Here is a 288,358-nt window from a genome sequence, read left to right as displayed (position 1 = left end):
AAGGGGCTTAAACACAACCTCTGACCAGACAGTGAACAATAAGGAGACTTGACCCAAGGGTGATTCCTGGGAAGAAGGGGTTAAGGATAAAATCACACTCACCCGTGACAAACTGGAAAATTATGGGCTTGCCCAAGGCTGAACCCTCTTGGGAGCAATCAGAGAAAGGACCTCCAAGGTACTAGTCCTTGGCTGAATGTGGGGCTATAAACACAAATTCCCTGAACTGTGATTCAGCCTCTAAGCCACACAAAAGGTAAAGAGCAAAAATCTAACTGGCTAAAAGGGCTAAATCCAACCTTTGACCCATAGGTAGCTTATGCCAACTCAGACCAGAGATGACCCTTAGGTAGCCAGGCTAAAAGGCAAAAACAAGGAGGAACAATGCAAGCATGGACACTGCAAGCTGCACACTGTGGGGGCAACAGATGTCACGAGATTAGTTCAGCCAAGCCACTAAACAAATAAATAGTTGACAAAGACAACAGCCACGACCACTCCTGCAGAGTAGGGGAAGGAATCAGTACAGCAAGTTGCTAGAATATATTATCAAAATGTCCGATTTCAGCAAAAAAATTACAAGACATGTAAAACAACAGTAATGAGCACCCCCAACTCACAGACCTTGGTTTCTAATACCATTTTCCAATAAAAAGAAGTGGTTTCCTTGGAGAAATGACTGATTCTAGGGCAGGGAAAGGAAATACACAAAACAAGCCTAGTGCATCTTGCAGTGACAGAAAATAAAGTACTAAAAACATTGGAACCCTGTATTGACAGGGATATGCCAAAGGGACACGGGAGCCAAGTAAAAGAGGTCCCAATGGCCAAAGTTGGAACAATTTTAGCAAAAAAAATAAATAAATAAAATCATACTGGATTGTAATACATAGTATAAAATAAAAATCCGTGAGTCCTTGCTGTTATAAAAAATGATTGAATAAAGAAATAAATGGGGGTGGTGTGGGAGGAAAGACAAATGTCCTGGCAGGAGAATTGCAAATAATTTATGTGGCTATTTCACCCTTAATCACGGGATCATAACTCCTCACTTCGTAAGTGCGGACTGCTCACAGTGACTTCCTTCCAAAATCTAAAAGTATTTTAAAAGTAAAGCCAGGGCACCTGGGTGTCTCAGTCGGTTAAGCGTCAGACTCTTGATCTCAGCTCAGGTCATGATCTCATGGTTTGCAAGCTCCAGCCCCATATCAGCCTGACAGCATGGAGCCTCCTTGGGATTCTCTCTCTCCCTCTCTCTCTCTCTCTGCTCCTCCCCTGCTCACACACAGCACACGCTCTCTGTCTCTCAAAATAAACATTTTTTTAAAAAAATAATAACAGTAAAGTCAATTTTTTAAAAGGAGTAGAAAATGATAAAAAAAAAATAGACACAGAACAAAAACTCAACATGTCAGATATAAAACCAACCATATCAATGATAACTTTAAATGTGAATGAAACGATCCAACCAGAATAAAGGAATTATCAGATTGGCTTAAAAAACAAAAAACGCATCTGTGTCTCCCTCTCTCTCTGCCCCTCCCCCGTTCATGCTCTGTCTCTCTCTGTCCCAAAAATAAAAAATAAAAAATGTTGAAAAAAAAAATTAAAAAAAAAAAACAAAAAACGCAATATCCAGCTATCTACTATTTATAGGAGATATACTTTAGATTGAAAGATACAAATAAATTGAAAATAAAAGGACGGGAAAAGATAGGTGATGCAAACAGCATGGGGAGCTAGATGGCTACACTAATATTAGACTATATGAACACTGTGGTCACCCTGCTTCCTGCACCAATTATTACTGGCCCCCTTGCAGGATGGACCCCCATCCCGAATTTGGATCTGACGTCAAGACCAATGACATCACATTGTATCAAAGGAGTATGAAAAAGTTTATTACTTATATAATGAGGTTCCTGAGGATGGCAAGGCAGGCTTCTCAAGCTTATTTGAAAATGGGCTGAGAGAGTCGGAGGAGGCTGGCCTAGATTTTTTTATTGCAGCCGGGCGATGGGGCCAGGTTGAGGGTTCCCGTGCACTGTCACAATAGAAATGCGTTCACTTATGTTAGAGAAACTCCAGGTGAGAGAGCATCTTCAGTGTCTCCAAAGAAGCGACGAACGTGTCCCGAAGAAGAAGAGAATCATTAGACATTTACTAAGTCCTGCCTTGAGCTTCAACACATGAGGGGTGGGAAAGCAAGGTCAACAACGTGAGAGAGAGAATAAAAAGGAAGCGGAAAGATGGCCATCCGCCTTCTGTGACTGCCGGCTGTCCATCTCCAGCTTGTGCCTCCCACAAGCTGCATGACCTACGGGAGATTCACACACTAGGTCTTTAGACCCAGGCTCTAAAGGGAGCAGACCCTAATGCGATTGCAGTCCCTCTCTCTAAGAGCTTGCCTGGGCCAGCAGACAGAATTGAGGTAAGCAGAGAGCACTGAGGGAGCACCAAGAAGCTGCTATCCGCACAGAACCTTGAAGAACAGATCACCTTCTGAATGCAAGGAAGAGTGTGTGCAAAGGCAAGGTAACCGCAAATGCATGATAGGTTCAAGGGCTTGCAAGACATTTCACATGCACCCTGTATTCTTAACTAGCCGAAAAATGTTAGGACATGAGACATAGGCAAGAAGGAGATTGTGCAGGACCTGGTTTAAAAAAAAAAAAAAAAAAAAAAAAAAAAACGAAACCAAGAAAACACCTGCTTTACTTAACTTGGAAAAAAATAGAGACCCGTGGATGGGTTTTAAGCAATGTCAGCAAACGAGGTTTGCATTTTTTTAATGCCCTTCTGGAAGTAGTATGGATGACTAAAAGGGACCAGACTGGAGATAGGAAGACTAGATAAGAGACTGCAATACTCCAGACAACAGGGGTTGAGGGCCTGAGTCAGTTTTCACAGGGAAAACTAATCTAACATTCTTTCCACAGCATCCTGAAATCACACCATGACGGTGATTTCATCATATTCACTAATTTTTACTATTTCTGCCAACACACAATCAAGTGAAGACAGCATATTATTGACCACCAATTATTCTCTGGGAATCAAGTTACCTGTGGTGTGGCACCCGGGTGTAACCTCTTTTACTCCGCAAGCAGTGTATGTCTTCAAGGGTCAGGCGCTGTTACAGTTTCTAGAAACAAACAAGACCCATGTTCTCATAGAACTTACAGAGAGGACAGATGTTAAAAAAAAAAGGAAACAAAGTCATTTCAGGACAATAAGAGCTGTGAAAAAAAAATCAAACAGGGTAGCAAGTTGAAGAAACAGCTGTGGGACGTTCTGAATCTGGGTGCTTAGGGAGTGGTACTTGAGTGGCTATGATAGAATCTGAGGACAGCGGACCCCAGACAGAAAGACCCCTGGTGCCCTGCTGAGCCCTTCGCTAAGGTTCCCTCAGTACACTTCCCAAAGCTGTATCTTGCAAGATGACTCACAAAATCATTGTTAACTATGCAGAATTCTTTCGTGCGGTGGCATAGAGTTTTAGAAAAATATAAAGTCATCAAGCGCTTACCTTATGCCAAGATTCAGCCCATTGATGTGCCAGGTAAAAATCTCTAAGGACACATGTGATTATAATTTCTCTTCTATCCTGTATGTTGTCGATATTAGATGACTTCAACCATACGATGTGATAAGGAAATGTTCCTAATGTCCCGTCCTCTTTCTTTCTAGGAATACTGTTTTAATTAACTTTCTTCTTGGCAAAAGCGTGACCTGTAACATTTTCCCTAAAGAAAGGAATGTGAAATGTGTCATTCTTTTCTCTACCTTTAGAGACAAAATTACTTGCTTTTGTATTTTTTGCCGTTGTTCGGAAAAAATCAACTGGTTTACAGAGAGGACAGTAGGCTTTAACAGGATGCACCCAGAAGTAGTAATAATTATTCTTTTATAATAACTAACAGTTTTTGAGCTTTTGCTATATGCCAGGCATTGTGCTAAATGCTTACGTGACTGATTTAAATATTACAACAATAAAACGCGGAAAGCATTTTTATATAAATTCTGCAGATGGAGAAATTGAGACTTAGAAAGTTTAAATAACTTGTCTATGACCACATAGACAGATGTTAGAAACTGAACTCAAGCAATCTGAACACCATATTTGCACAGCAAAAAATCTGACCATCCCCAACTATACCATGCTGTGTAGATGGTGGTGGGATTGGAATTAAGGAGAAGGTCCTTAGAAGCTGAAGGAAAACCAGCCAAGGAAAAGAGAGCTTTAAGAAGGGGAATTTTAAAGAGTTTTCAATAGTGTCACATGACCCTGAGAGCGAGAGCCTTCTTAAATTTTGCACCCCAGGCACCTTTCTTGCCTCATGCTAGTCCTGGCTCTGGGGAGACAGAAGCACTTGTACACAACGAAACAGACGGGTACCCGGGGGAGGAACACATAGGGTTTTGTGTGCTCTACTAAGAATTTTGACTTTCACTCAGCATGAGATGGGAAGTCGTTGGAGGGTGTTGAGGAGAGAAACAGCATGATCTAATTTAAGCCTTAAACCCTTTGGCTGCAGGTTGGTAACAGGTTGTAGGAGGGCGAGGGCAGAGCTGGAAGACCAGTTAAGAAACCATTGCAATAATCCAGCAAGAAGTGATAGTAACTCGGACCAGGTGGCAGTGGGATGGTGAGAAGCAGTTGAATTCTAGACAGATTTTGAAAGGAGAGCTGACAGAATGTGCTGTCAGACCAGATGTAGGATGTGAGAGAAAGAGAGGAGTCATTACGACACCAAAGATTTGACCCTGAGAAACTACCGCAGAATGTCAAGGAATCCAAGGCCTAACATAAAGGCTGTTGGATCTGAACGTCGGAGGATGCTGGGTGATCTCAGTGAGAGAATTGGGGGGGGAGGGGCGGGGTGGAAGTAAGGTTGAACTCAGTCCTAAATGAAGCATAAGGAAGAAAAAGTAAGGAGTGCCATCTATTCTTGTGACTGTTTATGGAAAGGAGGATAGCTAGGAAATCCTGGGTCAAGGGGAAGCTGTATATGCTCTTTTAAGACGGGAAAGAATTGTGTCTATGTGCTTAGGACAAAAATTAATAATAATAATAATAATAAGTGGTTGAAAACACCTGCTAGAGAGGTGATAAAACATGATCAAGGCCAAAACCACAGCTTCAGCGATTTTTAAAACATGGTGCCCAAACTTTTCCATTCGAGTTGTGCATAGCCTAGTGCTAAAATAGATTTTAGGCCAACATCTGATTGATTTCACCCCCCCAAATCTTCTGCCTCTGTCACACATTGTGTTAAAGAATAGATCTGCTTCTGTTTTCCGCCTTGTCCATTTCTTCATGTAGTTTCTCTGAGAACATACATCACACAGTTAGGAAATTTTAAAATCTCTCCTTTATTTTTTTCAACAGAGAGACTACTACTTGATCTTTACCTAAAACATAAATCTTAAAATTCAACTCTTTCGTTCTCGAAACTTTTCCAGCATACTTTAAGATTTCGTCAAGTGTTTCCGCTTAAGAAAGAGATAATTAAACGTAGTTGAAAACTGCCTTATCATTGCAGTAGTTGTATAATTTATTTTTTTCCATTGGGCAATGTGCTTAGCAACTTGCACATTAAGCCTTCTATTGAGATTATATTAATATCATAAATATGCAAAAAGGAAACCACTCGGAAAGTTCAAAATAATAGCAATAACCTTTCCCTTGTATGAAACCTTTTATCTCAAGATCTTCATGCACTTTCCCAACAGGCATGAGTACCCTGCCCAACCACTTTTGCAAGGGGCCAATTAAAATGCCAACCTCACTTTATCTCCTGATTCAAAATGCTAGTAAGGATCACAAAGCAAACGCCCAACACAATCATGATCTTAATTCTTAATGTTTCCTATGGCACCATTTATAATCTTTAAGAGGGCCGAACCTCCAGTCTGTAAGAAGTCCCAAGTGGTTGTGCCTTTTTTGCTTTATTCTTTTGCCATAGCTGATGGGGCGTGACAGAGGGTAGGGAGTGGGGTGGCTGTTGCCCTGGCAAACTCTCGCACATTGACTCGAGAAATACCCGCATTGCTCACACAGAGACACCCATGCACACTGATGCAATCATGGCTAGAAATGAATCAGGGCCCTTGAGACAAGAGCTCATGACTCATGCTTTCTGAAGAGCCCACGGGACACCCGACAAACCAGCTATATCAGGGTCATTACCGAACAAAGCACAGGTGAGCTGTGAACAAAAGGAAAAGGGAGGGGCTGATCCATTTTGTTCCAGGGTTTGGAACACGTCATCTTAAGATTATTGTCAGGTAATTACAGGGTGTCAGGAAGGGAAACTGACCTTTGGCCCAACTCACACATGCAAACTCACTGTGAGATCTAGGGTGACTTCCTTTGCTTCTCTGCACCTAGTGTCCTCATCTCTACCAATGAGGACATTATACAGTCACATCAGAAAGACTCCCTCCCCTTCCAACACCCTATGAAATACTCATAGTCATTATTTCCTGTTCCCTCAAGAGAAATGCGTGGTGTCACAGGAAGAAGGGGAGGGAATTGTTCTTCAAAAAGTATTTTAGATTTTCAAGGAAGCCCAACTTTTCCAGCTTCTTTCAGCACTATTTCTTCCATTGAAATGACATACCAGCATTAACAAGGGAGAGGAAAAGCCTTTCTCTCTTCATCCTAAATCCTACAAATGTCTGTGAAAGCCATTTTACCACCACACACACACTTCTGTGGATAGAACAGGAGCATTTCTGACAGCCTCCAGCCTCCCAGAAATGCCTAATGTGGAGTATCTCTCACCACAATAGCTAATTCTGTCCTGTCACCACCTTCTGAGACATTTTCCTCAAAGTGTCTTTTTCCTGGAATTGCATTCCTTTTAGAGAAGGTAGTCAGCAGGACGTGACCACTGGTTGACCCTGGAGCTGGCAATCTGGGGCTCCTGACCTCCTCGCTTGTCCTTGGAATGTACGTTCTGCCCACCGTCCCCACAGTGGGAAACATTCCAAGGACATAGCCTTGAAGCATAATGTGTTGTTGAGACCACCTGGATGGTACACATGATGGGACCCGGGTAGGGCCTCTATATAAACTTCTAAGATTCTGGCGGTGGGTGTGGAGAGCTTACTCAAGCCTCAAATGTAATTTCCCTTGCTCATTAATCCTGCCACCTACCAATCTGGAGAGGTTTGCCTCTTTCTTCAGTCCCTTCTTGCCCTCTGTGTATGGGGCCAGTTTGCAAACCCAGGGAGTCATTTATTAAAGACGTAATGAAACTCCATAAACATCAGCCTTGTTTTTCACCTGAAGTAGAGGTGAAAAAGAAAGATGACCTTCCCCAGCTTGGGTCCAGCTGCACTTAGGACTATGACACACCTATAAGAAGGTTTGGAGGAGGAAAGCCAAGGAAGGACCCTTGAGAGAAACCAACAGATACTCACACCCAGGCAGTAGCTACCGTGCTTTTAAGAAAGCAGGAGGAGGAGAGTTGTTGTCCCAGATTATTTCTTTTGATTGTTGCCACTGGAAACCAAGTTTCTTCAACTGTGGAGGTCATCTAGGGTCCTAGTTACCCTCTCCAGTAGGAAGAACAAAGGTCCTATTGGAGTCACTGGAGACAACTGAGTTGAGCTGAGCTGTAGGCTGATCACGTTTCGGAGTTTGCTTGTTACCAACGCCATGTTGGTCACCCGCAGACCATTACCACAGGAGAAACCTCCTCACAATGTCAAGATCCTACTCTGCTCACAACCACTTCCTGAGGTTCTTTGAAAGCTGCACTGTAAACAAAACAAAACACAACCCAGACGCATCACGTCAGAGAGACGAGGCACCAAAAAAAATTGGAAGAGGAAGCAAGTGTCTGAATAGAGGAGATTTTTGATTGGGGTGAGAGAGGCAGCTGTAGGAGAAAAGGAAGTTGGTTCTTTCTATTTCCAGAGAAAACAGGAAATCGTTTTTTGAAGATTTAAACCAATATCAGAGCCGAACCAGATCCGCCCACTAAATATTACTCTGGAAGTGTATGGTTCCTCAAGTATTTTGGTGTAGGTATTTTCCACTTTCACTTAGCATAGTAACTGTATGTCTAAAACTGACATTTGCAAAACCAACCAGATGAGGCACTTTATTGACTCTATCAAAGAACATCCCTAATGCACTGAAAAAATACGATTTACAAAAGTCTGCTTTTTCGTAATACCCTTCAGAAGCACAGTTTTTTATAAAAAGTGAATACTCCTGGACTCAGGCATTAAAAAAATTGTCAAGATACATAATTTAGTGTGGTTCAAGGAAATTGCACATTCGTATAGAAAACAGGGACTCTGTATTAAAAAAAAAAAAAAAGAAACTTCATAGACTTGGTTTTACCTAAAAGTATATTATTTGCAATTGTGCTCATCCCACAAATGTTCACACACAAACTACCTTGTTCTTTATATATCAACAACTATTCCATGCTTTTTAAAAAATATTTATGTATGTATGTATTTATTTATTTATTTATTTATTTATTTATTTTGAGAAAGAGAGAGAAAGAACACAAGCAGGGAAGGGAGAGAGAGAGAGAATCCCAGGCAGCCTCTGTGCTGACAGTGAGACTGACTCAGGCTCATCTGACAAACCTTGAGATCAAGACCTGAGGCAAGATCAAGAATCAGATGCTCAACTGACTGAGCCACCCAGGTGTCCCTATTCCATGTTTTTTATATGACTCAAATTATACCATCTCTGTAAGAGGTTTAGAGACAGGTTATGCATAGTGCATGTGGATTTCAACTATATGCCCCAATGACCCAGGTTCTTCTGAGTCACAAATGGATTGCCTTTGTCTTCTAATGATCCATGTGATCCGTAGCAGAAATTTTCCAGATGGTGACCGATGGAATGACCAACTGTCCAGGTTTGCCCAAGACTGAGGGAGTTCCCCATGTGAGACTTCCAGTGTTTAAAACTGGAAAGGTCCCAGGCAAACTTAAATAACTTGGTCTCCCTAAAGAGTTGAGGAAGAAATGAAATTAGTAAATTATATTAGTGTAATACTCACCATAATTCCGGTCACCAATTCCGGTCACCATAGCTCAATCTGATGCTATGTATCTGGGGATAGCATCACACCTCACAGATAAGGGCTCAGTCCTATAAGTCTGCACCCTACTTCCAACGCTAATCTTAAGTCTAGATTGTCACTTGCACGTCTGACCCACCAGCTATAGGTTGGAGTCCCAACAACCCCTTGGGTTTGATTAATTTGCTAGAGTGTATCACAAAACTCAGAGAAATATTTTACTGACTAGATTACTAGTTCCTTCCAAAAGGAGATAACTCAGAAACAGCCAGAGGGAAGAGATAACGTAACGTATGGTGAGGTACAAGGGAAAGGAAGTGGGCTTCTGTGCCCTCTCCAACCCACCATTCCATATGTTCACCAACTCATAAATTCTCCAAACCCCGCTCCTATCCTTTTGGATTTTATGGAGGTTTCATTACATAGGCATGATTGATTAAATCATTGGCTATTGGAGATTGAGTTCCCCAAAGGTGGGGTGGGGATGGGGGTAGGAGTGAGAGTTCCAACTCTCTAATCATGTGGCTGGGTCTACTGGCAACCAGCTCCCACCAACCCTTAGATGCTTCCAAAAATCACCTCATTAAAATAACAAAAGGCACCCATATCTGTTCTCATCACTTAGGAAATTCTAAGCGTTGTAAGCTCTATGCCAGAAACAGGGACAAAGACCAAACGTATATTTCTCATTATAATTTACAATATCACATTCACACACATGCTTGTCCTCTCTCTCTCTTTGTCTCTCTTTCCCTCTCTCTCTCTCTCTCTCCCTTCCCATTCCATCTCACTCTCTTAGGACCAGATTCTAGTTTCCAGGTGGATATAGGTCTAAATTCCAGCTTTGCCATGACTTTTTTTTTTCATATAAAGTTCACTTATTTTGGGAGCGAGAGATAGTGTGTGTGTGTGTGTGTGTATGAGCAGCAGAGGGGCAGAGAGAGAGAGGGAGAAAGAGAATCCCACGCAGGCTCCACACTGTCAGCATGGAGCCTGACTCGGGGCTTGAACCCACGACCCATGAGACGATGACCTGAGCCTAAACCCAAAGTCTAATGCTCAACTGACTGAGCCACCACCATAGCTCAGTAGTTACGCCCCACCGGAACTTTTTAAAAATTCTGGAGCAAATAATGAAACTTCCCCAGTAGTGCTTCCTTATTTGTGAAATGCCAAAATGTGTTAGGGTTATAACAGTTGAGAAATGCCGGGCACATACATCACATTTTATGTATGTGAAGCATTATTATCTCACAGATCGTGCAGTTATGGATCCTTTAGACTTGTCGTGCTCTGGTTAGAGTGACACTTGATTTCTGGCTACATGGTGGGCCAGCTGGGATTAACCCTCCTACCACAGGGTCTGTGCTGGGCCATAGACAGATCAGTCCTTGGTCCTTTCATTTGGCCACCAAATGGGTAGAACTGAAGCAATGTCCTGTTTACCCAGAGTGTTTTCAGTTTTTCTTAGCCAGTCTCTTCAACCTTTGCCTTATTGTTTACATGTGCATTACACACACGCGCACGCCCCCCTCCATGCACCCATCGGTTTTTATACTGTTGAGATGGGAGAAGCCAAATAAAAATTGTTCAGCTGTGTTTCTCGACAACTTAGGAGGTATGAGGAAAAGGACGTGGCACTCAAGAGGAGGGACAGGGCCTGGGACCCTGGGACGGAGGAGGGGAACTATTGAGAAAAGGATGTGCAGAAAAGAGATATTTTTGCCTCAGGGTTCCTGCTAACAGCAGCTACGAAGCCCCACCATTCAGGGTGTGTGAACTTCCGGGTAATTTCCCTAGGGAGTCCCCCCCCCCCACCAGAGAGCCTTTACCCCCAGATTCAGGAGGAAGCTGAACTAGGTAAATTCCCAAGCAGGGGTGCCGGGTGGGTGGTGACCTAAAGACAGGCTGGGACAAGTTTCCAGGTGGGTTTCCCCTTCCTGCTCTGACAGCCACAAATGTAAGCTGAGCCAAGATGGGGGTGGGGAGGGGGCTGCCTCAGCCAGGGGCTGTTGGTGGTGTTTTCCTTTGTCTCTCAGCTTCCTGTGTTTGAAATGAAGGAATCTGAGGCTTTCTGTGACCACTCTTGTCTGGGATTCTTTCCTCAAGAGGTGTTCGTGAATTTGTGAGGGTTGCCAGGAAAGAGTGTGAGTCATGGCTTCTGAGCAGACAACATTAGGTTTTAGAAATTCCCAGAGATATGACTTGTTTATAAGAAAGGAAACAGCTATTCTGAGCTGCCAGGGGAAGAGGAAAACACTGCTCATTTTTTTAAATGCCATGTGGAAAGGTCATACAAGTGGCCGAGTGTCAGCAAGAACCTGGTATAGACACTGATGTTAGTTCATTTGTCTACATTTTAGAGGATATTTCTGGGGCTTGGCATTTAAAATGCAAGACCCATGGCATTGAAATTCCACTCTTAGTCTTAGGCCCAGAGGCACAAGCAGGCTCCAAGGGTGAGCTGAGAGGCTGTTGGGCCTGGCTGAGGGGGGAGGGGGCTGCACCTTTAGTTGGAGGGAGAGGTACGCATTCTAGGTCCCACTTTTGACAACTTTCTAACTTCATGTGTCTTGACCCGGCCACGGAGTTTCATTCCCATCGTAGGAGAAGTAAAATTTCCTCTACCCTCCTACAGTCTCCGGCTGGGAAGTGACAGAACTGGAGATCAACCAAGAAAAGTATACACGGTTTATTTACATGTTAGTGGGAACCCCCACAAGAAAAAAAAGTGAAAACCCAAAGAAGGGAGCAAGCCTAAGGGCTTACGCACTACGTTGAACAAAGAGTAGCAGGTGTAAAAATGTAACTGTAACGTAACAGGAGAGTAGAGGGAGATGGGCTATTTTAACGAGATCCATTTGTGCGAGTGTCTCTCAGCCTGGACTCCCCTTCTCGGATGATCATGCTTCTTTCTCCTGATATAGGAGGGCAACTTTCACAAGGGGACGTCATCGTCTGCTCTTAGGAAGAAAAAAGAAATGTCAGATGGCTCTTCTTTCATCTGCTCTTTCCAACTCGAAGTGATCGACATGCCAAAGCGGCATATTCTGGGGTGGCATGTCCTGAACTCTTTCTGCATATTCCATGCTGCCTCCTCTCATGTCTTTTCTCCACAGTGTTAACAACTGTGATCTCAACTGCCATGACCTGGAAGAATTGTTCAAAGCTACCACCTTCGGAGAAAGCGCCCAGGAGAGGAGCCCAGGGGTACTGCCCCCCACAACCTTCGCTTCTGCGTTAGCCCACTTTCTTTGAGTATCGCGTTCGGCACTGAGATAGTCAAACTCACAATGGCACCATGTACACGATTTGCCACCGTTAGCAGAGCCAGCCATGGCCCACGGAGATTGATTTCCAAGGAAAAATTAAGCCACCGAGGATTCACGGATTCAACAATAATTAACCTACGTGATAGTTTCATAGATACCACATTTGATAAAATCAACACCTTTTCCTAATTATAAAGTCAACAGTTAAATACACTAGAAGGAGGGCCCTTGAATGTGATAAAGATGCTCTTGGCATAAAATGAATAAAGATTATATTTAATATGGAAATATCCCAAATCAGGCACAAACACAAAGAATGTCCTCTCCTATCATCATCGCTTAGATTCTCTGGCTAAATAAGGCAAGAAGTCGTGAAACAGAAGGATTCAGTTTGGTGAATTAAAACGCTAAAGTACTCGTAAATCGCCTAAGTATGTAACTGGAAAAACCAAAGAAATCAGCTAAAAGTGTTCTTAATTAATAAAGACCCATAAAGTGGCTTGGAATAAGAGAAATGCCTAAAAAAGAATAGTATTCCTATGTACTAGTAATAACCAGACGGATGATATAACAGAAAAGAAAAGCAATTCCAAAAGCAACAAATATAAAATACCTACAAATTCAGTGAGAAATGGATTAAAACTTTCTAAACATTCATCAAGAGATACAATTTTAATAATTAATAGGAAGGGCTACATTTTTACTAGCTGCAAAAATTCAACATAAAGATGCCAAGACCTCTTAATCTGAAATTATTAAAATAATTATATCCAAAACCACAGCAAGACTTTTCTTGGAAGTCATTAGAATTAGCACTAATTCCCAGGCGTGATGCGTTATCTTCTAACAAGCACTCAAAACTCTGAACGGGAAAAACTATCAAAACACATTCTTAGGGATCAATCTTGTTGGATATCAGAACATTTTGTAAAACATCCATAATTAAAACTGTGAGTCTGATATAAATATAAAAACATAAACCAAAGGAAAGTAATCAAATACTCTGGAATAGACCTTGTTATATATATGAGTCATATTTATAGAAGGCTTTATAGTTTATGAAGCTTTCTACCTGCATTATCTTTTATGCTTCAAAACCATGCAGTGAAACAAGCACTATTATTAAACCTATTTTTTTTATGAAGCAACTGATGCTTAGAAATTAAGTGACTTGCCCAACGTAGTAAAACTGAGATGAACTTAGACTTGAACCCAGATATTCTGACCTCCCAAAGCCGGACTCTTTTTACTATTGTTCTCACAAAGCAACGAAGAATGCCTTTTTTCTTTCTTAAAGTGATGTTGAAATTTGGGGGAAAAAATTTGGACTTCTCCCTTACACCATATATCCCTGCTTTATAAAAAACAAAACCAAAAACAAACAAACAAAAAACTGTCCCTGTTTAAAGATACAATACTAAAAATCAAATTATGGATACCTTGACCAAAAAAAATATATGCTATGTAGAGATATCAGGCTGGGGTGATGTCTGATGGCCTTTCCCTGAACCCACTTAAGAAGTAGGGGGACAGGGCTTTCCCGTTCACTCCTGTTCCCCAGTCCACACAAACCCCATCCACTCCAGATGAATTTCCCATTATTATAAAGATGTAGAAGTCCCCAAAGTGAAGTGGAAACTCTCCAGGAAGCAACTGTTAAAAAAGTGTAGTCATTCCCTTTCTGGGGAAGGATAGCCATGATCAGAGAATGACCAATGAGGAGCACATATTTAAGAATTAGAACCGGGGCTCCTGGGTGACTCAGTCAGTTAGGTGTCTGACTTCGGCTCAAGTCATGATCTCATTGTTGGCGAGTTCAAGCCCCAAGCTCAGAGCCTAAAGCCTGCTTCAGATTCTGTGTCTCCCTCTCTCTCCGCCCCTCCCCCACTCGTTCTCTCTTTCTCTCTCTCTCTCTCTCTCTCTCTCTCAAAAATAAACATTAAAAAAAAGTAAGAACCAACATAAAACAAAACGGGTAAAGCAACTAATCTAGAGTGCATCCTATTATGTGTAGCAACTATTCAACTCTGACTTTGCAGCAAAAAAGCAACTGTAGACAATAAACAAACAATAGCCTTAAATGAATAGGCATGGTTGTGTTCTAGCAAAACTTTATTTCCATAAATCGGCAGCAGGCAGGCGGTACTTTGACAACTCCTGTGTTAGACTGTTTAAAATTAGCCCTTTAAATCATCCAAAGTACCCTTTAGATAAGAAATCGGAAGCCACAAAGGGTTACTCAACTTGACGGTGTGACAGAGTAAGACAGACACAGGGCAGAACTAAAAGCAGGGCTCAGGTCTTGTGACTCAAAAGCTGAAACGTGTGTAGACTTCTCCTTGAACAGCCTCCTATGACTTTGGGATGCTAACTGGATCTCACAGATGTGAAATCTCAGGAGGTGGAAAAGAACCCCAAACAGGTCGGGTTTAATGAAACTAACACTTTTCACACCGAACCAGGAAGGGATTGTGTGAACGATCCCTGTCATGAGGCATTTCAGGTGGCGGGAAACTATGGCGCGCTCATTGACCTCATACACCCCCCCTCTTCCATCCCGGACATGAACTCTGCTCCTCTGAACACAGAGCATGCTGGGGTTGTGGAAAGGGGTGTGTGCTTGTATGTGTGAGAGGGGCAGACCGATTGGTGGTTGCTCACAGAAGTCAGGAAATCCCCGAAACTAAAGTGACCCAGAGCAATTCGTTTCACTTCTCTGAGCCCAATGTCCCTTTGTGTAGAATGGAAATGTCTTTCCTCGTCCTCTTTTTTTTTTCTTTTTTTTTTTTTACAGGATGTCAGAATAATAAAACAGAAAAAAAAAATTGTGCAAAGTTCATTGGTACCTCAGGGACACATGTCATGGGATGACACAGTCTTATTGTCACCTGGTATCTCATGACTTCAGCTGGCTCCGGCCCTTTGCATATCCCTTTCGGCAGGAAACTTTGCCGTCTTCGCACTTAACACATCTCTGTGGAGCGAGCAGCACTATTAAGCTTGTACTTTGACAACCACATCGACAAGAGACCAGGATATATGACATGTAAAGGTGGAAGGACAGTGACGAAGGGGAGCAAATGAGCTTTTAAACAAGCCTGACACCATCCAGCTAGTTTTCATATTGCTTCCTGTGAAAAATCTTGACATACTGGTACATTGCTATGAGTTATTTCTTCATATAACTGTGGATAGTGGCCTAACATTATTTGATCTTGTAGAGTGTTATCTGAGACTACAGACTTATTTTATTTTAAGCTCAATGACATTTCATCAACAGTTAACATAGTATGAGTAGCTAAAACTCACTTCAGTATGGTACAAGAGGCCCCAGGATTTTGCTGCTTTATTTTTGTTTGAATAGCTAGCTCTCCCACATCCTCGACGTTTGTTAGTTTCTGTTTTTACCCAGCTTTGTGTGTTTTGAGCCACATGTTTTAGTCCATGATCACACATTATAATATTTATTTCACCCCAAGATTTATGTATTACCTGTGATAATGAAAATTAGTTCACTTCATTTGCCCACATTAGCTACGTCTAAAAAGGGAAGACTTTTCTCTGCAGGTCCTGCTTAGTGGGGGTAGAATGGAAAGGAGGTGGAGACAGTCATTAAAGATTCTCTGGGAAGGTTCCATCCTGGCAAACCTCTGCCCTGGGCCAGGAGAACGAGGCTCAGACGCAGAGAGGGTTCATGTTGAACCTTCGGCGGATTCTCTTAATCTGAGACTGAGACTCTCATGGTGCCCGGAATTTGATAATGCTTTCTGGAAACTCAAAAACTATCTGTCTTAATCCGAATTCAGCTATGGACTCTGTGGTCTTTTCTACTTAAAGCCACAAAATTGTTTATGTTCTAGTTGTCATTTAATTTTATTTTGTTTTAGGCTCTCTTACTCGATTTCTGCCCAATCAGTAAGATAGGCCGTACATTTCATGGGTTTCTATCATCAAGACAGCTGAAAATCCTGCTGATCTTTCAATGTACTATGAGTAAGTTCAGCCTATATGTAAACTCAGCCCACTTTTCATCAGCTCTGTGACAGCTTTCTCATCTGTAATATGAGAAAACACCCACCTGGGTCAGAGAGTCACCGGAAGAATTATATAACAAACAAGGCTGCATTGTATTTGGTGATTGGCAACATGCATTTTCTTAATAAAACAATAACAGCTTATGCCTCCAAGAAGAGAGATGCTAGGTTTCTTGGCCGCTCTGTCTACTGCAGCACTTGGCTGGTGCTTGACAAGAATTCTTAAATCAGGGCGATCATATTAATGAATAAGGGTAGGTATTGATTTTTGCAGTTCTGCACTAATTACGATTTAGCCTTCCCTTATTTTCTCATTTTTTTATTCATGGAATTACACAGTGTGAGCACAGGCCTTTCTGAAGCTTACTTAAAGCTTACCATGTAAAGAAGGGCTAAGCCCTGAAAAAGTTTGCCTTTTCTAGGCTGACTTGAGGAAAGAGGGCAGGAGGAGGGTGAAAAGTAGAGGAACCAGATAATTTGTCATCCAAACTGGAACACCTTTGAAAGTGAAAGAAGGTTCTCTGCACAATGTCGCTGGGACTGGAGGCATCAACAGTGACTGTCCCTGGCAAACCAGGACATGTAGCCACCCTGGTGAGAAGGAACAGTAGAAGGCAGCAGGGACACATTGGCAGGGAAGATCTATCTTTAAGGTCATAAAACAGAATCCCCTCATGTTGCCTGAGATGTCTGTGAGACTGGGAGGCTCGGGGCACACTTCCCTCACGTGCTAGAGTGCAGTCACTGGTAAAACTCAGGTCACCAGATATATGCTGAGTTCTGGCTCCGTGCAAGGCACAAGAGCCCAAAGATAGTTCAGGCACTGTCCCTGCCCACAAGAAGCTCAGACCCTAATAGTGGCTATAAGTTCACAAGTAGGTAAACTGTAAGGAAGCAGCCAGTGGAATACAAATATACGGCATGGGTTCCAAAGACATATACAAAGTGTTTTACGGATTCCAAGGGAGGAGAGATCACGTCCATTGGTAGAATGAAAAAAGCATCGTGGGACAGGTAGCAGTTAAGTTACCTTTAGATACTACTCCAACAGCTCCCATCTTTGACTGCACATTAGAATTACCTGGGGAGCTTTTCAAACTCCGGATACCCAGGCAGGACCCCCAGACCAATTAAGTCAGAATCTCTGGGAACAGGATCCAGGCATAAACGCTCCCAGGTAATTCTAGTGAAGACTCAAATCTGAGAACCCCTATTGTAGAAAGAAGGGTAGGCATTGGCTGGCAGGGGAGGTAAGAAAGAGAGGAGACTGGAGAGAACAGCCGTTAGTATGTTCCATCTTTGATGGGCACACGGAGGAGGGTCATCCACTGGGAAATAAATATGGAGGAAAAGCAGCAGGGCAAAAATAATTTAACCCCCCTCAGGAAAAAAAAATTAATTAATTATGAAACCATTTGCTAAGGCCAATAACAGGGATGGATCGGGAGAGGATGCACTGAACATCAAGGGAACTCAGAGTGGTAATAAATCCATCATAAATCGTACAAGCCATCTGATAACTTCTGTTCCTCACATTAGCATCCCATTAAGCCGCTATTAGGGAGAGCAAGCTGAATGAAACCGGCTTCCTGGGTCAGCACTAGCAGCCGGGAGAGAGTTAACAAGCTACAATCTTTCACCGGCACCTTTAAGGACCTGAGCTCCATTTGTAAAGGATGCCTAGAGGCCCCAAACCTTGACCTATCACGCTCATGCTGAGGGAGTTTGGGGGGGCCAGAATTAATCACAGCAGGGACACAATTTACCGATCAATACCAGCCAATTAGAAGGCTCCCTGTAGCGGAGAGTTCCCTTGGAATGCCAGATGACCTTTGCCCTGGACTTTTTGTGGGGGCAGATGCTGCTTTATCACAGGTACTGAAAAGGATGGTATTGGGGGGTGCGTAGCTCATTTCACATCATGCCAACCCCGCCAGGGCATCCTGAGGCTGAACTTCTTTAAGACTTATGCATGAGCCACCTGCCAGTGGAGAGGCTAAGGGAAGACAGAGATGGAAATTATATCAGTAATAAATTCACAGCCAAAGTGCCACTTTTCCCGTGAACTCAGCCGTGACCTTCAAGAAGCCATTGACAACAACAGAAAGCAAGCAACTCAATCTCTCCAGTGAATTTGCTACTGTGCCTCTCTCCTGCTCTGCTGCTCCTGCTATGTTAGAGAGGAGATTCTGAGGCCTGGAGCATGGCCAGAGGAGCCGGATCGTTACAGCGATTTGCCAGTGGTCTACTGAGCAACCACCTAGAAGGAAAAATCCTAGTGGCTATCACCGTGTCCTATGATGTGGCTGGGACACCCAGACAGAGCTTGAGAGTGGGTCCCAGGGCCTTCCATCCTCCCTCACTTTTGATAGCTGTTTGCCACTATTGTTTACAGAGTTCAGTCAATATTTTTTTAAGCAATTTTCTAAGATCTTGGCCACAGAGGTGGTATGCCCCAGGATACAAAAGTTTAGAAGAAGAAAAACAACTAGATAATTCTGGAAAGTTGTCTGAAGTTTATCATTTATTTTTCTGTCATTGACTTGTTTATTTTTATTTTCGGAGAACGATCTATTATTTATGGGGTTTCCTGGAGACTCGAGAACTTCAGCCATTTGGCCCCAATCTCCTCTTGGTTTCATCTCTTCTTGCGGGATTTCAGTCATGGTTCCTTCAGCAGCAAGCCTAAGGAGCACATCACAACTCTACTCCTAAGTCGTCTCCTGCTTCCTGCCCCTAGAGACTCATGGTTTTAACATTTAAAAAAATAAATAAGTAAAACAAAGTTTTCAGCTGACTTTAGCAGGTACAAGGCCAGGCGCAAATCATACAATGATTCCTTCCCCTCGCCTTACCCCAATCCACAAATCTTTTTTATTTAAGTCAAGCTTGATGTAAATGACTATCAAAAATACCCTTGAAGGGAAAAAACAAACTTTTGGAAGGTCAATCTAGGAATTGTGAGTAGGGTGTTAGGGACAACATCATAGATCTTGCCTTGGAGATGCAGGAGGGGGAAAGTCTCATGAACTGATGGTACAAGCCTATTAGCTTCAAGAATACCAGAATATTGGGGCACCTGGGTGACTCAGTCGGTTATGCGTCCGACTTCGGCTCAGGTCACGATCTCACGGTCAGTGAGTTTGAGCCCCGCGTCGGGCTCTGCGCTGATGGCTCGGAGCCTAGAGCCTGCTTCCGATTCTGTGTCTCCCTCTCTCTCTGCCCCTCCCCCGTTCATGCTCTGTCTCTCTCTGTCTCAAAAATAAATAAACGTTAAAAAAAAAAATTAAAAAAAAAAAAAGAATACCAGAATATTTAAATGCACCACTTGGCAGGAACCACTTATTTCTGTCTTAGCCTCCTCATCCACTAAATCCCTAAGTGACTAACTCTCTAAGCCCTTCCCCAAACATGCAACAGTCACCCCGTGTCACCTGATCTGAGGGATGGCTCAGTCCCTCTTCTTTACTTCTATAAAAGGGGATAATTGTCACCTTCCTATCTCATCTAAAAGCTTCACAATGTTGGCTGTGTTCCAGTCTTGCCAAAAATGTTTAGCCTGAATCTTAACATGAGAAAAAAATTCAAACAAATCCAAATAAAAGGGCATAGATGGGTGTGTGTGTGTGTGCACAAAAGTGGCAAAGTGTCAAAACAATCATTGAGTCTGGTAAAGATTATCAGGATTATTTTACTTTTTCAGCTTTTCTGCAGGTTCAGCATTTTTTCAACATAAGGTTCATCTCTCACAGACACAGCGCTCAATCTGCTGCATTTAGCAGTCCACGGATTAACGGATATTCAGAAACTTTTTTTTCACACCGATATTTGGCACAGAAATGAAGCAGATTATTAAACCAGTTTTAAACAAATTTGGAGATTCTTCATGAAAAGCTAAATTCTCTTTATCAGGAAACAGCCCCTCAAAGGAAAATAATCCATATCCTCAAAGAAAATAGTTCACCAATTTCCTCATGAAGAGAATTTAGAGAAAGGTCTTCCTTCCATGATAACAAATCCTATTTAAATTACCTCATCAAAAGAGGGAGAGTTCTGGAAATTAACTGAATCAAATGAAATGACAAAATGGCACATTTTCAGGAGGAAACCACTTCACCAGATATGGGACAATCTCAGAAATAATTTTATTAACTAGTAAATAGGTTTTCTGCAGTGTGAATGACACCAAAAATGTATAATTGTCTTATTTTTGTCTAAGAAATTTTAGACTAAATTATATTTTAAATTTCTTGATTTAAGGTGGCCAGTGATATACATTTATATGTATATCTACACACACATATACACACAAGGATAAATTTAAATACAGATTATTAGTTTTATTTGCCACATTGCTTAGCATTTTTTGTGACCAAAGAAAGATTTTCACCAACTTACAGTGTCTGTAAAGAGGTATATTTGACGGGGTCAATAAACGTAATAGACAAGCTTGATAAAATTTCATATCCTAAGGCAAGTATATCTAGGCAGGTATATATATTTATTTATATATATTATATAGATCACTATGTATTTATGTCTATTTAATTTAGTATTTTTAGTTTTATGTAAAATTGCCTATTAGTTCATATCTTAAGAAAGCATTAAAAAGTATAAGAAAGAAAAGACAGGCAAAGGATGAGCCCATCACAACTGTGTATATAAAAGGCAAATATTCAGCACCATCATGTATTTCCAAGGCGATTAACAAAACTAATAATCTGCATTCAGAAGCATGTGGTCCATGGAGCATGGGCTCCATACAGGCTCTCAGGTTAAGGATCAGAATGATAATTACCAGGAACTTTTCCTAAATGCAAGGGCCAGGCACCCCATTAGTTGCTTTGTATACATTATGTGTCTCACACAATCCTCATTCTGCAGAGGAAGTTCCTAAGACTCAAAAAAGTTACACGACCCACCCAAGGTCACACGTTTCATAAGGGGTAACACTGAGGTTCTGATCCAGGTGTCAAACTTCCGACCCCACACCCATGGACGTTCCAGGTGCCACCTCAAAGTTGTACTTACCGGTGACTACCCCCCCTCCCCGCCCCAGGCTGTGGAAGGGAGTGAAGACCCTCTCCCACAAGTCACATCATATGACAAAAACAGTGTAACTTTTATGGTCTCTGTTTCCCGGACCTAGAGCTCAAATATAAGATAAACTCTGCACAGAACTATCTGTAGCTGACTGCATTGTGTGGGGAGTCAGTCATGTGACCTCGGCCCACTCTCGTGGGGACTTGGTCACGTGACCTGGGCCCACTCGCGAGGGAGTTAGTCATGTGACCTCGGCCCAAGGCCAGCATTGCTTTATAGGATTCTAGTACTCAGGCTCTGACTGAGCTCCCGTCTCTGGTCCCCCACCTTCCTACCCACTGTCAGCTTGACCTTGAGCTAACACCTTTGCCAAAGCAGGCAAAGGCCCTGCTGATAGGGAAAAGGATCAGCCTGGAAGGAGTCTAAACAGGAGAGAATTTTTCTCCTCCACAGACCGGAAGTTGAGCTAAAGATGTTTGTTGTATCTGACTCGTGAGGTTGACAGCTAAGGAGGAATGAATAAAGCAGCAGGTACTGAGCTTGGCACCTATGAAACACACAGCAGAAGGCTCTTGTGATAAAGTGTTTCTCTGCACGCTTTCTCGAGCAAAGTTTCGTCATCCATCTTTAAAAAAATCTCTGTGCTGGCCTCCAGGGCGGAAGAGGGGGGAGAGTTACCACCAATACAGTCTGAGCGTGGCAGACAGATGGGCCCCCAGGGACCAACACTGTGCAGGGAGACACCCCGATTCTTTCTCCCCTTGAAGTAGTGGCACAGAGCAGAAAGGCGAAATCCTTCCCCGGACAACCTGATGAGAGCACGTGACTTTGAGCAGCATCTACGCCATCACAGGCTATGCTAAATCAGGCTGCACACAAGCCATTGTTTCATAAATTTTTTCTCTTTTGTTCCCCCTTCATCGACAATACCATTAGGTTGCCATTTTAAGTATGAAAAAAGGTATTTTGTAAGCAAAACATTTTTAAACTGATAGATCATTTCCAGCACACCCTGTCTACAACGTCTGTTTTAGAGGTTACTTGGATTATTTTAATCTGTTAAAAAGAAAAGCTAACATGATACTTTTGGACACTTCAGACTTCTTCCCTTCCCTTTGAGGATGTTCTAGTCTTCTTTTCTTCCCCTTAGCTCATCTCTGTTCAAAAGCAAAATTTTAAAGCCTGCCAAGTAGAGATTGAAGCAACTTCCGGGTTTTGCCCAGCACCTCGCCGCTTCCTCAGGATATTCTTGGTTGTTTTTTAATGCACATTTTAGAGGTAACAATATAATAAACTTTGACCTTTAAAGCCTTCAATTACCAATAAGTCAATTAGCAAGAGAAAGCACTAGGTAATAAGTAGAATGGAAAAAGATGAAACAAGGATAGGAACTCTGAGAAAAGTCTTCAAATGGAGTGTGTGCGCACATGTGCTTATTGTTCTTGGTGTGTCTTAAGCAAGCAAATATTGAGGTAAAAATGTAAGAAATGAGAAAAGTAGTAAGCTGTGTTTCAAATTCTTTTATAAGGCAGAGGCACCTGGGTGGCTCAGTCGGTTAAGCATCCGACTTTAGCTCAGGTCATGATCTCCTGGTCTGTGAGTCGAGCCCAACGTCAGCTCGGAGCCTGGAGCCTGCTTCGGATTCTGTGTCTCCTTCTCTCTCTGCTCCTCCCTTGCTCATTCTCTCTCTCCCCACCCCCTTCTCTCTGTCTCTCTCTCTCTCTCTCTCAAAGATAAGTAAACATTTAAAAAAATTCTTTTATAAGGCAAAGATTTCAAAGCAAAGAAAAGGGGAAAGGAATCCCAAAACTCAGTGCTGTTCTCCATGGCACCTGTTTATACCATGAAGCTCTCACTGTTGCCCGCACTTTGCTTCCATGTTGTCATCCGGTTCCTTGCCCTTGGCTGCTTGGAGGAGGTGGTGATGCTTCCTCTATATCCCTTCTCCTCTTTCTTCAGTTGTCCTCCTTCTTCTCTTCCTTCTCCTCTTCTTTCTTCTTACTCTCCTTCCTTTGCTTGTCATTGCAGTTAGGTACAGAGGGTCTTTCTGATTTGCTTATAAACATTGTTCCTTTTCTTGGTACAAATGACATTTTGCTTGATAGAGGGAAGATCCATGAATTAAAACTCCTTCTGTGACTGAAGTTTCTTCCACGTTGTAACACACAGAAATCTATAATGGAGCCCCCAACATACTGCAACGAACATAGGGACAGAGTCAAAGCCAACGCAAGATGTGTTCAATTGCCGCCCATACATGAGGCAAAGGGGTAAGTACTTCTAAGAGAGGTAACATGTCACTTTAAATTCACTGTGAAATATAAACAGCTAACGTCAAGTCTTTTGCTGGAGCAGACATTGATGAGGGGGAGGGTAGAGAAAGGAAAGAGTGAGAAGGCCTTTAAGAAAGGAGCTCACAGCAGAGTGATAAAATATGCAGGAAAAAAAGAGGCTGGAGCTTGAAGGGTACCTGGACCCGGATCTCTCTTTTGCCCTGAACTTGCTCTACCCCTCAATTCTTAGATGTGTGAAAGTGTCCAGTTATATTCCCTCAAAGTCAGACAGGAAATTAACACCTATCTCAGAAAAATAGGAAGCATCTCCAGAATGCCAAGCAGTCATGGCCTCATGGAGCCTCTAGTTCGGGCCAGCCAACAACTTCCTGCCCCAACTCCCTCCTAAAACCCCCACCTATTCCCGTCTCACCCAGGAGGTTGGGCAGAGCCAAATTTCCAAGTTTATCACAAGATAGATGTTGGAGTGCTCCCCACCTCTCGTTCCCTGAGCAAATGGGGATTCTGTGAGGCTCTGTTGTCTTACAGATCTTCAACATTGTCTGAAATGTAAGAGTCCTGTTTTTCACTTTTCCCACCTAACTCCAAAGGTCCATGGCAAGAAACAATTTCTCATTTGCTGAGCACGAATTTGAATGTTTCACTACCTGGGGTGGAGAGTTGGTTTGTGAAACTAAAATATCTCCTTGAGACCGAGTTGCCCCCGTCCTCCCAAAAGTAGTAACTTAATAGGATATAAAGGAAAATTTGTTACCAAAGCTGTGTTATGGCATCCCCAAATTTGGGGATTACCAAAAGTCTCCTAATGTATGTTTTTTCAATGAATGTCAATAATCTGCAATAGCATTTATATGCGTGCTAATAATAACTGGTCCATTTATGAATGCTCATAATGATTCCAATACTTTACATATATCAGCTCATTTGTGATCAAAATAATCCCATTTTACAAATGATAAAATTGAGCTTTGGTGAGCTTAAGCTGCTAACTCGTGGAGATGATAGGATATGAACCCAAGCAGTCTGACTTCGGAAGCTGGGAGCTTAACCACTGCACCGGAATGTCTTGCTGTATGCTTCTAACCACTACATAATTCCTCTACATGAATCTTTTATGACAGATCAGAAGCTCCTCACATGCAGCTTGTGTTCAGATTTATTCAACTTCATATATGTGCCAAGGCCAGACCTATAGGAAGATGGTCCATATATTTGGAAGTAGTGCATTGAGGAGCCTCCCTGGATGGTAGACAGAACAGCCTCCTGTACCTTCCCATTATACATCTAGGTCCATGGCTATCTACAATGCCATGGGAGAGATGCACTAAGCAAGGCTCTACAATGTGATTTGGTCTAGATAAAGGTTCAGTTTTGCATAGGTGGACCTCTTTCTGACTCGAGGAACCTTTGGTAGCATTTACTTGGAACTAATATGCCTGTCCCAATGGATTTTAGACCATTAAATGAATGGCTTATCTCATCCTAACCAGAAAGGTTAGGTCTCTCTCTCCCTCCCTCCCTCTCTCTCTCTTGCTCTGTCTCCCTTTCCCTCTCTCTCTCTCTCTCTCTCTCTCACACACACACACACACACTCCATCTGCCTCCTTCTTGATTAAAATTAGACTACACTAGGCATAGTTCCCAAACTTCCCCAACAGGATACCTGACCCATCACCTTTTTCCCAAGGCTGCATTCTTACTTCTTAAAGAGAACCAAGCCAGAGATGAAACACAGCTTCCCCCCTTGCCTCCCCATATTCCTACCCAGGCAGGCCACTCTGTTCCAAACATGAACGTTGTTCAGTCTGGCTATTTCTGAAGCCTGGGCCATTTGTAACCAGAAGGAAGCTAGAGTATCACCCCATCTACCTTGAGGCAGTCTTGACTGCCATTCAGGTGGCTACTCCTGGTGATGATACTTTTAAAAGTGACTACAGCCCCTTTAGGAAATTTCAAATGTATCTGGAACATAACAACATACAATGCATCTTGTAGAACTATGTATAACAAAGCCATTTCTGCACCAGCTATTTCAGTGGACCAGAGTCTGCTTATTTCAGAAGTCCCAGGATGCCTTAGGAATATTTGTCTCATTATCCCCATTATTTTCCCCTCCAGGGAACTGTCCCTAATAAACTTTGCTGTGTCTTTTCTCCTGGCTAGTCTTAATGTGAGCCAAGGGAAAGATTTCAGGAAAGCATGAGTTCTTTTCTGCCTGGGCTTGCAAAATTGTCTTTTGCTGCAGATGCATCTGTTAGTAATGATTGAGCCAATCTGTGCCGCCCAAGACAACTTGTTGAGAGGTTACTCTAAAAAAGATCCTCTCCCAAAGAACGTTTAACCCTTAGCACCTTTCTATGACAATGGGATCTTTAATTAATGACCACAGAAGCCTAGATGATGCCTTCTCACTAGCATGACCGTCCTAAAGTAATGCTTGCACCTTGGAGCCAAGAAAATGTTAAGAACTTCAGGGTCCCCAAAACTATTAGTATCACCTAAAGGAATTCTTCAGGTTCAAGTACATTTCAAGTTCTCACCTTCTTTTAGAGGGCCCAGCATGATTGAGTTTGATGCAGATTCTCTTTGAGACGACTAGAATCCTTTAGCACTTTTTACATGGCTGAGGAGACCTCAGATCTAAGCCAGATATTCAGGAGGCTGAGAACCTCAGAAAACCTCTCAACTGCTTCTATAACCCACTTCTCTCATCTTTCGGCCTCAGTCTGAGAATAAAATCGGCATGGTTTCCAGCTAGAGATTTAGAGTAGCCTGGATATGAACAACTGACCCAATGGGCCCACGACAAAGCCAGAGTCCTCTTTGGGTGTCCTATTTCTTTTGTAGCTTTGCTTGCCAATGTGTTAGCTGATACATAAGGCCACCCTGCTGAAGCCAGGGATTACAGACGCTGAGGAGTACATAGTGACATGCCAGGAGAACAAGAAGCCACGGAATAGACATGGCACATTTTCCTGAAGGCCAATAATAGAGGAAATGCCATTATTTGAGAGCATTACAAACTAGGGTAGAATGCAGACTCGGAGTAAAATGCAAAATTCATGGACTTTTAAAATAAATCTTAAAACTGCAAATAAATTTTGAGCTCAAGGCAAGAGCTTCCAACTCCTTCCCCACACATCTCAGGGGGTCTAACGTTTATTTCCCTCCTCCATTATGAACATTTTGACGGGTATTTGAGAAAAACTGTCTCAGTATACCTCTCGCAGAGCCCACAGGCATTTTTAAGGTACTCTTAATGAAAAAAAGAAAACTGTTACCAAAAAAAAAAAAAAAAAAGAATTAAGGAAAAGGCGAAAGAAAGAAAGAAAGAAAGAAAGAAAGAAAGAAAGAAAGAAAGAAAGAAAGAAAGGAAGGAAGAAAAAGTAGGTCTGGGAATCCTCCTATACTTATATTAGTCCTCAATACACCTTATTTTATGAAGGTGGAACCTGAGATGCAGAAAGGTTGACCAGGTTTCGCAGCATCGCATAATTCTAAGTGGCAAGGCCAAGGTAGGCGATGAGTAGAAACAATGAGATAAGGACAGCCTTCTCCGAATGCCTTGTGTCATTGCCCACTCACCTGACCTCCGTGGAAGAGTCCTCTGGATTTCTGCCAGTCGATGCACAGCTGCGGTTCTGCCGCCTGCCCTAGGAAGCATCCCTTCCGCATCACATCCCTAGCAGGAGCCACCTGCCAGACTCAAGAAAGGACAGGGAGCTCAGGTTGATTATCTCCAGAGATACTTCTCTTTGTCTCCAGTTCTTTTTTTTTAATTTTTTTTAACGTTTATTTATTTTTGAAACAGAGAGAGACACAGCATGAACGGGGGAGGGGCAGAGAGAGAGGGAGACACAGAATCGGAAGCAGGCTCCAGGCTCTGAGCCATCAGCCCAGAGCCCGACGCGGGGCTTGAACTCACGGACCGCGAGATCGTGACCTGAGCTGAAGTCGGCCGCTTAACCTACTGAGCCACCCAGGCGCCCCTCTTTGTCTCCGGTTTTAATGAGATATCATTGACACACAACATTGTGTCATTTTTAGGCATACCCCCTGATGATTAGATCTGTGTATACATTACAAAATGATTATCACAATAAATTCAATTAATATCTGTCACCTCCCATAGTTACAATTTTTTCTACTTGTGATGAGAACTTTTAATATCTACTCTCTTAGCAACTTTCAAGTATACAATACAGTATCGTTAATTCTAATCACTGCATTCGTTGTACACTCTATCCCCAGAACGTATTTATCTTATAACTGAAAGTTCACACCTTTTGACCACCTTCTCCCATTTCCCTCATCCCCGAACTCTTGCCTCTGGCAATCATCAATCTATTCTGTTTCTATCAATTCACTCTTTTTTTTTTTTTAGATTCCACATATAAGTGAGATCATACAGTATTTGTCTTTCTCTGTCTGACTTATTTCATTTAGCGTAATGCCCTCAAGGTCTATCCATGTGGTCTCAAATGGCAGGATTTCCTTTTTTTTTATGGCTGAATTTATAGACCCATATACACACGTACACATGTATGCAGAGGACACATTTTCCTTACCCATTCATCTATCAACTGACACTTAGGATATTTCCACGTCTTTACTATTGTAAATAATGCTGCAATGAACATGGGAGTTCTCAGAAGATACTTCTCTGCTGACTTCTATCTATCCCTCCAGCAGGGCTGGAAATAATTTTGATGAGATGCACCTTCTACTCTTGGTCAATAGAAAGGATGTCTTGGAGGAGACCACATGGAAATTAGGAAATGAACAACCCAAGGATGTTTGACCAGGTTGATGCTCAGTCTCTGGTTGTCTCTGTGGGCCCCTCTCTGGGTCTCTGAACTATAAATCTACTATTCTGTTTCTTCTTTGGTTTCTATTTCTCTTTTTTTCTATCAATTCTCTATGTCTTCCTTTTCTATACATTTTCTCTTTATTGGATGTGAAAAATTATATCATTTGCCCACAAGCCTGAAGATATATGCATCACAATATGTAATTAAAATACATACAGCAAGTGACAGCCCTAGTATATTGCTTGGTTTTGTCACATATTTATTAGTGAATGTATTTATTAATTGTGATTTAACTTGAAATATTTCACCCTGCACTGAGATATTCCGCCTACGCTGGTAAGTTTAAGCTTCCACTCTAGGAGCAGTCAGCTGCCTTCATGGGAAACCCACACCCCTGGCGTGTTCAGTTAGCGTCATATTTGAAAGGAACACTCTAGAAGCAGCTGCTACAAATGCTTCTGTCTCTTTATCGCAATTGGCAACGAAGGTTTTACTAGTTAGCAGAGTGAATTTTTTAAAGTTTATTTATTTTGAGAGAGCATGCACAAGCTGGGGAGAGGCAGAAAAACAGAGACAGAGAATCCCAAGCAGGCTCCACATGGTCAGTGCAGAGCCCAGTGCAAGGCTCGAACTCACAAACCGTGAGATCATGACCTGAGCCAAAATCAAGAGTCTGGCGCTTAACCGGCTGAGCCTCCCCGGCACCCCTAGCGTAGTGAATTTTAGGAATTTTTAAAGTGGCTCTATTTAAAGTCATTAATTGAATTGTGGCTTTTTAGCTGGTATATCATGAAAGTCTCCACGTATTTACAACACTACTCCTTAAATACCTCATTTAACAGAAGTGGAATCTGAGGCTTTATTGGTGAAATTAAATGTATACAAGAAGTATATCTTGGCTAAAATATTGAAGACTGTCCCCATCCTTGCTTCAAGAGTATCCGAATCTGGACTTTCTTTCTGAGTTGGTGCCCAGGGCTTGCTGTCCGAGTGGTCCCAGCTCCAGCTGTTAGCCAGGAAAATCTCTGGTTGCCTGAACTGTAGAACAGAATCCTGCCTCTGGAATATCACCATGTCTGCCTCAGGTGGACCTTGCACACAGGTGGGGACAAACACAACTGAAAGGACAGAGACCTAGGATGCCATCATGTTTGCAGAGCAGGTCATAGAAGCTATTTTGTGCCTGCCTGTTTATATGGCTGTGTAACGTTCACATGATGAGGGGTGGGGGGGAGGAATTTTCTTGAGATCTGCTTTCATTATAACCCAGTAGAAAGGTTGTGTGGGAGGAGCTAACTCTCACCTACATCAAAGTTCTTCAAGGCCCCTGCTACCTACCAAAAAGGACTTGAGAGTGTGCATTAAAAATTGGCTTAGGTCAGGGCTCCTGGGGTGGCTCAGTCAGTTAAGCATCTGACTTCAGCTCAGGTCATGATCTCACAGTTCATGAGTTTGAGCCCCGAGTCAGGCTCCACACGGACAGTACGGAGCCTCCTTTGGATCCTCTGCCTCCCTCTTTCTCTCTGCCCCTCCCCCACTCTCTCTCTGTCTCTGTGTCTCTCAAAAATAAATATAAATCTATTTTTTTAATTGGCTTATGTCAGTTCAGAGAAACAATATAAGAAAACCAGAAAAGGCAGCTTTGCTTCATTTCTGCTGCCTCCAAAGGACTCTGGAAAGAAAACTCTGGGAAGGGCTGGTATAATGACAGAACTCTGCACTAAGAGGCTGTGACGGGCATCTAGGTTCTCCACCACTACCATGAACTATCTGTACAACTTCAGACGGGTCATTTAGGCCTCTGAATCTCAAGTGGTGCATCTGTAAAACAGGAATAATTGCTTACTTACAGCAAGGTTCTTGAGTTTTAGAAGTTATTTTTCAAAGAGTTTGCAGCTTTGCTTTTGGGGAACAGTCACCTTCCACAACTTCAAATGCTGCAACTGTTTTTCAATTATTGGAGATTATGATGTTTGTGGGTAACAGCTCTGCTAAGATATAATTCACATGCCCCACAATTCAGACCTTTAAAGTATGCAGCTCAAGGGGCACCTGGGTGGCTCAGTCGGTTAAGCGGCCGACTTCGGCTCAGGTCATGATCTCACGGTCAGTGAGTTCGAGCCCCGCGTCAGGCTCTGTGCTGAGAGCTCACAGCCTGGAGCCTGTTTCCGATTCTGTATCTCCCTCTCTCTCTCTCTGACCCTCCCCCGTTCATGCTCTGTCTCTCTCTGTCTCAAAAAAAAAAAATAAACGTTAAAAAAAAATTAAAAAAAAAAAAGTATACAGCTCAATGGCTTTAACTATATTCATAGAGTTATGTAATTACCACCACAATTTTAGAACATTTTATCATCCCCAAAAGAAACCCCATATCTTTAGCTACCCTCCCCAGGGTCCCCATCCATTCCCCTGCCTCCAGCATTAGGCAATCACTAATCTACTTACTGTCTCTACTTTCTGCCTATCCTGAATATTTCGTATAAATGAAATCATATAATATGTGGACTCTTGTCTTTGGCTTCTTTGACTTAATATAATGGTTTCAAAGTTCATCCATACTGTAGCATATGTCAGTACTCCATTCCTTCTTATGGCCAAATAACTTTCCATTTTATGAACATGACATGTTTTATTCATGCATTCATCAGTTGATGGACATTTGGTTTATTTCTACCTTTTAGTTATTATAGGTAATGTTGCTATGCACATTTCATGTACAAATTTTTGTGTGGACATATGTTTTCACTTCCCTTGAGTGTACACCAAAGAGTGGAATTGCTGGGTTCTACTCCGTATGCTATCTCTGTGTTCGATCTTTTGAGGAGCCACTGGACTGTTTTCCAAGATGGCTACATCCCACATTCCAGGAGCAATGTATGCTCCTGGTCCCATTTTCTCCACATGCTGACAACACTTATTATTGCCTCTTTTTCACTTTAGCAAGTGTGACATAGTACCTCATTTTGGTTTTGATTTGCCTTTCCCTTATAGCTAATGATGGTTAGCATCTTTTCTTGTGCTTGTTGGCCTTTGGGTTATCTTCTTTAGAAAGCTGTCTACTCAAATCCTTTGCCCATTTTTAAATCTGGTTATTATTAAGCTTTAAGAATTCTTTATGTATTCTAAATACAATCTCTTATCAGATAAATGATTTGGAAATAGTTTCTACCATTCTGTAGGTTGTCTCTTCTTTTTTTTTTAAATGTGTTTATTTATTTTGAGAGAGAGAGAGAGAGTGCACACACACACACACACACACACACACACACACGTGTAAGCAGGAAAGGGGCAGAGAAAGAGAGGGAGAGAGAGAATCCCAAGCAGGCATTCCACGGTCAGCAGGGAGCCTGACTTGGGGCTCGATCTCATGAACCATGAGATCATGACCCGAGCCAACATCAAGAGTCAGACACTTAACTGACTGAGCCACCCAGGCACCCCTGTGGGTTGTCTTTTCACTTTCTCCATAATACTCTTTGAAGAATAAAAGTTTGTAATGTTAGAGAAGTCCAATTTATCTATTTTTTTTCTTTTGTTGTTCGTGCTTTTGGCATCATATCTGAGCATTCATTGCCAAATCCAAGGTCACAAAGACTTAGCTCCACATTTTCTTCTAAGAGGCTTATGGGTTTAGCTTTTATATTTAGGCTTTTGATCCATTTTGAGTTAATTTTGTATACAGTGTAAGGTGGAGGTACAACCTCATTTCCTCGCATGCACCAGCACCCTTTGTTGGAAAGTCTGTGTTTTCTCCATGAAATGATCTTGGCCCTTTTACCGTATAGAAGTTGACCACAGCTATGTTGGTTTACTTCTGGGCGCTCATTTCTAGTTCATTGATCAATATGTTAATGCTTATCCCAGTACTGCACTACCCTGATCACTGATGCTTTTTAGTAAATTCTGAAATTGAGAAGCATGAGTCCTCAAACTTTGTTCTTTTTTGAGATTGTTTTGATTATTCTGGGTTCCTTGTATTTCCATACGAATTGTCAACCCCTTTTCAAAATTTCAAAAAGGAAAACTATTCTAGTGTTTGTGGGCTGTAACATCTATAAATGGGTTTTGATTTTTGCCTTCTGGAGATGTAAAAGCAAAGGAATCTAAAATTTCTACAGTGCTGTGGCTTCAATGTAGTAGGAATTTCCCCCAAACAAGTTCATCCAACTGAACATTCTTTACATTTCCTCTTGCACTAGTTATCTTGCCCTTCCCTAATGAGAGATCCTTTAAAATGGTTCAGCTTGAGGAGTTCTCCCTGCTAAGAATGGTCTCAGACACTGGTATATCTTCCTTAATTTGATGCTCCTGGAGGTTGTCACTGGTTAGTCAGAGAAGCAGAGGCAATGAGCAAGAATTCGCCCAGTATCAATTCAATCTGAAGGAAAAAAAATTCAAGCCACATTCTCTGAAATGGCTCTCTTATTTAAAATTCTTGATCCAGGCATCACCTAATAAAAAGCTGTATGCCCTTACCGCCCCCCCCCTCCTTCACCCCCACTGGGTAATGCAATGATCTCAAGAATCCGTATAAAAACCCCTCTCAAATGAGCACATTGAGAGTGGAGGAAAATGGTGTTGAAAGCAGGGGAGACCTGCAGAGAGAGGGGAAGAAAGGATAGAGAGCAAGATAAGGGCAGAAACCAACAGCAACAAAGAAGAGAAGAGAATGAAGAGAGGACGGGGAAGGGGAACTCGGAATGGGAGAGAGAAGCATATGGCAGGTATCAATTATTTACCATTTATGTACATAAAAAAATGCACTTTAACTACAGGAAGAGCACCAAATCCACTCAATAACCATTTAAAAGAATATGGAAATAAAACACAGCCATTTAAAGGGCTGTAATAAATGTGCAAAGCTCTTTGTAATGCCCCTGAAAGAATACAAGTGTTAAGCCTTGGTAAATTACACTTAAAAGTACGTGTAACATAAAAATGAAATTAGGCATACAAATAACCTCACACTTAGGCTTTTATTTTTTTTTTTTAAGTCTCTTCAAACAGTTAATTGGAAAAGCCTCTAAGGAGCATAACTTTTCTTCTCTCATATTCTCTTCTCTTAACAATAGAGCCAAGCAACTGGCAGGAGCAAGTAAACACAGATGATCCAGGATGCACAGAAGGTCTGCCTTAAATCGTCTGCCCTGGAAAAAGAAGGGAAAAGGAAGGGAAGATAGAAGATACTGCCAGAATTGTTCCCTTCAGTTTTTAGAGGGCTGAATGAAACCCTTTAAACAAGGTCGCAAAAGTATGCAGACAGCATCACAGCCTCTGTTTCCCAACCGCACATTTTGATAGCTTCAGCGTTCCCTTCAAAATGCAATAAGCCAATGAGAAAGTACAATTAACTTCATGTGCCCATTTTTCCTGAACGCCCGCTGTGGAATCCCCTCCTACTTCCAGTAAACCAGTCCCAGCACAGTCCAGACTTAAAGGGGAAAGAATCAAAGAGTTTGGCTCCGAGAGGACTGGAGCCATTGGACGCCAGAGTGAAGCCGGGGTCTGGGGTGGGGTGTAGCTGCTGGTGGAATTTGCTGTATTCCAGCCTACAAATTCCACATAAAGGTTCTAGACACAAACAAGAGCTCTCTCCTCAATGAGTAGCACATTGTCTTTTCACCCTGCCCCGTCGGCCCTCAGATCTCTTCCCTATTTGGGACCTAACACATGACACTACATATCATCAATGTTACAGCTTGGGTGGCCCACGAAGCCAACTCTGGGACAGAGATTAGTGTGCAGGACATTTTTAGGGCATGCTCTTGGGATCCAATACCTGCGGAAGAGAAGCGAAGGTAGTAAAATTGGGTAGAGGGAGAAGTTGGACCACAGTGAAATTGCAATGAACGGCTCAGCAAAGCCCCTGGGGAATTCTGGAGATGGACTGACCTCTAAACACTGCCCCCATGGGCGGAGACAGCCAAGTCTCACTGTCCCTTCATCATCAGTCATTGGATGCAGCTGCCCCAAGAAGGGGACATGACCTCACCCAAGCCTTCTCCCCTCATCTGAGACAACCCAGAGGGCCTGACAACCAAGGGCACCCAGGGCAGCTGGTGGTGTGAGACCTACAGTCCTGAAATAAGATCTCCGGGTCCACCACAGTGAGCAAACAGAATGGGCCTCTTTGGGTTCATCTATTCATTCAGGAAAGATTTGTGGCATCATTTTAATGGGCAAGCCACTGATCTAGGATGACCGATTGTGTTAATGTTTTCAGCCCGTCTTGAGGCACAAAACACAAAGAGTGTTATACCCCTTGCCTCCCCGAATTCTCTGCGAAGCAATGTTCTATGAAGGAATCATCTAGGGAAACCAACAATAGTGAAAATAACCAGGCATTGTCTTTTACGGGCAGGCCCTCCAGTACTACTATAGGAAGAAAGACATCTTGAGGAGATGATAATAAACCTTGTCTAGAAATACAAGCAATCCAGGGGCACCTGGGTGGCTCTGTAGGTTCAGCGTCCGACTTCGGCTCAGGTCATGATCTCACGGCTTGTGGGTTCGAGCCTCACGTCAGGCTCTGTGCTGACAGCTCAGAGCCTGGAGCCTGCTTTGGATTCCGCGTCTCCCTCTCTCTCTCTACCCCTCCGCCCCCTCCCCCCCCCCCCCCGCTCACATTCTGTCTCCTTCTCTCTCAAAAGTAAATAAACATTTTAAAAAATTTTTTAAAGAAATATAAGCAGTCCATTGATACGGAGTTACAGATGGACAGGAAACAGAGATGTGACTAATGAGAAATTTCCTGGAGCTTTGGATTCTTTCCCCCTCCCTGTCTTCTTTCTATCTTTGTCGATGCTGGAGGGCAAGATCTAGTCCATAAATTATACTCTGACCCCATTTTCTAAATTTCATTAAAAACATTTTTTCTCTCCTTTATCTGAAAATTCCTCTTTCAACTCTTACAAAGACACTCCTGGGTCTGTCTTATTACCCAATAAGTAACCTGCTACTGTTCGCCCTGACTGTAATCAAGCCTGTGCTGCTGCCCTCACGATACACCTAAGTGTGCCACAGACTGCCAGCACTCACCCTCTTGTGTCATTTCACTTAATTAATAAGCAGAACGAAGATTCCGGAAAAGGAAAAAATTTGATTATGCAGCATTGTAATGGCACTCAAGTCTGCTGTAAAGACTGAGTGGGGTCTGCCCCTTAAAATCTCCATTTACTCCACTGCAGTACCATGGAAATGTCAGCTCCAGCCCCCAGCCCCCCGCCCCCACCCGAGGTGACCTTTAGCTGCATCCCTCAGTAATACTAAACCATTAGTCATGCCTGGGTCAGTGATGTGTCAATAACAGAATAATTATTGAAGAAAGCCTTAAGAGGAAGGACAGCAGTCTCGATTCAGAATCGGCGCAACCCAAACCGGCACCACGGCTTGTTGAATAAATGAATGGATGTCGAATAAATGGCCCCTTTGCATCTGGAGACCTAGAGGCTGTTGATTCCATTAATCCAGGGGGGGTTATTTGTAGCTGCTAAGCACCTTTTTAGACCAGTAAGTGGCATGGCTTTTACTCCTGCTGACTGCAACCCACTCTTCTCCAGTGGAACAAATCCACTGTACTTAATGGCTCTGGCATTTTAAAAGGAAGTCAGGCAGCAGGCTGTTCAGAACACCTGCACCTTTTGTAGGACACTGGATGCCGAGAACTCCTCCCCACTCACAGGAGAGACCATCCTGAGACCCCAAAATTAGAGATGCCTCAACTCTATGCTAGCGCTCCAATGGAAACTAACCAGCAAGGCGCCGAATGAAGGCCGATGAGAGAGGCAGTGTGGCCTAACAGTTAGAGTCGGGAACACAAGAGACAGGCCCACACGGGAAAAATGCCACGTGAAGACTGGGGTTCAGCTGCCACGAGCCAAGAAACTACCAGAAGTTGGAAGAAAGATCCGCAGCAGAGCCTTCCTTGGCACCTTCTGAGGGAGCATGGCTTTGCTGGCATCTTGCTCTTGGACTTTCTAGCTTCCAGGGGTGTGAGACAGTAAGGGTCTCGTTACTTCCCCCACTCAGTTTGCGGTGCTTTGTTACAGCAGCCCGAACCAGCTAACGCACTAAGACTGCAACTTGCAGCCGTCAGGGCTTGTGCCGAGCTCTGTCCCCGAGACTGCTTGCTGACCAGTGTGCCATCCAGAGCAAGTTATTTAAACTTCTTTTCCCTCTATTTCCTATAAGACCAAGACAATAACACACGGTTTACCTACCTCGCAAATTTCTTACGAGAGTCAAACCCTTACGTATGCAACAACACTTTCCAAACTCACAAAGCACGATGGACAATCCATAGGACGTTAGTGTGTCCAATACAGCATTCTGTATGGTAGTACTTTCCACCCTAAATACGAACAAATTGGGGTCTCCAGGATTCCATCGAGCTCAAAAGGTATTCAGGAAATAAACAGATGGACAAAACCCACAAATATCTCTCTCCCTTGCCTTCCAGGCAGACAAGATGGACTTGAGTAGGGAATGGGGAGCCTTTTGAGGCAAAAGGAAGAACCATCTCTCTAGGGTCGCTTCTTCCTAATAGGTTAACGCGGGTGAAAATGACGGCACACCGAGTAGGCGCCGGCCAAGATCTTTCCTTCCCGCTGGAGCGCAGGGGCTCAGGGAAGGAGACAGAACTGGGGAGAGGGGATGGAGCGATGCAGTGTCAATGCTCAATGGCAGCCTCTATCCTGTGACGGTCTTTATTAGAAGCCACATGTAATATTCCCATAATGCTTAGTTTGTTTTAATAAGCAGGTGTTTCTTCTATTCATTTGCAACTAGAACAAACTCTGTGGTCCCTCAGGCCCAGTTATTAAATGAAGCCGCATGAAAAACAACAACGAAGTCTAAGGGGTAAAATGAGTCTAAAAGCCAATCCACTGAGAGTACATACCCTTCATACGATACAATGAAAATGGCACTTCACCCCTGTGGTCTTCCTCCCGAAAACCTGTAATCTCAGTCCAATCATAAGAAAAATAGCAGACAAATTTCAATAGAGGGACATCCTACAAAATACCTGCCCAGTACTCCTCAAAAGTGGCCAGGTCACCAAAAACCAGGAAGGCCTGAGAAACTGCCACAGCCAAAGGACTCTAAGGGCACATGACAACCACATGTAATGAGGTGTCCTGGATGGGATCCTGGGAGAGAGAGAGAACATTAGATAAAAACAAACCAAATCTGGGGGAGCCTGGGCGGCTCAGTTAAGCACCCAACATTTGCTTTCACCTCAGGTCATGATCTCACAGTTCACGAGTTCGAGCCTCATGTCGGGCTCTGCACTGACGGCTCAGAGCCTGCCTGGGATTCTGTCTCCCTCTCTCTGTGTCCCTCCCCTGCTTGTCTCTATCGCTCTCAAAATGAATTAAAATAAATTTTATTTACTTTTTTAATTTTTTAAGTATATTTTATTTATTTTTGATAGAGACAGAGCACAAGTGGGGGAGGGGCAGAGAGGGAGGGAGACACAGAATCCGAAGCAGGCTCCAGGCTCTGAGCTGTCAGCACAGAGCCCGACGCGGGGCTCGAACTCACAAACTGCGAGATCATGACCTGAGCTGAAGTCGGACACTCAACCGACTGAGCCACTCAGGCACCCCTAAAATAAATTTTAAAAGAAGGAAATCTGAATGAACTATGGACTTTTAGTTAGTAACCAGGTGTCAATACTGGTTCATTAATTGAAACAAACGTACCACACTGATGTGTGTTCATAATAGGAGAAACTGGGTACATGGTCTTTGTTTTAATATTGCTCTCAAATCTGAAGCCCATTAAAAAATAAAAAAGGCAATCCAAACTTTGCTTTAATCTTTTAAAAAGTATTAAAGGACATTAAATGTATGACTCACAGAAAGACTTCTTTAAAATCCTCTTTCCTCTTCTTTCCAGATATTACACAACCTAACATTTCTCCAGAACCTCTTGCTCTCTCGAGTCCCCCCCCCCCTCCGCCCCACACATGCACGCATACACAGACCTGCACATTCTGCCTGACACCCAGGAACCATGGCCTCTTTGTCCCTCGTCCTCGTTTGCCGATACAATGCTATGTCGCCATTACCAGTCCCCGTCCACAGGTCCTCCTAGAATGGGTCACCACTGAGACTTCTGCTCCAGCCAGCCAGTCACAACCCCTCTAGAAGCCTGCAGGACCTAATAGTTTCATGTGCCTGCTTTTCCCTGGCTGCCCATGAAAAAATAGCATGGGGTACTTCCTTCTCCAGGTCTGTCTGATTTTCTCATAAGAATTCCAGGGGCACCTGCGTGGCTCAGTTGCATAAGCATCCGACTTCAGCTCAGGTCATGATCTCACGGTTTGTGGATTCGAGCCCCATGTCAGGCTCTGTGCTGACAGCTCAGAGCCTGGATCCTGCTTCAGATTCTGTGTATCCCTTTCTCTGTCTCTCTCTCTCTCTCTCTCTGCCCCTCTCCCACTCGTACTCTGTCTCTCTCTCTCAAAACTAAATAAACATTTTTAAAAAAGAATTCTACTGGAGAATTTGAAATAAATACAATACTCTACCTCAATATATGATAAATATTTTGAAAGTCAAAAAGTAGATATATTATTAATCTCATTTTCTTACTACCTACATTTATGAACTAGTATTGAGTTAAAAGAATGGTACTATTTTGATAAATCTCAAAAAATAAGCAAAAGTAAGGATTATATTGTTTAGTTGTACCTAGATAGGTGATAGAGCTATTTTTTAAAGAAGGAAAGGAGTAATAAAGACAAATTTTGGGACAGTGTTTATGTCCTGGGGAAGGGAGAGTAATGTTCTGGGTCTTACTTTGGATGAGTATTAGTTTGTTTCACTCACACTTACGTTGCATACCCTTTCTTATGCATCAAATAAAAATATGTGTTTTTAAAAGACAATAGGAAAGAAAACTAAAAGACCCTAATTGGAATACTGTATCAGTTAGACTCCTGCAGGCAGGGAAACCAACTCTGGCTCATTTAAAGAGAAAAGGAACTTGTTAAGAAATTTGGTGGCTCACAGAACAGAAGAATCAACAGTCTAGGGTCAGCCAAGACCTCAAGCAGCAGAGATGACACCACTAAACACAGACACTACAGCTTACGTCTCCAAAGTCACCAACATGAGACACTGACCGCTGACGAAAGCACCTAGAACCCTGCCATGCTGTCTCTCAAAACTAGATGGGGGAGGGGAGGGAGCTCCTGCCACCAAGTGTCCTCAGAGCCCCTGCTTCTTCACACCCTCTAGTTGCCAGCTCTGGGTAAATGAGTCTCACTGGTGGAACCCAGGTGGTGCACATGTGTCCTACCTACAAGGGAGGCTGGGAAAGTGCTTGGCTTCTACAGTAAGAAGGAGACTCAGTCTCCCCTAAGACTCATAAGGTAGTGAATCTCCCACACAGAAACAGAGACTATAGATGCTGGGTGTTGAAACAACTGACAAATGTCCACTGTTTTAGCTGTTCAACATCAACATACATCCTTCTTCCCATGCATCTGCTGTTTAAACATACGACTGCTAAACATAATGTAACTATCCCTCCTATAGTCAATAAAGGGTCAATACCTTCTGCCCAAAGTGGGGACAGGGTGGGTATCCAAACACCCAAGGTCTCATCAGGTCCTGCACCCAGCTTCAAGTGCAAGATTTTTGAGTGTCCATTCTTATGGTAGTTCTATCGTGATCTTTTCCTGGTACTTTGTAGCCTCTAAACCAAAGTATTAAGCTAACTCTCACCAATACACCCTATAAACATAATGGAGGAAACAGAAAAATGGAAGAGGAAAAGAGGACGAAAATTCAAGTATAAAAACATGTGTTTAACCCAATCAAAAATACTCTAGCTGGTCATGAGTCAATAGGTGGTATTTATGAATCTCCCCACCCATTTGTTTGTTTGTTGTTGTTTTTTTTTTAATTTTAGAGAGAGCAAGAGCAGGAGAGAGGGACAGAGGAAGAAAGAGAAAGAATCTCAGGCAGGCTCCATGCCCAGTGCAGAGTGTAATCTCACAACTGTGAGATCATGACCTGAGCCAAAATCAAGAGTCGGTTGCTCACCTGACTGAGCCACCCAAGCACCCTGATCACCCCACCAATTCTAAGTTAGCTTTGCCTTTAGCCAGAACATCAACTAGGTATTCTTGACCTTATGGAATGGCCCAGAGTCTTTCCTGAGAGATCTGGGTCATTGATGGCCCTATTTGTACCAGATGATTAAGCCTTCCTTTAATTTTTACCACTTCCTTTAAACTGTCCTCCTCCTTCCTGTCTCCCTCTGGAGCCATGATCCCATTTTCTCTCTAGAGTCAGGATCAGTCAACCCAGCAGTGCCTCCTCTTTGGCCTTTACCCAGTGGCATGAGATTGTAGTTGGAGTCTCCAGAGTAAGGATGTTTTCATGAGTATATTAGGTTTCTGGTACCGCTGTAACAATTTATCACAGACTTAATGGCTTAAAAATTTTTTTTAGTCTCTCTCTCACAGTTTCTGAAATTGTGGATGCTTTTTCTGGCGATTTCTGAAATTAAGATGTCAACAGGGCCATGCTCTCTCCAAAGGTTTCTTGATTCTTGCAAGTTCTGTTGGTTCCAGGTATGCATGGCTAATAGTAGCACAATACCAATCTCTGCCTCTGCATTCACATGGCCTTCACCACTTGGGTCTCTGTGTGTTAAATTTCCTCCTTATTTCTCTCCTATGGACACCACTCACTGAATCTAGGGCCCACTCTAAATCCAGACAATCTCATCTTGAGATCCCTAACTACATCTACAAAGACCTTACTTCCAAATAAGGTCATATTCACAGATCCTAGGATTTAGGGCTTGGACACATCTTTTGGAGGAACACAATTCAACCTAACACAATAAAGATGCACAAATTCTCTAACTCTGGACTCATTCTGAGATCTATAATCCCCATTCTCCATTCTCCAAATCGTAGGCCAACAATCTATTCCTCTTACCCATCCTGCCCACACTGCAAAGCATTAGACCTGCCCGTGAATCAGGGTAGATCCCCATCTCAGGTTCTTTCTGTCCAACATGGGCAGTGAGATGTAGCGACATGAACCTAAAGTGTGCAGACCAGATCTTCACCTCTAAAAGGAGGTGGGCCATGAAAAGGAGATGCACTAACCTTACTGCAACTCCAAATAGGTGGTGATACTAGTGATACCCCCACACATGTGATGCTATTCAAGATGCCCTCCGGGGCACCTGGGTGGCTCAGTCGGTTGAGCGTCCAACTTCGGCTCAGGTCATGATCTCACAGCTCATGAGTTCGAGCCCCACGTCAGGCTCTGTGCTGACAGCTCAGAGCCTAGAGCCTGCCTAGGATTCTGTCTCCCTCTCTCTCTGCCCCTCCCCCATTCATACTCTCTCTCTGTCTCAAAAATAAATAAACATTAAAAAAAAAAAATGATGCCCTCACCCAGTCAATGATTGTTCAAGATAAACATTTGTAAACTGCTCAGCTCTAGGACAATTACATACTGATGGGATTATTGCGTTGAGACATAGAACTAGCCTACATTCTTCTCTATAGACTGGGACTTCCTCTGAATATAATAAATGTTTCTACTATAATCATTCTGAAAAGAAGCCCATTCTCCGGCCTTGAATGGTGGAGAGCTGAGTTTCTGGAAGGGTATTTTCAATTTCCAAATACAACCCATTTTCTGTTATATTGTATTGTCTCTCAAAATATGCCCCAGACAAGGGGAAATGTAGCCCACTCCCAACATACACTTTGGGCCATATTCCAGTGTCACATAATCATGCACTTTTCAGGTCAGCATTTTTCTTCTTATCCTCACAGATCATTTAAATTTTAGAAAAATGAAACCAAAAATAGGACGGAGACCTTTTTGTTCCATTACTTCCGAATAAGGAAGACCTGACTATCCTCCTCTTTTGTATTTCTTTTTCCTTTACTAAGAAATTTGTCACTCATGCTGTTTCTCTGACAATCAATTCATTGATCTTTACTATTCCACTCCAGGAATATTTGAAATGCAAATAAGGTCACAAGTCTCTTTTCCATCAAAAAAAAAAAAAAAAAGGTCGTTCAAAAACAGTACAACAGTGCAGTTCTACGAATCCATCTTTCTAATATGTGTATATACCAACCTTTCTTTTTCCTTAATTTTCCTCTTTGTCAAAGCAGAAAAATAAACTACTAGCAAAAGCGTGCACTAATCTTTCAAAACACAGGAAATCACTATACTGGAAGAATCTTTATTCATTTGACGGAAACCCCTCAATTTCTTAGACACTAAATATCAGCAGACTTAGCAAAGCTCCTTGTATCTATCATCTACTCATGCATCATTCATGTAAAAGGTGACCTGGGTCCCATTAGTTGACTAGCTGATCTGAATCTTTTGGGTTACTCAGATAAGTCATTTCTAGTGGTCCTCCTTTTAAAATTAATGGAATAGAACAGAATACATGCTACTTAAAAGAATACCCTGCTGGGAATTTCTCACTAAAGTAAGGCTAATTCTCTTCTGTATTTCCCCTTTCTTTCTCGCCCTTATTTTTGCTTTCATTCCAAAGGACTGTATTTCTGAATTTATTTCAGATCCAGGAGTAAGAAGATCAATGTCAAGGCCCAGCTGGGACTCAACAACACACATGAATTTGAATCAGTAACTGCTCTCTAGTACAAAGCCTTCTTCTCTCAAAGTGCTGTCTTTCTGCTCAAGGCCTTTGGTAAAGCCCCATGAGAACAATGACCCAGTCACTCCTTGGAAGCCCTGTTGATCAGAGCCTCATAGATAGTCAAGGCTTTCCTTATAACACCCTACAGGTGAGAGTAATTGCTCATTTCCTTATTTGCTATGCAATTATGACTAGCCACAGATATAGTGATAGCTTTTAAAAGCTCATGTCGTGGGAGATTTAAATAAACGGTCACTCTCTTGCTTTAAAACCCTTCAGTGGTATTCCATATATTTCCACCAGAGTTCAAATTCTGAAGCTTAACACACTACGTCCCGATGATTGCCCCTGCCTACCTTTCTACCATCATCTCACACTTCTCCTACACATAATTTTATTTCCACCAGCCTGAGCTGTGTACTGTCCCCCGTGCTTCTGCATTTATGATATCTAGGATGCTCTCAGCCCCTCTATCGTCTAGCTAACTCTTAACTCATCCTCCAATATCAGTTTAAGTCTTATCCCCAGGAATCTTTCAAAACCCACACCCTGATCTAGAAATCCCTACTCTTTGCTGTCAATTACCTTGTACCTACCCTTAAAATAGTGCTTACCACACTGCTATATAGTAAATGCTAATTCACTTGCTGCCTGCCATACAAGTTCAGACTTCTTTCACCTACCAATAACAGCACAACTTTTTACTAATCCAGCTCTAAGTGTTAAAGAAATGGGCACTGGGCTTGACTAGTATCTAAAATAAGGATGGCCAACCCGACCAAGAATTGATGCTGTGTTTCTTAATATCTTCATTAATAGAACTTTCTTAATCAACTAAGGGAGTCACCATACGGTGCAGGCCTAAGCATAATTCACTTTATTCAATTAATTATTTGTACATAAAAGTTATTTCAGTTTTAAAATTAAAAAGTTATTTTAATTTTCTTACATGCGTTCTTTAAACCACAGTGGAAGCTCTGTAAAGCTGCCTTTAGCTGCTGTCTCATGACTTGACCATCTCAACCAGTAGCAAAAACGCCATCCTCCTGAGGATTTATATTATTCTGTAATTTGTGCTGTAATGTCTCCCTTATATCTCCAAACACCATAATGTTTGCTTTGTTTTAGCCCCTTACATAATCATCCTCTTTTCTACCACCTCACTGGCTTCTTGCTTTCCTCTATAAGTCAAAACTCAGTTGCAAGTGTCAGAAAATACAGCTCAAACCATCATCGACAGACAAGCGAAAAATCAGGCAGGAGTGATTTTGCTAGGACATGTAACTGAGTAATTCAGGGCACACAGCTAGATCCGGGGGTTAAAATAATAGCATGAGGAATCTGCCTCTTTTCCTCTTTATTGATTTTATTCTCCGTCAGGCTTTTTAACAAGAAGAAATGGCCCCATCCACACCTCCAACCTTACACTGCCCTTTCAGCTAGCAAATTCCTAATAAAGGGCCACATTCCTGACAGTTGAAGTCCCAAGGGGAATCTTATTGGCCCAGTCTGAGTCACATGCCCATTCCTAAACCAATCACTGTGGCCAATGAGATGGGTTACTCTGATTGGCTGGGCTGTGTCAAATGCCAACCCCTGGAGTAAAAGTGGGTGAGTCCCATTCAGAGTACAGGGATAAGATTCCCCTTAAGATGGAGGCTTTCTATTACCAGGAAAAAAAAGGAGAAAAGAAAAGTATGCTGGGCAGGGCAAAGCTGGAGACAGATCCTATGTCTCCCCACCCCTTGCAGTGTTTCAGAAAACCAAAAAGAAAGGCAATCCCTAGTACCCTCCAAACGTTTCTACTGAAGAGTTCCTGATAACAAGGGTGGAGTACGTCAGTCAGGGTTCTACCAAAGACACAGACCCAATAGGATATATGGAGATAATATATATACATACATAATATGTGCATATGGGTATCAGTACATGTGCATGTATAAATGGACATACACATGTACACAGGTAAACATGCATACATTTCCGGTATCTGGTGAAGGTCCACTTCCCGGCTTGCGGGTGACCATCTTCTCCTGGAGTCCTCATATGGCAGACAGCAGGCAAAACAAGCAAGCACTTTGGTGTCTCATCTTAGAAAGGCGCTAAGCCCACTTGTGAGAACTCCCCCCTCACGACCTAATTACCTGTCAAAGACCCCACTTCCTAATATTATCACATTGATGGTTAGGATTTCAACGTACAAATTTTGGGAAGACACACACATTGAATCCATAGCAAGATCACATTTTCTTTTGCCTCCCCTCACTCAATTCTTTTCTCCCCGACACATCCAAGTGCTCAATAAATACGTGTGAAATAGATACATGAGCAAATTCCATTTTAAGTTTCTCATTTGTTCCATTGAATATGAATGGTTGCTCTGTTTCTTTGTATGTAGCTTCTACTGGGTTGAGCAAAATAGGAAAGAAACAAATTGAACAATGCAAAGCATCTAGCAATCTATAACATAATTTTTCTATGTATAATAATATTGTTATTGCAGCCATTCATATTCTCTCTTGCAATACAATTTGTAATTGTAATTAACTTACAGATTATTTTGCATGGCAACGTGCTAGGTGCTTCTAATGTTTTATCAGGAGAGTAGCATGATGAGAAGGAAAGACTAATTCAGTTGTGCTGGCATATAGGATAGATTGTGGACTAAAAGGGCTTCAGGCCAGACTTTAGGATTATTGCAATAGCCCAGGGCTGAAAGAGGATGGAGACAATAAAATTAGAAAGAAAGAATGGGTTTACAGACAGAGCAAGAGAAGAGCAGAGAAGATTTGGGTTAATCAATTGCCATGGAGAGAAAATTCCCATGTTTGAAATGGCATGAATGAAAGAATGATGATACCTTAATAAGGCTGGAGAACGAAGTATTTTGATGAGTTAGTTTTCCACTCATTAAGTTTGAAGTTACAGAAACATCCAAGTCAGCAACGTCCATTAGGTAGTTGATAATGCAATAATAACACTCAGAAGTTGACTGGAGTTTCAGATCTGGGCATTGCAGCATGACGGGCATCAGCAAAATCCAATTTCCCCCAAATCCCGGGCCATGTATCTGTGTGACTGGATGGGTCATATCCAATGCTCTGATCTCCAGAGCATCCCACACCATTCATACACGATCTTCATCTGTGGTCTAGTTTAAAGACGTTCATTAAGTTGGATTAATAAATATTTGTTGAGCATAGAAGATGGTTCAGGAACTTTGTTCACACTGAGGAAAGAAAGATAATGAAGATCTGCTCTATGCCCTGAAAGAATTATGAATCTGTCAGGAAGACATTCAAACAAGTAGGTATGGGATAGAGGAAAGAGGAAGAGATTTACTCTGCTTATAGGGTTTAGGGAAGGCTTATTTAAAAAGAGCTTCCTAGGAGGACAGCTAGGAGACCACCAGAAGGTGAGAAGAAGCAAGGCTTTCCAGGCAAGAGAAAGATTATGTGGGAGGCACAAGGACTATGAACCGCATGATCCATTAAAAGAAATGAAAGAGACCCCATTGGAGGTCCACTGGTACATACAATGTGGCAGCTAATGACTGGAGGTGAGGCTTAAGAATAAGAACCAGAAGTGGTAAGCCTTGTTTGGTGATATTTTTTCATTGTAAGACATCAACTGTGTGCAGTTGAGACCCATCACGAGTAAATCTCACATCACTCAACAGCATATAACCTTTGAGCACTAAAGACCATTTCCAGTCACTGAAGGTTTTTGTGAACCTTCTGGCCACAAGGCACTTCCCCCTGATGCAGTGTGTGGAATAGGGGTCACTGTGATTTTCTTGTTGATCTAACCTGTTTCCCCTCCCAATCAAGAGTTCATTAGCTCTCATTCTATCTATCCCATACCCTTTAGATTCCTGTCATATATTAGGATATTTAACTGTATGTGACAAGAAACCATTTCAGGCTAGTTTAAACCAAAAGGTTGAATTTATCTCATAAAGTTATAGGAACAGCTTACAGAAATTCAAAACAAAAATGCATCTCAGACTTAAAAAAGACTGGATCCAAGAACCAGAGAAACATGCAGAAGAATCTTTCCAGCTCTTATTTCCACTTCCTCCCTGCATGTTGTAAACCAAAGAGTGAAGCTAAACAGGCCAGGGAGCTTTCAGTGGCTCAGCTCCCCAGTAAGAATCTGTCCCTCTGTCATTCTTAAGTCCAAATCCTCAGGGAAAGGACTCAGGTCCAGGCTGCACTAGGGGCATACCCTTGGACCAATCCATGTGACCAGAGAGCACGGTCCCCTTGTTAAAAATGTACTGTGGGGCCCGTCACTGTAGCCATTTGGGCCAGTTGAGGGGTTCATTTGAGCTGGGAAAGTCCTCTAAGGTGGTATCTACACAGGCGAGAAATCCTAATATCACATCACCTGTGCAACTAATTCCTCAGCCTTTCCCCACACAGATCTTTGACTGGCCTTCTCCTTGTACTGGGGAATATCCTAACTTTCATGAGCTGGGTTTTCCATATCAATCACCATTACCAACATTCTTTCTCTGGCCTTCAACCTATTTTGTCCACCTACCTCTGATCTTTTAAACTAGGTCTTTGAGCCCCATCCTACCCTTTGTTCACTTGCTCCAACACAGAAGTCTCATTCTCCTATCATGGATCCACCGGGTCAAGAAAACTCATGTCCTTCATTCGAGATAATAGGCTAGGTGGTCATATAAAGACTCATTTAAATCCTTTGCATTAGTTTTTCCATCAACTCAAATGCTCTCAAACAGTCTGATAAATCTCATTAACAAAATTTGGGGTGAAGCAGTTATTTTAAACAGACTACAGGCAGTTGTCACTTTGCATGGTCCCAGGCTAATTCAACTGAGTGCATATCAAAACCATGTCCGCTCTTTTGCACAATTCCATGGTAACATTGTTGCTTACCACTGAACCTTGTAAAACAGTAACAGTTTCTATATGTAAACATTTCATTTAACGTAGTATTGTGTAAAGTGAGGACGGCCTGTGTTCTAATTTGATTAATGGACTGGTGGACAAAAAAATTATCCCATGCACCCAATACTCCAAGAGTTCCCCTATTCTGTTCAGCATCCTCCTCAAGACTTACAGTCTTTTCTGCATCAGAAATTAGAGGGGCGCCTGGGTGGCGCAGTCGGTTGAGCGTCTGACTTCAGCCAGGTCACGATCTCACGGTCCGTGAGTTCGAGCCCCGCGTCAGGCTCTGGGCCGATGGCTCGGAGCCTGGAGCCTGTTTCCGATTCTGTGTCTCCCTCTCTCTCTGCCCCTCCCCCGTTCATGCTCTGTCTCTCTCTGTCCCAAAAATTTAAAAAAAAAAAAAAAAATTAAAAAAAAAGAAATTAGAGAGATCAGTGGGTGGGAAAGCTGGGAAGTTTCCCGGGCTACCTTTCTTGCTCATTTATCCTGTCAATTTTCATTGTTACTCTTTTATTGTTATCAAGTTTATGGGAGAAAAAGATGGCATCATATTAAGGCATAATTAGGATAATAAACGGGAGCTGTGGTTTGTTTTTGGACTGATTCCAGTTGGGTAGCACACATAATCACCTCTAGCTGACTGCTTGATGATTATGACTTTGACAAAGTGGCATTATTTACAGCTAATGGATGAGATGATGATTTATTACTAATTACTCTCTTTTTCTACAATTTTTATATTATGTTAAATGAAGGATTACCATTGGGGTAATAAATATTCACCGGAAACAATGTCTAGCAGCAGAGTTCACGAAAGTAGACCCTGAACAGGATGCCATTTTAGTTGCTCAGGACTAGCATTTACAGGGAAGTGTGGGCTTCTCTCCCACCTCTCATGTGAGCTTCTCTTTCCTTCCTTCAGCAGTCCTCGCCCCCATCTAGGTCTTTCAAGTCACTCCATCCACCTCTTAGTTTCAATCTGCTTGTCTCCTAACAAGAGGCTTATAAAAACTCAGGCAAAAGAACTAAGTTGTAACACAAGCACCTTCCCTGGACTATTCTGGACTTCAGGAGTCTTCTGGAGGAGGAGGAGGAGGAGGAGGAGGAGGAGGAGGAGGAGAAGAAGAAGAAGAAAAAGGAGAAGGAGAAGAAGGAGAAGAAGAGGGAGAGGAGGAGGGAGGGGGGGAGGAGGAGAAAGAGGGAGAAGGAGAAGAGGAGGAGGAAGAAGAAGAAGAAGAAGAAGAAGAAGAAGAAGAAGAAGAAGAAGAAAAAGGAGAAGGAGAAGGAGAAGAAGGAGGAGGAGAAGAGGGAGAGGAGGAGGGAGGGGGGGAGGAGGAGAAAGAGGGAGAAGGAGAAGAGGAGGAGGAAGAAGAAGAAGAAGAAGAAGAAGAAGAAGAAGAAGAAGAAAATAAAAAGCTTTCTAGATGCAAAAATCCAAAAAAGGGATTAAGATCCATTCCTTCACAGAAACATGAGTGTGCAGAGAAAGTCAGTGTAACGGAAGTGGATGTAATTAAATGTAAATGGGGGGGTCCTAACTCTTTTTATTCTTAATTTTTTTTTAAGTTATTTATTTTTGAGAGGGAGAGAGACAGAGCATGAGTGGGGGAGGGGCAGAGAGAGAGGGAGACACAGAATATGAAGCAGGCTCCAGGCTCCGAGCTGTCAGCACAGAGCCCGATGCCGGGCTCGACCTCACAAACCATGAGATCATGACCTGAGCCAAAGTCAGACAGGGGGGCGGGGGTCCTAACTCATATAAACAGTGGTGAGACCCCTGGGGCAGGATGGGGGTTACATTAACCAGTTAAACATGCTCCTTTCGGAAGAGGGACAGATGCAGATTGGGTGGTCTGCAGTCAGGATAGACCAGTGTGAGACTTGATGAGCTGAAGGGAGAAGAACTCGTGCTGATGTGGCAAAATGAAGAAGGGTAGGGATACAGGCAGTGTTCGCTGATCTGTCTTGAAGGCAAGGTCAGGCAAGGGAACCAGAGATGACACTAAAGTGAGTGAGATACTAGCCTAAAATCCCCTTGAAGACAGGAACAACGTCTTTATGATCTCCACAATGCCTAGCACGATGTCCAGAGCACAGAAAGCACTCTGAAAACGTTTGTTGACTGACTGATTTTTAACGTGTTGGCCAAAGCGGTGAGGAACAACATTCTCTGTCTGCAAATCAATGAATAACTACTTCATTTAAAGTTTGCGGATCTCATTTGTAAAAGATGCTATATTGTTATTATCAGGAAATGCAGTATCATCAACTTAAGCAATATTCTTTTACTTCCTTTTCACTAGGGGTTTTTCATTGCAAGCTAGAATTTCATAGACTCCGTAATTAGCACACAGAGCACTATCTGATTTTAATGTTGTATCTGTGATCAAATTTCATTGTTGAGGAAGTTGCTTTGAAGTTGGTTTATGTTATTCTCTCTTGACTGAATCTGTAGGCCTCTTGTTGCAAACTGTGGCTTCTTATAGCATGTTTTAATATGCTATCAATATTATGGGTGATGGGCATTGAGGAGGGCACCTGTTGGGATGAGCACTCAGTGTTGTATGTAAGCGATGAACCACAGGAATCTATCCCCAAAAACCAACAGCACACTTTACACACTGTATGTTAGCCAATTTGACAATAAATTATGCTAAAAAAATATTATACCAATATCAGATGTATAGTGCTTTATATATAAATATATAATATACAAATATTAAACCGATTTGTTTTGGCTTCTTTTTTCAGATTATAAACATATGAATTGCCTTATTAAGAAACATCATGTAAAATAAATTTAGTAGTATTTTTTTTTAATTTTAGAAAGAGAGAGAGCATGAGCAGAGGAGAGGGGCAGAAGGAGAGAGAAAGAGAGAGAGAAACTCTTAAGCAGGCTCCATGATCAGCACAGAGTCCAATGCGGGGCTTGATTCCATGACCCTGGGATCAAGAACTGAGCAGAAATCAAGAATCAGACGCTCAACAGACTGAGCCACACAGGCACCCCGATATTTTTAATATTATGTGCTTATGTGTCCTAACTGGGCTGTCAGCAAAAGGGAACCCCCCCACACACACACACCCCAATCCTTAGGATCCACTAGAGAAGCCTTTACTCAACCAGTGGTCACAACACTGGACTCTCACCAATGTCACAGGATTTATAGATCTGAAGAAGTCATGTGTGACCTGGGTGCTGAAGGATGAATAGAAGTGAACCAGGCTGAGAAAAGGGGGCAGGATACCCTAGATAGAAAAAACTACTTTTCGGGGCACCTGGGTGGCTCAGTCAGTTGAGCGTCCAACTTCGGCTCAGGTCATGATCTCGCGGTCCGTGAGTTTGAGCCCCGCGTCGGGCTCTGTGCTGACAGCTCGGAGCCTGGAGCCTGTTTCAGATTCTATGTCTCCTTCCCTCTCTGACCCAACCCCCTTCATACTCTGTCTCTCTCTGTACCAAAAATAAATAAACTTAAAAAAAAATTTTTTAAAAAGAAAAAACTACTTTTCAAGGCAGAAAGGCAGAGCACTCAGACAATGGTAAAGAGAGCACAGTAGCAGCAGTGTGTGGTGTATGAGGGTAGAAAGGAAGTAAAATTATCTGGGAAGGTTGTTTACAACTAAACCGTGCTAAGCAATTGCACGGTCGAATTTTAACCTACGGGCGTCTGGAGGCTCAGAGGCTGTACTTGTCAGGATTCTCCAGAGATATAGACCCAATAGGATACACATATCCTGTAATAGGCCAGAGAACTGGAGCACCTATGGTACAAGTCTCAGTTCAAGGACAGGAGACCAATGTGCCAGCTCACCAGTCAGGCAGAGAGAGAGAATTCCCCCTTCTGCCACCTTTTTGTTCTATTTAGGCTCTCGGTGGATTGGGTGAGGCCCACTTATACGTAGGAATACAGTCTTCTTTATTCAGTCCACCTCTTCACATGCTGATCTCACCCAGAAACACCCTCACAGACAAGCCCAGAAATCATGTTTAACCAAGTATCCAGGCACTCCAGAGCCCAGTCATGTTGACCCCTAACATTAACTATCACCGAGGCTTACGAAGAAAAGGAAGATGATTATATCTACACTTTAGAAAGATGGAGTCAGCACAATGTGGAGAATAGAGTTGAAAGGGAAGCGAGCTGCAGAGAGCAGTTGAGAGTTATCCTAGTGAGAAAGTCAGAGATGAAGTGTCCACGATGGTTTCCAGGGATAATTCCAGAGTAACACAAACATCACTTGTAACCTACTAAACATGTGATCAAGAGAGAAAGAGGTGACCCCAACATTTCCAGTCTGACCCTGAGTGTGTGTGAAAAATTCCATATGAAATTGTTTTGTTCTGTTTTGTTTTGTTTTGTTTTGTTTTTTTAACAGTTGCCCCACCAGTCTTTGTCTTCTACACAACTTTGGGCTAAATTGAGTAAAGAAAAACATATGCCATAAAGGAAGAAAAAAAAGAACTCTTTGAGCACCTACTAAGTGCTGACTTTAGGCAAAGCATTTACATTTATCCTCACAAAAGCCCTGCAGGGGCAGATGTTATTATTCTCTTTTTGCAGATTAAGCAACTGGTGCACAGAGAAAATTAATAACCTGGGCAAGGTCGCATAGCTAGTAAATGGCAGACCCCAAAAAATTCAAACTCAGGGTTTTAGTGTCTGCAAGAAATATTTTTTCCACCCTCTTATGTTGCTTCTCAGTAGAATAAAACATATCTTCATAAAACGCTACATTCATATGAGTAATTTCATCAAAGAGAATTCAAAAGGGCTTTGAATTTCCACCCTGGAAATAATAAGGAAAGAAATTAAATAGTCATTCTAAAATTCTGAGTACACACAAACCTCGAATGCCTCAGGTTCCATTAGCAGCTTTAAAACTGGCTGGTGGAGCAGCCATTAGAATTGTTTTATGCGGCTTCATTTGTATTCCCCAGTAGTATTATTAATAGCAATAAAAATTACTCACAAACAAAATGTACCACTTATAATGCATATTCACATGTAGTCAAAAAAGGACTTTTAAAAATACCAAGTAACATTGGTAGTTCTTTAAAAACTTGCAAAAAACTGGATTTCTAATAGGATATAAATTTGGGGGTTTTGTTGGATTAATATATTCCACAAGGTTCTTCCAGGAAGATACAACGAGGATTTAATATAGCAGAGATGGTTGATTTCACTGGTTGAAAATTGATCAGCACAACTGAATCCTAGTGATTATGGAGTGGTGTCAGCCTTCCCATACCAACTCTCCTTTATGGATTTTGGACTGCCAGGACTAAAAGATTCCCTCCATTCATTCCATAAATATGTATTGATTGATTCATCTGTGCCAGTCATGTTTTGTGTGCCGGAAATACATATAGCAGTGAGCGGGATAGTCGGGCATGGAGTTTACATGACACAGATGATGAGTGGGGAGGAAAATGGAGAGTAACTAAGTAAACAAGCATAGATAATTCCAGATAGTCGATTCGTGCTGTGAAGACAACTACAACTGGTACATGGAAGAGTACTGTATTGGGTAGGCGGGCAGGGCCTCCTGGGGAGATGGTACTTGAACTGAGATTTGGGAATTGAAGAGAACTATCCAGGAAAAGGCCTGGAGATAAAAGTTTCCAGCCAGAAAGAAGAGAACACAAAAGTCTTAGGATGAGTTCCAAGGATGGAACATGTTTGTGGGGGACATGGGGGGCTCATCAAGGATGAGCTTGAACTTGGAAGAGGAGGAAGACCAGCATGGCTGGAACCTAGTCCCAGAAAGCTTTTAAGAGGTGGCTGGAGGGCGGTTAGAGGCAACTGGTGGGGGTGTTTAAACACTGTGTGGGGGTGCGCCTGGGTAGCTAAGTCCGACTTTGGCTAAGGTCATAATCTCACCATTCGGTTCGTGAGTTTGAGCCCCTCATTGGGCTCTCTGCTGTCAGCGCAGAGCCTGCTTCAGATCATCTGTCCCCCTCTCCCTCTGCCCCCACCCTTGCACGCTCTCTCTCTCTCTCTCTCTCTGTCTTTCTCTCTCTCTCTCTCTCGAAAATAAGTAAACGTTAAAGAAAAATTTTTAATAATAAAATAAACACTGTGTGTGACAGGATGTCTGGCTTTCCCCAAAGATGCATGCTGACCTCTCCAGACTTGTACCTTTAAGGGTCTCCCTGCCAGAGACTACATTTCCCAGCCTTCCTAGCTTCTGGGTGGGGCCATGTGATCAATTCTCACCAATGGTATGCGAGCAGTATTGGAATGTGGTCTTACGAGTCCCACAACAGTTAAGAAGTGGGTGTTCCCTCTCCAACCACTGCCTCCTTCTGTCTGCTGGATGCAGAACACCCTGAGGCAGCTAGTGAACAGCAGGACCACGAGATAGAAGCTAGGTCCCCGAATCATCCTGTGGAGGCAAATTGCTCTAAACCAGGATCAACTGCGCTGACTGTTGCTTGAACCAGGAGCGAATTTTCGTACGTTAAGCCACTGAAATTTCGAGTTCCATTTATCACCACAGCTAGAATCACTTTAACTATATACCACGATAAGGAGCTTGGATTTTACTCTAACTCCAAACAAATGCTACTGAAAGGTTTGAGAGAGAGGATGAAGGTGACCTGGTTTATGTATTTAGAGACCATTGTGGCTGCAGTGTGGAGTCTAAGGGCAAGAGAAACTGAGAAAACAGAGGTCTCTACCTTACTGCAGGCAAGAAGTAACAAAATTGGTGGTAACAGCAGAGGTGGAGAAGAATGGATGAACTTGAGATTCACTTTGGAGGTTGAGCCAAGGATTTTCTAGCTGATTAGATGTCGAGAGTGAGGGAAGGAAGAATCATAGGGGACGGACCCCTTGCTTGTGGCTTGGTCACATCCTCTGTTCAGATAGCTTGAGGAACATGTTTGTGGGGGACGTGGGGATTTTTTTTTTTTTTGGCTGTGTTATTATATCCACTGTCCAGATGAGAAAACTAAATGTCCTATTTAGTAGTTATAAAAAATTTAAAAACCAGGTACTTATTTATTTATAGCATATAGTCTAAAGGAAACCCTTAGTAACTTGTTTTGCAACCAGTAAAGGGAAAATGCCAGAACTAGAACAAGTGTTGAATTAAAGACACTGATTATTAAACTTTCCATTATTGAAAGTGTAGCAAAGTTAAATAATAAAATTAAAGGCTGTATGAATTATAAGTTGAATGATGAAATCCTGATGAGCAGCACTATTGTTAATGCAAATGTTCAATCAGATTTTTTTTTCAAAGCAGTTACATTTTTTAAGCTGCTCTTTTTCTTTCTTTCTTTTTTTAAATGTGTATTTATTTTTGAGAGAGAGAGACAGGGAGAGAGAGAGAGAGAGAGAGAGACAGACAGACAGAGCATGAGCAGGGGAGGGGCAGAGAGAGAGGGAGACACAGAATCTGAAGCAGGCTCCAGGCTCTGAGCTGTCAGCACAGAGCCCGATGCGAGGCTCGAACTCCAGAACGGTGAGATCATGACCTGAGCCGAAGTCAGACGCTCAACCGACTGAGCCACCCAGGTGCCCCATAAGCTGGTCTTTTTCAATTCTTACCAATATGAGTGTACATTATGCAAATGTTACAAATTATTAAAGGCCTGAAGGATTTCAACACTTACTGAGTAAAATCTTCTCAAATTTAAAAATAAAACAACTTAGCTCTGTAAAAATGCCTTGTCCAAGGTGCCAAAGCTGCAGACCTAGTCTCAGCATTAAGACATCTTGAAACCCTGTCAGAAACTGGAAGCTCTAAAGCCAAGAATCGCTGCCCATATGTTTCACTATGTAGAAGGTTTCCTCAACCAAATAATATTTCAATGAAAATAACTGCTCAACTGAAAGAGGAATCTACAAAAAGAATACTGCATTCAAATCTCACTCAACAAATTTAGACTCTATTTTTCATCTATCTAATTCCTGTTTCCTTAATCATATGCTTTGAATTCGGTAATAATACGTGTGATATTATGCTAAGACAACAAACATCTGGGCTTTCAAAATGCCTTGCTTTTCATATAAGAACCATCTAGAAGAATCTGGAATAAACACTGAAAGAATGTGCACCCGTGCTTTATTTTTCATTAGAGAAACATAAGACCTCCAGAAATCCTCTGGAGAAATGTGTGGGAGTGGATTGTCCCGTCCTTGTCCCATGGAGAAAGAATTGGGGGTCCTTTGACTCTCTGCCCACCCTCTGCCACACAAAACACCCTGCTAACTAGAAGGGGCTTTGCCACCACCACTTGCATACAGAAGGTAGGCATCTTAGTCCTTGGCAGAATGATCTTAAAGAATGGGGCAAAAAAGCGTTGTTGGGAGAACCTAAAGTGTCCTCCAAGATCGCGACTATCCGTGGAGTATAAGCAAACCAAGGAGCAGGCCGTACTTCCATCAGCCAGCAGAAGAATAAAGATAGTCCATGTGAATACCACAGAGGGGAGCCAGGCTGGCACCATCTTGACAGGACTCTGCCTACAGGGCATCGGGACCCCAACAAAAGAAAGCGCAGTGGGGTATAGAACCAGAGCAAAGAACGGAGGGGATGTCACAAGAGGTCAGCCAAAGAACACATTTCCCCATGCAGGACAAAGATCCCACAAACATTCCTGAATGAAACCCAGTGTTGGGTCATCTGCCACACTGAGAACAATGGCACCGATTATGCCAGCAGTAGTCAAGTTGGAAACGGTCACTGTCTACTTCTCCTCCCTACTCAGCACCCCAACTCTGTAAGAGTCCAAAGCAGCAGTGTTCTGAGTGGAGACGGGGAGTGAAGGAGCACAGTAGACAACAAGAGGGAGACCCAGCCATGCCTCCCTGCCCATCTACTGCACTGAGGGATCATGTCTTCTCTGAGCAATGGGGGATGGGGGGGACTGGCAGGCAGTGTTGGGGAAGAAGCTGTGACTAGATGAGAGATTGAAATTTAAAAAAAATTTTTTTTGACGTTTATTCATTTTTGAGACAGAGAAAGACAGAGCATGAATGGGGGAAGGTCAGAGAGAGAGGGAGACACAGAATCTGAAACAGGCTCCAGGCTCCGAGCTGTCAGCACAGAGCCCGACGTGGGGCTCGAACTCACAGACCGCAAGATCATGACCTGGGCCGAAGTCGGACGCCCACCAGACTGAGCCACCCGGACGCCCCGAGATTGAAATTTTTATATTAGATTGGGCTGTGCTATTTGTTAACACTTTGACTGCAAAGCTGTGAGATCAGCCTCACCAAGGAGGCCAAGAAGGAAAATCTAAGTACAATTAAGGACAGTCATGGCAGGAAAATAAATACTGTCTCTTGGTTAACCCCTACCAAGTTTAGCACACTTAATAAACCAATTAAAAGTAGTAACTAGAAGACCACAAACTAGATGCTGAGTTAAATATGAGGAAGATATCCAGTTACAGTCCACGCATCTAAGATTCCTTTCCAGTCAAATCCAGTTTCGATAGACCTGCAACTGGGCAAAATGGACTTATAAAGAGAGGCCTAAAAAATGGCTTATAAACAGTTCAAATATTAAATATTAAAAATAAATTGGAGGGGCGTTTTTAAAAGTAAAGCAAACTACTGCAATTGAGGCCAAGACCAGGAAACTGATGTTACCAGGGAAGCATCTTTATTAGGCATAGTCAACGTGGTGAGTGGTATTTAGAGGCATACAAAGAATTAGAAGATATGGTTCCTATTCTTGGAATCAGCTGGATGAAATAAATTCATGCTTAGAAGAAAAAAAAAAAAAAAAACACTAGAGACGAGAATAACAGAGCAGAGTAAGTATAATCAAATGCTAGAATAAGAGTAAGAGGCTATACTCCAGTACAGAAACGCACACGCATGCAGGTGGAAGCAAAGTGAAGAGAATTTGGAGAGCGACAAGAGGAGAAGCAGACCATCCGGGGAGACAGAGGATCTTGAAAATGCTTTGCTGATGCAGGTTCACAAAAAGCTCAGCTACAAAACTCGGATTCACGGGAGCCAATGGAGACTTCCATTATATGGGCATCTGTTGGCAGTCTCATTATGGAAAAAAAACGAGCACATAAGACATTGTTAAGTAGCCTTGCTGAGAATTTTACTGCTGGGAGGGATACCATGGGGAAATGGTTAGCAGGGATTTTTTTTTTTTTTTTTTTTTTTTTTTTGCTGATCCAAAAGGAAAAGTCAGTTGGCAATCTAAACCTGTCAAGATGCTTAGGGAAAGTGGCAATGGTATGATGGTGTTTTAGCCTTCTAAATACTAAAGGAAATAAATGGAGGTAGCTTGGACTTTCAGAAAATAAGTGTGCCTAAAGCTACATTAATGAAACAATGAAGGCCGAAGTGCAACCCTATCAGAGAAACTGTGAATTTAGCTGACAAAAGGATTTCTTTGAATTTTCAAGTTTGACCAGGACAAGAAGTCCTTTGTAAGTGAAACTCCAGCAGCCACTTTGCTCTCCCCAGTGCCACATGGCCTTGGATTTAGGTCTACCTATAAGGTCTGGGTTTCTTTTCGAACTCCCTTTGCGATTCCAGGAAGATATTGCAGGGTGTGTGGGTGGGTTTAGTGGCATAAATGATGCACCTCCTGCCTTATTCCCAGAAGTGTTGGCCATCACGCAATTACCCTGCTGTCTACTTGTTGCATTGTGGACGTGCTGTCCATAGTCAGGAACACATTCCAAGAAGTTCTCCCATTCTTTGGGTGTGACAAATCATTTGAAGAGAGGAAGAGAACACTCTGAACATTAGAGAAGGCTGTTCAGGTTAGGTTTTTGTCAGTTAGAGCACATTAAATTATGCTGACCCAGATACTCTGATTTCAACTGTTTTCCACATCCACTAGAAAATCCTGATATCAGCAAACATGCGGCTTGGCAAGCTGGGAATATTAACCTGAGGTCCCATCAGGGTTCTTCATGACTTTAACATGGTTCAACCATAGTTAGTAAGGCCGTATGATTCTCCCACTTCGGGTGTGATCCTTGTTGGTACCTGGACTTACAGCAGATGTACATAAGGTAAGACCATCTCTGTCTTGATTTTTTTTTTGTTGTTTTGTTTTTACTCTGGCAGTTTTCAGTTAGAAAGGGGGGTATTCTTTTGCATGCAAAGAGGCAGTGCTGGGATCTAAGGCACAGCTCTAGGTCTGATCATTTTCTGAAGAAAATAACACTGTACTGCAGCAAAACAAGTTAGTCCGTCCTTTTTACCACAAGCTGTAAACTGTAGATTATAATGGACCTCAGAACAGTACAAACCAAAATTATAACTTCTGATTAACTAGTATGGCCTGGCCTGCTGAATCACCAATGTGGAAACCCATCCCTAAAGGATGTGGAGTCCAAGATGACATCGGTCACCATTGTCCACGGAAACAGTGTGATTTTTTTTTTTAATCTTTTGATTTAACTCTTTAGTAACCAAACTCATCCTCCAAATCCTGCAGCAAAAGCCCAATCAAAGCAACCAAGGAGGTGTGACAAGTGTCACGAAATAATTAATAAGTTCTGGGGAACCATAAGTAGTGTTCATGGATCCCTTCCACAAATGTTTGTGAGCATGTGCCGTACATCAGGCACTGGGAAAAGACCAGTGAATTACACCTATGAGACTTGCATCTGATGTGTCCGGAATTAACATGCACCATCCCAACTTCAGAAGGATGTCTAGGGCTCCTGGATGGCTCAGTTGGTTAAGCATCTGACTTCAGTTCAGGTCACGATCTCATGGTTCGTGAGTCTGAGCCCTGCATGGGGGTCTCTGCTGTCAGCAAAAAGCCCACTTCGATCCTCTGTCTCCCTCTCTCTCTGCCCCTTAACATTTAAAAAAAGAAAGAAGAAAGCAAGAAAGATGCCTGCATTACCCATATAATCTCAGAGCATTAACCCTTGAGTGACCTCAGATGTTATGAAAACCAGTAAGTGAATCACTTAGGATGTTTTTGTTTGTAAGTAACAGAAAGCCCAATTCAAACTGCCATTAACAATAAAGTTAATTTGTTGGCTCACATAATAGAAAAGGCCAGAAGTTACATAGGCTCTGGGGATGGTTTGACCAGGGCTCTGACTCCGACTTTGGCCAGACTTTCAACTCTTCTTCCCTTCCTCCAAGTGTCAGCTTTATTTTCAAGCTTGGTGACCGTGATGGTTAATATTATGTGTCAACCTAACTGGCCACAGGCTGCCCGGATAAAACATTATTCCTGAGTGTGTCTGTGAAGGTGTCCCTCACTAAGATTTAGTTTTTGTAGAATCACAGGACTCAGTAAAGGAGTGTGTGGGCATCAGCCAATCCACTGAGGGCCTTACTAGAGTAATAGGCAAAGGAAGGAGGAATTTAACTCTCTTTGTCTGCTTCCCTGTTTGAACTGGGACATTTAATCTCATCTCCCCTGCCCTTGGATACCACTGGCCCTTCTGGTTCTCGGGCAGTTGGCCGAGAATACATCTCGGTGTATTCCGAATTACACCACCAGCTTTTCTGGGTCTCAAGCTTAGAGACAGCAGACCGTGGGACTCCTCAGCCTCCAAAAATCTCATGAGCCGATTCCAATTAATTAATTAATTATGCTGAGATTTTACATATATAAGTATATATTCTATATATTATATGTGGGGCGGGTAATTTTTAACTTTTTTTATTATGAGGAAAAGAGCATGAGCAGGAGAGGGGAAGGGGGGGCGGGAATCTTAAGCAGGCTCCACGCTCAGGGCAGAGTCCAACATGGGGCTCAGTCCCATGATCCTGGGATCATGACCTGAGCTGAAATCAAGAGTCAGATGCTTAATAGACTGAGCCACCCAGGCGCTATGTTTTATAGTAACATTGCCATATATATATACAGATATATATATATATCTCTTATTGGTTATGTTTCTCTGAAGAACACTGACTAATACAGTGACAGAATGAAAGCTATGCTTTAAAGTCATAGGCCCTCGTCTGCATCAACAGACAAAAGCCTGATTGATTTGGGCCAATGAGGGTTCATGCCTGAACCTGACAGTGGAGAGAATCCCAGCCAACCACACGTCTGCTCTCCCAATAGTGGAATACACGCTAAGAGAGAACCTCTAAGGTGAACCTGAGCATTCATCTCCAGTAGCCAGTGTTAGGAGCACAAAATTTACCAAATATTTCCTTCCTCTTCAGGCAGAGAGCTGGTAAGTTGCAGATAAGGCATACACCCATATTCATTCACAAAAATCTCAGAATATTCCAGAGAGTTGAGGTGAATTAACTATTTCTCAGTAACATTTCCCTGGACAGTCTGTGAAAGGCAAAACTTATAATGTCCACTTCTGAGAACTTTCAAGGGTTTGCCAAGCTCATGGCCCCTCTTAATGACATCCTGTACCCTCCTTCACAGTCCTCAATATTTGAACAAAGTAACCTTGAAAAGTTGGCCACAGATGGCTAGTTCAAAAAAGAGTTCCTGATCCAAAAGCTGCAATCTATCGACTATCCTAGAAGATAGATGTTGTATATGCACAACAGCTCAGTGCGACAGGCATCCTCCATACTGGATGGTGACCAACTGACCCAGTCAGATCCTCAGAGGGAGTTTGGTTGTAAGACCCATATGTCAGGAAGTATATAGAAATACCACCTTCCTTGCAATCTAACAATTTAGCCTGGCGTACCTTCATGGATGTGGCAGAAGACACAAGACACCTGAGTCAGAGACAAATGACTCACTACTCACAGCACAGCACACAGCAGGAGCTTCGTGTTTACCCTGGTCCCCCTTCCTTGTCCCCGGCACCCCTCTGAGTCCCAAAAGGGTGACACAGAGCAGCCATGTGATGCAGTAGGTTTGATCATAGTTGAGGAACATCAGACTTAGGAAACTTAAATCTTTTATATTGGGTTACTGATAAACCTGCCCTACCTTTGTCCCTGACAGAGACATTACTGTACTGAACAGCAGAATGCAGAAATGCAAGACACCGTGGAAGATTGTCTCCCCACAACAACATACAATAGGAAGCTGTAGAAACTGAGAGATGCACAAAGCGTGGGCGTCAAGTGCTCACGTGAGGCAGCCGAAGCCACAGGTAGAAAGAAAATGGTAATGAAAATTATTTCATAGCAACAGGAGAAATAAGTAAGAAAGGACACAGCATCTTCATAGAATGGAAGCCTCGTGATACTTACAAATACGACTAGAATCTTGTTCCCTCATTGAAGGACACAACCATGCAGTACTTGTATAGAAGTTACCGGTGAGTGTGGGCAACAACCAACCCCGAGGATCATTTCGTTTGAGAGTGGAAATTTCTCTCATTGTCCACCACAGTACCCATCTTCACAGTTCAGTAAGTCCAGCTAGAATCTCTGGCTCTGCCGGGATTGTGGGTTTTGTAGGAGATTGTGTCACGTAGATGTGGGCTAACTACGGCAGGTGATTCGCCTCAGAGAGTTAAGCTTTGGAAAAACCATCTCTATCACAGCAGCCATTTCTGTTACAGAAATTGATTTTACACTGTTTTTAGCTTCTCACATCTTATCTCTTACTTTGCATCTTAATCCAACCCTCTTCTGTAGACAAGAGGTGTTTGCTGTTATTTGCCAGTAGTAATGATAGCCAGGTGATTCTAGATATACCCTTGTTAAAGCCAACACAATTCTCTCTAAGGGGAATACATATTATTGTAGACACTTAACTTGGCCCCTGTTTCGTATTTGTCTGGTTATGGTGAGTTCATCGTACTTTATCTCCAAAAAACAAATATTTATCGTATTACATGTACACTCCAAGCAAGCATCTTAAGTTGTTACTACCTTTTATTTATATTAAGTATTTTCTTCACTTCTACAACAACAACAATAAAAAAAAAATACTTCCTGTTCATTGATAATTAGATGTTTTGCTTCATTTGGATTTCCTCCAAAGTCTTCTGTTCAGATTCAGCTCTTATAATTAATTATCCTCTTGCCGAACAACTGAAAACTGAAGTCTGACCAAAGTACATCTCATCCCACACAGATGTCCTAGTTACTCCACAAAAGGTTAATTAATCATAAGAGGTGCTTTAGAGCAGGAGGCGCTGGAAGAAATTCAGACCTAGTTTCTGGCAACATAGAAAAACCACCATCATGCCCGTCGCTATTGAGCTCACACTGAGAGAATCATTTCAATGGAACAAAAATTCAACTGCACAAAATAGCTGGTGGATATAATATCATGCCTCAGATAATGGAGCATGCCACTTCCCAGTCACCGATGATTCAGAATCCCAGACTGCCTGTGAGGGAAGGTCAGCCCTGTTTATCCTCATTTAACAGAGGTGCCTGAAACTCCTGAATCACAACAATGGCAAAGCAGTCTTCATTGTTCCTGTCTCTTTGGCTGGGTGCCATTTCATTATATGAATGAGCCCTCCTATCCAGCCAAAACAGTCTACACACAGTCTTCCAAATACACCTTCCACTTTTTTCAACCTGTGGTTTTAGTCATCCTAATCCTTCCAAGTCCAGGAATAGCCTTGCCTTCTTCCACTGTCTAGCCAGAGCCTATAATTCAGTCGAGAGCCAGTTCAAATACCTCCTCCTCATAAACCTACCCCTAGGACATTCTAACCCACAGGAAGTTCTTCCTCTTTTGACCTAGAAGCAGCCATGGTACAGTAGAAGGAACAGTGTCTTGGGCAACAGAAAATATATGCATTATGGGCTCTATTATGTATACAGCTTTGAGCAAGTGGTTTAACTCCTGTGACCCTAAGGCTTCTGCTCAATAAAGTAGGAAGAATAACAACTACTCTGGGGGCTTTATCATGAAAACGAAATAGAATAAAGTACATGAAAATGTTTGTCATATGCTGCTCAGCACATATTTCCTGGCTTACTTGCTAATTGGCCATTTTTATGTTTTCTTTTCTCTGTTTGTTTTTCTGCCCTTTGACAAAACATATGACAGAATGTCATCGTGGTAGTCCTTACGAGAGTAACCATCAACAAAGTAGGCACACTTAGGAGAATAGGAAGATGGCTCCCCATTCTTCCAGGAACATGGATGTCATAAACCGTGTTTTAAAGGAGTGTGAGAAGACATTTCCAGACCCTGGGAAGGAAACTGTGGGGAGAGCAGAGAAGGCAAGAGATCAGGACTCTTAGACAAAGAATCTGGACCCATCATATCCAAGCACTGGAGAGCCCATTTGTGATACCAGAAGTGGCTGCAGATTGAACGGGAAGAGGGTCCATCCACTACAGTGACTCATGCTGCTGGACATAGCACCCATAGGAGATAAGCCCAATTCTGGCTCCCCTCACCCAGTCAAGGGGTGCTTCTGCCACCAGCATACTCTCCTAGACAGTTAGGGAGGCTGTGAATAGATTTCCGGGTCCCTTGGGAGTCAAGAAAGGGGGCATAGTCTGTAGATGGATCAGAAGTGACGCTTTGGTGGCAGCCATAAACTTTCTCACCGTGTCTCATAAATGATGAGTATGTCTTTTCTCCCCAACTGGACTCTAAGCTTCTGGAGACCAGAAACGAGTTTTACTGAGTCAGTGTGGACACAGTAGATTCATTTGTTTCCACGAGCCTCACTAGATGATCCACTTTTCTCCTTCCCTCAGCCTCCCATCCCTTGTCTATTGTTTATTCATGGTTTAAACCATATAAAAGTGAATTCTAAATTAATGTTGAGGATTCTAGATGGCTGATGTCTTCCCCTTGCTGAATGATTTACTCCATTTCTCTTGGAAGCTCCCACTGAAACAAAGAATCAATGAGCTTGAATAAAGGCGAGAGGGCAAAGGAAAAAAGGAAGAGGCTGGGATACATGGCTCTGCCCCGAGAGCAAAAAGTGTGACTTGTCTTTCGAGAATAAGATTCTGTGAGAAAGACAGCAGTTCTAGTTCCCAGTGGCAGCAAGGTGGCAATGCTGCTTCTGGAGAGAGTCAGATCTTCCCAGCCTCCTTGTCTACTATGTTGATTTCGTTCTCATTTGGAAGTCAGTCTTGAATTCAAGTATAGGGACGATTTCCTTCCTGTCCAAGATGTCAACCTGTAAAACACATTGATTGAAATAAGTAACAATTTGCATTCAGGGCACATTTATTCAAGGGTTCGAGTCTCTTTTCAAGCATGATCATGCCCACTCCTCAGAGATAACAAGGTAGTTGTCAATTATCTTCATTTTAAAGATGCCAAAACTGAGTCAGTAGAGTCAAATATCAAGTTCAGCCGAATAGAACTGAAACCCAATTCCATCCTTTTTATATATGTAATTATTATAATTATTATCATTCAAAGGCATTTCTGATGCTAACACAGCCCACGGTGCAGAATTCAGCCAGCACCTGAAATGCAGCCAGGGAGACAATGTTTAATAAAAAATAATTCTGAGACCACAGCACTCCCAGTTTTTGAAAGCCTTAAAATAAATTCCAAATTTATTCATAATGGAAATAAATCACAGAATCCAAGGTACAAAATTATTTCCACAGCTGCTCCAATAAACATCAGAAAAGACCTTGCCAACTCCTGACTATTCAGGCGACTGTTGTACAAAAGAGGAGGTTTTTTGTTGTGTGTGTGTGTGTGTGTGTGTGTGTGTGTGTGTGTGTGTGTTTTAAGAGAATAACCCTTTTTGGTCCTCATGAAAAGCTAATAAGCAGGCATTATCAGGTTCTAAAAAGAATATGCTCAATTTCAAGTCTTTTCCAAGCCTCCTGGTTATATTTACTCATTTTCTTGATTAGCAGGTGTTTGAAGCCCTGAGAAATGTTCTCACTGCTTTAATTTTATAGTCAATGACATATATACAGACATAGGGATAGAGATCAAAAGAGACAGAGAGATAGATATGTATCTTGTCTATCTCCCCAACTAGATTGTTAGGCTGTTCGTGAATCTTAACTGGAGTGAGAGTCTTCCTGTATCTCCCAGGCAGATAACGACTACGGTTTACTCTGAAAGGCCTTCAAAAATGCATGTTGACTGATGACTCAGTGTAGATACCCAAACTAATTCTAAATGGTTAGAAAAGTAATGGGTGAGCTCAAGAAATCATCCAGCAGGGTTCCCTGCGTGGCTCAGTCAGCTAAGCGACTGACTCTTGATTTCAGCTCAGGTCATGATCTCATGGTTCCTGGGTCCGAGCTCCATGTCAGGCTCTGTGCTGACAGTGCAGAGCCAGCTTGGGATTCTCTCTCTCTCTCTCTCTCTCTCTCTCTCTCTCTCTCTCTCTCTCTTCTCTGCCCCTGCCCCGCTCAGGCTGGCTCTGTCTCTCTCAAAATAAATAAATAAAACTTTAAAAATAGATTTAAAAATAAAAATAAATAATCTTTTTTTTAAGTGCTCCTTCCTAATTCTGTGTAAAGGATACACGCTAAAGCCAAACACACCTCGAAAGGTAAGGATGGCCTGTGGTGCTCAGAGAATTCCCCAGAACTATCCAGCACCGATGAGGCTTTAAGAGCAGCAGAGACAGACAGGCAAGGCAGCAAGAGAAAGACACTGCTGTGATAAGGTGGACTAGGGACCCCATGGGCCACAGTGGTATACATTGGAGGTCCCCCCCCCCATCCCGTTAATTTAAAGTGATAGAATTGCAGCTATATTGGGCATCAGAGAAATCTGGGTTCGGGCACTAATTCTGTCTCTTACTGGATGGGTGTACTTGACAAGTAAACTTAATCTCTCTAATCCTTACCTTCCTCATCTGTAAAATAGGTGGGACAACAGCTTTGTTGCAAGGATTAAATATGCTAATTCACTCAAATTAATTATTGAGCATAACTGAGCATCCAATTCACGTTAGTTTCTTTGCCTTTCTGATTCCTTCTCTACCAAGGCACAGTTTTTCCATAAAAGTGCAGGTTGGATAAATCACTAAATGACCCACCTTTCTTCATCACTGTGCTCCTCAACTTCTAAAACTCCACACACTCCTCGATCATGCAAAGTTTATCTTTCAACCCCCCTGTTGAGCTTTATAGCATTGACCACCCCTCCCTAAGATTGGTTGGAAAATTAGAAAGGCAAATAGTACACAGATATTCCCCCAAATGTCTCTCCGAACCACAGAGATCGCCGTAGACGAGCCCACACGTCTGCGTGTTGAAGAGTGTGGGTATGTTGTAGAGTGAAATTTTCATTTGCTGCTCTCCGGTTACTCAGCCCCTGCCATAAGAATTCAATTATTCCCAGAAGTCAGAGACAAGTCAAGTCAGCTATTTTGCTTAAAGGAGCAAGATACAACTTAAAGCGCCCAACAGAAAACTAGAGAAAGAAGAAATTGTTTGGGTGTCTAAACAATCACTGACGTTCTTGCCAGCAACCCCAGGCAGGCTCGTACCACCTGACTGTTTTCCAAGAAAAAATGCAAATGAAACATCTATTTGCTTTGCGATTTATCAGTAAGCCAGCATGCCTGGTGCTTGCTAAGCCTCTGCATTGGACTATGTGGACCCAGGGAGGAAGGAAGGGACGGAGAAGGGAGAGAGGAAGTGAAACAGGTATTTTGTAGACTTCCTTTGCTGCTTATTCTGTCTGCATCCTGGCAGGAATCAGCCAGACTTGTTCAAATGTATTACCCAATTTGTGCCATCCGTTACACAAAGGGAGCCATGGGGCCCAAGGTGTCTGAACAGGGTTAAGCAATGGCAGGAAAACATCTCCACGATGATCTGTTAGTCTGTAACAGAAAGAAGAGAGTCAGCAGTTTGTATAGCTCACCTCCAAAGAAGCCTCAATGAGAGCTCTTGGGGAGACTTTAAGAAAAAACATTTTTTTAAGGGAAAAAAAAGACGTGATACGCAAAATAATTTTAATATGTGCTAAGAAATGGAGATCTCTACAACCTACCCACCACTGTTTGTCCCGGTTACCTTTTCTTATATTCTGCAATCTCATTTCTTGATAGAAGCTACATTCTTCTAAATTGGTTTGGTCCAATGCCAATCAACATGTACACACATATATAGCCACGTTCCATGAGACTAAATAACCTTTCGAGTCATAAAATCTGGGCTACAGTAGATATCAGGCATCTCAGGGTAACCTTCTAAGATTTGCAGCTTTTCTCTTTCTAACACACGCCATTTAATACGCATAGGTCATTCTCTGGCAAAGAAAGCAGAGATCAGCAACTGCTTTATCTGAAGAACTCACAGGCATTATTTTCCAACAAAGCTAACCTAGCGTCGGGCGCGGCCACACAATGCAGCCAGGTCTGCGCGCACACACCACACACGCACGCGCACACGCTCCAATTCCGCTCTGCCGGCCTGTGACGCTTCCTGCGGGATCTGGGAGAAACAGACTGAACCTGATCACCCACGTTTACATTTTCTGTCCTCACAACAACCTGATTAGAACCACACCCTTATTTTTCATTCTGTTCTCTGAGCCATCTTCCAGAAGGAAAATCCACTTGCACAAGGCCAAGTGTGAAGCAATACTTAGAAGTAGATACCGGGGCTCAACGCTCGCTTTGTCTTCGACCTGAGTTAAAGGCAACAACCAGCAAGATTGGGAAACAGAGTGGCTCCCTCTCTTAGCCGTGCCTGGCTGCCATCTCTCCGTGTTCAGTGCTGAGGATACAAGACAAACCAGACAGACCCAGTCTTGCTCTCATCGAATTTACACAGCAGTGGCAGAAACAGACCAGTCAAAAGGCAGCCTCGGGACAGCGTGATAAGGATGCCGTTGGAGCGCAGAGGGGACCGTCTATCCTGGTGATGAGAAGTTGGCCTGAGGAGGGACAGGAGAGGGAGGCCATGGTCAGGAGCGAGAGCCCAGTAGGAGCCCCGGTGGTCCCTTGTGCCTGGAGTGTGTGAATTCCACGGGGACGTGCTGAGGTGTAGGGCTGCAGGGCTACCGATGGATCAGATCATAGAGGCCTTATAAGCCATGATAAAGATTTGGGGGGTCAGAGAGGTACTTTAAGCAAGGGAGTGACATGATCAGATCTGCTACTTAGAAGGAGCACTTTGGCCGCAGTGGAGAGAGTATCCTGGAGAGCTGGGCACAGTTAGAAGTGGGAAGGGCAGTTCCAAGCAGCTGCATTGGTCTGGGGGAGGGCCGACGGTCGCCTGGCTTACCGACCAGGCACAGAAGACCGAGACAGGTGGACAGACTCAAGAATCACTAACTATACTTCCATTAAATGTTTTTTATTAATTTTTTAGTACTTTAAAACATAATCTAAAAAGAAACCTAGAGAGAGAACGAAGAAGGTGAATCCTTACCTTCCTTCGAATAGGGGAACCTTTAGGATGCACCATGCCGGGGAAGGGAACACAAGACATTTTTGCCAAATATTCTTCAACTATAAACTATCATTTCATAGTTTCTCTTAGAAAATCGCCATGTCTCATTCATCTTCTTCACTGGAATTCTTGGTAATTGAAAGAAATGTGGAATCCGTCATTATTTTGAACACGGACCGGTCACACAGCTCTCCCGGCCAATGGCAAACCCTTCTGTAGTCCTCTAGTGGGTACTTTGCAGAGGACCTGTATGGCTACAGTTTCGCTCCTGGCACTTGTTCACCATTCCACTTTCTCAAAGCGAATGGGTGAGCAAATGGCAATCAATGTTCCCAATAAAAGTTTTAGGAGATAATTACAGTGATGGGAAATGTAGTCATTACAATAGTCATGCTGGGTTTGTTGTGATGCTACCAATCACACCAAGTTTTCTGATTTCATGTAAATTGCAGGTACCTTTACTCCTGTAGGAATCCCTATTAATAGATAATATCATTATGCTAATAGCTGCTTAAAGTATAATTTCAGAATTTCAAGTGATCTAAGCCAGATATTTTAAAACACTATAATAACCTAACAGATATGAGCCAAAAAAAATAATGAATCTTATCACATTTAAGGAAATTATTTTTAAAGAGAGACACCTGCATTTTGCCCGTAAAAAAAAAAAAAAAATAGTTATACTACTTGGAGCTAAGTGATTAAATGTTTGTGTGTTTTTTCAATTACCCAACAAAACGGAAAGTCCAAATGTTCTACTCTCTGAGCTTCAGTTTATTGCTAATCCATGAGTGTTTATACATACACACTGTAGTTATGGAATATGCATATGTATACTTCAATTTATTCATTGGTTCAACAAACATTTATTAAGCACCTACATTATGCTACCAACACGATGCTAGGCACTAAGCATCCAAAAAAAGAATCGAACATACTCACAGGCCAGAAGGGGCAACTTATATTCAAATATGCATGATATTGACCTATGTTCCAAATAGAGACAGGTATAAGGCACTATAATGCTATAAAGATGCCCTTAACTTGATCATGGAGGGCCTCCCAGAGGAGGTGATTTTTAAGGCAGGTCTTAGCAGAAAAGTCAAGAGCTTTACAGACAAATCCGAATAGTGGAGGACAATCCAGAAACAGAAGAAAAGACTGTTCAAGGGTACAGAGGTCCAAAAGGGAATGATGTGATCTGGGAGTTATAAAGGCTAGAACTCAAGGCCCACTAGGGATGGGTCAGGAGAAGACTGAAAAGGGCTTAGTGTGCCATATGAAGGCCACTGGACAAGGGAAGAAGTATAGATAGATTATCTTTGTCTTGCTCTTTAGAAAAAGAAAATCTGTGGGAATGCAAGCCAGTGCAGCCACTCTGGAGAACAGTATGGAGGTTCCTCAGAAAACTAAAAATAGAACTACCCTACGACCCAGCAATTGCACTACTAGGTATTTAACCAAGGGATACAGGTGTGCTGTTTTGAAGGGACACATGCACCCCCATGTTTATAGCAGCACTATCAACAATAGCCAAAGTATGGAAAGAGCCCAAGTGGCCATCGATGGATGAATGAATAAATAAGATGTGGTATATATATATATATATATATATATATATATATATATATACACACACACACACACACACAATGGAGTATTACTCGGCAATCAAAAAGAATGAAATCTTGCCATTTGCAACTACGTGGATGGAACTGGAGGGTATTATGCTAAGTGAAATTAGTCAGTCAGAGAAAGACAAAAATCATATGACTTCCCTCATATGAGGACTTTAAGAGACAAACCAGATGAACATAAGGGAAGGGAAACAAAAATAATATAAAAGCAGGGAGGGGGACAAAGCATAAGAGACTCATAAATATGGAGAACAAACAGAGGGTTACTGGAGGGCTGGTGGGAGGGAGGATGGGCTAAATGGGTCAGGGGCACTAAGGAATCTACTCCTGAAATCATTGTTGCACTATATGCTAACTAATTTGGATGTAAATTAAAAAAAAATAATAAATTTAAAAAAAAAGAAAAAGAAAATCTATATGGCTAGGACACCATTTGTGTATTTTGTCTATTATAGTTAATGGTATAGTGACCACGTTGTCCAAATCATGACATGGGGTAGGCTACTGCAAAACAAGATTCTTTGTCGACATTCAGGAAATTCTCTCTTCCGCCTCACCCCTTCACCTTGCTAACTCAGACTCATCCTTCAGTCTTTGACGTTCACCATCACTTCCTTAAGAAGTACTCCTTGACCACTCCAATTAGTCAATGACTGCACATCTTTGCTTAGCCATGTTGGGAATACACTGTCACCTACATGAGGTCAAGTTCAGGCTGTTGTAAAGCACCCTTGCTTCTACTGTTTATGCACAGAAATGAAAGCACACATACATACACACACATCCCAGGTTGAAAAGTCTCAACACTTCCGAAAGTTTTGGTCAGTGTTATCTGGGAGACTCAGTTAATTATCTTGCTTAAAGTTGAATAGTAAAGAATTTATCCAATTAACTCTAGGCCCGTGGTCCTCACTTAAAATCCGGGCACAGAGGAACTCTCTTTGGAATGGTGGAAGAGGGGCTCTGGGGAGGTGAGGAGCAAAGGAGTAGCAGGAAAGACTGGGGGTAGAGGGTAGGGGCCTTAGTGGAGGGACAGTGGGAGGAAGCAAAGGGAGCCCCAGGAATGGGGGGGGGGGGGGGGGCTCTGCAGGGGAAAGCAGTAAGAGCTACTGAGAACTGTCTCTCTGATGAGGGAGCTTCAAGTTCTACGTGTAGAAAATTCCGGAGATATCCAGCGGCCTGACAAGAGCCGCAGAAGAATTTCCTGTCTCAGTCTGGTCTTTTCTGCTCCCCCGGAAGTAGCGCCTTGTTTTATTTAACATCATGACGTTTCTGCCACCCGCATCACCCTTCAACCGTCCCACCACGACGGAAGGCTGTGGCACTCCGGCCGGGCATTTGGCAAACGCCTGAAGCCCCACTCAGTCAGAGCAGCAACGGCCATCCACATTGAGAGATTTTAATCTTTCCACATAAATCACTCCCTCCGGCTCCTTAATCATAGGTGACACTCGCAGCGCCGGCATCTCGCGCTCTGGTTTCCCTGAAAGGTCTTGCAAGCTAAGCAGGGTGAAGCTGAGTCAGTAACTGAGATGAAAGACGCAAGAACCACCCAGGAAATGCACACAAAAGGAGTCCACAGACAGCACATGTCTCTCTGAGCCTCTGCTTCTCACGGTCCGGAAGAGGGACTCCCCGGGTCTAAAACCCCCGCTGTTTTCCGAGTGAGGAGCCGGCCCGCAACCCCCACGGCCCTCTGTGCTCACCGGTGGAAACCGGAAGGTACGCCAGGATCCCCCAAAGCCCCTTCAGCTTTCTATGCTCTGCGCCTGTGCTCCCAACTTCCTTTAAAAGGCGCATGATCAGAGTTTTGGCGGAACCAGTCGCGATGGAACTGGCAGGAGGACTTTCAATCCAGCTGGTAAGAATTTTGGACTTAATCACAATTCCTGGGCCATAGCTGCTGGGAACGAGTCTGTGTTGCAGCACTTTATTATTCTGAGTTTAACCTTCTATAGCCCCATACTTCCTTATCTAGTAAACAGGCTTCTTGCCGATAAACTCTGATCCCTCGCATCTGATTGTGATGTTAAGATTCATGCAAGTCTGTGTATTTGCTTGATCTCCTGATACGGGACATGAGAAAGGTCTCTAAAGTGCCAATTCTGATAATAACAAGGACCCTTTCCCTCAATGCCTATTTGGAACAGGCCCTCTTCTGAGCACTCTGTTCAGCATCACTAATTTCAGACTTCTCAACAACTCCACAGGGAGATGAGAAATTGACACACAGAGCCCTTAAGAAACTTCCCTGAGGTCACACAGAGGGCAATAGGCGGTGCTGGGTGGTCTGACCTCAGAGCCCATGGGCACGTCTCCACTGTTCTACCTGGACTTTGCTGTTACTAAAGTTTCTTCCTCTTTTTTTTTTTCAAACCGATTTTTTAAAGTTTACTTATTTTGAGAGAGAGAGTGCACCCAATTGGGGGAGGGGCAGAGAGCGAGAGAGAGAGAAAGTAATCCCAAGCGGGCTCTACGCTGCCAGCGTGAGCCTGACGCAGGGCTCGAACCCACGAACCACGAGATCATTGACCTGAGCCAAAATCAAGAGTCCGACGCTCAACCAACTGAGCAAATAGTGGTGTCATCCAGAGTGGTTGCAGTGACGTTTGTGAGCGTAAAGCTGGTGGAGGGAGGGAGCGAAGAACGCTGACACAGAAAGGAAGTAGCGAGATCCAGGATGCGGACAGACGGCGCTCAGCAGCTCAGCACCACTTCGCTCACTCAGTCGTCACGACCATGCTAGGGTTCCCAACCGGTTCCATTGTCAGGATGAAGTTGAGCCTTCGTGCCCGAGGTCAGGCAGTGACCAATGCATGGGCGTATAGCCAGGCAGCCTGATCCAGAAGCTGAGCTCCTAGTCACTAGGCCCCTGCCTTCACTCCACCGCCCACCCCCTCACCCCCAGGGGGGATCAACAGAAGGTAGAAAGACTCCCCAGCCAAGAAATGCCAGAGGTAACTGCAGAAGCAGGCCTCGGAAGCCGCAGGGAGGGGGTGGTGAGCACAAAAGTAGGGTCAGTCTCTGATGGGAAGACTGGAGCTATTTTTCCCTCTGAGATAACAGGGCTGAAGTAAAGAAGGAGTGAGCACACAGGGCATCCTAGCAGGGAAGGAGAGGCTAGATGATGTCACATTGGTCTCATTTTCTCAGCGAATTGGAGCAAGGGTCTTCTGCCGAGATCTGTCATCCTAGAGGGGTTGGTGGGAACTGCAGCCTAAGAGCCTGGCACCTGGGGACAGCAGTTGTGCTGGCCCCCTGCCGATGAATGCAAGCAGCGCTGAGCAGCTCTGGGACCTGTTTCTGAGCTTACGGTGTCCTTGTATGAAACCATTCGCCCTGATGTTGTGATTTTCTCCTGCGATGTCCAGGAGTGGAATGAAAGAAAAGGACTGTGGTCTTTTCCTCGGTCTGGGGGGCTACTTATAAACTCACGAACGCCCAGACTGTTAACATTACCCAATTTCTTCTAAAAAGCAGAAGTTTGAGGGCTCATAATCCCCACAGTGAAAGAGCAAGGCACGCTGAACCCAAGTATCGCCTGGTGGCTTCAAACTTGACTTCACCTCCCATTGGTGCTCTGGGTCGCTGGTGACCTCGGGGAACTCACTTAGCCTCTCTCTGCCTCCTTTTTTGAATCTGTAAAATGGGAGTATTATGGAGCTTACTTTGTAAGGCTGTTGTAAGGATTCAATAATACATACAAAGCACTTAGGACAGTGTCTAAGACATAATAAGTGGTCGATAAATGTTCATTTTTATTAAGACTCAATCAAGGTCTTTACTGATCGTTCCAGTATGTGTATGCGCTAAATCATGCGAGAGACTGGAATCTCCCAGCCATCGGCAGTGTCTTTAAATTGTCCCGCTGTGCTGACTAGTTCTTGTTTTCAAATATGAGCAAAGCGGTGGCATAATGGGCCATGAGTTTGCTCCTAGGGAAAGTAGCCAACTGTTCCCTATTTAATGCCAATAAGACCTTGACCTTTCCTGCTTTCTGTGTCAGCCTTCCTCTCATAAAGCAAACCCAGACCACAAGTCTAGCCAGAGAGTCGATATTAAATTAAACTTAGAATTTTAAAAACATTGCCCCGGTCTTTCTCAACAATGACAATCCTTTTGAAGCATGAGCTTTTCTGTGTGGGCTCTCAAAGAGTTGCAGAATGGAACTAGTGGTATTAATCCTTCTTCCAAATCTCTGTAGTCTATTGAGCGTCATTTCTTTTTATATTCTCTCAGGTGTGAGTGATACTGATTGCCTGGATGTGGGTTCTTATTCTGCCTAACAAAGAGATTTTCTTGAAAATGCGACCAGAATACAGATGCCTCATGCACTTAGACGGGTTAAATGGCTACATTCTAAACTTCCTAAGAATTTCTTTTGCAGGAAAGAGAAATGGTTTTTCTCCTTTTCTGGAAACTGGAAGTAATCAAATACAGAAGCTTAATGACTAAGAATATCCATGGCATCTCTTTCTCCGAATTCTGACGTTGGCTTGTGGTCTTTCAGCCATGTCCCTCATTATTGCACATGTTCATCTCTTCTTCCTCATTTGGGCAGGAATATCTTTTGCTTTTCCCACCGTTCCTAGCAAGGTCGTACAAGCAGAGAAGTGACCCAATGAAAACTTTTCAATTGACCCAAAAGACTTTTTGTTGAACTAATCCATGTAGAACAGGGGACCAGGCAGGTAGCTGAATAATGAAGCCAGCTGGGTGGGAGACAGTTAAGAGGAGTAAAAACTGAGGTCATATGGAAAATGGATGTCCCATCTGAGTGGATAGCTGAACTCCACCCGGGCTCACTGTTGTCACCGACGTAGGCCCTGTGCTGCTAAAAGAAAATTTTTTAGTGTTTATGTATTTTTGAGACAGAAAGAGAGAGAGGCAGAGAGAGAGACAGAGAGAAAAAGAAGGAGTGGGGGAGGGGCAAAGAGAGAGGGAGACACAGAATTCAAAGCAGGCTCCAGGCTCCAAGCTGTCAGCACAAGAGCCCGATGTGGGTCTCAAACTCACGAACCGTGAGATCATGACCTGAGACGAAGTCAGATGCTTAACTGACTGAGCCACCCGGGCGCCTCTAAACGTTCCAGTTTTTAGTGGAAGATAGATCTTTAATGTGAAATCTCCCAGGGTTGACGTGCTGGCAACCAATTTTTTAAAAATTACAATTTTAATACAGTACAGGCCCAATAATAACACATCTGTGGCCCAGGTTCAGCCCAGGCCTAACAGTCTGCAATATCTTAGTTAAAGGAAATTGCTGAGAAATTACGATGAATAATTCAGACTCCCCTTTGTCTCTCCCTTACACCAGACCAAACTTCAAGCAGCTGTGTGGCTGCAGCCTGCAGTCCTATCCCCTGTCTCTTACTACTGCCAGTCACAGCTGCGCTGGCTGTCCCAGCCAGACTCAGCCCTAAGTCAGCATGGAATGACACAAACCACGCATTCGCACAGCCCGCTGAGCCCTTGGATGGTGTCATACAAAAACCGAAATGATGGTAATTGGTAGAGAAGATGTCCAGGTTAAGTGTTGTGACAAACCTTTTTAAAGGCCTGAATGATTTCGTGATCCTAACGTAGGCCTGGCAAAGCCACCTACAGAAATGATATGGATAATCAAGTGTCATGCTTCAGATGTGAGCTGATTGTCTGCAGTGAGAGACGCAGAAAGGGTGCAAAGGAACGTTCCACTCTTCCCCATCGCTATCAGCTCCAAATTAGCTGGCATAGAGCAAAGATTCCCACTTTCCTAGGAAGCTCGAAAACAAGTCCCTGCTAGAAGAAAATTATTTAAGCCAACAGTGGGCTTGTATTCTTGTCAGAATTCAGAACTTTCCTTTGGCATACAGCTGTCTTCATCCCCCCCTTGGAGGCTGAGTTGAGGTTCTGTACTTTAAAAAAAAAAACAAAAAACAAAATGCTGCTGGAATTCCTTGAAAATGGATCCCGTGTCACATCAACCTTTCCATCCCCAGCACCTGGCACAATACCAGTCACGGAACCGAGACTCGACAGATATCTATTTAATGAATTAATTAATGATGGAATGATTGAGCTCAATCCGTGCCTCAAAGGCTCTTGATTTATAGTAATGCTATGGGAAGGGAATGAAAAAAGAAAGAGGACAAAGATCAGCATCTTTAAATGCAACATGCAGTGCTTTGTCTTTGTTTTTAAAATACTTTAGAGAATTGTGTGGTAATTTATCTAATCCACCCTGTCAGGAAGAATCTGAAGACCGAGTCCCTGCCTCCCTGCTAAGTCTTAGCGTGTGCTGATTTCAGGTGGCTCCAGAAGTGAAGCTGAGACAATCAATTGCACTATTAAATAAACACTTTATGTTCCCTTGAAAACCTTTAAGGAGAGCTTCAGTGTCAGAAGAAAAGATGCTGAAACATCAGAACCATGAAAGAGACATTAAATTTCTTTCTGCCTGCAGCCCTGTGGATTCCACTGTCTGCTCCCAAGCCCTGCAAAGTTCACAGTTCTTTAACATGACACTGAGCTTGACAGAGAAATTGCAGGTACTTGAGGACATATCTGCATTACAACAGATGTCAGCATCACGTTTAGGAGGAAATTGAATTACAGATGAAAAGAGCTTGAGAGATGAGAGCATCTGTTACAGGAATCTGGATTTAGAGAATACATTTGAAAAATATGTCTCCTCGACTTCCGAATGAACTAAAATTGTTCATGATTCTCATTGCCATTCTCCCTCTCTCTCTCTCTCTCTCTCACTTTCTCTCTGTCCTTCCCTCCTTCCCTCTCTGCCTTTTAGAAGGAATGAAAGGAAATTGAAGTTTATCTACACTGCCAAGGTGAAGAGTATTATTAAAAAATACTTCAGAGAATCATGTGTGGTTTTTATTCGTAGTAGAATGCCAATTAGAACTGTTAGAATAGTCTAAAGACTCTTTTCAAATAATGCTAATATCTTTGCCCAAACAAAAAGCACCATCTCGGCTGGGGAATTTTAGAAGTGACCTACCATGCTTGGTCAGCATAAAACACTTAGAACCTGCATGTGACCTTTTTTGTTGTCATTGTCCATTTTGTTTTAGTTAATGTGAGAAGGAACCATTCGATCTGGGTACTTATTATCACTTCATTCAACAAAGAAGGTGCTCTTTGAGCAAACAATTCTCAGAGGAGAGTTTATGGCTCTAAGGAAAACTTCCTGATCAATATGTAGGACCCTTAGGGGCACCTGAGTGGCTCAGTCAGTTAAGCGTCTGACTTTGGTTCAAGTCATGATCTCACAGTTCAGGAGTTCAAGCCCCCCATCGGGCTCTCTGCTCTCAGTGCGGAACCTGCTTCAGATCCTCTGTCTCCCTTTTTCTGCCCCTCCCCTATGCACTCAATCTCTCTCTCTCTCTCTCTCTCTCTCTCTCTCATTCTCTCTCAAAAATAAATAAACATTTTAAAAATACATACGTAGGACCCTTAAACTATATACAGGGCACAGCTCAGTCCTTTCCAATCATATTCTATGACTGGTCTCCTGCCTGACAGAACCTATTCTAGTTATGTGGGCCGCAGGCTCCGGGGGAGATTCCCTGAAAGCACTCGCTCATTTTCACTTGGTCCAAACAGCAGCTTCCAGCACTCACACCCTTCAGGTATCCCCAGTCTCATCGCCAAGTGACTTGTGGAATCTAATAGTGGGACAGTGATAACCTGTGACCTCTTAGGATCACCCTGGAGACCAGCCCACACCTAGACCGGGGTGACTGGGCTTAAATGCCCCCAAACCCTCAGCAAGAATTTAGTCCAGCTTGCCCAACACCCACCCCCCCATCCTCCACCAGGAGCCTCAGTTAATCCCTCAGTGTCCTCTAAAAACTAGCTGAGATTCAAGGTCTTTCCATGTTGCCCTCGAAGTCATTCCCAGCTGGTGCCAATTCAAGCTTTCTACCAACCAAAAGTGGGTGAAAGGAGAGGAACATGGAGGGCTTTACCCCAAAACAGAAAGCAAATACATAGGGATAGATTCTGTACCAAGGAGACAGGACGGCTGCAGGACCAGGGGCGACTGCTTAAATACAGCTGTGCAAATGACCCAATGGAGGTCATTGGAACTTAGAGCTAGGATCAATTATCCGTAAAATAAAATTGTTACTACCTTTTACAGGACTTTTAAAGAGACTTCATTCACCTCTACCCCTTGCCCCTTGAGCAGCGGTTCTCCGCTGGGGAGGGGTGTCTCCCTGTGTGAACGAGCTGGGATCAGGACTCTGGCCAGTGTGTTGTCTGACACTTTCCACACCTTCACACTAATCATGATGAATGCCATGGTTTGGACACATCTGGCTAAAGTCAGGAGGGTGAAGCAGCCACATCTGGAGTCTGGCGTTATTTCCTCTCTAATTTAATAGCTGACTTCCTAGTTCTGAAGCTGACAAAGGACTTGAGCGTAGAAAAATGAAAGGGTGTCACTAAACTTCGTTGGCTTCCAAGCACTCGCTCTTGCCTTAGGGAAATTTAGATCCTATTCCATCGAATACGCTGCTCCAGCGACAGTCATAACTCAATAATGGTGCTCACAAGGTTTTCCAAAGAGTGACATCCTTACCGATATTCCTTTAACCTATGGCTGCGGTGAAACCTGCATGGCGGAAATTTCCCCTTTATACCATAGGCCCAAGGTCATCAGTTCACCAAGGAAAGAAATATCCATTGCCACTTTCGAACTTCACAATTCATTTTTATTTTCTTTGTCTTCATTAACCTTATTGATCTTCTCACTTGCTTGCACTGTCCCGAGATCATCATTTTTTACATTTTGTTCATTTAGTCCATTAGTTTGTTTTCTAATAATTTTTTATTAGGACAGTCTCTCAAGAGGTCTCTGCTAAAGTTTTCCTAGAGACGCTTCCATTTGGAAAATCTTTCTCTTCACGACCTCATTTTTGAATATTATCTCTTGGGCATATCTTTATCTTCTTTAAGACATGGAAACCCCTCACTTTAAGACTCTTATTCTCAGAGTTTACAATTGAACTTCACAATCTTTGCACAAAGCCTGATGGACCAAAGAAATTTACTATAAGACTTGGAGCCTTATTTATTTATCTTTGAAATAGAATTTTTTAGGGGAGCTTGGGTGGCTCAGTCAGTTGGGCGTCCAACTTTGGCTCAGGTCATGATCTCACGGTTCGTGAGTTCGAGCCCCACGTCGGGCTCTGTGCTGACAGCTCAGAGCCTGGAGCCTGCTTTGGATTCTGTGTCTCCCCCTCTCTCTGCCCCTCCCCTGCTCATGCTCTGTCTCTCTCTATCTTTCAATAATGAATAAACATTAAAAAAAATTTTTTTTAAAGAAATAGAATTCTTTATACAGATCTAATGTGACCGTATTAAAACACCTAGTTTTGAAAACATAAAGTACGGTACTTTATAACTTTTCTGTGTACTATAATCTTAAATGAATTTAGCTTGTGCTTCTATAGAGGAATATCCACCCACAGAAGTGGTTGGATAATAGAAGACATTACCTGACAACCCGAGGCTCTCAAGAAAAATTGTATTCTCAGAGCACCTGGGTGGTAAACATCCGACTCTTGATTTCGGCTCAGGTCATAATCTCATGGTTCGTGAGTTTGAGCCCCACGTCCGGCTCTGTGCTGACGGTGTAGAGCCTGCTTGGGATTTCCTTCTCTCCCTCTTGGCCCCTCGCCCACTTATACTGTCTCTGTGTCTCCCAAAATAAATAAATAACCTTAAAAAAAAAGAAAAGAAATTGTATTCCCCTTGGAAACATATAATGAGTTCCTACTATGTGCAAAGTGTGAGGCAAGGTGCCAAAGGGATGAAAAAGAAACTTTGAGACAATCCTTGCCTTCCTGGTTACTCATCATCTGGGAGAAAAAGCAGACCTCTAGAAATACCAGATAGTAGAACCAAGGCCAGAGGAAATTGGGGGGTTAAGTGCTGGCCAAGTCCTGAATAAGCAGATCCTAGAGCAGAAGGTGAGTGTCTCGTTGTGTTTGTGCTAAACCCTGTCCCCAGAACCAGTAGGTTTTGGAGACTCCTGTCCCAGCAGGTTTGCAGCCAGGAGAGGTGACCCTATGGTGGGAAGGACCCATTACGGTTTACTAGACAGTTTCTATCTGAAGAAATGCAGGTGAGCGTACCCCTAGGGCTCACGTCTACAAAATACAAATGGAGTATGTGAGCCTCCAAAGGGGTTTATTAGTCCCGATGTCACAGGCAAAGTCAGCAAGCACGTAGCCACAGCCAAGATCGGAGAGCAGGTGTCGGGGAATGTGCAGCAACGCAGCACATTCCGGCACATTCTCCAACATCCAGGAGCCCCAATCACCTGCTCGCCAGATCCACTTTGGTCACTCTTCAGACACAGCAACCCCTCCCGCGGTATTTCCAACAATCCACTTCCGACTACCTTTTTATGACTTTACAACACAGTTTTTCCTAGAATTTTATGGCATTTCATTAAAGCCGCCAGAAGGTGATACTGCCCCTTTTCTAGGAGTGAAATAAATTCAAGTTTTATCGCTTCTGGAAATGCCCGAGCAGCTGTCAGGACATTTGATAGATTTTCTCAATTACAGGACTTGTGGAGCATTTTATACTTACATCTGCACCGAAGCCCAATATAGTAGACGCTCCGCCTGCCTCCCTCTCTTTTATCTTGTGCATCTTTTTCCTTTTAATGACCAATTTGTTATTTTTTCTCTTTTATTTCTCCTTACCTCCTTTCTTCTGCATTTTCTCTTTTTGCTGTTTGGTTTAGAGAATGATGCATTTCTTGTACAAATGTCTATTCTTTGCAGAAGAAAAGGGAAAGAAAAAAAAAAACCCTAACTGTGCTCTATAGAAGAAAAAAGATGTAGATTAAAATTTTAAAGCAAATCAATTTTCCATGGGGGAATTTACTTTCAATACAAGGTATACTTTGCACATGCAGTATTTATTAACATGACATGACATATGTCAAGTTTTTTCCTAATGGGAGAGAGGCTTTGGATTGTGTGACTTTTTGCATAATAGGGCTGTTCGTTGGTATTTTTCTTAGGTATCAGCGTAGAGAATATGATAGAGAAATTAACAGTGACAACTTCTTGGATTATTCAAAACTACAGAACTATGCTCCAAACGGATGCTAAATAAATTTAAAAAGCTGATGTGTAACATAGACCAAGCCGGTAGAATATGCAGACAGGCTGTGGTTATGGCAATAAAATTTGTTTCACTGACTTTGCATGCATCATCTTGTGGACGGAGCAGAAGCTTCAGAAAGCAAATGGGTGATCAAAATGTCTTTTTTCTTACAAATGCATTCACTTCGATAACGTTTTTAAATATTGGGGTACTTTCGCAAACATTACTGAGTCTAATTTCCCCAGCAATCCTGGAAGGTAGCCAAGACAAGTGTCATTATCCCCGTATTAGAGATGAGGAAACTGAAGTTCACAAAAGACCAGCGTTCTGGCCAAGGTCAGTAATAGTCTAAACTCCAGTCAAGCTCTTCTAAATCTCAGTGTTTTTTCTCTATTGTTGATCCCCCATACTATCCAACACTCTCAACAAGAAACAGCTAATTCCTCTGTTTCTGCATAGAGCACCCTAGCAGTACCTTACATGGGACTTTAAAGTCTTAAAATGTGCTCACATTAGCCTCTCTGAATTTTCCCTGTCATTCTTCATGCCATGACCCTGTTTAATTGCTTATAACTCAAATTACACTCAGAAATTTTATTCCTTATTTATTTACTCACCCATTTATTTGTTGCAGTTACCAAATGCTGTATAACAAACCACGCCAAAATTTAGTGATTTAAAAGAACAACAAGTTATTATTTCTCACAAGTCTGTGGTTGACTGGGCTCTGTCGGGTGGTTTCTCTGCCAGACATGATGTAGCTGAGGTCACTTATGTGGTTTCGTTGAGCTGCAAGCTTGATTGGGGCTGAAATGTCCAAGATAGACTCTCATCTTCCAGGCACTTCCTCCATGTGGCTTCTCAATATTTAGCCATCGAGTCCGAGCTTCTCTATAGCAGAACAGCTGGCTTCCAGAAAGGAAACCTTCCAAGAGCTAAAGCCCCAGTGTGCAAGCACTCCTCAAAGCTTCTGCTTTGTGTCTCATCGGCTAAGGCAGATGACTTGACCAAATCCAGAATGTGGGAAAGGACTACCCAACGATGCGAATGTCATGAGCTACAAATCATCAGGGGTCAACAATGTAACAGTGTAGTCTCGTATTTTGAGAAGAAAGTACTAGAATGTCAACTGTATGAAGGTGGATACTTTGTCATGTTTACTGCTATAACCCTGGCTTTGAACAGCTCCTGGCAAATAACAGAAGCTCAATGAGTATAAATGTTTAATACATGAATAAATGGATGAGACACACACACCTATAAATTAGGATGGGTTTTATTTTTTTAATTTTTTTTTTGAAGTCTATTCATTTTTGAGAGACAGAGAGAGACAGAGCATGAGTGGGGAAGGGGCAGAGAGAGAGGGAGACCCAGAATCCGAAGCAGGCTCCAGGCTCTGAGCTGTCAGCACAGAGCCCTATGCAGGGCTCGAACCCATGAAGTGTGAGATCATGAACTGAGCCAAAGTCAGACGCTTAACCGACTGAGCCATCCGGGTGCCCCAGGATGGATTCTATTAATTTTATCTCCTTTTATTAAAATAAACTTCCATTCATCCAGCCCCTTATGCCCCCTCCCACTCATTATCCCTCTTAAAGGTTAGCTATTAACCCAACTTTTAACACTATTAATGAGTTTTGCCTGTTTCTGGAACTTTTAAATAAATGAAATCACGCTGTATATACTCTCTTGTGTCTGGCATCTTTCACCACCATTACGTTCGTGAGATTAATAATCCCTGTTGCTCTGTGAAGCGGTGGATACTCATTCTCGTTGCTGTGTAGTATTTTGTAGTATGAATGTATTTACCCATGTATTTACCCATCCTGTTAATGGACATTTGACGTATCTCCAAGTTGAAGTTATTATAAACAGTGTTATGAATATTTCTGTTCATGATTTGGGGTGAAAGTACGCATTTGTCCTGGGTATGTGATCAATAAGTGGGATGACTGGATCATAGAATAAGCATCTATTCAGCGTTAGATGATACCCGCAGACAGTTGAAACACGTGGTTGTAATGTACACTGCACCCCCAACGTATGAGTGTTCAGCTCATTCTGCATTCTCACCAACACTGACAATTATCTGTCTTTTTGACTTGAGCTTTCTAGGGACGAGAAGAGGCATCCCATTGTTGCTTTTCAGGTACTTGTCCCTGGCAATGAATAAAGGCGGTTTGTTAGCGTATTGCCACACACTTGGGGGCTTAAAACAACACCAGTTTATTCATGGACAGTTCTGCAGCCCGGAAGTCTGAAATCGAGGGACCAAGCACAGCTGTACTCCCTCTGGAGCCTCTAGAGGAGGATCCGTTCCCAGCTTCCGGTGTCCACCGGCATTCCTTGGCTTGTGTCCGCACCACTCCACCCTCTGCCTCTGTCTCTATGCCACGTTTTCTGTGTATCTGTGCTAAAGCTCCCTCTGTGTCCCTCTTACAAGGACACATGCGATTGCACGTAGGACTCATCCAGATATCTTTTGCCATGCGCGGTGATATTCACAGGTTCTGGGACTTTTGAAGTAAAATATATCCTTGGCGGGGGTGCGGATAGGTGGGCACCTTTTATTTATTTATTTATTTATTTATTTATTTACAGCCAAGTTAGTTAGCATATAGTACAACAATGATGAAATTTCAGGAAGTCTATTTCTTAATGTCCCTTATGCATCTAGCCCATCCCCCCCACAACCCCTCCTTTTAATTCCTCTTTTGTGAAGCGTCCGTTCCTTTGCTCACTGTTCCATTGGGTGGTCCGCCCTTAGTGACTCTTTCATCATTCTAAAGACAAATTTTTAGTCAGAAAGACATCTTGCGGATTCTTCTCTCCCCCTGTGACTTGCCTTTTCACTCTTCGAGTAGTGTCCCGTTCTTATTTTAATGTAGTCCAGCTTATCTCATTTTCTACCAGATTGCTAAATAGGTTCAGAGAAGCCTGGTGACTTCTGCAGGACGTGCATCTAACTTGAGAGAAGGGCTTCTGCTCAACCTTGTGCTGCGTTACCCGAAGTTCATTAACAGATGAACGGGGTGCTTTGGCACTGTAAAACCACAGGGTATTTCTAAGTTTCCTTTGGCATTTAGTGTTTTTTGGGGGTTTTTTTAATAATAAATCTTTAAATTACATTGTAAAAATCTTAGTTTCTCCAAATCCCAGCTGGCTTCTTTAGAGATACTGACAAGCTGATCCCAAAGTTCACATGGAAATTCAAGACATCCAGAGTGGCCAAACGGTCTGGACAAAGAAAAACAAAGTAGGAGGACTCGTACTTCCTGATTTTAAAACCTACTACAAAGCTACAGTAAGTAAGATCGTGTGGTATCCGCATAAGGATAGATGAATGGATTAAGTTTTAGAGTCCAGAAATAAACCCACATATGGGGGCCAATTGATTTTCAACAAAGGTGCCAAGATCATTCAACGGAGAAAGACTAGTCTTTTTTAGAAAACAGTGCTAGGGCACTGAAAACTATTGAATTGTACACTACAAATATGGGAAGAGGGGCAAACACATTCTTTCCTACCCTTCTACAGTAAATCATCTTCAAGTCTATAATTCTATTCATTTGTAATAAATTCAGCAAGACGTTAGCTGGCACAAGAGACCTACACTATAAATGAATAGCGTAAATATAAAATTTTATGAAAAATACTCAGGAAAACTCACCACACTTTTTTAAAATGCAATTTTTGTCTGCCTTTCTGGGTTTATTTACCACGTTGTGTTATAACTGCCCAATTATGAAGCTCTTATTCTAGACCAAAGTCCCATCATAAAGAGCACAGAGCTTTCTTATTATTGTATTTCCAACAACCTAATGCAGTGCCTAGCAAAGAGGACGCCTTCGTTCAATAAATATTTCTCAAAAGCTCACTGTTTCAAAGTACTGAATACTCTGAATACTTCTGAATCCATTTGCCTAAAGCAACCAGTAAGCACATCAAAAATTATGCCTTTGATTTGCTTTTTAAAAACAACTTTATTAGGAAAATTTTTGCTGACTTTCTCCTATTTATATGTTTCTGTAAGTTGTTAAACTTCATATTCACACTTCATCACAAAAAGGGGTATGATACAGATTTTTCACTAATTCAGTCCTTCCCCAAAATTAATCTGGACTGGCAAAGCTTCACTATGCTAAACCAGTATTTGTTTTTCATTTTGGTTTTAAATATACACGTTCTTAAATGCAGACTTCCCATCCCCCATCAATTTACCACTAATTGGTCATCATGATCCAGGCAAGGTTAGAAGTTGGAAGTAAATGTAAGTGTCCTTTTGGTTATATTTGCATTAGAACTGATGTTGGCACTTATTTGGGGTGGACGGTATACAAGTGTTTGTTAGACTATCTTTTATATTTGCCATACTTTTTAAAATTTTTGAAAAGTAAAAAAAAAGGAGGAAGAAGCATTTGGAAGCTGCCTTGAAAGATGTCATATGAGAAGCTGTTCTGGGCCTGGCAATTAGGATGATCTGGCAGGAAAGCCAAGGACAAGCAGGTCAAACGTATAGAAAGGAAGTCAGTGAAGGATGCGGATGAGCAGTCCAGAGCCTCAAAGGCCAGCACTGGACTCATCGTTTAAGTACATGTCAGTGAGCTGGTAGTGTGTTTCATTTGTGGATCAATGTTTTGTTTTGTTGTGTTGTGCTCATGGATGGTTGATTTTTATATCTGTTAACTACCCAGAAATCACCCTTCAATTCACAATCTTAAGTACATTCTCTTTAAAAGACATGCTCATAAATGATGAGCTTTCTATGTCAAGCTAGAATCCAATTCTTCCATAGACTTATCTGTACTTCTATGTTCTTAAACTTCCCTGGCAATGGTTTCTAAGTTGTCTAGGGTGCTACAAGAAAAAAATAAAGATAGATGGGTAGATAGAAATTTTTACAATACCCAGGGCAACAACAAACAGAGAGAGAGAGAGAGAGAGAGAGAGAGAGAGAGAGAGAGATCCTCCTTGGTGATAATTAGCTTTATTCTGCACATGAGATCACGTTACCCTTGTCTTGGCAGGCAAAGGTTACCATTCTTCGTAAATTTTATCCCATCCACAGACCAATCCAATTATAGCAAATAATTTTGTCCTTTCACAATTCTGCTTTTCTCCAACCTGCCCATTATTTTCTATATTTCAGTAATCAGCTGGTACAAAAATTGCGTGTTGCATTACTAACTCAACGTCTCTCAAAAAATGTTGCATCCCTAGGTCAATTCCTTCCCCACCCTGCATCAAGAGTGTTATATTCCTCAGTCTTCCATACCATAAAATGTCTCTTCAATAAAGAGTGGTTAATTTTTGATCAGAGGAGTGGGGGTTGTAATATTTTTACAACACTGGCAATATTACAGAAACAGAGAAGCAATATTTTATTTGTCAGTGTGGGATGGTAGAAAAAGCACCAGATTGGGAGTCAGGGAATCTAGAGACCTATTAGCTGTGCGACCTTGGGCAGGTCCCTTTATCTTTCTGAGCTTCAGATTCATCATCTATAAAATATCGCCCAGTTTCTAAGGTGACTTTAGGGCTCAAATAAAAAAGTAAAAATATTTGAAAATTTTAAAGAGCTATGCAAACACGGAATATTTTTATTATTACTTAAAATAACATAGAACTTTTTAAAGGCCTTGCTTCCACTCCATTGGCATGTAGCTCCACATTCCCAAAGAAAACACCCAGATTGAATCTATCTACCATATGTGCCCCCATTTTTACCATTCGTCCCCAGATAAATCTTCCTGCTCTCTCCTTATGTGGGGTTTAGGTTTCTTTTTGTTTGTTTGTTTGTTTGTTTGGCTTTGTTATTTTGTTGGTTTGGGGTTTGTTTTGTCTTGTTTTGTTTTGTTGCGCTGTTTTGATATCAGAGGCGTTGATTTTGTAGCTTTCCCCCATAAGGGGAAGCGAAAATTTTCATAGGCAGAAATTCATCTCCATACGTGCTGTCAGTCCATCACTTCACTGCACCGAGGGAGACAGCCTACAGAACCCTAAACCTTTCTTTAAAGACCCCAGTGATATACGAACATTCATTTCCAAGCGCTCCCACTAGAGTCGTTCTGATCCGGGCAGCTCTGGGACCGTTTGAACGCGGTCTATATGAAGTCGTTTCTCAGACACTTCTTCTCACTGTCATGTCGCCAACAGGCTGAATCAACCACATGCAGTAATGAAAACATCCTGTATTTATAGGAGTATTTCTCCAAGGAACATCCTTCAGCAGGAATGCCTGAAAGAGTTCTAGGAATTGAAGGACATATTTCAGACATGTCCAACCTGTCTCGAAACCCCTATAAAAATGGTCAGGATGCTGAATTGTGCCTTTCCCCGCCTCGCGCTGTAAAATGAAACGAGAGAGTTGTTTGGCTTTATGGCTCTCCATGTCATTGTGTCTTTTTGCTATTACACAAGTGTAAAAAATAAATAAATAAAAATAAGCTATATTAACCATTATGCCATGTCGCCACCTCACCAAGCACCTACATAACTTCAACTGTGATTTTGTTTTATCTTAAGGAATTTTTTTAAACATTAGTCTGTGCAAAGTAGCGTACAGGCATATAATTTTTAGATTTTGCCCCACAGACAAAGCTCTTGGCATCCAGAAATACTGGAAGGAGGGAAAAAACAATGTGGAAGATTTATATAAAACCAGAGTTTATATTTTCTCTTCTTTAAAGTGAAAGGGAGTTAGACTACATTTACTTTAACATCCTTATACTGTTTAAATTCTTGAAATACATAAACAGAGCAAACCAAGTAGTTAATTATTTCACAACAGAAGATACAATAGGTATTTTTCAAAAAGCTCTCCCATGGATAGCCTTTATTTCAAGTGACCTAAAAACAGAAAGGCTCTCAGGATTTCTGGAACAAGTGGTTGTTGGCCATTTCCTTGGCCATGGATGGGGGAGGGGGGGGGCTGAATTCCCCCAGGAAGGTGCTCACACACCAACGGCCCTAAAACGAGCATCCATTGCAGAAAGGTAAACAAGATAGCAAACCCCACTTGGAGGTTGATAAAGGTAGATCTAACTGATCCCATTGATCAGGGACCTTTGCTCAACGATTGGTACTGACCCAAGTAGTATAGTTCGCAACCATCCTTTTCTCTGTCCTAGCCAGATTTGGAGAATTGATCATAATTCTGGACTTCTTCACTTGAAACACAAGTTTAAAGAAGTGAAACAAGTACAAATCAAAAGTGTGTCCCTTGATCACTATCTACCACCATGAAGACTGAACAGAGCTACCATATTTTGAGTATCTATTATGTGGCAGAAACCAGAAAGGTGTATGTATTGCCTTAGTCCAGTGTGGCCAGAAATGGTTCTTTGTTCCCTCCATGACCCTTGTCCCTTCCCCCCACCCCCACCCCTGCACCTCAGGAGGTGACTTCAGCATAGTTATCCAAAGTGATATTACTTCTCGTAATGTGGTCACTACAACCAAAAGGATGTTCTTCTCTGAGGAATTATGGCATGGGGAACAGCTATGACTGTACCATGTAGGACCTTGAGAACCTACCATTCCAATGATTTCCTGTCATCACCCTCTAAATATGGAGACAGGAGCAAGAGTTTTACCAGCCTTGGCCATCCTAGTGCCAGGAAAATGGAGCTAAAACATTGGTGGAATAGAAGCAGATGAAAGAAAGAAAGAAAGAAAGAAAGAAAGAAAGAAAGAAAGAAAAGGAAGAAAAAGGAAGGGAAGGGAAGAAAGAAAGAAAGAAAGAAAGAAAGAAAGAAAGAAAGAAAGAGGGAAGGAAAGGGAAGGAAGAAAAAGGAAAGGAAGAAAGAAAGAAAGAAAGAGGGAAGGGAAGGAAAGGGAAGGAAGAAAAAGGAAAGGAAGAAAGAAAGAAAGAAAGAAAGAAAGAAAGAAAGAAAGAAAGAAAGAAAGAAAGGAAGAAAAAGGAAGGGAAGGGAAGAAAAAAAGAAGAAAGAAAGAAAGAAAGAAAAGAAAGAAAGAAAGAAAGAAAGAAAGAAAGAAAGAAAGAAAGAAAAAGGGAAGGGAAGGAAAGGAAAGGAAGAAAAAGGAAGGGAAGAAAGAAAGAAAGAAAGAAAGAAAAAGGAAGGGAAGAAAGAAAGAAAGAAAGAGAAAAAGAAAAAGAGGGAGAGAGGGGAGGGAAGAGGAGGGAGGGAGGGAAGAAAGAAGAAAGGAAGGAAGGGAAATCCTCTTTGATACCCACCAAAGACTAGTTCGGTAGGCCTAAAAGGCAACCCAGTGGAGGAAGTTCTATACCTCACTTTGGACTTTGTGTGAATTCGTGATGCTCATCTGAGACTGAGCTCTTTTAAAGTAACACACTATTTCTCAAGCCCTTTTAAATGTTGCAGCGTTACAAGATCCTTATTGCAAACTACAAGGTCCAGAAGAAGAAATTGAAGGCCAGGGACGTTATGTAACTTGCACAGGACACACAGCTAGCAAGTAGCAAAGCTAGGATTCCAGCCCAGGGCTACCTAACACCAAAGGCTATCTCTTAGTCACCACACAGCACACCTTCTCGCTAATGGCAACCCCTCCACTATGCCCCCTCTATCCCACTAATACACATGGGTCGTATAAAAATTCTATTTTCTGATGGGGGGTGGGAGGGACGGGAGGGTGGGTGATGGGCATGGAGGAGGGCACCTGTTGGGATGAGCACTGGGTGCTGTATGGAAACCAATTGGACAATAAATTTCATATTGTAAAAAATTCTATTTTCATCATTTTCTTTAGAACAGCTATGTGTGCTGTTAGCATGTTTCTTCACATATTTCTAGCTGCACCATAATATTTGAAATAGCTTCTTCCACTATTCACTTCACATTTATTCAACACATAGCTCCTAAGTTCCTGAGCTAAGCCAGGCATTGTGCTGGGGTGCTTTAGGAAGTCACAGTCCACTGGAAGAGATCGCATTAAAATGAAAATAAGTGCTTGGTTTCCCATGGTACAGTAAGGCGTAACCAAGAGATTAGAGCTTGCTTATTGAGCTGCAATCCAAAACCACATTATTGGGCTATAATTTCCGATTTGATTGACAAGGAAGGACTGAGAAACTGGCCCAAGGTCAAGCAGCTAGTCAGCAGCAGTTCATTTCACTTACTTTATTGTCTCTGACATACCATGTTTTCATGATTCACCCTCTCTTAATAGCCTTATGTAATGTTCCAAACATATTTTATGTTTTGCAGACATTTTTAAAATTTTAAGGCCAAAGAAGCAAAAGCGACAAAAGCTAACATTGGGCTGGATCACATTTTGACTGCCAGCTTTAAGGACAGCACAGAGCTTACAAGGCTTGGCTTCCCCCCAAGCATATTTCCAGGCTATGGAAGCAGTTAATTCTGCCCTAAATGCATGCTGTGTCCTCATCTCCTCAGTAGCCCTCTATCCGGGCTAAGACTTAATTGGTTTGGGTTGGGTAATTCATAGTGCCTCATTAGGGCATCAAAACACATACTAGGCTCTCTAGTAATTTTCTCCCCTGAAAGAGCATTGATTGGCTCCTTCATTGGGAAAGGAATTAGCTAAAGGACACTTGGGTTTGTGCAAAGAGATTAAGTTCACAATGGATAATTTCAAAGTGTGTTCTACAATCAGATTTCTTTGAGCCTTATCTGACCGATCAAATTTCTCTTCTCTTGCTAAAACCTCTTGCACACCTACCCAATAGCAAGCGAGTGTTAGTTACCTTGCAGAAATTATACAAACTAGAAGGATTTTAAAGTTTTCACCCACCAGTCTTCCGGTTTTCTTTTGTCTGAGATGAACTTTGTTAATGCACTGATAGGAAAACCACCGAAAGATGGCTTTTCTTCTGATCCTGGTTATTAATGACTCTGCCTCCTGCTCTCACTATAATAGGCTCAGTCAGTGCCCTGTCCATATCCATTCACCTCTACACAGATACTAACTGTGAATACCTATAATTCTCTGTTTACATGTTCTAACTTCAAGAGATGGGTCAGCACTCCTACGGAGCAAGCCAACGTGCTGGGGTGTTGATGCCCCTGGAATCAACCAATGACAGAGGGTATTAGGTGGATAAATATCCCAGCTTCCTGGGCAGAGTAAGTTCCAGTTGCCTGAAGTGTTGACTGGCTTAACAACACACCCTTTCTTGACCTCTTTCCCTCCCTGTCTCCCTTCCTTGCTCCACTGCAAGTGTTTCCTGGAATCATCTCCCAAAAATACCACTTCCACTTGACTCCTTGCCTCAGCGTTTGTTTCTGAAGATCCTAAAGGAAAATACTTACCATGGTCCATTCTTTGAAAGTCTTTGACTTTCACCATCTGAAATTTAAATTTTGAGGTCATTGAGACAGTTTTCATGCTGTGGTAAGGGCGGAGCTTTCTCAGTTGACTCTGTGTTCACCATTATAATAATCCAGACATATCTGCTTGGATAAACTCACCCGGAGCCTGTCTTCAGGTTCAAGAAGCTTGAACCCGGAGCCTGTCTTCAGGTTCATTAAGGTTCAAGAAACTTCCTGGACAATAACTTAGCCTAAAAGAAGAGAGAGTTGAGACCTACAAACTTGGGCCAAAGCCTTGAGGTCAGTATTGGTGGGAGGAGATGCTGTGGGTTGGCCAGTTTTGAGCATTGTGTTAACATACCTTCTATGTTCTCCTATTCAGGATATCCTTGCTCCATACCCATGACCTTCTGAAGGCCCTCTAGTGGACAATGGTAGGGGCAAGGGGAGAGAGTAATGAAAAAAGACATAAAAATAACTAGAATAAAACTAGGTTGCTTTCCTTACAGTTTCTGAGGGAGATCAAAACAGAAACTTGCTCTGGTTTTTGTTATTATATCCTATTTTTACCCTCATATCAGTGTGTCACCGGGAAACATTAGGAAAACTTTGATCAGCATTCCATAAATATTACTTCCCTGACAATAGCCAGCCTTGGTGCAGCCAAGACATCCAGTTCCTAAAAACCTGCAAACTCTTTTCTCAAAATCATATTCTGAGACTTTCCTACTGGAAAACAAAGTAAAGCCATTCCCTTCTCTCTATTCATACAAAACATGCATTAGGCACATTGCCATCAACAGTCTTGAGAGGGCTGACCTGCTGACTTCCTTTGTTATCCCTTGCTTTCTTATAAAATTGATATGACCCCTAATATCAGCATGAACAAAATCATGAATGGGACATACCCATGGGATTATGGATTCTGAATCCTCCAGGAGTGTCCCATAATGCCCCTGTCAGTTGGTTTTGCCCTTGGATATCTAATTTAACTGACAAATCTAAAGAATCACATGGAGGCAGCCACCTCCCCAGCAACTTCACAGATGGGAACCCTGCAGTGAATAAGTTATTCCAGCAAGTTTGACATTAGCTTATGTTGAACATTCTCCTGACAGGTCTACTCATTTCTTAACAGCAAAAAACAGCTCACTGTTATTAGGCATGAGCCTCCCTTGACTTGATAAATACTCTTGCCCCCTTTTTGGCTGTTTTTATGGACGTCCTAAAGGCATCTGAATATGGCATTTTACATTTGGCAGACGCTGGTCAACAACAATTGTTTCTAATTAGTCTTGGAGGCCTCAGCCTTCAATGCGCAGGGTCAAAGATCCCAACAAGTGACGGATCTCCGACTCTGTGGACAAGTGCACTTTTGAGGGTGCATGGAGGTAGGGAGGGCATTCGTACTGCCTGAGCACATGTGGGCACATTTTGCAAAATCAGCTTAGCTGCAAATTTAACCTGAAATCAAATCATGTCTTGGCATTATGCCTAGCAGGCATTATATAGTTGTTAGCTTCAATCCCAAGAACAATTACTTCAAGTTATGGTGCAGACCAGTTTTAAAAGTCCCCAGGCCAGCAAAGTCTTCATAGGATACAGCTAGCTGAAAAAAAAAAAAAAAAAAAAAAAAAAAAAAAAAAATCATGGAAGAAAGAAGTGTGGTACTTTACACTTTCAGCTTTTATTAATGTTTTGTCAGTCAACTGGCAATAGGCACAGAGCCCTGGCACTATACCAAACACCATGTGCATGGCACCAGGAGAGTACAAATGAATGAAGAAGACATGACCTATGGGCTCAGAAAACGCGAAGGCTACACAGAGAGTCAGACCATACTGAATAAGCACACCCCAAATTGGAGAGAAAATGCAGAACTCTATGCAAAGATCTGATCATGCCTGCAAAGCATTTAGTTCCATGCCAAGGAGGCCCGCAGTAAACACTGAGCCAGGGGGTGGCTCTCATTATTATTTTGTTAGAAAGCTTAATTCCATTAATACTGAGAGAGAACACACTCAGGTTGGAGGGGAGTGATTTCCGAGTCCGATTATAAAGGACTGGGAAGTCAGGTTGGAGCAGAGAAAACATGGAGCCCGTTCCCACCAAACAGAGCAGCTTAAGCCACAACACAATTGTGGAAGTGGGTGAAATTCGTGAAAGGGCAGCTGGTCTGGCTAACCTCGAAGATTCCATCAAGGAGAGGTTAAAATGAGAGGTTAGCGGTCGCTTTCATGGGTGGGCATTCTCTTTAGGGAGTAGGCAGAAGAAGAGTTTAGATTTAATAGGGTCAAAATGAACAAGCTACCATTGGTCCTTTAAGCAGGCCAGCCACATAATTTTCGGGGCCCAGTACAAAACAAAACTTTGGGGCCCCTTGTTCAAAAATTATTAAGAATTCCAAGACCATGACAGGAGAGCATTAAATCGAGTGCGGAACCCTTCTGAGCCTGGAGCCCTGCATGAATGCGCCGGTCACGAAACCAGCCCTATCGTTCAGGGTGTGATGGCGAAAATACTTCCCAAAGACTATGATTCTAGCATCTGCTCGTGAGATGCATTGGAAAAGAAAAATTTTTGAGGTGGAGATACCCACAAGGTGACTCTTCCCTGTAATTTGCCAAGAGCGATTGCAGAGAAAACTTTGGGAGAAATTGACAACAAAAAAGATGTAAGGCATAAAGGACAAAGAGAGTTTGAAATCACCTCAGGTTAAGCAGGAGGATTAGAACAAGGGAAAATACAGTGGGGGGCGGGGGTGCTTTTAACTGACCAACTTATTTCATTAGCCAATGGTGTTATTCCCTCGGTAAAATGTGCTGAGTGATGGCCCCGCACTCTGCATGCTAGCACTAGATGGACGCTCCAGAAGGGCAAATGTTTTTGTCAGTTTTGTTCATTCCTATATTCCCAGGTGCCTGACGTAATAGTCAGTGTCTGGCATAGAGATGTCACTAAACAAATATTGAATGAATGAGTGAATGAATGAATGAAATTATGTTAGTAGATTCCTCTCTAAGACACTCTACTATAAATTAAACTCCTTTTTTTTTTATTTTAGACAGAGAGAGAAAGAGATTGCAAGTTGGGGAAAGGGACAGAGAGAGAGAGAGAGAAAGAGAGAGAGGAAGAGAGAGAGAATCTTAAGCAGACTGATGCGGGGCTCAATCCCATGACCTTGGGATCATGACCCGAGCCAAACCAAGAGTCAGATCCTCAACTGACTGAGCCACCCAAGCACCCCTCAACTGAACTCCTTTATCCCAAAACTGTTAATGCCATTTGTATTTGTTGTTGCAATCGTGTGATTTAACCAATTATGGAAAGCAATGAAGTGTGTGTGTGTGAAGAGAGTTGTGTTTACAAGAACAAAGTTTTCGAATCATTAGAAAGGCTTGGTGAAGGCTGGCTATTGGAGGAAATTGTATCAGTCAGTTGCGGGAAACACAGCCATGCAAGAACAGGGGGAAATAAATAAAATTCTAGAATTCTGGACTCAGGTTGCTTTGCAAGTGGCTCTACGTTCTCACTCCACTTTAAACAGATAAAAACTGGAAACTGTGGCCTATTAGAGATGCGTTTAATGCAAGCGAGACCATGCAGATGTCATGCAGCAGACTCGTGCTCCAAGAAGAGGCCTCAGCCCTACATCAGAATAGAGGTGAGACTGTGCTGTGTATGCCATGTGTTCATATGATGCATTTATCATTTTTTTTGTAATTTCTAGTTTAACTGAGTTTCTTTGTTTGTTAGTTATTGTTACCATTTATTGAGTGCATACTATGTGCTGGGCATAGTAATGCCCGCTCTGCTCACATTATCATTGATTTGGAGGCCGACCCTGCCAGGTGGTATCTATCCTTGGTCCCATTTTCTAGACAACGAATCTTACACTCAGTGGCTTAGTTAAGTTTTTACTTGCCTCAAGGCTACACAGAAAGTGACAGAGCTGGAGATAAACCCAGGATCCTCTGGCTCCAAATCCCGGCATCTTTCTACCATATCACAATTAAGTGATTTGCTCAGAATAACTGAGGTCTTCCTACTATAAACCGAATTTACTTTCCATTACATCAAGTTAACTGAATATTTTGATGAGCTGACCAACCACTGGGTCTGACTGCATCAGATAAGAATAAACAAAAGTAAAATTGAATAAATAAATGAATACATAAGCAAACTGACTTAAGGGAAATAAACCAAAATGTCAGCATAGTATGCCAATGGCCTAATTATAGATTATAATTATGTGTTATATAATTATCATTATAGATAATAGATTTATATTTATAATTTAATTTCTTTATTATTTTACATTTATATTTAACATATATTTTAATTTCTACTGACCCAATTATTTGCATTCCCTATCCTGGGAAGTTTCTTCTTGACATCAAGTTACCTAGGAGGTGAATTTTCATCAGAATGCTGGTTGGTAAGTACAGAGTAAAAATTGCTTTGGGAGGATATTTTATGCAAACTCTAGAAAACCCTGATGAAATATCCTTACTCCATAACCAAATACACTGCTCTGATGACCAGATAATGACAATCCCAAATTCAGTACACTTTTACATCAAGAGTATGAGTTCCTTTGGCCAGGAAAAAGTGATAAGGAACCAAATTGATAAGCTAGATGTGGCCCCCAAAGGGAGAATGGCCCCCAGAGATGTCCCAGCACTGCTCTCTGGAGCCTGTCGAGGGTGTTTCCTAACATGGCAAACGGGACTTCACAGAAGTAATTAAGGTCATGGACAGGGACTACAGGTGAGCCCAATCTAATAGTATAAACCCTTAGAAGCAGGGAATTGTATTTTTCTGTCACTCCTGTTTTTATTTTCTACATCTTCACTGCACACTTATTTCTCATATAATTAGGTAAAATGTGAATCCAGATGAGAAGAGAAAAGGGGAGATAGAAAACATCTCACCAAACTAAAGGACCTGAGGATGAGCAGGCTGGTTAGAGGGAGGCACGGGAGATATCTGAACTTTGACTTGCCAGCACTGTGTAAGGCTGCAAGTGACAGAAACCAGCTTGGGTCACGTGCCCATCCCTGGACCCAGGATAGTTTCTAGAGAGTGGTGCGCCAATTTCGGGTAGAGGAGCCACCAAATTCATTTGGAGTGTGGGAGAAACAAATACCCAAAGAAGAGAAGGGCCGTTCACAGAAGAAAGAATCAAGAAGTGCTTACTATCCAACCATGTCCCCAACCCTAACAGAAAAAGAGGTAAGGTCAGGTGCATGGGGGGGAGGATCACAATGAATGGTAGGAAAAAGAGTAAAGGTCATGATTAGTTCAGGGGCACCTGGGTGGCTCAGTTAGTTAAGCGTCCGGCTGCAGCTCAGGTCATGATCTCACGGTTCATGAGTTCAAGCCCCGCCTTGGGCTCTGTGCTGACAGCTCAGAGCCTGGAGCCTGCTTCAGATTCTGTGTCTCCGTCTCTCTCTGCCCCTCCCCTGCTCGCGCTCTGTCTCTCTCTATCTCTCTCAAAAATAAAAAAAACATTTTTTTTTAAAGGGTCATGTTTAGTTCAGTTTAAACACATTCAAGTCTGCGTGTCAGAAATTGTCTCCAGCGTGGATGCTCTAAAGGCAAATCAAGAAGTAATGAGATTTGCAGGTCATCTGCTCTGACACGGTAAAACGAGACAGTTTTGTCACGACCCTTTCTATACCGAGGGACAAAAATCCACCTCCAATTACCTTAAGCCAAGCGACTGAGAAAGTTGGCACAGTGCAGAGATTGCACTGGACCTAGTGGTGTGTGCCTTGTTCCATCATCTCTGTCCTACTCGGTCTGCGCTGACTTCACTCCCAGATACGCCTTCCTCACATGGGGGACCAGAGGAAACCAGCAATCTGAGAATCTATCTCACCAAGTTAGCGACACCAGCACAGAGCAGCGCCTTCCCCTCAGTCCCAGAGAAGGTCCTGGTGCTCTCTGGGCTACCTTTTGGTCACATCTGGAGCCAATCTCTATGGCAAGATAGGAAGCAATCCGTGGATGGGCCAGCCCTGTTTCAGATGTCCAAGCCTGGAGCCAACAGGAAGGGCCAGCAGAAGTCTGTCAACTGAAAGTGACAGATGCGCATGAAAAGTGCGCCCCGAGAAAAGTCCTTCTCTCTTCCCTCTTTCTTTTGACTTCACCCTGGTTTCCACCCAGTATATGGACTGAGGTGACCTATACCTTCTTTTTTTTTTTTTTTTAACATTTTATTTATTTTTGAGACAGAGAGAGACACAGCATGAATGGGGGAGGGGCAGAGAGAGAGAGAGAGACACAGAATCGGAAGCAGGCTCCAGGCTCTGAGCCATCAGCCCAGAGCCCGACGCGGGGCTCGAACTTGCGGACTGCGAGATTGTGACCTGAGCTGAAGTCGGACGCTTAACCGACTGAGCCACCCAGGCGCCCCAATACCTTCTTTTTTCTTAAATGTATTTATTTATTTTGAGGGGAAGGGACAGAGAGAGAGAGAGAGAAAGAGAGAGAGAATCCCAAGCAGACTCCACACTCAGCGCAGAGCCTAATACAGGGCTCGACCTCACAACCGTGAGATCATGACCTGATCCGAAGTCAAGAGTCAGACACTCAACTGACTGAGCCACCCAGGCTCCCTGAGGTGGCCTGTATCTTCTGCTGGGCACTCTGTGACTGCTCACTTACTTGCCCAAATTAGATTTGTACATTCACCTCCTTGTCATCATCACACAGGGAGAGGTTCCTCATCCTGGATCCCAGGTTGACATTAGTTCTTCCCTGATGAAAATCTTAATGCAGCTGGTTTTCCTCCAAACGTGTGCAAAACATATTATGTTCCTTTGATCAAAATTATGCAAAGAACCAGATGTTTGCTTTTCATTATCTTACAAATAACAGTTGGTATTTGAATGACCTTACCTGGTATTTTACTGTCCTTGTCCTTCCAATTCTGTTTGGGGGGGGGGGGGGGGTCACACACACAACTGTGTTGTTTTTCTCAGATTATTTTCTTAGACTGAACTTGAACATACTAACACAGTGTTTTGGTTTTCTCTTGCTACAGTAACAAATTGCCACACATCTCCAGGCTTAAAATAACATTCATTTATTATTTTGTAACTTCTCGTGGGTCAGAAGTGCGGGCAGAGCAGGGCTCAAGGGTTTTCTCTGCTCCAGGTCTCACAAGGCAGAATCAAGAGCTGCCTTCTTTTCTGGAGGCTCTGGGGAAGAATCTACTTCCAAGCTTTTTCAGTTGTCAGAATTTCATTCCTTGCGGTTGTAGGATTGAAGTCCCTGTTTGCTCGCCTGCTGTCAGCCAGGAGCTGCCGTCAACTCCTAGAGACCTCTCTTCGCCCCGGCAGGTGTCTCCCTGTGCTCAGGGCGGGTAACAGCACTTTGATGCCCTTCTCACACTTGGAGCCTCTCTCTTGGACTCCCTCTCCTGCCTCCTATTTCACTGCATATCTTTGACTCCAACCAGAGACCGTTCTCTGCTTCGAAGGGCCCACCTGGATTATCCACATCCATAACCATAATTGCAGATGCAAAGCCCCTTTTATCATGCAAGGAAACACATTCCAGGGAGCAGGGCTTGGACACCTTTGGAGGCCATTCCGCCCATCACATATAGCTCATCAGATTCGTTCCTCATCACTTTCTCTACTCCAAAGGAACTCATACTTTTGATGGAAAAGGTACTGAATTTGGGGATTCCATTCTGTGGTGTCACAGCGATGTATTCAGTTTGAAGTAGAGATATTTCATCTGGCTTTTCAGAGTTTATGTAAAATATCTTCCCAAGGCAAATTTTACTCTGTGCTCACCAATCAGCATTCCGAATAAAATTCAACCTCCCAGGTAACTAGATATCATGAAGGAACTCCTTAGGATAGGGAATGCAAAAAATTAAGTCAATAGAAGTTAAAGTAAATAAAAATACATAAAAAATAATATATAAATGTCAATTTGAAATACATATTAGAATGATGGCATTCTGATATCAACTGGAATTGGTAATATCAGTCAATAACCAAAAGAATAATCATGTGTAAAAAAAAAAATGATCATATCTAGGAGGACTTAAAACTTCTAGTCTCCTCTCTCTGATAGACTGACTTAACTGAGGCGATCCCGTGAGAGATTGTGTCACCAGGGCCAGATAACAGCCTCATCATCTCTCTCTTCACAAAATCACACCTCTGAAGAGAGATATAGGAAGATAATTTTTACACAGATGCTGACTGATAGAAGCATAGAAGCTTCTTCAAGAGTGTCTATCAAGACAGAAAATTCAGTAGCCCAGGACCTTGTGAGAAGACACTGGCTATTACTAGGTAGGGGTGGAGAGAGGGGTAATGGAAGTCCCAACCTGGGAGGAATGAGCCATTCTGGAAGAGTGCTACTTTTCTAGCCTTCCTCTCTCAGTATCTTGACTGTAATTGTTAAGGAGGCCCACTTGGCATCTCAAGCAATTCCTGGGGATGTTCTTTATCAATGGGTTTTCACATATAACTAAAGAACTCCACCCTGCAGAATGGAAACCAAACCCACACGCATCATACACGCATATACATTATATGCATACACATACTTATGTGCGTGTGTATATAGATGCATATATATTTAAATAGGATATAGGATTCTATGTGGGATTGTTGTTAATTTACAATCCTTCAGATCTCTGTTGCATCTCTGTGGGGCCAATGGGTCTGCATCAGAGTCTTAAACCCCGCCCCTTTTGTGTCCATATTATTTTGGTTTTCAAGCAGCCATACCTTTCTATTATCATTTGACAGTATAGTCTGTCAAATGATAGACAGACTGGTCTAAATGACCAGTCAGACTGGTTCCTTGGCTGGTCTAAATAATTAAGTCAACATAAGACAAGTTAACAACAACCAAAAAAACCTAAATGTAATTCTGTACAAACAAAACCCTCCAAAGATATGAGACTCAATGGCAGTCAGAGAATTGAGGCTTATGTGTCATCCTGAGCTAAGGAATGTGATAGGGGTCTGGGGCTTCCAAGTGTGTATGAAGGGGGGCAACTCACAGGAAGATAACAAGAGCCCATGTTCAGTAATCAGATGTTTTCCCTGCCATGCAGGTAGGTCTTTCAAGAAAAAATGCTATCTCTGGTAATAGCTCTCTTTCTGAGCCAGGACGCCTACCTAAATTCTTTAAGGCCAAGTAGTATTCCATCATATATATATATATATATATATATATATATACACACCGTATCTTCTTTATACTCAACAATGAAAAAGAATGAAATCTTGCCACCTGCCACAACACGGATGAAACTAGAGGGTATTATGCGAAGCAAAAGGAGTCAGAGAAAAACAGATATCCCATGATTTCACTCATAAGCGGAATTTGGGAAACACAGCAGACGAACATAGGGGAAAGGAAGGCAAAATAAGATAAAACCAGAGAGGGAGGCAAACCATAAGAGACTCTTGAATACAGAGAACAAACTGAGGGTTGGTGGGGCTGGGGGGGTAGGGGGGTGGGGGGGGGGATGGGTTCAATGGATGATAGGCATCGAGGAGGGCACTTTTCAGAATGAGCACTAGGTGTGATATGTAAGCGATGAATCACTGGGTTCTACACCTGAAGCCAAGACCATACTGTATGTTAACGAACTTGAATAAAAATAAACATAAACATTAGTTAATTAATTAATTAAGGCTGGTAAGGGATAGGTAGAAGTTTTTCCTGAGTCTACTGGCTCTTGACTGCCTTCAGTTCAAAGTAATCCACATGCTAAAGGGGTCCATTCTGGGGCGCCTGGGTGGCTCGGTCGGTTAAGCGTCCGACTTCGGCTCAGGTCATGATTTCGTGGTCTGTGAGTTCGAGCCCCGCGTCGGGCTCTGTGCTGACAGCTCAGAACCTGGAGCCTGCTCCAGATTCTGTGTCTCCCTCTCTCTCTGACCCTCCCCTGTTCGTGCTCTGTCTCTCCCTGTCTCAAAAAATAAAATAAACGTTAAAAGAAAAAAATTAAAGGGGTCCATTCTGAGGTGGTATACTCCACTCCCCTTCAATACCAAATACTACTTTTCCTTATTAATCACAACTAAACCTACAGAACAAGGGTTCCCCATCCACTGCTTTTCACCTCATATCAGAATTCTTGCAACAGTACTGCTTTTTTTTCAAGTTTATTTATTTTCAGAGAGAGAGAGCCAGAGAGCACGCGTGAGCAGGGGAGGGGCAGAGAGAGAGAGGGAGAGAGAGAGTCCCAAGCAGGCTCCGTGCTCCGCATGGACTCAGACACAGGGCTTGATCTCACCACCCCTGAGACCATGACCCGAGCCAAAATCTAGAGTCCAATACTCAACCGACTGAGCCTCCCCGGCGCCCCACAGAAGTGCTACTTTTATTCCTATAGTACTCTCTTCAGTATTTACATTTTTTTTTTTTTTTACTTTCTCGGTACATGTTTGTTTCTTGTTATTTAGTATTGTATTACTTTCACCACTCGGCAAGAATTTGTGTACTCTCTGTAGACCCTTAAATCACCAGTTTAGGAAGAGGACCAGCAGGTCAAAGAGGAAAGAAGAGACACTCACCAAACTCCAAATGCAGTCAGACACCATGAATATATCATAAAACAGGTCGACTTTCACAAAGCTTGGTTTTCATTAGATTCCCCTCCAACTTTTTCATAATCTAGGCTTCCTGCCCTGTGTTAATTATATTTCTGACCCAAAACCAACAAACTAAGAGGCTGCATGTTGTGATGGAGAGTGTGCTGGACCAGGAGCCAAAAACTGTGAAGTTTTGGGCCAATTCTGGAGCTAACCAGCTGTGTGACCTTGAACAAGTCATTTCATCTCTCCGAACTGTTGTCCCCTCACTTTTTCAATGAACAGTCAATAAAACTATGTCTATGATTTCTTCCCAAAGTTATGTCATTCTTTGATTCTGGTTCTCTTTATTCTTACTATTAATATACCCTGTAGAACAACATAGTTTACAATTCTTATACCCCATCCTAGGTCCTTATTACTATTTTTTTACCAAACATAAATTATTACTCATGAGCTATATAACACTAAAAATGAGCACTACTGGTTTTGCAATTGCAAAAACAATTTTGTTAAATTTATTCGAGGTATGATTCAGCAAATGAGGTATTTAACGTGCCACAGTGAAAGTAAACCTTGCTTTTAAAACCCAGCAAATAAAAACGGGATCTGAAAAGCTGGAGCTAAGACTGGCTGGGGTCCATCATCTTTATGAGAATAGAGGGACTAAGAACATAGCATTTGCCTAAGAACTGGGCAGATAATCTGGAGCAAGAGGGCAGGGGGTGGTAAATTGGTGGGAAAATTAAAGATGCATTTTTCCCCAGCTGTTTGATTTTTCACGCTGTTGAGTTCTGAGGTTACGGTATGTAACTCGAATATGAAACATCACTGGGAGGAAGGGAACTCATTTACTATTATGTTAGTTGTAGAATTATAACTAGGTGTAAAGCAAAGAAAGTAGTTATCTATTATTCATTCCTTCTGAATAGACATTTCCTGTCTGTGAATACAGAGCATGACTAGAATGCACTTGCCGAAAGTCAGGGATGCTGCGAGAGAACATTTCATTTTCATTTGATCTGACCTTGTGTATGATAATGGAGCTTCTTTAAAACACTGGCGCTTGTCTGTTCTCCTTCTATTGCACCCCTGAGAATTATTCCTACCCCTGGCCTCACAGGACAGAAAATTAACCTTAGAAGTTTTCAGTGACTTGCTCAAGTCATGGCAGTGCTGTCTCTTTAGGCAATCCTGAAGAGATCTGGCCACAAAAACCAGTCAAGTTACTTATCTGTGTAGCTATATGTGACAGCTTATATGACATGAAACATTTCTCTCACTGACATCTGAACCCACTAACTGGCATGTGAGATTGACCAGAAATTAACATACCTCATTGCTTAATCCAAGCATCTCTAAACCCGAGAAAGTGGCTTCTCTTTAGAGTGGTGGTAGGAAAGAGTCCCAGTGAGAGACGTCATACAGGACATAGGTGCATGGGACAGAAACATATCGGACATAGGTGGGCTGGCCACAGATCGATCAGACACACAGTGTCTCAGGCTCAACTGCTCAATCGACTGCTCTGTCTCCGCACCAAGGCCGCCTTGATCTGAATCAAAGCATAAAACCCCAAGCTGCAAAGAACCTCAGTGAACAGAGATAAGACTCCTGTAGGTTTCCTTCTTTTGTTTTTGTTTTCTCCAATTAAGTTATGCAATAAATCAACTTAAAAATTCAGTTTTGACCTAGAATCTAATCTACCCATTTGCTAAAAATTATTAAATCAGAACATAATCTCATTGAATTGATGTGTCATCCAGTTCAAGCCCTCCATAAGTTGATGGCTAGTTGGATGGCTACGTGGGTGGATAGATGGGTGGGTGGTGGAAAGATAGATGGATGGATGGATGGATGGATGATAGATGGATATGAAATGGATGAATTCCCTTTCCTGGACTACAGTTACGGGCTCCAACTTCTAAAAATACATCATGTATATCTTCATGTAGATACCCCCTTGCTAAAATCCTGCACTGATTAAAAAGTGAATCTAAATTTTCTCTGATGAGCTTTTTATCATGTTCACAAGAAGGAGAAGTCTGATATAAAGTAGTAAAACAAAAATAAACAAACCTATAATTTGGAGTAGCAGCTCTGGGGACAATAACAAGGTTTTCCAATCTCCCAGATCATAATTAACAGTGTAAAGAATTAAAGGGAAGTTCAGGAAGGAGTGCTTAAACCTTTTTGTAAATTTAAAAACAAGTAATGATCTCCATTGCTGTTCTCCAGGTTTATTCAAATTTGGACAATTAGGACAATTAAACATAAAACAGAGACAGTTCTAAAGAGGGAGCTGCAACAAAGCTGAATAATTGTTGGTACGGGCTATCAAATTTACATAAAAAAAGATTAAAAAGCTGATTTACATTTAAAAAACAAGATCAGGCAACATCTAAAATAGATAACACAACCCGCTGAGAAGAGTTCTTTTCATCAATAAAGGAGAAGCAAAGGTGATTATACATAACAAAACTAATCTTCTATATTGCTTTAATCACCTAAAACCACTTTAACTGTTTATTTGGGAACTGTTATGTGAAAAAAAAAAATATTGCATGTAAAAGTGTCTAATTTCCAGGTTGCATTAAAACATAGACACCATCAGGATTCTGTTTATCACCTGCTCTCTTCTCTAGATCCTGTCTTCTCTTGGTTATCAAAGTTTTCACCAATTGCAAACCTACCCATTCTAGAACTTGAAAATTTGCCATGTAATTGGCTTAACAGATGCTTCCAGAAGAGCAATTCTGTTTATTGTCACAGCATCCCATGAACAATGTAAATTGTAAAGCCTTTTCCTTCGTGGACTGAGCATCTATGCAGCATTTTGAACTTTTTTTCAAAATAAAGAACATAATTACCTGAAGTTCAATGTGTGCCATAACCAGATCCTTTGTTAATATTTACTCTGATGTGGGGTTTTCTTCCAAGAACAGTTATTTATTTGTTAGTTCAGTACCTTCATTATGTGAGCTTAAAGAATCAAAAACACTTAAACAGATCTCAATACTGGGAGCCCATTTGCCATTAATATATATTGTTGTTCTTAAAGCTTCTTGTTAAATCACCCTAGAAGTTAAGAAGAAACTTACAATTATCCCAGGCATGATTTTAGGCTGATTAAAAAAAACAGACAGAAGCTAGAAATTGGGATAAATTCCCATTTCAGTCCATTTGTCAACAAGTAATGAAATACTGATGATATCAAGAGATTTTTAATGTACCAAATGATGGGGTTCAAGACATACTGCCCCAAAATACGGCACCTCAGCATGTTGAATATCTTAAGCTAAAGGAATCTTGAGAAACACCGAGTGTAGGAAGGATTCACTAACTTCCTTCCCCCTTCTCCCCTAAAACAGGTGATAAGACCCTAGGTTGGGGCGCCTGCGTGGCTCAGTCGGTTGAGCATCCAACTCTCGATTTCGGCTCAGGTTATGATCCCAGAGTCATAGGACTGAGTCCCACATCGGGCTCCGTGCTGAGCATGGAGCTTGCCTAAGATTCCACCCGCCCCCTCTCTCTCTCTTAAATACAGAGAACAAACTAAGGGGGGCTAGAGGGGTGGGGGAAGGGAGGGACTAAATGGGTGATGGGCACTAAGGAGGCTATTTTTGGGGACGAGCACTGGGTATTATATGTAAGTGATGAATCACTAAAGTCTACTCCTGAAATCATTATTACATCTTATGTTAACTAACTTGGATTTAAATAAAATTTTAAAATTAAAAAAAAAAAAGAGGCTCTCGCCCTCTGCCCCTCCCCCATCTGAAAAAAATGAACAAAAATTTAAAAAATGACAATTCTCAGTTGAGAGGCACCCTCCCTATCCCTGGAAGAAACGAACAACCTTGTCTTCCAAGACCAGGAATCTTAACAAACAGGCCTTGCTAAGTTTCCCTCTGTTTACTACCTTTAGCTCGTACCCCTTTGTCCTATCACATTTCCCCATAACTTTCAGTTCTTTATCAAACCTACAGCATAAAAACACTGAGGGCCAGCCCTTTCTTTAGGTCTTCATCTCCTCATGAAGGCTCCCGTGTCACATGAAACTTATAGTAAAATATTAAACAAATATTCGTCTCTCCGTTGTTACGGGGGCCCCAGCTGAAAACCCAGAAAGGTAGAAGGAAAAAGTGTTTTTCCTCCCTCCACAACAGACCACAGATCAAACGACATGAATGAAAATGAAATTGAAATTTAAGACAAAAAAGGGGAAGATAGATTTGACTTTAGTCTTACAAGTTCTCTGAAAACTCTCAAATTTCCGTAGCTCCCGTAGCTGGCCGGTGCCCGCTGGATGTTATCTACTATTGCGTGTGTTTGTGGATCAAATAACAATAAAGGACTTCAAATATCTAGCCAAGGGGGGGCATCACTCTTCTTCTTATCGAATGAATCCTATTCCGCACTCATTTCTATTATAAAGAGGACATGTGATCCACAGGAAACAAAGAAAGATTGTGGCCAAAAAAGATGTGGCAAGAAGCTGGTCAGCACTCTGGCCTCTCTTGAACTATGGTCCCCAGTGTACTGAATTCCCCAGAAGCAGAAAACATCAGGTACCTTTACCATGGAGAGGCATCAGTTAACCCCTCCCCTTATCAGGTCGGTAAATCTGTAACTTCCTACATCTGATTTATTTTAAAGTAACGCCTTTAAAGAGTATCACAAAAGCTAGAGGACAAAATAAGTTTAAAGACAAGCCGGTAACCCCCCCCACACACATAGAATGAAGCAGTAACATAACTCCTATAATGACAGGATTCCAAAACGTTAAACCTCTACTAATATTTGTGGTTGTACTAATGCATCTCTTGCCTTGGGAACAGGGATGAGAGAAACATGGGATTGAATCCAAGAGAGAGAATGAGCTAAAACTAGGTGAGACCTTCAGTTTTGCCACTAAGGTTCGCTAGGACTCGGGGTCGGAGACTTCGCCTCAGCACATCTTAGCCTCCCCCCTTCAGCAGAATGACCTCGGTGGCTTTCCTGCCAAGCTCTAAGAGAAAATGAAAAGATGAACTTAGAAACTGCAAGTCACTATAGACGCCTTGGATACAGGTCCTATAAATATTTATTACTGTTGTTACTTCACAGTAAAACATGCTGCAGCCCCAGACATAACCATTTCAACTACACATACAACAGGAAGAGAAGACACAACGACTTCAACTACACATACAACAGGAAGGAAGAGAAGACAAAAGCTTGCTTTCACTAAGTACCATATGAACAGGAATCAGTCAGCATTCACCCAGGGAATATTTGTAAATGTCCACGATATGCTCATATAGGAAATACATAAAAGATACAGCCTATACTCCAAGAAGTATGCAAGATAAAAGGGGAAACAGGGCAAAAACATACAGAATATTAAAACATGCAACAAGAAAAGCTGTAAACAAAAGAACAAACAGGAGGTGGCTCTCATAGGCATAACAATGAGTGAAGGAGGCCAGACACAAAGGAATACATACTGCATGATTCCATTCTATATGAAGTCCAAGAATGCCACACCTAGTCTGTAATTAGAAGTCAGAAGAGTGCTTACCTCTTACTGGCGGGTGGATGATAATAGACTGAGAAGGAGCATGGGGCGCTGGAAACGTTCTAGATCTTGATCCAGGTGGCAGTTTCTGGGGAAAATACACAGGTAAAAATTCAGCCACCTGCATGCTTGAGATGTAGGTCTTTTATGTATGTTATACCACACATTTTTTTTAATTTTTTTTTTAAAAGAAGGGTACAGGTGCCTTTGACTCAAGTACAGCTCTGTAGAATTAGGCTTCATGAATGTCAGTGGGATACAGTAGTGCCCAGAGTGGCCACAGAGACAGGGTCCCTCAGAGATTGATTTAGGCTTCTGTGTGATGAGGGGCTCGATTTGGCAAAAAGGAAGGGAGAGGGCACTTTCCAAAAAGGAAGAGCAAGGAGTTCCCGGATAGTCCAAGGCCACGTTGGCAAATCATCAAAAACACCAGGGACCTAGGACCACAACCAAAAGCTCATGGCCGAAAGATCTGGCCAAATGCTCTCAGCAGAGCAAGTGGCAACCAGTGTCTCTGACTCAAGAATTTTGGTGACATAAGCTATCCAGAGACAGTTGAGGGTCAGGATGTTTAAAGTCTTCTCACTCCCGGTGAAAGTCAGAGCTCAAACAACTGTTTGGTCCACTGACGTGTCATATGCGGTCATCAAAATGGCGTCTATTTATCCCAAGAGCATCTGAGAAGCAGCGGCGGTCAAATCCACTGCGTGCACCACAGAGGAAGAGCACCTTTCTCTCTCCACCTCTCACACTTACCATTTCTCCAGCCATAAGATCAGGAGAAGGGCCAGGCTTCCTGAAGCAGAGCCTGAGATGGGAATTCAAGGGGGTGCATGATTTACTGAGGATGTACTCAAAAGAGAAAACTGTCAGAAGGTGAAAGGGACAGAGTGGGGAAGAGCGAAGCAAGGGAGGCCCCGGCCGAGGTGCAGCCCTTTAGGCAAGGAGTTTTGCCTTCTGTGCCATCATGTTAATCATTTACCACAGGATGGCTGGAGAGGACAGTAGCCTCCTGTCCGGCAGCTCCTGTTGGCCCCGGGCAATTCCTTGGAGAAAGGGAAGCTGGAGATAATGTGCCAGCCTGGTAGAAGGATGCAGGCTGGGCAGTGGCCACTACAGAAGCTACCAGAGCCCTCCGCTCATTCTTAAATTAGTTCATGTTGGTTGGGGCACCTGGGTGGCTCAGTCGGTTGAGCATCCGACTTCAGCTCAGGTCATGATCTCACTGGTTCATGGGTTCAGGCCCCGCATCGGGCTCTATGCGGACAGCTCAGACTCGAGCCTGTTTCAGACTCTGTGTCTCCCTCTCTCTCTGCCCCTCCCTTGTTTGCACTGTGTGTGTGTGTCTCAAAAATAAACATTTACAAAAATAAAAATCTTTAAAAAAAAATTAGTTCATGTCGGCAACCAGACCAGCCATTACACTGTCCTCATGATTTCAACTTCTCAAAAAACTTGTTTGTTTGCCCTACAAAAGAAATTTCATCTCAATAGCAGAGACACAGATGGGTTTTGGTGACACTTCACATCTCCTGTGTTAACAGCAATAGTAAACCAAAATGACAATCATAAGCAGTAGGCTGTGGTAATAGGCTCGTTTGCCTTCAGAAATGAATTCCCTTCAGATCCCAGGAAATTTGGGAATAAGAAACAGAATGAAAGTTCGGGAGGGGGACAGAGAGTGTCTTCTCCCAAGCTATAAATCATAGAAATTGAATTAGATCATCTCAAATTGAGGGACAAAAAGCCAGTTATAGATCCATTTCACGACACTGGCTGACACGGATTCCATTTGTGACTCACTGAGGAGCATTACTTATTCTGAGTGCTCCTTATTGTCAGAATAAGACAATGCAAGCACTTAACATGAAGACATGTGTAACGTTACTGGAGGACAGAGGGAAGAGGGAGATCCCACGGTTTGCCTAGAAAGCAAACAGCGTCAGGCGTATGCATTTCTGAAGACTGCTCTCAGCATCTCTGAGAAATTCTGCTCTTTGCATAGCTCAAAATTTATAAGATCCTATTCTCTTTCCAGACACAGTCAGCACAATCAAATCAGTTTAATCGCAACCTTAGGGCTTGACTAGACCAAAACCAGAAACGAACTATGTGTATCAGTCAGCGATCCAGCTAGGGTAACTTAAGGAAGAGTTAGTTAATGAAGAGTTTATTTGTGAGTGTGGGTAGGGTTAAGAGAAACCCACAAGGACGGTGAGGCACCTTGGGGCTAGCATTTCAGAACCGTCACCTGCCCTAGGTGAGAGGGGGAGGGAGCCACCCAGCGGGGCTGGGACCTGAGAGTTGTGGCCTCGGGGAGAAGGCTGCACCTTCTGGGAAAGCGAGCTGGGCAGATGAACACCCCACTCTCTTCTCCTGCCTACCTGTCAGTGCCACCCTTGTCTGAATCCATCCAGAATCTGGGGAACTCGGGTCTGCCCAATGCAGTCCACACAGGATACAGAGCAGGTTGGAAAAAAGTAGAGAGCGGATCTGGGGCAGCAAGCGGATAATATCCGACTATCCTGAGCATGGAGTTGATATCTTTTACAAAATGTTGGAAGTTACAGTTTTAAGCGGGGGGGTAAAAAAAAGTAGTTCCCTTCAACGTATTCCTTCTGGGAAGTGCTTCACGTATTATCGATAATAACAACTGCCATAGGCCAGGCACTGTACCAGATGCTTTACTGGTAGTTATTTTACGTTATTTAACGCTCATCATAAGTCTGTCTGATGGGTAAAATTAGCTTCATTTTGCAAATGATCAACCTGAGGCACATAGGGGGCCAAGTACCTGGCTTCACAGGGAGGCAGCACAGGAATCCAGGCAAGACCCGGGACACTCTGACGTCAAAGCCCGCGTGCCGTCTGTTCCATTTCCCTACAGCAAAGATGCTGCCGGTGCTGAAAACACTTTAGAAGTCCTCCCCTGAGTTGCTTCTAGAGTGTTTTGAAAAGCCTTACCCGCGACCCCCAAATCAGTCGCGTTACTCTATAGCCACACATTCTTCACAACAAAAGAAGATGGTGATGATTCACCCTCGCCACGTTCACCAGATGTAAGGCCGGATGATGCTTGACTATTTCTAAAAGTCAAATTAGATTCTCCCTCAAAGGACTGAGGATATTAAAAGGAAGCTTTGAAACATAACTCCAAGAAAGAAGTCTCAAAAAACAACATCTGTAAGGCTGGACATCCCAGTTCAGAAAGGGATGACTTTAAAACCAGTATCGGTTTTCCCACAGAAGACTCCAAGGCCCCCAAAAGGGGTCCATCGTTTCTTTAGGGGAGGCAAGAAAATTGGAAACAACCTAAATCTCCCAAAATAGTAATTAAACGTGTTTGCGCACCACCTGTGTCTACACCGCTTCCCACCCCACCTTCATCAGATGGAAACCAACAAGGGGCAGGGACTGGCTACCTTGTTCAACTGCTCTACCCAGCTCTGTGTACCAAGCTGGGCACATGGTAGGCCCTCAGTAGATATCTACTGAATGAATGAATGAATGAATGAATGAATGAAATTCCTCTTCCTTCCTAGAGCATAACCTTTGTGTAAATATCCCATACCTTGGTGTCATTCTGCATGAAGAAGAACCAGTTATGATGAACACAAAGTGTTTTGTTCCGTTACATATGAGACCAGCAAATCATCTACGGACTCATCTATGGGAAAGTAAGAAATAAATAACCCCCTCCTCATCTCATCCTCTACACTACACTCCCACAGCAGCTTCCCTCTCTCTCCCTCACACCCTCAAGTGTCAAAACAATCACCAGTTCTGTTTGGCAGGCACCAAGCATCCTTTTCTTGCGAGGCCATCCAAAAAACTAATGAGTATTATTCCATCTCTTCCACAGCCATATAATCGGCTAATACTGAAAGCGTTAAGAGAGACGGTGTTTTGCTGGTTCACATCTAAAATTTAGACAATCAACCATGAATGCCTCAGGCTGATCACATGCTGGGAGAAGCAATAATAGAACGTCTGGCCAGATTTCCCTGCCAACTGGAAGGCCCAGGTTGGGGAGCAGATGTGCTAGAGAGGTGATACATTTGGTTTTCAGTGGGGAGGGTCTGTGGGTCTCATCTGTCTTCCGCACCCCTACTGGTCAGTTCAGAGCTCAGCGCTAGTGACAGCTGCTTAAGGACCTGCCCTTGTGTGTGCTCTCCGGTCACGGGGGAGGGAGGTGGCCCACGGAGGACACGGCCCCACAGTGTTCTGTGACCCGCTGGCACTGCAAGGTTTTGCTCACGGGCTCCTTTTTGGTGTAGAGTCACCCCTTCCTTTCCCCACAGCCAGAGTTTGGTGGCATTCTCTTAGGTGATCTCGCCCCCCGCCCGCCCCCCACCCCCCCATGCTAGGGAAGTCTAGCTCCTGCGTGTGGAAGCAGCCTGCAGATTCCGTGTCAGCTGGAAGCCACGGATGACCAACTGCAGAATCAATAGGCCTCTGTCACTGTCACGTGAGGGAGACCCCGAGCTTATCAGCAGCATCATAATAAGTACTTATTTGCCTGACATCTCTTCAATCAATAACTTTGTTATTGTTTGCATTATCTGACTATAAGTTTGGTCAATATACCCAGCTAATGGGTAACATGAGCCAGGATTGCATTTCAATTTTTTTTTTCCCCTTAAGTTTAACTCTCTGTGTGCCAGGTAGGAGTCGTTAAGGGAACCTCTCCAGCTTTACTTTGCCTTTTAGGAGTTTTATAGAACCTCTACAAGATATGAGCTGTCTTGAGACAAGGAAATCAATGTTGCTCACATCTAACCCAAATTAAATAAAGCCTGCCTTTCTTTGCTATTATTTTTATTAGGTTTTCACAACGATGGGCAGATGGGTGCGTGTGTGTGTGTGTGTGTGTGTGTGTGTGTGTGTTCTTTACTTAATGCATTGGAGAGAAGAGAATACACGTGCTAGCAGGTGGATCAAAATGCACAAAGCAAATGGTATCAGCTGGGTGGAAAGGGTGTATGGGTCTAAAGAGGTTTTGAACCCCTCCCCATGATCAGCCCAAGATATATATGGTAACACCACAATACAAACAAATATCCTTGAATTGTGTCACAAATCTGCAACATATTGGAGGGACCTGACCACTGTCACGTGAATTACTGGCAGATGGCCCAGCACGTGGCGGTGGCTTTAGCTGGCCTCTGACCCTTCTCAGGATTGCATGTGGCTCTTGGTTGAGATCAGGCCCCAAAAGGTTATGGCTAATGATAAAAAAAGAAATAAAGCTTGGAGTAACAAAGTGTGCCTTGCACAGAATGCTCTGATATTCTTGTCACATTAAAAATATTTACTGGCGGGGCGCCTGGGTGGCGCAGTCGGTTAAGCGTCCGACTTCAGCCAGGTCACGATCTCGCGGTCCGTGAGTTCGAGCCCCGCGCCGGGCTCTGGGCTGATGGCTCGGAGCCTGGAGCCTGTTTCCGATTCTGTGTCTCCCTCTCTCTCTGCCCCTCCCCCGTTCATGCTCTGTCTCTCTCTGTCCCAAAAATAAATAAAAAACGTTGAAAAAAAAATTAAAAAAAAAAAATATTTACTGGCTTCTCCAGTCCAGATTTAGTGGCAACCCCAAGTACTGAAGGAATAAACAAATTACTCACTTACCAGAATGAGTCTGATGGTATCATCTCCTGTTTCGTTTTTCTGCCTTTTGGTGCTTTTTTTTTTTTCTTTTTTACATTGGTTCAAATAAGTCACTCATATATAACTGCACTGATAATGGAGTAGAAATATACAGATCACAGGCAGCTTTCTTTTTAACAAATTAATTTTAAAAGTGTGCTGCGGGAGTTTCCCGTTGCAAACCACGGCTTCCCGGGTCGTACCTGGGCAGACCTAGAGCCCATCGAGGCTGGCCCCTGAGTTTACAGCTGAGGCCAGAGAGGGGGGGCAGCTGCTCAAGGCAAACCCAGTGTCATTCATCCCTGCTCTAGATCTTAAATCCCTGCCTTCAGCTCCCCTGCTCTCCAGGCCTCCCACACACCTTTGGACTTTTCCGTCCTTATTTCTCCACTTCTCATCCTTCATCTGTTCATTTCTTGGCTGTTCATTAGTGAGGACATGGAGACAAGGGGTAGCTGCTTAGCATGAGGCAAACATTTGCCCTCTCTCACCCCGGCTGTGTCATTCAGGCCCGCTTTGCCTCCTGTAAGGAACAGGAAAACAGGAGGAGGGGCATGGGAAACAAAGACAGTGCCAGAGAGTGAGAAATGACATAGGAAAGGTGAGGGGGGTGGCGTGCCCATCTAGTCAGCCACAGGAGGTGTGAATAAACTCCTGCCCCAATGCTCTCCTTCCGTCCTGCTCTGACTATTAACCTAAAGTCCTAACAAGAATTGATCCAGCTAACAAATAGATCCAAAGGGGCTAACGGGATGGATATGGATGTATCATGGGAAATAATGAGTCATGGAAAATTATGAATGGAAAGCAAGTGTGATCAATACATGGCTATAGATGTGAGGGAGTGGGTAATGATTCCGAGGACTGACTCCTTTGTTTCGCATCATGACCGATGGCGTTCTGGATGTGCTACCCTAAAATACGCACCTTGGTCTGTTCGATATATTTAAGCTATAGGAGTTCAAGATACAGCAGGTGTAGGAGGGACTCTCTAAGTTTCTCGTCCCCCCTGAAAGAGGTCATACATAAGAGCGTCACGGGAGAGGTGCCCTCCCTATAAGTGGAGGAGGAAAGGAGTGTCCTCGTCTCCCAAGATGGAGGGACACTGAAAAGAACCCAAACCAACAGACCTTGCCAAGTTTCCCACAGTTTACGCCATTGAGCTCCTACCCTTTGCCTTATCGTATCTTTCCATGACTCTTCATTCTTCATCCAACCTACCATAGAAACACTCAATTTTAACCATTTCTGAAGGCCTTCATTTCCTTATGAAGGCTCTTGTGTCACATAAAATTGATGTTAAATTAATATGTTTGCTTTTCTCCCATTTATCTGTCTTTGTCACTTTAATTTTCAGAACCAACCAGGGATCCTAAGAAAGTAGAGGAAAACTTTTTTCCTTCCCCACATGACATTTATCACTGGAACACGTGTGCTCCAGATTGAGCCATACAACCACGACCAAGGTTCTAGCATCCTGTGCTGATTGACTTGACTGAACCCAGCATACCTTTTTTTTTTAATGTTTATGTTTATTTATTTGTGTGTGTGAGAGAGAGAGAGAGAGAGAGAGAGCAAGCAGGGGAGGGTCAGAGAGAGAGGGAGACACAGAATCCAAAGCAGACTCCAGGCTCTGAGCCGTCAGCACAGAGCCTGACACGGGGCTCGAATCCATGAGTTGTGAGATCGCGACAAGAGCCCAAGTCAGATGCTTAACTGACTGAGCCACCCAGGCATCTGAACCCAAGTTACTGCTTTAGCTTTCTTATCTCCTGGCTAAAACCAAATGCCGAGACTCCACATTTATGTCCTGCTCTTTTTCTTTCAGTCACATGATCCTATCTTTCAAGTAGAGGTGACATGCAGAGAGAAGGTTATTGACAGGTGCCACATGATCTCGTGTGCCTGTGAACCTCAGAGAGAGCTCAAGGAGAAAGGAGGGTCCAGCTGGGTTGTGTGGAATATTCCTGCACCGGGCATGCCGAGTCGGTGACATAGTCAGTACTCCAGCCTGAATGCAGCCTGTTCCTTTCCCCTTGTGTGCAGACGTGTTTTCCTTTGTTGCCCACTCCACAGTCTACAATCCTAAATTCTAACCAGGTTTCCCCGGTCGTGAACTGGCAGGTTTTAGTTAATGATCTGCCCTTTCCAACACAGAATTCTGATATAGGACTGACTCAAGGTTTCCCAATTCCTGGCCAGCAAATAACAGGATGCTGTAGAAATTAAGTTCGTTTAAGAAAGCCGGTCCTTTGGGGCTCTTGGGTGGCTCAGTCTGTTGGGAGTCCGACTTCGGCTCAGGTCATGATCTCACAGTCTGTGGGTGCAGGCCCAGCATCCGGCTCTTGCTGACAGCTCGGGGCCTGGAGCCTGCTTCAGATTCTGTGTCTCCCTCTCTCTCTGCCCCTCCCCCACTCACACTCTGTCTCTCTCTCAAAAATAAAATATAAAAAAAACATAAAAAAAAGAGAAAGCCTGTCCTTTGTGCTGTAAACTGAAACACAGCCATTCAGCCTCTCCAGTCATCGTCAGACCCGTGTTTCTTGCACACAGAATGAAGTTGGAAGGTCAAAGCCCGAGTCGTCCGTCGCTGCATCCTATGCTCTTGCTTTGTTAGGCTGGCAAGGAAGTGCCTGATTCTGGTATATTTGCATTAGTCCTACTAACACATTTCCAAGTTCTCTCTCACTGCCACATTCCTTGAACCAGGTCAACTCTGGGGGGAGAGGTTTGCTTTTCCTTCCTGTAACCTCCGAACTGATTTAATTAAGCATCTCCTCCAGCCCCGATTTATAGGCTGGAAAGTGTTCTCGCAGCAGCCCCTCGATGTGCTGTGTTTTTCAATGAGCAGAAAGGCAGGAAGTTCAACGGAAACACCATTCTGAGTGTCTGCCGCCACCTTGAGAGCAGGTGCCAACGAGCACACTCTTCTCTGAACATTTCATGGCAAAGGGTTAGATAAATGAGCAGTTTTCCTTCGGTAACTTAGCACAGTTCTAGAAGTCTTGATGAGAGGATCACTAAATCCTTCCCCACCCCGGGCTCCTGGGGAGGGCAAAGCTTTCTCCCCAGCCTCCTGCCGTGAGGAAATAACCTTTATATCTTTATTTTAGAAATCACACAGTTTTGGGGCGCCTGGGTGGCTCTGTGGGTTAAGCGGCCGACTTCGGCTCAGGTCATGACCTCGCAGTCCGTGAGTTAGAGCCCAGCGTGGGACTCTGCGCTGACAGCTCAGAGCCTGGAGCCTGTTTCGGATTCTGTGTGTGTCTCTCTCTCTGACCCTCCCCCATTCATGCTCTGTCTCTGTCTCAAAAATAAATAAACGTTAAAAAATTTTTAAAAATTTAAAAAAAATCACACAGTTTTTTTTCAAGGTTAAAACCAACACTAAGAAAACTTGAACACACAAGGGTAGGAGGGCTGAAGAAAGCAAATGGGCAAAAAGAAGAAAGGATGTCTCGGCTGAGTCTGCCCCTAGTGACATTTGGCTCTACGGTCAGACCCCGGATGTCCTCTCCCCGTTTGACAATCCCGACCTTGCAACCTGCCACCCAGGAAGGAGGGAAACCAAACTTCGCATAGGAAATGCCCTCTCCTGGTCTTTCAAAAGCTTCAACCTCAGAATGAAATCTGACAAAAGAAACAAATTAGATAAATTGCCGCGCTAAGGGTTTTGGATTGCTCAGATTAAAGAATCTGCAGCGTTGTTGGGCCAGGGCGCAATCATCTTCTGCAGTCTGGGGCAAAAATAAAGTTTTCCTCCCTTCGGCTGTCCTCGCTGGCCAGGGTGCATTTTCTGAAGATAATGAATGGACCCAGGGACCTACAGAAACCTGAGCGTCCGTGAAAGCCAGGCAAGTAACATGCGTGAATGAGACTGGATTGGTAAGAAATTGTATGCAATCCTTCCAGATTTTTAAATGTTAACTCATTCAATTAAAAGAAAACACACTGTTCCTTTGATGTTTATTGAGCACTTTCTATGTTCCAGGCATTTATAAATCCATTAGAAAGCACATCCTCACAAGAGCTGTGCGAGGCAGACACCGATCGCAGATGGGGAAAGGTAGGTCTAAAACGCAAGACCGTCTGCCCACAGCAGACTCCGCGTTTTATCCGCCACCCCAGACTGCCCGGGAGTTTCACAGACAGAGAAGCTGAGGCTCCCTGGGGTTAAACAATGTGGCCAGGATCTTAAAAGAGCAGGGTGATTTTTAAAAAGAAGTCATCAAACCACAGAAACAGAACAGAATGTGAAAGAGACCCGCTGGAAAAGAAAAAAGAAACATGAGAAAAAAGATAAATGCCATTGTTAGATCAGGACAGCTTTGACCTAATGGCTGCCCAGGCCATAAGATAAAGATGTTTTATTGAAAAAAATTGTGACATTTCCAGCATAAAGGATGTTGCTTCTATTATTATTGCTTGTGTTTGAAACCAAATGGTGGATGTTTGAAACTCAAAACGGTATCTGTGAGGTTCAAATTTAGTAACCATCCTGTGATTTGTGTGGGCAATGCTGCCCTCTCATGGCCAACTTCTTCATAACATGATTCTGTGAAAAAAAAACCCGGACGTTTTCGTGTTCTTTATTCTCCCAAAGTACTTTGAAGAATTTTGCATCCCTTTACCGTCATATAGGTGCATATAATACATTAACTTACATAACAAAATACCCTCTGCACATTTTTATATCTATATCTGGAACTGGTTTATGCCGTTTTTGCATGTGTTTTATAGGGCATTGGAGGGAATGGAAAATAAATCATGGTGCTGCTGGGCTCCTGAATTCAGTTCTTCAGGGAGAAATGTTTTTCTCATAACAGAAAACTTAGAAGAACTCCAGAGCAGGAAATTTTTTTTTTGAATGTCTCTAATCTGAACACAATCTGACGGAAATGACTGCCCCCTTCTATTCCGGGGAGAAGGTTTTGTTATATTTGAAGGAAACAAATCAGTTCATGAATATATTTTTAGGCAAAAACAACTGTTCGTGGTTGTGAATGGAAAATCACCTTCTAGTTTCCTGCAGGGACAGATCACCTGAAATTACAGAGAAATTGCAGACCAGGAGGAGACTGTCAGATAAGATTTACCAAACCAAGGGTAGACACTGCAAGGCAATTTTCTTAGACTGAGTGACAGGTCTCAGAACTACTAACCAGAAGCCTCCTGCCTCCAAGCCTGTGCCATCAGCCCCTGTCCCATGACAGGGCACACCTCTGCGGGAGCCGTGATGCGGACAGTGGGTAGACAGCAGCCCTAGGAGAGGAGATGTCTTGAATGGAGACAAAACCGGGGAGCATTTTGTAAAGAAGAAGAAATCGAGCCACCCTCAGGTTCCCTCTTGAGGAACATTTCCAAGTTGAAAGGAAGATTTTCACCCACCAGATCCATTGTTGTTCCTGATGGAACTTTAAAAATATTTGAGCGTGCCAAGGATACACCTAGGCCTGCAAGGCACCCTTGACTTGCTAATCTACTGGTGTGGATGGCAGTGTTTGTTTTTAATCAGGATGTTTTCCATTAAAATCCTAGTTTTGATTTTTCCGTAAAATCAGGAGGCCTCACAGCACTGGGTGCATTTTCCCACTAGAGCTGAGGAGTGGCTGTCCCCTTTGGAGGGAACATGCACACCGTCATTTGTCACAGTCACCACCTCTCCCTAACGCATACCCAGCCCATTTTACTGATTTATAATGTGTGTCTGTGCCTTACAGACCTTGTTGTTATATGTACCGTTTTGCTCTAGTTCAGAGAATTGTGATGCACACACTTACTCTCTAGCAGCCACAAGGCTCAGCACATTTAAATGGCAATCCGGTTTGAGGGAGGGGAGGGCCAAGTTTATGAGCACTAATTCTGATATATCTCTTTTCATCTCATGTACGCTTTTCCTCCACCGGCTCCCTTTATCATTACAACTTCCCGTAAGGGGTTCGGGCATTGTCTGGGTTAAAAATTATCCCTAAAGCACCTGAAGTTTTGGTAAAGACAGTTTTTATATAAATCTATACTTAAAACAATTAAAACAGACTAATGGAAAGCACATTGAATTAGGAAACAGAAAACCTGGAATCTTATTCAAACTTCTTCCCCTGATAACTCTGTGGCATTAAGTAATCCACTTAAACCCTCTTTACCTTTTAATACTTCATAAATAAGAGATAACAATACTTGTTCCTTCTACCTCGCTGGGATTTTGCAACAATAACCATAAATCAGAAGACATCTGAGTCTACAGAAGAAACGTATCCTATAAAGACCAAGATAGCATTACCATGATGCAGCAGTAGATATCAAGTAAATATTAAAGTGTTATTCAAAGTGGGCTTTATGAAAAAGGAAGCTATACAATCATATCTTTGGAGAATATACACCAAGAGGTTAATACTAGTTCTCTCTAAGCGTGGGATTTGGGATGGTTTTTCCCCCCTTTGGCTCATATCTACCTTTAACTGTTTTTATAATGAACGTGTGTTAGCTGTGTAATATACACACACACACACACACACACACACACACACACATATATATATATATATAACAAACAATAACAAAAAAGACAAAGGTTGGGAGCAAGGACATAAAACTTCTTACATTTTTTATTTTAATGGACGTGAGCAGTCATTGATTTCTACTAAAACCATTTGTAAATTTCTTTTTTTATAGTTCATGTATATGTAATGTTAGAACCCTAAACATTGAAAACTCCTGGGAAGTATCTTTAACGTAGTGCCAGCTGGCAAGCAGGCTGGACTAACCAGAGGGACAACTAGCTGTTTTCTCCCTTCCCCATCCTAGTATTCATCTGATCAGAAGCGATCAGGCAGACTGATCCAAGCACTGCAGAAGTTTAATCTCCAATTCCCCCTTTCATCCCCAAGAGCACATAAACTTCTGTGCCTGGGCTTCCATATCAACAATGTGGGGTTTCTGATTCTCAACATGCTCTAATAATTTTGCCCTTTGTAGAGAAACTGTCACTACACTCCCAGATTGAAGATCACTGTAAACCAGCCCTTCTCAACTCAGGGAGATATGGCACACACACCCCCCCCCCCCCCCGCTCCAACAGGGGACATCTGGCCATATCTGGACATGTTTTTGATGTCACGCTGGGGGAGGGACACTACTGGCATCTAGTGGGTAGAGACCAGGGATGCTCCTACATATCCTGTAGGTCACAAGACAAACCCCCACAACGAAGAATGAATGTGATGACCCCCGCAGCGAAGGGGTTGAGAAGCCTTGCTTCAATGAAAAATGCTCTAAGTTCATATAGAAGTGTCTTTCTGTAGTTACAAGATGAAGGTTATCAACTTTGTGCCTAATAATTAAGAGAGGAGAGGCCTTGCATATCCAGCAAATTAAAAAAAAAATTTTTTTTATGTTTTATTTTATTTTTGAGACAGAGACAGAGCATGAGTGGGGGAGGGTTAGAGAGAGAGGGAGACACAGAATCCGAAGCAGGCTCCAGGCTCTGAGCTGTCAGCACAGAGCCCGACGCGGGGCTCGAACTCACAGACGGTGAGATCGTGACCTGGGCCGAAGTCGGAAGCGCAACCGACTGAGCCACCCAGGCGCCCCACATATCCAGCAAATTTAAATTACCTGATAAGTTGGTATTTCATAAAATATTTGCTACTCCTTTTCATAATATCAATTGTTCCCTATAGAATGAAATTATTTCTTCTTAATACCCAATGTATTTGACCTCTGTGGACGGTGACACCACAGAAGAAAAATCCGGGAAAGAGTCATGAAGAGCTCGATTTGTCACTGTTTACATTTCTCTTTGCTCAGGAAGATGAGAGAGAGAATGAGCTAAATGCTTTGCTGGAATAAAATAAAACCCACACCCACAACATCATATAATGCTGTGACAAGACATCACTCCCTTGAAACTCAGAAACACTCTCACCAAGAAACGTGGAAGCTCAGGGTTGCATAAATAAAAAGGAATTAAAAAAAAAAACTTATTCCAAAAAACAGTATCCTTAACAAAGGAACATCAGCTCTACATGAGAATTTTTAAAACACTCAGGTTGGAGTAGAACAGAAGCAGGAAGATATATTTAGACACAAATGCCATAACTGTTTTCCTTTGAAAATCACTCTCCCGAAAGTTCCCTAATTAGGCAAATTAAAGGGATTTTAAATGCCTTCTCATATTTGTTTATTAGTGTAGATTATTGTTTCTTTTTTGTTTGCAAATAGTACAAGACAAAACGGGTTTCATCAGTCAAGGATATTATTCAGGATAAAAACTAGCAGTTATTTGGGGGGGGGGGGGATGAAAATTTATACTTGCTTTTAAAACCCCTATCACCACCTACAGATGAGTTATGGAATAAGAATGGGAAGGGAGAGAGAGGAAAAAGACTCATGGAGACTTTGCCTTTAACATCTTTGAGCTGAATCCTTGATATTCATTATTAATGCGTTACGTTCGTAATGGTCATTACAATCAAAATTTATTTGCCCGATTATTCCCTTTTTGACCCATGGGTCACAGAGCATCTTATTTACAATTCCGGTTCAAAAGGAAATTGAAGAAGGGGAAGAACACAAAAATAGCCTTGTTGCTGTGTTGATGAACAAGCTGAGTTGGGCCTCTAAACCCCTGACCTCACTTTTGGGATTTGGTGCAAGAGAAATGCGTGTTCAAGGGAGGGCTGGGCAGAATGCCGGCCAAGTACGCAGCACTGGCTCTCATGTAGCCGCTTAGACGCCAGATAACGAGAAAAAAAAGACAGACGTGAGGGTTAATGAAAGCCTAATAAAATCTACTTCAAACCACGGCAGGGTAGGGTCAAGAGACCTCGGGAGAATCCCAAAGCGGACATGAGTGACAGCTGAAGTCAGCATCTTTCCCGGAAGGTCCCATTGCCTTACTTTGGTTGGCACCCAGCTCAAGAGCCCATCACATTGGCTCAGGGCACTCAGCTTGCAGAGCTGCTTCTCCAGCCTTCAAAACCATCTTAGCTGCTCCCGATGTCCCCCTTGGGCCCAGTCAAAGATGTCAAAGCAGACACAGGCTGAACATGCACAGAGGAGGAGGGGGAGGAGGGGGAGGAGGAAGAGGAGGGAGAGGAAATAACCAGAAAGCACCCATGAAAACGTGCATGGGAGAAAAGCAAGCCCATACTTCCAGATGGAGTCTATTTTACTTTTAGATAAATAATTGGAAATATTATATAATACAGGCGACTGGGTGGCTCAGTCAGCTGGGCATCTGACTCTCGATTTCGGCTCAGGTCATGATCTCATGGTTTGTGAGTTCGAGCCCCACGTCAGGCTCCATGCTGACAGTGCAGACCCTGCTTGGCATTCTCTCTCTGCCCCTCCCTTGCTCGCATGCCCGTTCTCTCTCTAAATAAATAACTAAACTTAAAAAAAAAGAAAAATTATATAATAATAGCTAACTTTTATTGTTTACTACATGCCAAGTTCTTTCTAAATACTCAGCATATATTAACTCACTTAATCGCCACATCAGCTCTCTGTAGTTTGGACCACCATCACCCACTTTATGGATAAGGAAACTGAAGCATATATCCCTGGTTACAAGCTAGTAAATGACAGACCTGGAAAAAGATTCTGGATAGTCTGATTTATGAGCCCGTGCACGTCCTTCACTGTCTTACGTCGGCACTCACTTACCCAATACCTATACCGGATAGCTATTAGCACATTCTATATTTTATACAGAGACTGAGAAGTAGAAAGGCTGTGTGACCATCCCACAAGTGATGATGCAGTGAGAATCCAAGTGTCTAAGGCTGCTATTATGTTTTTCGGCAGGACTGATCATATTTAAGCAAACAACTTAACGAAAACACCCCTGGAACCAAGTCCTATTCAACAGATACATTAACATTATAAGTAAATAAACACACACACACACACACACACACACACACACAAATGAAGATAATATACCCTTTGTACCAGTGAGATTGTTCTCTAATTACTTTATGTACATGAATGCCTGAAATTGCACTGATAAGCCCCTTGAGTGCAGGAACATATATTTTGTTTGTAAATATCCTAGTATACTGACATGAAGTATGCCTGGCAATTACTAGTATAATGAGTCAATCAATCTATCAATCAACCCACATTTATTTGTTGAATGTCTACTATCAGAGGCATCAGAAAATGAAAGGTCATAAGAGAAATAGATTAACCTTAACTTCCACTTAATGGCAAATGGGGTAAAGTAAATACTTTAAAAATCAGGAATAGAAGCATACCCCCTTCTTCATTATCAAAAGAACTCAATTTTGTTGGGGGTGGCCAAGTACCCCTCCCCTCTCCCAGATTCCCTTATGGATAGAGGTGACCGTGGAAATCAGTGCTGGCTGATTGCTAATGAAAGCAAGAATCACAGGGCGGGGCTTCCAGGGGACCGTCTGGGGCAGGGGCGCGGGCCTCTGCCTTTCACTCTGCACTTTCTCCTTGTTTAACTTGCTAGAGCATAAACACAATGCCTGGTGGTGAAACCACGGTGACTGGAAGGAGCCCAGGTCCTCAGTGACTTCCTCAGGCACCAGCACCTGCTTTGGACGGCCTGCCCAGATTCTTTGTCCTGTGAGGACAACGCCAATGTCCTTTGTGTAAGCTGAAGAAACCAGGTCTCTCTTCCGTGCAGATGAACTAAATCCTAACTGACGGGGATGGCTTACTGGGTCTGAACTTTCTCTCCTTTTCCTGGTTTTGAGGAGTACGTGTCTTCTGATTCCGCCTACATGATCACAGGTAGACATATGAGAAAAAGGGAAAGAAAAACCGAAAGGGGTACAACGCAGCATTACTAATTGTGCATTATGTAACTTTTACAGGTTTAGCTATTTGGGGAAAGTATCTGGAAAGAAAAACAGATTTGTTATAATTTTTTTTTCCTGCCATGTCCCCCCATCTGTTTATTTTTTTACACCTCATTTTGATGAAATCACTGCTCATGCTATTTTCCTCCTAAGGTCTCTTCAATATGAGGTTTTGAATGATTTCCTACTTGGCTTCTCCAGTTGATTTTAATTTCCATTTTTTGCTCCAAAATAAACTCCTAGCATGACATACAGGATCTTCTAGACCATAGTGGGTTTGCAACATTACGTAGTGTATTCTTAGCGTTGATATCTTTATCACTCCTGAATGGTAGCTGTTCCACTCAAGTCTTCATAGAACTTCTAAGGAGGCCATTAAAAGACTGTTCAAAAGTATTGCTAAAGGAATCAGCATGCTCTTTCCAATGTTCAAATAGTCTTCTGCTCACCGCCCAGCCCTAATAACCTCAAATAGCAAAGGAAAAAATATTTAAGTCAAGCTCAGTACTTGTTAAAATATTATATATATTTTCAACTTCACAGAAGTTAAAAAATTAGAAACATAAAGGTAACGTTAAAAAAAACTTTTCGAAGTTAATGTCAATATATCCCCAGGTAAACTCTATCTCAGGTAAAAACACCATCTCACTGTACTTAAGTGCCTCATTGTTGAGAGAAAACTTGGCTTGAGATTAGGAATTTATCAGAATGGCTGCTTTATTTACCGCCAACGTGAGTCCTCCCCAGCTTTCAATTAGTCCATCAACCTAACTTTGAACTTGGTCATAGGAAAAAATAGTCCAACATAGACGTAGTAAATGAAGAAGCAAACTCAGAAAAACTTGCCTGGTCTTTATTCAAGTTCCATAAACTCATAAATAACTAGGAGACGAAGTGTGGGGTGGACGAATTGCTCTGTGGTATGGGAAATTTATTCTCTCTGGCAGTCTCTGGCTACTCTTTGTACAGCCCCTAACTACAGATGACTACGCCACCCAGTTTTCTCCAAAACTCCCCTTTCCTCTACCTGTGTTCTTAGGCACTTCTTCCTCCTGGCTCTCCTCTCCCTTCTCCTCCCTGACTATAACCCGTGTGCTATTGCAGGACAATTCTGTGGGGGCAGTCGAGGAGAAACAAGGAAAATGTGGGGAAGGACAAAGGGGTAAACCTTCATTCTTCACTCCTTCTGTCCCTTATAGTTTCTTCCATGGCCTGCTGGGGGAGGGAAGAGAAGCCTTCTACCACACACAGCGCACAAGTCCTTCGTGGTCTGGTTCCTGCATTTTCAAATGTAGCGTAATTGCCTAAATGGACCAATTCCTCGAGGAACCGTACCCAGCTCAGCTGGAGCATCAGCCGGTGTGGGCTAGGCAGCCCCCTGACCTCTTAAGCAGTGCATTCTTCTCCTGCACTCTTTCCGCATTTCACACCTTTCTACACAGGGAGCAGCTTGAGAGCAAAAAACATCTTTCATCTATATTTCCAGGGCCTAGCAGCCTTGCTCAGTGACTGGCTCAAAAAACCAGTTGTTTAACAAATATTTGTCGTAGCATGAACGCATAGCCCCAAGATTTTTCCAACTGCCTCCTCCCATTGCCCCTGCTCTGGTCTCCACCCAGGTTTCCCCTCACCAAAGTAACTCTTACGTGGTGAAGAGGGAAGGTGAAGTGAATTGAGGTGTTTTCTTGAAATGGAAATGAAGCTACTTAGGTCGTTTTGCTAGGCTGAGATCCAGAATTATCATCCGTGTGAACCTTGGTCTCTAAATGTGGGGGGTGGGGGGGAGATGTAGTAGGGTGTCCCTGGAGAGGCTGACTTCCCTTAAATGGGTGGGGCTTTTTAAAAGAACAAAGGTGAAGATATGGTTATAGATAAAAACAGCCAACATGCAGTTAGCCTTTATTCTTTTAAGATGCTATTGTAATTATGTTACATCTATTGCCTCCTTTACTCCTTTAGTTAACTCTATGAGGTCTTAATGTTCTCCCTGAGTTAGAACTCAGGTACCTTTTCTTCAATCCGTTAATATCTACTCAACGAAGTATTACTAGGCATTGAGAAAAAAAAAAGTGTGTGTCTGTGGAATCTTAACAACAACAACAAAAAAGAAACAACTTAGAGAGAACAACAGATTGGTGGTTACCAGAGTCGTGGAGTGAGGGGTGGGGCGAATGGATGAAGGTAGTCAAAGGTACAAACATCCACTTATAAGATATGTACAGCCTGGGGACGTAATGTACAGCACAGGGACTACTGTATTGTATATTTGAAAGTTTCTAAGAGAGTAGATCTTAAAAGTCCTCATCACAAGAAAAAAATATTGATGTTAACCAAACATATTGCAGTGATCATTTCCCAATATATATATGTATGTCAAATCATCATGTTGACCCCTAAAACTTACACAATGTTATGTGTCAGTTATATCTTAATAAAGCTGGTGGGGGTGGGGGGGAATGGAACAGCTTCCAAAAGAAAAACATAGTAAGACCTCGGTTTGCAAGAATAATTCGTTCCAGAAACACGCTTGTAATCCAAAGCCCTTCTATATCAAAGCAAATTTCCCCATAAGAAATAATGGAAACTCAGATGATTCGTCCCACACCCCAAAAATATTCATATAAAAATGGTTGTAATGCTGTAATATAATACCAAATAATGAAGAAAATACAAAATTTAAAGAAAAATAAATTAATCTGAACTTACTTTTGAAAACCTTCGTGGCTGGTGGGAGGGAGACAAGAGAGAGGAGAGTTATTGTGTAGGACAACTTCCACTATCACTAACGGAATCATTGCTATCTGTTGGCTGAATGGAATCTTTTTTGTAGCACAGTATTAATAAACTTGTCATATACTATATTGAATGTAACTGGCAATAAGGAGCAGAAGAAAGGGTCTCTATCTGCAGGCAGCCTGACCTAGAATGAAGCAAGGCATTCCTAAGCTTACTCTTGTATGGACAAGCAAAGGACTGTATGTAGGTGCTTTGAAGTGACCAAAAATACCCTAGTGCTGGTTGTGGGCACCTCCCAACGTTCTGAAAAATCACTGATTTCAGCCAAACACTGTGGCCTGAGACCAAGCATCTGAGCATGGGAGACGATCACCCACAATCCTACAGACAGAGAGAGGCAGAGAGAAAGGGAGAGAGAACCATGGCCCAGTTGTGATCATGTTACATTTGACATCACGTACTGCTCGTATTGCAAATCATCGCTCGTCTATCAAGTTAAAATTTATGAGAAATGTTTGCTCCTTTTGCGGAACACTCACAGAACAAGATACTCACAATCCAAGGTTTTACTGTAAGTAAGTAAATGTGACAGGTACATAGGAGCATAGAGAAACGTGTATTCATTAGTAAGAATGCTAAGATAAAAAGTCTGTGCCCCTATAATCTACAGCCATACAAACATGTAATAAGGACTGAAAGGGAATGTCCAAAAATGAGAGCACTTAGGTTGGAATGATGGACAGTATCTTTTTTTATATGCTATTGCTATTGATAAAAGCTTGTAATATAGAAATGTACTTCCAATGAACTAGACATATGTTTCAATGAATATCAAGGCCAACACATATGAGACTCTATTAGAGAAATTTTTTTTTTTAATTTAAGTAGGCTTTTTTTTTAAGTAGGTTCCCAACATGGGGCTCAAATGCACAATCTTGAGATCAAGAGTTGTGACTCAGCCTGACTGACTGAGCCAGCCAGGCGCTCCTCTTAGAGCATTCTTTACTTTCCCGTCATCTTTTATTTTTAGTCTCTCCCTTTTCCCCCAAACCCCCAAGCAGAGTTCTCGCTTTAGACACTGAAAAGAGGGAAGAGAATCGACTTTCATTGAGTTGGTTAAGAAGACTGGGGCTTGGGGCAGTAACTTGGCCTCAGCCTTCGTCTCTCCATTAGCCCCCACCCTATTGACTAGGGACAACCGGTGTTGCCTCCGTCTTGTCTAAAATGGTACATAGAGGCGCCTGGGTGGCTTAGTTGGTTAAGCGTCCGACTTTGGCTCAGGTCATGATCTCACGGTCTGTGAGTTTGAGCCCCGCGTCGGGCTCTGTGCTGACAGCTCAGAGCCTGGAGCCTGCTTCGGATTCTGTGTCTCCCTCTCTCTGACCCTCCCCCATTCATGCTCTGTCTCTCTCTGTCTCAAAAATAAATAAACATTTAAAAAAATAATAAAAATTAAAAAAATAAAATGGTGCATAAATACAACTTCAAACCCTTCCTTCCAACCAAACCAGCACCCCTCAGCCCTCCTATAAGGAAATTCTGGAGTCACCAGCAGCAGAATGTCAACTGTATAGCAGGCCCCAGGAGGAGGCTTTTTCCTCCATGGAACAGAGGAGAGAAGAGAGAATCTTGGGTCTGAAACAACCAGGGTGGCAGTGAAAGAGGAAACAAAAAAGGTCTTGGCAGAAAGTCAGTGAGAGATGACTCTAAAGCTGATGAGGATAAAGAGTGGTCTCAACTCAAAGGTTTACGCTGGAAGGTTGGCCTCCCCATATCTCCTGGCCCCAAGGCCATCCACCCCCAGAAACACATACTCCAGATTGTCCTGCCAAATAGGGATCCTACCTCGCCAACCTTGACTGGCTCAGAAGTGTGAGAATCCCTGACCCCCAAACTGGGCTGGAAGGGAGGTCCAGGGAGGGTCAGGCCAAGGCTCCCAGGGAGGATCAGTTCCCAGCTCTCCAAGACAGAGGAAACTTTCTGAGGGAACTCCTTCTCAGCCCTGCTCATCTCCTTCCGTGGGTCAGGCAGGTTGCGAAGTTCATGGGTTTCTGTGGGCTGGGCAGACCAGCCTTGTCTAGGTCTTTAGGCAACTTGCTCAACTGTTTCTATGGGAAAATCCATGCTAAACGTTGAAGAACCAACTACAAATGAGCCTTTGGAACTCAGTTGCCCCTCACTGGACCCTGTCCACACAATCAACGTGAGTGAGGAATTTGCTGGTCATTGCCCACAGGCTTTTGCCAGATGGTTAATTTTTATTGCCATGGCTCGTTTTCTCGCCATACTCTTTCCCAGCAAATAATTGCTTAAACAGAAATTTATTTATTTATTTATTTTTTTTTTTAATTTTTTTTTCAACGTTTTTTAATTTATTTTTGGGACAGAGAGAGACAGAGCATGAACGGGGGAGGGGCAGAGAGAAAGGGAGACACAGAATCGGAAACAGGCTCCAGGCTCCGAGCCATCAGCCCAGATCCTGACGCGGGGCTCGAACTCACGGACCGCGAGATCGTGACCTGGCTGAAGTCGGACGCTTAACCGACTGCGCCACCCAGGCGCCCCAGAAATTTATTTTTTTAATTCAGATTTTAAAAATAGATAAATAAGACACTACAGATACAGTTAAATCCTCCCAAAACTCCTCCTTGATTTTGTTGCCTATCCTTATTCTTCAGGTGGGACCATTTCCCTGAATTTGGTCTTTCTCATTCTATGCATGATTCGATAGCTTCACTACATATGTACGTACCCATCAGTAACATATAGGTTTGTTTGCATATTTTCAAACTGGATGCAAATGGCACTCTGGACTTGCATCTCTGTTACATAGTTTTTGCTCAACATTGTTTTTGAGATTTATTCATATTAACATGGCCCTAGTGAATTTATTTTTTCATTGATTATTGGTTTTTTAATTTACATCCAAGTTAGTTAGCGTATAGTCCAATAACGATATCAGGAGTGGAATCCAGTGATTCGTCCCCTATGTATATAACACCCTGTGCTCATGCCAACAAGTGTCTTCCCCTTACCCATTTAGCCTATACCCCCACCCACAACCCCTCCAGCAACCCTCAGTTTGTTCTCTATATTGAAGAGTCTCTTATGTTTTGTCCCCGTCCATGTTTTTATATTATTTTTTCTTCCTTTCCCTTCTGTTCATCTGTTTTGTATCTTAAATTCCACATGTGAGTGAAGTCATAGTCTTTGACTGACTAACTTCACTTAGCATAATACACTCTAGTTCTATCCACATTTAATACTCCATTGTATGTATGTGTGTGTGTGTGTATATATATATATGCCACATCTTCTTTCTCCATTCATCTGTCAATGGACATTTGGGCTCTTTCCATACTTTAGCTATTGTCAATAGTGCTGCTATAAACACTGGGGTGCATAAATTTTTTTTAAGAGTGGGGGGGAGCATGATCAGGGGAGGGGCAGAGAGAAAGAGAGAGAGAGAGAGAGGATCCCAGGCAGGCTCCACACTGTCAGCACAGAGCCTGACACAGGGCTTGAATTCACAAACCATGAGATCTTGACCTGAGCCAAAATCAAGAGTAAGACACAACCAACCAAGCTACCCAGGCACCCCAATCTAGTGGATTTATCTTCAATTGTAGCATTCTATTATGTAAATACATCACATTACTATTATTAGAGTAGAGTTGACCCTTGAACAACCACGGGGGTGTGGTTGCCCCGCACCGTTGAAAATCTGTGGATACATTTGACTCCCCCAGAATGTAACTGCTAATAGCCTACCATGGACCAGAAGACTTACCTAACACAAACAGTAGATTAACACATATTTTGTATGTCACATGCATTATATACTGCATTCTTGCAATAAAGTAAGCTAGAGAAAAAAATGTTACCAAGAAAACCATAAGGAAGAGAAAATGCAGTTACAGTACTGTACCGTATTTATTAAAACAAATCTGCACATAAGTGGATCTGCACAGTCCAAAACCACACCAAAGGGCCAACCGTGTTCCATGTTCTATGCCTGTTCCTTTCATTGTGGTATTTAAGTGTAGTATTCTATTACATAAAGATACCATAGTCTGTCCCTCAGTTCTCAGAAGTGGAACAGCTGAGTGGTACAGCACGAACAGAGCAGATGATAACGTCCAATAGCGGTTGAGCAAGGAGCATCCCAGCAGTGGCTGGGACTTCCTGATGTTTCACAACCTCAGACACACCTGGTATTGCCAGACTCCTTCGTTTTTTGCCCACGTGATGGAAATGACGTGCAATCTCATTTTGGGCACGATCTTTTTTCACAAATTGAAAAAGGATTTTTTTCAAAATTCTCTTTTAGGTCAGTGGTTCTCAAAGTGTGTTCTGGGAACCCTGAAAGGCACCTGAGACCCCTTCAGCCAGTCGTTGGGGCCACAACTATTTCCTAAGAGCACCAAGACGTTATTTGCCTCGTTCACTCCCAGTCTCTCACAAGTGCACATGGAATTCTCCAGAGGCACCGTGACAGGCACAGGTGCAGCAGACTGCGTGATCACCCAGCTGTCCTCTCTGAAGCCAGACATCAAGGAGGTTGGCAACAGTCTAAAGCAACGCCACTTTTCTAAGGACTTTTACCTTGGCAAAGATGATGATTTCTCATTTTTAAAAAATACGGTACCATAATGGGTTTGTTATCGTTCTTACATGAATTAATAAATATTTTAACTATTTTGGTATTAATTTCTAATGTAAACAAATATCACAAGATATACATATAAACAAAAGCTCTTTGAAGTCCTCAGTAATATTTAAGAGTGTCAAGGAGCCCTCCTGAGACCCAAAAATTGAGAAGTCGCTTGGATAGAGTACACACTTTTGTTCTCACTGCCCACTTAAAGTAATGCCAGCTGACTTTTAGAGGGTGCTTCCTGCCCCGGGCCGTCACGCTAAGTGCCTGAGGGCCACTTTTTCTTTGATCTCCTTGATACTCCTGTAAAGCAGCTACTGTCATTGGCCCCAGGGAGGGAGAGAGCGGGCTGAGGCTGTGGGTGATTGGGTGGTGTGCCTGAGGTCAGGCACGGGGTTGAAGCCCAGCCCCGTGGCTGGCCACCAGAGGCCCCCCGCCCTTCACCAGCCCAGCCTCTGTCCTCCTTCTGTACCCCTCCGGCTTTCTCCTCTTAATCATTCTCTGAGTCAACCATCTTGAAACTATCTGCTCATCTTTGAATCATCCTCTCCTTTTCCCTTGAAATGAGGTGAATTCCCTTCCCAGGGCAGCAGAGGGGCGGGGGCTCTGAGGCCAGCTTCCTACAGCTGGAGCTGCATGCAGTGAGCATGGCCAGGCCCCAAGCTTCCAGGCAGGGGAGCCAGGAGACCAGGGAGATGCACAGGATGCAGGGCTGGAAACAGACCCCCCCCCCCCCCCCACCTAAGAGGGCGCTGCTAAAAAGGACAGCATTTGCAGGACGAGATCTGGAAGGCCAGATTGCCAAGGCCTCGGAATAGAAAGGTAGATCCTTTTCCTCTGGATTTCTTTGCTTCAGGCCCATAGGTGGAGAGGAAGTGTTAAAGCCAGACATCTGCCTCTTACTCATATCCATCTCTTAATCTCTCTTCCCACTCACTGACTTTCTTCATTCAGCAAATACAATGGTGTGATAAGTGGGTTGCGGCGGGGTAATAATAACAGCTGACATTTACTGGTGCGAAAGGACGCAGGTGCCTGGAAATGGGGCTGGAGAAGAAAATGAGAGCCAGCTCCTGAAGGAATGAGATTTTACAAGGAAAGTTTAATCAAAGGAGCAATCTGTTCGGATTTGCTCTTTACAAAGATCCTCTGGCTGCAGAGTGGAGAATGGATTGCAGAAGAGCGAAGCGGAGGCAGAAAATAACGGTGCCTGGAATCGGCATAGGACTAGTAGGGACAGATGAAGTCAAGTGATGGAGGGGCGGCCAGAAGCAAAGATGTGAATGGCTTCTGGTATGCCTCAGATTATTGCCATAGCCTCCTAACTGGATTGCTCACCACCAGGAGTCTTTTCCTTCCAATTAACCCTGAATATCACCACCAGATTAACCTTCCTTATATACGACTTATCACTATAGGAGTCCTAAACACACTACTGATTAAATGCATTTGCTCTAGAGCCAAGTAGCCTGGGTTCAAATCCTATGTCAACCACTTTCCTGTGCCCAAGTTTCCTCACTTAAAAAATGAGACACTGAAAAGAGTGTTTACATCACAGGGTTGCTATGGGTCAATGTATACAAGAGTACTTATACCATTATCTATATACAAGAATCTTCAATTAAAACATTTAAACTATTATAGCATTTGTGTACTCAGGAACCTTCAATAGAAAACCTTCTATTTCCATTTGCTAAAATTCTGCGGCCTCCCTCTCCAGAGCCTTCATAATCCAGGCTCACCACGTTACCCAGCCTCATTTGATTCTGTTCCCCAATGCGTCCATAAATACACCAGCCACAGCACCTTTGTGCCTTTGTCACGCTGTTTCCCTCATTTCAAATGCCTTTCTTTTCCCCATCTCCCCTCCCCAATTCTTCTGTCCCTTAAATGCTCATCACCACTTGTAGAAAAATGACTCCAAATGCAATGACTGGTGACCATACCTGTGTAATCATTTTGCTCCAAGCAGGACAGCATGGCGTTCCTCCCAGGAGGCTATCACCCCAAATAACTCACAAAGCCACTCACGCTCATACTTGTCACTGCTTTCTAAATGCTAAGTACTCACAGAAGGCCCAGAGCATAAACTTGTCTTTCTCATGCTTCGTGGAGCACCATGGATGCCCTCAGAAGCCCATAAATAAAAAATAACTTTGGTATGAGTTAAGTTTTCATCAGGACCATCAGCTATGAAATATTTAAAGGCTCTCTTGGGTTATTAAACCAAACCAATGTTGTGTGTTAAACAGAGACGGGACCAAAAATATATGAATTAATTGACCAAAATATATTTTAAGGGAAGCAAAGACTTAGCCTAAACAGGACTTCATAGTGCATATGTGCCCTTCTACACTTCATGTCTTTTTGTTTTTATGGCTTTATTGAGAAATGATTGACAAACAAGAGACTGCCCAATATTAAAGTGTGCAGTTTGATAAATCTCATGTTCTCTTAACCACAAAGCTTTGTAACAATCAGCATTTGTATCAGACTACTTGAAACTCCCTTCTATTTTCAAACATGATCCTGAAATGATAGAACCCAAGTTTGCCTACAATGGAGGCTCTCTGCACCTGTTAGTTACTAGAAATTCCTCTTGGTTGGGAAAATATGTTCCAGCATGTGAAGCTCAGAAACCGAAAGGATTTCTTTTTCACTGACAAATTAGAGCTTTGCATTTTCAAACCAGGACATTGGAGGCACTTGATTTGTTCTTGGCTTGGAAATAAAAGATTGTCTCCAAATTGGGGCCCTCCTTAACTATAATCTCTCTATAGATTGCACTCAGTTCAATAGAAGGAGCTTGTTGAGAGACAGAGGAGAACTTCTCTGAGTGTTTTCGGAGAGGTTCACACTGACAGAATGCCGACCGGTGGATCCTGGCAAATGTTTACTTTTTATTGATTCGCTTATTCAACCAACATTTACTGAGCCCCTGCTTTCTGCTGCTGGGTAGCCCTGCCCCATCAGCGGTTTAGAAACTACTGTGAGACATAAGACACAAATTTCCAGTCCTCACAGTGATCCAGCAGGCAACTGTATCCACCTTCCCAGATTCTTAACTTCTCAATATTTTTTCCATGGAATATTCTGTCTGAAACTGAAGTCTTTCCCCAAGTTCTAGCCAGCTTAGGGTAAGCCCCAACTGTCAATGACTTTCTCAAAAAAAAAAAAAAAAAAAAAGGCTCCTATTTCCCAAGCCCACAGCTGCCGGCTAATGTCCGGTTGTGAATGGACTCATCACCCAAAGTGGCCCGACCACTGGGTCACCTTGGGCACCTGTCAAAATTACAGATTCTTCGGCCCCAACCCAACCCGATTTGAATCAGCAGTTCTGGGGGAAGGGAGGATTTCCAGACGAGGAAACTGAGGCTCAAAGAGACTAAATCATAGACTGACATCCATACGTGTGAGTACAGAGCCAAGAAAGGACCCCAGATTTGTTCAGTCCCACTGCCTTGATGCTATAATTAGACACAGGAGGGGGTGTGGAGCCATGTTTGCTGCAGCCCCACCCCCCGTCTTGAGTCACAGCCTCCTTATTCCATTTCCCAGAGTCATACATTTCCTCAGCCTCTTCAGAATGTAATCCCGGGTCACGAACTCAAAAGCCCACAATAGACACAGGGAAGAACTAGAGCAGATTGTGGTGGTGTGAGTGCAGCATCGGAGGAAGGCAAGGAGTCTGGGAAACCAAAGAGTCCTTCCATGTCCAAGTAGACACCTGCTACTCACCAACCAGCTATCTCCCAGTGAGAACGTGGGCCCAACAAGATCCAGATTTTCAGGTGAAATCTCAAAATGCCACCCCCCTGGTGGCCTTACGCTGTATAACACTCTGTCTCAGAGACTCGAGAGAGAAAATATGTGGTTGGTCTTGAAGAAGCAAGTCGCTGTGCTGTGAACTGCCTGTGGAGGGGGCTACAGGGCAGGGAACTACAGGCAGTCTCTAGGAAGTGAGGGTCTCAGGCCTAGGTCCAAGGAACCGAATTCTGCCAACAAACCCTGTAAGCTTGGACAAAGATCCAAAATTCCAGAAAAGAATGCAGCGCAGCCAGCATTTTGCTTGGACTTTTGTGAGACCTTAGGCAGAGGACCCAGCTAAGCCATGCCCTGACTCTTAACTTACAGAAGCTGCAAGATGATAAATGTGTGTTATTTTAAGCTACAAAGTTGTGGTCATTCTTACAGAGCAATAGAAAACCAATACACTCTCTGAGGTCTGCTCTTCTCAGACAGGGCTTCAAACTCCAGAGGTTCCTTCTCCCCATCTGCCATCGACATTTCCATCCTTAACCACCCGAGTCTCAGCTGGCTGCCAAGAGAGAAATTAATTGGACAAACTGATTTGCCATTTATGACTTATCTCCCCCTGCTAGGGAGTCTTTGCATTTTGAAAGAGAGGGCTTGGAGAGACACTGGCTAAATCAAAGGTACGATTGACTCAAAATGATAGAATTTCAGAAAATCACTACAGAAAAGTAGAAGTAATTTGGTGCCTGGAGATTGTCCCAATGGACCTCAAGCCACACCATTGTCTTTACCTAGCAATAAAGTCAGCCCAGCCCAAAACACTCTACACTTGGAACGGGAGCCAGGAGCCACCTAATTAGGAAGACTTATTAAGGAAAGTCTCCATTTTCCTCTTTGTTACATAGGAGCCAAGACTGCCCCTGCCTGCCTCAAAAGGTTGTTGTTGCACTGTTAGTGGGAATGCAAACTGGTGCAGCCACTCTGGAAAACAGTGTGGAGTTTCCTCAAAAAATTAAAAATAGATCTACCCTACGACCCAGCAATAGCACTGCTAGGAATTTGGCCAAGGGATACAGAAGTGCTGATGCATAGGGGCACTTGCACCCCCAATGTTTATAGCAGCACTCTCAACAATAGCCAAATTATGGAAAGAGCCTAAATGTCCATCAACTGATGAATGGATAAAGAAATTGTGGTTTATATACACAATGGAATACTATGTGGCAATGAGAAAGAATGAAATATGGCCCTTTGTAGCAACGTGGATGGAACTGGAGAGTGTTAAGCTAAGTGAAATAAGTCATACAGAGAAAGACAGATACCATATGTTTTCACTCTTATGTGGATCCTGAGAAACTTGACAGGAACCCATGGGGGAGAGGAAAGAAAAAAAAAAGTTAGAGAGGGAGGGAGCCAAACCATAAGAGACTCTTAAAAACTGAGAATACACTGAGGGTTGATGGGGGGCAGGAGGGCGGGAAGGGTGGGTGATGGGCATTGAGGAGGGCACCTGTTGGGATGAGCACTGGGTGTTGTATGGAAACCAATTTGATAACAAATTTGATATTAAAATAAATAAATAAATAAATAAATAAATAAATAAGGTCACTGTGACGATCATACCGGTTGATGTGTGCATGTAAGGTAATGGAAAATACATATTGGTCTCTGCCCCCCACTTACTGGCACAGAGCTCCTTTGTTACTTCCTAGGTGATAGGGATGTCTTGTGTTCTGATAAGGTGAATCTGGGTGGGCTCCTGGATGTCTTCCGGATGAAAGGAAGTCACAGGAGAGACTAGGCCATGATTAGAAGCTTGGAATTTTCAGCTCCACACCCCCCACCCTCCATTCTCTTGAGGAGGGAGAAGGGCTAGAAATGTAGCTAATCACTGATCATGTCTCATGAAATCATCATGAAATCCCTATGTAATGGGGTTCAGGCAGCTTCGAGGCCAGTGAACACATCCATGTACTGGAGGGTGACACACCCCAACTCCATGGGGACAGAAGCTTGGGACCCTCCCCGACCTTACCTTATATATCTCTTCACCCGGCTCTTCACCTGTTTCCTTCATCAGATCCTTCAATAAACTGCTAAGCATAAGTGTTTCCCTGAGTTCTGTGAACTGCTCTAGTAAAACTAATCAAACCTGAGGAAGAGGCCATAAGAACTTCAATAGTCAATTGGATAGAAGTTGTGGGTAGCCTGGGGACCTACAATCTGCGTTTCCTGACCGAACTGTTGACCTGTGGGGTCTGACCCTAATTCCAGGTAAGTAATGTCAGAATTAAGTCGAACTGTAGAACACCCACCGGTGTCAGAGAATTGCTTGGTGGGGGTCACATATCTGGTGATCGATGTGTCAGAGGCATTGCAAATGTGAGAGGCACGTAACAGTAAAGGAAAACACAGGGAGGAAAAGACTGAATTTTTCTACTCAATGTGAAGTCACTCTGTAAGTAAAGAAATATACTCATAAAAACAAAATGAAGTGATATGGCAACCACAGGTCACTTAAGCCAAAAAGATCCCAGTGCACACATTATGATTTCAGCCTTGCAGCTTCACTACTGACCTTATCCCGTCTACTGTCAGACCTTTGTTTCCTGGCCACCTCTCAGTTTCAGCTGGAGGCTCCCAGCATCCATGCAGCCGACAAAGGCCAGGGAGGACTGAGATGACACTCACCTTACACCCCAGCATGTGCTAATCAGGGAGGAAGAGGCCTTTGGGAAGGTCACGCAGATGTCTGCAGAGTCCCCTGACACCAGACCAAAAACAGCCCATCAGAGTCCCCAGGCTCTAAAAATGAAATCACCCCTAGAGGTAGCGAGAGCCCGAGTCCTTCAGACCCAAACAGTCAGGGCCCTGAGACCTCTACAACTCTCTCTCATCAGCAGGGATTCACTGTAGCCAAATCCCCATTTCAAATGGCAGGAGCAAGCGACCACATTTCTCTGATGTCTATGTGGCTTAGCGCGAAACCCACATTAGGCAAGGTGTTTTATTGTATTCAAATGGATAAGAAAAAGAGTGGGAAGGAAGGACAGATGATGATTTATCCTCTTTATAGTCAAACAGACAGAAAAAAACAAAAACAAAACACATGAGCAGAAATAAGCCATTCCTGTTTTAAAGCCAGGGGTGGAAGTCAAGGATCACACAACTGATTGGAAGAGGCAAAAACCCCTCATCCCTTACGTAAATTATTAAATTGTAGAATTTAGTAAGGATAGGAACATAATAGTAATTCTAAAACCAGCCATGACAATACTAAACATTTACTGAGCTCAACATGTGCCTGGCCCGGTGTTGAATGGTTTCCATGCATGCTCTCTCTCAATTCTCACCACAGCCCTGAAGGAAAGCCACCATTATTGCTTTTATTTAACTGATGAAGAGGGGTGCTTGGGTGGTGCAGTCGGTTAAGTGTCTGATTCTTGTTTTCAGCTCAGGTCATGATCTCATGGTTTGTGAGTTCGAGGTTCGAGCCCCACGTTGAGCTCTGTACTGACAGTGAGGAGCCTGCTTGGGATTCTCTTCCTCTCTCTCTCTCTCTCTCTCTCTCTCTCTGCCCCTCCCCTGCTTTCTCTCCGTGTCAAAATAAATAAAATAAAACTTTTAAAAAAATAAATCATTAAAAAAAATAAATAATTGATGAAGAAACCAAAGCTTGGTGAAGTTAGACAATTATACAAGGTCATATACAACTAACAAACAGTAAAGCTGGCTCTTGAAGCGGGCTAGGTCTGCCTCCAGAGCCTGGGCTCTTCCCCATTATGCCATCTTGCCCCCCAAAATGGATGGGCACAACTCTGCCCCCTTGACCACAAATCTGCTCCTGCTTCTCCCACCCTTGTTCTCCCAAGAGCCTTGTCAGATGTGCCTGGAGAAAGGATTCCCTGCACAGTTCCCCGAACCTCACGATGACCTTCCCTTCTTCAGAGAAAAGGCAAGAAGCCCCACACGATACCTGTTAATATTAACAGTAGCATCAACACCATTGGTACTTGTTCCTCTCCAGAAATGAAACATACCGTTTTCAGAAAGTGAGAATCTTCTTTATTGGAGGCAATCTAGATAACTCAGCTTCACCCACAACTTGGTGCCAATAGACAAATGGCTATAGTCTTGGCAACTGAGAAAGAAATTGTTGGCTTTGCCTGGAACACTTTCCCTGCGTGGCCAGGACTTGACCCAAAAGCGATAATACCTTTTTATATTGTTGAGGTACTTTGCAAAACTAGATTTGGTTGTGTCATCTTCTTTAAAGACTTAAAATTAGTAGGTAAGAGACAATTGAGGGCTAATAGACTTATAGTAGCATCGAAGAAAGAAGCATAGGTTAAAAATGTATCCAACGTTCGCAACCTGAAATTAACAGTGCATTGGAAGAATGTCAAGTTTAGGCAGAAATGAGAGCAAAAACCATAGGCGCCATAGTAGCCTCTGTGTGGCAGGGTAGATGATCATTAAATGGACATATGGTACCCAAAAAGGTCAGCGTTCACTTGAGGTTGCTTTCTCAGTGTTGCTGTTCCACAGAACAGATCTAGTCCTTCGTGTTACAGGGAGTTTCCAGGATTATAGTGGGGACGTGTCTCTAATTATAAAGAAGAAAGGGAAGAAGTCAAGGATGAAAGATTAGAAGGAAGACTGAGGGGAAAAGGAAGGAAGGAGAAAAAAGAGGAAAAGCAAAAAACGTGGACTGCAAGTGAAACCCAGCGGGGACAAGTCAAGTCTGTATCACGACAATAAAAAGATTCTCAAATTTCCAAGTATGAAACTTCATGAAACGTAGGTATTAAAAAAAATATAAAACCAAAAAAAATCAGATAGCATATTGGAACTCTTGGTATCAGAATCTAACCTGTAATTCAGAAAATAATAATCATGATGTCTAATGCCACAGGAAGGAGTGGAAGGTCATGGTAAGAGGGAATATTAGTTTGAATGATATCTGTACTATATAGGTAAACTAAATAGCAGTTTTCCAATTTTCGGTTTTCATAATAATAGCTATCATTTCTTAAGTGCCTTGTGTACCCATCTCTTTGCTAAACACTATTTTTAATACTCTATTTGATTTCATCTTCCCAACAGGTGTACCAGATAACTATAATCATCCTCATTCATGTGTGAGAAAATGGAAAATGAGAGAGGGTACGTTCCTCAAAGATGCCCAGCCAGTAAGAGGCAGAGCTGCTCCTGAGGGCCAGCCCCGTGTGACCGGACTACTCTCAAACCTGCCCGGTCATAAGCGTCACCACCCCACCACCAGCATCCACAACAACACCTACTGAGCAGTTTACATGGAGGGTCACCTCTAACCCCCACCATAACTCCTTGAGGTGGTAGCTATGGTCGCTCCTACTTTACAGAACGGGAAACTGAGTCTCAGTTTAATAATGATTTAATAATGCCCATGTTCACCCAGCTAGTAAGGAGCTAGGGTTAGGATATGAACTCAGACAAGCTGACTTCATATGCCAAACCACTGCATGCTTCAATATTCCATACATTTCAGAAACATGAGACTTTCCAACGTACTTACACAAATAATACGGAACTAGCATCTCAGTGAATGTGAATGAGTGGCTTGCCCTTTTGCACTCTGAACATGAGAATTAGCATTGAAATCAGATCAAATTCAGTTACAAGTCACCTAATGCAGGGACCCGTCAGTTGTGTTTTATTTCCAGTTTCTCATTTTGGTGGAAAATTCTGTAACGAGTTCATTGCGATAAATCACATTAATAGCCTATCGGAGTTAGACATTCAAAAAAGGAGCTGATGGCGAGTCTTACTATCTTTCTAAAGCAACAGTACATGAACAAATTCAAAGCAATATTCTAAACAGAAGACAGTGAAGAAGGTGTCTGGAAACCCTTCCCTACTACAGGCTTTGAGGTGTATGTATGTTTGTGGACACAAACAACCTGGGCCAGTAGGTCTTGGTAAATGATTGGGACTTCAGCCATATTTGTCTGGCAATGAGCAGGAAAATTAACAAACTCTGAAGAGTTCAGCTTCTTCCTTTTCCACTCTCTTCCTGCAGCTACACTTTCACAATACATTGACCAAGTTGTAGGTGTTTATCTATCTAATGACCGAGAGGTACTCTAGAACGCACACATTTTATGAAACGTGGCTCAGTCAGGAGGAGACAGGCTATGCTGCATTAAAACGTGAGCCAGTGACTTCGCCCAGGAAAGTTACATTTCTTGCTCCCACAGAGTGCTATGTCAACTGAACAACTCCCCAGAGTACCCGTCCTTCTTTGGGGACACAGTCATCCAGGCTGCTTCACTATCTCGGCACCTGGCCTGCAAGTTCACAGCAGCACCGGGAGCGGAAAAAACAGAGGGACAGGATCCCACACAGGCTCTGACCAGCACATCTGCTACTCTGCTGACAGTTCAAGGGCCAGCATTTGACTCACAGGTGAGAGGGCCCAGAAACGTAAGGAAGCACACGCATGCCTAGCAGGGAATAAATGTCTGACACCCAGCATCATATACACGTTTCTGAATTATTACTACCACTGTCGCTGCCGTCACTACGAATACCATTTATTTATTAAAACCGAAGTTTGTTTCATTCATTTTTTTTTAAAGAACAAATTTTGGGGTCTTCTTAATTCCACTAAGATCATTTTGCTTCATTAATTTTGCTTCTGTATTTAAACGTCTGCAAACTCGTCCGTTCTTCGGGATTTTGTTGTTGTTGTTTCTTTTGTATCTTTTTAAGCTGGGTACTTGATGTTCAATCTTTCTTGTTTTCTAATAACCTTCGGGCGAGAAATTTCTCTCTGAATGCCACGTGGGCTGCTTTCTACGGTTTTGATACCTGCTACTTTCCTTGCAGTTTCATTCTGAATATTTTGCGATTTTACCCTGACTCCCTCTTTTTTTTTTTTAATTTTTTTAACGTTTATTAATTTTTGAGACAGAGAGAGACAGAGCATCAGTAGGGGAGGGGCAGAGAGAGAGGGAGACACAGAATCCGAAACAGGCTCCAGGCTCTGAGCTGTCAGCACAGCGCCCGACGCGGGACTTGAACTCACGGACCGCGAGATCATGACCTGAACCAAAGCTGGACGCTTAACCGACTGAGCCACCCAGGCACCCCCTGACTCCCTCTTTTATCCAAAAACTGAATTACTTAGGAATGTGCTTTAATTCCCAAATGTATAGATTTTGAGTGACTCTCTTGTTGTTAATTTATAATCATATTACATTGTAATTAAATGACATGATACCACCTATATGATAATAAAAGACAAGGGGTGCCGGGGTGGCTCAGTTGGTTAAGCGCCCGACTTTGGCTCACAATTCATGAGTTCAGGCCCCACGTCAGGCTCTCTGCTGTTGGTGCAGAGCCTGCTTTGGATCCTTTGTCTCCCTCTCTCTCTGTCCCTCTCCTGCTCTCTCTCTCTCTCTGTTTCTCTCTCAAAAATAAATAAGCATTTAAAAAAATATTTAACATGTAATTTCTTTTGTAGCCCATTAGTGCTCTATTTATCTCACTCTCTAAAACAAGGTAAATAATTCCATTGGGAGCTTTTACCAAAAAACCTATAGCCCAATGGTTCTTCAGACTACTGGGTCCGAATCTCCAGGGGCAGGGCTAGGCATTGTATTTTCACCTGCCCCTTCACGTCCACCACAGCAATCACATACACCACCGGTTGAAAACCTCTGCTCCAATGATTTTGTAGATCTGGAGTTTGAGGAACTGGGAGATTAGGAAAAGATTGCAGGAGGAGCAGACTGGGTTGTAGTAGAAATGAACAATTCTTCCTGGTCATATTAAGTAACTGTATCTGTTCAGCACTGTATCTCCCTTATTGCACACACAGTGCCTGGCACAGAAAAGGCACCAAGAAACATGGATGATTAGATCAATCACGTTGCCTATGCAACTATGAGCATTACATAATGATAGCTAATAGTGTGTAGAACAGAAATAAACTTTATTTCATCCTCTGAAATACCAATCACTTGTGAGAAGGTGTGACAACATTTCCGTTACTTTTGTATCTTCTCCCCAAGCACAATGTTGAGCACACAGCAAACACTTCATAAATATGTCTTAAATGTAATTTATAAACACATGCCGGAATAAATTATCACAAACTCGGTGGCTTAAGAGAACGGAAATTGATTATCTCAGAGTTCGAGAGGTCAGAAGTTCGAAATGGGTCTCCCTGGACTAACCAAGGTGTCAGCAAGGCTACATTTCTTTCTGGAGACTCTAGAAAAGAATCTATTTTTCTCCCCTTTTCCACTTCCAGAGGCTGCACATGCCTTAGCTTGTGGCTCCCTTCCATCTTCAAAGTCATCCGTGGGAGGCCTTCCTCACAGTGCCATTTCCCTGTTTCTGAGTTTTGTTTTGTTTTGTGTGTGTGTGTTTTGTTTTGTTTTGTTTTGTTTTGTTTTGTTTTGTTTTTTTGCCTCTGCCTTGCCCTGTAAAGGAATCCCATGATTACATTGGCCCACCAGATAATCCAGCATAATCTCATTATTTTAAGGCCAGCTGATGACCAAGTTTAATTCCATCTGCAGCCTCCATTCCTCTTGCCATGTAGTAAAACATACACACCATGTCTGGGCAGGAATACCTTTGTAGGGGGCCCTTATTTGGTCTACCACAACATGTAAAACAAAACAAAACACCCAGGAAGAACAGAGGAAGAAATACTGGGCAAGAAGTGAATGGCCAAAATGGAGTGGTAACATTAATAACAATAATAAGTAACAAGATTCTGGAACAAAGCAAAAAAAATTCTCTAGTCAATGCTACTAACTAAATTTCAAGGGAGCACTGGGAGCACACACATGCACACACACTCACGAAGCCACTAATATCCTGGTTAACTGACGCCGCAGCTGGGATATAACCATTTCCTAATTAGACAAACGGAGCAAGAAATGAGCGACATTTTGTTATATATAGAACTTTCGCAGAAAAAGTTCCCAAATTCCTTTCTCCCTGGAGACAGATTATTTTCTTGCCCCCTCCATTCCAGCTCACCTCTAGCATTTCTGGAAATTTTCTAGGAGGATGGATAAAAGTCTCAATACTTGCTTACCTGCCTTAACCCATCACTGTGCAAGGATGGCCGGTGACTGTCCCCGCGTACTCACGAAATGGAGCACCACTGCCCTGGTTTACAGGGGAAGTCTGGTCAGCATCACCCCCTCGTGCAGAGAGGCAGAGAAATCATTCTCTGTGGTTACCCAACCAATTTGCTGGATGAAACTTCTCGGCTAAAACTCCATGGAAACCAGTTGTTTGGACAGTGATGTTCCCCAGAGATTTTAGAATCAACGTTTTCATCATCCGAAACCTACATATTGGGAAATCTCTCCAAAATATTGTGCAACAAGAACAATGGTACTGAATCAATACTGCGTGAAAAGATACAACAGCAAAAAACAAATCCTTCATCTCCACGCCTTGGAAAGAGCACTCCAAACGTGATTGCGACAATTCTTTCTGGCTGTGAACCTCCGTTCTCTTCCTGTTCCACAGAGTCGGTAAAATACCAGTATTCTTTTGCATGTTTGGGACATTTTAAAAAAAAGGTTTTGGGTTGTTTCTGCTGTGTTGTTTTTGTTGCCGTCTGTGGTCCCCCTTCTGGTTTGAGCTGGCAGTGTGGCTTCCTTGAGTGACTTCCTTCCCCTTGTCATTTGTGGAAATAGTGACTAGGATACCAAGCTAGTTAGAACTGTAAGCAAAGTGAGATTGGACAGGCTAACAAAGCTGTCTCTTACAAGTACGTGAGATTTCAGCCCAAGCTGGAGTGACATCGCACACACGACTGCCCATTCCAGCTGGAATTTGTGACTCTTTGACACCTATTTGGCTACTTAGAAGCTATTTTTACCTCTTTTCTATTTTTGCTCTGAATAGGTTAGTGTGAATTAGTTATATTTTGGCAAGATGAAATATTGCTGTATTTTTTCAATGTGCCAAAGTCCTGAAATGGGATGAAAGTTCCTTGGTTCTGGGACCAGAGCAGGGCGGGGGGGAGCCCCTTTCAATGTTTATGACAACTTGATATAAAACCAGTGTAAATATCCATTAATAGAATACGTAAGTGTGGTTCATCTGTATGATGATGTGGCTATGGACTGTGTATACCACATACACATATGCTGACTGGAAAATATATTTATTGTCATATTGTTTTGTTAGGGGAGGAGGGAGCTTGTGGATAGAAAAATGTTTCCCTCTTTGTCCCCCAGCAGACAGTCCTGAGATGTAGTTCATAAGCCCCTCGGGAGGTGCCAGCAGGTCAGTAATGCATCCTTCTGTTGGCTGTCCCTCTTTCCCCGATTCACTCCCTCAGTCCTTACCCCTGCTCCCTGCCATCATCTCCCTGCCATCACAAAAGCCTTTGTCTCAGGTTTTGCTTTTGAGAGAAGCTGGGCTGCCTGGGTGGCTCAGTCAGTTAAGTTAAATTAAGTTCGACTCTTGGTTTTGGCTCAGCTCATGATCTCTCGGTTTCATGAGTTCGAGCCCCACATCAGGCTCCGTGCTAACAGCGCGGAGCCCGCTTGGGATTCGCTGTCTCTCTCTCTCTCTGCCCCTCTCTGACTCACACTGTCTCAGTCTCTCTCCAAATAAATAAACTTAAAAAAAAAAAAAGACACTGTCAAATGAGAACATGATGTTTACAGCTGCTGTACCCACCTTGCAACCCCGAGGGGAAGACAAAGAGAATTGCCAAGAAACTGACCCAGATCTATGGCATCACTGGGCTACAAGAACAACCGTGTACCTCTAGACATCTTGTTCCATGAAAAGAATAAACCCCTATTAAGTCACTCGCTCTTGGGGTTTCTGTTATTTGCAGCCAAAAGTACTTTAATGTTTTTTTTTTTAACATTTATTTATTATTGAGAGACAGAGACAGAGCATGAGCATGCGAGGGGCAGAGAGAGGGGGAGACACAGAATCCGAAGCAGGCTCCAGGCTCTGAGCTGTCAGCACAGAGCCCGACGCTGGGCTGGAACTCACAAACTGAGAGATCATGACCTGAGCCAAAGTCAGATGCTTAACCGACTGAGCCACCCAGGTTCCTCCCAAAAACACCTTAAATGATACTCATGACCGATCAACATCCTTCTTGGGAATGCTTTATTTAGCTGAAGGTGAGGGATAAGCCCTCTGCATGGGAAGCCTGGAGTGGGGAGCCAGGCAGCTTCTCGTGACCAGAGTTCCAGCTTGTGGAGAATGCTGGTCTGAGAGAAGCAGAGACAAAAGGCCAAGAGACTGAGTCCTGTGGTTTAAATTCTTCTGCCAGTGAGTTCCTCTTTTTGCCCCAAATGGTCGAGGTAGAGTTTCTATCACTTGCAAACAGAAGTCCCACCTAAGTGAAGTATGAGCGCATCCTTGTTAAAAAAAAAAAAAAAAAAAAGAGGGAGTGTAGTGTGTGACCGTATGTTCCTCTAAGCATGCAAAAAAATGCGGATAGATGTACTGACAGTAACTAGTAAGACTGGGTCAGCATTTCTCTGGGAGAGTTGGAACAGAGTAGGTTCAGGACACACGCATCATGTTTACTTTATAATCTTCTCGATGTTTAAACTTGTTCTTACCAGCTTGTACCATTTATGTAATTTTAAGAGGCTAAAAACTTCAGAAACCCTGAGCTAATAAGTGTGTGTTGCTTTGTGCCATTAAATTTGAGATATGCGGTAACTGGAAACTAATAGACACGATTCATTACAAACTTGAGATTCCCTGCTTTACAAACAACCCAGCAAACCTCAGACAGCCAACCACAGATTCCCAGACCATGTAAAACTAGCAACAACGTGCCCAGTAAGGGACTGAGGCTGGGAAGTTGTATCCAATCTGCCTCTGACTACGGCCCCCAACCCCCCCCACACAAACCTAGTTTCCATTTCCCCAAAAGCCAACCCTAGTAAGGCCACAGCGTAAGTTTTTTTTTTAATTTTTTTAAACATTTTTATTTATTTTTGAGACAGAGTGAGACAGAGCATGAACGGGAGAGGGGCAGAGAGACAGGGAGACACAGAATCACAAGCAGGCTCCAGGCTCTGAGCCTTCATCCCAGAGCCCGATGCAGGGCTCAAACTCACGGACCGCGAGATGGTGACCTGAGCTGAAGTCGGACGCCTAACCGACTGAGCCACCCAGGCGCCCCCACAGTGTAAGTTTTAAACAAACAAACAAACAAACAAACAAACAAACAAAACAGCATGTTTGCTATACAAATAAAAGCAAGCTCATCCACTCACCCCTCTCCAGCCCAGTGCATTTCTAGACAGAAAAATCTAGAACTGCCACAGCCCCGTGCGTCTGCACAAGTAGCCTGCATCACTCAAGGAGGTGAGCAGTATGCTGGGCCAACCTAAGCACCCAGGCTGGTGGGATGGAACCCGGACCAGAAAGGAAGGGGTCATGGGAAACTGATACGGCTGGCTCAGCCACAAGCCACTAGGTAAATGGACCAAAGTGCGTAATTGTAAGGACATGACACTCTCGGGGCGGAGATGGTGTCACCAAGTGGAGCACAGACAGCTAAAAGAAAGGCAGGTGACAGTTCTGAGCAATGCCGGCTGGACCCCAAATGTTCGCTGGAGGAGGCCAGGAGGAGGACACGGGGAGAGCAGCAAGATCTTGTGTGAGGCTAAGGGGCTGGAGACAGCACCTGATGATAGGTGGGACCCAGAATTCCAGGCAAGGATACCGAGGCAGAAGGTCAAGGTTCTGGACAGCAAGAGTGATAGGTGCTTACTTACTGGATGGCAAGTGCTCGTATTTTACTTAATTCTCCCAAAAACCCCGTGAGGGGGGAATTTTTATTATCTCCATTTTTCAGAGGAAGAAACTAAGGTAGACAGATGTGTGATTTGCTCAAAATCGCACAGCCCAGTATATTAGTCGGCTCAGGCTGCTGCAGCACAGCACCACGGCCTGGGTGGTTTCAGAACAAAAATTCATTTCCTCGGCATTCTGGAGGCTCAAAGAGCAAGATGGCCGTGCTTGGCAGAGTTGTTCTCTGGTGAAGCCTCTCTTCCTGACTTGCGGACGGCTGCCTTCTTGTCGCCCTCGTACAGCCTTTCTTTCATGTGGGGAAGAGAAAGATCACTGGCTTCTCTTTCTCTTCTTTTTTTTTTTTTTACTAAAAAAATTCTTTTAATGTTCATTTATTTTTGAGAGAGAGAGACGCACACACACAGAGGGCAAGCAGAGGGGTGGAGAGAGAGGGAGACACAGAATCTGAAGCAGGCTCCAGGCTGTCAACACAGAGCCTGATGCGGGGCTCAAACTCACGAACCATGAGATCATGACCTGAGCTGAAGTCAGACGCTTAACCGACTGAGCCACCCAGGCACCTCTCTCTCTCTCTCTCTTCTTATAAGGACAGCCATCCTATCAGATTAGGGGCCCACCCTTATAAACTCATTTAACCTTAGTGACCTTCTTAAAGGCCCTATCTCCAAGTACAGTCACATTGGGAGCTAAGGCTTCAGCATATGAACTTGGGGGGTGGAAGGAGGAGACACAATTCAGTCTGGAGCCAGCTATTCGCAAACAGACAGTGGGATTCCAGAGCCTGATGTTCTTTATGTGTGTATACTTTTATGTTTTATTGAGGTATAGATTAAATATTATAGTTCAGTGCTTTTTGAATAAATGCATACATCCATGTGACCCACATTCCTAGCAAGAACTATATACAGTAATTCTCTTGACCACTACGCTCTCCCGTACTAGCCGCTGACAGGAGTGGTACATTTCATGGCAGCCAGGAGTCATTTCTGGTACTGCACACACAAGCTTTGCTCCCAGGAAGACTCAATTCTGAGTGGGAGCGCTCTCTCTCGTGATGTCTCCCTACCCCCCTCTCCCCCCACCCCCCCACACCTACACACACAGCCTCCTTGTCTGGGTCAGCCCTTATCTCTGGCTCTGTGCTGGATCCCAGGAGACTGACCCTTGTGAGCTGTGTTTCCCGGGGTATTTTGCCCCCTCTCTCTCTCTCTCTCTGCCGAAGGCAGTGTCTCTGGCATCTCCTCTCTGGCTCCGGCTTTCACCAGACAGACCCAAGGTAGTTTTCCACCACACGACCCTCATGCCTCCCCCGCTTTAGTAAACAAGCATCTCCCCCCTGTTGGCCTCCAGTTTAGAAGTAACTGTGGCTTTCAGCTGTTACTGTTCTTTGGGTTCTCAGCTCTCCACCTCTCCCTCCTGTATAAACAGTTACCTGCATTAAATTCCCTCTGTTTCAACTGCTCAGCATGGTCTCTCTTTTCTGGTTACACCTTTATAGAACACTGGTACACTCTCTACTCATCAGGACCGGCTCAGAAACTCAGAAACTGCGGTGCTTCTAGGGGTTAGATGGAGCTCACCCACAGAGGCTGAAGGCTGGAGGACTCATCAGCACAGATTTCCCCAAGCGGGATGGGGGGGGGGGGGGGGTATGGACCGTATTTACATTTGTTCTGCACTGGTTGACATCTGGTTGGGCCACCTTGTTAGCAAATTAGCGCCTTCCTCCAATTCATTCCTTGCTCAAGGCTCACCTGGTCTTCAGGTGGACCTCTGCAAGCTGTCAAGACTAGAGAGGCTTTTATCACCTGGCTCTTCAGCTATTGTCATGACACTAAGCTACTAACTGGATTTGCCCGACTGCCACTTATTTTCAAAAACACATGTTCGTCTCCGTGAAGCGGTTGGGAAGAAAAGAGTGACTGAGGAGAGCAAGACAGGACACTGCAACAAGAGAAGCCTTCAACAGCCTGTGGGTATCCCCTGGGATCCCGCCAAGCAGTTTAGGGGGTCGGGGAGGAAGCCTGCAACGGAGGCTTAAAAGAGACAGAATGCCTGGCCACTCCGGTTCCAGGTCAGCAGCCTCTGGCGCACTGTAAAATCCGTATGGAGTAGATCCCCAGGACCACAGCAGAAGGACCTCCATCTTGACTTTGGCTGCAAAACAAAGCTTTGTCTTCCAACAGCCTTTGGCTCCAGGAGGGAGAACCAGGAGGCAGACTGCACCCCAACTGGCTCACTGCCCCATATCCCGGGCCTTCTCCAGATCGGTAACCGCTGTGAGTCAACTTTCCTTTTTCTCGCCTCACCCCACCTAAGTAACGGCTGTTGGCCTGTCCCGCCTGCAGGAGCAGGAGCCCTGCTGGCAGGAGGTAAAGGGAGAGCAGACAGTCCCCACTTCTCTTTCCCCCTGCATGATAAATCACTTCAGCCTGGAGAAATGTTGTGAAACAACCTGGCAGCTAATGGGAGAAATGTAACCCAAAAAAAGAAAGAAACGAAGAAAGAATCCTGTTAGTCACAGAGCTTTTCATCTGAACCGCCAAGCAGGCCCTGGCTTTCTGCGGGAATAATAAAATCACACTGTGTTAGCTCCCTGAACAAAGGCAGCTCCCTCATATGTAACTCTTCAGGGCTTTGGAGTTGGATTAGTTTTCCCCAGGCCAAGGCACACATGAAAAGGAGAGACCAAGTGCCCTTCAGAAAATCAAAGACAGAAATAAGCTTGCTATTCAAACGAGGAAAACACAGGCTGTGGGGCAGCTCCGCTCTGCGGTCCGTTCAACACCTGGTGAACAACCAGCATGGTCCCCGCCCGAGCTGGAATTTTCCCACAGTGGGCCAGCAACCTTACAGGCCCAGGAGCACGCCAGCACTGTCTGCTGGCCCTTGGAAAATAGGGTGAGAAGGAAGGGCTGGAAGAGGTACTCCATGCCAAAGGAAAATCACAAAAGCTGAAAGTTCTTATAAGAGAAAGACCTCAAAGCAGGAGGCTGGAGTTATTTTAGAGGTAAAGAAATACTCTTGGGGTGCCTGGGTGGCTCAGTCGGTTAAGGGTCCGACTTCGGCTCAGGTCATGATCTCACTGTCCGTGAGTTCGAGCCCCGCGTCGGGCTCTGTGCTGACAGCTCAGAACCTGGAGCCTGTTTCAGATTCTGTGTCTCCCTCTCTCTCTGACCCTCCCCCGTTCATGCTCTGTCTCTCCCTGTCTCAAAAATAAATAAAACGTTAAAAAATTTAAAAAAAAAAAAAAAAGAAATACTCTGTGGAAATGTGTTTAGAAACACACACACACACACACACACACACACACACACACACACAGAATGTATGATATCATATGATAGGAACAAAATGTTCTCTCCACAATAAAAAAGCCAGTATGGAATTGGTTATTTTAACATCACCTAAGCCTAATGCATGCCACCTAGGCAGCAGTCTGTTCGAGGCAGAGAAATTGGGGCTTGGTAACTCTATCTTAGCCTTCTTCACCCTCCCACCCCATCCTGCCAAGCGCCTGCCTTCAGCAACCCCTTCTTCCAAAGGCATCCAGGACTCTCAGGATTCTCTGAGAAGACTGTTCCTCTAAATGATTCATAATCCAGTGCCACTTACGTCCACCGTTCCCTTCCCAGAAGTATTTGCTACGTAAGAATCCGGCAAAGATGAGCAGTGCTTGAACACACAGTCACTCCCGATAAAATTTCAAGCACCTGTAGAGATTTCATTAGGGGTGGGAGGAGAGGCTCTTACCCTTAGCCTGTATCATACGACAAATAAAAATATACTGTAAACTTGACCTCTTTTAGAGCATTAATTCACAGTGAACGGGTATGAGAACATTACTTTTTAAATGCTGACTTTCAAAACTTGAGATCACAACTTTCAATCAAAATAGCCACGTGCCTAAAGAAGGCCAACAGGAAAATACTTATGAATTTATTTCCAAATCGCGTTCTCCTCGTGTTTGAACTTTTATATCTATAAAGGCGTGGGAAAACTTTTTACAATAACCAACAAGACTTTCTACAATCCTGATTGTAAAAAGTAATTGCTATCCTGATTGTAATATGATACCATACATTGTGTGTGTGTGTGTGTGTGTGTGTGTGTGTGTGTTTCTAAACACATCTCCACAAAGAGTATTTCTTTACCTCGTGTTGATCTTGCCACACTTCTTTTCTAGCGGTGCACCAAAAAATTTTGGAAGTGCCTGGTCCTGGTAAGGATAAAATACAATGAATGGTCTATGTTCATAGTTACAAGTATAAGGGATTCCGATTATAAAATGGACATCCTCATTCCCGATTATGTCAGACTATTGCCAGACAGTTACAATAATCCCTCTCAACCGCATGCTCTTTTTTGAGGTGACTTTGCCACTCTTTGTTCCCAGCAGGAGTTGGAGTCTACTTCTTCTCTCCCCTTGAATCTGGGCTGGCTTTGTGACTCGCTCTGACCGACAGAATCTGGCAGGAGGGACTGACTCAGTGTGATTTCTAGGCTCAGGACTTAAGAAGCCTTAGAATCTCCATCTCATCCTCTTGGAGCCCCAAGCCTCCAGGTAAGGCCATTCAGCCTATACTACTAGAAAGAGTCTCCTGGAGAAGCACCAAGGCGCCCAGCCCCAGCTGTGTGAGTGGAGCCGTACTGCACCCTCCAGCCCTAGTCACAACCGGCCCACATATGGAGAAGAGAGGCAAGTCTTCTCCATGAGTCCTGCTCAAATTGCAGACTCCAAAATCACAAGCGGATTAATTCAGTTTGTTTGGGGGTAGTTTGTTCCATAGCAGTAGACAACCAAAACACCAAGCTCTTACAAAAATGACTAAATTATGCATAGCTATCCAGACTTGACACATTAAAGACATTTGACCTCAGAAAGCATAATCTGTCTCAGTACAAACACGTGAAGGATCAAAGTCCAAGTTACGCTCCAAATCAGAGACCGCTCCCCAAACACTCACGCTCTCCATCTTCTAGGGGAGTGGTTCTCAAAGGGTGGTCCTGGACCAGCATTAGCAGCAACACCTAGGAACTTGCTACAAATGCAATTTCTTGCCTCTTACTGAATGCGAAACTTGTGTTTCAACAAGCCTTGCAGGTGATTCTGATGCATTTACAACTGCTGTTCCATAGCAATAACACTTCTTTGGGTTTTTTGTTTTGTTTTGTTTTAATACTTGTTTATTTTTGAGAGAGAGAGAAAGTGAGAGACAAAGCATGAGTGGGGGAGGGGCAGAAAGAGAGGGAGACAGAATCTGAAGCGGGCTCCAGGCTCTGAGCTGTCAGCACAGAGGCCAATGGGGGGCTCGAACCCACAAACCCTGAAATCATGACCTGAGCTGAAGACGGACGCTTGGCTGAGCCACCCAGGCGCCCCTGTAGTAAACACACTTCTGATGTTTAACTGGAATATCTGGCCACCTGGATAAAGACTAGGTAAAATGGCCAGGTAAGGCCACAGCTAAGTTTAGGTCAGCAAGAAGTAAGCAAAAATGGGAAAATGGCTGTCCCCTTGTCTGTGTCGTTCACCTTCATGCTGGCTGGAATTCAGATGTGATGGCCGGAGCCCCAGTCTTAGACCATGAGATGATCCTTGGGAATGAAGCCATGCACAGCAGAACAACAAGAGGGAAGGAGAGAGAGTCCTGATGCTATGGAGCTGCCACATTGGCTCTGGACCACCTCCTTGACCTCCTGAACATGACCAAGAAGTTCCCATTTTGCTTAAGCCTCCGTTTTTTGTTTTCTGTTCCTCCTAGTCAGCTCTGACTCTAACTAATACACCATCCTAATAAAGTAGCCTAATAAAGTCGTCCTCCTTCCTCTCCCCTACTGAGCTATTCTTTAATATACAAATGTCTTATTCTCCTTGCTTGTCACAGGCTATCTTTCAGATTATTCCTTTAGTTGCTTATAACTATCTCCCTATTTAACCAGAAACTCCATGAGGAGAGTTTTGTTTTCCTTGTCATCCAGTCCTCAACATCTAACACACGTCTACCCTTACAATAGATTTGGTGAATATTTACTGAATCGAATGGACAGATGGAAGGGTGGATGTAGGCAAACCAGATCTGTCCAGTTTTACAGCACTGATAAAATGACCAAGCCTCAAAATAAATCTTTCTTTTAAACACTGACCGTCCACCAAAACTACCTCCCCCTCAACATCCCACCTCTGCTCCACATTTTAATCTGAATATGAAGTAATAATACTAATAACCAACACTTTTTTAAGCCTTCAAAGGTGCCAAAGACAAATTTCACGAGAGGGGCATTTTACAGTATACCTGACCGGTATCCCTCAAAACTGCCAAGGTCATCAAAAACATGAAAGTCAGAGAAATTGTCACTGCTAAAGGAACCTAAGGAGACACAACTACTGGGTGCAATAGAGTTTCCTGGCTGGGTCCTAACACCGAAAATGATATTACCTAAAAACTAAGGAAATCCAAATAAACTACAGACTTTGGTTAATAATAACGTATCAATATGGGTTCATTGATTGTTAACAAATATACCTACTACTGCAGAATGTTAATAAGGAGAAACTGAGCTTGAGGCAGGGTGAGGGGAGGATATATAGGTATATATATTCCATATTGTTTCCTTTTTTTGTGGATCTAAAACTGTTCTAAAAAATTAAATCTACTAATAAAAACAAAGACTTCCATATATTAACTCCTGTTAGGCATACTGATTCTCATAAAAGCTTAAATAGGTACTATGATGAGTCCTATCTTATAGACACAAGAGTGCACTAAGTTTAGGGGCACCTCGGTGGCTCAGTTGGTTGAGTGTCCAACTTCGGTTCAGGTCATGATCTCGCAGTTCATGAGTTCGAGCCCTGCATTGGGCTCGCTGCTGTTAGCGCAGAGCCCACTTCTGATTCTCCGTTCCCTCCCTCTCTCTCTGCCCCCCCCCCAATAAAACTTAAAAAAAAAAAAAAAAGTACACTAAGTTTGGTTTCCCCGGCACCTTGAGGCTTAAGCCATATGTTTCTTCTGGATCAAAATTTATTTGATGTAGTCATTTAAATAATGCACATTGATTAATGTATGTCATCCAGGGACCGAGCTTAGGTAATTCTATGAAAAGAGTCAAAACTGGGAAGGCAGAAAGGGCTTTGGATCTGCCTACTGTAATTCCAAGGGCGCAGCTAAGCATTGTAAAGAATGTACAATTCTAAAATGTGTTATATTTACATGCTGACAGCACATACACTCCTCCAACAGCTAGAAACAACTGAGCTTGATGTCTAATTATCAAGAATATTATTTAATATGAAGCCACCAGATGGCACAGATTGTCAAGAACACATAAATCATACACTGTAAGTTACAAAGCTGATTTGAGAGTGGATTTGTGTCCCAAGTACTGAATAGCTAGGACTCTATCTCTGAGGCAACCCTGGTGTGCACAGAAAGAACACCTCAAATGAGAAAAAGCTCTGTGCCATTGCATTTCTTTCTAAAGATATTCATTACAAACTTCCTTAACTGCTACTTTGGCTAGCAGAACCTTATCATTTCATTACCGGCCACTCTACTGACCAAAACGAAGATTGGGGCTAGTCAGATTGAAATTCCTGGCCAATGCAGTTTGACCATGAAATGTTACCAGTGCTGACTGTGATAATGAGGTACAGCCAGACAGACCTAAGCTTTATTGACACATTTGTTTACAAAGGGTTTTCCCAGTGGGGCTTGACTTCCTTACTCAGAACGGTAATATAAGTTGAGTCCGATCTAAATTTCCACCTGAAACAACACCCAAGGGACTACTTTGCATCTGTGATCTCATTGCTTCCCATGGTTCCTTGGGTCTCCTCACTCTGTTTATCCAGAAACAAGTCCAGCTGAGACATTAGCTCCTTCACAAAGTCTTTCCTAACCTGCTCAGTGCAGGCCATTTTCCATATATTTCCACTGCACCTTGTGGTGGTCTCAGTCAGCGGATTTATCAGAGTTCAGTACAATTCAACAAGTATTCAATGGATGCCTCTGAGGCACCGTTCTGGGCACTTGGGAACCATAGTGAACAAATCAAAGATGCCTGCCCTTGTGAGAAATCTAGCAAGCAACCAACCATAATCAATGAGTCCATTTTATAGCATGTTACACTGCTAAGTGCTGTGGAAAAAGAAAATGTGGAGTGTGTTAAAGAGGGTGGGGTGGCCCGGACTGCAGTATTAATTCACGTGGTCAAGGGAGGCTTGCTTCAGTGAGCACACGAGCAAAGACCCGAAGGAGGTGAGGGAGTTAAGTCTGCAGATCCTGGAGGCGGTTTTCTGGAAGAGGGAAGAGATAGGGCAAAGACGCTTAGGCAGGAGCATGTCTGGTGAGATTAAGAAACAGCCAGGAGGCTAGTGAGTCTGGAGGAAGTGCCCAGAAGGGAGTAGGAGGGGAAGAGAAGGGTGAAGTGGTGAGCATCCATTGTGCAGGGCCAGGGGAGGAGGGGAACACTGCAAAGACTTCGGCTTTCACTCTGAGTGAGAGCCGCAGCTACTGCTGGGTTTCAGGTAGAGGAGGGACGGAGAGCTGCCTTAGCCTTGCAAGATTTGTTCAGGCCACTGCGCTGACAACAGAGCTGTAGTAGGGCCAAGACAAAAGCAGAAAAACCTGTTGGGGGTGATTATAGGTGAAAGATGATGATGCCTTAGGCTAGAGAAGCAGCAGTGGAGGAAGACAGATGGGAGCCAGGTTCTGGATTTAGAGTCTTGGTGGGGCTGGAGGAGTGTAACAAACAGAGGAGAGCCAAAAGTGACTCCAGGGATTGTGTTCTGAGCGACTCTTACAATGGGGAAGACCATGGAAGCAGCAGGTTAGGATGTGACATGCAGCAATTCAGGAAAGAATGTGAATTTGGTTGTCGCCTGAGAATGCCCTCTGGACTTTCTGGAGAGACAAAACAAGTGCAAGGAGGGTCCGTACCAGTGGTTGGTGAGAAAGTCTGGGATTCGGCAGATGAGACGTTTTAGGAATGCTGCATTTCTCATTTCCAACACTTGCTATCACAGAAAACATTGCAAGAAAAAAACACGGAAATCAACGTCTCTGAGTCAAAAAGTGATTTCAACGAACTAGACTCTGAACATGCGAGAGAGTTCCTCTTTATATGTGGCCTGAGAATGGAACATGGTTTTTAAAATCTGTCTATATAAGTCTAAAATCTTTCGACATGTAGAAAATAATTTTGACGGTAAGAAATTATCATGTAACAGTTTAATTGGCAGTTTTTTAAATTTTTTTTTTTTTCAACGTTTTTTATTTATTTTTGGGACAGAGAGAGACATAGCATGAATGGGGGAGGGGCAGAGAGAGAGGGAGACACAGAATCGGAAACAGGCTCCAGGCTCTGAGCCATCAGCCCAGAGCCTGACGCGGGGCTCGAACTCACGGACCGCGAGATCGTGACCTGGCTGAAGTCGGACGCCCAACCGACTGCGCCACCCAGGCGCCCCTAATTGGCAGTTTTTTAATTCGAGACACAAAACTACCCTTTAACTGCATGCAATGAATATGGTGGTAAGAATATCTAACACTAATCACTCCCAATGGGTCAGGGACCCAGCGCTAAGGGAGATCCATGGATCTTCTCGTTCTTATAACAACCTAGGGATGTAGTTACCATCCTCAACCCCGCCCTTTGTAGAGAAAGCTCGAAATTGTGAAGAAAACTACCATGTTTCCTGTATGCCCCAAACAGTCTTCGTACTTGGCCTTTTTTTTCTTGGAAAAAATCCTCAGCCTCTTATTTAATAAATCCTCACCTTTAAGAATTTTAAGAACACAATCTTTAGCACAAATCTTCCATGCCTCCCTCTCTATTCCACTCAGCTCTCTGATTCTAGTCTCTTGTGTTCTGTGTTTCGGGTGTTGAGTTTGGTTCACTCTGCTCAGGTCAATAACCAGGCACAGAAGGAGGTGCTGGACGAGAGCAATGAGTAAGATTCTGTCCCCAGCCTGGAGGCACTTAGAGTCTATCTGGTTGGGCAGATTACTGCCTGAATGGGTGATACACTTCCTACCACAAGAGAGGAGCTCTGCCTGTATGTGTGCAGCAAGCTCTGACAGTGAAGCCACAACTTAGGACAAGCCCTCATGGAAAGAAAGGGAGGGTGTTTTTAAGCTCCTTTGGCTTCATGCTGTGCTATGGGTAATTCCAGTAAACATTCCCGGGCTGCAGCAAGCCGCTTAAGGAGTGTTTTGATCATAAGTCTTTTCACACTTTGCATCACGAAGGCCACAAGAGCAAGCGCTATCTGTCTAATCTTGGACTGACAATGACAGAGTAGGTCATATAAAAGCGAAACTAATAGTATGTCAACTATAGCTCAATTAAAAACAAAACAAAAAAAAGTCCTGAAAATGATTCAGTTCTGCCTTCCTGGAAGAAGTATGAGAAACTCTGACACACAAATAGAAAAGCATTCTACTGGTTCATCTCAAAATCACAGTTACAAAAACGATTTAGCAACTGTGCCATAGAATAGAAATGAGTAACATTTACAGGGTGTTAGAGAGTAACATATTAGATGATAACACCTGCAGATTCATTAGATGAAGCTACACAAGGTAATTATACTGGGAGGCAGGGGGGTGTTGTCCATCCTGGAAGAAAATCAGTCTAGATAGGAAAACTCCATGAACCTAGAATGAGAAGCCATCCTGTCAAGCGCCAGGACTGTGAGCACACCAAATTCTAGCAAGTTCAATTCCATTTCACTGCTGTTTATAACCCTCATTTGTAGTTTGAGAATGGATTACTAAGGGACTTCTCATTTTATTATTATTTTTAAATTTATTTTTGAGAGAGAGAGCACGCACAGGGGAGGAGCAGGGGGGGATGGAGGCTCCAAAGTAGGCTCACGCTGTCAGCACAGAGCCCGACTTGGGGCTCGAACCCATAAACTGTGAGATCATGGCCTGAGCAGAAATCAGATGCTTAACCAACTGAGTCACTCAGGCGCCCCTAAGGGACCTCCTAGTTTAAGAGGATCTCAGAACTGTGAAGATATTCATTCCAACCAATGGATTAGGAGGAAACAAAGTTGCTTTTCTGATCTGCAAATGCACAACCCTAATGATATAAAATCCGCTTGTGCACGTGTGTCCTCCTCAAAGTCCTGTTGGCAAGAAGATATTTCCTGAAAGAAGCAGCATGCAGAAACATACACTAAATCATCATTGACAAGTCCCTAAAAAAAAAAAAAAAAGTATGTGGTTGATGCAGCGTGCAGAAACATACACTAAATCATCATTGACAAGTCCCTAAAAAAAAAAAAAAAGTATGTCAAATACTGAAATATAAGAATTTAGCTGACAAGACCAGATTCCTTGCTAAGTCTACACAGAACAGGGACACTAGCAATCATGACACTGAAATTTTTAAGGGTTCTTATTCTCATTTGCTGCCTGGAGATGTGTATGGGTTAAAAGATTTATTCCCTCCTTCTCTATCATCGTTACACACTCAAATAAAAATACTCTTTAAATTCCTTGTAAAAGGGGGGAGGGGGGGGAGGGATTTCAAACGTGGGTGGGAGGAGCTTTTGAAAATGGACAGCACCCCTTCCCCCCCCCCGGTATCATCTTTGGATGTTATTGGTAGAAATGTGTTGTGTGAGAAAAAGAAACTTGAGGGCCCCTCACTAAGTACCAGACCACAAAGGTCAAATACCTCGATATGGTTAGTTTTAGGAGACCCACTGACTCCTCTCTCAGAAGCTAACCAGGTTTTGACAGCCTTTCACTGTGCAGAGATGCGATGCCCCTCGGGGCATGGTTTAAACCTCTATATCCTCTACCTGAGTGTAGGTAGTAACAATTCCTGTTTGGACATGAGTCGGCTGTGTTGTTTTCCAGTGTCACCAAGACAACATTCATGACTAACCCACAACTGACAGAGCCCAGAAGTGTTTTATCAAGACACATGTGAACTTCAGCGTTAAAATCGACAGAATTACTGACCACTTCATCATTTTCGCTCATATATTGAAAAGAAATGTCACTATTCTGGAGAAGAAATGTGCTCTGGTATTTCTGAGGTGCATCCTATGATAAATTGTATTTTACTTAATCACAGGGAAGCATCAGCTTTGGAAGCTCCCAAAGACAGTTAGTATGGACGTCTTCTTTGTTTCCTGTGAATAGGCACCTGCAGCGTGAGCATAAAGCCCGAAGGAAAGAAGCAAGAACCTAACGAACTAGTTAAAAAGGCAAGAGAATCCCCATCTTTTTATATTATTATTGCTAATACCTAAGGTATTTGACTGTTAACATGAGAGCAGCGCAGACAAAAATGCAGAATTTGGATAGGACTGCATAAAGTAAGCTTGTTATCCTTAGAAAGTCAAATGTCTTCACCTCGGGCCTGCTAATGCTGTTTTCCCATGGTTTCTTGGAAAACACAACTGTTTTCTTTGGGTTCTTTCCAGGTGCTTTACTGAGGGGCCAAGATGGATGAGGAGGAGGTTGTCGCAAATAAGTTGTCACAGAAGAACAGGGAGAGCTGACCTCAATATGCTTCTGTTCTTTCTACATAAAGTTCTCTGAGTATAATGCGGAGGGGGCAGGACAGTCAGACGTATAGCATGGTCATTTGCTGATTGTCCTAGGGCAGCATTTCTAAATATTTTCATCCTAGAGCTTTACTTTTATCCCTTCAATCAGTGTTTCTAACACTGTGGTGAAGGACCAAATTTTCTGATCCAATCCAATGCAGGTGTTTGTAAAAGAGGGTAGAAATGATTTACTAGAAGAAATTTAAAAACCAAGAATATAAGACATAACCTCCACATTTTGCATTATTGATTTCAATAGACATACACTACTCTGTTGAGTTGCTGTTAAAGTATTTTTTTAAGTTTATTTATGTATTTTGAGAGAGAGAAAGAGAGGGAAAGTGGGAGGGGCAGGGAGAGAGGGAGGGAGAGAGAGAATCCCAACCAGGCTCCACACTGTCGGCACAGAGCCTGTCACAGGGCTCGATCCCACAAACTGTGAGATCACGACCTCAGCTGAAATCAAGAGTCAGTCACCCAAACTGACTGAGCCACCCAGGTGCCCTGCTATTAACGTTTATAATAGCTTACTCTTAATTTCTTTTCTGACCTTGTGGCAGACAGGTTAACAAAAATTCCCAACTACAGTTTGAGAGGAACCGCCCAATCCCACACAACACAAACACAGGATGCGTGCACATCAGAGGCACAAACACACAAGACCAGTTGAGGTAATGTATCCACTTAACAAGTGATTTAAATTTGTATTCGAAAAGTTTCACACGAGAAACAGTTTTCGAAACATTACAATTTTTCGAAGAGACTGCTTACCTCGCCGCTCTGTCTTCTCGTGCCCACCCAGAGAGGCCGGCATCTAGCTGTCAAACCTGTCACAAAGCTACCAGTGCCAGTTTCCAACCCCCCCCCTCCCCCAACCTGACCTTCTGCCTGAAGCTCTCTTCCTCCTTCTCACGGATGCTGTCCTGGTATTCCCTTTGCCTCTCTCCAATGCAGGGGTTTCCTTTCGGATAGATTTTATTACCATTCAAAATATCTGCTAATCCTGCCCTGGGGTGAATTATACTTCCTTACCCCCTTGATGGCCTAGGCCATGACTTGTGACGTTCCTCTCTATGGAAGGACCGTACATCTCCGCCATGTTAAACTCAGAAGGGACCATGTGACTAACTTTGGCCAATGGCATGTGTCACTCCAAGGTGGAAGTGTAAGATCTACTACCTCTTTCTCTCTTTTCCGTCTGCCGCAAGACTAGCCATAATGTCCCAGATAGAGGACTCCATCAGCGTCCGCCCCACTAAGGTGACAACAGAACTACCTGATGAACACATTGGGTGAGTACAAGTTCAACTCTGTTGGAGACTTTTCCTGTTGGTTGTGACTGTCTCATAACCTAAGCTGACAGATACTCACTTGTTTCCCGGATCTTCTTTATTGGTTTGCATTTGGATGATGCATATTTTCTAATAGTTTCCTAAGAAAGTGTGAAAACCTGACAAGTCTAAAAACAGAATACTGTATTTGAAACACTTTTCCCTCAAGATTAGGAAAGCATTGATACATTGTCTTCGAGCTTCCGATGGCGCTGTTGGGAAGGCCGGTGCCATTTTCATTTCTAGTCCTCTGTAGGAAGCTTCAGTCCCTCCCGGAGGCTTTTACTATCTCTTTTGTTTTTATAAACGGGCATTCTAAAATTGTATGGTTGCGGTGCCTGGGTGGCTCAGTCGGTTAAGCGTCCGACTTCGGCTCCGGTCATGATCTCACAGTTCGTGGGTTCATGCCCCACATCGGGCTCTGTGCTGACTGCTCGGAGCCTGGAGCCTGCTTCGGATTCTGTGTCTCCCTCTCTCTCTGCCCCTCTCCCACTCACGCTCTGTCTCACTCTGTCTCTCAAAAATAAATAAAAAATGTTAAAACTTTTAAAAACTGTATGGTCATGTGCTCAGACATGACCTTTTTGCATCTCTTTCAATCTTCATGCTCATGTTTTTCAAATTCAGGAAAGCATCTTTGATAATTTTTCCCCTTAAGATCATCTTTTATTTCCCCCCACCCCCACCCCCACCCCTTTTTTTTTGAATCTAGTTTTATTGGGCGCCTGGGTGGCTTAGTTGGTTAAGCATCCGACTCTTGATTTCGGCTCAGGTCATGATCTCACGGTTTGTGAGATTGAGCCCCACATCAGCTTGGGCTCGCACTGACACGCGGAGCCTACTTGGGATTTTCTTTCTCTCTGCCCCTCCCCTGCTAGCACTCTCTCTCTCTCTCAAAATAAATATACTTAAAAAAGAAAAAAAGAATCTAGCCTTATCAAAGCTATACATGTTCATAGTTTGAATAGTCCACAGCCTTCTCACTGAATATTTACCCTTCCCTAGAGATAGTCACTGTGAATTTTTTTAGCTAATTCTTTGAAATTGACCTCCAATCTCTACACACACACACACACACACACACACACACACACATTTAATTTTAGAGAGAGAGACAGAGTGCAAGCAGGGGAAAGGGGCAAAGGGAGAGAGAGAATCTTAAGCAGGTTCCACACTCAGCCTGGAGCCCAATGCAGGGCTCAAACACACAACCCTGGGATCATGACCTGAGTTGAAATCAGGAGTCAAGACACTCAACCAACTGACCCACCCCGGCGCCCCCTACACATATTTCAATTGTGGTAACTTGGTATTTCTGCTTTAGGCATTATTCACTTTGCATTATGGAAATGAGGGTTTATTTTTCTCCCTCTCTGCATGCCCACTACATACATGCTCTTTCATTATATATCATAACTTTAATTAGATTAATAATTAGTGGTTATATTTTTAGAGCCTTGTATTCCAGTTCTTTTTGAGCTGTATAATAGGCTATAATTAATTTTCCTCCTCTTCCCAACTTTTTGTCTTTCCTGGAGTTAATAATTGCATTGTTCTTGTCACTTAGTGGTTGTCTTAAGCACATATCACTCATTCAAAACTCTCCATCACTTTAACTCTCAGCTCAATATATCAGACGTAGCAGGTTTTCTGTTTGGTTGGTTAGTTGGTTGAGTAGTGTGTTGGTTCCTCTGTTTCATGCTGAACAATTTCTTTAAATTCACTGGTGTGCCCCCAAATGGAGGTCCCTTCTCTGCATTTCTCAAGATAGGACAGAATATACTTTAGATAGTGGTTTATTAGCTGGATTTATAACTTAAAATATTTAGCCAAATGTTCTGTAGGCCTTCCTTTGTACTCTTTTCCTGGGCTCTGTAAATGGGATGTATTAGGTATGACCTCTAATCCCTGAGACCTTCTGGATTTCTATAGGACAAATTACTTCCTTCTTATTGATATCCCCCCTCCCCCCCACCCCCGCCACCGCGGGCACTCAGATGTCAGCTTCATCCATCTTCCATCTGTTACTTTTCTTCCATCTATCCCATCTTCTAAACATGTGTGGATTCTCTCAACTCCTATGGTTTCCTTTCTTGTTCTTTTCTGTCCTTAGGGAGCGGAATTAATTTAGTATTGCCAATATAACAAATCACCGCAAACTTAAGGCTCAAAACGCAACTGTATTATCTTACAGTTCTGAAGGTCTGAAGTCTAAAAGCAGTCTTAGTGGGCTAAAATCAAGGTGGTGGCAGGGCTCCGTTCCTTCTGAACACTATAGGGAAGGATCTGTTTCTTTGCCTTTTCTGTCTCCTAGAGGTTTCCGTATTCCTTGGCTTGTGACCTCACCATCTATCTTCAAAACAGAACCTCTTTAAATTTTTTTCTCTCTCTCTGACTCAAACTCTCCCGCCTTCCTTTTGCCCTTATAAGGATCTTTGTGATTACACCCATATAATCCAAACTAATCTTCCCCTTCTCAAAATCTTTTAACTTTATTACATCTGCAAAATCTCTCTTGCCATGTAAGCTACTATATTCAACAGGTTTCAGAAAGAAAGACATGAGTGTCTGGGGGTGGGGTGGCATTATTCTGTTTACACCACAAGGGTTCATACTTTTCTTATTCTGGTCCTGTGGAGTGTCAGGGAAGAACAGAGCACAAAGCGTGTGTTTAATCATCTTGTTTGATCAGGAGCCCAGATAGTATGTGTCCTGGTTCAAATCTCTCAAACTTCTCTCATATCTCTGAAATAGATATAAGTAATGAGAACATACAATAGAAATAACCAAATGTCACTAAAGCCGTCAACGCGTATATAAGATTAGGATAGGCTTGACAATGTTTTCATAAACCCCGAGTGCTACTGTCTGGGAGAGAAGCTAGCAGAGTGGAAATGGAAAGGAAATGAATAAAATGTAAAAAACAGAACCAAGGGGAGGGGAGAAAAGGTTTGTGGAGGAGGTACGTATGATAAGATTATGGAATACGGCTGTCACTCAATAATGTGGGTGCTACCTAGGGCCTAGTAGACACAGACCAGAGATGGGACTAGGAAGACAACATTATATATGAAAAAAAGAAAGCAACAGTTATAATTGGAAGCCCTAGGGGCACCTGGGTGGCTCAGTGGTTGAGCATCCAACTTGGGCTCAGGCCCTGATCTCAGGGTTGGTGAGTTCAAGCCCTGCATCAGGTGCTGTGCTGGCAGCTCAGAGCCTGGAGCCTGCTTCGGATTCTGTGTCTCCCTCTCTCTCTGCCCCTATCCTGCTAGCTCTCTCTCTTTCTCTCTCTCTCAAAAATAAACATTAAAAAAAATTAGAATTGGAAGCTCTAAATCTAAACTCCATCTTCAAATTTACAGTTTTATCTCGTTCAAGTAAACCAGGTATCTTGGATATATAGGTGAGGAAACTGAAACTCAGGGAAGTTATCTCAGCTTAAATTAGTACACCTATGTGAAAGACCCTAGTGAGGCATCACATAGCAGTTGAATGATAGTTGAATCTGAGTCAGAAAGAAACACCAACTGGAAACTAGCATTATGGCATAGTCGAAGATAGCATGAAAACCCAAAAGCTAAAAGGCAGATGAAAAGAAAATTATCTTTGCCATCTCAGGCTAGATGAACTTGCTTCGCCATAAGAAAACTCACCTTGATGCATGGATATAGTATTCTATAGAAAAACCACTTTTATTCATTCAACACAATTTTACTGAACCCCTCCAATGTGAAAAACATCATGCTAGGCATATTGCAATGAATAAGGCAGATGTAATCTCTACCCTCATAGAGATTATAGTGCAGCAAGGAACTAGACAATTAAAATCATGACAAGTAAGTGTGTGTGATAGGCACTTTGATGGAAACAAAACCAGAGGCGCCTAAACCAGACCGGGGTGTTGGTATGGCGGGGAGAACGGTTAGGACGAACTCGGAGCTAATGATATACCCTTCCCAGCTCAGCTAAAGAGTAGGAGCCAGTGAAGCAAAGAGAGAAGGGAGTGGTTTGGCAGAGTGTTTCAGGGAGCTTACTCTTTGCCTAGGAAGCATGATATCTTAGAAGCTAGTTGGCCTGATTCTTGTGGCATGGATGAAAGTGGCAATAGGCTGATGTCGGCAGCGAGGGGGTGGGGGTGCGGGAAGTGTTTGGGTTACGATGGTACTTTCAGAACGGTAAAACTACAATGAAGAAATCATAATTACTTTGCATTCCTTCCAATGCAGAGTCTCTCCCCACTGGTCCCTCTATAACCAGGCAGGGGAGCGCAGTGGTTAAGAGCAAAGCTCTAAAGCCAGACTGTCTGGGTTCACGTTCTGACCTTGCCACTGACTAGCTCTAAGACCTCAGAGACATTTCTTCACCCCTCTGTGCTTCAGCTCGCTCATCTATAAAATGCTCGTAATGCTAATATTCTCCTCATTGGGTTATTGTGAGGATTAAATTAATTCATACAGCCAAAGTGTATAGAACAGCCCTTGGCACAAAGTAAGCACTCAATAAATCTTCACTTGTTGAAGATTTCACTACTGACCTCAAATGCCAACCACCGGCCCTCTGGCGATTTCAAGGAGGAGAAGAGGCCATTGACTTTGTTTACATGGTATTGCGTTCAGTCACAGGAAGCTGAGAATGCAGCAGTACTGGAAGCTTACCATTCAGTCCTCAAAATAGAAATTAAAAGTAACCAGAATCTTGCTGGCCAGATCCCCCGTTCTGACTCTGGGACATGAAAAATCAGAAAGCTTCAAAGAGGTCCTCATCTCTTTCAGGTTATATAGAACCAAGACAGAGATGGCAGAGAGGGTGGCCGTGCGGAAATCAAGCCCCACAAGAAGGCAGTACCTTGGGGGAACCATCATGATTCAGGCTGCAATACGGAAACTCAGTTATCTTTAGACGCACCCAGAGGTGATCAGGCCGAAGGGGATCTGTTTGGCCAACCAACGCCAGGAGATTAATATTAGATCCTGAATTTCAACAGCACTCAGTCAAATATTTGAACACCAGCTGTATATAAGACACCGTTCTAGACGTTAAGGACACAGCAGTGAAAAAAGAGACAAAAGCCCCTGCCGCAGAGGGGTTACATGGACAATAAACACAATCAGTGAGTTAAGTAGATAGCACACCAGAAAGTGGTAGGTGCCATGGAGAAAAATTAAGTGGCAAAGGGAGACAAGGACGGCAAAAGAAGAGAGGCAGGGTGTAGGGTAAACAATTTTTATCAGGGTTGTAAGGGAAGGCCTCACAGAAATGGGGACATGTGAGCAAAGATCTGAGGAGATAAGAAAGACGTGGAAATGTCTGGAAGGAGCATTCCAAGCAATTGCACAGTCCCTGAGGAGAGAGTGCATCCGAGATATTTGAGGAACGGCAAGGTGGCCAACATGACCAAACAGAAAAGTAAGGGGAAGAATATCAGAGAGCGAGGGCAGGGAGGTAATGGGGCTTGTAGGCTAATTGTAAGAATCATGGCTTCCACTCTGAGTGAGATGGGGACCTGTGGGAGAATTTTGGACAGTGATGGCATGGTCTGCTTTACGTTTTAAAAGGATGGCTCTGGCTGCTATGTTGAGAATCGAATGAAATTAAGGGTGACTGATACAAAATCATAGTCAAAGCTGACAGTGGTGTCATCAAAGAAGATGGGAAGAGGGCCCATATATGTTGAAGAAAGGGTAACAGGATTTAATGACAGGATTTGGACACGGGGTGTAAAAGATGCTGAGTCAGCCTCTGCGACGGGAATGATGGTGTTGCCGTTAACTGAGATGGAGAAGGTTGTAGGGAGAGGTTTTTGAGGGGAGAGGAGATCTGGAGTTCAGTTTTGATATAGCAGAATGGAGAGGTCCATCGAACATCCAAGTAGAGATGCTGAGGTACTTGGTTATACAAGTCTGGGTCTGAAACTAGGGAGTTGTGAACTTACTTGTATCTAATGCAGTAAGATTGAAGGAGATCACCAAGGGAGAGAGTACAAGAACAAAAGAAGTTCAAGGACAGAGTCCTGAGGCATTCCAACACTAGGAGGTCAGTGAGCAAAGGAAACTGAGAACAGTGGCCAGTAGTGTAGGACAAAAACCAGAAGAACATAGTGTCCTGGAAGCCAAGTGAAGAAAGTGTTACAGGGAGGGGGGAGAGGGATCACCTGTGTTGAAGGCTGCTGACAGGTCAAGCGAGACCAAGACTTAAAAACAGGTCACTGGATTAAGTAACATGGAGAGCAGTCGGGTGGAATGCTGGGGGGGCAAGAGCTAGTTGGAGTGGATTTAACAGAAAATAAGAGAAAGGAAACTGGGACAGTGAACATAGAACCCTTTCAAGGGTATTTACGGTAGAGAGAGAGGAAAAAAAGAGAAAAGGAAAGAAAAAAGTGCAACAGTAGCTGGAGGAGGAAGTGAAGTTACGAGTTGTTTTGTTGTTGTTGTTGTTGTTGTTGTTGTTGTTGTTGTTCTTTAAGATTAATTATAGGGGCACCTCAGTCAGTTACATGTCCAACTTTGGCTCAGGTCATGATCTCACCACTCATGAGTGTGAACCCCGCGTCGGGCTTTGTGCTGACAGCTCAGAGCCTGGAGCCTGCTTCGGATTCTCTCTCTGCCCCTCCCCGCCCTCAAAAATATATAAACATTCAATTTTTTTTAAAAAAAGATTAATTTTAAGAAGCAATGTATTAATTTACATGGAGAACTATAACTGGTAAACAGACCAGGAATAGTTGTAACAGTTCAGCACTTCCTCTTCTTTGTTGGAAAACTATCTGGAAAGTATGATGAAAATCACAAGATGACTTTGTGAGCATTGATAACTTGCACTGACTCCAACTATGAAGAGCCTCAAGCATCCCTCTACACTGCAGGGGAAGAACTCAGTAGATCATAAGCCTGCATTGACTGGGCAAGGAACCTCTCCCACTTCAAGTCCCACTTCAGGTGAACATGAACCTGCTTTGTGTAAAACATGAGCCCGCTTCGGGTGAGTCCCGCTTCTCTCTCTCTCTCCCTCCCTCCCTCCCCCTCCCTGTGCCTCTCCTCAGATGTCTGTCTCTCTCTCTCTCTCTCTCTCTCTCTCTCTCTCTCTCTCTCTCTTCTGCCCCTTGCTCAGTTGCGCCCTCTCTCTCTCTAAAAAAAAAAAAAGAAAAAAGAAAAAAAAAAGAAAGAAAGAAAAAAAAGAGGTACATATACATTTAAGGGACAAAAAAATGAATTAAATAATTAACTATTTGGTATTGGAGATATTTGGGCCGTTCAATTTTTTTCTTTTTGCTGTTATAAAGAGGGATATTAATGATTCCAATTGCTTCTTGAACTAGAAATATTTGTTGATATCTATTACATTAAGATCATGAGAAAATTACCAAATAAGAAAACCTTTTATATACCTCCTCATTTAAGTGCAAAAGCAACCAAGAAAATAAATCTGAAGAGTATGAGCCATCTAATACCAACAACAGGCAAGTTGGAAATTCATTCAACAAATATATATTGAGCACCTAATTATATGTCAGGGCAGGGTTCCAGTATTTGAGATACATCGGCGAACAAAACAAAGATGCTGCTTCTGAAAACTTGTATTTTAGCAGGGGAGTCAGTCAACAATAAACATGAAAAGTAGGAAAATAGTGTACTTGAAGGCAATAAGTGCCACAGAAAAAAAGTATTAACAGGGCATGGGGATTCCAGAAAAGTGGGGTGGGAATGGGGAGTGGTTGAGGTGGGTGTCAATTTGCAATTTTAAACAGTATGGTGGGGGGGGAAAAAAAAACCACCCCAAAATGAGGTACCCTCTTTCGCCCATAAATAAACAATCGGAGTAAAGGTGGACTGAGGTGGGACATACAAAGGAGTGTAAATTGCTTTCGCCCTTCTAAATAGCAACTTGACAGCCAAGGATTTGGGAATGCTTCATTATCTTTGCTCCAGTAATTTTCCATCCAGCATAAGGAAATAACTCTATGTAAAACCTCATGAATAAAGGCAAAAAATAGATAGATGATCAATCGATTGATCGATCATGGCTTTAGTGAGAAAGTGACATGTCAGCAGACTTGAAGGAAGTGAGGGAGTGAGCTCTCTCCATATTTGGAAAAAGAACATTTTACGCACTGAAACAGCCCCAAGGCGCTAAGGCAGCAGTGTGGCTGGTGTATGGCAAGGTAAGAAGGGAACTTCTCTAGAAGCGATTGCAGTCATCCAGACAAGAGATGAGGCTCTTGTAGACTAGGCTCACTTGCAGAGGAGGTAGTAAGCAGACAGGTTTGGGATACATTTTGAAGGGATAGACAATAAATTTTCCTAAAGGAATAGATGTGGGGTATGAGAAAAAGGAAAGCACTAAGAATCTTGCCAAGATTTTTAATCTTGGCTACAAGGATAGGAAAGGCTGTCAGATATAGATGTGAGGGGGAAAATCAGTTCAGATTTGGATACATTGAGTTTGAGGTGCCTGTTAGATGTCTATAGCATCTCAGATCCCTTTGGTCTCCTTGCCTGTGGAGCCTTTGGCCTTTTTCTGTCCCCATTGCCATGGCCAACACGCTTCAGGCCGTAACCGCCTGACAGTGTTTTTTTCACGTTCGGGCCCATACAAAATGGAAGTATCTGTGTTTTGGGGAGGACAGTAGCATTATCATTGCGTTGACAGAATCTTGACCAATTCCCCTGACACACTTTTCTTCCCTACTCTTTTCCCAGGAATTATATTCCCAAATAAAATAATAGCACAGAGCTTATGCCTCAGGTCTGCTTTCTGGGGGTACCCAGGCTAAGTCAACAACCAAGTGGAGGTGTGAGTAAGTACTTGTTTAGATGAGCCTGGAGTTTGGGGGAGTGATTTGGAGGGAAGGTATAATTTTGAAAGTTGTAGCATAGACCTAGTATTTGCAACCATGAGACTGGCTGGGAGCACAAAGGAGTGGACAAAAAGAAATGTCCGAAAGACGAGAGGATGAAAATTTTAGTACCTTTGAGACAGAGGCAATGTTTTGTTCAGTACTATAGCCCCAGTTTCTAAACATGGCACAAAGCAGGTATTTAACAGATACTTTTAGAATAAATGCAATGGATCACCATGGCCTTGGAGTTATGTAGGAAAGCAAATTAAGTCATGAGAGGTGTTGAATTAGAATAGGCAGGGTTCGTTGAACTTGAGTTTGTAGTGAAAGTGAAAATTAGGTTCAACAGTATAAATAATAGAGAAAAATAACAGGAAAAGGAAGCCGTGGTTAGAGAAAAGCTCTCAGATATAACTTTCTCCTTGAAGACGTTTATAATCATCTCATGAGACCTTCCCCTTTTCTGGATCTCTATGAGGGCACTTCTATGTCTTATCTATATTACATTAAGTCAAGTTATATCTATGTGCTCTTCTCTACTTTCCCCAATATAGATACTTTCCAGGGGTACAACTGAGTCGAAAATAAGGGTAGCTTCTAAGTCCCAGAGACAGAAAATGGATGCTGAAAGTTTGACATTCCTGGTTCATTTTTTATGGTTCATGGAGATGGTAGGGAAGAACAGATTAAATTGCGAGACTCGATTTCAAATCTGGAGTGGATCCAGATTTAGTTTAGTAAATATAACTTGCACTTGGATGAATGGAGGACTGAATGTACAAAGTTAGGTGAGTACAGAGGCCAAGAGAGCAGAACTCAAGAATACACGGTTTGAGGCCTGTGGGTCTGAAGGCAGGGCACAGGCGAGGAAGGGAAGTGGGCCTTCAGTCAGAAGGCACCTACGAAGTTAGCAAAGTACGATATGAAGAGAGAGAGAGCCTACATGAAGGTCAGTGTGACCAGACAGGAAGAATATGCGGAAATTTCTACAAATTATAAAAAATGACCATTTTGCTGGGTGATAAAAATAGGCCATGAGGCAATAATTCCAAGAATTTGGCGTTACGTACAGGGTAAGAAGAGCAAGAAGAGCTCAATTTTGAAAATGTATTTGACACAAGGCTGAGATCTGCAAGGAAAAGCTACTAATAGGCAACATTTTAATCAATGCTTGCTACCTGCCAAACATTGTTCCAAGCGCACATTCCCGGCAATGGTCTCATTTAATTACCACAACACTAGGATGTAGGTGTTATGATCGTCTTTATTTTACAGATGGGAAAACTGAGGCACAAGAATGAACAATTAATTGCCCAATGTCACATAGCTAGTAAGTGGCTGAGCAAGGATCTGAACACCAAAATATTAAAAAAAAAAAAAAAAAAACTTTGCCCAGGACCACCCATATTCACTATTTATTCAATAAGTATTTAACAAGCACCGCTACATTCTAGAAATGGCGCTGGTGCTAGGAGTGGGAAGGGAGGGAAAAAGCTGGTGGTAAACAAGACAGACATAATGCCTACCTTACATGGACATTAAACAAATAAGTATGTATGGTGAGTCAGAAAAGAAAGTGAGAAGTTACCGTTTGGTAGGGGGAGTGGGTAGTAAAAAGAATTCCAGAGGGTAGGGAAAAACAACCGTATACCTTGAAATGAGAGCCTACAGTAGGGAAAAAAAGAGAGAGAGAGAGAGAGAGAGAGAGAGAGAGAGGGAACAGCCTAGAAAAAAATGAAAAGAATAATATGGCTGGAGTGCTGAGAGCTAGGGAGACAGCTGGGGGAGCTGGGGAGAATGAGAAGCCCAGATGGTGGAGGGTCTGGTGTTCATGATAAGGAGCTTAGACTGTGTTCAGTAAGCAAAGGGAAACTATTAAAGGAATTCAAGCAGAGTAGTGACTAGATCAGATTTATATTTTTAAAAATATTACTATGGCTACGGTATGGCAAATGGATTGGAATACCCCAGAAACAGTTCTGTAGGACCTAGATGGTAGTTATTGCAGGAACTTCAAAGAATGAAGATTGTTTATACTAGAGAATGAAAAGTGGCTACAGGAAAGGAGAGAGGCCACAAATCCAATTTTCTAAGGCAGACAAGTTTAGGGGGTTCTGATGTGTGTCAGAGTATCTTAAGTTTCTGGCTTGAACTGAGTAGATCCCTTTACTAATCCAAGGGCTTTGGGAAGAGGATTTTGGAGGGAATATGATATACAGGTTGAGTTTGACATGGCACAGTCATCCAAATGGAAGTGTAGCAAGGTCAGTTAGGAATATGAATCCAGAGTCCAAGAGCAAGATCTAGGCTTGAGTTATGGGCTGGACAGTCTTTGGCAGAGGGTACCTGAAGCTACTGGATGCGGATGAGACCACCGACAAAGTACACATTAGGGCTCAGCTCAGCAGGATTCCAGTATCTGGATAACGGAGAAGCTGGTTGTCAAAGAACAATCAGAAAAATAAGAAGAAAACTTTGCTATAAGAGCAGAAGGAAGAGCATATTTAAATGAGGGGTGTGGTCAATAGTGTCAAAAACTAGAATGAGGTCTTGTAAGATGAGGGGACGGAAGCTTGCGTGTGACAATTCAGAGCTGCTTCAGGTGAGGGGTAGGAACAGAACCTAGACTGGAAAGGGCTGAGGAATGGAACACGTGAGAATGTCCCCTGGGGAAGAGACAGCTGCAGTCATGGCTGGAGAAAGATTGAAGGAGAGAAACATTTTAAATAAATGAGAGAGTTAAGCATGTTCAAGTGATAGAAAAGCCAGCAGTGAAAGAAGGGTTGAAAATAACAGAAGGAAAGGGGACCCCTCTTCAGCCCAAAGTCCCCGAGAAAGCAGAAGGGGATCTAGAGTACTGGGAAGAGCAACTCTTCTTTGTAACAGGAAGCCAGTAAGGGGTGGGGCTCAGATTTGAACCCTCTCCTTCAGCTTCCGAAAGATAGAGGACAGAAGGAGAATTATAATAGACATGAGCCCTAGGAGAGGACCGCAGAGTTCAGTAAAAAGAATAAAGAGTCAGAAGCGTGGCCTTGAGCGACCTCTGAGATAGCAGTTTCGGTAGTCGAGGGAACGTTAGTCACACTGTCGGGTTTAGAGTGGGAGTGTGGTGGTGAAGAAAAGGGCACAATGGGTGTAAACCACTGAGGTGGAAAACGGCTATGAAAAGACAGCGGCCAGGAAGGTGCCAAAAAAAAAAAAAAAAAGCGTGCAGGTGGGGGGAGGGAGGTCATATTTCGGAGTGTCCAAGAGCAACCTCGGTCTGGACAGGTGATTGCTCGGAGGCCCCCGAGGACCGAACAGATCATTCCCGGGCCTGGCTGCCCGGTTGCACCCTGCGAGGTGCCACAAGTCCCTGGAGCTCCAGCTACAACCCCCTACCGCCCCCCTCCCCCCCACCCCCGCTACCCCCCGGAGACCGAAGAGCAGGGCGGGCGGCCTCCAGGTTTCTCCGCTCACTCACGCAGAGGAGAGGCCGCCGGCCGGGCAAACCCCTCCCACCGGGCAACCACAACGCCGGGGCAGCGCAGCTACCCCGGGTCCCAGCACCCGGGCCGGCCGCCGGGCACCAGGCTTGGCGGCGTTTGCAGCGCCTGCGCCGCCCTTCCTCCCGGCTCGCCCTACTCCGGCACCGAGCCGCGTTCCAGACCCCGCGGCGCGTCGGCCACGTCCCCGCAGCGTTCGAAAGTTCCCGGGGTCGACGGCGTTTAGGGACTAGGGGCTAGGGTCCAGGGCCCAGGGCCCAGGCCGGCCCGCCGCAGCCGCCTTAGAGCCCGCCGCTTACCGCCGCAGGGGCTGGCCCGCGCGGGGGTTTCCACCCAGCCTTCGACACCCCTAGGGAATTCCCCACGGGGCCACATTCACACACACCTTCCTCCGGCAAATTTCCGCCGCCGGGTTTTTATCCGCCAAAACGGCGCGGCGGGACTCAGACCACTCCTCCCTCCGCCCGTCGCTTCCCACCTTCGCCGCCTCCTCCCCACTCCCCGCGGAACGCCTTCGCCTTGGCCGAAGGAGCCCGAAGGCCTTCGGCGAGTTCCGCCTCCAGCGCGGGGGGCGGGGCCGCTCGAGCTCCTCCGGGCCGAGCTCGGCTGTTTCCGTGCGCGGCCGCTGCGCACTCGGCACTGGGCGGCGCTGGCTGGCTCCCTGGCTGCGGCTCCTCAGTCGGCGGCGGCTGCTGCTGCCTGTGGCCCGGGCGGCTGGGAGAAGCGGAGTGTTGGTGAGTGACGCGGCGGAGGTGTAGTTTGACGCGGTGTGTTACGTGGGGGAGAGAATAAAACTCCAGCGAGATCCGGGCCGCGAACGAAAGCAGTGACGGAGGAGCTTGTACCACCGGTAAGAGGAGCAGGAGGAGGAGGCAGGAGCCGGAGAGAGCCGGGGGGACGGAGGGGGGACGGGGAGGCGCCGGACACCCGCGCTCGGGGCCTTCCCCTCGCAGGAGGGGCCGCGGTAAAGATGGAGCCTCCGCCCGAGCCCCACAACATCGCCGCCGCTCGCAGCGAACAAAGAATAATGGCGGCGGACTGGAGCCAGCGGCGGCCGGGGCGGCAGCGACTCTGCCTGCAGCCAGCGGCGGCGCTCATGGCGGGGGGCGGCGGGCGGCGGGCGGCGGGCGGGGTGGGAGCCGGCGGCCGGGGGTGTGTGCGGGCGGCCGGCCGCGGCGAGCTGGCGCCCGCGTTCCCGCCGCCGCCGCCGGGCCGGGCCGGGCGCGGAGCCGGGAGCCGGGAGCCCGGAGCCGCCCCGGGGGAGGCCGCCCGCCGCCCGCCCGGCCCGGCCCGCCGCTGCCCCCCGCGCCGCCCGGCCGCTCGCCCGGCCCCCGCCGCCCGCCTCGCCCCCGGCCCGGCCCGATCTGGCCCGGCCGTCCGCCGGGGCAGCGCCGCCGGGGTGCCCGCGGGGGGTGGAGGAGGAAGAAGGCGACAGTTGAGGGCAGAGGAGGTGAAGGTGCCTGCCTTCCCGGTAGCCTCGGTGTCTGCCATGCCCGCTTCGCGAGGGGAAGCGCTGCAACGTCTGACCTACTCTTCTCTCCACTCTCTTTGTGCAATAAAGTTCGAAACCAAAGGTTTCCTCTCGTTCTGTATTTTATTCATGCCCTTTTCCCCCGCTCCCACCCCATTGGGGACATACTGTTTTCTGTTCTTTTCTGCTTAGTTGAGATGGTGAGAGCCGTGCTTTTTAATATAATTTTTGACTCTTTTCCCTCGCTCTTTTTTTTTTTTTTTTTTTAAGGCAGTAGTCATGGAAATGCATTCTTTCGGGGAGGAAGGGGGGGGCTAAGAAAAACATATTTGTAAAACTTTTTAAAAAACTGTTGGGATCCTGTAAAAGGGAAGCTGCTGTTTGAAAACAGTTTCGGTTTTAACCCTTTTCAAAAAGGTAATAATCACTTGAGATCTATCATTCTGAAGCACTTCGTTGAAACGAATATTAGGCGATTCACTTTTGTTTTACATCAATTTTTTATATTTTGGGGGCCAACAATGCCAACCGAGTTTTGGTCCTCCGGATCTCCCACCCCCAACCAAGCTTCCCACATGTCTCTGTCTAAACTTAAGTAAGAGATTAATACTAAATCTAAAAATAAGCATTTAGAAGTGTCCAGTGTTTGCTTCCCATGCAGTAAGTAACCCTTGCAGGAGACGGACAATAGTTGAAGCCACAAGGCTTGTTTTTTCTTTGCCTGTTGGTAAAAAGAACCGCAGAAAAGTCGTTGACACGTTAAAGATTAAAAGACAGTTTTTAAGGGACCTGGAATATGACCTATTTAAGTTTGTCATACCTTCCTAAGAAGTTGGAATTTCATCCTAGACTTCGTTTGCATCAGTTCTGCCTTTAAAGGTTTGGTTTAAAAGATAACTTCAGTCGCCAGCTATTGAAATCTTTTTGCACTCACGGCTCATTTCCTGATTTAAAAGTAAAGCCAAAACGGTTATTTTAGGTGATACAAAAAATGAACACGTTATTTGTTTTGAAAATATTGTCGTAGTGTGATAGCATTGTGATGGATACTACAAGGTTTCTTGTTCAGAATAAATACTGATTGGTAATAGAAGCACTGTCTTTTGATTTTTTTCTGTATCCAAGTCACTTTTCCAAAACCTACTTTATCCTAGTGCAAGTCTTAAAAAAAAAAACAAAACCTTAGAAATTTATCATTGCTGGGAAACTTCATTAAGATGCAGTAAAGAGTTTACATAAGGATTGGGAAGATGATCTTACTTCCAAACACTGAAGAAATTATAGTATTGATGATGCGATAGTTTGCTGTGTGTCCTGAAGATTTTCTGCAAGCCAGCATCAGTTGAGTAGACTATTTGTCCCTTACAGAGAATGTGTGACAATGACTCTTTGTGAATTAAAAAAAAAAAAAAAAAAGTGTCCTGATGGATTTTTTTTCCTCTTGTATCAAAAAGATCTTTTACGCTTTGTTTTATTTATAGATTGATAGTCTGCAATTCTTACCAATTCCAAGTGGAACTTTTCAAACTTTTATATTCATTAATATTTGAATGTTCACTTGGAGCATGGCCATAAGTTATATTTATGTCACTTCCCAGGTCAGTAGAAATTACAGTTAAATATGCTTGTGCCTTTTTTTTTTTTATTGGACACATGTATTCAGAAAGCAAATGAATCTTTGACTGAGACAGACTGAAAAATGTTAAAAGGACACTTAAAACCGGTGTTACCCCTTTTTGAATGACTTTTTTTTTTTCTCACCTGAGAGCCTAAGGAAACTTAGAAACCCAGTCCATAAAATGGTACCTTCCTTTTCCTGCTTTTTGACATTCATTTTCTTGATTGTATCTAATTAACAGCATTTTTCATTTTTGTAGAGAAGTAGCTTTACGTTAGCTCTCATCCTAAGACATTGGGTTTTGTTTTTTGGATATCATATGGTCATAGTAAAGCCAAGTATGTATTCCCTACTTCACCTCATTTAAAAAATCTTTTCCTGTTTTTCCACAGTACAGAAAATTGTATCTTAATGCTTACAATGTATCACTAAAATTTATAATTTCACTTCATAAAGTAACTTGTAGAGACGGTTATAAAGACTTGTTTACAGCAGCCTGTGGCAGAGTCTTACGAACGTGTATTCCTGGATGTACAGTGTCACTTTCCTGATGGCTGCGGAGCTCAAATCTGAATTTAAGAACAGCGAATGGAAAAAAATGCAAGGATTTCTTTTTTCTTAGTCCTGTGTGAACTCATCTCTGCTACAGAATCACTTGAGGCAATAGTTCGTGGTAATTCAAATATTTGGTTAGCATTTACCGTGACAATGTAGTTAGTGGAAAGAGCACGGGGTTTGGACTCACAGGCCTGGGTTTCATTCCCGCTGTTGCCACTGCTGTCATGTGCCCACCCTCAGGAAATTTTGTGACCTACGGAAGTGCCTTAATCTTTCTCAACCTAAGTTTCCTTACCTGTTAAATTAGAATACTGCCCAATTTATAGGGCTGTGAGATAATTATAAAGTACCTCCTTAGGGACTCAATTAATGATAGCTATTCATTTTTAAGCTTTGTTTTAACTTCCTAGCTATGGGACCTTCAGATTTCTTCATTCCTCAGTTTCCTTCGTCATAAATCTACTCTATCTACCTCATAGAAATGGAGATATTATATAAGTTAATACATATTAAATGTCAGGCACTTCACAAGTGCTCATCAAATATTGCCTAAAATATTAAAAATTATTCAGTAGTGGTAGTAGTAGTAGTATGTTTAGTCCACTGGGCCGAAAGCTACAGAGACTCCAGAGATGGATTACACTGTTTTATCTCTATCCTCAGGAAACTTTGGGGGACATGACGACTAATAAGGCAGAATGTATGTATTTATATTTTCAATTTAATTTTTTTAGTAATTCATTCAGATAGTCCATGATTCACCATAAAATGTAATACAGCAGGTGGTCATGTGATACACCCTCACTCTCATCCCCATTGCTCAAGTGTTACCAATTTGTCCTTGTAGATAATTCTATCCATGTAAAGGCAAATATTGTATGTACTCCCTGCCCTGTGTTGCACATTGTTTTTCTTTTTACAAATGGTATTATATACTAAATACACTATCTTGTAACTTGCTTTCTTTCACCTAATACAGCTGAGTAATTGTTTCATTTCAGTATATTAAGGGCTTCATTTTTTTTTTTTTTTTTTTTTTTTTTTAATGAGACAGTTCATCGTATGGATGTGCCTGTGTTTATTAACTGGTTAGTGAGCTGGTTTTATTTTTGGGTCTTGTATGACCTTTTAAACTAAGGGAATCTGTCATTATGCCTTTATTTTTTTAAATGAAAGACATTTCTTTTGAATAAGAAATACCAGTTTCTGACAGGAAGTGGTTATTTGAACTGTCTTACTACCTTTTTAGCTCCAGTTTTTAAAAGTTTTAGTGAAGTGATCCAGATGTGCATGAAAAGGCAAGTAAGGTGGGTAAGAGTTAACTCACAAAATGAGTTTAGTCTGAATGTAACTCTTTTGTTGAGATTCTTACACCCTGAACAGACTACTTCTATTATTGTACCAAAAAAGTGTCTATAGTTTTTTCTCTAAATGAGAAAGAACACCTCAAGTACTTTTTTTTTCCCACTTAAGCAGACTGTTCTCATGCGATATTACTACCTCCTAATGCTGATTGGAGTACTAGCTTTGTCCCTGTGGCATTTTGTTTTCACATTAATTTTTTCTTTGATGATTTTCTAGTATTTCTTAGTGTAATTATCAGTGAGTTTTATATTTTATACCTAATTAAGTAGCAATAAATATAGCTAATATATAAATAGAAAGAATGCTTGTCTATATGCTTGTCTACTTAGACTTTACTGCTTACATGGTGTGTGTGTGTGTGTGTGTGTGTGTGTGTGTGTGTAAGTCCTTGGTCATCCAGTTGGACCAAGTAATACTCATTTCAGCTAGAACACAAAACAGGTTTCAGTACCTCTCTTTTTCTTTTTTTTGGCTCTTCTAGGTAACATTTAACTATTTGGTACGTTTTACATGCTGTTAGTGTATTTATCTTTAAAATACACATGCTGTAAGTATTTTAAGTTGATTAAACTTAGAAAGAAAATGATAACTAATAATCCTGCAGCAGGGACACACTTAAGGCCCTTATCTTTCAAAAAACAAGTCATTAAATGAAGCTGTTGTGGTGTATCTCATTTTTTGTTTGCTCACATTGCCAGTTACTTGAGCTGAAGTTCTTAGTGTAAGAATATTGCCTTACTATTATTTTGAGGATTTACTAGTATTTCATGTTAAGTACTAATATTTTCTGTTTTTACCTGCTCAGTTAGTAAAAACACTAATCTTGACAGGTTTGGGGAGTTGGAGGTAGATTAGTGAAATCTGCAAAGGCAGAAAATTTTCCTTCTGGAACACATCTGTGTGCGACAGGGAATTAAATGATTTCTCACAGTGGGGCGCCTGGGTGGCGCAGTCGGTTAAGCGTCCGACTTCAGCCAGGTCACGATCTCGCGGTCCGTGAGTTCGAGCCCCGCGTCAGGCTCTGGGCTGATGGCTCGGAGCCTGGAGCCTGTTTCCGATTCTGTGTCTCCCTCTCTCTCTGCCCCTCCCCCGTTCATGCTCTGTCTCTCTCTGTCCCAAAAATAAATAAAAAACGTTGAAAAAAAAAATTAAAAAAAAAAATAAAAAAAAATAAATGATTTCTCACAGTATGCTGAAATCAGTAAATTGCCTTTTGTGGTAGAAGTAAAGATCATGAACTAAATGGACAAACTGATAATGTGAAAATGACTGTTTTCTGCTGCCAGTTTTACGTGCTAACTCAGTCTTGGTTTAAGAGGTGAACCCTGGTCAACTTTCTGAATCCGTAAGAAGAAAAGATGGTTTCAATCTTATTCTGTACCATAGTATCTGTAAATGTAGGTTTTGAGACATGTTTGTAACTTGGATAAAGAGTAGCCATTGGATTTTCTTCACATTCAGAATGCTTCTCCCCCCTTAACGTATACATACTCCTCTTTGTTTTGTTTTGCATTCTTAGCTCTGCCAGATGTGGCCTCATAAAGATAAGTTATGTTATATTTTACCTAGAGTTTTACTCACCTGTTTTCTAGTTTATCAGAAAGAAGAGGGGGAAAAAGGTTAGTCATTCGTATTCTGGTATGTATTCCTATAGATAAGTAGAAGACAGTATTTTACATCTCCAGTGATGAAAAATTACCTTCAATATATAATCAGTTCTTGGGGCTAGCTCATGAATTTCAATTTAAAAAAAGTAGTACTTCTTGATAAACTTTTAAATGTCTGAGTTGCTTTTTCTTATGCTGGGGTAAAAGTAAAAAAGGAGTTTACCACGAATGTGATGGGCTGTCTGAACAAAGATGAAAAGCATTTATCAGTTTTCTTTCTGCTGTTGTATTAATCTAGGATCTCTGAATAATCTAACAAAGAGCAAGATTGGGAGAGTAAAAGGTCTGAGGGATCATTGGTGAGTTTCTTGCCTCAAGGGGAGAAGGAAAGACTGACCTTTTGTTGTAGAAGAGAGAATCCAGTAGGAAGTTAAAATTGATAATGATGTTGGTGTAGGAGTAGAGGGTAGGTCTGAAAGTTGACTTACACCAATGGTAATAGGAAATTTCTTTCCGAAAGGTTAGTGAATCTTCTCTGAAACTGAGATTGCTTTCTTCAACTTTAAGAGTATATCTAATGAGCTGGTTATCTGTGTGAGTTTCTGGTTATGATTTTATGACCATATAAATGTAACTAAAAATGTTTGTAATTCAGCCAAAGCTGAGTAACCATTATTTCTGAGGGTCATTATCCCTATTTGTGTAGATGGTTGGCAATAGGAGACTCAGAAATATCACCGAAGTGAAAATTATTGCTTGTTCCGAACTATTTGTATTCTTAAAGGGGTATCATTTCTTTAAAAGTTATCAGTAGCAGCTTTGTTTGCTGTGACGAATAATAATGATGTTTTGGTTTTACTTACTGTCGTTTATCAGCCTAGTCATTTATTCAGTGAACATTTATTGACCATTGACTTTAAAGTGAGTGAAATAATCATAGGAAGATTTATTCAGTTAAGTATTTTTGTAGATGTTAAATGAAGCATCATGCTAGTTGCTGTAAACAGTAAAGCTGGAGAACCTTCAGGAACCTACAGTATAGTAGAAATGACAAAAATCATGTAAGAAAGAAGGATTTATACATGACGGAACATCAATTTTTCACTACTGTCTTGAAGGGCTATACAGTTTAGAAGAGAAAGAGTTTGGTGAGGAAAAGTTTTATGAGAAAGACAGAATTTAAACTGAATACTGAAGAACTTGGATAGGTAGCATTGAAAGGCAATGTGTTCTAGGCAGTGGTAAGGACAACCAAAATGAAGACGTGGAAGTAGAATGAGGTATATAAATCAAGAAGTAACAACTTGGAATGAAACATTTTAATTTGAAGCACTGTATTTGAGAATTATTTCTTATGAAGAATTTATTATGATGCTTGTATGAGTATAGTGTATTACTCATAATACTCTACCATATTGGGGGAATTCACGCTTAACAAACTTTTACCATTAAGGGAGGGAGTAACTCCTTCATTTTTTGCAGATGACTAAACTGAGCTCTGGAGAACTTAAATGATTTATTTGCTGGAAGAGCCTTTTCTCTGAGCAAGAAATAACAGTAAAGCATAGGCTTCATCACTTTTTTGTAGCATTGTCTTTTTGTGATGAAAGTTTTCACATTTCTAGCTTTATTAATGATCTAGAATTTTTGTTTTTAAATAATAGTACTATATAGAAGTTGTATAAATAGGTATATAAAAGTTCACTTGGAGGAAATATTCTAGCCAAGGTATTAAAAAAATATACTGGTTTCCTTATCTTACTGATTAGATCTACATCAGTAGAAAGACATGATTTGTTTTTTTCCATAATTTGTTGTATTTCTGTCATTTCAAACTGGAAGTTTATGGTTTTAAATCATTGTTATTAAATATTTTTTGGAGGGAATTTATAGGCAAACTGGTCATAACGATTAGTTTATAATTGCCTAGCCCTTTTGTATATAACACATATTTTATCTGTTATTAGCTTGTAAGCTCTTTGAGAGAAAGTTTCTTGTCTGTTTTAAACTGTAGTCCCCATAGTTTTTGGTGGAACACTTCTTATGTAATAGGCACAGAAAACGTATTTGTTTAATGAATGATTCCCTCTTGGGATGGTCACAGCTTTGAAAGGCAGGATTAAAAACAGTTCCTGTAGAGTTGCACAGATTAAAGGAAGCAGACATACATGCTTTAGATAATTAAAACTTACTGAAGTTAAAGATTTATTTTTTTAAAGCCAAGGAAATTATGCTCATTTTCCCATAGCTTAAAAAGTTTTTCCACTTTGAGTTTTCATTAACCTCTGATGCCTTACTAATACTTTTTGCCTCTGAGACTTGAGAAATGGCATAAGATTGTATAAATCAAAACGACCTTACCAGAAATCACTACCAGGTCAGTAAAAAATAAATAAGTAAAATAAAATAAGTAAGCTTTATAAAAAGGGGCTCCTGGGTGGCTCAGTCGGTTGAGCGTCTGACTCTTGGTTTTGGCTTAGGTCATGATCTTGCGGTTCATGAGTTCAAGCCCCTCGAGCCCTGCTTGGGATTCTCTCTCTCTCTCTCTCTCTCTCTCTCTCTCTCTCCCTCTCCCTCCCTCCCTCCCTCCCTCCCTCCCCCTCCCTCTTTCTCCCTCTCTCCTGTTCCCTCACTCATGCTGTGTCTCTCAAAATAAATAAATAAACTTAAAATAATACATCTACCTGAAAGATTGGACTTCATGTTGATTCTTTTAGGAGTAAAAATAAAGATACATAAAATTGAAGTGAATCTTTAAGTAAAACTTTGCTGTTGTCTGTTTGTAATTTATCAGCTTTGTAGCTTAACCATGGCTAATGTTTATTATTATTTTTTTAAGTTTTTGAGAGAGAGAGCATGAGCACGTGAGCCGGCAGGGGTGGACAGAGGATCTGAAGCAGGCTCTGTGCTGACAGCAGAGAGCCCAGTGTGGGGCTCGAAATCACAAAGCTGCAATCGGCCACCCAAATGACTGAGCCACCCAGGCGCCCCAACCATGGCTAATTTTTCAGTGTAGTCCAGTATGTCCTTGGTCCCTTAGGTGCCAGGCTTTTTCTAGTGAGCAAAACATAATAAAAATGCTTAGCACGTGGCTTAATTGTTCATGCAGTTCCATTGCCAAATATACAAAGAATTCTTCACATTTTCTAATATTGGAGGCTGTGTGGTACAGCCCTGCACAGTCTTGCAGATTCCTTGCAAATCTCTCAACATGTCTAGTTCTCCATCTGTGAAGTCAGAACTAAAAGCAGGATTCCTGTCTTATGACTTCTCCTGTAACATGTGCCATCTCACTTCAGGAAAAGTGAATTTTCACTCTTCCGTGTCTAATTTGTAAATAATTCACCAAGAATAGCATTTCAAAATTTAGTTCAAAACAGAGCTGTCAAAATAATAAATGTTTAACTTTATAAACACACTTGGATATTCATTTTCCATTTGAATGTAGTGATTTTCACATAGTCTCTCAGGTTTTATTGAGTAAATGAAGTAGTAGGCTTTAAATATTTAACTTCAGAGCGTAACTTTTGTGGGTCCTTACAGTTTTAGCATTGAGCTAGTTTATGAATCAACTTAAAATTTTAAGAGTTTCACTCTTTAGTCAACACAGAAATTGCTTTTCTAAAAGTAACTGCATGTAGGAGGTGTGTAATCCTTTTATCCTTAAGTCCTTTAAAAAAAAATTCAGCTCCAAAACATCCATTTAGTGGAACTTCATATGTAGAAGTTTATATAGGCTCACTTCTTTGAAATGCTTAGGTGTAAAAAGCTGTAAACAGTATTGCATGGGAAAGAAAGGAGAATGGGAAGTAATGGGATAAAAGTTATCTAAAATAATGCACAGTCATGGTTGCTTCCTTGCTAAGCAACACTGTTTGTCTCTTGGTGACCAGATACATGAAGGCTTGTTTGAGAGCCATAAGTAGTCTTACTTGAAGGCAAGCGAGGCAAATACATTTTGCCAATACTTAAAAAATAATGACTTTGGTTTGAGAAAACACTAAAGCTTTTCTGTTGAAAGGTACTATAGAATTAGTCCTAGGAAGGCTGTCATCGTGCAGTGCATTTCTATAAATCATGTAACATTTTTCTAATTCACCGTGGTAAGTACTTTGAGAACAGTGTCTTTCTTGTAGCACATGCTACACATTTAAAAATGACTTTAAAAATAGCATCCAAATACTGTGGTAATTATGAAACTGCAATAAATAATAAAATATAAATATTTAACTTAAAGCAGTTTCTCTGAGTTGAGTCCAATAAATAAGGAGTTAATTTTATTAAATAAAATTGAAAAGATTTCCCTTTGCTGTATGCTGCCTTCGTTTTTCGGTAGTGGTGGTTGGGTTATACTGATATTTACTACTGATAAAAAGAATTTATAAAAATATATAAGCAATCTTTAGGCTTTTATTTTTGTATTAAAAATGTTTAAAATTCATTGAGTTCAAATCACACAGAATTAACTTCATGTACAACTTCTTGCCTTCCTCTAATATCTGGACTAGAGGCAGATTTATTCTCCCAATTAAGGAAGAAAGACCTTGGTAGGAGCACAGAGTAAACTGTTTCTGAAAACTGTGTTAGAATTTACTTAACTTGATAAAGACACCAATTTATTTTAGTTTGTCACATTTCCCATTCATACTCTTTTTCAAAAAATGTATAATTTCATTTTGTTAGGGTGTGATTATTCTAATAAAATTTTACAGTTGAAGTTGGTACCTGTTGAGGGGGGGGTATGTGTGTAGGTACGTATATACGTACCTACACGCATTATGTATACACATACAGCATTTGAATATGCTGTTTTCCTCTCTGGTTTTAGTGAAGATATGCTATTTTTAATACCAAACGACCATTTACTACTAGCATCAGAAACCTGAAGCATTGCTAAATTTCCAGTATTGATTGCATACATCTCCATTCCACTAGCTTGAGCATATTAAAGAGTGACATGACAAGTACTTCAAAGTTAACAATCCCCAAAAAATGTATGGGGAAAAAAAAAATAGAAGAAAAAATGGCAGTACAGCATAGTTATTGACTGTTGGAAAGCCGAAGTCTTGTGTAGCACCTGAACATTTCATTACTTTCTTTAGTAAATTAATCATAACACTTTAGAGAATTAATCAAGACATGCTGGAGTTGTTAAGAATGTGTTAGAATGCTTTTTAAATAGTCATAATATCCTAAAAACGAAATAAGAGGTACAAAACATGTAGAGAGTATTCAGTATTGTCCATAGATGTTTCTACTTACACTTCTGCAAAATATTTCTAGTAATATATTTGACTATGACAACAAAATAATCATATAGTTTTTTGGTGTTTTTTTTTAACGTTCATTTATTATTGAGAGAGAGACAGAGCATGAGCTTGGGAGGGGCAGAGAGAGAAGGAGACACAGAATCTGAAGCGGGCTCCAGGCTCCAAGCTGTTAGCATAGAGCCCAAAGCGGGGCTGGAACTCACAAACCACAAGATCATGACCTGAGCTGAAGTGGGACGCTCAACCTACTGAACCACCCAGGCGCCCCAAAATAATCATATAGTTTTAAAATCATGTGCCCAAATGTACCTTTTACACATCAAGGAGGTTACCCTGGAGACTTTAGAGTTGTGCTTTCCTTAAATCCCTGGGCTTTGAGTTTAGGAGGCATCAGCCACTTGTTAGGGTAAGGGTGAGGTTTTTTTTCTCATTTATAATTAAGGTCATTTGCATTTAAAAAAATCACAGCATGTAATCTTATGTTCCATTAGTTATGGCCGCATTATTCATAAATCAAAATCCTGGATTAAATTGGTCATAGACTTAAGGAATTAAAAAGTAAACTAGATTGTGGAGGAGATGGGTTTATTTTTTATAAAGTTGAACCTGAATAGAATGTGTAGGATTGTAAGGACTGGGGCACTTCTTGAAGGTCAAAATATTTTGGGAAGCAGAACAAGCTAAAATCTGCAGCATTCATTCCTTTTGTAATGACTTCTCAGCAAAAGTGACAGTATGAACTTGCTTTCTTGCTTGCTGAGCTTTGCTTAAGTTGACAGAGGCACATAGATATGAACATAGTGCTGCCAGAAATCTGTCCCTGATTCAGTATAGTTCTGTAGAGGTGCTAAGTACGTGAATTAATTAATTAATTAATTTATTTATTTTCATTAAAACTCATTTATTACCAAATTTCAGTTTCAGGTAATTCCCATAATATTGATTCCTGTGACAGTTATTTAGAAGGTAATTCCTGACAAGTTCAGACAATTTGATTTAAAAAATTACCACTAATGTATACATGATATACTGGGTCTAGCTAATCTGAGTGAATTAAATGCTGCTTTATTAATGACATTTTCACTGGTCAGCTTTTAGAATCTTGGAAATCCCTGCAACTTCCTTCTCAGCTTTATTTTTTATACACTACCTCTCACCATCTGATTTATTATACATTTTACTTACCTTCTCTCCCTGCTCCCACACACTAGAATGTAAGTTCCACAAAAGGAAAGTGTTTTTAAAAAATTGTGTATTTCTTTTTCCCGAGTGATTTGACAGTGCCTGGCATGTAAGTGTTCAGGTCTGATACCCTAATAAAAGTATAATGTATATAATGTAAGTTGTGAAAATTGGAGATGTTGTTGGTTTTATTTAGTTACTTGTGAATTCTCTCAGGATATATTGCTATATAGAGTAGAAGTGAAATTCATTGCAATATAGAAATTCTAAACCCAGTAACTTTAAAGAGACATCATTCTCAATTCTCATTTTGTCCTAGTAGGTGATTGCTGATAGCTTTAGAGTCACTATTCTGTTATCATTTGTCTTCTCTCCTTGCTTCTGTACAGAATCTGACCCCAGCCACTGATTCACTCATTTCTCTAAAAGCATACTATAATGTCAGCCTTGGCTCATACCATTTGTCTTACCAGAAAAGTTACCCTCCTTCCCCACATTTTTGAATTCTGTGTCCATCCTCAGTGCTGCTTTGGAGTTCCCCCCACTCTCTTGACTATTGCAGAACATTTTCTTTTCCTTTAAATGTCATGGAAGCACTCATTTGACGCTTTACTGGGATGTTTTTCTAAACTACATTGTGAAGTTTTCATTATCTACTGTCTTTACCATGTAAAGGGTACAAAGTGATACCATCTTAGATAAATTTCTTGAAGCTTTCTAAGATGGAAAGGAAAAACTTCTTTATCCTCTTTGAGAATTAAGAAAGGGGACTATAAAACTATTTAATAACTATTTAGTTGATAACTAACAATAAATGTGACCAGAGCAATGTAATGATAAAAGAGACGCTGTCCAACATTGAAAGAGAATCTTTGTTGACTAGTAGTCTGGTCTCGTAGCATTTTTTTTTTTTTTTTTTTTTTAAGTACTGCTAATTATCTCAAGTTGTATTGCATTCTCATGATTTTATAAATTAGTAAGTGGTAATAGCCCTGTACTAATCCAAGATCAAGAGGCAGGCTAGGTGACCTATTCCTAGTGAATCTGTCTTCTTTTACTGTGTAAATATTATTATATAGTAAAAGGAAATACTTCATTTATATTAAGTGGCCTGCATAATTACGTGTGTGTACATGTATCTTGTGTCATTTCTCAGGGTCAGAGCATTTAAAATTGAAAGAATTCTTTTTAATTCATCTTCCTTGTTTTCATAGATGAGGAAACTGAAAATCAAAAAGTTTAATTTTTCCAGTGACTGCTTGGTGACAGATCCAGCTTCCCACCAAGTGTTAGGTTCCCTCTCCCCACTACTCACAGCCACATTGTTTATTTCTCTGAACATTGGGTGAATAATGCAAAGAATCACTTCACTTTATTTTTCATAATGAGAGGCAGAACTCTAGAAGACATTATAGCAAAATGGTATGTATCCTTGTGAATTGGCTTAAATATTTTTGATTCTTTTAGGCATGATACTGTTTTGAAATTTGTTATAAACTTAGGGTTTCCAAAGGATTATATTAATTTTTAGGGAAAAATCAGGAAAATCTCCAAATTTTAAATATCAGTAACCCAGAGTTTTATAATTGTGAAAGTATTGGAAAAAGAACCCCCAGACTGTCAAGCTGATACTACATTTTCAGTGATATCTGAGATCCATTCTGTTACTGATGTTCCAGGCCCAGTATTTATACAACATTCTCTCTGAGCTTATATGTACCTAATATTTTACTTATTTCATAGCAGTATTCAGTCGTTCTTAATTTTTGTATTCCTGAAAAGCATTCATTTGTGTAATGAATTAAGAATCTCCTTTCTTCAAACGACTTTGGACACCCACATATTGGCTGTAGTCATTGATCCTGTGTCTGCATACTGCACTTCTGGCTAGACTGCTCCTGGGATGTTAGCAAAATTGAAGATTGTACATATGATACTCTAACATCTCTTCTCTCTCCACCTGAAGATACAAACAAAAAAGAGCAAAAGTTTTCAGAGTCCAGAAAGAATGCACCAACTTTAAGTGTCAGTTTAGTTTAGTTGAGAGACTGCTATTTCAGTACCTTGATGGTAAAATAGTGTCTGATTCAGTTCAGTCAGTGAGTTTCTAATCCGAAACAAATTGTTATTACTTAAACAATTCTCACTTACACTTTGAGAAAAGCACGTTGAGAATTTTCTGATGAAAGACAGTATTTGTGCTGTTGCTTGAGATGTTGATACCTACTTAAGCTAAGAGTTATAAACATTAAGAAGGCTGTCCCCATATCTGAAAAAGATTGGTAGTCTTCCTGGATGAAAGAAATGAAAATAAAACAGTGGCAGTTTAGATGAGAGAATCCTACCTGTTGAAAATATTACACTTTTGTTTTTGTTTTTGTTTTTTAAGAATATTACCTAGTTGGGGAGGGAAGAAGGATGAAAGTCCCATTCTTATTTTGAATGTGTCCTTGTAGCTATAATCATTGATGTTAACTAGTGGTTTTGTTTATTATAATATATTTTCTTTTCTGCAGCAAAAAGTTATAAAGATGTTCTATACCCAAATGTCAGAAAAAAATTAAGTAGTCCTGATGTTGTATAGTGGGGGGAAAAAAAGATACATGATCCGTACCTTAGATTGCTTTTAATCAAATGCGGGATTGAAACTATATAGATGACAGCACAGGTTTAAAAAAAAAATGTGGCCTGGAATAAAGTTTTTTAAAAATGGTTGGTGTATACTCTGTCTACAAAGGAGGTATGATGATAAAGTTATATTTATCTTTATTCGCATTAAAATGATGACATGGGGGAGAAGACGGAGAAAAATTTATGGATTTCTGCCCATACTTAGCTTGACTGAGTTCAATCTTGTCCTCAAATGGATTCACTTGCATGTTATTGCGATTAGGTGGTTTTCACATGCTATTTTCTTGCTGACCAAAAGTATGGACAACATTTAGGGTACAAAAACCATTTTGTTGTTGATGTTGCCTTGTTGTTAATGTCTTTCTTAAATTTTTTAGTTTAAAAGAGCACAGACTGTAAGTATATAACTCAGTTATCACGAGTGATCATAAAGTTACTTGATAATTTTTAAGAATAGTATTTCTGCTGTTCAGAAATATGGGGTAAGCAATTGAGGCAGGATTTAATAAAAATAGTAATTTCATATAAAAATATCTGAGATTAAAAATTTTTTTTCAACAGGTATCTCAAAATCATGATTGAAATACGGTTTTTTGGTTCATAGTTTTCAAAATGTTGTTAATGACTTCTGGAATTAAAATCTTTTAAATTGTACAAGTAATTCTGAAGTGATGCTGATGGGAAGAAAACAAAATGCTAAACTATGTAAAAAGTACAAGGTGAAAGTCGTCATCCTATCCAGTTCCACCACATCTTCCTCTGTCCAGAGCCACCGCTTACAGTTTAGTATGTAACTTCCCATACTTGTTCGATGCCTACATACAGCGTGTTTTACAACAGTGTGACTTGTTTTTTTACATAAGTGGAATTCTCCTTTACGGTGTGTTCTGTGACTTGCGCTTCCACTCAGCCTTGGAAAGCTTTATCTGTCGTTATAGTACAGACTCCTTTTTCATTGTTGTAATTTCTTTAATGGTCCTTCTGATAATGGATACTTGTTTCCAGTTTTTCACTGTTACAAAAAATACTACAGTGAATATTCTCGAGCATGTATTTTTGTGAACTAGTCAATAAGGAAGGAGTTTCTTGTTGACTAGTAGTTTCTTTGTATTCTAGATGTTACTGTGTCAATTATATATGCAGATGTTTTCTCCCTACGCACTTGTCTTAGTGTCTTTTGTCATATGAATGTTGTAAATAACTATGCAGTTAAGTCTGTTGATCTTTTCATTTGTAATCTCCTTTGTGGATTCTATATTTCTATATTATTTATACTCATTTCCACAGAGATATTTTTACTTCCTTTTTTTTAACTGTCACTTGTAAAACTTTTTCTAGAACTCTGAATGATGGCAAAATGTATTCGTATATTATACATTACGATGGCATGTAATAATCACATAAGGATCAGTCACAATTTTGATGATCTATCAATTTCAGAGTTATAAAATAAATATAATAAATTCTGGAAAAGCATTGGGGCTTTTGTGTTATTTATGGAATCATAGTAGGTAGTCATTTTTAGTAAATTCATTTTTGACAGGTAATATGCCAGGCACTAAATGATAACAGTGGTACACAAGTAAGAAGTAATCTCTTTGATTGTGAATCCTTTAGACACAATTATTACCAGAAATTTATTTCTGTTGTCAGAAATCTTTCCTCAGCATGTAGCTGCTGCTAGGGATTGTTCTCTGCTTACCTATGCTCCCAGTCAGTGCCAGATTACCCAGCAAATATACCAGCAAAGTAGGGTCCTAAAGTAAAAAAGAGCAGCCTTCATTAACTTACTCAGTTTTGTTTCCTGTATGTGTGCATGTGTAGTGTGGCACACTATACATAGGGTGAGGAGTCAGAACACTAATATTTGCAGTGTCTACGGCCTCTAATTTGGCTCTGTGGATGTTTATCCCACCTTTCTATCTCGATACCCCACAACTTGGGCTGATTTTGTCCCAACATTTCCTGTGGAAGTAGCATATAATTTTCTGCTTCTTCCCTATAATAGGAGGGAATACCCTCATAGGAGCTACCATGAAGCCGATACATCTCATAGACCCTGTCATCAGCTCACTTCTACTCTCTACCTTCTTTCCATACCTAATTAGTACAGTTTGAAAAAATTACAGTTTTACTGGTATGCTCCTCCCCTTGTTCATAGAGGAGATTCATGGAAGGGAGGAATCCCTTCTTCTTTCTAGATGGAATACTGTCCTGTTAGGAAGAAGTGACAAGTGAAAAGACAGGTGGTTGTTTTTTTTTTCCTTTTTGAAGGAACTAGAACTTATACAGCTCAGCAGATTTGGATGAGTTTGACAGTATTTCAGCTAGGTTGCTATTTTTTTTGAACTAGATTTGAGTGCATTTGCTAATGTAACCAGTACATATACCTATTCATAACCTGAAATTTGCCTTTAAAGTCACAAAAGCACAAAGCACTGTAGTGCTTGTAACACTCTTCCATGTTATTGTAGGTAACTAAATGACCATGGAATCTGGAGCAGAGAACCAGCAGAGTGGAGATGCGGCTGTAACAGAAGCTGAAAACCAACAAATGACAGTTCAAGCCCAGCCACAGATTGCCACATTAGCCCAGGTATATAAAATACATGGAGAGATTCCAAGTTATGTCTCTTCTAAGAGGAGTATGTTTCAGACAGGAAGATTTAGTTCTTATTATAGAGATAAGCAGAGAACGAGCGGAGACATTCTTAGGGTATCAAAATTCCTGTTTACTTAGTATTATTAGCCTAATTTTAGAAATGATATAATTAATTTAGTAACATAACAGAAAACCGTATTTTTAAACACTAGTTATCTGTTTGTAGTGACCTGATTCAGAATAATGACATTTTAATAATGGGTAGATTGTCCCTCTTAAACCAAGGAAGAAAACCTGGTAATGTTAACTATTTCGTTTTGTTTTTTTTTTTTTTTTTGTTTTTTTTTTCATATCACACAGATTTATTCTGAGGCATGGGAATTTAGATAATCTGAGAGGCTAAGTTTTCCATGTGCTTAAACTAAAAAATAGGATAAACAAACTGACACACAAGTAAATTTCAAGGATGATAATGGTGTTTGTTTCCTGTATCCTTTAAATATAATTCACGATTCTTTAACTTTGTCTTTGTCTTAAACATTCTGTCTCTCAAGTCATATTCTCTCATCCTTATTTTTTGTTCTGGTGTATTTTTCCTCAAATATTTTAAATAATATTAACCATTATTTGCATATAAGTGAGAAAGGTAGTTGATATAAGACATAAACCTGCTAGCTAAAAGAGTGTGATACTGTCTCTTTCTGATAAAGGCTCCCAGGAGAATATAATCCTAGCAGAGGCTCTGGGATGTTGAACTTCAGCGTCCTGAAGAACTGAGAAGCCCTCCTAGGGGAGTCCCTGAGTTTGAATGGGTCTTGGAGAATAGGGGGCTAACCACAGACTAAGGGGGGGCTACTACACTAAGCCAAAGTGGGGGCCAAATACTGGAGCTCCAGCAGGAGAGAGTCACAAGGAGTGGGCTGCTGTCTGTTTTCTCCTGATTACTAGGGCCCACCTCCACCCCTCAGGAGTTAAGGCAAAGCAGAATATATCTGGGGGTGAAGTAAATACTTGGATGAGGCAGGTGCAGAAACATAGGGGGAAAATCCAGGGCTTCATCAAAACGTGGTCAAGGCAAACATGCAGAGGTGAGAGTCTGGGTTTATCCAACCATTTGGCCTGGTAAAAAGAAGGTACAGTGCCAGCAGGGATCTTGGTGATGAAAACCTTCCACTTATCTGTCTCTTGGGTGGCACTATTGTGTCTGATCTGGTTGTCCTCTGAGTCTGCTATATAATGCATTCCTGGAAATTCCTTTCCCCTTACTGTCTTTCTCTTAATCGAGTTTGTGTTCTTGACATAGTAAAGCACGTTTTCCAGTGGTTTCTTAAGCAAGTTTGGGTAAAGAAGTCTTGGTAAAGAGATCCTTTTTCTTTCAAAGTTTGAAGGCATTGATCCACAATCACCAAGCAGTGTTGCTGTTTGAAAGGACTAAACCACTTTTTTTCTCTCTCTGGTATCTCTTCACAGTGCTTCACCATTTCATTATTAGGACCTTGGCTTAAATAGTTTTAGGGGCGCCTGGGTGGCGCAGTCGGTTAAGCGTCTGACTTCAGCCAGGTCACGATCTTGCGGTCTGTGAGTTCGAGCCCCGCGTCAGGCTCTGGGCTGATGGCTCGGAGCCTGGAGCCTGTTTCAGATTCTGTGTCTCCCTCTCTCTCTGCCCCTCCCCCGTTCATGCTCTGTCTCTCTCTGTCCCAAAAATAAATAAAAAACGTTGAAAAAAAAAATTAAAAAAAAAAATAGTTTTCATCCATTGTGCTATATATATATATATATATATATATATATATATTTTTTTTTTTTTTTTTTTTTTTTTTTCAAAGGCCCCTTTTATAGTGGAAACTCATGTCTTCGATTCTGAGCAATGTAAATTATTTAGTTGAAGATTTTTTTCTCTAGGATCCTTGTGATCTAGATGCTACACTATAGGATTGTTTCTCTAACTCTCTTTTCCTTCCTCTTTCTCTTTGTCTTTTTGCTTTGTTTTCTGGGAGATTTCTTCAGCTTCGTGTTCCAACCCATTTGTTGAATTTTTTATTTCTGCTGTCATGTTTCCAACAGTTCCTTTTGTTCTCTGAATAGTCCTTTTGTGTTTTGTTGTTGTTGTTGTCCTTTTGTGTTTTAATAGCATCCTGTTTATGTTTCACAAAGGCAATATTTTCGTTCATTTCTGAGAATATTAATTAGGTTTTAAGTTTTCTTCTCCCCATATAGATTTTTCTCTGTATAGATTTTTGCCCTTCAATTTGTTTTGGTCTCTCCATCTTTAATGTTAGAAGAAGCTTTCCTCAGATGTTTATAATTTGTGCTTGTCTGCTCAGGTTTCAAGTAGGGGACCGCAAAACTGTACCCGAAGCTCTGGATATGTTTGGGGCCAGATGCCTATAAGTTGTGAGCTTTCAGTGTAGGGTGATTATGGCCTTCCCAATGTCAGTGTCTTTCAAGTCTTTATTCAAGCCCCTTGTGGTTGGTTAAGTTCCTCGGAGAAAGCTTTACTAATCTCTTGCTTACAGGGTAAAGGCCTGGGAGCTAAGTGAGAGAAGAAGACTGAAAGTTAGTTACCCCACCTTCAGCAGTGTCTGGTGTAATTTTCCCTATCCAGAAATTAAATCTCCATTTTTCTGTCAGCATGGAGTAGATTAATTATTCTTCCACAGGGAGTTATGAAGAGGGGATCCAATTGCTTCTCAAAGAGCCTTCAACCAGCCTTCCTTATTTTCAGCTCTCCCTTTACTCCACCTTCCAGGGTGACTTACTTAGATCCTGCCTGAACCTCGGAAGGATTTTGTGGTGCAAATCTGGCTTTCCCTGCATCTACCTCCTGAGTTGGCCTTTTTTAGTACCATTCATGCATCCTTCCAGCCTCCAAAACTCTTCCTGTTGCCTTTCTCATTCTTTGCTCATGTGATTATGCCTGTAAAAACAGAGTCAATTTTATGAAGTTTAATTGGAGATTAGGAAGGAGCAAAATTACATGCGTATGTTTGATTTGTCATCCTCATCAAGCAGTCCTCTAGGATTGACCTAGAACAGAATGACATGATGTTTGAGCTTTGGGAAAGCTAGTTTTCTTTCTCTTCCCGTTTGTATAGTTTTGGTTTTTTTATTCTTAATTACAGAGTTTTTTTCATTTGCTCATCCATGTCCTTAACACATACGTTTCACATTTTTGTCATAGTTTCCTTTCATAAGTCTGATACCCAGTATTTTTTATTGTCATATTTAATATCAGAATATAATAAAAATTGTCAAATCCATGATTATAGTGGTCAAGGAACAGAAGAAATTTCAGCCCAACTAGTAAAGGAAGAAAATCAATCTAAAACAATAATGAGAGGCCTCATTTTACTTTGAGAATTTAACAGAGATTTTTTAAAGTGGAAAGGAAAAAAAATAATCTTGGTTTTGACTATGAGAATGTAAATTTTTATGGATTTAACTAAAGAAGTAAAAGGATGATCATTGAATCTTTTTGTAATAGGCAAATTTGAAAACCTAAATATCTAATAATGAATTTATTAAACAAAGTATGTGATTTTATTGTGCAGCCATTAGAACCACTAAAGAAAATTATTACTGGTATGGAAAGATATTTATAATGGATTCAAAAAATAAAATAGATTCCATGATAGTATGTTATAAAAACAGCTATATATCTACAGCAAAAAATATTAACAGCGATTCGCTGTGGATGGTAGGAACAGAAGTGATTTTTATCTTACTTTGTCTATCTGTACTGTTTGTAAACTTATGATGAGAGGAGCCAGTATATAGAATGATCAGGGTAGAATAGGGATTATTCATTGAGTTAGCTTGCTACGTTTATTCTATAAAATAGAGAAGATGTAATAATTGCTTCAAATATCAGAAGAGCTTTTGTATGGAACTAAGAGGAGATATTCTGAGTAACTTAAGCTGTGATTCTCAAACTTAAGTGCAGGGGAAAGTGTCCTTGGGTCCACTGAGATTCTGACTTTGTAAAGAGGCATCCTGTGTAATGCTAATGGAGGCAGTCCATGGACCACATTTTGAGAACCACGTAAAACTAGATAAGATTTATGGCAGTCAGAGAGAAAATGATAATAAGGAGGGACTTCCTAACTGTCCAAACATGGATGCTTATGGTTTTAATCTCAACTTTCTTGGATATCAGATCAATTCCACCATCCCCCTTTGCCCCACCCCCAACCGCCCCAACCACCCCAAAGCTTACTTCTTGTGTTCTCTGTTTCATTTGGTGGCATAGTTTACCAGTTTTTACCCAAACATGAATTATGTGGGTCATCCTTGATTTCCTCTCTCACCTCCTTCAACCAATCATTCATAAAGCCCTTTCTAGTCTGCCTCCTGAATTTTCATTAAATCACTTCTTTCATTCCCCCTCCCTACCACTAGTGCTTTACTTCTGGCTTTATCATCTCACCTTACCTACTGTATAATCTTTCTCAATCCCCTCACCTCCACTTTTTTCTTTCTCTGAAATGAACATCTTTCATACTGCCACTGATCTATCTAAAATGCAAACCTCACCACGATACTCCAGAGTTCAAAAGTTCTTCAGTGTCTTTCCCAGTCTCAGGAAAAAATGCACGTTCTTTAAGGTGACACATAGGTGGCTTTTCATGACTAGCTCATCTAGCCCCAGCCTTCCTTTGTTACAGTGTTCTCTCTTCCCGGTTCCTACATTCATAAAGTAACACACTTAGGTGGTCAGTCTGGTAGTGCTGACTGCTTTCCATCCCTCTCTCCCTGAAAGTCTGTGCCTGTCCCAGGGAGTCATAATATACCTAATGTATATTCTTTGTTTCAAATTCACATTCTTGCCTCCCCTCCTCTTAGGTGCCAGTGGGTAGCTCTCCTCTCCTCAGTGTGTTCATTTTTCTTTTGGCAAGCCTTATTATTTCACTGGATTATACTTATTTATGTTCTTTTCCTGATGCCTTCACACATGTAGCCCCAGTTATTTTCTTCATGTTTGTAGTTTCAGTTCTGACACCACCCTTGGCACCTGGGTCCCCAATAACTGTTTACTGAATGAACAAAAAATAATGAATCCCTGAATGTATTCAAACATAGGAACAGTAAATACCATCTAATAGACACATATGACATAAGAACCCTTTGAACCTGGATATTGACTCATTAAAATTGCCTTTGTGCCTCAGGAGAAAATTAGTATCTCTTATATTCCCTCAATTCTGCCTTTATTCCTTCAAGAGGAAAATAAATCCTTAAAATACCAAGTATCATACCAGTTTGATTTGGGGGAGTGGGAACTTTGAGTTTATAATACATATTCATACTTCTCACTAATGAAAGGCATGCTTGTAGTTAGTTTAAGAGAGAAAACTATGCTGTATATTTTAAGATGTATATTTGTTCTAGACTTAGAGAAGTTTTGCCTAAGTTTGAGTTTTAGAATGTGGCTTATTTAACACACAATATTCTGAAGACTTCTATATTTCTTCAAAGCTAGCATATCTCTTGACCTTGGGTAAGTTACTTAATCTCTTGAGCACTTGATGTTTTTGTCTCTAAAATGGAGATAATCCTTATTACCCAGTCTTGATTTCTTCGAAGAGCAAAAGGAGAAACTGGACATGAAAGCAGGTAGGAAAATGTAAAATGTAAAGCACCATACAATTAAAGTGTATTTGGTATTCAGAGGAAGTCTGTGTTACAAATTTTGATACTGCATTAAAATAGTTTTTTGGTTTTTTGTCATTTGGAAGGATTTGAAAGGGAGGGGGCATTTATGGTCTTTTTTTTTTTTTTTTAAGAATATTAAATTTAATCATTAGTTTCTTTCACACCAGTGAAATACTTATCTAGCAAAAAGGTCATCTTTTTCCTGCTAAAAAATTGGTGCATATTGAGCATGACTACCTCGAAGGAGGTTATCTGTGATGGTAATTTTTTTCCATGTTCAACACCATAGGTATCTATGCCAGCAGCTCATGCAACATCATCTGCTCCCACCGTAACTTTAGTACAGCTGCCCAATGGGCAGACAGTTCAAGTCCATGGCGTTATTCAGGCGGCCCAGCCATCAGTTATTCAGTCTCCACAAGTCCAGACAGTTCAGGTATGTGTATAAAAACTTCTGCATCTACTTCGTAACTGTCATTTATAGCCATATCTCTCTCCTTTCAGTAGTTATGAAAATAGATACATATCTAGTTCAAAGTTTATTTCATTTTACAGTAAGGAATATGCTGCGTCTGTATAGTCACCTTACGTATAGGAACATATATATATATATATATATATATACACAAGAACAGACCTAATTAAAAGACTTTTTCTTAAGATATGGAGGAAAAAGAATTGATTGGGGAAATCATTAACTACGTGGGATAAAGTGGAAATGTTTGGGAAAGACTAACCTGATATACCTTAGTTCAGGAAAATTAAGATACAAAAATAATAACTTAGTAATTATTTTCTAAATGTGCCATTGGAAAAAACTAAACCCTTGTCAAAATTAATAACCTTACCTAAGCTATTACCTGAATTTTGAGATCATTTAAAGCATTGTAAAACCAGCTATGTCTAGGCATGTAAGTTGGAGTATATAACTTTGAAATAATTATATATTCAGAAAGTTCACCTTAAGGGTCAGGGATTACACTATGCATGTTACCTAATTCTTTGGAGACCTTGTTCCTTTGGATTGAATCCATGGGGAATAAAGGCACCTAGAGCTCCGCAGGTGACTGCTGAACTGGAACCTAGAGCGGTATACATCTTTGCAGCGAGCTTATTGAAAGAAAAAAAAAAAGACTTGAACGTTCATTCAAGTAGGCCATAACCCCAGCCTCCCATTTCATATTTTTTGCTTCACAGTCTTCCTGTAAGGACTTAAAAAGACTTTTCTCCGGAACTCAGGTGAGTCCTAGGTCCTAGATTTGGAGAGAACTATTTTTAGAAAGGAAGGTGAGAAATTATTCTTTATGTCTTTTTCCTTCTATAAACATGCAATTTAAGGTTTGCATAAAGATCTTAGAGATCTTCTAGGTCTAGGCCGAACTTGTTAACCTGCCCAGCCCTTAGTGTGTTGCTTAATTTCCCTGTGTATCCTTTCTTCTCTCCTCCAAATGGTAGTCCAGCATTACTTTGAGAAAGGAAGCTGTGTCTCCTGAGTTAAACAGTTTATAAATAGGGGTCATTGCTAAACTGTTCTTCCTGTAGTGAACCAGAATATACCTTTCTAAAACTTCTATTTAGTGGTCCCAGTTCCATCCTCAGAAACTAGTTAAGCAAATTTAATTCCTTTTCTGTTGGACCACTCCCTCTCCCTTATCTCCCACACCCTTCTACTTTACAAAAATGCCCAGACTAAACAAATGTGTTTTCCTTCAGCCATTTATTATATGGTATATCTCTGATTGCTCCTGACCATCCTTGCTATCTTCCTGTGGAGGAGAGCTGTTGTGTTTTCCTTGAGTATGGTAGCCAGACTGATTGATATTTGTAGAAGGAGAAGTGCCTCCTCTGCTCTGGAAGCGTTCTGTTAATGTCCTCAAAGGACATACTAGATCCAGTCAGCCATATTATACTATTGAGTCATTTAGCCACTTTTCCCTACCTCTACTTCATTCTGTTCTGGTGCTTTTGGTTTGCTTGGACACTTACGTGGGGGGAAAAAATGTTTTCATGTGAAAACATCAAGGTAGGGGCGCCTGGGTGGCTCAGTCGGTTAAGCATCTGACTCTTAATTTCGGCTCAGGTCATGATCTCACAGTTTGTAAGATTGAGTCCCACATCAGGCTCACGCTGACAGCACAGAGCCTGTTTAGGATGTTCTCACTCCCTCTCTCTGCCCCTTCCCCCACTCTCACGTGCTTTCTCACTCTCTCTCTCTCTCTCTCAAAATAAATAAATAAACTTAAAAAAAATCAAGGTATATGAATTTCCATAATGAAAGACACTGGGGACCGAACTTGTTAACAAGATGGAGACAGTGTTGTCCCAATGACAATCGAAGTATTTGGTATTTCTGTGGAATCGCACTACTGAACAGTAGTCTCCTATCTTTTGTCTCAGTTTTTATTTCATTGAATGCTACCTTACTATTTTCTATACTGTGCCATTACTAATTCCCCACTCATGTTTTCTTCTTGATAACAGTAGAAAGAAACTGACCTGCTAGTCAGAAGACATAGATTCATCACTTTCTCTTTTTCACTTGTAATAAGAGTTTGGTGTGTTATAAAGAATACACCAAAATTACCAAATTTGTTAAAATTATAATTTTTGGTCATAATATGTGATATTTAATTATTGATTATATTTTTAATTTTAATCTTTGTGACAGTAATAATTTGGATCTGAGGGTTGCATGGCTGTTAACTTTATAGAAATACTTATTCATCTTTTCAAGAGCACATTTTTCCGTTGAGGTGGGCTATGCTTATCATTGAAAGCCTGAATTCTACGAATAGAGAGACACAAACTTTTTTTTTTACTTTTTTTTTTTACTTCTTTAAATTTTTTATTTTATTTTTTTTCTTTAAAGGAAAATAACCAGGGAGAATATATTAGACTTTAATGGCCATTTCAGCTGGTTAACTGTGATTAGTATATTAGTAATTAGGAAGTAGTGTACATCAGAAGAGATGTTCAAACAAGGAGAGAAATGGTCCCTCAAACTTCTAGATGGGAAAATACGAGTAGTGTAGAACAGCCTTTTCAAAATCTACAAGACACATTTCTCTTGATGTGAGAGTTAGATATTAGCATCTCTTTATATTTTTTAGTCTACAAATATTAGAAGTTATGCTGTACTCCTGTTTCATTTCTGACTTGACATTAGTGCCCTCCTTTATCCTTATATATATTATCATGTCTCACAGATTATGTCAGAATCCCCTCAAAATAATGGGATTTATGCAAATGGATAGAAGTTAACAGTGGCACCTTCACTTTTCCTTTGTTAATTTTGAATGCATTTTTAATACAGTGCAGCTTAAACATGTCAGGATTTATGGATTATGTTACCTTAAATTATTAAATTCATTCCTTCAATGAATTTTTATTGATCACATGCTATGTGCCAGTCACTGTTCTAGGTGCTATGAAAGACAGCAGTGAACAAATAATACTTCTCTATTCTCATGAAGATCACATTTGAGCGAAGAGAGACAATGAGAAAATAAAATATGTCAGGTGAGGATAAGTGCTGGGAAGATGATTGAAGCAGGGGAAAGGGATAGATAATGTGGAGGGAAGGGTGTTCTCTTTTATGTAGGGTGGTCAGGGAATACAGTGAACAGAAACCAGAAGCCAGTGCAGAATGCTAAACCATGCAAATAGTAAAAGCAAATCTGAAGGCTTAGGAGTAAGAATATGTTTTACATATCAAGGAATAGTAAAAAGATGTGCTCCAATAGAGCAAGAGGGAGAGTGGATAGATGAAACGTGATAAAATCTTCACAATAACTTTGTAATATGATGGGAACAATAATAACCTTTTGTGCAACACAGGGATTCAGTGGCTCTCCTGCAGCAAAGTACTTAAGAGTTATCTAACATAGGGATGAGTTGCTGGTTTGTTTTTTGCGAGACAAATGTTCCAGAGTTTCTGATCTTTTCAGTGATGGTAAGCAAGGATTTGCAAGGGATATATTACCTAACATATTTTTGAAAAAAAGAAATCCCTTTCAACTATCCTGGGATAAAGTGACGTTTTTGAAAGAAAGTTGTGCCGTGGAGAGACCATTTTGAAAGAAGTTTGGAAATGTATTCATAGTTTTTTTATTTTTTTTAAACTGCAAACCATATAAATTTGTCACCTAAAAACTCACATCTATATACTTTTAGACCCTGTAAATAGAATTCTCTAAACTATACAGGTGTCTTCTAGAGTTTCAGTAGTTGTTGCACTTATTTGTTAAAATAAATATAAAATTGCAACACCTATTATTAGCATACAATAACTGAGAGCCAGGGAGATGAAAATATACTAGGTAAATCTCATCATAAGTTTGTATAATTGATAGATGAAAATGAAAACTGATTTAGTATTTAGTAAGCCCAGCCAAAAATGCACTTACTTTTTCATGAGTTCTCTTTTTCAACAATGGCAAATGTTAAATCATGTTTTAAAAAGCCCAAGCTTAGAACCAGATGTTTGAGTCACTGTTATGAAATATTAAATGATTTCTTAATGAAGCATATTCAATTAAATTTACTAATAATTTAATTTAATAATTATTTGAAAAAGCATCTGATTTGGTTTTGGCACTGTATGTTTCATTTTAAAATTTCAAATAACTTCAAAATAGGAAGATTTTCCCCTCTTACTAATAGGAGGTGCAGGTTTTTAATAAACTAAAGAAAGTTGAGGAATATAGATCTAAAACTTTACATCTACCCATGGTGGTTTGACTTTTTGAAAATGTCTCAACTTCTAAGTGGCCAAGGTTAAAGACCTATATAAGGATCTGAGGAAAGGGCTAATAAGAGAGGTGATAAGAGGTAAGGGCCAGAGGAAGGGTCTCTATCATTGGACTGTGGTAGTGGTAGTTTGGAATATAATTTTTCATATGGTTATTTTTAATAACCTATTAAATATATATTAAACTATAATTAATAGTTATTTATAAAAAGGAGTTTTGACATGATTTTTATTAGTCTCAGAAATGTGGATCCAATGTGCGTTTGGGATTTTTGTTTTTGTTTTTGTTTGTTTTGGTAGATAGTCCGTAGGAATTGACTTCATAGCTCTTAAGTTCTCCCTGGATAGTATTCCCAAAGACGAAATGTTAACACTTGTTGTTATTATTTTTATTGAGTAATTCTGAACTCCCTTAAAATGGTTATAATCACTACATAGTGATAAGTTAATTTCCTTTTGACTCAATTGACAAAATCTTACAGATCAGAGGAAGGGAGGCTTTTTTCCTGCTAAGAGCAATAGAACCACTGAGTTTGGGGGGGGGGGGGGTAGGATTAAAGGTCACATGTTAAAAAGCAGCATTAATTTATTTCATTTCACAACTTCCCTTATGGGTAGTTTATACAGTATGTTTTAAAACTGTTGTTTTAATGACTTTCAACTTGGAAGAGTATGCCTAAGTCACTATCTGTCCTTACAAGAAGGTTGTAAGGATGAGGGTCATGCAAAGGAGGCAGAAAGAACAGAGGAACTGAGGGTCTGAGAAGTATTAATGAAGGTAAACACTTGTGATAGTGCTGTCCACTTTGAGTTGAGTCTTGTTATTCCTGGAAATCCTGACACTCTGCTAAGGTCTTTTCATAGCTCCTCATCTGCTGTGTATCTGAGAAAGTCTGTGCAGAGACTATGCTGAGCGGGCTAGTTACAGCAGCTACAGATTAGTGGGAGTGTTCTCTGTGCTGTAACTGTAGCATTATTACTCTGCAGAGAATCACAGACTAAATTCAGCCTCTGACACAGCTTTTTATCTGTCATTTCTGGATTCGTTAAGTGTTGCCTGCTAATGTGTAGGTCTTTAAAGTTCTTACATTTGAAAGTGTTTGGATGGGGCACATTACTTTATTGGAGATAAATTTTGTGAAAAATTACTACATTTACCTGATTTCATTTGAGAGTGAGTGCCTATTACAAAGTGCCCTGTCAAGATGAGCCCCCACTCTCCAAAACCCATAGGCCCAGACCACATACAGAGTACCTGTGGGATTTGTCAGGTTCCTCTGAATATGTTTTTTTTGTTGTTGCAATTGCCCTAAATTTTGACATGGAGCTGAGCCACACAGACTCTCTTGCCTTCATTAAACCTAATCCTCACTCTGATAGCACCATGCACACCTAGTTCAGGAAGGAGCAGGAGGCCCCTGCTGATGAGAAGGGAAGCTGAATGAAGCAGCCTAGAGAAGCTCGGCTAGATCATCTTGACAGACAGGCTTACCTACTAGGCGAGTGAACTGTAGTCTGAGAATGGTCTAAAAACACCTCTGGGTTGCTGCTTCTGACAAAACTGGTTTGAGATTGGAACCAACAGGATTTTGATGCTGGTAAGGATGTCTAAAACTGAGATGCCAACTATTGACAGTGGCTCCACTACTTCCTAGCTTTGTGACTTGGGTGAGTTACTTAACCTCTTTGTACCTTGAGTTCTTCTATCTATGAAATGGGTTTAAATACTGTACTTAGCTAGTACCTGATGTTACTGTATTAGTGAGTATTAATATAAAACTTTACCATTGTGTGCTTTACCATTGTACCTGGCACATAGTAAGTTCTCAATAAATGCTAGTTGCTGCTACCATTATCATTATCCCATGTAAAATCTTTGTTCAACTTCATTACTTTTCAGTCCAGGGATACTTTCCAGAAATACACAGTTCTTTACCTTGAGTTTTTGCATAGTAAAAACTTTGAAGGTCTATATGTAGACTAAGTTGCTAGAAACAACCATCTGGGGGATCACCAATCTTATTGGTGCAGTTATAAATATAATCACAAGTGTTTAACAGTAAAGGATAATACTTGTATGTCACTGTATAGACTTATGACCAAATATTTAGTCATTTATTCTTTTCTTCATGTCAGAAGTCTTATTTCACTTGGTAGTTTTGTTCTGACAATTGTAAGAAAACAACTGACAGTGATACTGATGCGTTCAAGATTGGTTACATGAAGTCCTGAAAGAGATGAAGCTGAATTTGTATATCACAAAAGTTTGGTTTTGACCAAAAAAATCTTAGGACTAACTGACTTCTATAGGATAAGTAAAGGGGAGAAGAATGTGATTGGTGTGGTTGTCTCCCATAAAAATTGATTTTTTTTTTCTACTGAAGCATGTGCAAGGTTTATATACATCGTTTTATATTTGATTTTTTCTTAAAGTTCATAAAAACTTTATGGGAACTAAATTCGATTATCAAGATAAAGTTCTTCTTTGTTTTCAGATTTCAACTATTGCAGAAAGTGAAGATTCACAGGAGTCAGTGGATAGTGTAACTGATTCCCAAAAACGAAGAGAAATTCTTTCAAGGAGGCCTTCCTACAGGTATGGAATTTAATAGTTAAAAGATTCAGAATCAAAGATGTCAGGAAGCTTTAGGTAGTTGCAGATGAAAAGATGTCGGAAGACCAATTAGCTGCTCAATTCAGGACCATCTAGGTTACTTCTCTTCATCTTGAGTTACTTCTCAAGTTGAAGTTTATCGTACAGAATAAGAGAACTTTCTACTCTGAACAGTCCTGGATAAACAATTTTTTTTTTTCTTTTTTGCTTCTGTTTTTGTAAACCATGCCAGCTGCTGCTTTTATGTTAAAAAGTTTGGAATATTTGATAGGATTATAGCACTTCTAGTTTGTCAGTTCTGACACACTACACTGTTTATCTACCTAGCATCACATTTGCAGACCATTTCTCACGCCATCGTACTTAGTAAATAACTGTTTATTAATGTAATCCTTATTGCAGCGTGACACTTCGCTGATATTCCCTAATTTTAGGGACACCCTACTATAGTTTCTGTGTTCAGCTATAGAGGTTGCTTTGCCTCTATCATGGACCCAAACCATTTTTTTATATGTAGAAACTGTCTCGATGCTCAATATCTCCAGGAAGAGCCATTCCATAAATCTTTGTAAGCTTACTTGAGAGTTTAATAAATTTCAAACTTCTAATATTCTTTCTTGTTATTAGCCTAAGGTATTTCTGTTTTTCAGTGAATGGTTAAATTTTTTTTTCCACTTGGCTCCTAGCCCTTTTCTCAATTAAATGAGGGATCCTAAATGAATACCAATAAACTGATTTTGAGATCTTAAGAAATTTTATATTACCAAGTATGTGTTGTATGCATTTATGCTCATATCTTTTTTTCCTAAATACATCTAGTTTTAAATCACGTTTTTTTTTTTTTTTTTTTTTTTTTTTTTTGGGACAGAGAGAGACATAGCATGAACGGGGGAGGGGCAGAGAGAGAGGGAGACACAGAATAGGAAACAGGCTCCAGGCTCCGAGCCATCAGCCCAGAGCCTGACGCGGGGCTCGAACTCACGGACTGCGAGATCGTGACCTGGCTGAAGTCGGACGCTCAACCGACTGCGCCACCCAGGCGCCCCAATACATCTAGTTTTAGATTTGAACTTCAAAATACATCCCGTGTTAGTATTTTAACACATTTGATCCTGAAGCAGATCCAACCAGGTGTTGACGAGCCACTTGGCTTCTCCGTCTATAAATTCCAGGCAAATAGTTGTAAATAAATTCTGTAGATTCTAGTTGTAGACCTTATAAAATAAGAGCTCTGTGTGGGAAGAAAATATTTTGTTGTAGCCTGTATCCTAGCAAAGATCACTTAAATAGTAACACCTTAATTCGTAATCAAATAAACAATGCCTGAGATGCGCACATGCAGAGAAGGGGCTACATTCATGAGAAATACTGTATCTTTCCTTATAGTCATTGTGTATCTGTTATTTTGTTTTAAGCTTATAAATTCTTGAAACCTAGCTTTTATGTCTTGACTCCAATGAGATCTTTAACAGAGTCCTTATGATGCGCTTTTGTAAGATTGGAGAAATGGGGATTAGTTGATAATTCAAGATAAGTTTTTCTTAGAACAACCCAGCTTTGTAGTGATCAATTTATACTCAGAGGAAGTTCTTAAAGCACTCTTACTTGGTCTCAACCTGGTTTGGTATTTTTATCAGCAGTTCACCTGAAAAACAGAAAAGCCAGCTCATCACCTTTGCAAGTGACAGAATGTTAGGGGAGAAATACCCTAATGGGTGGGAGAACAAGTACTTTGAAGGATCATAGCAGCCCGGAGAAACAGACTGTCAGTTGTTGGTGATAATTACAGAATTTCTGAACTTGAGTTTAAAATCAAACCAGTTCTTCAAGTGCCAAGATTAAGAATTTGTTTTCAGGACATCTGGGTGGCTCAGTCAGGTCATGATCTCACGGTCATGAGATCGAGCCCTGCCTGCTTAGGATTCTCTCTCTCCCTCTCCTTCTGCCCCTCCCTGGTACACACTTGCACTCAAGCATGTCCTCTCTCTCTCTCTCCCTTCCTCCCTGCTTCCTTTCCTCCCTCCCTCCCTCCCTCTCTGTCTCTCAAAAAAAAAAAAAAATTGTTTTAGAAACGTAATGATGTTATTTAATTATCATTAACAGATACATACAGTTGCCAAAAAAAGCCAATATACCATAAGGCTACATTGGTAAAAACCTAATGTCTAGATTAAGGGAAGGAATTAATCCCACTGCTCAGACCACATCTCGAATCTACTTTAAGAGAAAGTGAATTGTATCTCTGTGATACAAGAATGACCAAGACGGTCTGGAGCAACAATATTAGAAACTGGAAAGAGAAGACAAGAATGATTACTAGCTTCAGGCAAAAGAGAAGTAGATTTATATTATATGCAGGTCTAAAGTAGTAGCTTTGAAACTTTTATTTTTTTACTACAATCCACAATAAGAAATAATCTTTATAGTTTTCTCTCTGTATACATACTATTATTTCAAATTCATATTCATATACACATAGGTGTATATATATACAGGTACACACATAAATAGGCACCTGAAGCAAATAATACAGCACCATATTACGTGTGATGTTCAGTTGTTTTTTTGTTTTACGTTGGTTACAACATACATAACCATTTCCATGGTCCACATACGGGTTGTGACCTGAGTTTGAAAAATGTTGCTCTCAAGACCAGTACTTATTCAAAATGTGTGCGCCGAGTTTGGATGGAATGTAGAAATTTAAGATGTCAAAAATTGCATGAGTTGAGTTTTTTCCCCTCCTCTGTGATTATGTTACTCGTTTGAAATAACAATAAGGTTAATTTGCTTTTATTTGTATTCCTTTTTAGAATGTTTCCTCCATCCTTTGTTGATACTATTTTTTAATATGCAAAACATTAATAACATGGTTCCAAAAGTCACAATTGTACAAAAACATCCACACACTTATAAGTGCCCTTTCCCAGTTTTTTCTTTTTTTACTTCTTTCTTACCCATCCCCAGTAGATTAAGTAATTTCATGAAACTCTATCTGGTTTATCCTTTCTGAGTTTTTTCTAGAATAGCAGAACAAACATATGTTATTTCACTTTCTTTCGTATACAAAACGTATGTGCTTTACTCCCCACCTGGATGAGCTCTAGTTTATTCAGCCACTCCAGCGTGTTGGCATATAGATAGTCTTCAGTATTTTGCAGTTACAAACAGCGCTACCATGAATAACCTTACGTGTATGTATTTTTGTACTGTAGGAAGTACATCTTAAGGGTGAGTTCCTACAAGTAAGATTGCTGTGTAAACATAGTTTTGTTACATCATCACATTCATTCCATAAGGGTTGTACGCCAATTTTATACTCACACCAATGAGAGTGTCTGTTTTCTCACAGGTTTTTTACTTTTTACCAATCTGAAAGTTGAGACATTTAAAGTCAGGTTTTTAATTCTTTTTTTTTTTTTTTTGGCCTCAATTTTTTTAATGTTTATATTTGAGAAGGAGAGCTTGAGCGAGTGAGGTGGGGCAGAGAGAGAGGGGAATAGAGGATCCAAAGCGGTCTCTACGCTGACAGCAGAGAGCCTGATGCAGAGCTCAAACTCATGAACCATGAGATCATGACCTGAGTCAAAGTCGGACGCTCAACCAACTGAGCCACCCAGGCACCCTGTCTAAATTTTTAAGAGTTCTTTATATATTGGGGCTATTGCTCCTTCATCTGTAATATATGTAAACATTTTTTTCTTAGTGTTGTTGATCATCTTTTGACTTTGGTTTTGGTGTTCTTTGTCCTACAAAAGGTTATTTTGTTTTGTTTTTTTGTGTGGTTTTTTTTTCTGTAATCAAGTTTATTAACCTCTGCTTACACCTAGATTTTGAATGATTGCTTCCCTTTACATTCAAATTAAAGAGAAATTCATCGTTTTTTCTAGTCCTTGTATGATTTCATTTTGACACATTGATTCCTCATCCGTTTATGGTTTATTCTTGTTCTTACATTTTTAACATTTATTTATTTTTGAGACAGAGAGAGACAGAGCATGAACGGGGGAGGGGCAGAGAGAGAGGGAGACACAGAATCGGAAGCAGGCTCCAGGCTCTGGGCCATCAGCCCAGAGCCTGATGCGGGGCTCGAACTCACAGACCGCGAGATCATGACCTGAGCCGAAGTCAGACGCTTAACCGACCAAGCCACCCAGGCGCCCCTCTTGTTCTTACATTTTAAACTGCTGTCCTAAGCACTAGCAGCTTTCCACTCATTTTCCTTTCCTGTTATTTGTATTTAGCCAGTAAATGTTACTTTTATTTTAGTTAATACAGTTCTCTCTTTTTCTAGGAAAATTTTGAATGACTTGTCTTCAGACGCACCAGGAGTGCCAAGGATTGAAGAAGAGAAGTCTGAAGAGGAGACCTCAGCACCTGCCATCACCACCGTAACGGTGCCAACTCCGATTTACCAAACGAGCAGCGGACAGTACAGTGAGTAGAAGATATTTCTGCTTTGGAAAGTGAGACCAAAACACTAATGGCTGCATTCTCCTTAAAGGAATCCTGCAATTACCAACTCTTTCCTCAGTCTTGGATGCGATCAATTACACTTCCTTTACTGTTCACTATGCAGACTTCTGGAACAGAAGTATTGTCTTTTCTTCGGAGTTTTTGTTGGGATGACTCAAGCACTTTAGCCCTTTAGGTGGTCCTTTGTTTTGTGCAGATACCAGGAGAGTCTTGAAAGTTTTTTGAATTGCTGCTTGGAGCTCTAGATTGTAGTCCTCGTGTGATATATGATGGTCATAGAGGACATACTTTTTCAGATAACATAACCATTCTCTGATTATGTTTAAGGATAAAAACGGTTTATTTTTATTCACTTTCTGTTCTAAAAGTAGCATTTTAAAATCGTATTTAATGTTTTGTGGTGGGTGTCGACAGGCTTGGTTATAGTCTACCAACACATTCAAACCATTATTCTTTTTAATGTAAAAGGTAATATAGTGAATTATGATAGCATAAACATAAGGACTGCCAAAATTAGAGCACAGTTGGCCTTTGGGCTCAGAGAAGGCAAAGATTTCTTTTGCAAAATTATCAAAGTTTCCATTTCTGTCATGTCTCTGTCTGACACTTAGGTCTCTCTCCTTATCTTTCACCCAAATCTGTTACAAAGTACTTTTGAGCTCTGCTTTTGTTTGATCAGAGGCATTTGTGTGAATGGTGTTTTTCTGTCTTTTCCCAGTATCTTTTGCCTCCTTAAGTGCCTCACACGTAGATTTCTTCATTTTGATGTGTTCATTAAATCCAGTACTTCCTAAGGGCACCTTGGTGGCTCAGTCGGTTAAGCGTCCAACTCCTGATTTCAGCTCAGGTCATGACCTCATGGTTTGTGAGTCTGAGCCCCGCATTGGGCTTCACACTCACAGTGCAGAGTCTGCTTGGGATTCTCTCTCTCTACCCCTACCACACGTGTTCTTTCTGTCTCAAAATAAAGTTGAAAAAAATCCATTGCTTGCCATTATGTAGTTTCCCCCCCTTTCTTCCTTATTGCAAATTAAATGTACTCATTGACACTCCCTTGTTGCATTAATTTTCTAATGCCCAGGGGTGGTCTGTGTCAGGAATGCGTATAAAAGTTTGAGTCCCAAATTAATAGTTTTTGCATAGTTCAGCCTTTGTTTACGTAACTAATTTGCATTCCACCTGTATTAAAAACATATTCCTAAGTAGCAGACTTTTTAGCTGTCCTGAAGCTGAAACTTTTGAAAGTGAGTAGAAGGAAAGCATTTTTTTGACTAAGCTTCTTGTCCACACTGTGCTTACTGGAATTCAGTCACCTTTTTTCCTTCTTGAGTTCTTTGTTGACGGAGACAAACAGGTACCATCTATATACATGTATGTGGTTTTTGTAACCCTTATATCCAAATAATTTGAAGTATTCAAGATGTGTGTTCTGAGACATTGATATATGACATGTACTTTTCTCTGTACTTCAACAGAAACCTGAGGGATACACCACACTCCTGTTAGTAACAGTAATTCAGTTGTGCAGGGAATCTCACTTGAACTAGAAAGTATGCTCTTTAGAGAAAAGGCATATAGAATCTCAAATAGGGAAGGGAAATTCAGAAATGTAGATGTTTAATTTGGCATACCACTCTGTCCCAGCAACTGAAAATTGCTACTTTTAGAAAGTTCATACTTTGAGATTTTTAAAATTTTATTGCATTATCCATTATTCTCTTAGAGTATACACCTATTTCCTTGATGGAATTGATTTAACATTATGTTCTTGACACATATTCAACATTTATATGTTTCTTAACTTAATCCTTTTCATCTCTCCCCAGTAGTAAGAGTTTGGTATATATCTGTCCATTCTTTTTCATTTTATTTATACATAAATATGTTACCATGTACAGTATTTTTATACAAGTGAGACCTACATTACTTATGTACTATATATATAATTTCCTCAACAGCTACATTGTGTTTCACTATATAAATGTAACTTTTATTTAAACATCCCCCGCCCCCCCCCCCCACACACACACACATATACATACACACACACACTGGTAAACATTTAGGACATTTCTATTGTTTTAAACAGTAAGACATGAACATTCTTATATATGTGATAAGATCTCAGTGGGATAGCATCCAAAGAGTGGAATTGTTGGGGCACTTGGATGGCTTAGTCGGTTTAGTGTCTAACTTAGGCTCAGATCATGATCTCCCAGTTTGAGCCCCATATTATGCTATCTCTCTCTCTCAAAAATAAATAAACATTAAAATTTTTTTTTTTTTTTTAATTGTGCAATTGTTGAATCAAAGCACATCCTGCCCAGTTTCCCTTCCCGGTGGCTGCACCAGTTTGTATTCCTTCCATACATTGTTTTTTTTTTTTTTTTTTTTTAATTAATGCTGTTAGTAGTTTTATCCATTACTTTGTTCACTGTTCCTAGTAAAATAAAGTCTTTTTTGAGAAATTCTGAGTTAGAAACACAAGTGTCTATCATTTGGAACTTGAATCTTTTGTTTCACTAAATACAACTAAAACCTATGATGTTTTCCTCATGTTCACTTTAACTACTCAGAATCTCAGCTGAGTTTATGTTTAATTGTATTCTTCCTCTAGATTTTCTGGTAGAATCTCTGTGGTAGAGACACATCAGTTACTTGACTTCTATCTTTTTCTTCTTGTTTTAATGAATTTAGTTTTATTAAAAGCCATCCCAAATCCTTTGGGAATAATCAAGTATATAAATAAATAGTACAGAGAAAAACATGTCTGGTAGGATCAGACTTTTGTTTTCAGAGTACTTTCATATATATGACTTCATTTGATTTTTATAGTTGTAGTTAGTATGGCTAGAACCGGATATTTTTACAGAAGAGATGACAGATTCAAATAACAGTGTACTCATGGAACCTGGACTAGAACCCAGATCTGCTGATACCTAGTTTCCTACTTCTTTTCTCCCACCTTGAGTTCATTGGTAGGTAGCCAAGAAGAAATTGTGGTTTGATTGTTCCCCTTCTGATTCTTTCAAGTTACCTGCCATTTTAATCTCAATACAGTTCTTACATATTCCTTTTTTTTAATTGCCTAAGAGAAGTAAAACTTACAGACTTAGCTAAAGTAGATGGATTATAAATGCCAGTATCTTAATTTCCAATAGGTATCATTTATCATTTGCTAAAGCAAATCATAGCTACTTACTGTTACTATTTCTTGACTGAACAGTAGTTAATCAATGTTGCTCATACAGATGACTCAGCATATTAGTTTCTTAGAGCTGGCAGATAATTGATCCCAAATAACTCCCTTCTAACAGACAAAATAAAAAAGTAAAATGCATAAGTCAGACATGTTGACTGATTCAGTTAAAATCCATTATGCAATTTTATATGTAATATTGTGATTTTAGTCCTCTTTCTGGAAAACTTTTAAGAGGGAGAGTATCTCGAGAGGATCCAACCACCAACTTAATGCTGGTAGCTAAAGGATTGCTTTGTTCAAATAAAATAATAACCCACCTCTTTCTCTTAACTTTTCCATCTACTGTAGTATAAAGGTGAATTCATTTTTTTTTTTTAATAAAGTGAAATATCTTTTAGTATGAGCCAAAGTTGATTACTTCATAACAGGTGAATGACAAGTGTGGTTAATTAGTGAATAATCAAAGGATCCTGTGTGAGATGCTTGGATATGTAACAGAAATAGCAGTTAAATAGTTTTTCTAAATGATTGATCTTGAGCACTAATTTTTAACTTTGCGAGAGATACTCTATGATAAATGAGTCTCACAGGATGTATCAGTTTCGCTGAGTGGACGTTTGTTACAGTTTAAGCATTGCTAACTGAGTTAGAGAACAGAATGCACTACTGAACTGCTTTATTAATTGTGTATTAAAACAGCCATTTATTGGGTGCCTATTACTGCCCATTTCTTTGCTAACTATGTGAAAATAAAGAAGAAAAATCACATTTTCTACCTTCAAGAAATTTACTTTCTAGTGGGATAGCGAATATTAAACAATTAAAATATTGCGTAATTAAGACTAGAATAAAAGGAAATATGGATCACAAAGTGGTACCTCCTCTGAACCAACCACTTAGAAAGAAATTTAACATTTTTTCATTCATTTTTTTTTTTTTTAAATTATTAACAGGTGTTACTATAAATTACAATATGGTTCATAGAGTGCATTTATATTCTAGCAATAGGATATGGGTCTCCTGAGCAGAAAGTTACTTGAGTCTACCAAATCCTACCAAATCCTTCTTGGCCGTGTCATTTGCTATAATAACTTCTCCTAGATCAGGTCTTACACATTATTCTGCTGAATGTAGTGTGTTGTAGAAGTTTGATATGGTATTAATTAAACTGATAACCATAAAATCCATTGGGTTTTAGTTGCCATTACCCAGGGAGGAGCAATACAGCTGGCTAACAATGGTACCGATGGGGTACAGGGCCTGCAAACATTAACCATGACCAATGCAGCTGCCACTCAGCCAGGCACTACCATTCTACAGTACGCACAGACCACTGACGGACAGCAGATCTTAGTGCCCAGCAACCAAGTTGTTGTTCAAGGTAAGAGAATTCAGAATTCATAGGTGTGGTAAATTCTTTGAAAGGGTAAACATTTTATAAACTCAGATAAAGTAAGTATGATACTGCAGAGCACTGTGAAAATGTAGTTAATTTTGTTTTCATTATAGATCATGTTCTCCATAAACTCTTCTATTTTTCCAGTTGGACCCAAATGTCATGGCATAAAAACAACTATTTTCAGTTTAAAAAATATAACCTCTTTAACACTTCCAGCGTTTGGGGATAGGAGAAACAAGGGTAGGTTACAAGGAAAGATAGTGAAATCAGGAGTTAGGAAAGCTAGATTCTAGATCTAACTGCATAGTTTTGCTGTGTGATCTTGAGTAGGACTCACCTCTCTGGGCCTCATTTTTATTCATGTGTCAAATAAAAGTTTTATTAAATCACTGCTAAGAATCATCAGAGGTTCCAGGCACCTTGCTGCCTCAGTTGGTAGAGCATGCAATCTTGATCTCAGGATTGTGAGTTCAAGCCCCACATTGGGTATAGAACTTACTAAATAATCTGTTTCTCTACTTCTTACTCAAGAAATTGACATCCTCATTTCTAAGATCATCATTTTTTATTTCAAATGAAAACAGTATGTTCTGAAATATCTTATACCAGTTTGTAAGTCTACTGGTCTATAGAGAAGAAGTAGTAGTTAAATCCTTGATGACTGTAGAAATAGCTTTTTTTGCTTTGTTTTAGTTTTTAAATTAAATAATTTATTGGTCTTAGGAATCTTTACAGATAGGAGTTGACCGTTTTTCTTTGAATCTATTTGAATATTTTAAGAGTATGATTTATGCCAGATTGAAACTTGCATATTGAGGAAATACTTTTAAAATCTGTTTCTTAAAATATTTTTATTAATAATAATATATTTTGCCTCTGTTAGGTAGTGACCATCTTACCCCTTCACCATAGATGATAATTTTTGAATAATCCTAAAACACCCAACTAGAGAGTCATCATTTATTTAAAAGGCCCTAATGTATTTACAGAATATATTCTATTACTAAACAAATAATATTTGAAGAAGATAATATTTTGTTTATTAATGGGAGTAAAACACCTTTTCACTTTACATGCAGGTACTCAAAAATTGTAAAGCAGGATGTCAGTGAATTTGAATTCTGAACGTCAGTTTGAAGATGGTAACATGTTTAGTATATAAATCTTTTCCACTCAGACTACACATTTTAATTGAAATTAATGACTAACATGGCTAATTTTATACAGACCTTTAAATTCTCTCAGATAGTGTTAGGTTCTTTATTCTTAGGAGGGCATATTCCTAAGCTGTTTCTAGAAGCAGTTTGACAAATAATGGTTGTGTTTCTTTTCACAAGTGATAGATCATTTAGGTAGAAAAACAAACTTCGGTTTATTTAGCCATTAGCATTTACATTAAAACAAGTAATATAATTGGCATCACGTGGTACACGTTTTCATACTTACAGTTTTGTTTCAATTAGAAATTTATAACAGTTGACCATAATGCTTTATTTTCTCTTCCATTTTGCTATTTTATGAAAAATCATGGTCGTTTTTATGTCGTGGCAAGAGTCTACTTGAAATTTTTTAATATGAATTTACCAATATCAAAGGAAGACATTGAGGAGTATACTCTATCTAGGAAGATCATCCAAGCTGTGCCCTACTTACCTTTTAGACTTAAGGTTGGTAAGCATGTTAACAGAATAGAACTGCATTCCAATGAAAGATAAATACAAGACCCAGAAGACATAGGTGAAGGCCTCTTTCACCCACGTGTCTATACTAATAAATACATTAAATTGGAAATTATTTGTCAGTAATGACCCAAAGAGGGCTGATTAGTTCAATGTTTTAGTTACAATCACATTCCTTCTTTTTTTTCCCTTGTAATCCAAAATGTATGTTTAGATTGATGATTGACACAGCGTAGTTTTACCAAGTCACGGTGCTTCAGTGTCTTTACACCACGTTCACGGTTTTTCTTCTCAGCTGCCTCTGGAGATGTACAGACATACCAGATTCGCACAGCACCCACTAGCACCATTGCCCCCGGAGTTGTTATGGCATCCTCCCCAGCACTTCCTACACAGCCTGCTGAAGAAGCAGCACGAAAGAGAGAGGTTCGGCTCATGAAGAACAGGTACATACAATGCATTTACTCAGATTGTGGGAGCTCACGTCGTCTTCAGATTCCTCCAGACGTGTGTCTTTTAAGTCTGCTGAGAATATGATCTTGGTGTTGAGCTTTTTTTCTGGTAGAATTGATGGATGTTGCTGAAACTTCGTTATTTAATAAGCAGCACTTACGAAATGGTTAATGGGATTATGGGTCAATCTTTACTCATGGTTTTCTTTTGTGTAATTTCTCCATGAGAGATTTAATACACAACTCTGCTATATTTTCACTATGCTCTAACCAACTAGCTAGGTTATTTAAATATTGTTTTCTTTTCATGACAAGTCTTATTCGAGAAGATCAAGAAATTCAAGTATGGATATTAAAATTGTTTCATTTATATTAAGTTACTTGTAATAAAGTAAATGTATGATGGCCACTGTTTTAATGAATACCATCTTTATTGAAAATTAACAGTTTAACACCTAAAGGTTTCTTCAGAAATAGGTTAATTCTAATACCTTGTTCTTAGATAAAATCTTAGAGTTAGTCTTCAACAATGAAATTGCTACGTATCAAAATCTATGAAATGTGGGTAAAGTAATTCTCATAAAGTAAATTCATAGCTGTAAGTAGTTTTGTCAATAAAAAAACAGTAAGATGTTTTTATTATATTTACTTTAGTATTTTTTATTTATTTAGCTTAGGATTTAATATGGAAATGACTTTAAGACAAAGCAAAGAGAATGAAAATAAAGGTATATATAAAGATCTAAACATTTGATATTGGCGAAAATATTCCTCTGCTGTTCATCCCAAGATTATTCAAACACTGTGATGAGATAAAAGAAATGTAGGGAGTGAATTTAGATTGTCTGGATGCAAGTCCTGGACTGCCCTTTTTGCTATGACTTTGGAAGAATACATTAACCCTCTCAGCTGCAGTTTTCTTCTTTGTAAAACGAGATTCCACCACCTGCCCAAAGGGCTGCTCTATGGGACAAATATCATATTCCCCTAAAGGCACTTTGTAACTGCAATGTTCAGTTGAAATTTTTTTTTAATGTTTATTTACTTACTTATTTATTTATTTATTTATTTATTTTGAGAGAGAGAGAGAGGGAGAGAATCCCAAGTAGGCTCCACACCGTCAAGCGCAGAGCCTGATGCTGGGCTCAATCTCACGAACCATAAGATCACGACCTGAGTTGAAACCAAGAGTCGACACTTAATTGACTGAGCCACTCAGGCACCCCTCGAAATATTTGTTTTTATGAAGTTTCCTGTTTCTGTTCAGTTCAGCCTCTTTTGTTCCTAAAATATTCTTAGCTGTTATAGAGTGTTAGTAAATTACATCTAAGCTATGAGAAATGGCAGGGCTTTTTCTGGGATATTAGGAAAAGAGTTCAAAATACGCCAAGTGGCTTATTTTATTTGTGCTCCATCAGTCTGTGATTTTCCTTAGGAATTACAACAGAAGCATTAAAAGCTGCATTCATTTAAATATATTTTAAAATATAAATTAAACTTTGTATTTAAATCTTTTCAGTTTTAAAATGTTTGTAAAGAAATGTTTAACCCTTTCAAAAATTTGGAAGTAAGTCTGATTAAGAAGTCTTTAGTAAAGGCCAGGTTGTAAAATTTAAAACACTAGCGCTTAGTAAAGAAACCAGTTCTAATCAAGACACAGTAGAGCAATCAGATGGAAGATAAACCCTCTTGATGATAAAAACAACAGAAGGACTTCATGTTGTGTCTGTGTAGTTGGGCTCTGTGGGACAGAAATGTTTCCCCTTATATAGAAAAGACTAAGAGGTGGTGTAATTAGTGGGTAAGGAGGCAGCACCGTATAGCTTCTTGTCTGCTCTCTTGTATGTAGCAGAGAGCTGCCTATGTATGAAAACTTGTTAATTTGGCTGGCAGACTAAATTTCCTTCTTTATCCATGTAATTTATGTCTCGCCCCTTCCCTCCCACCCCCTCCCCTCCCCTCCCCCCATATACATACACCCCAAGTTAGGGACAGGGCATACATAGCTATAGTTCCTAACAACCTTTGCTGGCCTGAGATCTTCAGGGAAGCTACCTGACTTACCACGGACTCTTTAATAAAATACTTTGTCTTGGATTTAGTTTCACTATAAGGAAACTTCCCATTGACTCTGCTATGGTTCCCTTTTCCCTTTATTCCCATGTTACTGCTGCTGCTACTTCTCCAACTTTCATTAGAATGTGGCTTCTGTGACCACCACAGCACTCTTATGTCTTTAAAAGATACAGATTCCTTCTCACTTGGCAATCTAGTATTCTCTTTTCATTTTACCTTTATGGAATATTTGACATTTTTGTCTACTCTTTCTCCTGAACTCTTCTTTGGTTTATTCACCTGGTTTTCTGACTACTTTTGAAGTTTTCCCTTGAGACATTCATTCATACCTGTGTATTTATTTCAGGCATCACCTATATGTTGCTGTCTCCTGATTCTGTATTTTGGCTTTGACCTTTTTCCTGAGGGACTTTTAATATTAGGGGCCAGTTTATGCTGGACACTGTACCTAGTTTCTTTACATATTAGTTCTACCTACAATGAGTAGAAGCTTATCTCCACTTCACAGAGGAGCTATACTTCAGAGAGAAGTTAACTGTCTTGCCAAGGTCACACCTTTTAAGAAATTGGTGCAGGGGTGCCTGGCTGGCTGAGTCAGTAAAGCATGCGACTCTTTTTCATCTTGGGGGTGTGAGTTCAAGCCCCACATTGGGTGTGGAGATTGCTTAAAAATAAAATCTTTAAAAAAAAAAGAAAACTTGGTAGAGCTGAGATTTGAGCCCATTATGTCTGGCGCGAAAGCCTGTGGGCATGGTGCTTCTCGAATTCCAGCCTGCAGCTCTCTCATGCTGTGCCTCTCAAACCAGAGCACATGCCAGTGTGCTGAGATATACGTAGCCCCAAGAAGTAAACTTGGAATGCTTTCCTCCAATGTTTAGTTCACAAAAATTTGAGCAAAATAAACATTTGTAAGGTAAGAAATTTAAAAGAAATTCACACCAGCAGTGGTATTTTGGCTTGTGTCCCCAGAATCCCCATTTCTAGTTTGCTCTGCCCATTAAGGGTACTTCAGTGGAAAAGTTAGAGGAACGCTGTCCTGAGCATACTCCCTAGGATCAATGTCCCTTATGTACCTCAAACACAGCCTGTCTTAAATTGAACTTTGATGAGAAGAGTTGTCATCCCCTAAATTCTACACCGTCCAAGTTACCATTTACTCAAAAATGAAGATAAGTGATAAGAAGTCTAAAAGAAAGGACAGATGGTTATTATTTTACTTTTTGTTGCTGCAGTAACAATAACAAAAACCCCCAAATCTCAGTGTCTGAGAACAACAAAGCCTCTTCCTCACATTACATTTGACAGCTGCTAGCCAGCTGCTTGGCCCTCTTCCACATGCTCCCAACTAAAGGAGAAGCACCTTTTCTGACAAAGCATGTCACTTGTGTAGCAAAGGGGAAAAGGCAATGCTTTTTAAATCATCTGCTTGCTGGGGGTGAACGTGGCATCCACTTGTGTATTCTTCTCTTGGGGAGGGAGGAGTAAAAAATTACGACAGTAATACAATTCACTATCCTTGTATAATTTTAGAATGCAGGAGGATTTTAATAGATTTCCTAAAGGCAGAAGTAATAAACGTAAAGGTTACATAGGTTTGACTACATGTATGAAAATATAAAACCCCTGTTTAGCCAAGCAAAAGATACAGTAGCAAAGCAAACAAACTAGGAACATTTGACAAGTCAGAAGAGAGTTAAGGATATGAATAGGCAAATTCATAGAAAATGAATTAGAAATGAGGTAAAAAAAAAAATAGTTTTGGAAAAATTCCAGACAGTTGAAGCGTATGCTATGTAAATTAAGGCATGTTCATTGTACACATTGTAGTACATTCAGCCACATACAGTCAACCTTTAAGAATGAATATAGATGGGGGGAGGGGAGCGCCTGGGTGGCTCAGTCACTTAAGCGCCTCTTGGTTTCATGATCATGATCTCACAGTTCATGAGATCAGCCCCCGCATCCGGCTCCATGCTTCTAGCTTGGCGATTGCTTGGGATTCTCTCTCTCTCTGCCCCTCCCCCACTCATACTCACGCTCTCTCACACGCGCACACTTTCTTTCAAATAAACTTAAAAAAAATAAATTTAAGAATAGATAGATGGCATTTTTATTGAGATAGGAAGATGTTCATAGTGGAAAAAAGCAGGTTACCAGAGAGTATGTGTAATCCCACTTTGTTTGGGTGGTGGGGGGGAGTTTGGTTTTTTTATTTTTTAATGTTTATTTTTGAGAGAGAGAGAGAGATAGAGCACCAGCAGCAGAGGGGCAGAGAGAGGGAGGGAGACATAGAATCCAAAGCAGGCTCCAAGCTCCAGGCTCCAGGCTCCAAGCTGTCAGCACAGAGCCCAATGCAGGGCTTGAACTCATGAACCATGAGATCATGACCTGAGCTGAAGTCTGACGCTTAACTGACCAAGCCACCCAGGTGACCCCTACTTTTGTTTTTATTACACATGTGAAACATGCTAATTATACAAGCACATTAGAAAATATAAGCTAAAAATTTAATCATCACTAATTGTGCCACCCAAAATGTTAACATTCTGGAGTATAATTTTTTCCCTAATATATATGTGCAAAAATAAATAATATATTTTTAATGTATAGTTCTTAATTTTTTATTTTTAAATAATTTTAGGTTACAGAAGAGTTGTGAAAGTAGTACAGAATTCTAGATACTCTTTATCCAGCTTTCTCTGATTTTAGCATATGACATAACCAGGCTTCAGTTACCAAAACTAAGAAACTAACATCTGTCATATACTGTGGGTATATGACAGCATATTATATGTTATATTAACACAGTCAATATGTTATATGGTGTAGTATACAACATAGTGTTGTATACCATAATACTATACTATTAAACAGACTGTACACTTTATTCGGATATCCTCAGTTATTCCATTTATATTCCTTTTCCAGAATCCAGTCCAGGGTACCTACCCACTGCATTTAGTCACCATGCCTACTCATGTCCTGCAAACTGTGACACTTTCTCTTTTGACTTTCATGGCCTTGTCACTTTTGAAGAGTAGTGGTCAGGTTTCTTTTAGAATATCCCTCGGGTTGGGTGGGCTTATGTGACATTTTCTTACAGACTGAGGTAATGGATTTGGAGGGATAATACCACAGAGGTGTAACGTGCCTTTCTTGTCATACTGTATTGAGGTAGCACATACCAGTATGACTTGTTAGTGGTGGTGATGTTAACTTTGATTCCTTGGTTAAAGTGGGGTCCAGGTGTCTCCTGCAGAGTTACCATTTTTCTAGTTTTACACTCTATTCCTTAGAAGCAAATCACTAAATCTAGCCCACATTCAAAGAGAGATGAAAGTCAAAAAGGAGAATATCAAAGAATTTATGGTCATAGGCAAAAAACCACCATAGTAATTGGTATATTTGAGGGGAGAGACTTGAAGGCTGTGCAGATACCTTATTTCTCTTTAAAGTTTTGCCCATTAATTTTAGTATTCACTAGTGATATTCAGATGAGGGTTTTTCTATTTCCCCTGTCCCTAATACATTTATTAACTGGAATTCTTTCATAAGGAAAATCTGTCCCTTCTTCCCTACTTACTTATATGTATAAATAAATATATTGTGGATACTTACTTTATAATTTGCACTATAACTTAATACTATTTATTTGTTATGTTCAGATTATTCCAGCTTTGACTTTTGGGAGCTCTTACAAGTTGTTTTCCTTTTATCCTTTTGACATGTCTCCTTTTTTTTAAACATGTCCTTATTGTCTGACACTACAAGATTGTCCAGATTCAGCTTCTTATTTGTGTGTTCCCTGCCTTAGCCTTGGAACTAACCATTTCTTCCTAAGTTCCTTTTATTGGAAAATGGTACATAGAAATCAAGAAGAGGGCATCACATATGCTCTTTGCTACCAGGTATCACACTTGTGGGCCCTCTCAAAAGGTGGTGTCACTAAATATGTATGTGTACTAGCCGATGTATGCACACATCTAAATTTCTGTATTTGTATATTACTAAAATAAATATGAATTCATACTAGCTTCTCTGACTCTGATCTATAGCCACAGGGTTCATTTTAGTCTTCTCCACTTTGCTTATTTATAACTTCTTTCTCTGACCAGAAACTTGGCTTCCCGTTAAGTATATTTACACACTTAAGTGTAGTATACATTTAAAATAGTTACTGAATTGCTGACTTGTACATCCATGAGAAACAGATTCACCAATTACAATACAGTATGTGCAGTTCTTTTTGTTCTTAGCCTTAAAGTACCAGTGTTTTCAAAGCTATTGAGTTGGGTCTCTTCCTTTTTTCTTTACCTTCTTCAGTGAGGTTATATCACACTTGTAGTATGGTTAGATTTGTCATCATCTTCATTCAATTCTGGGATTGCATGTAGTTTACTTTTTATCTTCTGTTGGTTTTGACAGATGTATGGTACCACGTTTCTACCCCCACAGTGCCTTACAGAACTGTTATACCATCCTAGAAAGAATCCCATGTAATACCCACATGGTAATCCTCTTCTACCCCCTTTCCCATACCCTCAAAACCACTGAACTATTTTCTATCTTTTGGATTTTGCTTTTTCCAGAATCTCATATAAATGGAATCATACAGTGTGTAGCCTTTAGGATCTGGCTTCTTTGACTTGGCAGAATGCATTCAAGATTCATTGATTATCTTGCGTGGATCAGTAGTTGGTTTTACCCCTGGTACTGCCTCGTATGATTTTACTGTGGTTTGTTTGTCCATTGACCTTGACGTTCATCATAGTTTCCAGTTTTGGAGCATTATGAATGAAGTTACTATAAATATATACAGGTGTTAATATGAACTTTCAGTTCACTTGAGTAAATATCTAGGAGTGGGCTGGCCAGCTGGAATGGTAAGTGTATATCTAACTTTACAAGAAACTGCCAGATTGTTTTCCAAAGTGGCTGTATCATTTGGCATTCCCACCAGCAGTGTTTGAGAGTTCTACTTTTGATCTCTATTCAGTGTTACAATGTATGTTTTACGTTTAGGTCTATGATCCCTATTGAGTTAACTTTTGTATAAGGTGTGAGGTGTATCAAGATTCATGTTTTGTGTGTGGACATCCATTTGTTCCAGCATCAGTTGTTAAAAAGATTATCCTTTGTTGAACTCCCGTTGTACTTTTGTCAAAAATCATGTATCTGTATTTGTGTGGGTCTGTTTCTGGCTAGCTTGTTTCATTGGTCTTTGTGTTTATGCTTTCACTGATGCCATGCTGTCTTGATTAATGTAGTTCATAGTAAGTTTTGAATTTGATCATGTGAGTCCTCCAACTTTGCTCTTTTACAGAATTGCTTGGACTGTTCTCTTTCCTTTGCATTTTCAAAGTATGTGTCTTCCATTCTATGAATACAATTACATTTTTTAGCATATAGATCCTACATACATTTTGTTACATTTATAACTAAATATTTCTGGATTTTTGGTTTTGGTTTTCTTGATGGGTATAGAAGACTAGTAGGGATTTGATTCCTAATATTGAAAATCTGTGGTTTCTCTCTCTCTCTCTCTCTCTGTCACACACACATAAACACACACACTTACTTGGTTAGTCTGGCTAGAAATTTATAAATTATTAAAAACAGACTATGAGGATTTGACCCATGGGTCACAGGTTGCTAACTATGGTCTAACCCAAGTAAAAGACAAACCAGATTAAAAAACCAAGACCTAACTATACATTATTTATAAGAATCTCCTTTCAAATATAAAGCATAGGTAGATTGGAAGGAAAGGCTAGGTAGAATAGGGTAGGCCATGCAAATAGCAATCTAAAGGAAGCTGAACATTGTCAGGGATAAAGGACATTGTATAATGATAAAATTATTATCATTATAGGCCTCTAATAATAATATCATTATTATCATAGGCCTCTAATTCTACTAGAGTAGGTGTATGTTCCTAACAATTTTAACATATAGTAGGCCAGGGCTGATGACACTAAACAGAGAATTGAACAAATCCATAATCATAGTTGAAAACTTCAGCATTCTTTTCTTCAATAATGATAGAAAATAAAGATACAACCTGAATGACATCAACCAGTTGTACCTATTTGGCATTTTTATGACACTTGTTAATCTGAAAGAATAGAAATAGAGGTGCCTGGGTGGCTCAGTCGAGTCAGCATCTGACTCGATCTTGGCTCAGGTCATGGTCTCATAGTTTGTAAGCTTGAGCTCTCTGTTGGGCTCTGCACTGATGGTGGAGAGCCTGCTTGGGATTCTGTCTCTGCCCCTCTCCTACTTGCTGTCTCTTTCTCTCCCTCGAAATAAATAAATACTTTTTTTTTTTTTTTAAAGAGTAGAAATAATATAAAGTATGTGCTTGGCCCATAAAACATCTGGGAATATCCCCAGTTGTGTGGAAATTAAGTATCAAACATTTCTAAATCTATAGGTCAAAAGGAAGTCTTAAAGGAAATGAATATTTTGAACTAAGTGCAAATTAAAAAACAACAAAAATTTGTGGGATACAGTTCAGTCAGGGCTTAGGGGGAAATTTGTATCCTTAAACACTTAACATTAGAAAAGAATCCTCTGTGTCAGGCAGGGGTTGGCAAACTGCATCTCATTGCCTGTTTTTATAAACTTTTATTGAGGGGCATCTGGGTAGCTTAGTCGGTTAAGTGTCCAACTTTAGATCTTGGCTCAGGTCATGATCTCACAGTTTGTGAGTTTGAACCGTGCATCAGGCTTTGTGCTGGCGGTGCGGAGCCTGGTTGGGATTGATATTCTCTCTCTCTCTCTCTCTCTCTCTCTCTCTCTCTCTCTCTCTCATTCTCTCTCTCAAATAAATTTACAAGGAAACTTAAAAAAAAGTTTTATTTGGAACACAGCCATGTTCATTCAATTATGTGTTACCCATGGCTGCTTCCATGCTACAACAGCAGTAGTTGTGACAGAGTCCATTTGGTCCAAAAAGCCAAAAAAATGTTTGCCAACCTAACTTCTATCTTAAGAAACTAGGGGGAAAAAGAGCAAATTAAAATCAATAAAACTGAAGAGAAAACCAATAGAGGAAAATCAGCGAAACAAAAAATTGGTTGTTAAAAAAGAAAAAGTACAATTGATAAACTTCTTTGAAGACAAAAGAAAAAAATCAGGTAGTTTGGAATTATTGAAGATGCTGAAAATGGAAAGAGTAAGTGAGACAGAATAAGAGTATCATATGGAGGCAAAGAATTAGGTCAGTGAATGGAGGAGGATGTTGAGACACATTATGTGAAAGAACTTTTTTCTAAAAATATGCCTATCACATCAATTTCAGAATCTATAAGCCATCTGTTTGCATGAATGCTTAAACTCCTAAAATCCTGTTTCTCTACTGGAAGAAACATTCAGTGGTCAATTTAATCTTCACACTGTGTCAGACCAATCCACTGGGAGAGTCCTATCACTTTCTTCTGTTTTTTAAAAAATATTTAGCTAGAAATTTTTGAGAAGCTTTAAGAAGCATTCTCCGAGCTAAGGATTTCTTTAAAATTTTTATTTAAAGCTCATTTGTATTTTGTATTCTACTCCAAAATACAGTAATGCTTATTTTAACATGAAAATGCTTGCCACCCCTCTGACCCATTAATCAAAATTGGTGCTTTAGAATGACATGCCACGTTTATTCCCTGATTTTGCAAACTCCTTAATAGGAACCTAACAGTCCTGGTTGGAGGCATCTTGATTAGTCCTGTTTTTAAAAAACAGAGGAAGAGGGGCGCCTGGGTGGCTCAGTCGGTTAAGCGGCCAACTTCGGCCCAGGTCATGATCTCGCAGTCCGTGAGTTCGAGCCCCGCATTGGGCTCTGTGCTAACAGCTCAGAGCCTGGAGCGTGTTTCAGGTTCTGTGTCTCCCTCTCTCTGACCCTCCCCCGTTCATGCTCTGTCTCTCTCTGTCTCAAAAATAAATAAACGTTAAAAAAAAAAAAAAAAGATGAAGAAACAGTTCTTGCATGGGACCTATTGGAAGCTACTCAACTAGTTAGTTTCAAAGCCAGAATCTGAACCCAAGATTTCTGATTTTCAGTTTAGGATTCTTGCTAATATGTCATACTGTATCCAAATTTGTATCCAAATTTGTTTATTTTAAACCGTGCCTAACTTGAGCCTAACTTGAGCATTGTTCTGCAAGACTGTGTGTTACTTGAAATTTATTTGGTATCTTCCCGCCGCCCCCCACAAAAAAAGTATTGTATACTCACGTTCAGTTTAGGACATGCTAGTTAGAATTGCTCTTTGGAGAGTCTCAATTGACATCAGTACATGGAAAGGATCAGAAGTCTTAGATGAAAGAAAGCAGTTAATTTTCGTAGCCCAGTGTTCTTTTTTTTTTTTTTTTTTTTTTTTTGGAATCCTAGTCTAATCTTTCACAACACTGTAGTATACTGATTTTTGTACGACAGAGTTAGGAGGTACTAACCTATAGGATCATGTTAGTTTAGCTTTTGGAAACTAGCATGTAGATAACAGCATTCCTATGAGCACTTGTGGACTGTAAATTCTCAGATGATGGAGAAGGAGAAAGCAAGGAAAACAAGAGGAGTCAGCCCTGGATAAAATGAGATTTGTAAATGTGTATATACATAATACATGCTTTCTCTTTGTTAGAATTTACCCCATACACAGAACATCCAGCCTGACCTCTGAATCAAGCCCACTGTGACCCTTTAGATCACTCTTGGCCTCGTAGCACTTCTCGACTTGTGATCTCCATCATGCATTTGAATGTTGGGCCATTTTTAACTTCTTTCCAAAAAAATTTTCACCAGTGGCACAGTGATGCAGTGGATCATATATTGTCTGTATCTGTCATGGATAATACATCATCAGGTGCAGCTTTTTTTATTCCAAAAGTCAGCTCGCTCCTTTTTTCTGAACCAGTAGGCTATGTGGGCATAAAGACATTAGAGTTCTCTAGAAACAGTCATTGCTAACACATATGTGGTAGCATTTAGGAAATGCCAGCCACCATTTCATGCACTTTTTACAGATTAACTCCTTAATCCTCATAAAACTTTTAAAGTAGGTAATATTACCTGTTTTACAGTCTGGTAACTAAAGTTAAATAATTTGCTTGTGGCCATGTAATTGGTAAGAAGTAACCACTTAAACCTAAGAACCGGACACTGAAGATAATACTGCTCCTAAGTACTGCCACTGCTGTAAATGAGTGATTAGAAATTGCTGTTTTTTTCCCATTGTTTAAAGACTTAGGACCGTTCTGCTTTCAACTCTTGGTTCATTTAGTCATAAGGACCTACCTCATGCCAGTCCTAGTGACTGAGCATGTAATATTATGGTCCTTATTCACATAGAGTTAAAAGAAGAGTTTGTTTACTAGTTTAGCCTTCATAGCTTGCTAAAAAATATTTTATTCTTAGTGTTAAATTTTTTTTAGTAATTTTTTGTGGTAAAAAATTTAAAATTTACCATCTTAACCATTTAAAAAAAAATTTTTTTTTTTTAACGTTTATTTATTTTTGAGACAGAGAGAGACAGAGCATGAACAGGGGAGGATCAGAAAGAGAGGGAGACACAGAATCTGAAACAGGCTTCAGGCTCTGAGTGGTCAGCACAGAGCCCGACGCGGGGCTCGAACTCACGGACCGCGAGATCATGACCTGAGCCAAAGTTGGCCGCTTAACTGACTGAGCCACCCAGGCGCCCATCTTAACCATTTTTAAGTATACAGTTCAGTAGTGTTAAATATGTACACAGTATTGTGCAACAGATCTCCAGAACTTTTTTGCCTTGCAAAACTGAACCTCTGTTAAAAGCAGCTTCCCTCATTTTCCCCTTCTGTGAGTCCTTGGCAGTCACCACTCTACTATCTGTTTTTATGAGTTTGACTACTTTAGATACTTGAAATAAGTGGAATCCACAGTTGTCCTTTTCGTGACTGGCTTATTTTGCTGCATTATGTCCTCAAAGTTCATCCACATTGTAGTGTGTGATGGTATGTCCTTCCTTTTAAGGCAGAATAATATTCCATTGTATGTGTACCACATTTTTTCAGTGTATCCGTCTGTTGATGAGTACTTGGGTTGCCTCTGCATGTTGACTATTATGAATAATGCTGTTATGGATGGAGGCTTGCCCATATCTCTTTAATATCCTGTCCTGTGTTCTTTGGATATATATCCAAAAGTAGGATTTTTGAATCACAAGGTAATCCTATTTTTAGTTTTTTAAGGAATCACTGTAGTGTTTCCTGTAGTGGCTGGGCAATTTTACATTCCATCAGCAGTGCACAGGGTTCAAATTTCTTCTCATCCTTGTCAACCCTCGCTATTTTCTGTTTAAGTTTTTGTTTTTTAAATAGTAGCCATCCCAGTGGATGTGAGGTGGTATCTCATTGTGGTTTTGATTTGTAAGTTGTAAAACTTCTTGATTATATCCTGGATATTAACTCCCTGTTAGATATATGTATGATTTGCAAATATCTTCTCCCAATTCATAGGTTGCCTTTTCACTCTGTTGATTGTGCCCTTTCATGAACAGAATTTTTTAAGTTTGATGTGACCCAATTTGTTTATTTTTGCTTTTGTTGTCTATGCTTTTGGTGGCATAGCCAAGAAAGCGCTGCCAAATCCAGTGTCTTGAAGCTTTTCTCCTGTGTTTTCTTCTAGAAGTTTTATAGTTTTAGGTCTTACATTTAGATCTTCAATCCATTTTCAATAAGTTTTTGTACATGGCATAATTAAGGGTCCAACTTCATTCTCTTGCATGTGGATATACAGTGTTCTCAACATCATTTGTGGAAGAGACTCATGTTAGATTGTTGTTGTCTTTTTTTAATGCCCTGAAATGATGAGTTTATGAGAATTTTCTGTTCAATTTACGATGTTTTGCACACTGATGTTTAGCTTTGGTATTTTCTTAGTTATTGATATTTATAGAATTTCAAGTTTTATAGGTATGAGGCAGATCCTGTCAATAACCAGTGATATAATTTTAAGTGATCATTCAGCCCTTTGGGTTGTTTGTGGGGTTTTCACATTCGGGGTCCTTTTTTTTAAATCAAACATCTATGGTATATTAAAATGTTACATGAGGCAATTTCCAAGTCCTTCTGTGTAGTTTTTTCAAATGCCTAATGTATATTAAAATATTTGTTGCTTTGAGCTAAATATCTAAAAGCATTCTAAGCCAAAATAAGTGATACAGAAATAAATGTTGCATAATTTTTCCTGTCCTCCTTTGCTCCTAGGGAAGCAGCACGAGAGTGTCGTAGAAAGAAGAAAGAATATGTGAAATGTTTAGAAAACAGAGTGGCAGTGCTTGAAAACCAAAATAAGACTCTCATTGAGGAGCTAAAAGCACTTAAGGACCTTTACTGCCACAAATCAGATTAATTTGGGATTTAAATTTCACCTGTCATGGTGGAAAAGGACTGGCTTGGCCTCAAGCAGAAAGACAAAATAAACATTTTATTTTCTAAACATTTCTTTTTTTCTATGCGCAAAACTGCCTGAAAGCAACTACAGAATTTCATTCATTTGTGCTTTTGCATTAAACTGTGAATGTTCCAACACCTGCCTCCACGTCTCCCCTCAAGAAATTTTCAGCACCAGGAATCATGAAGAGACTTCTGCTTTTCATCCCCCACCCTCTTCAAGAAGTAATAATTTGTTTACTTGTAAATTGACGGGGGAAATGAGGAAAAGAAAATCTTTTTTTAAATGATTTCAAGGTTTGTGCTGAGCTCCTTGATTGCCTTAGGGACAGAATTACCCCAGCCTCTTGAGCTGAAGTAATGTGTGGGCCGCATGCATAAAGTAAGTAAGGTGCAATGAAGAAGTGTTGATTGCCAAATTGACGTGTTTTCACATTTTCATTGTGAATTATGTAAAATTGCAAAGAGATATACCCTCTAAAAAAGAGTTTTAGTGTGGTGTTGAAGAAATTAAGAATGAATTCGAAGTGCTTTCTATGTACATTCTCTTCTTCAATACTGACAACTTGTCCTTGACCTTCTGTATTAACTGTAGCTCTTCCGTAGGGCAGTTGTTGCTTCTTATTTCAGTTCTGTATGTGTTCAACATTCTTGAATACATTAAAAGAAGTAACCAACTGAATGAAAAAGCATGGTATTTGAATTTTAAATTAAACTGAAGTAAATAAAAGTACAAAGCTTGTTTTAGTTAGTACTAAATTCTTAGTAAAAAGATGCTCATTAGTAAACCAGCCCCTTGAGTTACGTAACAAGGTTTTTAAATAAATGTTTTTGTCATCGCCTTCAAAAATACTTATGTCACTCATTTACTTAAAAAGATATTTCTAATTAAACTGTTCCCATTTGCACTTACACTATACCACCAACAGGAAAGCCTTCAAGATGTTAAATAAAACAAAGTGATATATTTGTTTATAAAATGTTGTGTTGTAGAAAAATACTGATTTTAAATCTTTTCCATATTAACATACTTTAACAGAGTATCCTTAGTGAATTTTTTAATGAAAGTGTAAGGATATAGTTATAAAAAGTACAGTATTAGATGTACACAAGGAGAGTTATTTTCTTCAGATGCATTTGAATGACTGCTGTACTACAATATTTGGATTGTCATTCTTACAAAACTTTTTTTTTTTTTTTTTTTTTTTTTGTTTTCTCCTAAAAAGGATAGTTGTGCTTGAGCTTTCCAATATGCTGTATAGCCTTTGTTGTTCTGCAAAGGAGCTACCTGTTTTAACCCCTGACTATACCAGTCTGTATTTATATGTATCATACATTGTTTCCAATACTACTTCTAATTATTAACTACTCATTCACTAAGCTTGATAAATCTTTACAAAAGTTACCCTTTAAAAAAATAGGACTAAGGTGGATTTTAAAAATTGGAGACTGACATAATGTTAGATATAATTTCTCATTTGAAAAGGTTATTCCTTTTAAAAGAAGAGTGTAGAAAATTAATGTTTTATATTTAGTCATGGGTTATTTTTAAAAGTTTGTTAATGTATTAACAAAATATACAGATGTGGGTGTTAATTGTTGGGTCCCGTTTGAAAAGTAAGGTTTTTAATTAATATTTGTAAAATGGTTTATTTTTGTTTGTAACAAACCATTGTCTCTTTTCAAGGATGAACAGAGTTTATGAAGGAGCATCATTCTAAGAATTGAGTGATGTAGTCTTATATTTGGACAATTCACCAGATTCTCAAGAAGGCTTTCAAACGACTGTAAAGTTTGATGTTTATCCTGCTGAGCTAATGGGGAAAGTTGTAGCATAAAAATTATTTGTATACCAGCATAGATGTGTCATTTTCCAAAACTTCAGCAGAAACCAAGCAAAGTGACAAATCTTTTCACAAACTAGAATTCTTTCTTAATGAGTCAAAATGCTTTGAATGTCATAAACTTTATAAATGAAAATTGCCTAGTATTTAGCAAGTTGTATTCTCCAAAGTAAAATGTTTCCAAAAGTTGAGGCATTCTGTTTAGTTAGAAAAGTTGGTGGTCCTCTTAGTCCCTGATGAATCAAGGCAGTCACATCCATATTAGCTGGTTGAATTTGTAAGTTTTTACAAACACCAGGTCCTTTGTACCTTGAGGATGATTGCACTGGTTTGAAGTCAGTTACTTAATGGTGAGGTAAGAAATATATTCTGTTGTTAAATCTGTTTTAGACCCATAAAGAGACTTGAAAATTTCAGTTTATACAGATAGAAATTAAGCATCTTTTGTGCAGACTTTTTTTTTTTTTTAACAAGAATTGGAAAAAAGGTGTTTGTTTTTAAGCATGCAACTTTGAGAATCTTTATTAAGGAAATGACATAATTAAAAAAAAAAATCTTGTAGCCAAGAACATATATGGCCACATTACCAGTAATAAATGTTTTTTTCTCTTCATATTGGCCAAAAGGGAATGAAAATGTCATCATAGGAATCTGTACATATGCTACTGATTTGCCTAGAAAATAGCAAGTTTGGTATCGCTTACTTTGCAAATATAGGGCCATGTGGCACTTTTATCTATAGGACAGATTAACTCTAATAAAAATGAAGTGGGAGGGGTTTATTTTTGATATATTACTCTTACGAGTTTTCAAACTTTGATAGTGTTTAGCTGAAAAGTGGTTTAGAAAGGGCTAGATCCAATGTGTCCACCTTATTAAAAAACTGATATCAGATCTAATTTTAATTTCATTCTTTTCAAACTCAAGTACCATATTGGCAACCATCATATTGTCATAGGTGCTCTGTTCGTTTAGATATTATTGGGGGGGGAAATGGCATTTGTATAATATATGTGTACATATATATAAATACATACAGTATATAATCTGAAGCTCTGAGAGCTCCTAAGTCAGGAATGCTGAGTATTATAGTATATTGAGGTCAGATGAAATTTTACATCTTTGCGTGTTCTGTTGCATCCCGTTTGGTAGTTTCTTGGACTGCATTACTCCAGCACTCATGATTGATTTTTGTCTTCTAATTTTCTTCCAAGTATTTTATTTTTACTGTTCGTTTTCTTTGGCTTGATACTTTTATGTATGTTACTAGTCACTTGAAAACTCCCCCGCCCCCAAAGTATTTGGTTTTTATGCTTTGTCTCTGGCAGCTATAACAGTGGTAAGAACATTTTGCAGATAGCTTCTAAAAGGTACCACTGATTTTTCAAAACTCATCCTGGGGGAGGAATTTGGGTGTTTTCATTTGAGCAGGGATTTTTTTCAGAAAAATGTGTTTTGATGGTAGGTCAGCAGCAGTGCTAGAATCTGAAAGCACAATACCAGTCAGGCAGGCTGTCCGATCAGAAGTCATCTGGCTGAAGTTTATCTCTGTCTCTCAGGCCTAATCCCTACTATCATTTTGACCACTTGGGGTGACATGTGGAATCATACAAAGGCTTAGGAAGAAACAACCAGTGTGTTTAAACCAGGATGCTTTTACTTACTTGAAGTGACTTCAATCTAGATTTCTTCTTTACATTTTAAAAATGTTTTTAATTTTGTGATCAGCAACAGTCAATTTATTAGCATAAATTGGTCTCTTTATTTCGAAGATCAAAAAGTCTGCTTCATTTTGCAGGATTAAATAAGGCGAATATAAAGTTATGATTTTTGAATTAAAGTGGGTTTTTAGAACAGTCATTACACACCTTTTCAGTTATTTGTAAGAGGCTTCATTTTGTTGCCTTTTTGGCTCTGAAAACTTTTGGTATGCTGTTTCCCGTTGACCTGATACAAAAGTTGTATATTTATTTGGATTATATTTACATTATATTCTTTGTAAATGTTTGGTGTAACTTGCACTTTTAAAAAATGACCCTGTTGGGTGTTAGCAACTTGAGAAAAGTTCCCTCATCAATTGATTGTCAACTGGCTTTTTATGTCTTTTTCCTCTCTTCAAATCATGTGACTTTTTTAAATGGAAAATTTCATTAAAATATTTTAGCACCTAAAGGCTAGCCTTATAAATAGCTGTGAAAGAAAAGTAACAGGAAATTAGATTTGACTAGCCCAGTTAATTAAAAGATGAGTTTGAACCCAATGGGATTCTTTTACATCATGGATAAAGATAGAAGGAAAAGCAACTGGAGTAAATTGATACTTATTTTCGATTTTAAATGAGACTCTATTCCCATTCCAACATTAGTGTTGTCTATAGGGTGCCAAGATATCCATCAATTTATCTAGAACAGTAAAATAGTTTTCAAGGCAGTTAATTACCATCATCATGGAGACCACATGGAATGATTTGACTGAGGTTTTTTTCACTTTAAATTGGCTTTGTTACCATCAAACACCTAAATCGGACTGAGGTCCAGTGAGAAGGGAAAGCGCAACGCGCTTTGGTAAGCTGCCTGGAGGTGAAGAGTTGAGGGATACATTTGCTCACTCTGTTGTACAAAGCACAACTAGAACTTTTGTTGGTTTGCCTACATCTTGAATACTTTTAATGTTGATACGTTGACTTTTTTTAAGTTGACTGCACAGTCACTGTATGTACTAGGAACTGGTTTCCTTGACTTTCTCGAATCAATGGCTAGGAGAGGCACTAATCCCTGAGGGGTTGAACATATCATGAAGCTGAGTCAGTATGGAAGAATTTCAAATAAATCAAACAGGGTGCTGAAGTTCCATCTGTCTCATATGCTTCTGATAAGTTCGTACTGATTAGTGAATGTAGCTTAAGCCTTTGTATGTGTCCTCAGGGGGGCAAACTTTAAGAGGGACCAGATAACGTTTGAGTGGAGGGATTATATTTCAGGTGTTTTAGCTTGAAATTTATTTTTTAAAAAAATAAAAATAGAAAAAAAAAAATAGAACAAAGCCTGTGAAGATGATATAAACAGGCAGAGTTGTTTTAGCACAGAGAGAAAATATTGACCTGTCTGCATTCTGGTACTGTGGGTGCAGGTCCTAGCTGGGTATATAACCTGATACATTTTTAATTATTCTCACCAGCAAGTAAAAGGAAAATGAACAATCTTTGGGAAATGTCTTTGAAAAGGGGCAAATGGTAGGAAAATCAGATTTTACCTCCTTTATACAGGCATTATGTGATACTTGCCTACAGAAGTATGGGCGTTTCCAAGCTTCCGAGGAGCATCTCAGAAATGTAAGAGTCAATCTGAGATAGTTGAAAAATTGGTAGGGAAGGAAGAAAATCCCTGCAAATAGTAATCTTATGTTAGTTGGCCAAGTGAAATGATCTATCTTTGTGTTTGGGAGGTTTTATTTTCTTACGTTTTTAAAATTGAATTGGTAAATGCTTTATAGACATATTTTTATCCAGGTGCCACTCCAATTTGTGTATGTAATAAAAATTATTTATATTAAAAGTGGGAAATAATTTGTCACCATTGTTCTGTGAGTATGGATTTATGGAGGGGTGGCAAAGAGGAGTGCTAGTTAGCAGTTTTCCATGTAGAGTCGTCCCCAACTGATTTGTCCACATGTCACTTGTCCTCCCCACCCAAAAAAGGAATTATTTCTAACCTAGATGTATCACTTGAGACTTTTTAGAAACAAAATAATCAGGGAAGTTTCTAGAGAGAAAGATGGTGTTTTTGTTTTTGTTTTAATTTTTCCTTGAGGATTGGGGTAAAGAATACCTCCCCCCAAAACTATCAGCACAAAACAGGGTATCGATTTTTAACTCTGATGTTACTATTGGAGTTGAATATTAAGTAAATATAATGAGGGAAATACATTTCTAATAAAATTCCCTACATTCTAGAAACATCCCTGTTTTAATTTTTTTACCTAAATCTTTTTGTGCTCTATCTGTGTAAAGAGAGAAAATGTACTGAGTTATAATGCATTTTATTAACACTATGTACATAGTAGCTGCTTTGTGTTCAGAATGGTAGCAATTGCTTTGTATATTAAAGTGATCCTTGTGAATTTGTGAAATATTGTCAGAAAGTGCTTTTTCTTACTGTAATCTTTGTGGTATCAACTGTCCTAATGCCCTTTTTACACACATTTATGTGCAGTCACATAAACATGCTTTTAAAAACTCTGTAAGTCTCTTTTTTGGGGATGGGATCTCTCAATTTTGGTTTCTGCCAGTAGTGTTAAGCTGTATTTTCTGGGACTTCAGTTTATTACTTTTGTTAAATGAGCAAAGTTTATGTTAGAATATATCACAAGCTTGTGTTGCACGGCAACGGAAAACTAATTTGAGAAACCAGAACACATCTTCAGTTATTTAATTTTACTGTATTCCTCATTTTTAGCACAAGATTTCTTTGTTCAGAAAGATTGAACAGTGCCTATTTGAAGATGTGGAGATGTTACCGCCCTATTGAGAAAACCAATGGAGACATATGACCAGCGTCTCCAGTGTCAGAAAATACATGTTTTAATTGGAAGAACAATGAGAATAGCTAACTTGTCAGGCCCCCTTGTAATTCTAAAGTTCTGTGATCATAGGAAATGGGAGGAGGTGTGGTTAATCTGCTCTTTGCTTAAAGCATAATAAAAGATTCTCTCCTGTTGATTTAATTTCTGAAAATAAGCAGTTGCATTTATCCTAAGGTACTTTTTTAAAAAATTGCCATGACGTATTAAGCTTGTTACACCTGCTATTGTATTGAAGGAATTGCACACATTTTATTCTTTCTCTTCTACAAAGTGTGACTACTTAAGGTGATTGTACAAGCAGACATTTTTGAGAGTGAAAGGGTGACATTAATAGGGACAACAGGTGTAAACCAGGATTGTGCTGAGCAAATCGGGACCTTCAGTCACCCTCCTTGTAACCCGTGTCCAGGTGCTTGAGCCTCCAATAAAAGGATAGAGTGCCTCTCTTTATCCATACCTTTGTGGTTACTTGCTTATTTCACCAATAGTTGAGCACTAAGAAGTACCTGTCCTCAGGAAGCTCTAGGACACAGCCGAAGAAACCATTCTAAGACGTTCACACAATTTTAGCTCTGGTTGCTACACTCTCCTATTTGTCATCTCCACTCAGATTGCAAAACAGAACCTCTCATTTCTCCTCTAAATCCGTTCATCTCTCAGCTGGCTTTTTCCATCTTGTAAATGATGCCACTATTCCACTACGCTGCTTAAGGCAAAATTCCAGAAAACCACTGCCTTAGTGTTACCTTCCACTGTGCATTTTTCATTTCTCCACATCTTTCTTTTGCATATTGACCAAACTGGGGCTTAGGATTCTGATGAGGTCCTAACAAGTGAAGAGGAAAGGTATTTCCAGGCACTGCAATGCTATTTTTTGCTATTTTTTTTTAAATTGAGGTACAATTCACATAACAACATTGACCATTTTTAAGTGAGTAATTCGGTAGCACTTAGTGCCTTCTCAACGTTGTGCTAGCTACCACCAACTGCATATCTAGGTCCAAATCGTCACTCCAAAATCAAACCTTCCATCTATTAAAGAGTTACTATTTTCCCCTCCCTCTATCCCCAGGCAACCATGAATCTGCTTTCCATTTCTATAGTTACCTATTGTTTCTTAGGTATAGGATCCTATGTGACCTTTTGTGCCTGGCTTCTTTCACTTAGCATGTTTTTGAGGTGCCTCAAAATCATTCATCAGTACTTCATTCCTTATGGCTGAATAATCCGTCATATATGCCACAGTTTCATTTATCCACTGATGGACATTGGGATATTTCCGCTATTTGGCTTTTGTGAATATGCCGCTATGAACATTCACGTGCAGGTATTGGAGTCCCTGCTTTCAGTTCTTCTGAATACATACCCAGGAGTGGAATTGCTGGGCCATATGGTAGTTCTATGTTTACTTTCTAAGGAACTGCCAAATTTCTCCTGAGCTGCTGCACCACTTTACATTCCTGCCAATGATGATTGATATGTGAGTGTCCCAATTTCTCCGTGTGCTGACCAACGTTGGTTTTAATTATGCCCCTCTTTACAGGTGTGAAGAGCTAGCTCGTTGTCAATCGTATTTGCAACTCTAACGCTTAACGATGTCGCGTATCATCATGTGTCTGTGGTTATTTGGAGAATAACCAGAATGCTCAGAATGTTCACGTCCTTTGCTCATTTTTTTAATGGTGTTTTTTGTTGTTGAGTTTTATGAGTTTCTTACATATTCTGGATACCAGAGCCTCACCAGGTAGTACGATTTGTCATTATTTTCTCCCATTCTCTTAAGTTTTCGTTTCACTTTCTCGATAGTGTCCTCATTTTTTAACTTCGTTTCCTTAAGTAGTATGTACGTTTGGAAAATAGGACAAATGGGGAAGCAGTAAAAAGCAGTTTCTTGTGTATCCTTTTAGAGACAATCTGTGCATATACATGCAAATGTAATGTCTATTCTCTCCTCTCTCCCCTTTTTACATAAATGGTACTTTTTCACTGAATGTGTCTTGACAGTTCTATTTCAGTTTATGTACATCTGCCTCAGTCTTTCTAACGGATGTGTGGTATCCCATTGTGTAGATGTATCATAGTTTAATAAGTACCCTCTTTTGTGAACATGTAGGTTGTTACTTTTGACTCTTCCAGATACACACAAGTTAGTATAAATAGAAGCTAGTTTATCTTTACGATAGATACTGAGAAGTGGGAATGTTTATTAAGTATGGTTTTCATATTTGAAGTTTGCTTCCTAAGCATTAATAATTTGCTAAATTAATAAAAAGATCACGTTGGTATTTTTTTAATGTCAAGCTTTATAGTGTATGTAATTTTTAGGAGTTAAAAGTGGCAGAGCCAGCCTCAACACAAGGTTTTGTAGCAGACAGCCCCCCCTTTCACACCTCTGTTATAGGGATTTCCCCTCTACCACAGAAACAGTTCTCAGGTAGGAAACTTAATTTTTCAGCATACCACGTCTTCTAGTGTTAAGTTTTAACACTTCCTGGCTGTAGAAAGAAAAGCATAATATGATTGAAGATTGGAAAGAAACGTCAGAGCTAACAAATCCTCAATTTTCAAAGTCACAAAAAAAGAACGGAGTTCTGCCCTGATTTCATGCAGTTCTTGTCAGGTTCTCTTTTTCCCAGAACAAGGCTCTCCCTACTCACTGCAACATGTTGCCTCGTTCTTGTTAAAGACCTTGAAAATGCTACTTTTCAGGGCATCTGGATGACTCAGGGTTAAGCCTCTGACTCTGGCTCGGGTCATGATCCCATGGTTTGTGGGTTCAAGCCCCGCGTCGGGCCAGCTACTATCAGCGTGAGCCCAATTCAGATTCTCTGCCCCTCCCGCCCTACTCCCCCATTCGCCCTCTCAGAAATAAATATTAAAAACTTAAATTAAAAAAAAAGAATGCTGCTTATGTCTAGGTAGAGGTTCTGGGGTAGCAGTACAATTATGACCATGTCTCTGACACAAAAATAAATCACAGGACTATTTCACCAACTATGATGTCAGGCCCCATGCTGGTATATTAAAAAGTGGTTTTTAAAATTACTTTAAAATTTTTATCTTGAGAGAGAGAGAGAGGGTGGGCAAGAGGGGCAGAGAGGATCTCAAGTAGGCTCCACAGAGTGGAGCCCAACATAGGGCTCAATCCCACAACCCTAGGGTCATGACCTGAGCTGAAATCAAGAGTCAGACACTCAACCAACTGAGCCACCCAGGTGCCCCTCTTCCTGATTTAAAAACTGCTATCTTGGGGCAGCTGGGTGGCTCAATCAGTTGAGTGTCAGGGACTTCGGCTCAGGTCATGATCGTGGCTTTGAGCCCCGCATCAGGCTCTGTACTTACGGCTCTGAGCCTGGAGTCTGCTTCGGATTGTGTGTCTCCCTCTCTCTGCCCCTCCCCTGCTCACACTCGGTCTCTCTCAAAAATAAATGAACATTAAAAAAAATAAGTAATCTGCACAGGGAATGACAGCGTACTTTATAGTGGTAGTTCTAAGAACCTGACGTCCTACATATATTTTAACATAGCATCTTGGCACCAGTATTTGATCTTAATTGTGGGAAAAGTCACTGGAGAACTAAGAGTTCTAAAACTGAGCAGTGTGAAAATCAATGCTTAGCATATAGTTGGTTTAGACTAGGTTTCTATCCTTGAGGATAAGACAGGCACACTTAGAATACACGTTCCTGAGGTCAATCCTTTAACATAAGAGAAAGCCATCACAGCTTTCCTGACATTTATAGCGGACACTGTGGCATACTATCCAGATATAACGTCTACCCCCAGCCCCATCCCTCACCCCCACACACCCATTAAGCACTCACTTCCCCAGCTTCTGGCAATGTTGGATGATGGCTCTCAGCCGAGTTCTCTCCAGGTCTTTTCTTCATCCTGAGGATATGCCCCTTAGATCACATGACTAATCTATGCAGGGATATAAAACCCTGCCCTCTTGGCTTAGTATGGCCCAGCTACAGGGCCATCCTAGCTCTGGTTTCTGAGGACTCCTGACTGCATCCCAGCCTAATTCCCCCCTATTTCCCAATCCTACTACTTTTACTACCTCAGAGATGTCGATCTTGAAATCATTCCCATTTAAACTTTCTACACCCTAATGTCCATCTCTGAGTGTATTTCCCCAGGGAACTTGGCCTGAGACAACATTTTAAACTCAAAGCCAAAAAAAATCATTTGATTTTTCACTTAAACACCAAACTATTCCTGTTGAATTTTTCTTGCCTTTTATTGACATCTATTAAGACAAGAAAAAAAATTACCTTCAACCTTTTCTGACCCTCAATGTTTTATGAACATGCAACACCACCAATTAATGCTTCGTTCACTCGGTAGAGCACCCAGACATCTTGAAGTTTTCCATCCCCACCCAAAACCACTTTAATGTCTGTTCTGCAAAGTCAGGGATATTAAAGGAGCTGAACCCCAATTAAAATACTCATTTCGAAGAACATACCTGAGTGGGGGACCGGCCTTTCATTTCATTACAGTGTTGATACTGCAGGGCTTGTGTTTTACTTGTTTTAAAAGACCTTCCATGTTCATAGCACAGTATTGGCGTTTTATGGATTTGCTGAACTATGGATATTTCTATGTCACGTGCATTTATCAAAATTGTGTTGAACCTGTACGTCACAGAATGCTCAGAACGTTTAATTCATAATTCATCTTTATTAAAAGTAAAACCTCTAAAATATATGTAGAAAATAATGTATTGGGTATTTTCACATCCAAGGTAGTCATTAAAAGGTTAAGAGGAAGGAGGTCTTGTTTCCGATGATTTACAAAGATCTATCTCCAGTACCCTCGACCATACTGAGATTTTAATTCTTGTCATCTGAATTTGTTTAAACTGTTAAGCTTTTACATTGCTTTTAAAAAAAAAAGGGGGGGGTGTGTGAGAGAGAAAGAGAGAGAGAGAGAGACTTCATTCATAAAGTCTGTCAAAGATAATCATAAAACAATGTAGCATCATTTAACCCAAATGCCAGTACCCTCTAAATGGAATGCAGTTTTTCATTCAGTGAATATTTGGCCCTGAGACACTGGCTGCTGGGACGCAGCCCTGGAGGAGGCACCAGTCCTGGCCCCCAGAAGCTCCCCATCTTCTGGGGAATCCAGACATGGAATAAGCAATTACAAGCACAACGTGGAAGGAGCTTCTCGGGGAGCTAACCTCCCATGAAGGGGTGAGATTTCCAACTGTTTTCAACGTCATCTTATGCATTATACGAAGGAGGGGAAAGCCTAGGAAAGAAATACAAACACAACATCTGAGAAAGGGGAGTGCCAGGGGAAAACTACAGCTATTGAAGACGACACCCCAGGCACAGCACATGGTGGTTTCAAGACGTAGCTCAACTTTTAGTTTTACTTCATTTGTTTGTGTGCCTAAATCGGAAATTAAGCCAAAAAGCATGAAACGAGACCTCAGGGAACTCACATCCTCATCTCAAGTAACCAAAAGGAATACTTAAAACCTAAATGGGGCAGACAAAAGATTTCAAGAGCATCAACAGCTCAGGGAATATACATTAAGCCTCTTGCTTTATATTCAGAAAATTAGAAAACTGGGCTCAACAGGTATCTCAGAATGTATTTAATAGAACTTGCATGGGTTAGCCTCACCGAAACAAGCTCACTGCTTTGAAGGCCCTTTTATACCAGCCCTTCGTTCTATCACCAGTGAAAACTGTTTACCAAGAGGGGGCAGTATGGGATACAGATATCTCATACATTCCTTTAACGCTAGTTGGGACTTTTCAAAGTAAAATAGGACTATGAAGTCACAGCAGTGGGACAAAGTGCCACTTTGTTTTCAAACGGCACATGTGCTTTGTCCCTTGGGAACCTTTGATTGGTTAGACTTTTTGTTCAGGAGCCATTTCATCAAATGTGGTTCGATTCCCAGGCTAAGACCGTCACCGACACACTCAATAACAACATTCCTAAAAATTACAGCCAACTAGAAGTCCTCCCTCTGGTTTCTCTTCTGTGCTTTGTAAATATGTACGTCTTTGTCAGGATCGGAGTGAACCTTAGTCACAGTAAACTGCCTCTCCAGCATCGCCAAGAAGTCGTTATCTCGTTCATAGCGAATTCGGCAAGCTAAAAGAATCACGGAGCGGTTGCTACAGAGATGTTCCAAAGTCTGAAGAAGATCTGTGAATGTTTCTTCTAAATATATGATATCAGCTCCAAGTATCAGGTCAAATTCTCCAGGTGAATAACTCCCCAAATTTTGTCCCCAAGTCAGCTCCTTAACAACAGCTTTGGGTTGGATATGGGGAGGTAAGTTGGCTTGAACATTTGATTTAAGAAATTCTAATGCTACTTTTCGATCCGTGATAGTCACATGAGCACCTAGAATGTGGGACAGAGAGAGAGAGTCATGTGCACATCAATACAACTAACAGGTAGGGGTGTCAAGTCAAGCGGGGGGGGGGGGGGGGGGAGTGTCTCTAATATTCCACCTGAAATCCAGAAGCTCATGCCCTTCAGGGATGGCTGCAAACGATCAGAAAATGACCAGCAGCTCCTCTGCACCGCTTACTGGTAAAAGTGAACTTTGGATTTGCCCCTCTGACACATCTGTTTGCTAAGTTGTGCCTCTGAAGTGCAGAGCCCCCCAGTGACCCTACACTGAAGCTTCTGGATTCTGCAGGTGGAACTGGCCCACCTCCCACAGGTATCTACCACTACATTTTATTCATTAGCTCATGATCTTCGAGTCAGTAGACCTGAAGGTAAAATGGAATCCACAAAAGAAAAATCTAGGAGCAAATGATTATAAAGACAACAAGATACCAAAAACAGGGAAAGGCTACTTTCTCAGGTCTAAGCTTTAACAAGAATCAAGGAGGGATTAATTGGCTATTAAGAAATCCCAGTCCACATCTCCTTATGCTGTTAGGAAGCAGCCAACCTGTATGTATTTAAGTTTTATATATATATATATATATATATATATATATACACATATATATACATATACACACATACATGTATGTATACACACGTAAGTTATATACATATATGTATGTATGTACACATATATATGTATATATTTTGAAAAGTGGTTAAACCTAGAAATTCCTAGATTGTACTAAATTACCGTAGGTTAAAACGTGAGATCATGTTTACTAAATGCTGAGTTCCTGCATGCATACGGCAAAGGAGGCAGTATTTCATTAACGTTTCTCACGAGTTGTTTACCATGAACTAAATGTTTGCTGGGAACCAATACGGCTGGGAGAAGACTGAACTGTAGTCACCCTGACAGCAGTGAAGCAACTAGCTAAGGCCGGCCCTGAAGTACCTCATCTGTGCTGCAGGAACCGTATGCATAATCCTGTTCAGTTCTGACTTTGTAACTTCTGAAATTTAACGTAATTTCCATTCTTTCAGAAGATTCTCGCTTCCGTGCCTTCTGTAGTTTGTGACCTTCGTGGGTCACGCCCCCACGGGGTTCCACACCGGCTACGGCAAGCACCCCCTCAGCGGCAGCTGGTGGAATTCAATCTGACGTTTACAGTGCTCCGTGTGACCCTGACAAAGGTGCTCCGGTTGTTGGACTTTACAAGCACGCACCTACTGCGTTGACCATTCTGGCCGAGCAGCGCGCTGCCTCAAGGAGAAGAACGCAGAGTCACTTCCGGTCTCCCCCGACAGTCAAGCTCACAGACAGCCTTTTCCTGGTTTGACTTAGAAATTTATGTCTGGATTTCGTAACAACGGTCTGTATTTGCTGGCAATACTGGAGTGATCTAGTCTTTTGTAGATCACCTTGGTGTTCATTTGAATACTTTTTGCACGTAGACCTTTCCGACGCCTGTCTTGGAGGGTTTCTGAGGTTCTGAGGCTACTTCTAATCTGCTAGGTGTTCCAGGAGTTTCGGTAGGACCTTGATGCGACTTGGCCACTCCTCTATCAACTGCATAAATATCCAAGTGGCTGCTAGCGACCATGGGACAAAAACCCCTACCTCAGAGCTTAGATTCAAGTGAAGAGACAGGCAATAAGAGGTGTTTTTGAAGTCAGAATGACCAGTACGTTAGTTGGAAATACTCACTCACTAGGGCAAAAATAAAGCAGGAAAGAGAGACAGATGTCCAGAGGTAAGGGAAGTGGGTGGGACATTGCAGACTGAACAATAAGGGAAGGCCTCACCCAGACAGTGACTTAGGCGAAGTGCATCGCAGGAGGGGCAGTATCCCCAGCAGGCAGAAGAGCAGGTACACAGGCCCGCGGTGGGCAGGCCAGGGCAGCCAGAATGGTAGGAACGAGTGCAGGAGGGACAAAGCAGAAGATGAGGCCAAAGGAGTAACAGGCAGGAGGCAGACCACCGAGGGCCGTACACATCAGGTTTCAGAAAGGCTTTGGCTTTTTCTGAGAGGAGAAGCTAATGGAGAGTGCTGAGCGGAAGCGCCAATGAGGTTAGACTTTAACAGACTTTCTAGCAGTAGGGCCAGGCCGGAAGCAAGGGGCCTTGTGACGAGGCCCCCACAGTGACCCAGGTGAAGGAGGCTGGTGGTGTGCCCCTTTGCTGTAACCACGCCACGCACCCACCCCGGGGCCAGCTCCCAAATACGCCCACCCAAGAGCAGCCAACCCTGACTCTGCCGGGAAGCTCTTCCTTACCACCCACTCACGTTTCGTCACCCAGACGTCCATCCCTGAACACGGCAGCCCTGCCTGTGGTTTCCTTTTGGGTGTTTGTTTACGGAGAGGAGCACAGGGATGTCTTAAGTGTTTTTTAATCTATCAGTTTCCCTACAATCTTTTCTTTCCCCTTTCAGTTTGGGGAAGAAACAAATCATTTGTCCTGTAGTTTCCCACAATCTGGATTTCACTGACGGTGCCATTTTATATAGTTTAGTCTGTTCCTCTTTCCTCTGTATCTCCCGCAAATTTGACTTTTTTGAGCAAGGCTATTTCAGAGGTGGTGATATGTTCTTCATCAAGGGGTATGTAGTACCTGGTAAGCTGTATTTCTGTGACGTGAACAGGCATGAATACCCAATGCCCAGATCTTTAATTCACTACATCCCTTTTTGCATTTGTTTGTTGAGAAATTTCTATAAAGAATAGTTTCTTTCGATTACAGTTTGTATCTCATTTTGTATAGGAACTGAATAGGAAAAGCAGGATAAATTTTGCTCCTCCCTCCCCTTTTATAAACTGGACTCCAAAGCAGCCTCCAGAGATGACTGATAGGGTTTATTCTGTTGTTGTACCATCAACTCACGGATTAAACATATTTAATATATTTGAATCCAGTGCCATTATCAATATTGATGTTCAAATACTGCCAGCAGACTTTTGACACAACCCCATGTCGTCCTTGTTAGCCTCCTTGCTATCTGGTGGGACAAGATATCCCAGGTCCATCTTACACATTTCCCGCTACAGAAAATACATTTCTGTTAGACATCGTCAAAACTTTTTGTTTTGGGTACCTGGGTGGCTCAGTCCTTAAGCATCTGACTTCAGCTCATGGTTCCTGAGTTCAAGTCCCACATTGGGTGAGCTTAAGCCCCACTTCGGGTGAGCTCAAGCCCTGCTTCTCTCCCCCTCTCTCTCTCTGCCCCTCACTCACTTGCACCTCTCTCTCTCTCAAAAAAATGTTGTTGTTGTTTTCTGTTTTCAGATGGGAGCCAGCCAGTTTGCAGGCTTATGGGAAGGGTCAGGCAGAAAGAGGGAAGAAAAGTGACAGTGTGTGTGTGTGGAGGGGGCGGGGGGGGCTGGCTGCGAGCACATCAGGAGCAAAGGCAGAGACTGTGGGGCACAGCAGGGCTGGAGGCAGTGAGGGAGATACAGAAGTTCTCTTCTGACCGCATCAGTCTCCTCAGTGAAATGAGAGGACGTGTCTCTGGCTGGGAGGAAGAGGGTGGGAGGAGGCTGGCAGAGTAGGAGAGGAAGCACAGTAGCATCCACTGCCCCCCCCCCCCACTTTCCCCTTCCCCCCTCAACATTCCTGGATCCTCGAGGTGAAGAGAGACCCGGCAGCAGCCACATTCGGCTGCACAGCCACAGGCCTGGAACAAGCAGAGGGCCACCCTTCGCCTGGAGGTTAGCCTACAGGAGAAGCGGGAAGGGCAGAGCCCCCACGACTGAAGACGGGAGGAAATGCCCCCCCTGGGAGGTTCACAAGGTGTTCAGACAGGTGCCCTCCAAGGCAAGGCTGACTTCATGAGGACTAATGGGCAGGGACCCGGCACCACACACCCCGTGGCCTCTCACTTGGTAATGGACAAAGAACACGTAAACGCTTACCATCACTTCCCATTTGCACTTCTGTGAGCAACACCTTGGAACATTTGAACACGTGCTATGTACTAGAAACACAGAGACGAGCAAGAAGATGCTTGGCCTCTAGAAGCTCAGCCTCATGAGGGAGAGACCCAGAAACACAACTGTGATACACTGTGGGGAGTAAAATATGGTAACCTGGAGTGCCAGGAAAGTTTCACAAGGGAGAAATTCTCCGAGAGGGTCAGAGGTCAAAGAAAGGATTTGGAAGGAATGGAAATCTGAGCTTACACTGGAAAGACGTGGCACTAACCAGGGGAAAGGGTGAAGAAAGGGCATCCGAGGCAGAAGGGACGGACCAGAAGCAGCGTGTGCGTCCCTGGAACCGAAAACAGCACACGGATCTCCAAAATGAGCCTGACAGTCCGTCAGAATGAGGTGAGAGCCTCAGGGGTGTTTGGCCGTGGGGAGGCAGAGGGGTGTTTAAGTACCAGCCACCCAGCACTTCTGCATCATGGATGGGCCACTTCAGTCTCCTGGGAAGTGGCTCTGAGAAGACAAAGCAGAGGCAGAGAGGTCAGGTGGCGGGGACCTGCAGAGCCTCATGGAGGAGACAGATGCTGAGAGCTCCAGCCGGGCGGGGGCAATGTAAAGGGAGAACTGGAATCAAGAAATCCTTATAAGATGGGTCAGTGGGGCTGGCAGGGTTGGCGGGGGGTCGGGGGGTTATGGGGTGCGGGTGGGACTGAGTGCGTACTTGGATGGCCACACTAACTCAAGAGAACAAAAGGTCGAGTTTGCAAAGGGAAGAAGAGTTCAAGTTTAAACACACATACTGTTTAAGGCACTGAGAAACAGGCAGGTAGAGATGCCTAGCCTTCGGTGAAACATACAAAGAAGTGGAAAGCTCAGTGGAGATTTACACTACAAGTACAGAAAACTAAAAGACAACTTCTTCCTGAGCATTATATTTTAAGACTCTTCCCCAGACTTGGTTGGGCATCAAATCACCTCAGAAGCCTTTAAAATCCAGATTCCCAGGGGCCTGAGTGGCTCAGTCAGTTAAGTGTTTAAGGGTCCGACTTCAGCTCAGGTCACGATCTCATGGTTTGTGGGTTCGAGTCCCACATCGAGCTCTGTGCTGACAGCTCGGAGCCTGGTGCCTGCTTCACATTCTGTCTCCCTCTCTCTGTCCCTCCCTTGCTTGTGCTCTCTCAAAAATAAACACCAAAAAGAAAAAAAAATTTTTTTAATTAAAAAAAAAAAAAACCCACATTCCCTGACCCCACCCCAACTTACAGAACCCTATCTTTAAAATGGGATGATTTTTTTTCTAAGAATACTTTCCACACAGTATAAAGAGATTTTCAAACTAAGGACGAGGGTGTGAGTCAGAACAGCATTCCAATTCTAACTCCACAATCCAGGAGTGTTGTGACCTTGTGCAAGTTACCTAACCTCTGTTAAGCCTTCATTTCCCGAGGGGAAGAGAACTCCAAGTAGACCCCACCAGGCAGGGGGACGAGGTGAGAAGGACAGACTAAATAGACAGAATGTGGGAACTGCCCAGTAATTAAAAGCTGTTTTTTTCTTTTAATAGGAAAATCTCATCACCCATTATTCAAGTTCTGCATAGAACTTACCAGGTATTTTTCCCTGGCTTTTTAATAGAATCTGTCTTTTCCTTCCTCCCCATCAGAATTAGAATGGAAGCTTCCTGAGAAGACCGGAAGCCTCAGCACCTAAACCCAAGCCTGGCATATGGTGGGTGTTCCCTGAATTTGGGAATAAATGATTTGGGTTACGAAAAATGAAAATACTTTTTTAAAAAGGAGAACAATCAACCTCTGACACGTTCAAAATCACCACCTATTCTAGTTCTCGCTGCCTCCATTCTAAAGAGTAACTTTTTCTTACCCCCAGGTCTCACCCTCAAAAGCAATGCCTTACACTTTGCAGTCACAACAATAATGGGTGTGCAAATCACACAGGAGTGCAGAGAGATGCACACGACAGAACATGAAATGAGACACACATATGTGTACGTACATACATATGTGCATACACACACATACACACACCTCTATAACTACGATTACAACTGTGATTAAATATACAAGTGGTGGGGCGCCTGGGGGGCTCAGTGGGTGGAGCGTCCGACTTCAGCTCAGGTCAGGATCTCACAGCTCGTGAGTTCGAGCCCCGTGTCGGGCTCTGTGCTGACAGCTTAGAGCCTGGATCCTGCTTCAGATCTGTGTCCCCCTCTCTCTCTGCCCCTAACCCACTGGCATTCTGTCTCTGTCTCTCTCAAAAGTAAATAAACATTAAAAAAAAAAAAATTAAAAAAAAATACAAGTGGAAGCAAAAGAATGGAAGGAAATAAACCAATATGCTAACAGTACTTATGTTGCAGAGTCGTGAATAACTAGAATGTTGTAGGCTTTTTCCCCCTTTATTCTTCTTCTAGGGCTATTTTTGAAAAGAATTACATCACTTTTGTAAGAGAAACATTACTTTTCATGATTTTCTAGTTTGCCCAACTCTTATTCCAGAACTATTTGAGTATCTACAGCATGGCAAGTGGGGTCTGGCTGGGGCCAAGGACACACAGGATGAGACACAGTCCCAAGCCTCAGGAGCTTCAGCCTGCCAGGAGAGACAGACACAAGAAACACGGGCTTGTAAGAAAGGCTGGGACAATGTGGCAAGTATACCAAGGGCTGTGGGGAGAAGAAATAAGGCAGCAATGAATTCTGCTCCGAGGCAGGAAAGGATTGAAAGAGGGGGCAGTGAAGCTAGGCCAGGAAGCACACCTCCCCCCAGTCACGAGAGAACACGAGTGTCCCAGCCCACTCCCAAAGCCGATTGTCTTGTGGGGCGACAACTACCTAGTCCCCCACTCTGTGCTAGTCTTTAAAGAACCTCATCATCCTGTTTCACCCAACCTCACAGATCCGCATTTCTAGATCACAAACAGATATACTCAGAGGAGCAATTAACATTTATTGAACATTTACTTTGCGCTAGTCAAGGAGCTGATTTCTGTGCATGATCTCATTGGATCCTCAATGTGGCAGGAACTGATTATTATCCCCATTTTATAGGGAAACTGAAGTGGAGAGATTAAGTAACTTGCCCAAGGTCACACAGCTAGTAAGAGTTAGAAAAGGTGTCAAAACCAAGTATAACTCTAAACCTATGCACTTTGCCAACTAGCAAGTCTCTGCACCAGCCGACGCAGCTCTGCATGAAGACCCGCTTGTCCAGAGGAAACAGAAGAAACCTCATTTCCCTTCCAGTTAACTCCTCCCACATCAGCAAACTTAGTGTCAAGGAAAGACAGTAAGTGTCTGATGCACCTGGTTTGAGTCCTCAGGTCTCCACTGACCAGGACTCCACAAAGTGACTTAACCTCCCAGAACCCCAGTTTCACCGGCAAAATGAAAAATTTTTAAATGTGGGGCGCCTGGGTGGATCAGTCAGTTTAAGCATCGGACTCTGGATTTCAGCTCAGGTCATGATCTCGCGGTTGTGAGATGAAACCGAGTTGGGCTCCTCGATGGGCATGGGACCTGCTTGAAATTCTCTCTCTCTCTCTCTCTCTCTCTCTCTCTGCCCCTCCCATGCTCATACGCACACTTGCTCTCTTTCTGTAAAAATAACATAACATAATAAAATAAATAATAAAATAAAATAAAGTAAAACAAAATAAAAAAATGAAACCTAACACCCACGGGAATGTCGTAAGGCTAACCTGAGGAGAACAAAAGGCAGTGTACGAGCGAGGGCCTCATCAGTACCTGAAGGTGCCGTGGTGTTGGATGGAGACCTAGATCCATTTACACACCGTTAACTACCAGGCTGCCCATGTTCCCCACCACATTTTGGAAGGCTAGATCTAAACACAGAAAAGAATACTAAAAAAAGAAATAAGGTACCGGAAAGAGAACACAATAAAGGAGGGGCTTAAGTGGGTCCTCGAGCACCTGTCCACAATGGAGTGGAATTCTAGCTCCTCACCACCAAAGTGTGGTCTGAGTACCAACAGCGTCTGCATCATCATCCCCTGGGAGCTTGTTAGATATGCAGGTTCTCAGGCCTGACCCCAACCTACAGAAGCAGAAGCTGCATTTTGACAAGAGCACTGGGTGACGATATTGAAGTGATGAATGTTATATATTGTATCTTAGAGGCTAGCCTACCCACTGGGTGGCTTGAACGGCATGAGCCAGAAGCTGAAGAAAGGAGTCAACAATAAATAACAAAATAAAAACAAAGCTTAAAAATACTGTAGGCCTAAATTAATATCTGTGTACCAAACCAAAAAAAAAAAAAAAAAAATGACAAACCTCGATACCAATTCAGAACCGTATACCGCGAAGAGAATTTTTAAATATAAGATGTCAGTACAAACTACAGCAGGGCCGGCCCTTCTCAGAAGAGATGAACCAGCAAAGTTTCCTCAGCAATGAATGAGACTATCTGTTCTACCTGCCTTGCAGGGTTAAATCCAACAGAGTACAAGAAGGCCCCTAAAGTGTAAAAAACTATGTACATGAATACGACAATTTTCTTTGAACTGAAAACTGCCTTCTGATCATACTGTTGGCATAAAACTGAAAGGGGCAGGGACCTAATTCAGACAACCCAACTGTCTCCTGAATTGCAATTCTAAATGCCCAAATAAACGTGTGTTTGCTTAAACAAAACAAAAACAAACAAACAAAAAACCGAAGGGGGCAAAGCAGTCTTTCATGGGAAGTATAAATAACAGGATGAGAGAAAGAGCAAGAGAGAGAGAGAAGAAACGAGGCTTACTGGAGTTAAAGACACCAGCAGGTGACTCATAAGTACAGGGGACAGAACATCCAGTAAGGGAAAAACCGGTCTGGGTCTGTGTCACGGAAGCAGCAAACACATCTGTCAAAGAGCTCCACTCTCAAAGGAGGGAGCCAGCATACGGCACTCACCCAGCAGGGCAGCCACTATGCCCACCAGCCCGGTGCCGGCCCCCAGCTCCACCGCGCGGCGGCCCCTCAGCTCCACAGCTCCCATCTCCAGATACGCTGAGAGAACGACGGCCTGAGTCAAAACACAGCGTTGCGTGTCAACGAGTGCCGAGGACCGCAAGTGTTTCAGGCGGGCTTTACACTGGCAGGAAGACATCACACCCTCTCTCCCACTGCAAGGTTGCAGTCCCAGTTTAACAACACACACAGAAACTCGGCTGCTGCTGGGAGATGACCCTAGAGCTAGAGCGGACGCAGCCTAGGCCCCACCGAGGTCCCTCCTGGGGACAGCAGGGGTCGATGACGCTGCCCACACAACATAGGGTGCTGCTCAATCTGGGAAGTTTCATTTCTTACTGTGTCACTTAAAGTTTACAAAACGACCCCGGTGGAGCTTACATGAACAGTCTCTGATTTTGCTTAAAGGAATGTCCAGTTCCTAACCCAAGTTCAAGGCAGCTAGGCCACGATGTCACCCAAAGGAAGAGGCAGAGTGGCTCCCGCCTGGGGCTCCTGGAGCTGGGTGCTTCTCTCGTGTTGTCCTGCATCACTGGGGGCCCTCACCACATATTATCAGGCATGGGAAAGGAAGTTTTGGACACCTGATGCATGAGTTAGCATTTGCATACAATTCTATAAAAGCATTGTAGGAGCGCCTGGGTGGCTCAGTCGGTTAAGCACCCAACTTTGGCTCAGGTCATGATCTCATGGTTCTGTTCACGGGTTCAAGCCCCGCATTCGGCTCTGTGCTGTCAGCACAGATCCTGTCTCCCTCTCTCTCTCTAAAATAAACATTTTTTTTTAAAAGCATTGTATGTTGTTAACATGATTTTTAAATAGAATTTGTCTTTCACAGCCACATACTAGTAGCATAAGTAACAATTCCTCTTCTTGGTGAGCATTCAAAAGGCTCACCAATTCCTCACTATTATGTGCCCTATTAATCGTTCTGGGAATACTTTCCATGTAATCACCTTGGACTAGATTCCTAGAAGAGGCTACAATACATTGAGATGTTTACACCTGAATGTTTCTCTAGCATCCCTAACGCAATGTTAAGACCACAAAATTACATCTATCATTTATCCAACATTAAATGAGTTCCCACTGCGAGCTGCTTGAGGGCAAGTCACTGTCACAAAAGCTGACAGAACAGTGCTGTGAGAGGAAGCAGTAAAACAAAGCAACTAATAGTATAATTTTGTGACCATTACAACTACGGAAAACTTCAGGAAAACATGTGATCTTCACTTTGGGCTCTCCCACTTTTTACAGTATTCTTTTTGCAATATTTTCAAAATGAAACTTAAGTGAAAAATTAACTTAATGAGAGTCCAAAGCAGTTAGGGGATTCCTGCCTTCCTTCCAGCTCTCCCTCCCTCTTTCCTGTTGGGTATATTACTGGCAAGTAATTTACTTTCCCTCAGCTTTCCTTTATTCACCCTCAAAATGCAATCTTTTGGGGTTGGGGGAGGGAAAAGGGAAGTAAGAGATTCCAATGGGTATAAGTATTTTTGGAGGGGCTGGGGGATGAAAATGTTTTTAAAACAGAGCATGGTGATGGTTACACCTCTCAGTGAATTTACTTTTTTAAAAAATCACAGAATTGTATAAACAGGTGAAATGTATGGTATATAAATTATATCTCAATAAATCTGTTATTTAAAAAAAAAAAAAAAGAAAAAAAAGGAAGAAGAAAGCCAGTCTTAAAATCAATTGTGGTCAGAGGCCCCAGGGTCTTACTTACCGCGTCCCAAACCACCGCGGCGACTCCCAGCTGTCTCCAGTCCTGCCGGATCCGGATCGTGTGGTTCGCAAAGGAGAAGGTGGCAAGAGGTTTGTGGAATTTCTGCAAGCCCATTACCGCTGTCTCCTCGTAGGGCACCAGGGCCATGTCACCTGCATCCAGCTCTCTGCTCCCTCAAAGCTGTTGGGCAAAAGAATCTCGCGTGACGCTAGGGCCAGAAATACTCATTCTCTTTTAAATCGCTCCAAATGTTTTTTTTAAGGTCGTTTTACATGTTCAAAAGAAGAAACACAGGTGGGGGGAACCTTTGTCTAATTCCTTTTGCATGGCTCTTCCCCTTCTGGGGAGAAAAATTTAGTCCTGAATCCATGCTAAAAGGTGTCTTTGGGCACAAGAACCCAAGACCGTGCAGCTCCTGCAGGATGCCCTACGCACTCTGCTGTCACCACTGGCTGAATTCCGAACCCAGCCGCGTTAGAAGCGGAGCGGAGCGGCGCTGACAGCCCAGGGCCGCGGAGAACGCGGCTCTTTCTAAACTGGCCAGGCCCACGCAGACTGCAGCTACCGCCCGCTGCGGCCGGCAGGGTAGTTCCTGCTGTTTTGCTTAGGTGTTCCCTCCACCCCCTCTAAATTCAGTGCGTTCACTAGTCACCGCCGAGGACCCGAACCAGCACTTGGACTGGGTGTTAACGGTTTGATTATCCGGCTTTTTGACACCAGCTGGATATACACGGTCGACGCAGCTCCAGCTCGCCGAGACTGGAAGTGAAACACACTGGCGGATTCCGAGTCGCCGGCGGGGAGAGCGAGAGCCCGGGTCCGGGGTGGACTCGGGCGTCCGCGGCTCGGAGGCCTGCCCCGAGTCCCCCGAACCCGCCCCCCCGGCCCCCTCCTAAGGGCCGACAGGTACGCACTCGCTTCCGGCGGGCCCCAGGGCTCCGGGAACCGGTGGAAGTGGGGGTCGGGCAGCCGGTCCACTGGGCCCTTCGGGACCCCCAGCCACGTGGGACGGGCTCTACACCGGGAGTGCAACGACACAGCCCAGCCCGAGGCGGGCCTCGCCCCTACTTACCGCTGCGGACCCGGCCCCGCGTGGCGCGCATTGTTTGCCCCGCCCCGAGCGCGGCTGCCGCAACCACCCGCCTTAAAGGGCCCGGACCCGAGAGACCGCCGGGCGCCTGCAGCGCGGCAGGCGGCGGGGGTGGGCGGCGCGCGCCAGAATACACGCGTTTCCGGTCCCACCTCCCCCAGATTGGTGTTTCCCGAGCGCTGGGGTGCGCGGCGTCGCAGGTGTGCTGGCCGCGCCGTGGAGGAGGACGCTGGGGGAGAGGGCATCAGGCCTCCCTCCGGTGGGTCCCCAAAGTATTCAGACCACCAAATCGGTTTCCCGGCCGCCGAGGGCAGCGTGGGCGAAGGCAGCAAGGTGTGGAGCCGCGGGTAGGTGCGCGGAGAAGGCGCGGGGTGCTCTGGCGGCCGGTGACAGGGAGACCACCAACCTGGCGCTAAGGTCTTGCGCTGGTTCCACCTTCCTGTGAGCTCGTTCTCACCCCTGCGCAGGCGCGCGCACTGTGTGTGTATATGTGCGTGTGTGTATTTGCGTGGTTTGGTTTTGGTTTTTTTCTAGTTTGTGTGCTCTCCTGTTTTTCCTGTTAAAGGTGGCCAGTTAGCAGGTGTAGGAGAAAGTTTGCTCCGAAGCATACGTGGTCACCCATTTGTCCTCGCGTCACCAAAGTGAGGACCGAATTGGCGTCATCACCGCTTGGTGGCAACAGAGTAGGAAAAGTGACAAAGCCCTTGTCAACTAGAGCGCGAACTCAGAGTCCGCACCCGGCGCCTGGGCCTCCATAGTAAAACGGGCTCCGGGGACGCAGGGAAGCCGGGGGGCGCGCGATTGGCCCCACACCCGGTCCCGGGCGTTGCTGCAGTCCCAAGGCTCTAGTCTCCCTCCTTCCAGTGCCCACGTTGGTGCACCTGCCGATACGACACCTGTGTTTGACGTGAAAGCCACTGACCTAGGCTGCTGGCCCCTGGAAAGCGCGGCTGGAGTGAGCACCCAAGCGTGCGACCGCGCGGGGTGTCCTCTTCTCGGGAAAGGTTTCCTTTCCTTCCAGTACTCTGACCTCCAGCCCCGTCCCCCACCCACCGCCGCTCGGTCACGGCGATTCTCAGCCCCGGCTGCACGTTAGAATGTAGGAGAGCGCTTTTCACTTCCCCCCGCCTGGACTCTGCCAAGGGAAAGTCTCAGTGTGAGGAGACCCGAGCACTGGTACTTTTAAGAGCTTCCTGGTAATACCGCTTGAGACCCGCTCCAAGAGCCTCAGGCCAACCCTAAACCATCCCCTCGCCTCACCTCGCCCCTCCCCTCCTGCAGGGGGCGTGCCGGCCTCTGTAGGCATTTCTTTAACCTTCCAGCAGAAGGCTGGGGCTGCAAAGCGGACTTCAGTGAACTTCCAAGATCAGCAGTGAAGGTCTTTTACCAACTTTTTTTTTCTTTGCTCAGTTTATTTTTATTTAAAAAAATTTTTCTGTAAGAGCATTTATTTTTGAAGCAGTCTTAAGTTCACAACAAAATTGGAAAGAAGGTGCAGATTTCCCATTCACTCCCAGCCCCAGCACATGCAGAGCCTCCCCCCATTATCAATATCCCCTAGCAAAGTGGGACATTTTTACAATTCATTAACCTCCATTGACACATCACTATCACCCAAAGTCCATAGTTTATCTTAGGGTTCGTTCTTGGTATTGAGCATTTTATGAGTTTGGACAAATCTATGATGGCATATATCCACCATTATAGCATCATGTAGAGAAGTGTCACTTCCCTAAAAAAACCCGTGCTCCATCCATTTATCTCCCTCCCTCCTCCATAACCCCTGATCTTTTTACTCAACTCCCATGGGTCCATACAAAAGAGTGCAATTACTGGATCTTATGGTAAAGGAATGTTGAGTTTTATAAGAAGCCACCAGACTTCCCAACTGGTCGTACCATTTTGCATTCCCACTGGCAACGAATGACAGTTCCTGGAGTTCCTGTTGCCCCACATCCTTGTCAGCATTCAGGCGTTGTCAATGTTGTGAATTTTAGCCATTCTGGTGGGTGTGTTGTAGTTGTCGTAATTTGCAATCCCCTAATGACCTACGGTTGTGGAGCATCTTTTCATATGCTTATTTGCCACTGTGTATCTTCTTTAATGAAGTGTCTGCTAAGTCTCTGACCCACTTTTTTCTTTATCCTATCTTATTTATTTTCCAGCTTTTTTGAGATATCATTGACATATTTAAGTTGAAGGTACACAGGGTGATGATTTGATACATGTATATACTGCAAAATGATGACTACAGTAAGGTTAGTTAACACATCCACCATCTCACATAGTTATAATTTTGTGCACGTGTGTGGTGAGAGCATTTAAGATTTACTGTCTTAGCAACTATCCAGTACATGATACAGTATTGTTAACTGTAATCACCATGCTGAATATTAGATGCCTAGACTTTATCCATCCTATAACTTTGTACCCTCTGAACAGCATCTCCTCGTTTCCCCCGCCCCCAGCTCCTGGCAACCATCATTCCACTCTGTGTTTCTATGAGTTTGGCTTTTTTAAAAATAGATACCACATATAAGTCATATTATAGAGTGTTAGTCTAGCTTCCATCACTTAGCATAGGGCCCTCAAGACCCAACCGTGTTGTTGCCAATAGCAGGATTTCCTTCTTTTTTATGGATGAATAATATTCTAATACATATGATATATATTCTATGATATATATGTCACACCATACACCACGTTTTCTTTATTCATTCGTCTGTCAACAGAACTAGGTTTCCATGTCTCAGACATTGTAAATGATGCTGCAATAAGTAATATTTGCAATGCTGTAAATAATGAGGGTGCAGGTATCTTTTCAAGATAGCGATTTTGTTTCCTTCAGATATAAACGCAGAAGCGGGATTACCGGATCATAGGTAGCTCTGTGTTTAACTTTTTGAGGAGCTTTCCACACTGTTCATATTGTTTTCCGTAGTGGTTGTACCAAATTATATTCCCACCAACAGTGCACTAAGGTTCCCTTTTCTCCACATCCTCTCCAACACTTGTTATCACTTGTCTTTTTGGTAGTTGCCACTCTAACAGATGTGTGGTGATATCTCAGAATGCTTTTGATTTGCATTTCCCTGATGAGTAGTGATGCCGAGCATCTTTTCATGTACCTGTTGTTTGGCCCTTTTTTTTTTTTAATTTTTTAATGTTTATTCATCTTTTTGAGGGGGGGAGGGGCAGAGAGAGAGAGGGAGAAACAGAATCTGAAGCAGGCTCCAGGCTCTGAGCTGTTAGCACAGAGCCCAATGTGGGGCTGAACCCATGAACCGTGAGATCGTGACCAGAGCTGAAGTCAGATGCTTAACTGCCTGAGCCACCCAGGCGCCCTCCATTTTTAATCTGATTATTTGCTTAATGTTGAGTTTTAAGAGTTCTTTGTATATTTTGGATAACAATCTTCTGTCAGATATGTCTTTTGCAAATATTTTCTCCAAGTCTGTGGCTGGTCTTTTAATTCTCTTGACAGTGTCTTTTGCAGAGCAGAAATTTTTGTTGTAATAAGTCCACCTTACCAATTCTTACTTTCATGGATATTGCCTTTGGCATTGCATCTAAAAAGGCATCGCCAAACCCAAGGTTATCTGCATTTTCTGCTGTGGTATCTTGTAGTTTTATTGCTTTGCATTTTAATTTAGGTTTGTGGTCCATTTTCAGTTAATTTTTATGCAGGGTGCAAGGTCTGTGTCTAGACTCATGTTTTTGCATGTGGATGTCCAGTTGTTCCAGCACCATTTGTTGAAGAGACTGTCTTTTCTTCATTGTATTGTCTTTTCCAAGATCTTTGTCCAAGATCAGTTGATTATATTTATGTAGGTCTGTTTGTGGGCTCTCCATTCCACTAATCTGTTGGTCTGTTCTTTCACCAGTTGTCTTGATTATTGCAGCTTATAGTAAGTCTGAAGTCAGGGAGGCAGTCCTCCAACTGCCTTCTCCTTCAATATTATTTTTTCTTGTCTGGGCTTCTCTCCCTCTCCTTTTCCCTCTCCTGGGGTCTCCTTTCTCTCTTACCTCCTCTACGTCTCTGTGCTGCTACTGCCTCTCAGCTTTCCTCTCGTCTCATTTTCTTCTTCTCTCTCTTTGTCCCTTTCCTGTGGGGAACCAGGATGGGGCACAAGAAAGATGGTGAAAATGTAAATTCTGCCTCTAGTACTTTAATTGGGGTGACAAGTAACTCCTAAAGCTCCCTAGACCCCAGGCTCCTCTTGCATAAAGCCTGGCCCCTCCTTCCTTCCTTCTCCCTCCTCTCTGCTGTTGATTCTCAAATCACACCAAAGGCTTTACAAAACAAAACCTTCACAACCTCTCCAGCACTCCACTCACTTAGGACGTTTGTCTGATTGTATTTACTTACAGTTTATCTAGAAGCTGCCCTTCACTCTTTCTCAGTACACCGAGTAGCAGAAGCTGACAGAACACAGGTGTGAAAGAGATGGAAATTTCAAGCATTAGGTAGAAGTTTTGAGTGGGTGGCGTAGTTTAGCTTTCCAGTAAAGTAGATCTTGTTTTGGAGCTCTGCCTAGCTCATAATGACTCCTGGGCCCCCAGTGGCAGCATCAACTAAGACTACAGACCACCTTTATCCATCCGGGATTCTAAGACCTGAAGACAGTTCTTCTGACAGTCTTGCTGGGGATATGCAAAAAATGGATTCACTTTCTCCATGATCCAAATTTCAAAGTGCAGTTCAACCATAACGTAACAATCTGTAAATGATTGTGCTTTTTCCTAACAGCAAGGGGAACTGGGCTTCTTTTCTGGGTCCCCTCCTGGACCCAGACAACTGAAAAGGGAACGTGTTTGGGCGTCTCCTCCAGCCCAGTGGGTTCCCTATGCACCTTTAGACTGTTGGCCTCTTCATGCCCACGCACCCCCTTGTAGGAGACAAAACTTTGGATAGGATAAAATATAAATAACTACACCCAGAGGCCTAGGGTTGATAGCTTTTTATTTTTATCCCCATGATCAAATTGCCTTTTCTCGACCACCTCCCCAGAGAATAATGATGGAAGGGTGCTTATTGTATTGTCCCTTCTGTTTTTTGGAACTAGTCCATGTACTAGGTCATAGCAGAAGCAGCCACCTTGGTACAACATGATATAACCCTGGGCCAGCAGGCTGGGGACGTAGTTCTCTCCACAGAGCGAGAAATCAGAATGGCTATTGGACATCTGTTATTGTGATCAGCCCAGCATCCATGTCCCATTTGGCTGGTAGCAGATCCCTTCTGCTAGTGGTCAAGAGCCCGGCCTTTGTGGCCTGGGAGTCTAGGTCAAACCCCAGCTCTTGCAGCTTACAACTCTGAGGCCTTGACTAAGACGCATTCATAAGTGCCTCAATTTCCCCACCTATAAAAGGGGATAAAGTGCCGATTCAATTAGTAAACAGACATGATGCTGAGTTTAAAACAATTTAACTTATCTAAAGTACCATACCCAACAGTCAACTTCATGTAGCATTTGCTCTTAATATGTTTGGGGTAGGGCTGACCTTGGCCCTGGCTCCAGGCCTAGGCAATGAGCATTTCCTTCCACCTGCCTGGGGGTGGTCCAAAGGCGGGCATGTGACCAAAGCTAGGCTTACCTACAGCGGTTCCTGAGACCTGCTGGGACTCTCCAAAAAGCAGAGTGTTGGCAAAGGATATAAAGTCTGGAGGTCCTGTTGGTCACCTGGTCCCAAGAGGGCTGAGCCAGCAGAGGAGGGGGGGGGGGCTGCCTCTTACAGTGCCCTGTGACCACCAGGATCCAGCTGGCTGGGAATTTTCAGTTATTTGAGCTGTTCAATTCCCTAATTAGCTTAAGCCAGGTTGAACTGCTTTCTTTTGTCCCCTTGCAGAAGCAAAACAATCCTGATGCATTCAGTCTGGGCTGGACCCTTGAACAAAGGAGATGTAAAGTCCATCAGCATGGTGTGTGTGGAGTGTGTATGGGGTTGCAGAGAGCAGCTGGGGGCTCTCCTGTCCACAGCCTTTCCTGGCTGCACCTGGGTTCCCAGGGCCCATGGGCCACAAGTGTAACCTGAAGATACATTCCCTTCTCTTGCTTAAGCTGGCTTGAGTGCCTGATGCACACAAGAGTCATGATGAGTAGAATGTTTTCTGTTGTTTGTTTTTAGAAAGTGCAAAGTAGACCGAATGTAAACATTCTATAAGATCCCGGTGTATAATTTAGCCATAGCTAGCTTACTGTCGTACTTGCCAAACAACAGACAATGATCCTAGCAGATGAACATGTGTTTGAAAGACAAAAGTCTCCTCTCCACACTCACTGTCAACAGATGACCAGAGTTAGCACAGACTTTGATAAATGTTGGTGGAATGGAAGCATGATCTCCGGAGACCTCTTTCTGCCCATTCTAGGAGGAAGAGGTGGCCCCTCCCTATACCAAAAGTGCCACCTCCACCTCAGTGCAGTGCAAGAGTTGGGAGGTTGGGGGGCACCTGGGTGGCTCCAACTTTGGCTTAGGTCATGATCTCACTATTGGTGAGTTCGAGCCCCTGTCCGGTTCTGTGTTGACAGCTCAGAGCCTGGAGCCTGCTTTGGATTCTGTGTCTCCCTCTCTCTCTGCCCTCCCCTGCTTGCATGCACACTCTCTCTCCTCTCTCTCTCTCTCTCTCAAAAATTAATTAATTAAAAACAAACAAAACACACACACACACACACACACACACACACACACACACACACACACTGGAGTACTGCTTGGCTGCCTGCCTGAGGCCTGACTTCCCAGCCAGCACCCCGCCACCCCATGGGTCAGTGCCCTGTCTTACTGGATGACCCTGCCACCTCTCCTTCTAGAAGCCCACTGCCATCACTCGGCCCGCACATGATCTTTATAGCTATGCATTTTAGCGGCTCTCCATTACCTACAAGTTCACTGCATCAAAATTCAAAGACCTCATTTGTTTTCCTTTATACTCTGCCTTGTTCCAGAAAATATTTAAGGCAGTATCTCTCTCTCTCTCTCTCTTTTTTTAATATTCTCCATGATCTCACTATAAAACTAGACCTTCAAAATAGTTTTAGAACTCAAACCAAATTATTAGCTCAGTTTGGTCCTGTCATCTGTTGGTTTGAAGGGGATCTCTCCAGGGAGCATCTACTCTGTGCTGGGCACAGGACTGCAGTTGAGACCTCAGTCTTAGGGTCTTAGGTTCAGCTGGGCCTCCAGCCCATGAAGTCAGTGTATTAGTTGCCGAGAGGTGACATAATAAGGGACCACTAACTGGGTAACTTACAAAACACAGCCTCCCAGTTCTGGAGGCTGAGTCTGAAATCAAGGTGTAGGCCAGCCATAGCCCCTCCAAAGGCTCTCTGGGAAGAATCATCCTTGCCTCTTCCAGCTTCTTGTGGCCCGTGGCCTTCCTTGCCTCGTGGCAGTGTACCCCAGGCCTCTGCCTCCATCTTCGTGTGGCCGTCTTCGCCCTGGGGCTCTGTCTCCAACTCTCCCAGTCTTTATAAGGACACCAGTCATTGGATTTAGAGCTCACCCTAATGCAGTACGACCTCATCTTTAAGTAAATCTGCAAAGACCCCATTTCCAAATAAGGTCACATTCACAGGTCCTGGGTGTTAAGGCTTCAGCATATCTTTTGAGAGGACACCATTCAACCCATAACAGCCAAAGCAGCAAGAACAAATGAGGACAAAAATTCAACAAAAAATGTTTTTTTAACTCTGGATTTGACTAAAACTCACCATTTTGTAGTGGAAACTGGAATAGGATAGTGGTTGAGAATGTGGGTTATTGGATCATAGTGTCTGAGTTGAAATCCTGCAAAGATCTGTTTCCTTCCTTTTGTGAAAGTAGAATAATAGTAATGCCCACATCATTGGACTGTTTGGAGGAGGGGTGGTCAGTGAGCTAAAACGTCAATCACCACATACAATACCTGCATGTAATCTTTTTTAAAAAGTTTTTTTAATGTTTATTCATTTTTGAGAGAGAGTGTGAGTGGGGGAGGGGCAGAGAGAGAGGGAGACACAGAATCTGAAGCAGGCTCCAGGCTCCGAGCTGTCAGCACAGAGCCCAACACAGGGCTCAAACCCACGAACTGTGAGATCATGACCTGAGCCAAAGTCAGACGCTTAGCCGACTGAGCCACGCAGGCACCCCTGCATATAGTAATCTCTTAATAAGACCATCTATTATTAACTCAGCAGTATTTGACTATTCTGGTTTACTCTTTTCCGTTTCTCATTTAGAATCTTAAAATTTCCAAAAACAAGAACACTTTAAATAAATCCACTCTGTTAACAGCCTTAAATCAAAACATTATTGTGCGCTTAGGCAGGTCTTATCTGTCATTTTGTAAATGGGCTACTCTGTGTTCCCCTTCTGTTAAAGCAACAGGGATTATAAATATCAAGTTCTTTTGACATTGGATTCTATTACAGTGAATGATCTGCTCACATGGGTAACCCTCTATGTGAAGGTAAAATGGACTATAAATATCAAGCCATTGTGGCATTGTATAGCCACTGCAGTGAACAGGAAGAGAGTGGCCACTTGATTTATTTAAACTGAAATTTGCCATAATGAGAGCAGCATGAGACAACACCAAGCCATCACCCAAGTTCAAGAGCTGTCTACACAGTATGCAGTTAAAATGAATTTTGTTACCGTGAAATTTCACCTGTGGTGATTTTTTTCACTAATGTGGGCCAAGACAAATTGGTTAGACTACTAATCTCCAAAAAGTATAAGCCTTCAGGGACTGAATGTTGTGAAAGCAAATTGGACACATTTTTCTACTATTCTTGAGAAAGCATGGAGTTGAGAAAAGGAACAGAAAGTTGAAGAAATTTCTTTAAATTTATTGTTAATGTTCCTCTCCGTAGTTTTTAGAATGCTTGATTCTAATCCAAGCTACTATGATGAAGGTTTTGGGTTAATCTTTTATTTAACGTAATATAGATTAGTATTATAGTTGTACTATAACCTCATTTTAAAGATAAAGAAATTGAGGGGCGCCTGGGTAATACAGTCAGTTGAGTGTCCAACTCTTGATTTTGGCTCAGGTCATGATCCCAGGGTCATGGGATGGAGTCCGCATTGGGCTCCTCGCTGAGCAGGAAGCCTGTTTGAGATTCTCTCCCTGTCTCCCTATGCCCTTCCCTGATGTGTGCACACTCTGTCTCTAAAATAAAAAAGTAAAAAATTTTTTAAAAGAGTAGAAAGATAAATTGAGACATAGACATTTTCAAAAGATTTTTTTTTAACATTTATTTATTTTTGAGAGACAGAGAAAGAGCGTGAGCCGGGGAGAGGCAGAGAGAGAAGGAGACACAGATCTGAAGCAGGCTTCAGGCTCCCAGCTGTCAGCACAGAGCCTGATGCGGGCTTCGAACCCACAAACTGCGAGATTATGACCTCAGCCAAAGTCAGATGCTTAACAGACTGAGCCACCCAGGTGCCCCTCAAAAGACATTTTTTAATCTGAGACTCTTAATTGCTATACACTAGAGTTTAAAGTGTTATCAGAAAACACATTGCCTTTAACTTCTAACCCAGTAGCACTTCTCAAACATTTTGGTCTCGAGATCCTTTATGCTCTTTAAAATTATTAAGGACCCCAAAGAACTTTTCTTTGTATGGGTTCTATCTACTGATATTTATCATATTAGAAATTTTAAGTTTTAAGAAATTAAAACTTAACACAGTGGGGCTCCTGGGTGGCTCAGTCAGTTAGGCGTCCGACTTCAGTTCGGGTCGTGATCTCACGGTTCGTGGGTTTGAGCCCCGTGTCGGGTTCTGTGCTGACAGCTCAGAGCCTGGAACCTGCTTCAGCTTCTGTGTCTCCCTCACTCTCTACCTCTCTCTCTCTCTCTCTCTCTCAAAAATAAGTAACCATTACAAAAAATTAAAAAAAAAAACCCAACACAGTAAATTATATTGTTAATTCATTTTAAGGTAACAATTTGACTTCTGTTACACATTAGCATCACAGCAATGACATCATCGTGTGTAGAGCACTTCTGGAAGACTCCATAGTATACTCTTGAGAGAATGAGAAAAATACCAAACATCTTAGTATTATTATGAAAATAGTCTTGATCTTATGGATTCTCTAGAAAGGTCTCAGGATTCCCCAGGAGCTGAAGGCCAGACTTTGAGAACCATTCATCTAAACCATTCCTACATCTGCATAGCAAAACTGTGTTTTTTGTCCAAACTACTGCTTTTAAGGAATAAATAACAAGAATACTTGTAAAACTCTGAGCTTCTAACACTGAATATATATATGTATATATATATATATATATACACACACTAGATATGTTATCAATTTTCCTGTTCTCTTTAACATGGAAGCAACATAGGCAACACAAGAGTTTGTGTCTGAGGGGACTCTGGAAGCTGGTGTCCTGGGTTCTAACCCCAGGTCTGCCACTTAGCTGCATGGCCTTGAGGGGGTCATGTAGCATCTCAACCTCAGTATCCTGTCTATAAAATGAACAGGCTATTCCCATTGACCTCAGAGGCTTGCTGTGAGGATTAATTGAAATAATCTCTGTAAGGGAAGGGCTTTCCCAGCCCCCTCCCAGGTAACTTGGGGCCGTGTAGCTGGGCTGTGGCCACTAGGATGAAGGCCATGTCACGTCCCTCACCCCAGAGCCCTCTCTTGCCCATTTCACACCCTCAGAGGCAGACAAACTGGAGGAGCTGGATTTCTGAGTCCCTGGATTGTGACGTGAGCAAGAAATAAACCTTTGTTGTGGTAAACCACTGAAATTTTGGAGTTTACTCACCATTGCAATGTTTGTTGCCTGGCCTCTCTTCACTAATGCACAAGGACCGGCCATGTGAGTGGAAGGAGAGGACTCTAAGGGGGTGACATTTCAATGGAAGTTTAAAAGATTAGTTGGGGTGCCTGGGTGGCTCAGTCGGTTAAGCGTCCGACTTCGGCTCAGGTCATGATCTCGTGGTCCATGAGTTTGAGCCCCACGTCGGGCTCTGTGCTGACAGCTCAGAGCCTGGAGCCTGTTTCAGATTCTGTGTCTCCCTCTCTCTCTCCTCCTCCTCCACTCATTCTCTGTCTCTCTCTTCCCAAAAATAAATAAATGTTAAAATAAATAAATAAATAGATAGATAGATAAATAAATAAATAAATAGATAAATAAATAAATAAAATAAAAGATTAGAAGCTTCAGAGAGTAGAAGATTTGAAGGAAAAGGCTCCCTAAAGGTGGGGGCAGGGAGGCATTCCCAGCCACGGAACAGAAAATGCAAAAGCCTCCCTCACCCCCACACCCTGACCCCCATCCCCAACCAAGGGGAGAAACTTTCCAGAGACCAGCCTCAATCAAGGGGGACATGGCATGAGACCACTGTGAAGACTAAGTCCCACTGAAACCTTTGTGGTCCCCAAACCCCACTAACGGCTCGCAGCAGGTGGGAGTAATGTCTCTGCATCATCTACCCAGCCCCTCTGTGGGAGCCACAGAGCCCTGCGTGACACCGCGGGGTGAGGCTGGCTGCCCTGGATGACACTCATCTACACTCAAACAGTGACAGTCTTAAGCACATGCACGAAGCCTAAGGAATAAAGATCGGGTTGGTGTCAGTAAAAGATAAGCGTATATAGTCCTGGCATTACCACATTCACCACCGTCCTTCTCAAGTTCTGTAGCTTCTCCGTGTCCAAGTTTTCATAGGGCCTCACTGCTGCATAGCAGAGGGGAGCCACCCAGCATTGTGCTCTGAGGGAATGTGTAACATAATAGCAACGTGTGGGTTTTTCATTCTTCCAGGGAAGGAACACCTGTTCACAGCCTTTTGGCCCATGAGCCCCATGTTCTCCTTCTTCAGCACAATGGAGGCAGCAACTTGGGGAGAAGTTTTCAGTGTTGCCTCCCGGTGGGTTTCGAAAACACAGCTATGGTATTGAAAGAACTGCTGAGTAAATATCTGTTGAATGAATGAACGAACGAATGAATGTTACGATTCAGAACCAGAACCATCATACCACATTACTGCCCACCTTACTTCAAAGGTGTTTAGTTCAGATTCCACTTATTAGACACTTCTGAGTCAACGGTGCCTAAGAGTTTGTAACAGCTTTCATTTTTTACACGTGTTTTAACAGCCTGGGGTTCAGCAATACCCATGGGGTGGTGCCGTTTGGGTAAGGAACTGTTAACTTTATCTTTTGATGATTCTGGGGAAAGAGATGGAACCATTGGCCTTTCATTTGCCTGTGCTTGTTAATTTATGTGTAACCATCAAAGTGGATACATTTTACATGCTATCAAAAGAGGTCATCGGGGCACCTGGGTGGTTCAATCCGTTAAGCAGATGACTTTTGGCTTCCGCTCAGGTCATGATCTCACAGTTTCATGAGTTTGAGCCCCGAGTTGGGCTCTGTGCCCGCAGCTCAGAACCTACTTGGGATTCTCTCTCTCTCTCTCTCTCTCTCTCTCTCTCTCTCTCTCTCTCTGCCCTCCCTCTCTCATGTAAATAACTCACAGCAGCGCCCCTCCTCAGAAGACGCAGGGCATTTGGAGTTTCCTGATGGGTATAAGGATGTTTTCCAGGTGGGATGATGGAGGTAGAGTCACGTGCACACGTGACCAGAGAGGATGGGGCCCTGAGGGTCCAGGGCAGGACGCAGGCAGCTGTCCACAACCTTCAGACAGCTTTGGCCTACAGAGGCCTTTTGTATCTCCGACACCATGGTGTTTTGTTTTTTTAGTTTTATTGTCAACATTTAAGAGTAGGGAGGTATAGGGGCGCCTGGGTGGCGCAGTCGGTTAAGCGTCCGACTTCAGCCAGGTCACGATCTCGCGGTCCGTGAGTTCGAGCCCCGCGTCAGGCTCTGGGCCGATGGCTCGGAGCCTGGAGCCTGTTTCCGATTCTGTGTCTCCCTCTCTCTCTGCCCCTCCCCCGTTCATGCTCTGTCTCTCTCTGTCCCAAAAATAAATAAAAAATGTTAAAAAAAAAAAAAAAAAAAAAAAAAAAAGAGTAGGGAGGTATCAGGTAAAAATCAGGGTCTCGGGCTTTCTTTAAAAACTTTGAAATATCTGGCCAAAGTGGGTCCAAATGCCCAAGATAGCGACAAGCTAGAGCTGAGCTGGCCCTGCCCTCACTGGATGGTATGCTGTCTCTTCAGTTTGCCGCAATAACCCCCCCCATCCCCATTCCTTATTGCTTTGCCCTTAGCTGCCTTCATTCACTGACAATACTGTTGGGGTTTGTGAAGGGACCCCAATAAATACCATCTCTGCTGTTCCTTGGGTCCTGAACAAGCTGAGAAATAAGACAGTATATAAAACTGGAAGCAAAAAACGTCTCCTTTATTTACTGAGAACGAAGCAGTTGGAAGGCATGGCTTATGTCAGGCAAAACCAAGCTGACTCAGCTGGCTGCGTTCAGGGGTCGCTGGATCAGGACAGGCCTCCCACGTCATTCTTACAGCACGGAGCAGCCACAGAGAGCTGAGGTTCTGCGTGCACGCCCGCCCCCCAGGAGAAAAGGGACAGAACCGATCCACATGTCAGGAGTTTTGTCTTCGCAGAGCGTGTCTGAGGGCAGAGAGCATGGCAGTCAGGGAACTGCCAGAGGAGGGAGGGAGCACTCCTCACTGACCTGGCCCTCAAAGGCACTGGGGCTGATGAAGGCTGGAGGAAGTTTCCTTGTCTTGACAAGCTAAGCATAGAACTCGGGATGTGCTCCCATGCTTGTGGTGATTTTCTTCAAGGGGCCCTTAGATCAAGGTAAGTAAATGTGGCAACCTTCAGCAACCATGGAAACAAAGTTTCTGGAAAGAAAGAAGCAGCACTCACCATCCATCTACTGGGGTAAATCAACTGGAATAAAGGGCATTGAAAACAAGAACAATAGAATAAAAAGACAAAGAACTGAAAGGGAATCCAAGATGTACGTTATGATATAGGCACTAAACTTGCAGGAAAACAAGAGAGAGCCCCAACATAGACTGGCCACCAGTAGAGTCTGGGGGCCAGTCACGGAGGCGTAAGCTTGTTCATTGAGTGCCGGTAAGAGCCACACACATTCCCAACCGTGCCAAGTATGTAACGTTAACCCCTTGAGAGATGAAGAAACCGAGGCCCCGAGTGATTGATTCGATGGGGCCAGTGGAGGGATTCCAGGGCCAGTGTCAACGGCTCCAAAGCCCTTTCCCTCTCCCTGCCTGTCCTTTTGGCCAAGAGTAAGCTGCTTCCCCAAGTGCAGGGGCAGGCTGAGGCCAGCGAGGTGGCCAAGGCAGGGCCTTCAGAGAGCTGCAGGGCTGGAGTCAGAGCCCTGACAGGGCTGGGAACTGCAGCCTGCCCTGCTGCTGGCCGTGGCCTCTCCCTGCTGATATGCTGGCTACCTGGGGTCTGTGATGCTGTGACCTGACCTTTCCCACCCTCTGGCTGCCCACTCCCCACAGAAGAGACACGGGGAAAAGGGCATGAAATCGGCCTCCACACACACGGTGTTTGACCCTCTGCTCCATCAGCAGCAAGTTTTCCACAAAAGAGAGAGAGCTATGGGGCACGATTTTGTTGTCGGGGCTTCCTTGACTCTTGGTTTATTTGTGAGGCCGCCAGCATGCAAACCTCAGTCATACCTACACAGGGTCGTGTTCACTCAGTGGTTCTCCAAGAGATCAACTAGGGAAAATCCCTTAACAGGGAATGTTTTTAGAAGGAACATATGGGGAATCAAAAAAAGGGCTAAATATAAACCTGTATTTACAGAACGGAATAAGGAGCAATGGAAAGCCGAACAGAAAGCTGGATGGAGAAGTTTTCTCCTAAAACAGGTTTTTTCAGTGGGTGTGAGTGTGCATTTTGCAGTATATGTGAATTTGTAGAACACTAGAGTTGCCTGTAATTGAACAAACAAACAAAGAACAGCTTCTGATGCCAAAAATAGTTCTGATGCCAGTCATATTATGGAAGTGCCTGAGGCCACTAACTTCATCAGAGATAAACCCCTGTGGGGGGCGCCTCAGTGGCTCAGTCAGTTGAGCATCTGACTCTTGCTTTCGGCTCAGGTCACGATCTCATGGTTCCTGGGATCAAGCCCCCAGGTCAGGCTCTGCACTGACCGAGAGGAGCCTGCCTGGTATTCTCTCTCTCCCTCTCTCTCTTTGCCCCTCCCCTGCTTGTGCTCTTTCTCTCAAGATAAATAAACATTAAAAAAAGAAAGAAACCCACTTGATTGTATTACAGACATAGACATGATCAAATGGAGCACAGACTTTTAAAATAGAAGTTCCGGGGGTGCCTGGGTGGCTCAGTTGGTTAAGCATCCGACTTCAGCTCAGGTCATGATCTCATGGTTGTGGGTTCGAGCCCCACGTCGGGCTCTGTGCCGACAGCTCAGAGCCTGGAGCCTATTTCAGATTCTGTGTCTCCCTCTCTCTCTGCCCCTCCCCTGCTTGTGCTCTGTCTCTTTCTCTCTCTCAAAAATAAGTGAACATTAAAAAAAAAATTTAATAGGAGTTTCACATTAAGGGCATTTTTTAGGTAGCTAAAGCAACTCTGAGAAATGAGTTACGTCATTAATGCTGAAAGAAAAACGAAGCAAACCCTGAAGTTAGGGCATGTTGCAGGCATGAAAGAAATTTCCATGGCCCAATGAGGGTGAAGAGGGAATGAACAACTATGTATTGAGCAGCTACCACATGCTGAATGGGTGACAGGCATCCTCTTGTTTGACCTTCATGATGTTGCTAAGATGAGATGATTTCTCCCCTCAATAAAAACCTCAATATCAAAAGTTATATTGCCAGCATACGGCAGGCTTGCGATCCAAAGCTAGTTCCAATCCAGTTGTCTGGCTCCAAAGACCCTTGCCCTTTCAGATACCGCATGGCCCTTCAGGGTGGCATCAGCAGGCCCTGGGCCTGACTTTCTCATTCCTTCTCTGTACAGAGACTTCACATGTTTGCACAATAAATACTTCACTCACTTGGATCATTCTGATGCAAAATTTAACCAAAAAGGGTGGGTCCTCATGGTGCTTCTGCTTCACTTTCCTTTACTCAAATGTCAAGGCAGTCTTTGAACAAGCAGATTAGCCACTGATTGCTAGATAGCAGAGAATAAGTAGAGCGAGAAAGGCTTCTGGTAGTCCGGCTTCTCTGGACTTGGCCCTCATAGAAAGTTTGCATCAGAGGGCACAGCATTCATTTTACTGAACAGTAGTTTAAAGTGCCCGTCTAGGAGTGCCTGGGTGGCTCAGTTGGTCAAGTGTCCAACGTTGGCTCAGGTCATGATCTCACAGTTCATGAGTTTGAGTCCCACATTGGGTCCTGTGCTGACAGCTCAGAGCCTGGAGCCTGCTTCGGATTCTGTGTCTCCCTCTCTCTCTGCCCCTTCCCCGCTCACACCCTGTCTCTCTCTGTCACTCAAAAATGGATAAACGTGAAAAAAAAAAAAAGTGCCCATCTACAGCACCCCATAGAAAGTGCCTACTTATACAGCCAGCTGCTCGACGGTAGAGGAGGTCTAGCTGCCTAAGAAATGTATAAATAGTCCACCTGCTCAGACAGGAGACAACCCACTTTCCTGCAAGTACCCTAGAGGGCTGCATTCTAACGTGCAGAGCCCAAAAGACAGTATCACTGAGAAGCAAGAAGGAACATTGGAACTGCCAGTTCTCTATGTCTTTTTAATCTCACCCTTTAAAATTTCGAGTTTCATGTAATAGGTGTATATGTACTTAATTCATGGGTATTATAATGCATAGATTTTGTTAGTAGATGTAAGCTGGAAAAATATGCTTGAAAATTGCCAACATAGGTGCAAAACCAAAAAATCTTGGGGCCTCTCTGCCTAGAGGAAGGTGAGTATCAGAGGAGATGGTGACAAAAGCTTGCCCCTGGATTCCTAAGATCCAAAAAATAAACTCAAATTGCCTGGGTCACGGTGCAGGGAGAGGTGAAACTGCCAGAAGCAAGGTACAATTGGACATCTCCCTGCTTTTCTTTTTCCCACTGAGGATGATACCCGGTGAAACTGCCTGAGAAGCAGGTGGATTGTGAGTCACAGAACTGCCCTTTGGTTACCTGAGTAGCCTGGGCTGTGGCCCCCAGGACCCTGAGAGAGACCAGCCCTCCTTCCCAAGCAATACATTTTGCTGGTCAAAGGAGCAAATAATAAAAGACATTTAAAAAGTTCAACATCACTTGTCCTACAAGAAATGTGCATTAAAACTAGTAAGAATACCCTGTTCTTCAACCATCAAATACATAGATTTCAACAAATCAGTAGTCGGCCAGGGTGCATAAACAGGCAATCCCATGCACGCCTGGTGGGTACGTAAATGGGCGAAAACTTTCTGTTGGCAATTTGAAAATACTGACCAAGAGTTTGAAAAATACACAGATCTCCCTAACCATCAATTTCTCCTCTAGGCACTTTTTGAAGAAAATAATCAACTTTGTATAAATAAAGGTTTAAATACATAAAAGCTTATTTTTTTTCTCCACTTTTTAATTCTACACACACTGGTATCTTTTTTGAGGCAGACTCTGTGCTAGATGCTGTCACACAACAAAAAAATAAAATAGGGCTCTGCTCTCCTAAAGATCATTAATGATCATTATTATAGTGTTATTTATAATAGGCAAAAATCAGAAACTGACAAAATGACCAAAATCAGTGTTGTTTGTTGTTTTGCAGTTATGAATTCCTGCGCAACCATTAGAAACTATATCGTAGAAGACACTGTAAAGTGTTCACATCAGGTGGTTTGGGGAAAAAAACAGTTATCAAAACTGTGTGTACATTGTATGTCTCATCACGGCCTTGAGTGCCCAGAGAAGGGTCACAGTTTAGCCTAGCATCTGAGACAGAGGTAATTTAGAATGAACAGACTTCTTTTTAGTGAGAAACAAAATAGAACAACAAAGCATTGGGAAATATGCCCATCATTTTTCCTATTTCATGAATGTTTTCTGAGGATGATTCAAGGAGAAACTAGCCAAGCAGGTAACAATGGCATTGATGGAAGATTCTCAGAGGCAGTAAGACTATGTAAGGAACTACTGCCCAACTAAAAATAAGTATCTCATCCAATATTAAAAAGAATCTCCAGCAAAATCAATAAAAAGTCCCTAAGAGAAATGGGCTTGCTCAGACATTGTTGGTACAAGGGCACCTTTATGACAAGCTTTCGAGAAGACACTTAGCAGTATCTATCAAAACTCTTAATGTCACTGCCATAACCTAGCAATTTTATCTATAGGGATATACCTATAGGAGTATTTATACCTGCATGAAAAAAATTTAACATGGAAATGGAAATTAACCAGCACATGTATAATGGGAGTCCACAAGGAGACAGAGAAAAAAGAAGCAGCAAGAATACTTGAAATAATGGCTCACATTTCCTAAATTTGATGGAAAAGATTAATCTGCACATCCTAGAAACTCAACAGACTCTAAATGGGATCAACCCAAAGAGATCCACACAGAAATACATCATAGACAAACTCTCTAAAGCCAAAGATGAGAGAATCTTGAAAACAGCAAGAGAGAAATGACACATTATGTACAAGTGACCCTTCGTGAATTAACAACAGACTTGCTCGCCCGAAACTGGAGGCCGGTAGTCCATGGGATGACCTATTCAAAGTGCCGAAACAAAAACAACAGAATTGTACATCCAGCAAACTACCCTTCAAAAATGTACTACTGAAAGACATTCAAATACACAAATATAAACAGAATCCTGAGAAAATTTGTCACTAGTAGACCTGCCCTGCAAGAAACGGTCCAGAGAGTCCTGAGGGCTACATGCAATGACCCTGGACAGTAACTGAATCCACGTGATGAGATAAAGATCTCACCCTTGACCATACTGAGTACTAGAACTATGGAGAAAAAGGCCAGACATAACAAATTCCTGGTTACCTTATCACCTTCTTACTCGTCAAGCTTTACACACTGATTTTTAAATGCGATATCCAATAAATACCCAGTTATATTGAATCAGCCTGAAGTTCCATTTGGAGAGGTGACGACCCATACTTGTTTTGACTTGGTGGCAATTGGAGCTTGGAGCTAACCGCTCCCTTTTGTATGACTTAGCACAACCCAAGAAGTAACACCAGCAATAATAACATCATCATGTTACAATGAAAGTCTAATTGGGAGTATGAACAGAAGTGCTAGTGGCCAAGGGCTCCTATCTACTAGTTATGTCTTACTGGAAAACCTGACCCAAGAATCTGACAATCAAAGAGGATTATCTTTCATTTTACCATTATTTGTTCACAGTTATGCCATCTGGCTCATATAACCGGAAGAAACTTGGCATCCACATCCAACTAGAATGACCGTCAATTTTCAAAACATCCTATTTTCTCTTTGCCAAGAACAAAGTGACAACTGATCTCAACGTGGAAGTACTCATCATGTAAAACAAATGACTTGAGCGGGGAGTATTTTTTAAGAAGATAGGGTTGGAAGAGCATTTTGATGTCAACAGATAATCTCAAACTGTGTTCTAACAATATAATTCATAACTTTTGTGTTTGTCTCTGAATTTTCCCTTCAATTTAACAAATACTTTTTGAGCACCTGCTGTATAAAATAGAATGAGCCAAACACTAAAAGGCTACCAAGATATATTGGTCAGGAAATGGCTCTAGCTCTATAAGAAAGAAAACATCAGATTTCAGTGGCTTAACCTAATGGAAGTTAATTTCACGCTCACTTAAGAGCTCAATGATGCTGTCCTAGGTCAGCAGGCAACTTTCTTCCACCTGGTGATTCAGGGATTTGGGCTCCTTCTGTCTTGAGCTCCTGCCATCCCCTAGCACATCAGAATCTTTGCTTCAAATTGCCTAAGAGGTAGGAGAGTAAAGAAAGAATGCACACTTCTTAAAACACCCAGCCCACAAGCGACACCTGTCATTTCCACTGGCATTCAACTGGTAAGAACAAGTCACTTGGGCAGACCTGTATGTAGGATATTGGCCAATATGGTCCCTGGCTGGATAGTCACTTCCTTGCAACAACTTTATACTCCGGAAGGAAGGGAGAGTTCTGTTATTCCTATTGTGTAAGATGTAGTTTCTATCTTCAAAGAACCTTTGTCAGAGTAGAGAAAAAAGTCCACTGGAGAGAAATGTCATGCAGGAGGTGGCATTTGGGATGATCTTCGATTGACAGACCTGCCAGACCGTGTTGGTAAGAGGGGCATTCTGGATGGTGTGATTGTCACTAACAAAGCATGGAGGTGAGGAGGGAATGTTGGGTAACTACTTTTCCTGGAACATAGATTTGCATAGGGGAGAGATCAAGCTTAAAAGTTTTGTTAGGTCACGGTTATGTAAGGTCCTGAATGTCGGGATAAAGAGTTGGAATTCTATGCTTCCTTTATCATGATTATCATGCATTTTTAACACAAAGTTTCCAAAACAATGATAGCATTAATCACCAACAAGTAACAGTCACAGACCAGACAATACATTCACTGTGAAAGAATTTCATTTTTCAAATGGTAACACTAATGACAGCATCATATTACATTCACAGGCTGTAAAAGATTTCAAAAGTTTGCATCTGTTCCCATGTGTCTTGCTATTTGCAAAATACAATCCAAACATTTCCATTTCACCCTTGCTCCTTCACCCAGGATTATCTCACATAGTTATCTAGAGACGCTGAGGGTAGCTTTACAGGCTGGCATCACAAACCAGCAGGCACCTCCCCTCGGGTGGGGCAGAAGACCTTTCCAGGGCTGTGAGGTCTGAATACTTTTGACACAAAACGAACAAACATTTTTAGAATCTCTAAAAAGTAAGAAAGTCTTATTTGAGCCCAAGTTAGGACAGCTGCCCAGGAAGCACCCTCTTTACAGGGAAGCAAATGCTCTGGAGAATGAACAGTATTAACAGAATTCTATGCTTTTTACATCTTATGAAAACTCAAAAGATTATAGATGAACATATAAGCAGGAATCACAAGTTCTAACATCAAGGAATGCAGGGAGTGGGAGAGCATTGGTCGATATTGTAAGGACAGGATGGTTTTCCTCTAGGGCACTCGCTGACAAAGCAAACGTGCAATATATGCTTGGTGGGCCATAAATCAGTCTTTTGGTATAAAGTTTATGTACATTCATGCTGACTTAGAAACCTAAAGTGGCTTTCCTTATATGTCATGTCTGTAGAGAGTTTTTCTCTCGTCAATACCAACCCCAGTCACTACATGCTCCATAAATGGGATTTCCCTTCATCTTCATCAGGCATTGTAGTTACAATGTCAGGATCAACGCTGACACATAAATCATACTGGAAATTTAACCAGCAGAAATATTTTGTCTAAAAACATTCAGATGCAAAGGGACAGGAGGGGCACATCCAATGACGTTGGGGAGCTTTAGGAAAGCAGTAACTGGACCAGAAGCTGAAGTTTTTCTATAGGCTTAAATTTAGGTTTCTAACTGTAGTGTCGTGTGAGTCGTGACTTTGCTGTATATCCCTGTGGCTTTAAAGTTGGCAGTGGCTTTAAAATATACACAAATGGGCCGTTTAAGAAATTCTGATTGCAGGTAAGCTCTGTCTTCATTGTGCTCACGTATCTTCCCTTTTTGGAACGAGGTAGAGAAAAAGGCAGACAGACAGACTACAGAGACGTGCAGCCTTCATCTTCTATAGCATTTGTTCTTGAAGCTCTTTGACCTATGTTGTTACCTGGTACTTATTTTGTTGACTTTCATTTAATGTAATGTGATTATTGCAAAACTTTTTTTTTTTAATGTTTTATTTATTTTTGAGAGAGAGGGAGACAGAGCATGAGCACGGGAGGGGCAGAGAGAGAGGGAGACAGAATCCACGAAGCAGGTTCCAGGCTCTGAGCTGTCAGCACAGAGCCCGATGGGGGGCTTGAGCCCGTGAACCACGAGATCGTGATCTGAGCCGAGGTCGGACACCCAACCGACTGAGCCACCCAGGTGGCCCTGCAAAACTGTTTTTAAGCCATTGTTACTTTGGTTGAAAGTAGTCTAAATAGGGGCACCTGGGTGGCTCAGTCAGTTGAGCCTCCGACTCCAGCTGAGATCCTGATCTCACGATTTGTGAGTTTGAGCCCCACATCGGGCTCCTTGCTGTCAGCACAGAGCCTGCTTCAGATCCTCTGTCCTTGCCCCCTCTGCCCTTCCCCTGCTTGTACTCTCTCTCAAAAATAAATAAACATTAAAAACATAGTCTAAATAGGCATGATAGAAGCTACAGTTTAGTTATACAGAGCTCTTAATATTGTATGCTCAACCTTATTTGCCTCATAAAATGAGACAATTAAAAGCAATAACTTTCACAACAATCAGTATGTTAATGAGTTCACATTCATAACCATTTCTCCCATCATAAAATAAGCAAAAGATTTTTTAAAATATCTAAAGTTGGTGAGGACATTGTGAGATGAACACACTCATTCACTGATGCTATTGATTTAAATAAGCACAAACTTTCTGGAAAGCAATTTGGCAAAATGTATCAAGGGTTTAAAATGTCTATTCGGGGGTGCCTGAGTGGCTTAGCTGGTTGAGCATCCAACTTGATTTCGGCTCAGGTCATGATTCCAGGGTCATGGAATCTCTCTCTCTCTCCCTCTGCCCCTCTTCCCCACTCATGCACACTCTCTCTCTAAAGTAAGTAAGTAAATAAATAAATAAATAAATACATCTATTCAATTTGTCTCAATTATACACACACACAGTGCAGAAAACATTCTCCATGGTGTGTGTGTGTGGGGGGGGGGGGGGGTTGGGGGGAGACATTAATGATGGTTATCCCTTGATGATGGGATAATAGTTTTTACTTTGGAATTATATTTAAAAATTTTATCCCCACTGAGAAAGTATTATTTTTATGATTATGGTAAAAATTCTTTCCATCATTTAAGAATATTTATAAAGAATTTTAATAAAATATAATATTCAGTGAGAACAATACCATATTTTATAAAGAATATAATATCAACTTACTATATTTGTACATGTGTATACATACAAATATATAGTCATTTGTCTAATAGATACATCTATTTTCTAAGGCCGAAAATGAGGTACCAATGAGCTAAGTCTAAAATCATGTTTATCAATAAGTGTTAGGGTTGTTGGAATATGAATTATGGATTTAAAATCTTTCTCATTTAAATTTTGGTTTCTCAGCACTGAGCTTGTACTGCTTTTAAATTCAGAAAAGAATGCTTAAAAATCAAATAGAAAAATCTCTGAAGAGCATGATTATATCATTTTATTCACTGTAGTCAGGTCAGCTTCCTCATTTGTAAATTGAGGGGATTAGACTTGATGTTCTCTAAGGTATCTCTCAGGCTTAAAAGACTCTAAGGCTGTGAACCGTATAGCACATACCTAATAAATAATTATCAAAACAACGACCATGTCTATTGTAAATCTAAAACAACTCTGGCCTTGAGGTTCATGATATAACAAAGAGAGCATGGCCTTAGCATTAAAAGTAACTTGGCTAGCATCCTGGCCGGGTGTCACTTCCCTCATTAGAAAAATGAGGGTAATAACTCTTCTGTCAAAGGATTGGAAAGGGGTTGAAAAGTGGCAACAAATCTGAAGGCCTTTGCATGCTGGCTGCCTTGGAGTAGATGCTTCCTAAATGATACTTTACACAGTAATCCAAGACCTGGTCGTCTATCTGCCAGACCGCACTGGACCATCATCAGTTTGTAGTCCCTGGATCTAAACTCCCATTTTGGACTCTGCATCAGAAGCAGAGGGTAAGCTTTGTGAGGGCTGAGCCATTTCAGCTTTGGGAAGTTGAGACAGCAGTTCCGGTGGGACCCGAATATGGCAGGCCGTGTCACTGGGTCTCTGGAATTCTCTTGTCCTGTGGGAAGAGAAGTGGGCAGCACAGGGACTCAAAGCACAGAGGAGAAGCCTGGTTATGTGTTTGCCTCCGTGCTGGCTTGCTCACCTGCCTGCCAGACCTTCTTCCTTCTTCCCTCCCTTCCTTCAGAAAATATTGCCACTACGTGGCAGTCTCCATGGTTGGCATCAGAGTTTGAATATTAAATAAGATACTGACTCTGACCTTAAGTAGTTTATTGTCTGGTAGGAGAGACAGATAATAAAAATCACAGACCCACCTCATCAGCCCTGCACACAGGGTAGATTGATGGTCCAGAAGTGAGAGAACACAGTGGTTGGAGGGAAGAGTGCGCTTCAGGACGTGGTGAGAGAAGTCCTACCCAGGACAATTCCCTCAAGGTAATTTTTCTTTCTGGCAGGGATAGATTTTGCTCCAGTAGTCAAGATGCGTTTGAGGTAGGGAGGGGAGCACCCTGTCAGGAACAACATGTGAAAAGATCAAAACACGGCTCCTCCATTAGAGGACCTCATGAAAATGAGTTCCCCACAGAGAAGCATATGAGGTACAGAGAGAAGGGAAATGAGGCTTGCAACCAGATCATGGGGGATGCAGACCAGGCTTAAGAATTAGGAATGACAACTCAACAACAAGAAAACAAAAAACCCGATTAAAGAATGGACAAGGGACTTGAATAGACATTTCTCCAAAGAAAACATACGAATGGGCAACAAACATGAAAAGATGCTCCATTTCAAAAGTCACCAGGGGGTGACAATTAGTGAGGATAATAGAAGTGTTGGTGAGGATGTGGAAAACTTAAAACCTTTGTGCACTGTTGGCAGGAATGTAAAATAGAATAGCCACCATGGAAAACAGTATGGCAATTCCTCAAAAAATTAAAAATGGAATTACCATATGATCCAGCAATCCCACTTCTTGGTATTTATCCACAAGAATTGAGAGCAGAATCTTGGAGAAATATTGATACCCCTACACTCACAGCAGCATTGGTCACCATAGCCAAGAGGTAGGAACAACCCAAAGGTCCGTCCATGGGTGAATGGCTAAGCAACATGTGGTAAACATGTACAATGGAATATTATTCAGCCTTAAAGAGGAAGGAAATTCTGACACAGGCTACCACATGGATGAATGTTGAGGACACTGTGCTAAGTAGAATATACCAGTAACAAGAGCACAGATACCGCATGACCCCATTTATGTGAGGTATCTAAAGTTGTCAGGCTCATAGAAATAGAATGGTGGTTGCCAGGGACTATGGGGAGACAGAAGGAGGGAGTTATTGTTTCATGGGTACAGTTTCGATTTTGCAAGGTGAAAAAGTTCTAGAGATCGATCATCACACAACAATGTGAATATAGTTAACACTTAAGTATTGTACACCGAAAAATGACTAAGATGGCAAATTTCATGTTATGTGTTTTTTACCACAATAAAAAAGAGAGAATTGGAAACAGTCTCTTGAAGGCAGTGGACCATTCCCTGAAGCATTTTAAAGCTGGGAGACACATGGCCACACTTGCATTTTCCGTAGTAGCCTCTGGGGAAAGCGTTTTCCAGATTAGTGATAGAACAGACTGGAGCCTGGGGAGACCAGCTGGAGGGACTTTGAGGGTCCAGACATGGGCTGATGAGAGTGTGACAAGCTCAGAAAGAAACAGGAAGGAGATGTGGCAGTACGAAGGAATGGAGGTATGGCTGGGAACACTATCATTATTCCTCCTGCGCAATTCTGGGCATTGTCCAACTTGGTGTGTTAGTATATTGCCCAAAGAGATCGTGAGGACTTCCTGTCAGGAATCACATTAACTGCTTGTGGTTGTTCTCTATGATTCTGAGAAAGGGTCCTCTCCCCACTATAGTTCCCTCTTTTCCTTTTTTCTCTTTTTTCTGTTGTTTTTTATAACAGTAGCTCCGATTCCCTAGTACATCATCTTTCATATTCAAAGTTGCAACTCTCCTAAAGCCAGCTAAAGAGAGTCTTAATTCAGGAAATATCTCTAGAAATTCGGTAACTTTCCATTTATTTCTCTTCTATCTGATTCTAGGGAATTTTCCAGTGATTATATCATCCTCCAGAAATGCATCCTGGGTGAAAGCTTTTTGAATCTCCACATTTGAGAAAAACCATTGTAGTGAATGTTTCCCTTCATACCAATGCATTAACATGTGATTTCTGGAGACTGGGTGTGTCCCAGTCAGTGGGCGTCTTGAAGGATGAGGCCACCCTCAAAGTCAGGTGCTGGAGGTCAGGATACTTTCCAGTGAGGGACTCTGTCAGGCATACCATGTTCTCAGCGCAATTCATATTTTGCCTCAACAAAATAGCATAGTTCTTTATGTTGTTGGCTTTTGGAATTACTTATGAAATGTGGACATCACTGAATACCAAAGGCCAAGAATAATTTCTTCTAAATTAATCATGAGTGACCTTGGTAAAATAACATTGCTCATTAAAATCATATTTAATATTGCAATTTACAAATTATCAAATTTCTTGTTTTTGTCCTTTGGTATTTCACTTATTGCTTCCAAGCTTAGGTAAATTACAGTTCCTCTAAAGATATCATAACTACTAGTTTCTGTTTTCTGCTACTTTGCTATGACTTGATTTATATGTTTAACTGTCAAATCTATCTAAAGTGGGTTTTTTGGGGTAATGTAAATTAAATCATTTTTCAATATTGCTAGCACCAAGAAGTAAATCCAAAGGGAGTTTTCCTTCTCTAGAAAGCAGATCATTTGCATTTGTAAAATGCTTAGCACAGTATAAATTTAACCCATGGGGAAAAAATGTTTTCACTCCACATCTCCCTTGGAAAATATTTGAAGTACAGCAGTCATATACCTAATTTTCTTTGAAGGAAATTTTGGATAGAATCCAGGAAAACTACCCTTTGTAAAACAGATGAATGTTTCATCTGAAAACTTGGTCCACTTACAAAAATTAACTGCCAAGCATGTTTAAGTGTCTGTGTTAGTTACTGTGGTACAAATTATATTCAATAGAAGTTTCATGCTGAGAAAAACCATGAAGTACAGAAGATGAATGCCTTCACTGTGATTATTCTCTTCGGGAGCTAGAAAATAACTACTTAGAAAGATTATGCATGAGGGTAATTGCCGTTTAATGGAGAAAAACTGAGGAAAATAATTATAAGAGTGCAGAAGATATTTCTTAACCATCTGTCACTTAAAAATAAGAAGAAGAAGAAGAAAAAAAGAAAACAGTACACTTTCCAGAAAGACTTGGATGTGATGCCAAAAGGCAATACTCTGATGCTACACACACAAAAGGACTTCCTGCGAAGAATTCTGGGATTAACTACATGTGGATGACTTCTAGAGCCATCGCCAATATGTGTTTTACTATTGCAGTCAGTCACCTTTATTTGGCATTTCTACGTAGCCAAGGTGGGAGAACACACGCAACTGAGATGTCAGTAATTGGAAGGAGATGCCAATAGAAAGACATTTCCTCCTACCGGGAAAATAAAAGTAGGGCCAATGGAGAAAGGCAACCTTTGAATTTCTTATTTTGTTTAATGCATTGGAGAAATTTTCGTAACCTAATAAAGGTCTATATTTATGGGGCTAGAAAGGCTTTATTCTGATGATATTTTATTGATGTTCTCTTCTGTTGAAGCTGGGATTCTTAAGTATATTCTTAAGATATTAGCCCCTGCCACATGCCTGTCAGTTCTTCTCCCCTGCCTCAGAGGAGCTGACGCTCTGGAGGCAGAGGAAGGAGCGATTCCGTGAATTATTCAGCATGACTGGTTTGCTGTTGTTCAATAATATAGGATTTAATAACCAGACAAGACAACAACACAAGAGATGTTGCGAGGCAGTATGTGATTAAGGGTGCAGCTGGAATTAATCTCTCTCTCTCCTCTGAATTTCCAGAGCACTTTATCTATGCCTCTTATGGCACTTGCCCTTTTCTCACTGATATTACTGTTACTTTCTTTTCCCCATACTAGAGAGTGAACAACTGGAGGGCAAACTCCAGGTCTGACTCATCTCTGATCCCCCTGACAGAGCCTACACCTGCCTAGTGTTGCTGCAAGTAGACATTTGTTATTTGAATCAAACAAGGAACACAGAGAATAAGTTATGAGCGTGAAGGGGATGAGGTGAGATGCGTGGGTTTGTGTGAAGATTCTCATGTCGGACAAAAATAGATTTAAAACAATAAATGCTGGAAGCAAACATTGTTTTTAACCTCTGTAGCATCCATTCATCCTTTTCGTGTGGAGAACACATTGCTTTTCTTCTGAAGAACCACAGCTCTGCTATCGTATGTCCTTGGTTGGACTGTGATCAAGGGGGCCTACCCTTCCTTGGCCTGGATAATCACACTCTCATGGAGATAGAACTCAGACAGAACAAGGACAAAAATTGCCAGTGACTCATCCCAGTGGTAACCTATCCATTAGGATAATGGAGATTGGCCATTCGGCTGCTGTTTCTTGGCAGATTGAAGATGGCCACTCATTCTATATCAGCCTTCTCATCAGGAGGCAGAGTCTATGTTCCTTTCCTTCAATCTGGGCAATATGTCTCTTCCCTGATAGAATAAATGGAAGTGACCATGTCAGTTTCAGTGCCTAGGTCTTCACAGATTGGCAGCTTCTGCTTCTTGTCTCTTGGAAGGTGCACTCTTGGAGCTCTGAACCACCATTTAAGTCCAGCTACCTGGAGGCCGCCATGCTGTGAGGAAGCTGAAGCTAACCACCTGGAGAGATCCTGTGGAGAAACATGCCCAAACAGCACCCAGCTCTCCTAGCCATCCTGGCCCAAGTGACTAACCTGTGAGTGAAGAATCCTTCCCATGACTCTACTCTCAGAAGCCATCTGACTATAACTGCATGAGTGACCCCAAGAAGAGCTTCCCAGATGAGTCCATCAAACCCCAAACCATGAGAGATAACAATAAATTGTTGTTTTAATCCACTAAGTTTTGAGGTGATTTGTTACACAGCAAGATAACTAGAACACATCTAGACCCTGCTTTTCAGAATACTGTTGTTCAACTTTCCCTCAAATGCTTCAAAAGAGTCGTCTTCTCCTCTGTTAGAATTATAGTACTGCCTTGTGTTCCTGTAACACGGTCTGATGTTCATAAGCATGCTGATGTGCATCATCTCATCTGTTCTGTACCTCAATTTCTTACCAAATGAGGCTACAAGGTACTTTCATCATAGGGTAGATATGAGGACAAAATGAATACCTGTAAAGCACTTCAAACATTGTCTAGGACATGGAGCGCCTGGGGGGCTCAGTCAGCTGAGCATCCGACTCTTGATTTCAGCTCAGGTCATGATCCCAGGGTCTTGGGATTGAGCCCTGGATTGGGCTCCATGCTGAGCGTGGAGCCCGCTTAAGATTCTCTCTCACCAGGGGCATCTGGGTGGCTCAGTCAGTTAAGCATTTGACTTTGGTTAAGCGTTCTGACAGTTCGTGAGTTCGAGCCCTGCATTGGGCTCTGTGCTGACAGCTCAGAGCCGGGAGCCTACTTCGGATTCTGTGTCTCCCTCCCTCTCTGCCCCTCCCCCGCTCACTCCCTGTCTCTCTCTCTCTCAAAAATAAATTAACATAAAACAATTTTTTTTAAGTCTCTCTCTCTCTCTCCCCACACACCCCTCTGCCCCTCTCCTCTGCTCGTGCGCTCTGTCTCTAAAATTAAAAAAAAAAAAAAAAGGGGGGGGGAGGGGGCGCCTGGGTGGCTCAGTCGGTAAGAGTCCTACTCTTGATTTCGGCTCAGGTCATGATCTCATGGTTTCATGCATTTGAGCCTTGCGTGGGGCTCTCTGCAGTGTGCAGTCAGTGCGCAGAGCCGACTTGGGATTCTCCCCCCCACCCCTCCCCTCTCGCACTCTCTCTGTCTCTCTCACAGTAAATAAACTTAAAAAAAATGGCCTAGCACAAAGTAAATACTTAATGAATATAGCTTTTGTTATTTTTAAAAAGTATTAATCCATATAATAACCCCATGATTTGCAAGAGACTGTTCAGCTTAAACAGGTCAAGTGCGAAACTGCCAACTGGCCATTCACTATTGGCCTGCTCAGTTGAAACAAATATTTGAATTAGTTTCAGCCATTTACAAACCTGATAGACTATCTAGAATCCTGTTCTTTTGTAAAAAAAAAAAAAAAAAAAAAAGGGACAGTCTCTTAGCCTGGGCTAAGGAGCTGGGCCTGCGTTCCTGCAAGGTACCTAGTGGCTCTTGCTGACCAGTGAGTTCCCACTTTCCGTGGGGCCCGTGCTGTCTGCCTCACCATTGCCCCCACACTCCCTACACTGGTTTGAGTTTGTAACTCAAGGAAGACAGCAAAGACAGGAAAGAAGAAAGGAAGGAAGAGAGGGAGAGAGGAAGGCTGATTTCAGCCCCTGGACGTGTTCTTTCGGACTATAGCTACATTGGCAAACATTGTAATAATCAAAACATGCTTTATTTGGTAGGAGGATCAAATACACCTTTATGAAACGAGAACCTATTTCAATCATTAAGACAAAACAAATGTTTGATTCAGAAAGTGTTTTCATTCAAATGCTTGCAAAATATAATTTCTTGCCTGGGAGATGCCGTCTCTCTTTAGAGAAAACCATGGGGAAAATGTCCAAGAATGTCGCGAAGACAGGCCAAAATATTTTGACTTGAAAAGAAAAGATGCTTTTTGTGGAAAATTTTTGTTTAAATTACTTAGTTCTCTTTTGTAATCTCACTTTTCTGTGTGGTCTCAGTATTACATTTACACCCCCAGAGTTTTTAGAAAAGGAATCTATGTGGAGGGACTCTGTACTCTTGCAGTAATTAAAATCCTTTTAGGATCCTTTGACTTGCTGCTTTGTTCTAAATTACGGGAACGATTTAACTTTCACATTTCATCACGTGGGAGCCCGTATAGCCTGAGTTTCAAGATTCCCTGTCTTCCACCTGAACACATGTGCAAATCCGTCTCCCCTCTCCCATCCCAGTTCAGAAGCAGGGCGATTACGTCCATTGCAAATGGAGGGTTGAGGCCATGGCTGTCACCTGCAGCCAGCTGAGGACCTGAGTCCAAGCCAGGGCCTCAACGTGTTCTACTAACAGGAGAAAACCGTGATCCCGAAGAAGGAGCCTTTGTTTTGCTAAGGTCCTGGTAGGCGCCTCACAAGGGGAGAAAGTCCACAGTTTATATTTAACAATCTGCCAATCAGTCACGACCTGGGAAAAATGCAGGAACATTAAAGCAGCCCGTGTAAAGTTTATTATTAAAGTAATATCAACACAAAGAACAATAGGAAAATAAGAATAATAGAAAAAAGATGGCCCATCATCCAAAAAAATAACCAGGTCTAACATTTTGATGTCGTCTCTCTTGCAAATGTTAATAATCATAGCGAATGGTTTTGAATTCTGTCTTTTCACTTGACGTGCTGTTGTGAGCATGTTCTCTGTTATTACCTAACCTTAGTAGGCAAGATTATAATGGCTACAAGATATTTCTAGAGGATATGTCATAATTGATGGGATTGTTTTCCTGATATTTGTGTATTTAATTTGTTACTAATTCTTATAAATAACATGGCTCTGAGCATCATTGTACATAAAGATTTTAATATATTTCGGACCATCTCCATATGCCAGATTTTCAGAAATGGAATTACAGAGTCAAAACACATGGGAAATTTTGTAGCTCTTGTTGCGTATTATTAAATTGTTTTCCAAAATGTTTTAACCAAATTAGATTCCCACCTCAAGCGAATGACAGGGAATGTACTATCACCTCCTTACCAACAGTAGGCATCATCCGTTTTTTAAATCGTAAATTGGTTAGCACAGCACTTCACAATTTTAATTTTTATTTCTTTGACTCTACTCAGAAAGAATGTCTTTCCATTTAAGTACTTGTTTTTCTTCACGTTCAATATTAGTCCATGTCTTTTGTGCACTTGAATACAAACCCTTTAGAGTTTTTTCTTATCTTTTAGTGGGCTCTTTATACAAAGTGGTATTAACTTGCTGTTGTATTTGTTGGAAACATACCTTTCTAGTGGTTTGAATTTTTAAAAATATTTTATTCATATGTTGCAAACATAAAGAAGCCTCTAGAGAATAATAGAGCAAGCACTCATGAACCTACACCCAACTTAATCAAATAATATTTTGCTGTAACTTCAGCAACGTCTCAAGAATGAAAAATTACTTGGGGCGCCTGGGTGACTCAGTCGGTTGAGCGTCCAACTTCAGCTCAGGTCATGATCTCACGGTCCGCGAGTTCGAGCCCCGCGTCGGGCTCTGGGCTGATGGCTCGGAGCCTGGAGCTTGCTTCCAATTCTGTGTCTTTCCCTCCCCTGTTCATGCTGTGTCTCTCTCTGTCTCAAAAATAAATAAACGTTAAAAAAAAATTTTTAAAAAAAGAATGAAAAATTACAAATTACAGATTTTTGTAATCTATATGATATTTTTTTGAAATTTGTTGGAGCCTTCCTCTGTGTATGTTGCCAGTTTTTATAATCACTTCATGTGCTTGCGAAAAGAAGAAACCGTCTCTGTTTTCACCCTTCCAGGTTCTCCCTATCCCTACTAGATCAAGCTAGCTAGCTTTATTTTCTAAATATTCTTTATCCTTGCCCAAAATTTTTGTCTTCTTGATCTAGTAGTTTCTGAACAAGGCGTTGAACATTTCCCACCATGATTTTAGATTTGTAACTGTCTCCTACCATTCTGTCAGTTCCTGCTTCCCATATGTAGTAACTATGCTGTTGAGCCCATGCCATTCATGATGGCACATGGCTCTCCCCCTTGATCCTGGTGTGGCATCCCAGCTT

At 41.9% G+C, this 288,358-nt stretch overlaps 3 protein-coding genes and 3 long non-coding RNA genes across 19 annotated transcripts; 4 read left to right on the top strand and 2 right to left on the bottom strand.

The window, feature by feature from the left end:
- Window positions 1–54,361: 54,361 nt before the first annotated feature.
- LOC131499442 (uncharacterized) lies at window positions 54,362–64,766 on the top strand. Of its 2 annotated transcripts, XR_009255879.1 has the most exons (4): window positions 54,362–54,550; window positions 58,921–59,095; window positions 61,984–62,302; window positions 64,000–64,766. It is a non-coding gene; the product is annotated as an uncharacterized LOC131499442 (long non-coding RNA). The 2 variants fall into 2 exon arrangements; XR_009255881.1 differs by lacking the exon at window positions 58,921–59,095 and having other exon boundaries at window positions 64,000–64,765.
- Window positions 64,767–99,394: 34,628 nt separating this feature from the next.
- LOC131499430 (uncharacterized) lies at window positions 99,395–175,847 on the bottom strand. 4 transcript variants are annotated; one of them, XR_009255870.1, is made up of 5 exons: window positions 145,181–147,475; window positions 108,466–108,550; window positions 107,803–107,913; window positions 105,773–105,980; window positions 99,395–100,192 (listed from the first exon to the last, which is right to left on the bottom strand). It is a non-coding gene; the product is annotated as an uncharacterized LOC131499430 (long non-coding RNA). The 4 variants fall into 4 exon arrangements; XR_009255871.1 differs by lacking the exons at window positions 99,395–100,192; window positions 145,181–147,475 and adding an exon at window positions 175,425–175,847 and having other exon boundaries at window positions 105,127–105,980; XR_009255872.1 differs by lacking the exons at window positions 99,395–100,192; window positions 145,181–147,475 and adding an exon at window positions 175,511–175,735 and having other exon boundaries at window positions 105,127–105,980.
- CREB1 (cAMP responsive element binding protein 1) lies at window positions 175,748–237,231 on the top strand. Of its 6 annotated transcripts, none has more exons than XM_058707354.1 (10): window positions 175,810–175,975; window positions 191,389–191,613; window positions 193,302–193,423; window positions 199,371–199,517; window positions 200,279–200,320; window positions 206,327–206,427; window positions 210,740–210,882; window positions 215,322–215,504; window positions 217,497–217,647; window positions 230,965–237,231. In XM_058707354.1, the coding sequence occupies exons 3-10, from the start codon at window positions 193,310–193,312 to the stop codon at window positions 231,107–231,109; spliced, it is 1,026 nt and encodes a 341-aa protein (XP_058563337.1). In that variant the 5' UTR covers window positions 175,810–175,975; window positions 191,389–191,613; window positions 193,302–193,309; the 3' UTR covers window positions 231,110–237,231. The 6 variants fall into 6 exon arrangements, 5 of the variants coding, with proteins under 5 accessions (XP_058563347.1, XP_058563337.1, XP_058563326.1 ...); XR_009255851.1 differs by lacking the exon at window positions 191,389–191,613 and having other exon boundaries at window positions 175,812–175,975; window positions 230,965–231,532; window positions 232,838–237,231; XM_058707364.1 differs by lacking the exon at window positions 191,389–191,613 and having other exon boundaries at window positions 175,748–175,859.
- A 5,010-nt stretch (window positions 237,232–242,241) lies between these two features.
- Window positions 242,242–256,465, bottom strand: METTL21A (methyltransferase 21A, HSPA lysine). Of its 5 annotated transcripts, none has more exons than XM_058707424.1 (4): window positions 255,512–255,650; window positions 254,598–254,777; window positions 252,812–252,923; window positions 242,242–242,837 (listed from the first exon to the last, which is right to left on the bottom strand). In XM_058707424.1, the coding sequence occupies exons 2-4, from the start codon at window positions 254,742–254,744 to the stop codon at window positions 242,611–242,613; spliced, it is 486 nt and encodes a 161-aa protein (XP_058563407.1). In that variant the 5' UTR covers window positions 254,745–254,777; window positions 255,512–255,650; the 3' UTR covers window positions 242,242–242,610. The 5 variants fall into 5 exon arrangements, with proteins under 5 accessions (XP_058563407.1, XP_058563394.1, XP_058563385.1 ...); XM_058707411.1 differs by lacking the exons at window positions 242,242–242,837; window positions 255,512–255,650 and adding exons at window positions 243,175–243,953; window positions 256,094–256,465; XM_058707402.1 differs by lacking the exons at window positions 242,242–242,837; window positions 255,512–255,650 and adding exons at window positions 243,175–243,953; window positions 255,670–255,796.
- Window positions 243,947–246,862, top strand: LOC131499435 (uncharacterized). The gene is made up of 2 exons (XR_009255874.1): window positions 243,947–244,278; window positions 244,998–246,862. It is a non-coding gene; the product is annotated as an uncharacterized LOC131499435 (long non-coding RNA).
- On the top strand, window positions 255,020–284,530 carry LOC131490269 (splicing factor, proline- and glutamine-rich-like). The gene is made up of 3 exons (XM_058692497.1): window positions 255,020–255,070; window positions 255,318–256,034; window positions 284,195–284,530. Exons 1-3 carry the CDS (start codon window positions 255,020–255,022, stop codon window positions 284,255–284,257), a joined length of 831 nt encoding a protein of 276 aa, XP_058548480.1. The 3' UTR covers window positions 284,258–284,530.
- Window positions 284,531–288,358: the final 3,828 nt, after the last annotated feature.

This window comes from Neofelis nebulosa, chromosome 2, assembly GCF_028018385.1.
Source record: "Neofelis nebulosa isolate mNeoNeb1 chromosome 2, mNeoNeb1.pri, whole genome shotgun sequence".
Taxonomy (NCBI): domain Eukaryota; kingdom Metazoa; phylum Chordata; class Mammalia; order Carnivora; family Felidae; genus Neofelis; species Neofelis nebulosa.
This window is presented reverse-complemented; position numbering and strand designations above follow the sequence as displayed.

Bases quoted from the DNA above. Each gene is read 5' to 3' on its own strand.
- METTL21A (XM_058707411.1), bottom strand. From the start codon at position 254,744: ATGGCCCTGGTGCCCTACGAGGAGACAGCGGTAATGGGCTTGCAGAAA. The intron at 252,924-254,597 runs GTAAGTAAGACC...GTTTTGACTCAG, and splicing joins CCGCGGTGGTTTGGGACGCG to GCCGTCGTTCTCTCAGCGTA. The intron at 243,954-252,811 runs GTGAGTGCCGTA...CCCACATTCTAG, and splicing joins CATAGTGGCTGCCCTGCTGG to GTGCTCATGTGACTATCACG.
- CREB1 (XM_058707364.1), top strand. From the start codon at position 193,310: ATGACCATGGAATCTGGAGCAGAGAACCAGCAGAGTGGAGATGCGGCT. The intron at 193,424-199,370 runs GTATATAAAATA...TCAACACCATAG, and splicing joins AGATTGCCACATTAGCCCAG to GTATCTATGCCAGCAGCTCA. The intron at 217,648-230,964 runs GTACATACAATG...CTTTGCTCCTAG, and splicing joins GTTCGGCTCATGAAGAACAG to GGAAGCAGCACGAGAGTGTC.
- LOC131490269 (XM_058692497.1), top strand. From the start codon at position 255,020: ATGCCCTACGCACTCTGCTGTCACCACTGGCTGAATTCCGAACCCAGC. The intron at 255,071-255,317 runs GTTAGAAGCGGA...TTTTGACACCAG, and splicing joins TGAATTCCGAACCCAGCCGC to CTGGATATACACGGTCGACG. The intron at 256,035-284,194 runs GTAGGTGCGCGG...GTCTCTTGGAAG, and splicing joins AGCAAGGTGTGGAGCCGCGG to GTGCACTCTTGGAGCTCTGA.